This window comes from Erpetoichthys calabaricus, chromosome 15 (genome assembly GCF_900747795.2).
Source record: "Erpetoichthys calabaricus chromosome 15, fErpCal1.3, whole genome shotgun sequence".
NCBI classification, from domain to species: Eukaryota; Metazoa; Chordata; class Cladistia; order Polypteriformes; family Polypteridae; genus Erpetoichthys; species Erpetoichthys calabaricus.
Window position 1 is genome coordinate 28,751,804 of NC_041408.2, and position 229,323 is coordinate 28,981,126.

The window sequence follows — 229,323 nt, forward strand, 5'->3', positions numbered from 1 at the left end:
TTATACAAAACCTGGGAGTATTTCTGGTGTCCCACAGGTCTGGCCCGGGAGCACTTCCAGGTGAGGTGGGAGCCCAACAAAGTAGGGCTCCCCAGTCCTCACATCACCCCCTGCCGGCAGCCACGCAACCCAATAGAACTGAGCCAAAGAACTCCAACTCCTATGATGCCCTGTGGGAATCTGGGGTGCTGGCAAATCCCAAGGGGCTGCCATCTAGTGATCTGGGGGGATAATGCCTTATGCTGTCTCCCCCTGTCCTTCCATAGTGAATGGAGGGTAAGGCTCCTGCCCATCTCTCCCCATGGGCAGGCATAAGTAAGGTCAGCAGTTGAAAACCAGGCTATGAACTAAAGCTGACACAAAAAACCAAAAAGATTTAAAGATCCCCACATCACTGACACAGGCCATCCAGTTCACAGTATCTCAAATTGAAAGAGGTAGCTAAAAGACGCTTCCCACAAGACTTTGTGCTAGGACTATCTGCCTGTTTCTGTCTTTTCTTTTGATTTTGAGTTAAATGAACCTTAATGTCCCCTTAATGTGGACCTCTGGCCTTTAATCCATCAATGTTGGGACATCATGGTGCTTTGATTGGGTGGTAGTGGCACAAATTGCCACCACAGAAAACCGGAAAAAGAACAGAAGAGAAAGTAGGGGTTTGTATGGATTTCAGAGCCACCAAGAATGATAATGATAATTAAAAAGATATACAGAGTATCAGGATTAAACTAAAATGAAGCTTTGAGAAAATCATGTTAAAATAATTTTAGCAGTTTTTTAAAGTGCTCCACTGTATTAGCCTGGCGAATTGCTATTGGTAAGCTATTCCAGACTTTAGGTGTGTAGCGATCTGCTAAGATTCACACCATCAAGAAGACGGTGATTTATTTATTTTTATGGAGCAGATCCCAGGGATGCTCCCAGCCTTGGCCCGACTTGCACACACTCACAAACAGAGACGAAATAATGCACACTGGGATCAAACAACGATTAAAGAATATAGTGAAATAAATGAAAGCAATACCACCCCTGTACCCTAACGGTGATATTACATTAAACACATAAACACAAACAACCCCCCACAGCAAAGTCCATGGAAAACAGCACCTGATGTAATGAAATGATGAAGATAATAATCCAGCTATCTGTACGTTGAAAGGGAATGAAAAAACAGTCCTACTTTAGACACTGTAAAGGTGAAGATGGGTGGACGTTCAGGAGCGCTCCTTTTCTTGCGGGAAAGCCATGAATCCACTATCAGTCCTCAGCACACATGTAGACAGAAGACAATCCAGACCCCTACAACGAAACAATCCAAGACACAACGACTAAATACGGTTAATCAACAGAAGGCAGCCAGACAGGTACACGGAACACAGAATACAACAAAAAACACTTTTTTCTTCTTTGGACACCTGCCCTCCTTTTAAGCCACTCTGACCACCTTTGACCCCAACAGCCCCTGCAGGGACTGCTGAGAGATGTGGTTTTAACTAATAGTAGCACTGCTACAGGTGCATAACAGCAGAAGGCTGCCTCACCACTTCTTTTAAGTTTAGCTCTTGGAATTATTATCAGACACTCATTTGAAGATCTAAGGTTATGATTTGGACTGTAAGGTGAAAGACATCTGAAATATAGGATGAAGCGAGATTATTTAAGGCTTTGTAAACTATAAGCAGGATTTTAAAGTCAATTCTAAATGGCACAGGTAACCAATGTAATGACATCAAAACTGGGGAGATGTGCTTGGATTTTCTTTTCCTAGTTAAGATTCTACCAGCTGCATTCTGCACTTGTTGCAATCGATTGGTGTCTTTTTTTGGTAGTCCTGAGAGGAGTGCATTACAGTAATCTAGCCGACTAAAAACAAATGCGTGAACTAATTTCTCATCGTCTTGCAATGTTATGAGATCTAACTTTTGCTAAATTTCTCAAGTAAAAAAATGCTGTCCTAGTAATCTGATTAATATGTGATTTAAAATTCATGTCCGAGTCAATAATTACCCCTAAACTCTTTACCTCCGTCTTGACTTTTAATCCTAATGGATCAAGCTTATTTCTAGTATTATATCCATTTTTGCCAATCACTAAAATTTCTGTTTTCTTCTTATTTAGTTTGAGAAAATTACTACTTGTCCATTCAGAAACACAAGTAAGACATTTTGTCTGTGAGTCGGGGTCATCATGCGCTATTGATAAATATAGTTGTGTATCATCAACATAGCTGTGGTAGCTTACATTATGCCCCAAGATAATCTGACCAAACAGCAGCATGTAAATTGAAAAGAGCAGCGGACGCAGGATAGAGCCTTGTGGAACACCATATAGAATATCATGTGTCTTTTATAATTACCACAACTAACAAAGAATTTTCCACCTACCAGGTAGGACTCAAACCAATTTAAGATACTGCCAGAGAGGCCCACCCATTGACTAATGGAATTTCTATGAATATTGTCATCAATGGTATCAAATGCGGCACATAGATCTAAGAGGATGAGAATAGATAAACGGCCTCTGTCTACATTTACCCACAAGTCATTTACTACTTTAACGAGTGCAGTTACTATACTGTGATTTGTTCTGAAACCTGTTGAAAAAGTTATCAAGAATAGCAGGTTTATTGAGGTGGTCACTTAGCTGCATAATGACTGCCTTCTCTAGGATTTTACTTAAGAAAGGCAGAAATAGGTTAAAATTAGAAATAGGTCTAAAATTACAAAAGCAGAGGAGTCGAGATTATTTTTCTTGAACAGGAGTTTAACAGCAGCAGTCTTAAGACAGTCTGGGAAGACCCCCATATCTAATGATGAATTTACTATGTCAAGAATACTATCGATTAGTACGCTAGATACTTCTTTGAAAAAACTTGTTGGTATTGGGTCAAGGACGCAGGTGGAGGGTCTCAGTTGAGAAATTATTTTATATAAATCAGGTAAATCTATCCTGGTGAAAGAATTTAATTTGTTTAAAATGGAGTACTGGGGTTTAAGAGGATCACTGTTGGGGAGATGTACTATATTATTTCAAATATCATTAATTTTTTGATTAAAAAATACAGTAAAAGCCTCACAAGTTTCACTGGAAGTTTTTTGGAGACATTCCATTGAGTGACCTGGGTTAGCAGACGATCAATTGTAGAGAATAAGACTCTGGGATTACTAGCATTGTTATTTATAATTCTAGAGAAATAGCGCCACCTCTCAAGATGGACTATGTTGTTGTATTCTGTTATTTTAGCCTTCAGTATCTCATAGTGGATAATCAGTTTAGTTTTTCTCCATTTACGCTCAGCTCTCCGGCATATTCTGTTTAGATCAGACACTCTTTGAGTCTTCCATGGTATAATATGCTAGAGGATTTTTTAACTATCTTTTCAGGTGCGATTATGTCAGCAGCAGCTCTCAGTTTAGTATTAAAATTTTCTACCTTACTATTTACATTATCCTTGCTATTGTAGTAAGCACTACAAACGGACTGATTGCTTACAATGTGTGTCAACTTTGAGGCTGCTGATGAATCAAAGAAGCGTTTTTTAACAAAATGCTTCTCATGAATTTTTTCTATCATTAATTATATATTAAAAAGTAAGAAGAAATGTTCTGATAAACCTGTATCAATGATCTGCTTCACATCAACCACAAGAAGAGTATGGAAATTCTGTATAATGACCAAGGCAGGTTTGTTTAGCTAATAACTAAGCTGTCCCAATATTTCATCCTGTTTCTTCCTCAAGGTTGTCAATGTTTATGCTTCAGCTTCATGGGTTGGTAGTTTATTCCAGGTTCCCATGACTCTTTGCATTAAGAACTATTTTTGGGCTTCAGTTTTAAATGCACTTCCCCTTAATTTCCACTGGTGTCCTTGAATACATGATTCATCTTTTAATTGCTGATCATCTTTATCAATGCCTTTGAGAATTTTGAAGACATGAATTAGGTCCCCACGCTGTTTCTTCTGCTCAGAACTGAATGGTTTAGTTCTCTGAGTCTGTCAGAGTAGGGCATGTCCTCATGTCCTGGGGGTGCACTTTGTTGCTCTCCTCTGCACAGCTTCAAGTGCTGCTAAAGTATGTCTGTCATTTAGTGTGGTGATCACAACTGCAGAACGTACTCCAGATGTGGTCTTACTAGTGCATTATATCGTTTGAGCGTAACATCATTCAAATGTTTTTAAGATATAACCTAACATTTCATTTGATTTCTTAATCACTTCTGCACATTGCTTTAATGATGAAAACATTGCATCAACATCCTTTTCAGAGTTTGCTTCATCTATGAAAGTGTCTCCCATCCTGTATTTATAACTGTTGTCCTTGTGTAGCACTTTGCACTTTTCCACATTAAGCTGCATTTTCCAAGTCTTTGCCCAGTTCTAAAGCTTGTCCAGGGGCCTCATGCATAACGGCGTGAATAGAATTCACACTAAAACATGGCATACGGACAAAAGCGGAAATGTTCGTATACAAAAAAAAATCCAGATGCATAAATCTGTGCATTCGCCAACTTCCACTTTCTTCCACTCCATAAATCACGGTCAGTGTGAAAAGTAACACGCATGCTGCCACTCCCCAAACTCCTCCCAGAATTACGCCTCTTTGAATATGCAAATCAATATAAATAGCCCTTAAGCTCAGCATTCTGTGGAAAGGCAATGGCAAAAGCATGGGGGGAAATAGAAGAATTTCAGTGAATACCAAGTGGAAGCAAGGAAAAACATACTATTTGTTGGTTTAAACAGTGATATAACCAACAAAAGGAAGTTGATCGAGTGACATAGAGTGTCGGAGAAACTCAAAAGTCGCTATGAAAAGGCGAGTCATAGCCCACTGTCTGAGTGTCATATGAAAGCTTATTAGGGTACAGAGAAAAAAAAATAGGCACACAGTGGGAAAAAAAGCTCGAAATGTCAACTTTAATCTCGAAATTTCTACTTTATTCACATAGTTTATTTTGTCATTAAAGTAGAACATCATAAACTTCATCTTAAAATCGTTTAATTCAAATACCATTGTAACTAAAGTAGCACGTAAAATGCTTTGTTTTGTATTTGTTCTTCTATGTACTCTATGTGTGTGAATCACTACCTGCTTCTTAAACGGGCTTTCTCTTCCTCCGACAGGACACAGGATCCATTACATTCATGATATTACAGCTCTCTGAATAATTTAAATACTGAGATGTATACTTGATATTTTCATGATGATAGGATTTAAAGCATGTTATTAAACATGGGAACACAGTGGCACAGTGATAGTGATGAGCTGGTGCCCTGTCCAGAGATTGTTAGTGCCTCACATAAGATGCTTGCTGTGCTGTGAGCGACCTTCGATGAAATAATTTATTGCAGCAGTACTGTCAAAACACCCAATTCCTGTCCTTCCTTTTCTTTCTCCAAATACCCAATCGCCACACAATCAGCTCTGTAATAGACGTTAAGCCATCTGTAAGCTGAGAATGCCGATTCTTCAAAACTTTTAAGGAACATTGAAATATACAATACAATTATTTTTTTTTGTATAGCCTAAAATCACACAAGAAGTGCCGCAATGGGCTTTAACAGCCTCTTGACAGCCCCCCAGCCTTGACTCTCTAAGAAGACAAGAAAAAACTCCCAAAAAACCCTTGTAAGGAAAAAAATGGAAGAAACCTTAGGAAAGGCAGTTTAAAGAGAGACCCCTTTCCAACTAGGTTGGGCATGCAGTGGGTGTCAAAAAGAAGGGGGTCAATACAATACAATACACAGAACAGAACAAATCCTCAATACAGTATAAAAATAAAAATTTTAAAAGTATGGAGTAGAATTTAACAGTAAATGATATCACATAATATGTCCCGGCACGCGCTAGGCAGGAACAATCCCTGAACTTGCTAGCACTGCGCCATCATGTCCTCACATGTTTAATCATTAACAATATCCATCCATCCAGTTTCCAACCCGCTGAATCCGAACACAGGGTCACGGGGGTCTGCTGGAGCCAATCCCAGCCAACACAGGGCACAAGGCAGGAACCAATCCCGGGCAGGGTGCCAACCCACCGCAGATCACTAACAATATAGATTATTTAAATGATGTTAATATTTTATCTGTATGATGTAATAAACATATTTTGCTGCATTTCATCTTAAAAATGATATCGTCATCATATGTAAATACGCACTTTATAAGATGACTCAGGTTGTGCAATATTGTAATTGTATCGCAAGTTTACAGTGAGGTAATTGTACTTATAAGTACAAACAGTTCTACGAGGAGCACTTGATGGACTGATTGATTGCATTTATAGTCTTTGGGATGAAACTGTTTATGAACTGTCAGTACAGGAAAGGCTCTAAAGCGTTTGTCACATTAAACAGACAGCATGGATGAGACAGCATGTGCTTGATGCTGTATACCGATAATTCTGTTTCCGATCAGCTGCTGTAGAGCTCTGATTCCACACTCAGATACAGTGATATAAATACTCCGAGTGGTGCAGTGAGAGTAATACGGAAAAAGATGATCCACTGTGGCAACCCCTAACGGGAGCAGCTGAAAGAAGAAGAAGAAGGTGCACTGAGATTAACAACGTTAAAGCAGCTATGGTATTTGGAATAGTTTGGACATTCCATGGACCATTATATTGTTACAGGTTAATTACAATCAAATCCCTTAAACTAATAAACAATATGCGGTTAATTTCAGTGTATTTGATAAAGCTGTGTCAGGGATGTGGATCCAAAAAAGAAAGGGAAACCACACTGGAACAAAAGCACTGCTTTGACGCTGGGTGCTGCCAGTTTGCAAAACCAAGTGGAGAACTTGCATACGCCAGGGTATGAGCTACTGTGAAAATGTGCATGGCTTTACGCCAAGTTTAGGTTTTATGCATCTCGTTTTTGCGTGAAATGGGAGTACACAACATTTTTGTGCATACGCACTGTTTATACATGAGGCCCCTGGTCTTTCTGAATTGTTTTTGCTGCCTCTTCAGTGTCTGCTATACCTGCTATCCCACATCACTGGAGCTGTGAGGTAGCAGATGCAATCACAGCAACATGTCCACTTGCAATTTATTATTAAGGATTCATTTATTATTATTTATTATATGTATTTATTATAATTTATTATTAAGGATTAATGTTTGGGGTGAAATGTCTGAGTATTTACATGTTCAATGGTGCTTTATGCTTTTAAGGAACTGTAGTTCATTGCTTTTTTAGGTATCCCAGTAAAGTACGTTTTTATCTCTGAACTCAGTTATGGGGTTTTATGTAAAGGAAGGAGACTGAGGCAACAAAACCTAAGATGCTGGGGTCTCAAAATGAGCCATTTTCTGTACTGCTTATATCAGTGTAGAGTTGTATGCAGTCAGAGCCTATCCCACCAGCAGTGGGTACAAGGCAGGAACATGTCCAGACAGGGGTGCCCAGTAATAAACTGAGAAATGAATCAGGATCCAGACATTCTTGCTAATTATATGATATTGTGTTTTATAATAACAGCACTGTGCTGCATCTTTATTTTTCTTGTAGAGTGGGTTCAAGCCCCAATTGTAATAAGTACATAAGTTTAATATGTCACTGTGCTCTCTACAAAAAATATTTTATAAATCCACTCACATGTACAGCCAACACAAGGCCAGATTTAGCATACAGGGACTCATCATTTAGAACTGCTAGGCAAGCATTAGAAGACAAATGGGCATTGTACTATTTCTATGTGTCAGAGTCAACATGACATTGGATTTTCTTTTCCTTGTTTGGAATGGCATGATTTATCTAAGTGGTGGCCTGCACATGGATAAAGAGTATAAAGCCTTAGAACATTGCCCGGCACACTTTTGAAGCCAACGGAAGGATAGGAGATACCGTCATCCAATCCTGAAAATCCTTCCAGCACAGTGACGAAAATAGCAGACTTTATACATTGGGCTTCCACTTCGGTGACAGTCTTGTCATGACTTCCTCGTCTGCTATGCCGCGTAAATCGTCATTAAAGAAAGCTAAGTTATTTCTCTTATGTGATTTCTTACCACCGTATCACTAAGGGAGGGGTATCGCCTTTTTATATTATATCTATATAGTTTTGGGTTATGTAACATGCTGAAATTACAATAGAACTTATTCCAACAAGGGAGCAAGCGCCCCCTGCTGGATTCACCAATCCCAGTTAACATGTCTATATTTTTTTCTTCCAGATACTCCAACAACTTGTTCAGATTAATTGGTGTCTTTAAATCAGTCTGATATGAGTGAGTGTGCCCTGTGATGGACTGGTGCCCCATTCAATGTTGGTTACTGCCTTGAGCTGTACACATATACCTGGCCACCAAAATTAGATGGATGGATGTTTGGCAGGGTGCTCACCACAAGACCCTTCTTAAAAGAAGAGTTTGCACATGAATTTCTAGTCTGACAGCTGATACAAGAAATGAAGAGGATGACAGATTGGAGTTTCACATGGCTCCTCTGGTCCTAAGTGGGTATCAAAGGGACAGGATCAAAGCTGCCAGCTGAACAGATTGGGATTCCCATTTCATACCTTTGCTTCTGAGTTACTGGCGTCCAGGGTGTCCGCCTAATCCTTAGTTCTCGAGATGTTCTGAATTTCAAGCTTTTCTACATAACTGTAGGAATGAAGAGTCTGTTGGGCATAAATTTCTTTTTGGCACTGACTCAGTTCTCATTTGTACTGATTTTTCAAGGTACATAGCAATGCCAAGTAGGCAGATTAATTTGTCAACAAGCATTTCCCTAATTACCATGTGGGCACTTGACCAAGAAAAAAAAATGAATAAAAGTCATAAACAACTGCCACAGGGCAGACTGTTTCTGTTCTTTTGTATTTTATCTAAGGTAACCCTAGGGGTCAGGTCATCTATAGCGTGTATTTAGGCTGAGTTTATCTTTTGCAAATAAACTAGTTTAAGCAAATAAACAGTTCTTATTTCTTATTCATATTTTACTCTATTGCCACAATGCCATCACTTGACTAGAATTTGATTAGATGATGTTCATACAAATAAAACATCAGTACAAATGTACTACGTATGGACAAGAATATTCATCACACCCCAAGAGCCCCAAAAAATCAATTTAGCAAACACATACCGGGACGTTTTTAACAAATTAGTGCATCCCAGGACTTGAGGACATGTCCTACTAGGAGAGACTCCAAGAGTTAAACCTGTTTAGTTTTGAGCAGAGGAGACCATGTGGGGACCTAATCCACATATCTTCTAGTAGTGGCCGGCTGTTATTGACACCTGTTTCCAATAAACGCCGGGTTTGAAGAGATGTCGCGACAAATAGACACCGGTCTCCAATAGTAGCCGGTCTCCTTTAAGCGCCGATCTCCAATGACCCACCGCCTTTGTGAATTAACAATAATGTGGTTGCAGAAAGTTTGTGGTGTTTTCTGTTTCCAGAAGAGACTTCTTGTCTGGGACGCTTACCGCTGTCACATTAGTGAGGAAACGAAACAAGAACTGAAGAAATATAAAATGTCAACGGCAGTTATCCCTGGTGGTTGCACCAAGTACGTCCAACCTGCTGATGTTGTTTGGAACAAGCCCATCAAAGACAAGCTTCGAGAGTTGTATGATAATTGGATGGCAGGGGAAGAAGATAAGGGGTTTACAGCTGGCGGAAATTTGAAAGCGCCGGCACTACGTTTGTTAGTAACGTGGATAATATCAGCTTGGCAAGAAATCACCCCAGAAATGATAAAAAAATGCGATGGATCTGAGGACGATCTTATCCACTGCTTTAAGGAGGGCCAGCCATGCCATGCTGGGAGTGCAAAACTGATTACTGCGCGACAACAAGCAATGGGAGTACCTGTATTGCCATCACAAGAAGAGAAAGATGAAGAAGAACTCGCAAATAACGAAGCAATCATTACCAATTCAGACAACGAGTAGATGGTAAGTACTGAACTTTATTGTATCTTATCCAATCTCATGGCGTAATGTATACGTATATATGCGTGAGTTTGGAGCTTATTGCATTTCCTTACGTTCCGAAGGGGACTTGTCGGGCTGATGAGCACTTTCGTGTGAAATTCGGACTGGTGCAGGCCAGTGCTGGTGGAATCATTGGCAAGAAAGTTCAGTAGACATCTACCGTACCTGTTTTTCATGCTTATGGTAATACCGTATACTGCTTTAATAATACTGTACTGCTGTACTGATAATTTCATTAAATCCTGAAATGTTCATCCGGTGTTGTTGCCTACATTTTGTGGCTGTAAATACGGTACCATACCGTATTTTATTGGCAAATGAACCCCGTTTACCCATCACCATTCCATCTGCGAGGCGAATAACAACCGGTCTCCAACAACCGCCGGTCTCTTTTAAATGCCGGGCTGTCCGAATAATTTTTTGAATAAACGCCGGGGCTACTATTGGAAGATATACTGTATTTAAAATCCTCAAAGGCATTGATAAAGTAGATCCAGCAACACTCTTTCATCATAAGGGTGAATCACGTACAGTACATGAGGACATCAGTGGAAATTAAAGGGAAGCACTTTCAGGGCTGAAGCCAGGAAGCACTTCTTAACACAAAGAGTTGTGGGACTCTAGAAGAAACTACACATATTTGGAATTGAAGCAGAAACCTTTAAAAGGTGTCTGGATGAGATATTGGGAGAGCTTAGCTATTAGCAAAAACAAAAGGGTTTGAAGGACTGAATGGTCATCTCTCGTTTGTCAAATTTTATGGGCAAAATGTTAATTTCACATATTTCTAAGTTCATGCATAAGTACAGCAATGAAATCTGGTAGTCCTTTTCTCGATGAACCTGACTTGTTTACTAGACAGATGTCTGGGCTGCAACAGGTTAAATGCTGACTTTATAGGTGGCGACGATGCCAGTCGCATCCGACAATCTCTCTGGTGTGAGGAGCACGTCAGACTTCTATCTGTTTTGTATGGTTTTGTTTTGGAAGCAAACTCTCTCACCAGTGGGGACTGGGATTGTGCTGGGATTGTGCTTTCAATATGTTTGATGTCAATTGGTGTAAATATCCATCCACCCATCCACCCATTTTCCAACCCGCTGAATCCGAACACAGGGTCACGGGGGTCTGCTGGAGCCAATCCCAGCCAACACAGGGCACAAGGCAGGGAACCAATCCTGGGCAGGGTGCCAACCCACCGCAGGACACACACAAACACACCAGGGCCAATTACCAATCCACCTAACTTGCACGTCTTTGGACTGTGGGAGGAAACCGCAGCGCCCGGAGGAAACCCACGCAGACACGGGGAGAACATGCAAACTCCACACAGGGTGGACCCGGGAAGCGAACCCGGGTCTCCTAACTGCGAGGCAGCAGCGCTACCACTGCGCCACCGTGCCGCCCCATTGGTGTAAATAGGAAATTTTAAATAAGTATGTGATAGTAGCTGTGTAAGCCCGTGCTGTAAAAGCATGTGGTCCTAGAAACTATTGGAATCGTCAGAAAAAAAATTAAAATGTAGAGATGTCAGGTAATTGAAAGGAACTACTCTGGGCATCTCGATCCTAGGAGGTTTCGTTTTGCCGATGTGCTCGCATCGCTTCTGTATTAGCAGCTATGCGAGTGACTCTTTCTTCGGAGGTTTCGTTTTGCCAATGCTGCTGGCCTCGCTTGCGTATCCTCGTAGGTGGAACCCTTACCCCGACTCCACCTCTCACTTCCGGGCCGGACAGACACACACACTTCCACGCGTAGACATTTATATACAAGATAAATGCAAATAATACCATGGAAGTTTATCATGTTAGGGGATGTTGAGTGCATTTAACACTGATTAATTGGGATTTCTGTCTTGTCATCGATGACAATTTCTAACACAGTGCTTCCCAACCCATGTGCCGTGGCACCCTGGTATGCCGTGAGCACGGACTAAGGGTGCCGTTGCCAGGTGTCAGAACATAAAAAAAAAAATCCCAGTTGCTGGACTTTGTAAGGTTTTCGAACGGCACAGAAATGTTGGAACAGTTTCTGTTTTGCAAGGAACTTATTGAAACGAAGGGAGAAGATGTATTTAAACATGTTTGCACATTTTTCAGTGAGAATGATTTGTTGTGGGAATGGTGTGTTGCTGTTTGCACAGATGGTGCTCCTTCTATGACCGGCAAAATGCGTAGTTTCACGGCATTTGCTAAGCGTGAAAATCCGAACATAATCACCACCCATTGTTTCATACATAGAGAAGCACTTGTGAGCAAGACGCTGGGAACTGAACTGCAGTCAGTTTTAGATCAGGTCGTTAAAATTGTTAACTTCATCAAAGTCCGTCCAGTCAAGTGCAGACTGTTTGAGAAACTGTGCAAAGACATGGGATCAGAACATTACACTCTGCTAATGCATACAGAAGTCAGATGGCTGTCAAGAGGTAATGTTCTGTCACAGGTGTATGAACTAAGAGAGATGAACTCCGCCAGTTCTTTCTTAATGAACAAGCAAACAATGAGTTTGTAACACTGTTGGCTGATCCAACATGGTGCAGTAAACTTGCATATCTCGTTGACATTTTTGAAGTATTGAATGCATTGAATTTGGGCATGCAGGGCAATGATTCGAACATACTGTCTGTTACTGACAAGCTGCAAGCTTTCTGTCGTAAACTTCTGATGTGGACAAGTGAAATAGAAACAACCCATTTAATTTGCATGTTTCCTCGTGCAGTACAGGCTGATCCTGGCGCGGTCGTGTTGCATGATGTCATTGTTAAGCATTTGTCACAGTTGGGAGACAATTTGCAACATTACTTTCCAAGTTCAGACATCCCTGGCAATGACTGGATAAGGAACCCATTCCATCAGCAGTTGGACTTGTCTAACTTACAGATGACAGAGAAAGAACAGCTATTTGACATTGCGAGTGACCGAACCTTACAGCTGAAGTTTAAGGACATGAATTTAACAGAGTTTTAAGGATTATAGTTGAAAAGGAACGCCCTGTGTTAGGTGCTAAGGCTGTCGGCATACTTATTCCATTCTGCACCACTTATCTGTGTGAAAAGGCATTCTCGCATTGACATTACTGAACAGAGGATGTTTATTGTCAGTTGAAAATGACTTACGAGTGTGTTTGTCAACTGCAGTTCAAGCTCGTATTGACAAACTTTCAGATTCTCTTCGAAGCCAGCCTTCGCATTAATTATGACGTTATAGTTTGCTTTGTGCCTTGTGACTTATTGCACTTTTCATGTTTGTGTTGTGTTCAAGTTTTTCATTTGAGACTGGTTTACTGGCAATTTTTGTTACCTTTGTAAATGCAAAAATGTGTAGTTGGTACGTCTTATAAAAATAGGAATCTCATTCTACTCAACTGATGAGTTAAGATTAAATTGTTAATTTGAGTAGTTACATATCAGAGTGAAGGGGTGCCGTTAGCTGAAAAGATTTCACTAAAGGTGCCATGGTTTGGGAGAGGTTGGGAAGCACTGTTATAACAACTCACTTAAAAATCTAGAATGAGACAGCACACTGCTCAGGAACCAGTCCCAAAAGATATCTGAGACAGTTTGTTTAGACTTAGCCAATGCCGAACCATATTCACTCCACTGTCCCCGCCAACAGTAAAGACAACCGGTAACAAAATGAAAAAAAGAGAATATATTAAACAAAATAAAGGTTACCAGACACAGCACAGATATACATATTGACATGTCTTTACATGAGGAGTGTCTATGGGGCTCTAGCAAGATAAACCCACAGTGGAGCACTTTAAAAAACTACTGAAAACACATTATTTTAACATGGCCTTCTCATAACTTCACTGTAATTTAATCCTGATACTCTGTATATCCAATTCATTATAATAATATTCATGGTGGCTCTAAATCTGTACTAACCCCTACTCTCTCTTCTGTTTCCTTTTCCAGTGTCCTTTTGATCGTGGCTTGCGCCACCACCACCTAATCAAAGCACCGTGATGTTCCTACATTGATGGATTAAAAGCCAGAAGTCTGCATGACCATCATCATCAAGTCCTTCCATGAGAACCCCAACTACAAAGAGGACTGTTACATTTATGTTAGGTAGAATGCCCAGACGGGACTGGGTGGTCTCGTGGCCTGGAACCCCTGCAGATTTTATTTTTTTCTCCAGCCGTCTAGAGTTTTTTTTTCGTTTTTTCTGTCCCACCTGGCCATCGGACCTTACACTTTTTCTATGTTAACTAATGTTGTCTTATTTTAATTTCTTATTTTGTCTTTTATTTTTATTTTATTTTCTTCATTATGTAAAGTACTTTGAGCTACTTTTTTGTATGAAAATGTGCTATATAAGTAAATGTTGTTGTTGTTGTTGTGTATCTCACACCCTCATACACCTTTATCGTAAGAGCATCCCATATCTTCAATGAAGTGTTTGATCAGAAGAAAATATGAAGATGGTTTTAAATTAAACGTCGTTGAAGTAGCAAAAGAAATTGGTAACTGCGCTGCTGCAACAAAGAAACTGAGAAACTGATGAGAGATTGGAGGAGGCAAGAAGATGTAAAAAAAAAATGAAGTGTCGCATTTTTGAACGGGTGTATAAGTCGGCGTCTGATTTTATGATCTACGGGTTTCAAGACCCAACTTATACGCGAGTATATACGGTGATCCTATTTTTCAAAAATCCAGTAAGGTGGAGCAAAACTGTGCAGAAGGTTCAGAGTTAATTAGGTATGAATCACTGTAGGTATAAAAAACAATTTCAGTATGTTACCAGTAAGAAAAGAGAGAAGGAGCTAAATGCCTCCAGTTTAACCAATTAAAGATTAAGAGGAAACATGAAAGAAGGAAACTCGAAGGGTGGTGTTAAGATTTCTATAGTTATTTCCCTATTGCTTTATTTTTCTCGTGTATTTTTCATTTTGAACTTCATTGTTGGCTAAACATTTTTCTTATGTTTATGATGATTCCACACTGCCATTTTCTTTTCTGTGATGAGTCATAATTGCTGCTATTTTCAGTTCTTTCTTAGCAGCCTTGGTTGTTTGTTAGTAGTAGCCTGGTGTTGATATCACGTGGTCTCCAGAAGCTTTGAGGCACAACATCATGAGCTGGATTTTTTTTAGATGGTGATGCACTTTGTATTTTGTCCTAGTTTCTGAATATAAGCAAATCTTTATTGGTATGAGTAGTTAATAATTTTAGTCTTCAAAGGAGCTACAACTTTTGCCTGTTATTTTCACTCAGACGTTTAGTTAACATTTTGGTTTTAGTACTTTTGGCTTCATTCTGAAAGCTGGCTTTTGACTCCTTGTACATTTGAAAATCTTTGACCTTTTGGCATAATTTACCAGTCCTTGATTGCTTACAATCCTGTTCTGCCTTTTCCTCTTCAAGTGTTACAACTGCAGGTCTACACAAAACTCAAAACTCTGCCTCAAACCTCCAATGGAATCTCACAGCAAACTCAAAAAGCAAGCCTGTGGTCTACACAGTCCAAAGAGATAAGTGTCAAAGCTTCTAAACTCAAAAGAACTGTAAAATCCCTGGCCACCAGTAACAAAGTTTCTTTACATTTATAAAATGATAATAAAAGTTTATTAAAAAAAGGTTCAATCAAAAATTACAAACGACAAAATATTGCCTCAAAAAATAACCAACAAACAGTCCAATGTTGTGATTGACTGTCTTCTTTAAGTTTTTATAGGTATTCCTGACCTTTTTATGACAAAGTATGCTTCCAGTTAGGGGTTGTTTATCCCAGGAATTCAAAGATGTTAGTTTTTCTCTAGATTGTGTCCATTAAAAGTTGAAATAATTTTGTCTTGTCAAGTCAAAGTGAAAGTGAACTTTATTGTCATCTGAACCATATGCAAGTATACACTTAGATGAAATTGCGAAGCTCAGGGTCCACAGTGTAACATGAAGTGCAAATAATAAATTAAAAATAGAATTATTTAAGATTTAAATTTAAAATTACAACACAAACAATACAAGACATTGTGCAAAGACAAGACAAAGAAGTAGCAGCAATATTGACGTGTAGTTAGCAATATGAACATTAATGCAGTGTATGGTATTTGCAATCTAGATACATAAATATAGTCAATAGATATGTAATATAATACATTAATAATAAATAAATAATAGATATAGATATCTCCATTGGTATTTTTGTCACAAAATCAAAGGTGAAGTAAAAAAAGTCATCTCATCTACTGATGCTTATCTGAGTTAAAACGATGTGCTATCACATGATACTTTAAGAGTGTTATTCCTGGTGTATCTGACATCTCCCTCTGATTAATGACTTTGAAAACAAGAGAATCTGAGAGAAGGCCATAAGACCAAGGAAGAGCCAAGCAGCTGAAGTATTCACTAGGGCCACAGTGCTGCCATTAAGTATTTCCCCAAACATGCACAGGCTCAGGGGGCCTCAACCACTTAGGCTCAACATACAGAAAACAAAGTTAATACAATGAAGAGCTAATATATGTATACAGTGCATCCGGAAAGTATTCCCAGCGCATCACTTTTTCCACATTTTCTTATGTTACAGACTTATTCCAAAATGGATTAAATTCATTTTTTTCCTCAGAATTCTACACACAACACCCCATAATGACAACGTGAAAAAAGTTTACTTGAGATTTTTGCAAATTTATTAAAAATAAAAAAATTGAGAAAGCACGTGTACATAAGTATTCACAGCCTTTGCCATGAAGCTCAAAATTGAGCTCAGGTGCATCCTGTTTCTCCTGATCATCCTTGAGATGTTTCTGCAGCTTCATTGGAGTCCACCTGTGGTAAATTCAGTTGACTGGACATGATTTGGAAAGGCACACACCTGTCTATATAAGGTCTCACAGTTGACAGTTCATGTCAGAGCACAAACCAAGCATGAAGTCAAAGGAATTGTCTGTAGACCTCCGAGACAGGATTGTCTCGAGGCAGAAATCTGGGGAAGGTTACAGAAAAATTTCTGCTGCTTTGGAGATCCCAATGAGCACAGTGGCCTCCATCATCCGTAAGTGGAAGAAGTTCGAAACTACCAGGACTCTTCCTAGAGCTGGCCGGCCATCTAAACTGAGCGATCGGGGGAGAAGAGCCTTAGTTAGGGAGGTGACCAAGAACCCAATGGTCACTCTGTCAGAGTTCCAGAGGTCCTCTGTGGAGAGAGGAGAACCTTCCAGAAGGACAACCATCTCTGCAGCAATCCACCAATCAGGCCTGTATGGTAGAGTGGCCAGATGGAAGCCACTCCTTAGTAAAAGGCACATGGCAGCCCGCCTGGAGTTTGTCAAAAGGCACCTGAAGGACTCTCAGACCATGAGAAAGAAAATTCTCTGGTCTGATGAGACAAAGATTGAACTCTTTGGTGTGAATCCCAGGCGTCACGTTTGGAGGAAACCTGGCACCATCCCTAAAGTGAAGCATGGTGGTGGCAGCATCATGTTGTGCGGATGTTTTTCAGTGGCAGGGACTGGGAGACTATTCAGGATAAAGGGAAAGATGACTGCAGCAATGTACAGAGACATCCTGGATGAAAACCTGCTCCAGAGCGCTCTTGACCTCAGACTGGGGAGACGGTTCATCTTACAGCAGGACAACGACCCTAAGCACACAGCCAAGATATCAAAGGAGTGGCTTCAGGACAACTCTGTGAATGTCCTTGAGTGGCCCAGCCAGAGCCCAGACTTGAAGCCGATTGAACATCTCTGGAGAGATCTTAAAATGGCTGTGCAACGACGCTTCCCATCCAACCTGATGGAGCTTGAGAGGTGCTGCAAAGAGGAATGGGAGAAACTGGCCAAGGATAGGTATGCCAAGCTTGTGGCATCATATTCAAAAAGACTTGAGGCTGTAATTGCTGCCAATGGTACATCGACAAAGTATTGAGCAAAGGCTGTGAATACTTATGTACATGGGATTTCTCAGTTTTTTCATTTTTAATAAATTTGCAAAAACCTCAAGTAAACTTTTTTCACGTTGTCATTATGGGGTGTTGTGTGTAGAATTCTGAGGAAAAAAATGAATTTAATCCATTTTGGAATAAGGCTGTAACATAACAAAATGTGGAAAAAGTGATTCGCTGTGAATACTTTCTGGATGCACTGTACATAATCAAAATAATACAGATAAAAAATAATAAATTAACAGAACAATAGTCATAGACAAATATATAAACTCTTAAAAAGTATAAACAGATGGAAAATACCATCTGGATAGAAGATATATGGACATGAAATAAATTGACAAGTATTGCAGTAAATAGGACTGTGACACCCCTGCTCAGGAACCTGCTGTACAATTCCCGACTTGGGGTGCCAGTAGACGAAACCAAGTAACCAGGGTAAGAGAGACTCAGACTGAAAAAGACTATTCAAAAACAGGATTCTGTTTTATTCCAGAGGTGTCCAAACTATTTTACAACCAAATGTCTTGCAAAAAAATTTACAAAGTCCAATGTAAAGACATTTCCAAAACAAAAGAAAATTATAATATTTGCAGTGACTTCCAAAATAAAAGTGAAGAAAAAACAATTACAACAGAAAAAAAAAACTCTTCTTCCTCCTTCGTCCAGCTACAAGACGGTTTACGAAGGACAGACTGAAAAATTAATTAAAAAAATGAAAAACTTAGCACCTACTATATGCACAAAGGTCGGTATGTATCTCTACTACTAAGCTAAGCAAATCAGTAGCACAGATACAGTATACACTTATGCCTGAAGACATGGTCCAATGACGACCCCTACAGTTTGGACAATAGTTTTATACCACGTGCATCCAATCCTCATTTATGACTTCCAATAAACCATCACGTCAGGACATCCACCATTGGTCAACACCTGCTCAGGTGCAGTCCACCCTATTTAAACGTTCCCACACTCGTTCATAATCGTCTGTCTTGGTGAAATGAAGCCTCCTCATTTAGCTTCTAGTAAGTGAGTGCTGTTTTACTTTCTCCCACTTTCACTTCTATTCTCTTTTGCCGGCTACTCTGAAGCTGTGGTCTCTATCCTTTGTGAAAGGGTGCGTCCCGGACACAGGCAGGTAGACACGTTTTCCTCCATCACCACGTTTATTTACACTACTCACTATTATTTACAAAGTCACTGTGCACCACACCAAACCCCCCACAGTCTCTCACAATCCAGGCTCCTCTCTGAGCCACTTCTCTTTCTCCCTTACCTTCCCCGCTGTGCCTCTCCATCCAGGAGCTCCTGCAGCGCACCGATCCTCTCTTGCCTGCGGCTCTCGATCCGACGCCACTGCTATCCCTTCTAACTCCAGCGTCTCCGCCCGGAGGGCACATCACTCGGCCGGCGGCGACAGCACAAGGCGCAGCTGTTTTTGCAGCCCCTGCAAAATCCCCACCAAGGAGAGAGAAGCAGCCGGCGGTGGGCTTACCTTATGAGTAGTTTCACTTACCAACTACTGTCTATGGGCCCTTCCCTGCGGCCCACTCGGGTTTCTTTGGAGCACGGGACGGACATTCCCTGCTCTCGCCTCCGACCAATCGCTGGCGAGAGGACAGGACACGCTGTCCAATCCCGTGCCTGTTACGAGGAGGGACTTCTGGCCGGCCATCTCGCTCTCCTCTCTCACCGGAGAGCGACTCTCCAGGCAGCTCCACTGCTGCTGCGGCTTCCCCAGCTGCAGCCTCTCCTTCTCGGCAGCCTCCTTCTTGGCCACCGTGTCGGTGAGCCACCTCTGAAACACAAAGTCCAAGCACGGACCTCCACTAGTCCGCGATACCGTGTTTCCCTGCAGGGTTGGGTGCACACTGCCCCTGCGGCATGTGGGTGATGTTGCCTGCTGTGCCGGGCCTTTCACAAACATTATCGGATATGCAGGTCCGCACCTTAAACCAGGTGCAGCATCCTGCCGACTATGCCACTGTGAAAGGGTGCGTCCCGGACACAGGCAGGCAGACACGTTTTCTTCCATCACCACATTTATTTACACTACTCACTATTTTTTACAAAGTCACTGTGCACCACACCAAACCTCCCCACAGTCTCTCACAATCCAGGCTCCTCTCTGAGCCACTTCTCTTTCTCTCTCTTCTCTCTCACGTCACACAGGGCCTCTCCTCGCCCCCTCTGTACCGGCCTTGCCCACCTCCTACCCGACTCCAGCCTTGATTGCAGGGCGGCGGCTCCTTAAATAGGTGGCTGATTGCTTCTAACCTGTCCCTCTGAATTTTCCACTTTCACCTTCTTTCCTGCAACGTTTACAGGAGTGCACCTATGCACTCAGCCTCCAGAAACCATGAACGCGATCATAAGATGGCTTCAAACGCATGCCTCAGTGTCGGCTAGTTTGAGTCCCACTTGCTACTCGGAGCACTTGTAGGCCTCCAGGCAGCCCTTTCAGCAACCTTGTGCTCAAATGCCAACGAAACTTTTGTGCTGCTGTCATGTTAATCTGGAAAGGGAGTGCTAAAAACTTTATTTCTTCAACATTTTTTCCCAATGTCCGTGACAAGCCAAGTGGCTGTCTCTATATTTGCTTCATTTACAGCCACTGATGTTGGCTTATCACAAGAACACCTTTGGTTCTCAACTTGACAGTATTTTAAAGAGTTAAGAGAACAGAGCTGTATGAGCCATATTAGGCTGGGTAGACTCTTCTACTCAAATAACAATTCTTCAATTCCAAAATTTCAAACATTCGCCAGTCGGGTTGATAGGTGAAATTCGCCAAAGCGTTTTTCACAGCAAATATGCTTTATTTGCTGGTGACCTGGTTCGCTGAGTATTTTTTTGGAAACTTGCCGTGTGGGCAGCTTAAATGAACATTTTTTTTTGCCGTAGCTTGCTGGAACCATTAAAAACATCATTACCTAATGAGCAAGAGCAAGGGATGGGGAGTAACTTGGTTGTCTCAGCTTGAAGAGTCTTTGAGCTGGGATGTGTCCTTGGCTCATTTTTGTACTCTGCTGATAGAATTTGGATAGTCAGGCAGTGAGGACCGGCTGCATGTTGGTTTGGCCATAGAAGCAAGCAGGTATGTAGGAGGTGGGTTGGACTTGTCATGATAAATAAAGTTCCTTTAGGCTCCTCAGTTTTGACTTTTCATTTCTTTGCTCCTTCTTCTTTGTTTCTTCTGCCTACTTCAACATGGTTTCAGTCCTAATTTGTTTAGTTTACACAAATTCCATCCAGCACACACATGTTTTTTGCTGTTGAATGACTAGTTTGGGAGAATGACATATTCCTGTTCATGACCTTTAAGTTATCTTGCTTGAGTTGGGAACACTGTAATAGCATGGGGCTCTCTGTTTGCAGGGCTGGGGTCCTTCACATGTACCCAACTGAATTTCTGCTCCCCTTTCTCATGCTGACCTGATATCCCTTGTGTGTTGAGTGGCACATCACCTGCCAAGCAACATATCTTCTCTCACATGCTCACTCTGTCACTCATACAGGAAAGGGTGTGGAAGAAACGAGAAAGAAGGAAAGCAGGTGGTACGATTGTACTTTCTTTCTTTCTTTATTTTCAGGTTATATGTTGTAGTTGGTTGAGGGAAGGATAGGACTCAAATGGAATGTTGGGGTGCCAACCAGGCCACCCCGTTTACTTGGGGGGAAAAAAAAGAATACTGAAAACAAATGCTAAGGCTTCAGCCATTGGCCGCATGGCAATAGGCTCTGGAGAGTGTTCTTTTCACAGGATCGGAGCTCTGTAAGGTGGTACACTTATCTCCTGAATGAGATGCAACTTCTTGGGAGAGCCTCATTTTTATTGCTCCCAGACTCGAAGGGGTGTGGTCAATTGTCCTCAGTGGGCATAATCTCAGATTATGGAGATACAAGAGTTAGCCATTGCACCCCCTGGTGTCCTGGAGTAGTAGTACTTATCTCAGATGCGCCCACACACTTGCGTGACAATGGTCATTTTTTTTTTTTGTTCTTTATTTCGCCTTATACAATTTCTTGTATTAGGAATTTGGTAGTTTTCGCATAACCCTTGGGGTCAGAGTGCAGGGTCAGCCATTGTACAGCGCCCCTGGAGCAATTACAGGTTAAGGGTCTTGCTCAAGGGCCCAGCAGAGTAGGATCTCTTTTGGCAGTAATGGGGATTCGAACTGGCAACTTTCTGGATACCAGCGCAGACCCTTAGCCTCAGAGCCACCACTCCATCCTGGATTTTATTTAACTGCTCATTATTTTTTTTTTGTGGAAAATCTAATTTTGTTATTTTTGTTTCCTTGCCATTTTAACAGAGGTGGGAAGTAACAAACTAAAACAGTTTTGTTACTGTACTTAAGTATGTTTGCGAATTATTGGTACTTTACTTGAGTTTTTTTCCCCCTTAATACATTTTGCTTTTACTCACTATATTTCAAAAGAATTATTTATTTTTCCTAATCAATACATTTACACTATTATTACACTCAAAAAAAGTCAGTCAGTCAATATCCAACCTGCTATATCCTAACACAGGGTCATGGGGGTTTACTGGAGCCAATCCCAGCCAGCACAGGGCTCAAGGCAGGAACAAATCCCGGGCAGGGTGCCAGCTCACCACAGGGCACACACACCAAGCACACACTAGGGACAATTTAAGATCGCCAATGCACCTAACCTACATGTCTTTGGACTGTGGGAGGAAACCCACGCAGACACGGGAAGAACATGCAAACTTCACGCAGGGAGGACCTGGGAAGTCTCCTAACTGCGAAGCAGCAGCACTACCGCTGCATCACCATGCCACCCTCAAAAAAAAGTAAAATCTGGTAATTTAAAAAAGAAATTCCTTTCCACGGGCAGCACTGTGCCGCAGTGGTAGCGTTGCTGCCTTGCAGTTAGGAGACCTGGGTTCGCTTCCCGGGTCCTCCCTGCGTGGAGTTTGCATGTTCTCCCCGTGTCTGCGTGGGTTTCCTCCGGGCGCTCCGGTTTCCTCCCACAGTCCAAAGACATGCAGGTTAGGTTGATTGGCGATTCTAAATTGGCCCTAGTGTGTGCTTGGTGTGTTTGTGTGTGTCCTGCGGTGGGTTGGCACCCTGCCCAGGATTGTTTCCTGCCTTGTGCACTGTGTTGGCTGGGATTGGCTCCAGCAGACCCCCGTGACCCTGTGTTCGGATTCAGCGGGTTGGAAAATGGATGGATGGATGGATTCCTTTCCAAGATCAAACGGCAAATACCAACAAATCTACATATGAATGAAGGCGATAACAGAACAGGTAAGTTGACAATCACTTGAGACATGGACTTGCACTTTCTATGATTTACCTCATACACCCACATGCTAATGCAAGTGTGTTCCCTTCTAACAATGAGAAAGCTAGGAAAGAAAGGGAAGTAGAGGCTAGAAAAGTGATTAGCAAGTTCAGCTATGGAGTGACCACAGCAGATTCACAAGGCAGCAGGGATAATTTAAGCAGTGCTGAACAAGCCTACGTTCTCAAAGGAACATTGGCGTCACAGGATGTTTTTCATCCATGGCCAAATGTTCGAAGCGATAGGAACCAAAAACTATTCTTGCTGAGCACTGCTGAGATCTGAGAATTCTACTTCCAATTTGAAGCAACATGTAGAGGTCAGTGATCTAACATATACTGTACTTTTAGTAGAGTTATATTTCTTTTAACTTGGCTAATCAGTTGTAATCTACTGAATCTATTAGAATTGTACATTAGTTGAAGAATTTCTGCAGCTAATAGAATCCTTCCACTTGACCGTATACATGTCCATGGTCATAGACGTGACCTTATTTTGTCAGTACGTCTTCCTGCCTGCAATGTACGAATTACTTGAAGCCTGCATACCTGTCCTATTGTGTTTAAGGCACCTCTTCCTAGTGTGGTCTCTATGGAGCGGCTGCTGCTTCACCACGCCCTTGACCCTCTGCAGTTCGCATACCAGGAGAAGGTGGGAGCGGAGGATGCCATCATCTACATGCTACACAGATCCCTCTTCCATTTGGACAGAGGCAGTGGTGCTGTAAGAATTATGTTTCTGGACTTCTCTAGCACCTTCAACACCATCCAACCTCTGCTCCTTAGGGACAAGCTGACAAAGATGGGAGTAGATTCATACCTGGTGGCATGGATCGTGGACTATCTTACAGACAGACCTCAGTATGTGTGTCTCAGGAACTGCAGGTCTGACATTCTGATCAGCAACACAGGAGCGCCGAAGGGGACTGTACTTTCTCCGGTCCTGTTCAGCCTATATACATCAGACTTCCAATATAACTCGAATTCCTGCCATGTGCAAAAGTTGGCTGACGACACTGCTATCGTGGGCTGCATCAGGAGTGAGCAGGATGAGGAGTATAGGAACCTAATCAAGGACTTTGTTAAATGGTGCAACTCAACCCACCTACATCTGAACACCAGCAAAACCAAGGAGCTGGCGGTGGATTTTAGGAGGCCCAGGCCCCTCATGGATCCCATGATCATCAGAGGTGACTGTGCAGAGGGTACAGACCTATAAATACCTGGGAGTGCAGCTGGATGATAAATTGGACTGGACTGCCAATACTGGTGCTCTGTGCAAGAGAGGACAGAGCCGACTATACTTTCTTAGAAGGCTGGCATCCTTCAACATCTGCAATAAGATACTTCAGATGTTCTATCAGACGGTAGTGGCGAGCACCCTCTTATATACGGTGGTGTGCTGGGGAGGCAGCATAAAGAAGAGGGACGCCTCACGCCTGGACAAACTGGTGAGGAAGACAGGCACGGAGCTGGACAGTTTGACATCCGTGGCAGAGCGACGGGCGCTGAGCAGGCTCCACTGCATCCACTGAACAGTATCATCTCCAGATAGAGGAGCAGCTTCAGCGACAGACTGCTGTCAATGTCCTGCTCCACTGACAGACTGAGGAGATTGTTCCTACCCCACACTATGCGACTCTTCAATTCCACCCTGGGGGTAAACGTTAACACTATACAAGATTATTGTTTATATGCACTGCGTTTTTATTGATATTTAATTAATATTGTTTTTATCAGTATGCTGCTGCTGGAGTATGTGAATTTCCCCTTGGGATTAATAAAGTATCTATCTATCAAAGTATCTATCTATCTCCACTGACAGATTGAGGAGATTGTTCCTCCCCCACACTATGTGACTCTTCAGTTCCACTCGGGGGGTTAACGTTAACATTATACAAAGTTAATGTCTGTTATACCTGTATTGTTATTACTATTTAATTTAATATTGTTTTCTATCAGTATGCTGCTGCTGGAGTATGTGAATTTCCCTTTGGGATTAATAAAGTATCTATCTATCTATCTATCTATCTATCTATCTATCTATCTATCTATCTATCTATCTATCTATCTATCTATCTATCTATCTATCTATCTATGCCTCAAGGGTCCTCCTACTGCTCCCACTTTTTAACCCCTTGTGGTGAAAGTCTTTCGGGTGCTCATGCGGCACTTCCGCTACACCAGGAAGTGCTGTCAGAAGATCATCAGGAAGCACCTGGGCATTATTAAAGGGGCTGCCTCACTCCATTAGATGAGCAGGAGTCTGGAGGAAGAAGACAGAGCTTGTGTGTGGAGGAGTGAAGGCGGCAGAAAGAGAAGAAGAGAGAGAAAAAGAGACTGAGCTTGGCTGCTTTGAGCATTGTGTGGTGCTGTACAATATTGAAGACTATAATTAAACGCGTGTGTTTTGGACATTTGGTGTCTGTCTGTGTGTGTGTACGGGGGCTGAAATACCACACCCTTTAATCCCCGTTTTTCAGATGCCTTCAGCACTGTCTCTTCATCACGTATAGTTGAGGGTTCATCTTCATACCAGGGAGTGGAAGATACATAACTTTGTTGCTCGACTCAAAGTCAAAAGGCTTAAGCACAGAGCTCAGCCCTGGCTCATTCATGAGGCTCATGCACTTAGCTAAAAGTACAGAAAGGCGGAGCAAAAATGGAAGAAAGAATTCCTATGGACTTTTAAAAATGTGTCTGGCTAATTATCAGAAATATATTAAAACAATTAGGGCACAATATTTTCTGACATCATCTCCAACAATTCTCATAATTCTAAGGTGTTATTTAGAATTTTTTTGTGATGATGTTTTTTAATCATGGAACTATTGGTGTTGTGATTTGAATGCAGAGTATCATTTCTTTGTCAACTCTATATATTTTGACAGAGTAAGATCTGCCCTTCACAATGATTTGTAGTTCAGGAGTCTTCCATGATGGATATTTATGCTATGGATACTTATTTGAAAACAGTAAAAAGCAGAGATAAACAATGCTGTTTTTCATACTTCATCAACACAGTTAAACTAGAAATATTACTTCTAGATATTTCATAACAATTTTTTTCTGAGTGTTCCTGATGCATTCACTGATACTTTTATGGTGGTCCATTCCAACACCTATGGAAACAAGAATAACATTCAAAGTGCGTTTTTGGTTAAAATGTTACTCAATCGTGCAACTTATTCTGCTGCAACATACAATATGTATAAAACATGTCTGACTTTTATTTTGAGGGGTACAACATGAACATTGAGTGAAGGATGATAAAATTATAGCCAGGTAAATCAAAGTAGCAGAAAACAGATATAAATGAGGCTGAGTTTAAAGGGTTAATGGAGGAGGCTTTAATGCACCAGATTGTCATTTGGACAATTACTGGCATAATTCATTACATTTATAATAATATTTAGTTAATTGTTAGAATTAAATATTACATACAAATTTCAAGATTTATAACATTATATTTCATTTTTATTTTAAAAATATGGTTTCTCTTTAAATACCATTTTTGCACATTACTTTTAACTTCTTTAAAAGGTGCCTGTGATCAGCTAACACCTTGTACGAAAGTGAAAATTTGTGTGAATATTAGGATTATTATAGACTTATTTAGATAAGATGCAGCATTTAAGTAAATAAAACTGTGTAAACAAGACTATTGTAAATTTCAATGGGGAAAGCTAGCACTATTTTTGATTGTGTGTATTTAAACAAGAGTTTAGCAGGCAGGTGGCCTTTTGGACAGACATAAACATGACTTATTCATAGTATAATAGAAAAGACACTGGATAACATAAAAAACTTAACAACTTAAAAGTTGTTATTAGATTATATACGCTTATAACAACCACATGTTCACTTGGATGGCGGCAAGTTCCACACTCTGGCTGTGCTGGAGCGGAGTCCGGACTCAGCCACAGCAAACCGAACGTACCCTTCACACCGTACTTACTAGCTCCCCAGTTGATGGACAAAAACAGATCAATTAGTCAAAGGCAAAAATTCAGTAGGTGTAAAATGGATACATTAGAATAGGATAAAATATAACACACATAACCCAAATTTCCAGTCCCAATGCAGATGCAAATTTTAGTGACATAAAATAACATGAAACTGAGTCGACCTCCATTGTCTTAATTATTGTCTTAATTAACATATATAGATTACAAAATGAAAAACAAACTTCCATATACAGTGGAACCTGGTCGTAAACCGATTTGGTCGTGAACCGAAGCAATTTCCCCCCATAGGATTGTATGTAAATACAATTAATCCATTCCAGACCGAATGAACTGTATGTAAATATATATTTTTTAAATTTTTAAGCACAAATATAGTTAATAACACCGTAGAATGCACAGCGTAATAGTAAACTAAATGTAAAAACATTGAATAACACTAAGAAAACCTTCAACAACAGAGAAAACTAACACTGCAATAGTTCGCGCTATAGAGCTACGAACCGCTCTCTAAAAACACTTTTTTTTAATGAGTTTTAAGCACAGGGGGAAAAATGACCATTTGAAAAATCCGTAATTTAATAAACCACCAAGAAAAGTAACATTGCAACAATGCAGGCTACGAACTGATCACTGCAAACAGAAGTGAAAACAAAAACAAGCCTTCTCTACCTTATGCGTCCCTCGCTCGCTCGCTCGCTCTCTCTCTTGCACGCCTGTGTGTGTGTGTGTGTGTCACACTCTCTTGCTCTCTCTCTTGCTCGCTGCACAGGAAATGCACAGGGAGAGACTGAACATGTACAAACCGAAAGGGAAACTGGCTTGTTCGTATACTGAGTGAGTGGTCACGAACCGAGGTCTTCCATTGTGCCCACTGTCACTCAAAAAATTACGGATTGTGTGATCAAACACTGATAGCTATGTATATTCTAATCTTATTATCCAATAAAAGAACTCATTTGCTTTAAAGACAAATTTTAATATTAGAAAACGTTAAATTGAAATAAAACTATCATTAAAGTAAAATACTGGTATTTAATTAACTATAGTGCAAAAATAATAAAAAACTATAATAGGTAAAAAATGTGTTTTTGTGAAAATAGTTTTATGTGATGGAAAAAATGGCTTTCACAATAAAACATAAACACAAACTACACCCGACTCCTCTGAAATGTTACGCATGGGTTCAATAATAAACGCACGGAGTCATTCATGGTTGGTTGGCCATTCTTTATGTTGATAATAATGGATTTTATCTTATCTACATGCCCCTTGTTTAAGTTAATTTCCTTTTTACAGCTTTATAGCTGGGTGACATCATGAAAGCAGAGATATTCGGCGTATTTTTCTATATCAATGCTGGACCTACCGTTAATGTTTTGTCTCACTGTGGGTTGATTTAACATTCGCAGATCTATGTTTCTCACAGATTATTTTACAATGAGAAGATTGTGTCATTCTTCTGTTTTATTATTGGGCTTTCCGCATCTTATCGGCCAGATAACAATTCAACCTGAACTTCAGGGGTTACGTCTTAATTGGCTGGAATGCTTATTTTTACCTTCCTTTCATAAATTCTGATGCTTAAGTTCTTAAATCTTTGTGTGAAAATGCCAAGGTCACCCTGAATTCAGGTTTTCAGTAGTCTTGACATGTGATGGAAGCAGCAAATGTCAGTCGGAATGCCCACTAGAATCATCAATCAATTGCTCCCTATTTCTTTCTGAAATGTCCTTTCAGGCCCGGACTTACAAGTCAGATGCCATCCCCTTTTGAGCAGGATATTCTGGATGGAGATGAAAAGCTTTGTTCAGTCAAGCCTGTTGCTGAATCCTTTGTCTGCTCCATAATTTACCCTTTGCTTTTCAGTTTGCAAACAGAAAGCGATCTTTCACATTAATGCGCCGGGAGAGCGCGGCATTTCTTGTGAATCAGCAAGTTGCACATCAAAGGGCAGAGTAAAGCAGTCGCATTTGTGCCAATAAATTAAGAGGATCTGCTGCTGCACTTTCTGGGGCCTGCATTTATTACCAATGGCGCCAGAGCCTATACAGTATGTAATCTCCCAAAACACTGCTGTACATGAGCGCCACCTACTGTTGCTCACACCTGAAATAAAAGAGACCAATGCCAGTGATCCTTTGCTCTGGGTCATATTTCTGACACACCAGGGATTCCACACTGAATTTTCATCTGGGATCCCTTAGCTCCCTAAAGGGTTCCTCAATACTTCAAACCCTGTTCTATTAAAGAAATAAATCAGGAGCTTGGTCTAAAATTAAAACACAAGGACCCTCATTTTTTCCCTCAGTTGTAGTATAGTTCATTTTGGGAAACAGGACTAATTCCCTGTTGATTTTTCCAGAGCCATGATGTGCTCATAGACCTCGATATTGAATTACTTTCTACATTTACAGGACTCACCATCCTCTGGTCTCCCCTATTTGCCTATCAACTTTCATCATCATTGTGGGTTCCTCTTAAACCAAGTGTCTCTTAGGTGTCGCAATATACGCATATTCCACCCATCTATCCATTTTCTACTAATTATCCTGTCCGGGTAGCAAAGATGCCCAAATGACCTTTTTCTCTGCCACCTCTTCTAACTCCTCAGGAGGTGTAATGAGGATGCAGTCTCTTCGTAATGTCCTAGGTCTGTCTTGATCTGCACTCCTGGTTAGACATGCCTGAAAGCCCTTCAGCTGGCTGCTTTCCATGCAGAGGAGCAGTGGCTTTATTCAATAAAAATGAGACCAGTAGGGGCATTGTGATTCCAGCAATATGTGCACCTTTAAAAACAAAAAAACTAAAAACAAGCTAAAAATAAATAATGTCACTAAACCCATGATGCACATTGCCACAGTCTGCCTATTCCTGCTCCTGGCAGAACATCCGGTTCTTTTGTTTTTTGTTACCATTGTATTACCTTCATGTTACTGACAGTTGCTCACCTGGGGCCTCATGTATAACGCCGTGCGTAGAACTCACACTATAACATGGCGTAAGCACAAAAGCGGGATTGTGCGTACGCACAGAAAAATCCAGATGCAGGAATCTGTGTGCACGCATACTTTCACGTTCTTCCACTACATAAATCCCAATTTGCGTGAAAAGTAACGCACGTGCACGCGCCTTCTGTCCCGCCCCAACTCCTCCCAGAATTACGCCTCTTTGAATATGCAAATCAATATAAATAGCCTTCTGTGAAAAGACAATGGGAAAAGCACAGGGGAAAATATAAGAATTTCAGCGAATACCAAGTGGAGGCAAAGGAAAAACGTACTATTTGTTGGTTTAAACAGTGGTATAATCAACAAAAGAAAGTTGATCGAGTGATAGAGTGTCGGAGAAACTCGAAAGATCAAGTTCACAAAGTCGCACAGTGCCCGAAATAAAAAAGAAATCACATATCAAAGTCGCTGTGAAAAGGCGAGTCGTAGCCCACCGTCTGAGTGTCATATGAAAGCGTATTAGGGTACAAACAAAAAACATAGGCACACAGTGGGAAAAAAGCACGAAATGTCAACTTTAATCTCGAAATTTCCACTTTAATCACGTAGTTTATTTTGCCATTAAAGTAGAACATCATAAACTTCATCTTAAAATCGTTTATTTTACTAGTTTCTCAAGTAGCACGTTAAATGCTTTGTTCTGTATTTGATCTTCTATGTGCTCTGTGTGTATGAATCACTACGTGCTTCCGTTCTTTCTCTTTCTCCGACAGGACACAGAATCCATTACATTCGAGATATTACAGCTCTCTGAATAATTAAAATACTGAGATGTATACGTGATATCATTTTCATGATGATAGCAATGAAACCATGTTATTAAACATGGGAACACAGTGGCGCAGTGATTGTTCATATCTCACGCAAGAAGCTTGCTGAGCCATGTGCGACCTTCGATGAAATAATTTATTACAGAAGTACTGTCTCTTTCAAATGTACCTTTCTTTCTCCAAATACCCAATTGCCACACAATCAGCTCTGTAATAGAAGTTAAGCCATCTGTAAGCTCAGAACGCCGATTCTTCAAAACTTTTAAGGAACATTGAAATGTCTTCGTAGTATATGTTTAATTATTCTATCCGTCTATCCTTCCAGTGTCGCGTCAGCACCAGCAATAATACAGCGCAAGGCAGGAGCTATCCGTGAACTAGCTATACGCTGCGGCACCGTGTCCTCACGTGTTTAATTATTAACAATGCAGATTATTTAAATGAAGTTAAAGTTTTATCTGTATACTATAAGCAACATATTATGCTGCATTTCATCTTAAAAATGATATTGTCATCATACGCGCTTTATAAAGTAGCGCAGGTTGTGCAATATTATAACTGTATCGTAAGTTTACAGTGAGGTAATTGTACTTATAAGTACAAACAGTTCTGCAAGGAGCACTTGATGGACTGATTGGGTGCGTTTATAGTTCTTGGGATGAAACTGTTTCTGAAACGCGAGGTCCGTACAGGAAAGGCTTTGACGCTTTTTGCCGTGGTTGAGGTAGTGTGTACTTGAAACTATATACCGATAATTCTCTTTCCGATCAGCTGCTGCTGTGATTCACACTCAGATACAGTGATATAAATACTCCGAGTGGTGCAGTGAGAGTAATATGGAAAAAGATGATCCGCAGTGGCAACCCTTAACGGGAGCAGCAAAAAGAAGAACAAGATGCAGTGAGCGTAACAACGCTAAAGCAGTTATGGTATTTGGAATACTATGGCTATTCCCTGGACCATTATATTGCTACAGGTTACTTACAAACAGATGCATTACACTAATAAACAATATGCAGTTAATTTCAGTGTATTTATAAAGCCGCGTCAGAAATGTGGAGCTAAGAAAGAAAGGGTTGTAGCAGATAAGCGTGTCGTCCACCTCTCGAACCCTCAGGTACCACTCTTGAGACCAGGTGAAAGTACAATAACTATTTTTATTATTGTACAGTGCACAAAGCACTCCACACACCACACTCATATATTCAATAAACAATCCTCCACTCCCAGACACGTCGCCACCCTACCTCCCAGCTCAGCTCCGTGTCTGGGCTTACCCATAGTCCTTTTATAGCCCCTGACCCGGAAGTGGCTCCAAGCCAAACCCACAAGTCTGTTTTCCTTCCGGGTCAGGGCAAAGTCCTTTTCTTCATCCCAGGAGCACATCGCTTCTTCCAGTCACGTGACTGGGATGCACTCCCGGGTTATAGGGCAGAAAAGAGTCCATGAGGCCCTTCGTAGCGACTCCTGGCGGCCCCCAAGGTATCCAGCAGGGCTGTGTCAAAACACTACAAAGTCCATGAGGCCCTGCTGGAACTCGGGGCACCAATATGCTGTCCGGAGGGCTCCTCCTAGCGGCCTGGGGGTGAGGGCCGGACTGGAAAGCCGGCAATCCTCCACAGGGTGATCACACAGGAACAGTAGCACTGCTTTGACACTGGGTGCCGCCAGTCTGCAAAACCGAGCGGAGAAATTGCGTACGCCAAGGTATGAGTTACCGTGGAAATGTGCATGGCTTTACGCCAAGTTTAGGTTTTATATATCGTGATTTGAGCGTGGAAACATTCGTACGCAACATTTCTGTGCGTACGCACCGTTTATACATGAGGCCCCTGGTGTACAACACATTAGAAAACCTTCAGCAAGTTTTTGTTTGATTTGTATAGTGTTACGTTATGGTGCTAGCTGTGAAAAGGGCCGTATTGAAAACAAGCGAGCTATCGCTACATCATACATCATCATGTTGGTGGTGGCAGGTTAGAACAAAAGTCCGGATCTCTTCACGGGAATTTCAACTCACACAGATGTACTCACTTTTCAGTTACGACTTTTGAACAAATTTAATACTTATTGGTTCTCATTGCTTATATATTATTTGTGCATCAGGTAATTGCACTTGGCTAATAATATGAGTGAAGAGATCAAGAGGCAAGTGCAAGAGAACTGGAGTGCCATCTCACAGCTGCTGAGCCAGTCAACCCATGTAACAGGGGTGGGGGAATATCTTTGTCGGTTGGGGCACCACAGATGGAGTTCCCTAGGCTCGCCTCTCAGTGTGCACCCACAAGCATCATCAACTTTGTAGTGGAGGTCGACCTGTTTGTATAGCTGCATTCACTGAGCAGAGCTGAGCTGCAGGGGTTCCTGAACACAGCACTGAATAGTCCGGATCACAGTTGGTGGTTTGGAGAATGGCACAAATGTAACAACTGGGCAGAGTTTATGGAATTCTTAGCTAATATATAATCTTTTACAATCTGTTATAAGTATATACTGTAGTTAAATGATTTTGCAACAACAAATTATTGAAACATAAGGAAAAGAACTGAATGTAACCAATGGGTTACCTAAATGTTGTTTTAAGCCTAGGCACATGAAGCTTTTGCCTCATCTTAGAGGAGCAACCAAACTACTTACTAAGGTTAAAATAAGGTAAATGAGTTATGAACACCCCTCTGGAAAGCGAGGATAAACTAATGGGAAAGCCCAAAGACCCTTCCTAGGAACTGGCACTAAGTCGACAGTAAAGTCTCCTTTCAATGAGGCAGCATTCAGGTAAACTCAGGTCCACAGTAGTCTGAAAATATTGGTGGTACCAGATGATTGGATGAAATAACAGAGCTATGCATATTAAGAGTCCGATGACATGATGTATTAGGTGAGGTAAGGTAGTTGAAAAGTATAAAAGTAAGTGAACTGTTTAATTAATTGCTCTCTCTATGGACTGAGACATTTGTGCATATCTACAGTGGGGCAAAAAAGTATTTAGTCAGCCACCAATTGTGCAAGTTCTCCCACTTAAAAAGATGAGAGAGGCCTGTAATTTTCATCATAGGTATACCTCAACTATGAGAGCCAAAATGAGAAAATAAATCCAGAAAATCACATTCTCTGGTTTTTGAAGAATTTATTTGCAAATTATGGTGGAAAATAAGTATTTGGTGACCTACAAACAAGCAAGCTTTCTGGCTCTCACAGACCTGTAACTTCTTCTGTAAGAGGCTCCTGTGTCCTCCACTCGTTACCTGTATTAATGGCACCTGTTTGAACTCGTTATCAATATAAAAGACACCTGTCCACAACCTCAAACAGTCACAATCCAATCTCCACTATGGCCAGGACCAAAGAGCTGTCAAAGGACGCCAGAAACAAAATTGTAGACCTGCACCAGGCTGGGAAGACTGAATCTGCAATAGGTAAGCAGCTTGGTGTGAAGAAATCAACTGTGGGAGCAATTATTAGAAAATGGAAGAAATACAAGACCACTGATAATCTCCCTTGATCTGGGGCTCCACGCAAGATCTCACCCCGTGGGGTCAAAATGATCACAAGAACGGTTAGCAAAAATCCCAGAACCACACGGGGGGACCTAGTGAATGACCTGCAGACAGCTGGGACCAAAGTAACAAAGGCCACCATCAGTAACACACTATGCCGCCAGGGACTCAAATCCTGCAGTGCCAGACGTGTCCCCCTACTTAAGCCAGTACATGTGCAGGCCCATCTGAAGTTTGCTAGAGAGCATTTGGATGATCCAGAAGAGGACTGGGAGAATGTCATATGGTCAGATGAAACCAAAATAGAACTTTTTAGTAAAAACTCTACTCGTCGTATTTGGAGGAGAAAGAATGCTGAGTTGCATCCAAAGAACACCATACCTACTGTAAAGCATGGGGGTGGAAACATCATGCTTTGGGGCTGTTTTTCTGCAAAGAGACCAGGACGACTGATCCGTGTAAAGGAAAGAATGAATGGGGCCATGTATCATCAGATTTTGAGTGAAAATGTCCTTCCATCAGCAAGGGCATTGAAGATGACACGTGGCTGGGTCTTTCAGCATGACAATGATCCCAAACGCACCGCCCGGGTAACGAAGGAGAGGCTTCGTAAGAAGCATTTCAAGGTCCTGGAGTGGCCTAGCCAGTCTCCAGATCTCAACCCCATAGAAAATCTTTGGAGGGAGTTGAAAGTTCATGTTGCCCAGTGACAGCCCCAAAACATCACTGCTCTAGAGGAGATCTACATGGAGGAATGGGCCAAAACACCAGCAACAGTGTGTGAAAACCTTATGAAAGACTTACAGAAAACATTTGACCTCTGTCATTGCCAACAAAGGGTATATAACAAAGTATTGAGATGAACTTTTGTTATTGACCAAATACTTTTTTTCCACCATAATTTGCAAATAAATTCTTTAAAATCAGACAATGTGATTTTCTGGATTTTTTTTTCTCATTTTGTCTCTCATAGTTGAGGTATACCTATGATGAAAATTACAGGCCTCTCTCATCTTTTTAAGTGGGAGAACTTGCACAATTGGTGGCTGACTAAATACTTTTTTGCCACACTGTATGTACAAATAAGAATTGCTTTGCATTCTCATTTGGTCTCTGTGAATGACTTCTTTGAAAATGGAGGAAAGTTTTTCCACAACAAGTTTCGCAGTGCCTTTCTGAATGCATTCCTCTCTAATGAATACCAGGCACTGTTAGGAAAGAAGCTCCAGACCTTTGTGCAAAAGCCATTACAGAGCCTCAGAGACTTTGTCTTTGAATTCCAGGTGTTGCGCTTGAAGTGCCATTCTGACATGCACAAGGAAGAGATAGTGCAACGTGTACTTGATACATGTGACCCTTGTGTGGCAGCCATTCTGGTTGGGGGGGTCATGAAATTGTTGGATGAGTTGGTGAAGCTGGTGTCCCAAGTGAAAAAGGACTGGGCAGCCATTGGGGTTAGTGGATCTCATAAGGGTGCCACACCTTGGGAGGTCCCCCTGTCCCAGGCCACGAGGGAAAGCTTCAGTGGAACCCAATGCCAATGTCACCTTGGTGCAAGACACCTTGCTCCTCTTAGTGGTGCCCGTACACATGCGAGGTGTCATAGGACAGGCAGTTGTAGCTACAGACAGCACTTGTACCCTCCTGAAATACAGCTTGTGGGAAAAAGTGCCCCATTAGCCACTTAGGGAAAGTGCAAAAGTAAAATTATTTCTCACTGATGGAAGGGCACATGGGACAAACGGCAAAGTTCCTCTGTAGCTTTGTTTACATGAGACATACTGGGAGACAGAAGTGTATGTCCTTGAAGACTGTCACCTGTCAATGCTCTTGTTACTCAGAATGGACTCACTAGTGTTGGTAGGGATTACCATCCACCTGTCATGGCTGGAGTATGAGTTGCCAGGGGGTGATGTCCATTGGTTTGGGAGAGCAATCTGGTTTGGCCTAATTTGCATTATAACCTCGCACAAGTGGTTGATGATTCCAGCCTAGTAAAGAACGACAGTCAGAGCTCATTCAGCCAATGCATAGGAGGTGGCACTCGGTGTGGACGGATAAACTAGGTTGGACTGATGTAGTGTGTCATCACATCACAGGATCAAGTTCCTGTGTGACACAGAATTTATATAGTGGCACCTCTGAAAAGAGGTGTGGGTTGACCAGATGTTGGTGGATGATGGGGTAATTGAGCCTTCCACCTCACTGTGGGCTAGTCCTGTAATGCTTGAGCCAAAACCCGATGGGGCCTACTGATTCTGTCTGGTATATTGAGAGTTGAACAAAAAGGCCCTGCATGATGCATAACCCATACCACTTGACCATGACATCTTAGAGTCTTTGCATGGGATGTCAGTAGTTGGCTCCCTGAACCTGGAGTCTGGGTATTGGGAGGTGAGGATGGGGAACAATAACATTGAGAAAACCACCATCATACCCCCAGAAGGGTTGTTCTAGTTTCGGGTGATGACCTTTAGATTGAAAAATGTAGGGGCATTATTCCAACGGCTTATGGAGAAGGTCCTCTGGGAGCTCATTGAGAAGACCTATTTTGTGTACAATGATGACATCGTCGTATTTTCCCAATCTGCCCCACAGCATCTAAAGGACCTCTACACTATCTTCCAGTAAGTACACAAGGCTCATCTCTCACTCACCATCAAGAAGCATAGATTTTTACATAGCCAGGTTACCTTCCTTGGCCATGTGGTGTCAGCAGACGAGATCCAGGTGGACCCAAAGAAATGTAAACCTATAGTGGACTACCCATCGCCCCCTGGAGGTAAAAAAGTCTGCAAAGCTTCCTGGGGATGAGTGGGTGGTTCCACAAATTTGTTGAAGGGTTCGTTGACCTTGCCACTACATTGTTCCAGCTGCTGTATAAGGGATCCCCGCAGGAATGGACACTAGCATGCCAAGATTCCTTTGAAGCATTTAAGAAGGTCCTGTTATCACTGCCAGTCCTTGCACAGCCTGATTGATTTTCTAGGTCCACACTAAAGAATATCATAACAGACAGGGGACTACAGTTTACCACCTTGGTGGTGACAGCGTTGCTGAAATAATAGAGGGTGGTCCACCCAAAGGTGACCACCATCAATCGAATCACACTGTCAGAAAACACCATCAGAAATGGACTAGGTGGCTGCCTGAACTTCAGTATGCATTGAATATGGTGGTGCACAAGGTTACAGGTCAGACACTTGCATTGTTAGCTTTAACAATCAGATCAGTCTGATTGAAAGGATACTCGGTCATAATTCTCCTAAAACAGATACGTCTGCTCATAATCAACTTCAGACCATACACCGCATATTTCAAAAGGTGAAAGAAAGGATGTTGGCATCCAAGTCCAGAAAATCTCGGTCGTACAACCTGAGACATGAGCCTGCTCAATTCTCAGTTGGTGAGAAAGTCTGCATCAGGTGTCCTCCCTTCTCCTAAGCCTCCGAAAAATTTGCATCAAAACTGGCTCAGAAGTGGTCCAGCAGAAAGATCAAGTGACCTATTTAGTAGAGTTGGGATTACCAGGGACTAAAAAAATAGACACAGTGAACATTACCAACTTCAAGCCTTGGTTTTGGCCATGTACAATGCCCTGGGGGTATGGAATGTAGCAGCGCTATGGAAAAAAATGGACTACATATCCTAGCAGTCCCAGCAGTGTTGCACTATTGGATGATAGTGGAGGATGCAGGGGCTGTTATGAAGAAGATTGGGCCAGTTATCCCTTTAAAGAGGAAACCGGCAAAAGGAGCTGAGGTCTGATAGCCCAAGATCTGAGGACTGAATTTATCCGTCTATCCGTCACAGCCGTTTGGATTATCGTTTCTTGTCCTGGATTACTGTTCTTGTCTGGATGACTTGTGTCTGCCAGTTATGTGAGTGTTCTGAGGGGGGGGGGGGATGGGGGGGGGGGGGGGGTTGGTCATGAAATTGGGACCACTGAGGATTGGTCTCGTCTTTGTCAGCAGGAGCACTCCCAATCTCATCACTGCTCACTGTATTGGGATACCTGCTGGACAAACTTTGGATTACTTACATTTAACCATTCACAAGGACTCTCTCTGTCTCATTCATCATCATCTGTTGCCACTACATTTGGAATGTGTTTTGGACTTGTGTCATTAGTGTTTATTGCTCAGATTAGTTTGTTGTTGAGTTATGCTATTATTTGTTATCGCTGTAGGGGAGGGAGGGTTAGTTTTGTTTGTTGTTCATATTTCAGTTTCATTTAATATGTTGCATTATTAACGATTTAATCTGCTGTTTTAAAATTGTCTATGTGAGTGAGCGTGTGTGAATCGGGCCAAGGTTGGGTGTGTTCCTGGGGTCCCCACCAGAAAAATTAATAAATCACCCTCTCTTCGACGGTGTAAATCTTAGTGTCACTGTGACTGCTACACACTTTGGATGGTGATCAAGTGCTGTGTTTGGGTAAAGCTTCATTACTTAATTTTCCATTTCACTTTGATTAAATTCAACTTTTGTTCCTGCCACCAACACTCGGTGAACGAATAGGTTTCATGAATAAAATGAGCAAGAGGACAGGGGCAACACCTAGCAACTCCCTTGATGGAGAGAGAAAGAAGCCTGAGCTGACAGTGTTTATGCCAATGGTTATCCTCATGGCTTTATGACTGCTCAGTTCTTGGTGTCATTTTTTGTACATTTTTACATAATGAAATTCATGGGACCATAAAAATATTTAATTATAATGAAAATTTCCTTATAATGAATATGAGGAAAATACATCTTCTATTTGACCGGGGTCACCAGCGATTCACCATCTATAACGGCAGCGGTGCAAGGATGGCTCCGTAGCTGCTCTACTGCGTCTGGTAAACAGTAAGCCAAGGGCAAAGCAATAGGTTGTCTTCTGCAGGATCAGGCTTACCATTTAACGTGCTTGTTACACGATGTTTAGAACATTCAACACCAGACTTTGACTTGCTCTTTCTCGTACTCTTCTGGTCTGCCACAGTGGTGAATCAAAGCCACTGGTGTTCTTCTAATCTGCTCCTAGCAGCTCCTATTTTGATTGAGGTCTTGAAACTTTACCTGCCTTCTCTATACAGTAATAAAGTGCCTGTATTTTCTTTAGGAACCTGGACTCACCTTCCTATCTCTCATGCAACTCAGTGACGCAGGCTTCACTATACCCATATAAAAAAACAACGCTTCTTAAACTGATATCGTTTCTCACTTTTTATTGTTCATAAAATTTTGAGAAGTGCTATGAAACTCGAACAGCACATTATCTGCACACGACACAACTACCCACGTGGATGTTCGGTGGAGCACTGACTCAGAATTCAGCTATAGGACACAATCTGATGAGTCCGTTGACTCATTACAGATACCATAGCTAAATACTCCTAGTGCTGTGGAACTGGATTAACCTCCAATACTTTTAGAATTACTAGATGCTATAAACTCACTAAATAGTGGGAAAACAGCCAGCCCTGATGGCTACCCAATTGAATTTTATGAACAAAATTTCAAATAAGTTAGCTTCACTATTATTAGCAATGTTTATAGAAGCTAAAGACAACAAGGTTCCTCCTCAAACTTTTCGTCAAGCATTAATTTCTGCCTTTCCTAAAAAAAAATAAGGACTTACTACAATGTGCATCACACAGACCAGATAGTCTCCAAAGTTCTAGCTAGAAGAATTGAGAAAGTCCTTAGTTCTGTAATATCACAAGACCAAACCAGATTTATTAAAGGCAGACACTTAGCTTCTAACCTTCAATGTTTGTTTAATGTAATATTATTCACCCTTTAAATCGAACACCCCAGAGATCTTACTATCTTTGGATGCAGAAAAAGCATTTGACATGGTTGAATGGGACTACCTGTCCACTACATTGCACAAATTTGGGTTAAGCCCAAACATATGCACATGGATCAAGCTACCCTACCAGTCCAGAAGCTTCAGTTCATATTAACAATATTACCTCAGACTACTTCAAACTAGAAGGCGATATTCATCAAGGATGTTCCCTATCACCATTTCTCTTTGCAATTGCCATTGAACCATTTACTTTCAAACTGCATCAGAGATAAAGGGGATTGTCAGAGAAGGACTTGAACAAAAAATATCATTATATACAGTACCATATCATCTGCATACAGTGGTGTGAAAAACTATTTGCCCCCTTCCTGATTTCTTATTCTTTTGCATGTTTGTCACACAAAATGTTTCTGATCATCAAACACATTTAACCATTAGTCAAATATAACACAAGTAAACACAAAATGCAGTTTGTAAATGGTGGTTTTTATTATTTAGGGAGAAAAAAAAATCCAAACCTACATGGCCCTGTGTGAAAAAGTAATTGCCCCCTGAACCTAATAACTGGTTGGGCCACCCTTAGCAGCAATAACTGCAATCAAGCGTTTGCGATAACTTGCAATGAGTCTTTTACAGCGCTCTGGAGGAATTTTGGCCCACTCATCTTTGCAAAATTGTTGTAATTCAGCTTTATTTGAGGGTTTTCTAGCATGAACCGCCTTTTTAAGGTCATGCCATAGCATCTCAATTGGATTCAGGTCAGGACTTTGACTAGGCCACTCCAAAGTCTTCATTTTGTTTTTCTTCAGCCATTCAGAGGTGGATTTACTGGTGTGTTTTGGGTCATTGTCCTGTTGCAGCACCCAAGATCGTTTCAGCTTGAGTTGACGAACAGATGGCCGGACATTCTCCTTCAGGATTTTTTGGTAGACAGTAGAATTCATGGTTCCATCTATCACAGCAAGCCTTCCAGGTCCTGAAGCAGCAAAACAACCCCAGACCATCACACTACCACCACCATATTTTACTGTTGGTATGATGTTCTTTTTCTGAAATGCTGTGTTCCTTTTACGCCAGATGTAACGGGACATTTGCCTTCCAAAAAGTTCAACTTTTGACTCATCAGTCCACAAGGTATTTTCCCAAAAGTCTTGGCAATCATTGAGATGTTTCTTAGCAAAATTGAGACGAGCCCTAATGTTCTTTTTGCTTAACAGTGATTTGCGTCTTGGAAATCTGCCATGCAGGCCGTTTTTGCCCAGTCTCTTTCTTATGGTGGAGTCGTGAACACTGACCTTAATTGAGGCAAGTGAGGCCTGCAGTTCTTTAGACGTTGTCCTGGGGTCTTTTGTGACCTCTCGGATGAGTCGTCTCTGCGCTCTTGGGGTAATTTTGGTCGGCCGGCCACTCCTGGGAAGGTTCACCACTGTTCCATGTTTTTGCCATTTGTGGATAATGGCTCTCACTGTGGTTCGCTGGAGTCCCAAAGCTTTAGAAATGGCTTTATAACCTTTACCAGACTAATAGATCTCAATTACTTCTGTTCTCATTTGTTCCTGAATTTCTTTGGATCTTGGCATGATGTCTAGCTTTTGAGGTGCTTTTGGTCTACTTCTCTGTGTCAGGCAGCTCCTATTTAAGTGATTTCTTGATTGAAACAGGTGTGGCAGTAATCAGGCCTGGGGGTGGCTACAGAAATTGAACTCAGGTGTGATACACCACAGTTAGGTTATTTTTTAACAAGGGGGCAATTACTTTTTCACACAGGGCCATGTAGGTTTGGATTTTTTTTCTCCCTAAATAATAAACACCATCATTTAAAAACTGCATTTTGTGTTTACTTGTGTTATATTTGACTAATGGTTAAATGTGTTTGATGATCAGAAACATTTTGTGTGACAAACATGCAAAAGAATAAGAAATCAGGAAGGGGGCAAATAGTTTTTCACACCACTGTATATCTGGCCCCCAAAATCTGAATGAAAGTGTGCTTTTTCCATTGAACTCTCTAGCACACAATACTAGACTGGACACCTTCTTATTTATCTTAGTAGATCAGTTTAAATATCTAAGGGTAAATATCACAAGTAAATATAAAGTTCTTTTTAACAAAATGTTGTTGTATGCATGGAAAAAATTAGATGTGAATAGATGGTCCACCCTCCATCTCACATTAGCAAGTAGAGAAAACTGTTAAGATGAACATTATTCCCCAACTTCTTTTTCTATTTCAAACCATCCCCATATACTTTAATAAATCTTTTTTTAAGAAATTAGATTCAATCATAACCTCATTTATTTGGAATTCTAAACATCCACACATCCAAAGGGCGACTCTACAATGACCTAAAACAGAAGGTTAATATTAGTAGCATCGGCACTAACTAACTTTCAATTTTCAATTGGTCTGCAATATAATTAAAATCTTGCAGTCCTTTTCATATTCCCTGCTCTGTGCCCCAGTAAATACAAATTATTGTCATTATACAGGGTAGGATTCAAAAGTAATGAGCCTCATTTTGTTCTGACGCGAACGTACCTCTCCGCGCGCCCCACTTGCCAGCGATGGCGACGGTGGGTGTTGGCTTCACAATGCAACGGAGCTTCTACCGCTCCGCTCGGAGCGGTAGGATCGGCCTTGATGGGAACCCCTGTGCGGTAGTGCGTTACACGGCGGAATGGAAAGTTCGTTAGAGCAACGGTACGCGTTGAAGACAAAGACCATGCTCATTGCCTTCTTTGGAGTGAAGGGGATCATCCACTACAAGTTTGTCCTGCAAGGATAGACCGTGAAGGTCTTACTGCTTACTACTTGGAAGTCCTGAAAAGGCTGAAAAGAAGCGTCGCGCGCAAGCGAAGGGACATCAAGAACAGCTGGAAGCTTCACCACGATAACACGCCCAGCCACACCGCCTTCATCGTGAGCGCCTAACTGGCCCGGGTGAACGTTCTGGTGGTCCCCCAGCCTCCCTACAGTCCGGACGTGTCGCCTTCTGACTTCTTCTTGTTTCCGCGCTTAAAATCAGCGCTGAAAGGAAAACGCTTCGACTCGATCGAGGACATCCAAGCAAATGTCAAGGCAGCCCTTGCAGCCATCCCGGAACAGGCCTACGTGGATGCCTTCGAGTCATGGAAAAGCCGTCTACAAAAGTGTATTGATGCAGGAGGTGCCTATTTTGAAGACTATTAATTAGTTGTACCAATTTGCTCAATAAATTTGTCTTTATGAACAAAGGCTCATTACTTTTGAATCCTACCCTGTACTAATAATCCAATTGCCCTTCATTCCCTCAGAATATGGAACCAATGTAGGAAGCATTTTAAGACAAAGAAGCTCTTATCTGTTGCACCGCTACATAACAACCACTCTTTTCCACCCTCTCAAACATATACAGTATTTAATGCTTGGAAAATGTCTGGAATTAAAACATTTAGGGACTTGTACATCAATAATGTTTTTACATTCTATAAAGAAATAAGCTTCAAATTTAACTTCCCATAAACATTTTCCACTACTTTCAAGTTAGAAACTTTGCTAAACTGAACCTGCCCAATTTTCCTCACCTTCCATCTATTTCTACTGCAGAAGAAATGTTGATTAGTCTTGAAGACTCAGGTAGCATCTTCATAATTTATAAAAACATTTTAAAGTCCCTTCCTTTCAAAGATCCCAGGGCACAATATGGAAAGGATCTTTCACTTAGCATTTCAACAAAAGAATGGAAGGCAGCCGTGCACAAAATACACTCTAACTTCATATGCGCGAAGCACTCAATAATTCCATCAAGCGCATTTATCTTGATTAAAACTATCCAAAATGTTTCCAGGGCAAAATTCAACCTCTGAACATTGCAATCGAGCTTCAGCCTCACTAGGCCACATGTTTTGGGCAGGCACTAAATTAACATCATTTTGGACAAAAGTCTTTGAATGCCTATTAGAGAGCCTTGGTGTCACAATCTGTCCTGACCCATTAACAGCTGTGTTTGGTGTTTAAGGTAGAGGACAGACAAATCGTAATTGCCTTTAGCTCACTACTAGCACATAGACTTTTCTTGTTCACCTGGAAGAGTCTTAACACATCACCTTTAAGTGGGTAACTGATGTCCTATACTTTCTAAAATAGGAAAAAATCTAATTCTCACTCAGAGAATCTGCTCAAAACTTTATTTAAAAGGATCTAATTAATAACATTTTAGTGTAAGGTTAAGAAGATACTCTTAAAGATTTGCTTTGTTGACTGGCTCTCCTCTCTTTCTTTTGGGGTGGAGTTGAATTTTGAATCTGTTAAGTTTGATTTGATTATATGGATTGTTATTTGCTTTTAATTAAAAATATTCAAATAAAAAAAAAGAATTCAGCTTACCTGTATGATGTCAAGATTCGCTGAGAACAGACTGTCACTTTCTTTTGGTCTAACAACAAAGACACAGCATGTTGCAGGATTCCAGAGACTTGGCGCAAAAAGTGTAGGCACAGAATTAAGTATTTTTTGCATCGCATTATTATCTTCGGTGGCCATTTTTGGTCGAAAAAATATTATTATATTAATGATATTATAATATACTGAAATCTGTTAAACATGATATTGTATGAACGTTTGTCCAGGTTAACAAAAAAGTATTTGTTATTTGGAAAATTTCATTACTTTAGTATTCGCTACTATGGGATTTAAACTGCATACATTATCTTTATTATTATTTAGTTTTATTCCCTTTCTTGTTTCTGGGCACCATTATTTTTCTCTCTCTGTCATCACGATCTTGAGACTCCCATTTTATGGTGTTTACAGTGGTGACACCCCATGTTTTACATAATGTTGTGGCCTCTACAGAAGATGGTGACGTGAATGTTCTTGCAACTAAGCTTTCAGATGAAAATGATAGAATTCTACTTGATAAATCATTATTTGTTTGTTATGGAAAGTGTGAGGGACGGCCGGCATTTCAGTCCGGTCGGGACGTCCCTCAACAAAAGACAGCCTTTTTAGAGCACTACATCCCCCGGGACGCTAGATGGCAGCTTCCATGGATGGAAATGGTTCCTCGGATTCCCACGGGGCAGCATGGGACATGAAGTCCATCTCTTCAGCCCTGTTGGATACCGTGGGTGCTGCCAGGGGGAGCTCACCAAGAACCAGGGGGATATTATGATGACGTCAACCCAGAAGTGCTTCAGGGTCACGAGGACAGAAGCCCGCAATACTTCCGGGATAATTGATAAAGGAAGATGTGGTGTTGACCTGGAGAAGGAATACTTCCGGGTCATGGACTTTAAAAGAACTGTGTGAAACCCCAGCAGATTGAACCTGAGTTGGGAGGGAGTGTGATAGAGCTACTGGGAGGGTGTTAGCGGGTTTGTTAACTGTGATTATTGATTTATTATTGATTTATTTGAGTATAATGGAGGTGGAGGTGCTTGGTGCACTCTTTTGTTATAATAAATTAATTATTGGACTTTTATCTGGTGTCAGTACATGTTGTCTGAGGGTTCAAGGGGACGATAGTGCCCCTATCTGTCACAAAAGGAATTCTAAGTGCGGATTAAGGCCTTTTTCTGCTCTTTTGATTTATCACCATTTTAGCTTTGTTCACTATATCCACTTCCTGTTTCCTTCACAAAGAACATGGGACAGCAGAATATTTAAGGAGGCAGAATTATTATAAAATTAGAAATTATACCAAGAACAAAAGCATAAAACATGAAAAATAATATCTTAAAATTAACAAAACAACAATGAAACATAAAATACACATACATTCACACTCATACATTGTAGCGAACTAAAAATCCCAGCTAAGATTCACACCCACCTTTGACGGTGATTTATTTATTTTTTTGGTGGGGTTTCCAGGAACACACTGGCTGGGTGTCAGCCTTGGCCCGACTCACACACACTCTGTCACAGAGACAAAAAGCAAACGATAATAAAACAGAAATTGAAGAATATATTAAACAATAATAAGTGAAATATAATTACTCAGACTACAATGGTCCCACCCCAGTTCCCTTCCTGTGATTATAAAATAAACACAAATTCAACAATAACAAACAGTTAGCAAAACCCACACATGATGAAATCCATAAAAAATGGCAACTGATGTAATGAAATGATGGAGATAGATAGTCCAGAGATCAGCTCACTGTATGTGAATGTAAAGATCAGCCCTACTGGAATTACCTGATGATGACATATGATGGGATCAGGAGTGCTCCTTTCTTCGCAGGTCGACAACCAATCCTAATACAGTTCTCATGCAGTAGGAAGACAACAGACAGTCCATACTCCGAACAGGAGACAATCCAAGACAAAACAAGACTCCGCAGGTAGCAAAACGGGAAGGCAAACAGACAGGTAACTCCAGACACGAAACAAAAAACTCCCTTACTCTGTATAACTGGCCTTCTTTTAAATCACGCGCCGGCCTCCTTATCCCCAGCAGACCCTGCACTCTCAGCAGACGACCAATCAGAGCCATTGCAGGGACGACATTTTCACTCCCCAGTAGCGCCGCTACAACATAACAAATCCAAAGTGTCTAAACCAGAAGGCTATTCGATATATTAAACTTAAAGGCTACATAGAAAGCAAAAGTCAGTACCGTTAATTAAAATGCTAAATGATTTTTGCACTAGGAGGCTTTGTATGTTTTATCCACAATCTCAGATACTGGAGGACACGCAGCGCTTATAAACTGTCACACTGCACCATACCATGTGACTTCTAGGACACACACACACACACACACCCTCCCAACCCAATAACAGACACACATCACAAAAGATTCAAAGCACAACATTAAAAATATCTGACAACTCTCAAACTAAAACAAACACACTAACCCAAAGAGTCTCTTACATTGAAATCTCTAAATAGGATAAATAGAAATCTGGAAAAAATGTAAATAAGGCAAAAGAAATGAACATAAAGTTCTTACAGGTGATGCAATTGCCGAGCATTTAACCTTGATGACACTAAAATGGTGAACTTTTGTATCTGTTGAAGAACTTTTTGTTCTGCAAGCCATTTTTGTCTCCTTGTCTTTACCAGCTGCCATGCATATTCTGAAAAGGTCATCTAGCACAAAATGGCAGAAAATCAATGACAGATAATCCTTTAGCATTCACTGAGAAAAGGATAAAAAAATTAATTGACAGAAACAGTGACAAATACATTTCATTTTTTTAAACAATTTCAAGATGTATTTCATAATGGTGCATGTCTGTAGTAGTAGGGTGTTGTACCGTGTTAGCCATTATGAATGTAGTGAGAAGCCCAGCAAAATAACCCCTTGTATTGGCTAACTAAAACAATTACAATACGCAAGCTTTCGAGGCAACTCGTTACATCTTGCCTGAAGAAGGGGCTTGAGTTGCTTGCATATTGCAATCTTTTTAGTTAGCAAATAAAAGCTGTCATTTTGCTTGACTTCTCACTATAGTGGTGAATTAAAGTGAATTTCCCAAAACTATAATGAAAATCCCAACTGGTGTAAACCACAGTATTTTTCCTACTGATATCAGTAACAGTAACTGTCATTTTCTTTTTAACTTTTCAAAAAGTTGTATTTCATTATTTTTAATGCGTTTTCTTTTAACCGCCACACGACCCTGGATTTAATCCTACGAGCACCCATGTAAGACTGAACTGAGCAGCACAACAGTAATCCAGGCACAAAGCATACAGCCTTGATGATGTCAGACACATGAAGGACAGCACTGAGCAACAAGAAAAAAAATGCAGGAATTTTAAAAAGGAAAGAGAAAAGAGCATCGTGTCATAACTAAAGGGATTACTCTGGCTTAATGAAAAGCAGTAATCGCTTGTGTAATGAAAAGGGATTTGAGTTGAGTGCCTGTTCACACTTTCAAATTCTGATCAGTTGATGCTGGTGCATAATAATGACCCTCCGCATTTGAAAGAAGGCAGCAATTAGCTTTAAAAATAACCGCAGTTTAGTATAAACTATCGCAATTCCAAAGGGAAGCCTCTGAGCAGACGCTGCAGTTTTATTCTTTTACCACGTAGTGCCATACAGGCAAGTTAACATGCATGTCACTCAACATCGCACACGTAGACTAATGAGTTTTAGTGATATGCTTCACGTCTTCTGTAATTGTCTTGGAAATCTGAGCAGGCAATAAGTACAATCTTCCAAAGCCTTAAAGTGTTTTAAAGCTATTATTTAATCATATTTAAAAATGTATGATAAATATACTTTGATCCTGGCACTTTCCAAACATCCTCTTTAATAAAATCTTTTTGTGTGTACAGGTGTCCGTGTGTGTGTGTCTTCTGGTGAAGTGAAGCATGCGCGGGGCTTTTGGCGAAGTGCGCATGCGCGGGGCACGGTGCAATGCGCGATATTACTGTCAGAGAAAGTTAGAGGCGTTTTACGGAAATACGAACCAGTTTTACTGCGAGAGGAAATTAAAGGTACACAATACAGTGACACATATTACAGCCACATACAAGCCAGTATTACTGTCAGAGGAGATTAAAGGCATATTACCGACGCACACACCTGTATTACCACCAGAGAAAATTAAAGGTATATTACAGACGTACAAGCCAGCGGACGGACAAGACAGTATTAATAATTCATTACATTTATATAGCGCTTTTCTCAATACCCAAAGCGCAATCTACACAGGGAGGAACCGGGAAGCGAACCCACAATCTCCTTACTGCAAAGCAGTAGCACTACCACTGCGCCACGCATTACTCTCACAGAAAATTAAAGACACACAATACACGGCGGCAACTCACGAAGAACGGTCAGCTCAGCAAGTAAACATCAACAAAAGAAAGGCTGAAAGAAAGAAAAATACGACCAACAAAAAGAATGAGGTCAAAGTCCCTTGCCATTTAATATAGACTGTTCCTACTAATGTTTATGCACTACTGTTCTAGCGCCCGTTATTGTAACGGGCTAAATGACTAGTGTGTTTATAATACTGTAATGTGTGTTACACTAAAAAGTCAATTGCTAGAACCAAGATGGATTCACCTCTCCCCTCAAAGCACAGACATCGATAAAGAGTTGAGTTTGCCAACTGGTATAATTTGTAAAGAAAAAACAATAAAGTTGTCAGCAACACTGAAAGGATGGCTTTTCAGATTCAAGTTCAGAGCAGAACTGATTCAAAAAGGCAGAGTCTGCAGTTTAAACATATCCCCGCAGGAAGGAGCAGGTCCAGGAGGACAGACGACAGGAGTGAGGCCAGAAATGGAATGGCTAGAGGTTTTCTGGTCTGCGGTGGGAGGAAGAGAGAAGACAACAGGACCACCTCCTGCTTCAGTGGGTTATTATCATCACCAGAGCCCTTGGGCTTCTTCCAAACAATGTCTATAATACCCGTCCATTTTCTTAACCCACCTAATCCAACTTTTGGATTACAGAGAATCAGAACCAATCCAGGCAGCTCTGAACACAAGATGGGAATCTACCCTTGACAAGGTGCTAGTCTTTCCAAGGACACATTTGCTCACTCTGTAGCTCACATTCTAGCAAAGAATTAATATCAGAATCAGAATCAGAATCAGGTTTATTGGCCAAGTATATGTACACATACAAGGAATTGGACTCCGGTTTTACCTAGTATTGTCCCTGATGCTGTGAGATTGACTTAAGTGTTCATGAGAGTGATGGCCTGAGGAAAGAAACTGTTCACTTGTCTGGTAGTTTTGGTGTACAGTGCTCTGTAGCGCCTACCAGAGGGAAGAAGTTGAAAAAGGTTGTAACCAGGGTGTGATGGGTCTGCAATGATGTTTTCTGCCCGTTTCCTGACTCGAGATCTGTGTAAGTCTAGAATGGAGGGCAGATCAACACCAATGATTTTTTCTGCAATCCTGACTGTCCGTTGAAGTCTGTTCCTGTCCTGTTTTGTGGAAATAAATTCCTTTCCTTCTAAAACCCAAAATGGGAGCCCAGAAACCTAATAAATTAATGAGCAAAAAATACAAAATATACACTATAACAGTTTTATTTTTAATCTTTTATTCTTCACAATTATTTTCCAGACAGATTTGGTTGTTTGAAGATAAAATGATGATGCAATAAAATGTGAGAGATATATTACAGTCGCATGAATTTATCAATAAAAAAAATACTCATTATGGCATTTTAACTAATCTTCATACACCAAAAACTGCTTGAAACACGCCTTTATGATATTCAGTATTGGAATTAAATAACATTATATGTAATCTCAGATAATAAAACAACAAACATGGAATAGTGCAGAATTACATTAAATTTAATTCAACTTCCTGAATCCCATTGCTGATTCCTATCATTTTTTCAATTCCAGTTCCAGTCCCTCATTGGAACTGGAACTGATGAGCTCATTCATGAATGGATTCCAACCCTGTCATCCAGTCTTAAAGTTTTTCTGAATTGCTTTTGTGACCTTCTCACTATTTGGTATCTATCTGATTTCAGCATCATCTGCAAATTTCACTAGTTTATTAACTATCAGAATGGAAGTTTTTAATATACTGTACTTTAGACAGGTACAAAGAGCAGACAAGACACTCAAGAGGAGGGCTGTGCACTGGGGAGGTCCATATTTAATGTCCTGGGTTTGGTTGGAATGAAAAGAGTAAAACAACAAGATCATTTGGTGATGTCAAGTTGATGTAAGCAGTTTGGTTTCAACTGTCATGATCTTGTTTTGTCATGGTTTCTTTTTGGCTCATTCAGATATAACCAGTTATATTTCGTACTTGAACTGAGGTCAAGAGTTCCATTTCTGTTACTATTTGTTCATTTTCCATAATGATATAAGTAATGTGTTTTTTTTTTGTGTGTGTAACTTGTTTGACATCATGTTAGGTCCACCAGTCACCGTCATGTTTGAGCACTTGTCGTTAGGTCCATGTCACGTGTTTCTAGGAAGCTGGCCTCGGAGGTCATAATCTCTTCATAATCAGATCTGCAGGGGGATTATCTTTCTTATCCGATCTGTGGATAACAAAAATCTACCAAAAACCTTTGGTGTATTTTGTCTTAAGAGCTTCATCCAGTTTTGACCTCTTGCTTGTTCTATTGACTTTGAATTTTTCCGCACATTTTTTTTTCTTTTTTATTTCACCTTATACAATTTCTTGTATTAGGAATTTGTTAGTTTTTGCATACCCCTTGGGGTCAGAGTGCAGGGTCAGCCATTGTACAGCACCCCTGGAGCAATTACAGGTTAAGGGTCTTGCTCAAGGGCCCAGCAGAGTAGGATCTCTTTTGGCAGTGACAGGGATTCGAACTGGCAACCTTCGGGATACCAGTGCAGATCCTTAGCCTCAGAGCCACCACTCCGCCCTTGTAAAGCCTCAGTATCTCTTGCAAAGTACACCTGCCAGTTAGCAGGCAGGATGTCAATCCTTCAGAGAAGTCCTCTCTTCTTGAGTCCTTGGTCTAGTCTGACACTGATCTCCTATCAGATGACCTTAAATAGAGAGGTGGAAGCATTGATGAGGCTGAGCAGAAGTGACATCACGGTCCCACCAGATTGTGCTCCTCCATTCTAGGGAAAACAGCCAACTTTCACACCTCAAGCTTGCATGTTTGACACCACTTAGATGTTCAACAACAGACCGCTGACAGCTCCACTGACAATGTCAATGTCTGTGGTGCTTTCACTTCTCATCTCGTCTCCTGCAACTGAACCAACTTAAAATCCAGTTTGTTAGTTACCTCTAATGCTGATGTCTTCCGTTTCCAAATAAATCTTTGTTGTAGGACTGCGTCAGAGGCTTTTTGAAAGTCTAAGTTAATTATAAAGCGTACTTTGTTCTCGTCTACCACTACAGTTGTCTGTTCATAAACGTCTAACATGTTAAATTAGCTGTACTTTCATGATGCCATCATGACCATTATTAGGTATGTTGTTTTATGCAATTAGACTTTTAATAATAGTTTCCTTTATTTTGCATGGGATAGAAGTAAGGCTTATTTTGTCTGTAATTATAGTTTTTAGGTGTATTAAAAAACCCTCGTAACATGAAGTGTTGAATTTTGAAAATATAATCACTGTTATTTCAATGGGGAAAAAATCCCATTTCTAAGTCCCAAAACATAAAACCAGTTTTTCCTAAAAAAACAAAGTTCCATTAAAATGAACACAGTTACGTACTTAAGTCAGTAATATAAGTTATCAAAACACGCTCTAAGGAGACATTTTAATCTCCATTAATGACTCAATATTATGGCTGTTTACCAGCTTCCATTAAGCTTACTTGTAGCTCCAGTATCAGACAAAGTACACATACACATTTATATGGTCACTATTATCACATGTACAAAGTACAGTGTGCGGAAACTAGTGGGCGCCCCTAACACTAGACACAACTCAGACAGACACAAATTTAGGTGAAATAAAATTATATTTATTACAGACATGTATCTTGGTTCAAGGCAGTCCAGTACCTTATGCTCAATTAATAAATGAATACACAGGCAAATAAGTAACTCTAACTCCTTTACTCCTCCTCCCTCTCAAGCCTTATCCACTACCTCCCAATTCCACTCCCCTAATGAACAGAGACATTCCCTTATTATCTTGATCCCAGGAGCACTTTGAGTTTCACCATGAATCTTGAGAAAAGCCAAGCAAAATGACACCTTTTATTGGCTAACTAGAAAGATTACAATATGCAAGCTTTCGAGGCAACTCAGGCCCCTTCTTCAGGCAAGATGTAATCATTGCCTCGAAAGCTTGCATATTGTAATCTTTCTAGTTAGCCAATAAAAGGTGTCATTTTGCTTGGCTTTTCTCTACATTCATAATGGCTAACACGGTACAGCACCCTAGTACTACCATGAATCTTGCAATTAGTACTCTGCGGAATACTACCACCTTCCATGTTAGGGGATGAATTGTTCCTGAAATTTGTCATTCTGACCGGGACTTACTTCAAGGACCATCCCAGCCAGGTTCCATCTTTCTCCATTATGGTGTTTCCTTAAGAGGCATTAGCTCTCTGGAAATGTGTTCTTTTCAATTGCGGCGTTTTAATAACCTGAATTTAAATAAAAAAGCATGCAAAATGACGGTTACAAGCTTACACGACAAGTTAGGATAATTCTAGCTCTTTATTGATGGTTTCACGCGGCATTACAAACGGGAAGCTTATGACAGACAAATCAAGCCGTGGGACTCTTGATCTGTGCAGTCCGTCATTTTTCGTTGCCACGCTGAAAGGATTTTAGCTGGACAGAAGACATAATCTTCTGCTCGGCCTCTTCCGCCCGTAAGCTTCAAAGTGTTGGCCATAGGTGTCCATCCTTATATTCAGTTGTTCCATGTGCAGGGTGCGTTTCTCTGTTCCAAACAAGGACAGGACAGGATTCCAGCCCCACCTTCAAAAAATACAGGAATAGCACAATGCCTATATACAGTTCTCATTCTCCCAACAAGGAAAGAAAATAGTGTACTGACAGAAGACAAAAATATACTGGTCTGTCTTTAGGCTGACTATTCAATTGTCCAGTTGTCTGTGGCTATCTAGTCCTGTGCTTGGCTCGGCAATTCTAAATGAAGATGCTGTGCTCTGTGTACCATATTTGGTCTGCCTGTATGAATGAGTCCATAACAGTGGGCACAGAGAACGGTGACATTAAAATAAAAAAAAACACATAGTATAACATATGGCCTCCTGGCAAAGTATGATTCCTTCTCCAACCACCAGTCTGAATGCCAATCCGTCCAGTTTGACATTTTCATGTGAATTTCTTACTTAGGTGTTCTAATCCCTCTCCCACTTAGACAGAGGCAGTGGTGCTGTAAGAATTATGTTTCTAGACTTATCTAGCGCCTTCAACACAATCCAACCTCTGCTCCTTAGGGACAAGCTGACAGAGATGGGAGTAGATTCATACCTGGTGGCATGGATCGTGGACTATCTTAAAGACAGACCTCAGTATGTGCGTCTTGGGAACTGCACGTCTGACATTGTGGTCAGCAACACAGGAGCGCCACAAGGGACTGTACTTTCTCCGGTCCTGTTCAGCCTATATACATCGGACTTCCAATACAACTCGGAGTCCTGCCATGTGCAAACGTTCGCTGATGACACTTCTATTGTGGGCTGCATCAGGAATGGGCGGAGGAGGAGTATAGGGACCTAATCAAGGACTTTGTTAAATGGTGCGACTCAAACCACCTACAACTGAACACCAGCAAAACCAAGGAGCTGGTGGTGGATTTTAGGAGGCCCAGACCCCTCATGGACCCCGTGATCATCAGAGGTGACTGTGTGCAGACGGTGCAGACCTATAAATATCTGGGAGTGCAGCTGGATGATAAATTGGACTGGACTGCCAATACTGATGCTCTGTGCAAGAAAGGACAGAGCCGGTTATACTACCTTAGAAGGCTGGCGTCCTTCAACATCTGCAATAAGATGCTGCAGATGTTCTATCAGACAGTTGTGGCGAGCACCCTCTTCTACGCGGTGGTGTGCTGGGGAGGCAGCATTAAGAAGAAAGACGCCTCACACCTGGACAAACTGGTGAGGAAGGCAGGCTCTATTGTTGGCTTGGAGCTGGACAGTTTGACATCTGTGGCAGAGCGAAGGGTGCTCAGCAGGCTCCTATCAATTATGGAGAATCCACTGCATCCACTAAACAGTGTCATCTCCAGACAGAAGAGCAGCTTCAGCGACAGACTGCTGTCACTGTCCTGCTCCACTGACAGACTGAGGAGATCGTTCCTCCCCTTATTTATTGTATCAGTATGCTGCTGCTGGATAATGTGAATTTCCCATTGTGATTAATAAAGTATCTATCTATCTATCTATCTATCTATCTATCTATCTATCTATCTATCTATCTATCTATCTATCTATCTATCTATCTATCTATCTATCTATCTATCTATCTATCTATCTATCTATCTATCTATCTATCTATCTATCTATCTATCTATCTATCTATCTATCTATCTATCTATCTATCTATCTATCTAATCAACATGTAACACACTGCCACTCTCTGGCACCATGATTAGCAAGTATAAAACCTTACATCAAAATGTATGTCGTCCACATGTGATATGCATTTGATTCTGACAAAAACACACAAAACAGCTTAAAAGAACTGTATGGAAAATGTGAAAGCAAACACAAGAAAGTAGGCTATTAATAAATTTTATAAATAATTAGTACAAAGCTGTAACCCACCACGCATTTCTGTTTATTGTAAGTGTCGCAGCTTCTTCTCAATTTGAGTATCCCTGTCTTAGTTCCAGTGGGCTTATGTGAATGATTAGGCCCTTTGGATGGATGGGGATGGGTTAGGAGCATGTGCTGCTTACAGCATGTTGCCGCACCCACCACATGACAAACCACCCACTGTAAAAAACCTCACACTGTTCCAGTGTAGTGTTAAGGTGTCACCCATTGCATGTCTGCACTCGGGTCCATTGCATTAGGCTCTTGACATAGAAAAATGCCAAAATACACAAAGGAATTTTTAGCTTGCTATCCTAAAAAGAAACATTGGCTCAGCTTCCGTGGATGACTAACAGAGGCTTTGGGGTGACAGCCTGTCTTATATATGAGTTGTCCTCAGGCAGACTTTGGGAGCAGGCATGTAACTTAGATTATGCACTCGTGCCTTCTTTGGTGCACTGGCTGCTGCCACTGCTCTTATTACTGTTATTGTTGATACTTACTGTTTATATGAACAATATTTAAATTTTAATTTTAAAAATGTAACAGAAAGTGCACAGTAAAAAGAAAGGGAAATAAGCCATCACTATCAAGCTTAACAAACAAACTAAAAGCAAAAAAGAGAAGGAATGAGCAGTGGTGGCATCATTGACAGTCAGTGAGGGGGTAACAGAGAAGGAAGAGATAAAGAGATGAAAAAAAAGAGGTGCCAAGTTCTTCAAACTTTATTTCCGGAGAGAGAGTGAAGTTGGTAAATTCTTAGATGAGAATCATACAGTGTGCTGTCTATGCCTCAATGAGAATAGTTGTAGAACAGTAGTACAGTATAATTTACTGTATATAAAGTGCTGTGAAGGAGAACTGGCATCCTTACCTTGTTGGGATGCCCCACAGAAGGAGACAACATGTACTGGGCATTGTCTCCCCCAGACTGCTAGACAGCAGCTCCCCTGGTTTTCGGCAGCACCGCGGTTTCCCACAGGGTATCATGGAAACTGGAGTTCTTGGACTCAGCCCTGTTGGGTTCCGTGGGTGCCGCCAGAGGGTGCTGTGGGAATTGGAGAGTCCTACTTTGGCGGGTTCTCACCTCACCTTGAAGTGCTTTTGAGCTATAGCTTCGGAACACCAGAAGTGCTTCTGGGTGTAACATAAAAGGAGCTGCCTGCTGTACTTGAAAAGAGATAGATTCTGGAGGAATGAGAATGAAGCTTCATGGCAGTAACCAAGAGAGAGAAAGAAAAGAGACAGAGAAGACAAGTATTGCTGTATGAGACTTTGCTTGGTGTGTGGGAAACACTTACCTGAAGATTTTCCCTTAATAAAACTGTTTCATTCATTTTATACATGTGTCCAAACCTTTGCGTCAGGTGTTTGGAGTTCCCCCTGGTGGCCAGAATATATATATATATAGTCACAGGTGTGCACATGGTGGACGGCCTCAGGGCTTTGCTCAAGTTAATTACCCACCACAGCAGGAGATGGAGCTAAGTATGTATAACTTTGATTGTATTAACAAGCTGATAAGGCAATCAGTATCTGAGCAAACTGGTCCAGCAGTGTCAGGTTTGAAGGAGGTTGTCTCCACACTACGTGTTTCTGCTCTTTCCATAGATGTTCAATTGGATTCAAATCAGGGCTCATAGAAAGCCACTTTTGTGTACAGTATAGTCCAATGTTTTGTACTTAACCATTCTTTGGTGCTTTTAGCTGTATGTTTTAGCTCATCATCCTGTTGGAGGATCCATGACTTGAAACTGAGGGAAAACTTGCAACTTGCAACTGAGACAGAGCTTTCTGAAAACAAATGGGCAGTGTGTTTCACTCCAGAATGTTTTCATAATCTTGAGATTTCATTGTTCCTTGCACAGACTCAAGGCACCCTGTGCTAGACGCAGCAAAGCAGCCCCAAAACATAACCGAGACTCCTCCATGATTCACAGTAGGTATGATGCTCTTTTATGTGAAAGCTTCATTTTTTCTTCTCTGGACATACAGCTGATGTGACTTGCCAAAAAGCCCCAGTTTTGTCTCATCAGTCCAAAGGAGCACTGTGGCCAGTCAGTATACATCTAGCAAATTCCAATGTTACTTTTTTTACGTTTTTCTTTGAACAGAGGAGTCCTACTGGGTCTTCTTCCGTTGAGCCCACTGTCTTTTCAGAAAGCAACAGATGGTGCTTGTATCTCTTTGGAAATTGTCCTTAGCTTTTTGTCTAGCATTCTGACTATCCTTATGCTCATTTTGTGGTTGACTTTCCTCTTGTGGCCACATCCCAAGAGGTTAACTACAGTTCCATGGACCTCACACTTTTTAATAATATTTTCAACTGTTGTCACAGAACATCAAGCTGGTCTTCTAGACTTTGCCTTACACATGCTTGTCTATGATTTTCTTTCTAATCTCCTCAGGCAACTCTCTCCTTTGCTTTCTATGGTTCATGTTCAGTATGGGACACACGATGATGCCAGACATTACAGCAGAGTGATTACTTTTCTCTATTTAAATAGTATGAATGGCTGGTTGCATGAGACATTCATGATACTAATTCAAGAAAACAGATAATTTGAAAAATCACAATTATTTATGATCTTTTCTGGGCGTACCAGGCCATTATAGAAGCTCTTTGCAGAATATGCAATAATTAATCTCATTTTACACTTGCTTTGCTTTATTTGATGACGTATGAAAGGCATGCAGACATACAGGGGAAATTAATTTTCATTTCATCACTTTTCAGGGGGCATACAACATGTTGTTAATGAACTGGAAGGAAACCGACAAATTTGTCCACATCTGTATAAAGTTGGTACCATATTACACCAAAAAAAATAATACCAAATGAAAATAATAATAATAATAATTCATTACATTTATATAGCGCTTTTCTCAGTACTCAAAGCGCTATCCACACATGGAGGAAAAATGCCACATTGATGTTCATAACTGAGAAAAGGATGTCATAACATGAACAAATCGGATTAAATGAATCCCCTTGCAAACACAAAAACCCATAACTCTAACCCTCATATCTCGGGGCATTCGTGTTTCTTGTCACCATTTTTCTTCTTCTTCTTTTGGCTGCTCTCATTAGGGGTTGCCACAGCGGATCATCTTCTTCCATATCTTTCTGTCCTCTGCATCTTGTTCTGTTACACCCATCACCTGCATGTCCTTTCTCACCTCACCCATAAACCTTCTCTTAGGCCTTCCTCTTTTCCTCTTACCTGGCAGCTCAATCCTTAACATCCTTCTCCCAATATGCCCATCATCTCTCCTCTGCACATGACCAACCCAATGCAATCTTGCCTCTCTGACTTTGTCTCCCAACCATGCAACTTGAGCTGACCCTCTAATGTACTCATTTCTAATCCTGTCCATCCTCATCACACCCAATGTAAAGCTTAGCATCTTTAACTCTGCCACCTCCAGCTCTGTCTCCTGCTTTCTGGTCAGTGCCATCGTCTCCAACCCATATAACACAGCTGGTCTCACTACCATCCTGTAGACCTTCCCTTTCACTCTTGCTGATATCCATCTGTCACAAATCACTCCTGACACACTTCTCCACCCATTCCACCCTGCCTGCACTCTCTTTTTCACCTCTCCTTCACAATCCCCGTTACTCTGAATTGTTGATCCCAAGTATTTAAACTCATCCACCTTCACCAACTACTCCCTGTATCCTCACCATTCCACTGACCGGGACTCCTACTGCAGTTTTCATCACTATCACACTTAGCTTGTACATATCCTGTACAACTCTCACATACTTTTCTGCCACTCCCGACTTCCTCATACAAATATGCATTCTCCAGGTCCATAAAGACGCAATGCAGCTCCTTCTGGGCTTCTCTGTACTTCTCCATCAACACCTTCAAAGCAAACATTCCATCTGTGGTGCTCTTTCCTGGCATGAAACCATACTGCTGCTCACTTATCATCACCTCCTTTCTTAACTTAGCTTCCACTACTCTTTCCCATAACTTCATGCTCTGGCTCATCAAATTTATCCCCCTGTAGTTACTACAGCTCTGCACATTCCCCTTATTCTTAAAAATAGGTACTAGCACACTTCTTCTCCACTCATCAGGCATCCTCTCACTTTCCAAGATTCCCTTAAACAACCTAGTTAAAAACTCCACTGCCATCTCTCCTAAACACCTCAGTGCTTCCACAGGTATGTGATCTGGACCAACGGCCTTTCCATCTTCATTCTCTTCATAGCTGTCCTTACTTCCTCCTTGCTAATCCTTTGCACTTCCTGATTCACTATCTCCACATCATCCAACCTTCTCTCTCTTTCATTCTCTTCATTCATCAGCCTCTCAAAGTACTCTTTCCATCTGCTCAACACACTCTCTTCGCTTGTGAGTACGTTTCCATCTTTATCCTTTATCACCCTAACCTGCTGCACATCTTTCCAGCTTGGTCCCTCTGTCTAGCCAATCGGTACAGGTCCTTTTCTCCCTCCTTAGTGTCCAACCTCTCATACAACTCATCATATGCCTTTTCTTTAGCTTTCACCACCCTCTCTTCACCTTGCATCTAATCTCTTTGTACTCTTGTCTACTTTCTGCATTTCTCTGACTATCCCACTTCTACTTCACCATCCTCTTCCTCTGTATACTCTCCTGTACTTCTCCATTCCACCACCAGGTTTCCTTTTCCTCCTTCCTCTATCCAGAAGTCACGCCAAGCACCCTTTTTGCTGTCACTCTTACTACTTCTGCTGCAGTTGCCCAGCTGTCTGGTAATTCTTCACTGCCACTCAGTGCCTTTCTTATCTCCTCCCTAAACTCAACTTTGTAGTCTTCCTTTTTCAACTTCCACCATTTGATTCTTTGCTCTGCCCTCCCTCTCCTCCTCTTCTTCTTTATCTCCAATGTCATCCTATAGAACACCATCCTATACTGCCTAACTACACTTTCCCCTGCCACCACTTTGCAGTCTTTAATCTACTTCAGATTGACTCTTCTGCATGGGATATAATCTACCTGTGTGCATCTTCCTTCACTCTTGTACATCATCCTATATTACTCCCTCTTCTTAAAATACGTATTCACCACAGCCATGCCCATCTTTCTGGCAAAATCCACTATCCTCTGACCTTCTTCATTCCTTTCCTTGACACCATACCTTCCCATCACCTCCTCATCTCCTCTGTTCCCTTCACCAACATGTCCATTGAAATCCACTCCAATCACCATTTTCTGTCCCTTGGGTACATCGCCCATCACTTCATCCAACTCACTCCAGAAATCTTCTTCCTCATCCATCGAACACCCAACTTGTGGGGCATATGCACTAACAACAACCTCCAAAACACTCTTGACATACTGCTCCTTTAGAATAATCTCTACTCCATTTCTCCTCCCATCCACACCATGATAAAACAATTTGAATCCACCTCCGATCCACCTGGCCTTACTCCGCATCCATTTAGTCTCTTGTATGCACAATATATCAACCTTCCTTCTCTCCATCATATCTGCTAATTCTCTTCTCTTACCAGTCATACTGCCAACATTCAAAGTTCCTACCCTCAGTTCCACTCTCTTTACCTTCCTCCTGTCCTTCTGCCTCGGGACACGTCTCCCCCTCTTCTTCTCCTTCTTCAGCCAACAGTAGCCCAGTTTCTGTTGGCTAACAGTACTGGTGGCAGCCGTTGTTAACCCAGGCTTTGACCAATCTGGTATTGAAATTTGTATCATTGTCTGCATATTGATTTGGCAAAATTTTACACCGGATGTCCTTCCTGACATAATCCTCCCCATTTATCCGGGTTTGGGACCGGCGCGAAGAAACACACTGGTTTTTGCATCCCCTGTGGCTGGGTTCTTGTCACCATTTTCTTAATGTTCTGAATTACTACATGGATCCATTTTGTCTCCTTCTTTCTTAATTGAGTCACACCGGCAACTTTCCAGTCATCAGATGTTTTTCCCATCCATGGCAATAGCCATAATATGATTAGTAAACATCTAAAATAACTTCTTTAATTTCTTTCAACAGTACCTGCAAATTCCCTTCAGGCCCTGGATTATTTTTAGTCTTGAATGAATTTAGGACCTGAAGCACATCTCATTTCTCCATTTACAATCTGTATAAATATGAACTAATTTTGCTTCTGTCTGAGACATTTCATTAATTCCTTCTGATATTAATACTGTGGTAGAAAAGTAATCCACAAAATTAATTAGCAGGTGGAGCCATGTAATAAAAGAAATAATAACAGCCATGTAACAGGAGTACATTAAAGTTCCCAATTAATGCAAGTAATAGTGATAGACAACATTAAAAACTAATTTGTTTGTAGCTTCCATAATACATGGGAATGACAAAATGAATCAGTTTGAGAAAAGTCTGAAAGTAGAACTACCAAACAAATCACCAAGCATCAATGCCAAGTCAGTGTAAGTCAGGAAAGCAGTGGAGTGCCGTGCCTAATTATTAAATATGGGAGACAACTCAACATGAAACCATGCTGAAAGGGCAAGATCTTAATCTTTACGAGACTGGACCACAGCCTATAGCCTTAGTGATACAGTTCCAGATCTCCTAGAGACACTCCTGTGTTAGTGCTGTCACCTCTTAGACGCAGTGTTTAAACATTGGCCTTCTGATATTTCAATTAAACACAGATAGCAGACCTTCAAACAAAAAGGCAGGGGAATTGTAAAACTTACAAGTAAAATTAGTCAAAAAAGTTAATTTTAGCAATGCCTACTAGAGACTGAGTAAACAATGCACAATGTGATTGAATCCTTAATCTACACAAGGACAAATTAAATCTGACAACAGCAATCACAATTACAGGAGATGATAAGTGAGTGTCCTGGTATGTAACGTTCTTAGTAATATGGATTACAATGCTAGAACAATTGTGATCAGAACAATCCATTTAACCCAACAAACTCCTCCATTCTATTTACCTAGATTGTCTAAAATAGCATCAAGTCAAGATTTGAAGATCCCTAAAGTTCTACTCTCCACCCCATCACTTGGTAATTTATTCTGTCTTTTTGTGTTTCTTTGTTTGAAAAAGAACTTTGTGATAATTTAATTAAATCTGCCTTTTACCAGCACTCCCATGTTCTTGCTGAAGAATTTATTTTAAAGTAACAGCTGAAATCTACTGCACTAATTCCTTTTATAATTTTGAATATTTCAGTCGTGTCACCTCTTAATGTGTGTTTGTTTAAACTGAAAATGTTCAACTCCCTCAATCTCTCCTCATAGGTCATATTTTACAGTCTCGGAATCTGCCTGGTCACTCTCCTCTGGTCTTTCTCTAGCACTGCTATGTCTTTTTTGTGACACAGAGACCAAAACTGCACACAGTACTCCAGGTGAGGCCTAAATACTGTATTATTTAATTTAAACATTTGCTCAAAGGGTGCTGTACAATGGCTGACAGTGAGAAGACAATTTCCCCTCAGGGATTAACAAAGTATATTAAATAAAAACATAACCTCTTATACTTGTACTCCACATATCCCGACATCCTGTTAGCCTTCTTGATCACTTCTGTGCACTGTAATATAAATTGAGAAAAAGGTAAATGAAAACCAATGTGTGCCTGATTTGTGCCCACCAACACTGAGATATTTACACCTTACTACAGATGTGTGAAGTAAACAGGAGCACCAAATGAAAACCCCATATGAAAACAGGGAGAACATGTAGATTTCTTACATACAGTGGCCAGACTTGATAGATAGATTTCTTTTTTCTTTGTAAAGGAGTCTGTGAAAATGATCACAAATTTCAAATCAATTTACAGACACAACAGTGTGATACCAGGAGTCACACACGTGCGAATAGGAGGCAGCTCAAGGGCTTAAGAATATTGTTAACACATCCGCACCGGGGGCGGCGGGGTGCACTGACCTTTCCTGGGAAATCCCGCCAGTAGCCGGTGCCTCAGCTCAGAGCACGTCACTTCCGGTCCCGGCCCCGAGGATGATATCACTTCTGGTCCCAGCCCTGAAGATGACATCACTTCCCCCAGACTCCCTATAAAACCTCTCTCCCCTCCTCTGGATTTCAGTTCTGTTTTGGACTCAGTCTTGTAAACTACTCTGGTCTTACAATTCTTTACTTTTGCATCCAGGAACGTATTATACGAGTGGCTGCCTCAAACCTTTATCATGTCTGGGGTCTTGTTTTGTCACACAGGTAATATAGCCACACCACTGAAGTTGTGACACAAATTCATCTCTAACTTATAAATGATACATGGGTTAAAATATGCTTCAGACTTACAAAAGCGAGATGAACCATGTTAGGGAACCAAATTTTCAAAGATCGAGGTCACATAAATGGAGACACCTTGTGCACAAGAGAGGGCACCTTTGTCTAGATCAATGCCCTCTGTGCTTAGTTTGTGGCATTAGAAATGGAACTGTATGGAAAAGGTTTGTTGCTTATTATACATGTTAGTTCAAATGTGTAATAAGCTGGTCTATATTTTGGGGATGTGATGCATTTTCATTATTTTCTACATCCACAAAACCTCCACAGTCAAGATTATCACCAGCAGTGAAATGCTTCATCCACCCATGCTGTATATCAGTTTTGTGGCCATGCTTCTTCTGTTACAGGGTTGCAGACCTTACTCAAAGGCCGTACTCAAGAACCCACCCGCACTCAGCAGTAAAACGGAAACACACATTTGAGTTATGGAAGCAATCCATAATTGTATGAAAGCGTGGAAGTTGCACAGAGGCAAAGAGTGGACTCTGTAACCACCATGAAGTCCTCCAAATAGTTTGAAGTTCTGGCAGAGGATGAGTTATTATCAGCTTTCTTAACCATCAGTAAGCATCCTGTTCTCTGTAGACTTCAGACCCTGATGTTTTCCCTAGAACTATCTTCCATGTCTTTGCATTTTTTTTCTGGCTCTTACAGACACTTAATCAATTCCATTTCAACACGATGAAGTGTTTATAAGAGAAAGTAAATCCCTAATGATAATGGCAATCTTATGGGGGAAACACCAACTTCCAATTCATCATTGTGCCGCATGACCTTTTCACAGCTGGTTCTGGCATTTCAGAGCTAGCAATCTGTTTACTATTGGTCACCATCTATATATGTCGGTATAACTGAGACCTGTCATTACCAAGCCGGACTTATTGTATTCATCTCCATGTTTTGAGTAAGAACGTGATAATTTTCTGCAGATGACATGAGTGCTCATGCAATACGGCAGTATGTAAGGATTTTGCTTGGCTTTTATTAGACATATAATAAAACACTAAACTCTTAGAATGAATTCTTTCTCCAAGTATCCCACATAAAATAAACAATAAAAACTGACCCATGAGAAAAAAAAGAAAAGTTGTGAGGTAATTTGCTCTGAGGCTAACATTCCAGTGCCCGACCTGGGAAACAGGCTGTAAATATTTAGTATTTCAGTTTAATCAAAGTGTCTTGGAGCGACAACTTTTACTTAAGGCAGAAAAAATCCAAACTAAAGGCAGACTGAGTATTTTCAACATTTTGTATTTATATTTGTATTATAGCTTCAGATGGGTATTAATACGTTCATTTCTAACCTCTCATTATTTAATGCTTTGGTATTCTCATATACTGTGCCCACAATGTTCCATTCAACTGTTCATTCATCCATCCATCCATGAACTGACCCTCCTTCACCCATTATGGGGGAGCTAGGCTAGTGCTGGATGCAATGAAATATCAAACTCTGAATGGCACCTCTGTCACTGCAGTAAGTCTCCACTCAGCCGGATTGTGTTTCAATTTATTATCTTCTGTATTTCCATAGACACCAGGATCCTTGGAATCAACAGATGTAAAGATTTTGTGGCCAGATTGGATCCCCCAGCACAGACCTCCAGGACTGTGACTCTGTCTGACTTTGTCTGTAATAATTGACCCTTCAGAGGTCTATTTCTTCCATGAATGCTGCTGACTGAAGTTTTTAATAACAAATCAAACTAAATATACAGTATGTGGAGTTGTCTAGCACACCCCAAGCCAAAACATCACTTGATGCACATGTCTCAGGTAAAGATAATAACATTTATTACACAGGTTTTCTAAAAAACAGGCACCTTTCCTCTGTCACACACGCGTGTTTAGGAGACAACTAAAGGGCTTGAGTACATGTAATTCCATGCCGGACCAGGAGGTGGTGAAGTGCCACTTACAGACCATCCTAGGGAAATCCCACCTGGCTCTGGGGCAGCCAACGATGTCACTTCCGGTTCCGGTCCTATTCTCTTCTGGGCTTTAATAATCCTGCCGACTATGACACTGTCACAAAAATGACCATAAGACGCTGAGGAGGTTTGGGGCAGCCACCCATATAATTTTTTCCTGCTTCAAAATTGATTCCAAAGAACAGACATGTTCACACAACTGAGTCCAAAACAGAACTGATTAACTAAGCAAGATGGCGGCTTTAAAGGCCAGTGGAGGAAGTGATGTCATCAGGACCGGAAGTGGAAGTGACATTGTTGGCTACCCCAGAGCCGGGCAGGATTTCCCTAGGATGGTCTGTAAGAGATTGAGAGGGAGAATTAGTGCACTTTGCCAACCCCTGGTCCGGCGTGGAATTATATGTACTCAAGCCCTTTAGTTGTCTCCTAAACACGCGTGTGTGACACCTCCTTTACCTTCAGTCTCTTCCTCCTCTTCCACTGTTCCAGATGAGCTCTAATCTGACTTCTCACATAAACACTGAGACTGCTTCCCTGGAGTGTTTCCTGGGGCTGTAGGTGAATGAAAACGTGAGCAACTCCAAAGATATGCTGCCACCACTTTCAGAGTGATGTCTGTCTTGTTGTCAGGATACAGTAACACAAATTTTGAAAAACATGTTTTACACATGTATGTATAGAATGTTTTCTGCTGTCACACACTTATGATTCAGAGACAACCTCAGGACTCAATTGATAGTAATTACCCTTCGCACCAGGAGCTGGCACTGTCATCTCCTCTATTTTCCACTACAGAAAGAATGATTAACAGATGGGCCCCTGATGGCATCACCTTCAAAACTGTGTTTTTAAATGGAAAGATTTCTTGTCCACACTAGCATTTTCACATCATTCATGAAAGTAGCTTTGTCTACACTAAATTTGTGAAAGCACACTACAGTTCTGAAAGCGTATATGATGTAGCCAGTTGCCCACACTGGCCATGTGTGCGTCATTGGAAAAATCCTTGAAGGGATGGTAACACCCTGAGCCATGGGATTAATCACAAAACTATAGTGAGTGGTAAATTAGTTGCCTGTTGTGCATGTGTGCAACTTTCAAACTGTTCAAAAAACTGTTTATATTCATATAATTGAGCAACACATTAAGTGCCATGCAAAGAAACTTCTCTGTGTCTGCTAAGTTGGAATATGGTTTTCTTCAATGAAAGGTGGCCAATCAGGGAATGAGACATCGTAACAGGATCCAATCAGGAAAGGGCTATGTACTAAGCATGAACAAATCAGAGTGCGATTAGTCTGTGTTTATAAATCTCTACATTTTCACCCATCCACAGCGTTTTCAACAACAACAACAACAACAACATTTATTTATATAGCACATTTTCATACAAAAAGTAGCTCAAAGTGCTTTACATAATGAAGAGAAGAAAAATAAAAGACAAAATAAGAAATTAAAATAAGACAACATTAGTTAACATAGAAAGGAGTAAGGTCCGATGGCCAGGGTGGACAAAAAAAACAAAAAAAAAAAAACTCCAGAAGGCTGGAGAAAAAAATAAAATCTGTAGGGGTCCCAGGCCACGAGACCGCCCAGTCCCCTCTGGGCATTCTACCTAACATAAATGAAATAGTCCTCTTTGTAGTTCGGGTTTTTCACGGAGTCACTTGATGCTGATGGTCATACAGACTTCTGGCTTTTAATCCATCCATCATTGTTGGAACATCATGGTGCTTTGGGTAGATAATGGTGGCGCATGCCACCACCAACAGGACACCGGAAAAGGAAACAGAAGAGAGAGTAGGGGTTAGTACAGATTTTGAATGAATAGTTATTATAATGAATTGGATATACAGAGTATCAGGATTAAATTACAGTGAAGTTATGAGAAGGCCATGTTAAAATAATGTGTTTTCAGTAGTTTTTTAAAGTGCTCCACTGTATTAGCCTGGTGAATTCCTACTGGCAGGCTATTCCAGATTTTAGGTGCATAACAGCAGAAGGCCGCCTCACCACTTCTTTTAAGTTTTGCTCTTGGAATTCTAAGGAGACACTCAGTTGAGGATCTGAGGTTGCGATTTGGAATATAAGGTGTCAGACATTCCGATATATAAGCCGGGGCGAGATTATTTAAAGCTTTATAAACCATAAGCAGAATTTTAAAGTCAATTCTGAATGACACAGGTAACCAGTGTAGTGACATCAAAACTGGAGAAATGTGTTCGGATTTTCTTTTCCTGGTAAGGATTCTAGCAGCTGCATTCTGCACTAGTTGTAAACGATTGATGTCTTTTTTGGGTAGACCTGAGAGGAGTGCGTTACAGTAATCTAGCCGACTGAAAACAAACGCATGAACTAATTTCTCTGCATCTTTCGATGATATAAGAGGTCTAACTTTTGCTATTTCAGAACTTTAAGGTTCTAGACCAGTGGTTCTCAAACTGTGGGGTGGGCCCCCTTGGGGGGCCCGAAGTAACAAAAAGGGGGGTGCGAAAATGTGAAAAAAAGAAAACAAGAATCAAAAATACATCTATTGAAACCAAAACAAATTAACTTAAAGTACATTCTGATACTAGAAAAATAAATATAGAGTTAGATAAATGTCAATAAAAGTTAAGTAGGGCGGCATGGTGTTGCAGTGGGTAGCGCTGCTGCCTCGCAGTTAGGAGACCCGGGTTTGCTCCCCAGGTCCTCCCTGCGTGGAGTTTGCATGTTCTCCCCGTCTCTGCGTGGGTTTCCTCCAGGCGCTCCGGTTTTCTCCCACAGTCCAAAGACATGCAGGTTAGGTGGATTGGGGATTCTAAATTGGCCCTAGTGTGTGCTTGGTGTGTGGGTGTGTTTGTGTGTGTCCTGCGGTGGGTTGGCACCCTGCCCGGGATTGGTTCCTGCCCTGTGTTGGCTGGGATTGGCTCCAGCAGACCCCTGTGACCCTGTGTTCGGATTCAGCGGAATGGATGGATGGATGGAAATTAAGTAGGTATAATAAAATATGCATCTATGATATATCATTAATTTAAAAAGAACAAATTGGTATTAGTGGGTTCCTTTCAAAAAAACGTTAGGGGGGAGCAATTAAAACTGTTATGAAAACTCAGTTCGCAAATATTTAAAGGTTGAGAAACGCTGTTCTAGACAACATTTTCAAAAGTATATAAAAAAAAAAACGCTGTGGTAGTGTGGATGAAAGGTGAAAATAATGTCTCAGTTTTTAAAAGAAAATATAGTAGTGTGAATGTAACCTAAAAGTCTGTGCCCACTTTCTGGAATCCTCTCGAGGTGCTTCCTTTCCCTGGTAGACAGGTTGCTGCCACTCAAGCGCAAAGAACCAGCATTTTAAAATCTGGTCTCTGAATCTGTCTAGCAACAGTGCTAACCATCCTGCCACCCTAAAATAAATTTATTTAAGCAAACTAAATTCTGTGTTGTTTTATTTGGCCATATGATTTATCACAACTAGGGGAAATGATGACATGGCATTGAAGCTTTGTTTTTGATCAATATTAAAAAGTCTAATGCAATACAAAATGCACATTTCCCCCAAGGTTAACAGTCTGACTAAACCTAGTAAAAGGCTGAACTTTATCTTATCTGGTCGCCTTGTGACAGTTATTATAACATTGTAATAAACAAGCAGACAATCTTAATGTGTCTGTCTTAGAGATTAGACCAGCGTTTCTTATTTTAGCACACAAAATGCAAAATGTCAACATGTGTCAAGGCAACAGGTTAGGAATGCCAGAAAAGCAATGAAAAAACAACATATTTTAAGTCATATACATTTGCAGAAAGTAAACACCTCTAACTCTGATGTCACCTCAACTGAATGAGAGGCACAACTCTTTAAGCACTTGCAAAACTGACCACAAATCAGAAGCGTAGACTCTTAAATGAGGCAGATTTGCACTACTGTGTTTTGGAAATGTTTTAGTATGTAAAACGGACATACTGTATGTGGAAGTAAAGACTATTTCTAGTGAGATCACCACATATGTGGAGTCTTAACATTCTATACCTTTAAAAATACAGATTTTATTAGGGTTGACAGCTTTAAAGGACAAAAATGTATTCAAACCTGCAATGTAAAAGAAGGTGGCACTTTATTGCAGGAAGTTCTCTTCCCCACTCCTCCTCGTCCCCATTATACTTACAGGCTTTATTGCTATTCTTTGATAGTCTCTCAGTATGTTTTACAACTGGCTAAAGGAAAGTCTTTTTTAATGTACTGTATTATGGCCCTGAGAGATGGGGCCACCTTTTTTTAGCAACATTCCACATATATTTAGTATCCCAAATTGGTGGAAGGTACAGTTTTACTTTGACTTTTCCATTATTCTTCACTCATAGGATAGTGTTGTTAATTGTAAAATAGCTCAAGTATTAAAACAAATATTGTAAACTCTCATGCTTTGCATCCATTCTCTTTATTAACCACATCACATGACATTCCTTTACTATACATCCTGATGTTCTGCCAGAAAATAAAGGCAGGAAAATAATTTAGTTAAGAGTTAGAAGAATCAACCTGAATCAGAAAACATGCAAGGTTCATAACTGGGAGTCAAAAACACAGTCATCAAGGCAAAAATTGGAACTCTAAATTAGTGAAAAATAGATTTGCAAGAATTCAAATGCCAAGAAAACTATCTAAAGAATAACAGACCTAAATGTTTGTTTTCACTTTGTAAATCTGAATGAATAGGAAGTGTTCGCTGTGAACTTTTTATCCACGACCCACATGATTAAACACTAGCAACACGGCAACAGCCACTCCACAAAATGACAGTGTTGATAATCAAGAAAATGACATCATGGAAAAGGCAACACTTCCTGAATGCAAACTAATATCAAATATAGAAATCTTGGGTTAAAATGCCTTACTTATGCAATGTGGCTACCAGGGGGGTACTCCAGCACCCCAAATACACGACACAACCAGGCTTGGACACAAGTGCTGGAAATTAAAGGCTTTTATTTTGTTTCTGGGAAACTCTTTAGTGCCAAGTGTTTCCCACCACGCCCGCATTTAATTGCAGCACAAAGTAATGCCCTTGTCTTTGTCATCTTCTTTTCTCTCTCTCTCTCTCTCTCAGCTATTGCCTCCTCTGCTCCCCTCAACAAGCTTTGTCTCCATCCTCTAAACTCTTGCTCTCATAGTTATGGCAGGCATATCCTTTTAAGCAATCTGAGGAAATGCTTCTGGTGTCCCAAAAGCTTGGCCTAGGAACACTTATGGGAAAGGTGGAAGCCCCATGAAGCAGGGCTTGTTATTCCCCGTAGCACCCCCTAGCAGCACCCACTAAACTCAAAAGGTCTGAGCCAAAGAACTCCACTTCCCATGATGCCCTGTGGGAATCCAGGGCACTGTTGCAACCCAGGGTGCCTGCTATCATGCATTCTAGGGGAGACAATGCCCTGTGCATGTGTCTCCTTCACCCTTCCATGATGAGGGTGTTCCAGCTGAGCAAGAGTCCCGGCCATTCCTCACAACAAATTTGTTTTTGGAGAATACCTCAATAAAGCCACAAAATATTAAACATAATAGCAAATTATAACACCTGAGGCTTGTTTGCAGTTCTGATTGTTGCTCCTGGATATTTGTTGCCACTCAACCATTGAGTCCTCCCTCAGTGTTTAGCACCACATCATTTGCAAGCTTTTTCTTGTGCTTTTGATATTCCCATTGTTTTGTTTTTTTTGTCTTTTTTGATGATTATAGCTTTCTAGTTTTGTCATTTTTTTACTTTGAGTCTGCCTGCATCTTAGTTTGTGCCTTTTCTTCAATTTTTGCCACATTGACTTCTTTTTTAATGTTATCATATTATCATTCTTATTTTCACTTAATTCTAATGTGCTTCGCCTACCAACCATCTGACAGGAGGCCCAGTATTTCAAGGGAAAGAATGGCAGCAGGTCCTGGTTTCAAAAGAGGTTATTATGTTCTTCAACCTGCAGAGAAAAAAAAACATATTCATGAACTGGGACCTGAACATCTGAAACAAAATTGATTAAAATGATATTTTTTTACCCAATTCATACAGAGTGGTGGTAGGTCTGTGGCTAGGATTTGCACTGGTATCTGGAAGGTTGCCAGTTTAAATTGGGCCCTTGAGCAAGGCTTTTAACTGGAAAATTGAACACTGGTGCTATACAATGGCTGACCCTGCACTGTGACCCATATAGGTCATATGAAAAGACAATTTCCCCTCAGTGATTAATAAAGTGTATCAAACCAAAAAATCTTCTGTTTCTATTTCTTACAACCTACTGCTTTATTTCCTCGTTTTGGATATTAGCTTAAATTCTCGATCATGCCTCTGTGTTCTCCAGCTTACTGTTGTCCTGTGGGTTATGTCAGCTTTGAAAGGTCCACTTTACTGTGGTGTGTGGACCTCCCAAAGAGAGGTAGCCCAAAGGAAAAACAGCAAAAGATTTCAGATTCAAACTTATTCAGTTCATCCATCAACCTACAGAAATGGGAAAAAATCTTTCATGAACTGTGGACATAGATCAGGCCAGTCACCTGAAACAAAATTGACTGAAAATACTTTTTTTCCCCCCAAGAATCATTCAATGAAAGTTTTTATTCTGACAGTATCCTCACCTGCTTTTTCACCCCTATTTTGACATCAGTTGCCATATTGTTTTTAATTAAACAGGATTTTGTGTTCTCTGTCTCAAGCTCATACTCTGCTCACCATCTCATTTCCATAATGTCTTCTCCATCATCCTTTAACTACTATCCAGTGAATGATAACCTGGGGGAGCAGTGCAGGCCTGCACCTAGGGGGGGACAACCATGACACTTGTCAGGGGCCCGAGCTAGATAGGGACCCGCCCTTTTTCGAGTTTTTTTTTTTTTTCTCGAAAGGTCCTTTATTATCAAGAAGTGGCGCGTCGACGTCATACAGCGGTCGCCAGTGGGTACGATCTCAAGATCTAGCTGCTTTGAGTTTGAACTCCATTTCCATCATCTGTCGAACCGTGGGAAAATGCAAGACCGAGAGCTTCAGCGGCATTCTCATAAAGGCTGTCCCATGTCCGTCATCAAGATAACATACGCAAGTCGGAATGAGTGCCGGTGGCGGTGCGGCAATGTTTATGTTTAGTCTCCACCTTATGCCTTCGCAAATCGTGGAAGTTATTCATTCAATGCTGGACAGTCGCACTCGCAGTCGTGTGAGTATTAAGAGTTAGGGCCTACTGTTCCGTGCACGCTTAGAGTTAGACTTTACAAAAGCTTATAATTTGGCATTATTTCATTATTATGTGAACAGTAAAGAGAAGCGCCTATCTGCGTTAATTTTGTATTTGGACTTTTGGTCTTAACAGTGACTGTCATCAGACTCACTCAGCAGTCAGAGACAGGTACAATACATGCATTGTAATTTAATTTTGTTTAGTTCACCAGTCCAGTAACACGGACATTATATAAATTGAACTAGTGTGTTAAAATTAGAAAATGGTCAGCAAAGCGTTAAGGGATTAACCCACCAGCCAGTTACTGCTGATTACCATGATGTTTACACAATATGGAGAGATATTTTATATTCAGAATGAGTTTTTCAGAATAAACTATTCCTAGTTAACCATTGACTTTCAAAACCCTTTCGTCAAAAACCAGGTTTTCGAAATTAAGTGGCGTTTTAAAATATACGAAAGGGGACCAAACTCTGTCAGCTGCCTGGGGCCCAGAATTTCCTAGGTGCAGGCCTGAGCAGTGGCAGAAGATTCCAGTGTCAAATATGGTTAAAACAGCTATAGCAGCGAAGCAATAAAAGACAAAGAGTAGATTTCAAAGTAGAATGTTGTAAAGAATACAAAAACATTGGCCCAGTACACATGCAGAGCAGGTTAGAGATAATGGAAGTAGGAAAATTTGAAAGTATCAAAAAAAGGATAGTAAAGATCGCATTAGTGCAAACAAACGGAAATTATTACTCGGTGAAATAATGGAACAGCAAAAAGAGATTGAATATATTTAAACTTTAAGTCGGAGACTTGTAAATCGTATAATTCGTGTTGCCATCAGGGAAAGAAAAAGTAGTGTTTCTTCCCAATGATCCACAAGAATTAAAAGATTTATTGTATTGGTGGAAGTGAAATCCTGCGAGAGAAAATTTCAAGCACGCACACGGTTCAGTCATTTCTCATTTGTGTGAATGCTATTGTCAGACACATTTCTTGTAGAGAGAAAGAAACGATATCCACTCACGGGCAGTTATATGTTGCATTGTCACGATGTAATTCCAAACACAGAATCAAAATTCAATGCGATGTTAACGAAAAGGTAAAAGCGAAAAGAGATCGAATATATGGACATAGGTGATATGACAGAAGTGCGCTGCGTGAGATGCAGATCACGTGGCACGGCAGCAGCAGAAAACCAGCAGCTGATTGAGCAAAGAAGAGGTAAAAAAAACTGCATTTCTTTCCCATTGTATCATTGTTTAAGAGGGTTTTTTTTTACTCAATCTAATATTTTTTAACATATATAATTAATATTTAATATATGTAAAAAAAAACAACAATACATGTTCATTAACTTACAACGCCTCTAGTTTTTGTCACTTTCTAGTTTTTTCATTTGGTGACCTGTCATCTGTACATTTTTACTAGTGTGTTCCTATGAATCATCCAGTGGTGGTCCACCATTATACTGACATCCCAACATTCCTGGTACCTTCTTTCTATGTGTTTGATATTCTGATGGAATCTTTCACCCTGCTCTTCACTCACTGCTTCAAGACTTTCAGGGAAAAAATTCCAAATGTGAGACTCATGTCGCAACCCAATTTCTTAAACTTAACTAACACATTTTTAACAATTTCTTTTTAATGTGTATCTTTATTGTCACCAAAAAATTTATAAATTGCATTTTTGAATGTTGCCGAGTCTATTATTCCAGGTACATCATCAGGTTTTGCATCAGAAGCCAATTTTCTAATATCAGTTCCAGCAAAAATGCCCTCTTTCAGTTTAGCCCTAGACAAATCCAAAAACTCACAGCACAAATAAATACAACAAGCTCCGTTGTTTGATACAGCTTTGACTAACTACTTCAATAAACCAAGCAATGGTAGTGGCACTTTATCTTGATCCTGCAAGCAAAGTCTGATGATGTTTTTGGTCCCAACCTGTAGCTTTTTTCTAGCTTTCCATTTCTTTTGAACCCAATGTCAATTCTTGACTCTGCTGTCTCACTCATAGCAAAAACATGGGCTAGTCACTGTGTTCATTACCAACTAGTGTATATTCTTTCCTTATCTAATATATAAAGTTCAATATGCAGATGTTTGTTCTTTATACAATTCCACATCCTTGGTCCAATTTGAACTACATTTGGCAAACATATTCCACTTTGTCAGGAAGAAACTATCGGTTACTTTAGAACCAAAAATTTTGACCCTGGGGGTACCTTTGTGGGTTTTTTTATTTTATTTTTTTTAATTTTTACTACAGTGAGTCTTAAGGACAGTGCCACTTGGTGGCGTAGAGCAAGTGAAACATCACAGCAGACAAAAGCACACTAGACTTGCTGCAGTCAGACATATAATGTATACATCTGGAGAAAATGTGCGTGAATTGTGCTTAAAACTGGGTAGGAACAATTACATAACTACCTGAGTGTAATTGTTAACCTGGTCCGACAGAGAGCAAGCGTCTTATTACTATGAACATGTAACGGCCGACCCCTTACCCAGCCGGCAGCTACACCTCCAAGACCTGTGGCCTGGATAATTTACTGAGAATGAATCTAACTATCAAGCCATACCTCTAACAAAGTACACTTTTCCCCACAATCAACAGTGTAAATATAAACTCACAAAAGCAGATATGTAAAATTATACTGATTAAATGTATTAAATGAAACAACAAGACAAATGCAAAAATAGAAAGAAACAAATATAAATATTCCTCCACCACATCAACAACGAGACACCACCATATATAAATACAACAAAACCCTCCCTTGCCCCTGTAACATATAACGAACAACACAAATAACAAAAAATGAATGAGATACGGAAATGATCGTGAACTTGAGTCTGATTATAAAAACTGTCCTGAATACGGTTGACTGAACTAATGATAAATGAGTCATTTGATTTTCCCGGAACAAAATGGAACAGCCTCACTGTGAATCCTCGGTGCTTGGTGGATGATGAAGTCCGACCCCGGGGTCTCTCGTGATGAGGATATTGAAGTAAGTCCGGCGAATTGAAAAACAAACTGGATGAAAATGCGCGATGTGGAATAGAGCAGGTAAAGATGACTCGTGGTCGTGAAAATGAAAACCTAACCTAACCTAACCTAACCTCACCTCTCCCTCTCCTCTCCTCTCCTCTTTTTGGCTATTCCCTCCTGATGGCTTAAATAGTCCTGTGACGGCTGTAATGGATTAATAGTGAACAGGTGTTTTCCAGGTTTGAAGCTGTGGTCTTCTTCCATCATCCGTCCCCCTTTACGGGGACAGCATTTACTGATACACACACAAACAGCAAACGGGACAATGGAAACGTGATGCACTCAGAACTGACATTTAACAACACTAACTATGTAGCCCCGCTACAAACTGTCTACAGTCAAAAAAGCTAAAAAAAAAAAACAATTAGACTTAAATGTGTGTCACATGTGCAGAAAGTACAATGCATGTTTTAAAAATAAGCATAACCTGCTGCAAGTGAAAAACCTTTCTATAACACAGCACTTCTCAACCTTTAAGTATTTGTGACCCGAGTTTTCATAACAGTTTTAATCGCGCCCCCCCTAACGTTGTTCTGAAAGGAGCCCACTAATACCAATTTGTTCTTTTTTAATTAATGATATATCATAGATGCATATTTTATTATACCTACTTAACTTTTATTGACATTTATCTAACTCTATATTTATTTTTCTAGTATCAGAATGTAGTTTAAGTTAATTTGTTTTGGTTTCAATAGATGTATTTTTCATATTTTTGACTCTTGTTTTCTTTTTTTCACATCGTCGCACCCCCCCTTTTGGTTACTTTGTACCCCCTAAGAGGGGCCCACCCCACAGTTTGAGAACCACTGCTGTAACATCAGATTATACATTGGCATTCTATGGCATCAGTGGACGAATGGCAGACGTGAATGATATGTTGACACAGGTGTTATGTGTGGTCTCTCTTTTTCAGAGTTACAATGATATTGTAGAAATCGATATAAGCTTGAAAGAAATGGCAGCTCTAGTCATGAAAATATGAACTAAAATACATGCCTTTCAAGTAGATGGTGTATCACACTCGTCAAAACGATGGCCATTAAGAGAGATGATAACAAAGAGCAGCAGAAGATGCAAATTTCAGTACTCACAACACCCAAATCAACAAATCTGCCTAACACCATCAGTAGATGCATAGATAAGACTGAACAACATCCACCTTTTGAAATTTAGCATTACTGTATAATTGAAAATGCACACATGCCATGACAAAATAGTTGCAGCATTTTAAAAAATTGTAAATCCCTAGACCACAATGCTTATCTAAACTCTTTTGCTGTTGTTATGCCATTTAGTGATTTCATAGCAGACAGAAGTACTTCTCCACCATGTGGAGCCCAGTTGCTGCAGTGGTCTATGTGTGTGTGTGTCTGTCTGTCTCATCTGTCGCAGGGCTCATTAGAACGTGCAGATTAATTATTAAGTTTCAGTTACCTTGTGCTACTGAGTTCTTGATTGGATGACAGCTTTTTATTTTCTCTCTGTGTCCAGTTTTTTGTTCAATTTCTTTTGCTATCTTCCTCATACCCTGATGGTGGTTTAAAATGCACAGACTGTAGAAACTAGAAAGCAGGTGTTTTAGGAAGAAGCTGTGTGGGTGCAGCCAGGGCCAGTTCCACTGTTAAGGCAAATTAGGCATTCGCCTTGGGCGCAGATCATAAGGGGGGAGGAACCCAAGCCACACGGGTTAGCTACCGAACAGTCAGTTGGCACACTAATAAGCCTGGCCTAGGGCCCAAATAACCTAGCACCGGTACTAGGTGTAGCCATTGCAGTGCAGGATTTTGACGCTATACTCACTACACAATTTTTAACGGGTTGTCCTGGGATGTGTATTCTCGTTTGAGAATCACGTCTGGCCCCGTGAGACTAGAGTCATAAAAATGAACCAGAGCTGCTGCCTCAAGAGCAAGTGAAGCAAAATAACTGCTTTGCCTTAAACATAGATTTTAATATTGGAAAATATTACATTAAAACAAATTATCATTAAAATAAAATATTGAGATTTAGTTATTTATAGCGCAAAAAAAAAACAATACAAATATAATTGGCAGCTAAAATATGTGTTTTGCTAAAAAACAGAAAAAATTGTCATGTTTTTAATTCAGAGCCCAAAAATATAAGAAAACACTATATATATTTTCAGTTTATACCTGTGCAATGTATTTGAATCGCTAATGTACGAATAACTGCAGAGCCTTTCACTGTACATTAAAGTATTCATTTCCAAACTCCACTAATGCCATTCAGAATAACGGGAAACCTTTTTAAAGGCTGCATTGGGCTTATTTCGGGCCACTGGCTTGTCATTTTTACCATAAACGGAAAAAGCAATTCTTTCAGATGGCAATTCAATCTACTCAAATATTTGCGAAATTCATATATTGTTGTAAATAAAATGTGGCTTTAATTGCAGCTTGGTGGTTGCCGGGTAACGATTTAGCGGTCATACCCTGACGACTCTCTCACTGCTGGAGTTCGGACGGAGTTACTGCGCATGCGCAAAGGCAGCCCGAAGGCGCGTGAAGTTCGAAAGCATTCAGTCGGTGCAGCTTCTCGCCATCAGCAGCAGAGCTTCTCCTCCGTTGAGGTATGACCAGCATTTCAGATACAATAAATATCTATAAAATTCTAAACAAGCAAGGTAACTAAAGCCGTGCACTAAAATCTCTGAAATTATTACTTTCCAGTATCGCAGCAAGACCGATATCAAATTAAAAAAAATAGGTTTAAAACTTTAAGCCTCCAGAATTCATCTTTGATTTCTGTTTCAACATGCAAACAAAACGAAATAAATCTTTTGGAGGTACTCACAATTCGTCTTGGGGTATTTCCTGAGTAGATTGTTAAAGAAATATCTCTTCTAACTGAAGATGTAACTTGTCATTTTGTATTGAACTGCAGTTTGGTCTTAATGCATTGCTAGCATTCATTAATTACTGGCATCCAGCATTAAAGGGCAGCCCGGACGGGATACCAGTCCAGAAATACGCCAACATCCGGGGTAAAGGAAATTACATGTGTTTAAGATAATAGCTTAAAAAACGCTGATTTTTCATAGTCGCCTCTCACCGTCAAGACTTTCGCATTAGTGACAGTGCACTGCGCGTGTGTACGAAAAGTGTCGTATAGTGTATTAGCGTCCTGTCCACGGTTGTCTCCCACTTTCCTCCGATAAACTTGTAATAATCTCTGCATTTCCAGGGCACATTTGCTCATTTCAAAGCATTAGCGTGTGCAATTACTTCTGGTTATAATAAAAAGAATGGGAAGTTTGCACTTTGGAAGGAAAAGTTCACACAGACACGACATTTATCTCTTTTTTTCAGACATCCCGTTGAAAATTAACGTATTTTTCATAACATAAAATATAGCTTTCTTAACTGAGAAATGCTGCTCCGGTAGAGTAATCAAAAGTCAGCGGTTTCCCGTGGCTACCAGCCCACATTTCTATGGATGGTTGATTGCTTTTATGGGCTGTCTACTCTGTATACAGACACTTATTAGCCTGTCAGTTGGGCTTTGCTTTTAACTCCAACCATTTGTAACTGTTTAGAGGTGGACTACTTTGTGTAAGGTTGAATATGTTTGTGACAAATCTATATATGAAGATGCTGATCAGTTTTTATATTAACAGGTAAACAAATGGAAATGCCTAGAAGAATATTTAAAATGTTGTTGCAAATTGTGTTTGACTGATGTGCTGTAATATAAAATTGTAAATCAAGCTGCCTCAATGAAAATGAATGTTGCAGCAATAGCTGTAATAAAAAATAATTGAAGCATGACAGAACATAATCTAGGTGTTGTTAGACAAGAATATTAGTAATAAGACACTGTTGTTTTTAAATTAACTTCAGTACTAAATATTAAAATGTCGTAACAAAATACATTAAGCCATGGTTTGGATCCTGCTCACTTAAATGATACTGCTTTATTGGTTTGTCATATCACCTAATTTTTCATTTATATTCACAATGCTTTAGAAATGAAATTCCAGTCTTTTTTATTTCTTCATTTACAATACATTTATTCTAGTGGATGGAGTTTGCGCATGCAGAAATGTGGCTTAGTTCTACTGTCTCGCAGCTCAAGAGCCTCGGGTTCAATTCCTTACTCCTAACTGTTGTTTGCTGTTGTTTTGCTGATCTTTGCCCTGAGTTTTTCCTGGAGACACTTTTTTGATTGACTGGTGACTTACAGCATGTTGGCTTGATCTGTGGGAACACAGTGTTCCTTACAACAATAGATCAATGCAGATTCCTGCCTAGCACCCATTGGTGTTGGGAAAGGTTCCCTGCTATGCATTTAAAGTTACCGGTATATAATGTAGATATTTTCATTTTATTGTGAAGTACAAATGTATATACTGTTAAATTTATACATCCTTGCAGATTGTAATGATGTAAATAAAAGAATGGCACTTTGCTTTTCTTCTTCTTTTAACAGTTCACAATTTGAAACTTTCAAACCATAGACAGACATTAATCATAACTCATTTGCTTTTAATGCCTGCCTCTTATAATGGATTTCAGTGTTGTGAGATAATGAGCTGATCTCTGATATGCAGATTTGGTTAACATGTGATTGAATGGATGAGCATGAATATGTCTGATGCAGAACTAGTTCTTGCCTTGTATCAGATCCTGACTGGATAGGCTCTGGCTTCTGCAACCATGGTTTGGACAAAGCTGGATTATGGAAAATGAGCACAACTGGATTACAGCCAGTTGTACAGAAGTTATTCTCTGAAACAATTAGTGACATACACTAAAATGGGCCCTTTAGATAGGCACCATGGTGGTGCGCTGTAGTGCTGGCTATTTGAATTTAATATCATTGGGGTTCTACTGTTCCAGGGAAATCATTCGCCTTCAACCAGTTAGCTTCAAATTTGGCCTCTGACATCACAAACCTGTAAAGTTCTACAAATGAACTCTAATTCCCCCATTTGTTGGAAAAAAGTGTGAAAAATTCTTTGAACTTAAAAAAAAAAAAAACTCACCATATATATTTCTAAGCAATTTTTTTTTTTAAGCGTGTCATTAAAAACTGTGCCATTCTGAGCTCTAAGTCCCTCCTTAATGACATCAGATTCTAACTTTAAAGGTGAATGGTAGTTCTGAAACAAGTTTGATTTTGTTCCAGGAAGAGCAGAAAGCTGGTGAGATCAAGATCAACCAGCACTGCTGCCTCACCAGTCCTGGGCATTTTGTTTGGATTATTTGCTGCATAAAACTAAATGTCATGACTCCATTCATTGTCAGGTTTGCTCATGGATAGACCTCTCACTTACTGCTGCCAGATGTTGTCTTTATATGTAAGACTTGTCAGGTGACACAAACATATTTTTCTTCTCTCTATACTGATAAAAGGCTTCATCTATTTTACAATCGGTCAAGGATGCGTATATCCAAGGAGTAAATAATGAAGTTAATCTGACAGCAACAGAAATACTGTTGGCTTCATAGATTTGCTTGTAAAATGTAGCGTTGGAATGAACTGTTTTACTCTCTTCCTCGCAGCTTTATCTACTTGGTGAATGACAGAAGGAGACAGCGAAGCAGTCGTCTAAACCAGTGAAACATCCTTTGAAGGATGGGATGGATGAGGCAGAGTTAAGTAACTAAAATGTTCCTTTGTGTTTAAACGTGGCTTCCGCTAGATCAGTTCCAGCAGAGCTCTTCTGCCAGAATTTAGTTTTCTTTGGTAAACATGCATTCCTATCCACAACTTGAGATATTTTTGTTACATTCACCAAACAGAGATATATTGCCATGCTTGAGTAGTATGGTAGATTCTTAGAAAGGTGGAGAGTGTCATTTGTTGTGGGAAATGTGGCAAAATGTACAGAATACACTTTCTTGTGATGGAAACAATACATGAAGAGGTAAACAGTTGAAAAGTGAGTTGCAGTAGATAGATAGATACTTTATTAATCCCAGGGGGAAATTCACATACTCCAGCAGCAAAAAATATTAAATTAAAGAGTAATAAAAAATGCAGGTAAAAAACAGACAATAACTTGAATAATGTTCAACGTTTACCCCCTCTGGTGGAGTTGAAGAGTCGCATAGTTTGGGGGAGGAATGATCTTCTCAGTCTGTCAGTGGAGCAGGACAGTGACAGCAGTCTGGATAGAAGATGAACTGGTAGAAACCTTTATTGAGTTTGAACTGATATGTTTATGGTAAATGGTAATCATTGAATTGATAATCGCACATAACGTTTTCCTACCAATATAAAAATAGGGAGATTTTTTTTTCTCCTGTGTGGGCCATTTGATTAACCTTATTGAGTCTAATTATAACTTACGGTATCAAACACTTGTTTTGTTGGGCCACTTCTGCAAAGTAGTTTGCAAATCTGCTTAACATTGCAAGCTGCAGTTTTATTTTTTCTTTTATCCTGCTGAGTGTCTCCCCTCATGTCTAACACACACACCATAGCTTCACATGCTTGAGAAGTGCTACTGTTTGCTGCGGTATCTTTGTCATTTTCACCATTGTATCACTGTATGGCATAACAACAGCAAACCGAGTTTAGATTAGCATTGTGGTCTATGGATATACTATGAATTAAAATGCTGTGGCTGCTATATAGCATTTGCATTTCCAGTTAGACTCTAATGTTAACTTTGTTTAGTTATATGTTTACGTGCAGTCAGAAGGTGGATGCTGTGCTGTTCATGCTCTCATTTTGTGTCTTGGCACATTTGTGGATTTGGGTGTTTTGAGTACTGAAATCTACATCTTCTATGGCTCTTCATTATCAGCCATCTTAACAGCTGTCTTTTTAACGGAGTGTGACACATGCTTTACTTTAAATGCATATTTTGCAGTTCATATTTTCACAAGCATTGCTGCTATTTCTTTCAAACTCACATCGACTTCCACACTATTGTCGTAAAGCTGAACAAGAGTGAGCACACACAGCACTTGCGACAACATATTGTCCACTCATCTGTTGATGTCCTTGAATGTAAATGTATAATCTGATTTTGCAAAAAGGCTTTTCACTTGAAAGAAGTTGTTTATTTTTAAAATGTACAATGTACTGAGACACACATTTATATATCTAGTAGGGTTTTTTAGGAGACATTTCAAATCTATGGTTCATCATAATGAGAAGCTTGCTGTCTGTTGGACAAGACACTGCAGCTCTTTACAGTTCAAAATCTCTGCCCCAACTTTGAGGCACTGGATAGTTTCAGAAAGGTGAAACTCATTGAGCCATCTAATTGTTCCTGCTCACTTTTAATCAAAATTCATTTATGGTTGCCTCCAGACATACAATATATATTTCTGGCTTTAGTGAGACTAGAAGATCATAGATGTTAAAATTAACCATGTCTAGTATTGCAGTTATATTTAAAGTTACAATAGTAGGACTGCTTGTTAGATAATCATAATTTGAATAAATGGATACTGCAGTGTTGTCTTAACGATTTAGTGCCCTGGGTCTGAATCTTGCACTCAGTTACTATTTGTAAGTTAATTCACAACATGAAATTTACTCCGTGTTAGGTGTGAGTATGAGTGAGTGAATGAATGAGGTGGCACTCCACTCAGAGTCGGGTTCTGTATTGTACCTGATGCTGCTAGGACATATGAAGCTCCCCTACAACCCTGCACGGCAGCGTAGTGGTTAGCACTGTTACCTCATGAGTCTAGGGTCTCAAATCTCGCACCTATTTGTTGTCTTTGTTGTAATTTGGCCTATGTGTACCTGTGTCTTTTCCAGGTACCCAAAATCGAGCAGCTACTGAGTTGGCAAGGTAAGGTTCGGCATTAGTCAAACATACTGTATACCAAAAGAAATTCCAAAGTCCAATAAAGTTTGCTTTCAAAAAGTTTAATGAAAATGTAAAAAAGAAGAAATCACAAAAAATCTGAAAAAAATTATTATGCACTGTCAAACAAAGGAGTCACAGACATCATGAAGTTTTGGGGCAGCCACCTGTATATTGTTTTCCCGGCTGCAAAAGTTGATTTTTTTTAAATGAGCAGAGTCCAAAACAGAACTGACTTACATTGAGACAAGATGGCGGTTTTAACAGCTAGAACGGGAAATGACGTAATTGGTGGCAGAACCAGAAGTGATGTCCTCATGATCAAAAGTGATGTCATCATCAGCACCAGAAATGAAAGTGGCGTCTTTATGACTGGAAGTGGCATCATTGTTGGTGCTGAAACCAAGCGTGATTTCCCGAGAATGGTCTGCAAGAGACTGAGAGAGACAGTTAGCACACTCCGCTGCCCCCTGGTCTGGCATAGAATTACTCTTATTTAGGCCCTTTAGCTGTTTCCCATGCACACGTGTGTGACAACATGCAGAATAAAAGGAAAAAAGGTTTATTCTGTTTAATTACAATCTTAGCTTTCTCATGTTAAACTTCAGTTACTTTCTACAGTATACTTGAAAGTTGTCTTACTTTTCTGTGGTGAACTTACAAAAGCTTCACTTCAATATGTTCAGGAAGTTCACTACGATTTGAAACTGTTTGCCTTCCATGCCTTACAAACTGCACAGCAGATCATAGACAGAACTAGTGTCTAGTCAGAAAGACAACAGTCCATATACAAGTTAGCTTGTAGGGGTTATAATAGAAAATTCCATTAACTGTGAACTTGTATATGGGCAAACATTGTAACACTAGTCATTTAGCCCGTTACAATAACGGGCGCTAGAACAGTAGTGCATAAACATTAGTAGGAACAGTCTATATTAAATGGCAAGGGACTTTGCCCTCATTCTTTTTGTTGGTCATATTTTTCTTTCTTTCAGCCTTTCTTTTGTTGATGTTTACTTGCTGAGCTGACCGTTCTTCGTGGGCTGCCGCCGTGTATTGTGTGTCTTTAATTTTCTGTGACAGTAATACTGTCTTGTACGGCTCTATTCAATAAGGGCGTGCACAAAAAGGCGAGCTTCAAAAGGGTGACCTCAATTGAGCGCGGCGAATAAAGGCGTTCGTAGATAATTTAGTTCAAATGGCTCTAGAATATGTGAAGAGCAACAAAAGTGCAGATCTTTATTTACACGCGCCTTTATTCGCTGTGCCCAATTGAGGTCGCCCTTTTGAGGCTCGCCTTTTTGTGCATGCCCTTATTGAAGGATACCATCTTGTACGTCCGCTGGCTTGTACATCCATAATATACCTTTAATTTTCTCTGGTGGTAATACAGGCGTGCGCGTCGGTAATATGCCTTTAATCTCCTCAGACAGTAATACTGGCTTGTATATGGCTGTAATATGCGTCACTGTATTGTGTACCTTTAATTTCCTCTCGCAGTAATACTGGTTTGTATTTCCGTAAAACGCCTCTAACTTTCTCTGACAGTAATATCGCGCATCGCACCGTGCCCCACGCATGCGCACTTCATCAGAAGACACCTACACACGGACACCTGGACGCACATAGGGATTTTATATATATAGATAATTAGGAAAACATGTATGCCAATTTAACATTACCTAACTAACAAATGGCTCTTACGTTTCTGTCCCTAATTGTTTATGAAAAGGTCTCAGACAATTACTGCAATTTTTATTTGGATAATTTAATTATAGACGCTACATGTAAAAACACAAATGAAATTTAGGCACACCTCAAAGTTTAGGACCATTCATTTCATTTAGTTGCTGTTTCTTGCAACAGACAAGCAGTTTACATGTCTGTGCAGTGTGCTGGTTTTGGTCTGCACACAAACTCTTCTGACTGCAACTTTGCCTTCTGCCATTGTCTTGAAGACTCGACCCATTATCCAAGAATTGAGACGTGTAGCTTCATCTAAAATCAAAATGATGCCTCCTGGTTCAAAATTTCTTCTTGGTGTAAACCATTTTTGATGTTCTAAAGGTATTGGTAAATGCTCTTTAGTCCATCATTTCTAAAACAAATCAGCAATGTTTTGAACTCGTTTCCAGCGTGTTTGTGTATAGTAGTCATTTTTAGAAAAAAGTCTTGGAGGTATGCTGGGTTGAATCTTAAGTAACAGTAAAGCGATTGGGTGTCAGTGCTTCCAAGTCATTCAGGTCATCTAAAACATTCATTGGGGGCCTGTTATTGTTAATGGATTCTACTTCACACATTACAGTCTGAAGATTTTTATTGCGTAATGTTTGAATTTAGGACTTTTCTTATGCTTCTAATTTGTCTTTCCCATGTTGCGTCATGATGCATAGCTGATCGTGGGTTGGAAATCCATTTAATTTCTTTCTTAATCATCATATTGCTTACTTTGACCTGCTTTATGTAGCTCTTTTTCAGCACCAACAAAGTTTGTCCCATTATCTGAGCATATGACTTTAATTTGTCCTTTTCTGCAAATGAAGGAACGTATTGCATTGATGCAGAAATTGGTGTCTAAGCTGTAGGCAACCTTAATGTGTGTAGCTCTTATTATTAGGCAAGTTAAAATCACTCCATACCTCATGACTAAGATTTCTCCTCTTTTTAACTTGAAAAGGTCCAAAATAGTCAACTCCAACATTGGTGAAAGGTGACTGGTAAGGGAGCAGACAAGCTTCTGGCAAATCTAACACTTTTTGCTTGCCTGTTTTTGCATTGCATCTTCTAAAAGTTGTACCCTTTCAAATGATTCTTCTGATATCTGAATTAGCTTAAGGGATCCAATATTTCTGATGCAATTGTGCTAGTATATATTTACCTCCACAATGTCCAGTTTCTTTGTGGATGTGCTGCAAAATAAGAGAAGTAACATGTGAATTCTTGTGAAGAAATGTGGGATGTTTAGCTTCCTTTGCCCATAGCAGCTTTGCTGAGTCTGCCTCAGACTTTTAGAATTCTGCTTTGCAGGACTGGGTCTAGCTTATAGATCTGGCTATTTTTCTTTATACAGTGAATTTTCTGTGAAGCTTTTATCTCTTGTGGATAAGCTTATAATTGATTGAAGTGTATAAGCTCTGCTTCAGCTTTACACAAGTCTTTTAGTGAAAGTGACTTTGACTTCATTGACGATTTATACTCCCTCATATATTCTGTGATAAATGTTTTGTGTCTTGCTGGATCACATTCAAGTTGACCGACCATAAATTTAAATGCCTTTCTTTCATCTTTCAAGTGCAACAGCATTCCTTTGAATCTGAGAAACCATGTCACTGCTTTCTTCAAACATACCCATTCTGAGTAGTAGTCTGTGAGTTCCTTTATGGTTTCAGTTCTCTCTTCAGCTCTTGTTGAGTTTACTACACAGTTTTTGATTTCTAGATCATCTTCAGTGAGTAAGTCCACTTCATCCTGTCTTTTTGGTCATTCATTCATTCATATTCTGGCCTTAGTAGGACGTTTGGGGCTTGAATCCATGTCTTTTGATGAAACTTCCTAATGTTAATCCTCAAGATGCTCGGTCAGCTGGATTTAATGCAGATGTGACATACCTCCATTGTGTTGACTGTGATTGTTCCCTTATCACTTTAACTCTGTTGGTAACAAAGGTTTTGAAACAAATACTTTGATTTTTAATGTACCTTAATACAGTGGTGCTATCAGTCCAAAAAGTTGATTCTTCCAGGGGTATTTGAAGGTCATGCTTTAGCATCTTATCTATTTTGATTTCCCCACTAAAACTGTACAATTTCTCTTGTGTTTTTGGTCAGTTAGGAGAAAGTAAGATGCAGTGCCAAAACTGTCTTCAGTTTTATGCATTTATGCAGACTTTATGTGCCCAAACCCCGTGGGTTTGATGTGCTTGCTTATATTATAATCCACAAGACATTTCAAGTTGTCCGCATTTGTATTTTCCATTGCTTGAAAACCTTAACTTTTGCTTCTTCATCCCATCCATGTTTCTCCTTGCACAGGTCTCTTAGCATAAGCTTAGCAGGCAATATAACTAGTGCTAAATATCCAAGGGGGATCATGTACTCAACTGACAGTTTTAAGTTCCAGATAAAAGTTGTTATTCTATCTGTTTCTGTGCACCATTGAACACCCAGGGCTCATTCTATAGGTAAGAAATTATGGCTTGTTGACCCTTATAGAAATTATGGCAAAGTCCCTTTGCTCCATAGCTCTGTCTTCTTCAGGTATGGACAACAAGACTACTGTGGTGTTACTCACCTATTTGGTCAGGTTGAATCCTCCTCTGAAACACAAAGCTTGAAGACCTCCTGCCAATTGTGGCTTGTTTTTCTGTTGCAACTGACTCTAGAGTGTCACCCACATAGAAATTGTGAAGCACAGTGTTGATTGCATCTTCAGAAGATTCTTTCCTTGCATCCTCGGCTGTTGCTTTGCAAAGCATAAGAAGCACAACTGGGCGAGGATGTAGCTCCAAAGAGATGTACTGACCTTTTGAATTCTTCTAGCTTATCATTCAGGTTACCTTCTGGCCATCACAAGAAACAAAGAAGATTAATGTCTTCATCTGGAACATGTACTTGGTAGAATATCAATTTAAATATCTACCATTAATTCTATACTGCCTCCTCTCTAATGTCGAGTTCTTTCAGGAATTGTTCATTAAGAGAAGTCCCTTGGTAAGTGGCCTTGCAATCAAAAAAACACTCAATTTTTATTTTTCTTTAGGTGATATACTCATTGATGAGGAATGTACCACACTGTGTCATCTTTGAGTGACATCTGTTCTTTGGGTGTCTTAATAGCATATCCCTTATCTAAGATCTCTTTCATGAAATGTTTGTAATCCTCCTGGAGTGCTGGATTCCTTTTAGGTTTTGTCTTGAGGCCAGTAAGACACTGTTCTGCAATACAATGATTATATTGCCCTTGCAATTGCGTGTCCGTGCAAAGCTAGACAGATATCAAACAACTAAACGTCACTAAACTAATTTCTTGCTTTGAGTGAAGCTTTTACTGGCAAATATTTCATTCTTGGTTGTAAAACTACAAAACACAATACAAATGGTTCTTTCAGCACATTGCCCACATCAAATAATTAATCAATACATAAATACATTTATGTATACCTTTAAATCAGTGAACTTTGACAGATGAACATCTTAACAAGCATTTACAAAATATTTTTTTTAGAAGAGAAATTTATAGGCATATCTTTGTCATGGCTTAACATGAAAGATCTCATGGCGCACTGCATTCGGAATTTAACTAAACTGCCTTCTAAGAAAGCTGGATTAAACAAACTTAACAAGGCAATACTTGAAATGATCGCTACGTGGCAAAGTTTGAGTTAAATGTGTGAACAAGCAATTATATTTTGAAATTTAAAGTGTCTCATCTTTTTACAGGCAAATTTATGCAATAGTATCCATCTACCAGTTTTGCAGACTCTTAAAACTATGTGCATGAACTTAATGTCTTTGTGTGACATTTCCACTTTCTCTTCAGAGCTGTGCTCTGGAAAGTCTGTATTGTATTACTGATGTAACATTTGCTCTCTTTCCATTATTGACACACATTTGGCTGCAGTTTTTCAATATCTGACCCCTTTAGCAAACCACTGACAATCCATCCAAGAGCTATCTTCACAGTATAAGGACCGTCACTTCTACTATGAATGAGTCACCATGGCTGTTTTGTGGTGTTAAAGTGTACAGGAAAGCACTTTAAACCTCCTAGGCTCTTTTTACGTATATTGGTGGACAAGTTAATACTGGAAATGCCTAAACTGTTACTCTTGATTCACACACATGTCCTGCAAAACTACCTATTCAAAATTCACTCTGCACAGATAAAGCTCAAATACAAAGTAAGGCTATCTCAACAGTGGCCAAGGCTAGCTACCTCAACTTCGAATCCTTACCAAGGGGTAGAAGCCATTCATCATCACAACGCGTCTCTGCCTGGATTCACTTACATGTCAATCCATCTTCAGATTGTTTCCCATGAAATGGCTACACTTCAGGATACCCTAGGAAAATCCAAGAACAGCTACTGCTGTTGGACCTTCGTATCCAAATGACTACCTTTGAAAGGGATAAACAGTTTAACAGAAGCCAAAGGCTAATCACTACCCCTGACATTACAATACCTAAATGGACACAGTTTGTTTTATTACTACTCAGCCATTGCTAAATGTCAGTAAACAACAGAACAACTTTAGGAAAGCAATACTCAAACTATTTCAATCATTAACTTCCTTAGCTTTAGACCCGAGCATCACTTTAGCTGTGAAAACGATGCTAAAAGCATTAGCCCAGAGTGTCTCTTGGGCAACTGTATAGATGTGTCTTGCCTAAGTGTTACACCCGAGGATTACTCAGGCTGTAAAAATGCTAACAGCATTAGTCCCACTGCGGACAACAGTATTGGCGTGTCTTACACAAGCTTTAGGCCCAAGCGGTACCTGGACAACGGTGTAGACATGTCTTCTAGCCTCATAATGGTGTCTCATAAGAAACTTTTTTTTTTAAAGCAGCCCAGGTGTTGCACACTCTTGATAGTGGTACAAGCAATGATATTGCAGTGATGATAAAGTGAATCTGTCTTCAGGCAGTGAATTTGAAATGGACAGTGAAAATGAAAGCAATTCTGATGAATCTGAAACTGATGCTCACATTTGTGTTCCTGTTGACCCTGCTTCAAATAAACCAGCACCACCTTGCTTAGATTTTGTGGAGAAGCAAAGAATACAAGTGAATGTTGACAGCCAAGATCCACTTACTTACTTGAGTTATTTCTTGATAATGATGTGATTGAAAGAATTGTTGTTGAGATTTACCGTTATGCTGAACAGTGTCGGGTAAATGACCATACACCTAAGCAGTTTTCCCACTCAAACAGATGGGAACCGATAGCTGTTGATGATATCTGATATTAGCATCATCATCATTATTATTATTTCTCATTATTATACTTTTTACACTTCTCACATTCTAGTTTTAGTGTTTTGCGCATTTTATAGTAGAAAGATGAGATTTAATAAAAATGTAATTTTTCAAGCCAAAAAATGCAATGCTTTTTACATGTTTTTTTTTAAGAAAAATATAATGCTGAGCACGGTAATTACATTTATTTGAATGAGAAACCAGGTGTAAACGTTAGATATGAAAACATACGACCTGAATGATTCACATCAGGGTCACACACTCAAGCTTTGTTTCAGACTGCTTATGGCTTTGGTTGTTGCAATCTTTGGTTTCTTAACACTAGAATTACCAACGCCAACGAAAAAACTTGGAAATCCGTCCCACCTTAAATCCCTTCGCACATCTCCATCAGCGTCTTTTGTCTTGTAAATGTGTCGATAAGCAGCCTGTTATCACATCCCCCCCAACGCTGCACAAAGTTTTCTCAGCACAAGTCTGTTTACCTGCATGTCAATTGCTTAGTTGTATAGAGTGAGAAGTCAAGCAAAACGACACCTTTTATAAATACTATATCTTTATTTGGAACACATGTATTTCATGTATGTTCTGTGTCTACAACAATCTACATAAACACATCGTTAAAGCAGAAATGTTTTCATGTTTTAGTAATAATTGACAAAATGTAGAAATGAAGTGTATAATGTGTGAAGCCTGAAGTCCAATTATCAAGTAAACACCTTCACAAAAGTACAAATATAACAGAACAAGTGCGCTTCTGTTCAAGAATATAACTGAAGAAAAAGAACCCTCGTTAGGGTGCGACATTGACACGCTTTTGATACGATCACTTTGGTGGCACAATGGTAACAACTGTTGACTGGTAATCAAAACTTCATGGGTTTGATCCCGGATGACTCTGTTTTGAGAAGTGAGCTGCTCTTACTCATTCTACTATTTTAGAATGAAAACACATTTGATTTGAGTCTAACAGCCGGTGTAAATTTATGATACTTGTAAAGGTTAGCTTTATTTTTTTTTTTCCATTTATTTATTTTTTTATTCAGTTTTATTCTCTCAGTCACGTTCACGCTTTCCCCGATCTGACACTGCTGTTTTTACATAAAGACGTCCTATAACAGAGGTGGACTCAGATGATGACAAGGGTTCTACATCGAAGAAAGAATGCACGTCACACTTTTGCCATCGCTGTACTTTGTATATGTACATGAGAAGCTCTGCAGTCTACTTGTGACTTTACGCTGTAGGAAGATAAGTAAATAAATCAAGGTAAATAACATTCGATCTGGCTCTTATATACAAAGTACAGTGACGGCAGCTTCCACCTGCAGCTATAGACTCTTCAGTACATGAGCGACTCTCCATGCTAGTGTTTAGATCTGGACGGTGTATACTTGGAAGGGGAGTAAAGCCAGGTGGTTTGGAGGTGGATTCAAATTGTTTTATCATGGTGTGGATAGGAGAAATGGATTAGGGGTTATTCTGAAGGAACAGTATGTCAAGAGTGTCTTGGAGGTGAAAAGAGTGTCAGACAGAGTAATGATTATGGAGCTGGGACAGAAAGTGGTGATTGGAGCGGATTTCAATGGACATGTTGGTGAAGGGAACAGAGGAAACGAGGAGGTGATGGGTAGGTATGGTGTCAAGGAGAGGAATGAAGAAGGTCAGAGGATAGTGGATTTTGCCAAAAGGATGGACATGGCTGTGGTGAATACGTATTTTAAGAAGAGGGAGAAACATAGTGTTACATACAAGAGTGAAGGAAGATGCACACAGGTAGATTACATCCTATGCAGAAGTGTCAATCTGAAGGAGATTGAAGACTACAAAGTGGTGGCAGGGGAAAGTGTAGTTAAGCAGCATAGGATGGTGGTCTATAGGATGACGTTGGAGATCAAGAAGAGGAAGACAGGTAGGGCAAAACAAAGGATCAAATGGTGGAATTTGAAAAAGGAAGACTGCAAGGTTGAGTTAGGACCAAGACAGAATACATGTATGTAAATGAGAGGGAGGTCACTGGAATGGAGAGGATGCAAGGAGTAGAGTTGGCGAAGGTAGATGAGTTTAAATACTTGGGGTCAATAGTGCAGAGTAAAGGGGATTGTGGAAGAGAGGTGAAAAAGAGAGTGCAGGCAGGGTGGAATGGATGGAGAAGAGTGTCAGGAGTGAATTGTGACAGACGGATATCAGCAAGATTGAAAGGAAAAGTCTACACGACGGTAGTGAGACCAACTCTGTTATATGGGTTGGAGACGTGGCACTGACCAGAAAGGAGGAGACAAGGCTGGAGGCGGCAGAGTTAAAGATACTAAGATTTGCATTGGGTGTGACAAAGATGGATGGATAGGATTAGAAGTTAGTACATTAGAGGATCAGCTCAAGTTGGACGGTTGGGAGACAAAGTCAGAGAGGCGAGATTGCGCTGGTTTGGACATGTGCAGAGGAGTGATGCTGAGTATATTGGGAGAAGGATGCTAAGAATAGAGGTGCCGGGCAAGAGAAAAAGAGGAAACCCTAAGAGAAGGTTTATGTGTGTGGTGAGAGAGGACTTCCAGGTGATGGGTGTAAGAGAACAAGATACAGAGAACAGAAAGATATGGAAGAAGATGATCCGCTGTGGCGACACCTAACGGGAGCAACCAAAAGAAGAAGAAGAACCTTATATATTTCTACCATGCTAATGTGAATCTGAGTTGTTTTTCCTTGGAGGTTTGAGGTTCTTTGGAGGTCTTCTGTGCTGAATGTTGCGTTACTGGCAGAATCTGTAAGGGTATAGGTTTCTACATACATTCACTTGTTTTAGACTTGACGTTGACTGGGACCACAGCTGTCATGCAGTCGGGTAGAAGTGCATGTCTGTGATTCCACAGAGATATACGAGCAGAAGATATCTATCTTTACAGTATTGTTGTCATCTTTTTTTAGTGGCATTATTTTCTTTACTCCTATGCAAAATGTATGGATGTAACTGAGAACATACTGTATTTGACATTTAATTCTTTACACACAGATTTTTTTTACTAAGGTGTCCTTTCTTAAGGTATTTGAAGCATAAACCTTTAGATTTCAAGAAGTCAATCCTACCTTCATTTGGTAGTTTCTTGATCTTACTGCATTCAGCAAGGGCATGACTTTCATTGCAAAACAGAAAGAGTGTGCTGAACTCATAGGCAGCCATTATTTCCTTTTTGACCATGGTTTCTTGAGTCCCCTTTTCAACAGCAACTGTAATGTTTGTAGCAAAACTGTTTCTTCTCCGGCCACTTTTCAGGGCCACTTTTTTCCATGCACAGTAAATCAACTATGTCAGCTAGTTGTGCCCTTCTGTCTTCTTTTTCCTCAGTATTGTAAGCTATAGTTTCCCACTTATCTTGCACAGTGCAAATGATTGCATTGCTGTCAAATTCTTGCCCATACTTCATCTTGGACATAACATTCCTGCAACTGCCACTGTAAAAAATTCTGTGTGATTTGATTAAAAAAAATTACCTGTCTGCCTTAAAATGTTCAATAAGGTCAAGGTCAATGTCAAAATAAAAGCTGACCCAATGGAATAATGTACTTGTACGAGGCGAGATACAAAAATAACCGGACTGGGCTTGGGGCTTTCCAGAAAAACCGTCTGGAGGTCAGCTGGATGTGAATCATAGAACTTTATCCCCTCCTACACGCCCTCTCACACCGCTGACCGGCTAGGTATATCCTGTGAATAGCCCAGTTAGTATTTGCGCAACAATCGCTACACGAGTTGTCGCGATAATGTCAGGTGAAAAATATCAAACAGCGAATCAACATCAAATTTCTCCCAAATTTTCTCTCTTTCCGTAAAGCAGTTTTTGACTGACAAAAACATTTCTGTCCTCGATCATCCTCCCTATTTGCCCGATTTAGCTCCTTGTGGTTTTTACTTGTTCCCGAAAATCAAAAGTGACCTGAAGGGAACACATTTTTCTTCAATGGATGAAGTGAAGACATAAACGGCAAGCCTGTTGAAGAGCCTCAAGCAAGAAGACTTCCATCACTGTTTCAATCAATGGAAGATACGTATTGGGCGGTGTAGAGATCGTGTGACAATGTTTAGAATACAGCAATTCATCAATAAATATAAATAATAATAATAATTTTTTTTTTACCAATCTGGTTATTTTTGTGTCTCACCTCATATTTGCTAAAAATAATTATTTGGTTGAATTTGATCCAAATTTTATACTTAGTTAGTTATGCTTAGTTGACCAAACTTCTGATTGTGTATGCTGCTAACACTAATACTTTGTTGTCATGAATGAATATTAAGAGTTCTTCTAACAGTAATGAGGATTTTTCAGTTATTAATTTAAACTATAACTTTAAGCTGACTCAACTATTGTCATGGGTCAGAATTCCAAGTAGGTCAACTTATTGTTACTAGTTTTAAGAACAATACCTTACCAAAATGCTAGTTACTTGAACACAGAGAAACAAGTTTCCTGTCTGCCTTATTTTTTGTATAAGTTAAAAAAAATTGTTCAAATGGCAATTGTTCCATTTGCAAGGAAAAGTAATATCCTTTAGAAGTACCATAAATTTACACAGGATGTTACAAACTCACATCAAATGTTTTTGTTATGTGATGATAATAATGAACAGCTCAGTACTCAAAACTCTAAGTGCAAAGCCAATTCAGGATTCAAACCTGTTGCCTCGCCATTGCTAAACAGTAGCTTATCCACTACGCCATTGGTGCGGACCCCTGCTGGATCAGCGCTACGACTGTGACAGCTGGTTAAAAGTAAAATGTGCAAACACACACATGCAATCTTCTTTTACTTTGTCCCGACTGATAGTTAGGCTTCAGTAACATGTCAATTGAGCAATTTATTTTCTTCAGTTTTATTCTTGAATTAAAGCATACTTGTTTTGAGATTAAAATTATGTTAATACTAAAACATATGAAAGCATTTTCTGTTTTAGCTGTGTGTTCACCATTTCTTGCCTCGCATTTCCTCTGTCATTCAGTATTTACACAGATATTTGTAAACATGGAATACACATGAATTGTATGCATTTCAAATCACAGTATTTCATTACCTATATAATTCCTTACAAACACATCGCCAGGTAAACACTTTGACACAGACTTGAACTGTGAGGATTTCAGCAGGGTGATGCCTTCATCTGATTGGGGGGTGGGGGGTGTAACAGGCTGCGTTCTGCTAATCCACTTATTTGTAAAACAAAAGCGGGCTAACAGTGCAGCGATAAAGAGCTACAAGCTTCTTGCCTTATGTCAGGAAAATTTAAGGAGGTCAGGGACAATGAAAAAAATCATAAGCTTCAGGGATTCCAGTGTTAATTCTGTAACTAAATCTACAACTAAAGCATCCTCATGACAGTTGTGTTGCTGGAGCATATTTTCAATATGACTCTTAATGATTTGTCCTGAAAATAAACAGATATCATTTAATTCATCAGTTATTTCTTGTATAGCAGTATTAGAAAAATCTAAAACTGTTTGCACTCGAAGGAGCACAGAGGCAATTCTGTGTTCCACCAAGCTTTCATTGTTACCCTGACCTTCAACCTTTTCACCTTTATCACTTGTTTATGGATCAATATTTACTTATTCTTGATCACTTCATCACTATGTGATGGTATGCAGCCTGGAACAAGCTCTGTCTTAAGGTTCTCTAATATAGAAGAATTATGATTATGGCTTCTTTGTGCACTAAAGGTTTTATACACATTTGATTTAACAAGCAATTCTGAAAAGGAGAATTGGCAGTTTTACTTGTTTAGCAAATGTTTTCCTAAATGAATATTATACTTCTGAAGACTTTGCCTCCTCTGATGGCTTTTTTACAATGTTGTTTCACTAAATGAGTTTGTAGTTCCAAATGTGACCTAAAGGAACCATGTTTCAGTCCATGTGTCAGTTTATAATATATTATATATTTGTGAATTTCCCATTGGGATTAATAAAGTATCTATCTATCTATCTATCTATCTATCTATCTATCTATCTATCTATCTATCTATCTATCTATCTATCTATCTATCTATCTATCTATCTATCTATCTATCTATCTATCTATCTATCTATCTATCTATCTATCTATCTATCTATCTATCTATCTATCTATCATAGTTCTCTGATTACATGAGGCAAAGGGACAAATTTTAAAATTCACTTCATAAATATGTAGGCTCCAACAACATTCACTGTGATAAAGAAACAATAAAAAATGCATGTCATAAGCAAAAGAGCTCTGAGTGCGAGATCCCTAAAGCACAGGTCTATTCCTTAAACACATGAATGATATCTTTTTGCAAGGACAAAGAGACCTGTTCATTCCCATACTAGCATAGCAGAAATTATTATCAAAGTCTTGCTCAACTGTAATACATAGACTTTAAATGTGTTCAGTTATGGCATCTGAAAGATAAGTTGAATTATTGATATCTAGCATAAATGTCTGAATTTTAGTAGAGTCTACCCTGGCTTATAAACACTGTAAAAAGAAGTGCATTTCTGTCAGTGGGTGACTGGTTGAGATGAAATAGAGAAGTAAGGCAAATGTCAATAATAAGTGTTTAGACAACTTTTTCATGTTTCATATAGAAAATACACATACAAGGGCTAAAAAAATACATTGTCCAAAAAACAGCCTTTCCATGGTAACACAAATGATCAAAACTCACAATATAACACTACATGTTGATGAGCAAGGGCAAAATCCAACCTGCAAACTTTGCAATTGAGCTCCAGCTTCACTGGGCCAGAGGTTTTGGGCGTGTACCAAATTAACATCATTCTGGACAAAAAATTTTAAATGCCTATCAGACAGCCTTGGTGTCACAATCCCTCCTAATCCACTAACAGCTGTGTTTGGTGTACTCCCAGATGGGCTTAAATTGGAGAAGGACAAATTGTAATTGCCTTTACTTCAGTACTAGCACAGAGACTTACCTTGCTCAAGTGGACGAATCCAGCACACCTCTTTTAAGTCCACTAACTGATATTATGTACTTGATTTGAAATTGGAAAAAAATCTAATTCTCATTTAGTGGATCTGTTCAAAACTTTTTTTTAAAACCTGACAGGATCTAATCAATAACATTTTAGAATAAGTTTTTATATTGGGGAGAAAGACTCTCCACCCTCTTTTCTTCTCAAAGTTTTACTCTGGCTGTTAGCTTTCCTCTCATTCTCTTGGATGGGGGTTGAACTGAATTTAGTTTAAGTTTGACTTGTTTGTATGATTTTAATAAATTCTATTAAAAAAAAATACCACCGCCTGGAAGTGGCTCACTCGCAAGACATTCCTACCAGGATTCACTAACGTGTTGATCCGTCTTCTGATTGCTTCCCCAACTATAAGTGTTGCGCTTCAGAATACCCTAGCAAAACCTAAGAGCCATCATGAATGCTGCTCCTGCTGAGTTTTTTTTCTCCAATATAAGCTACCTTTGAAAGGGGCTATACAATCTAACAGAAGCCAAGAGTATGCTTGAAAGCCTTTCCTTGCTGAGTCGCTTTGAGCCACACTCAAATCACTACTTCTGAAAGAATTTACCATGAACAAACACAGCTTTATATTATTACTTATCAGTTTTTGCCAAGTGTCCATAAACAACCAGACTAAAGATATTGCATCAATCAAAAATTTGGGACAACCAATAACTTTGCATGGTTTAGTTGATTGCTGATTAATTTACTTTTGGCTAAACATGGATCATGTTAATTTTAATGCCCCAAGCCTCCATTTCACATTCTATACTGGTTACTTTATCTAAACTTAAAAATATACATTCTAATAAACAATGACACTCTTTAAGCACTGTGAAAGACCGGCCTCGACCATGAACAGACACCAAGACAGCTTCGACAAAAACACGCTCTCTTTCATTCTTCTTTCAGTACGGCACAAATCACTCACAGTCCTTATTACTTTGTTCTCTTGCCGTCTCCACTCCTCTCTCGCAAAGCTCCGTCACACTACCTCCCAACTCTGGCTTCCGGAATGGAGTGAGGTGGCCCCTTTTATCCAGTACCCGGATGTGCGCCAGGTATTTCCTGACGAGCTTCCTGCAGCACTTCCGGGTGTGGCGGAAGTGCTGCAGTCCATGTTCCCTGGAACGCTTGGGCGTCCCCTGGCGGGGGCCACGTGCCCCAACTGGGTGGAGCCTCCAAGCTCCGATCCTGTGGCTCCCCTGCACACCCGGGCGGTCGCCCTCTCGTGTCCCGGGGGAGGTTTTGGCGCTCTCACAGTTCTTCCACGTCCCAGGCATCCCGACTGTGCAGCCGTCTCTCACACCACTTTTTTTAATTTCTATATACGCCAGAATTTTATCTACTTCCAAAATTCAACACACTGGTAAACTTACTTATGAATATTAATGTACAAATGAGCTCATTTGCACATGCTGGCTATTTCAGTTTTGATTAGAACATTTTGATTACAGAATGTCATATGAGCCCTAAAACATAGTTATAGTCTTGGTCACTTAGTTTAAGACCATTATCTAAATAATTCCAAAATAAAAACACACTAAAATTAAGCTCACAAATTATATATTATAAGTCGTATTTAGCATAATACAAAAGCAGAATTTTTCAACAGCATTACGATGTCTAAGACGCCAAATTAACAGAGGTAGATTTCTCGGTGATTAACCTGATTATGTCACCATGTAAACCTGTAACTGGGCTATTGTTAAGGATTTTGTAGTCTGCTTATGTCCGTTGCAGTCTGTCAGCCTATACATGTGTTTGCTTCACACTTTTGGCAGCCATGGGTAGAAGCATCCATAAAATACATTTCCAGAGGCAAACATTCAGGTGATCGTATTATTTCTTCTTCTGGCTGTCTCAATATTTCAGAAATCGCTACATTTATGTCGATGAGCTGAAAATACAGTACAGCGCTAAACTCTGCAACTCAATCTTGAGAGCAATAAAGTGACATGTTAAAAGTAACGACTGTCTGGTTACATTTTAATGTAATAAGTAACCTAATGCAATACTTATTGAGTAAAAATACCTGTGTCATTATTATTCAAGCCGCACTGGATGAAAAGCAAGAAACACACGTACCATTATGCCAGTCCTTTACAGAGCTCAGTCGCTCAACCAAACATAAAGAAGTTTGCTGTATGCAGTCTGGTAACAGAAACCTATAAATAAATTGGACTAAACATATTTATAAAAGATAAAAAATTATCACAGGCATCATGCTGATTTTTGGATTCACAGTGACTGATGATGATGTGTAGCTCTTTTTTTGTGCTGTTTAATGGCATCCGAGCATTTTGAACTGCAGAAGATTACTTGCCTTTCTAAACATGGATTATTAAGAAACCAGGTTTCTGCTTTAACCTGGTTATTCACCTTAACCTGATTATCTATGTGCATGTTAACGCACTAAATAATGAGAATAAAGGACAATTTACTTTAGTGATTGAAGATTCACTTCATTACATTACTTTAAACTCACATAACACTACAAGAATGTGTCATAGTATGACCCTATTAGACGTATAACACTGATCACCACTTAGGTTCAAGATGAACAGCCTTAAATAGATTAGGCAGTTCATACCAGTTCCATTTCCAATGAGGCGAATATCAGATTCAACCATGATGACTTCAGAAGCATACTTCCATTTCCATCCGTAAGGTCCTCTTTAGTATATAATCCTCCATTTGGAACTGTAACTGTAATTCTTTACCTTATGGCTTTCCTTCATCTCAACACCAACTTTCTCCAGTCATCCTTCATGTTTTTTTTTCTCTTCCTGATTAATTACCATACTCCCTTTAAACATGACTGATACGGAATGGCTTCCTGTCTATACAGGAACCCCTTTTCACTCCTCAATGCTGAGTGGCAACACATTTTAAGAGAATTCTGACATACACATATGCACAGCTGACATACATGCACAGTTTCATATGTACATCATTTAAACAATGCAAAAGCACTAGTAGATGGAAGATTGGAAAAATCACAATGGACAAAAAAAAATCCTTTAAAATCAAAGCAACAGTCACAGTCCTTAATGTTTTACTAACATACACAATCACTTCAGAAATGATCTGAAGTATCCACAACTTTGGACAATGAGAGGTCTGAAGCGCCAACCTTTTATACAGTAGTGGTAGTGCTGTCATGGATCACAGCCTCTGTAAACATGATGCTGTATTAAAACAATGACACCACAATATGGCAGCGACAGCTAGAAAAACAAAATGGCATTGCAACAAATTCAAAACCGGACTGTGTCAGAGAACAAAGGAAAAAAGGTTAAAGGTTATTTTCATGCTATAAAGGAAAGAAGGTTAAAGAAAACAACATTTAGCCTTCATCGTTCTGTTTCAAAGCACCTCTGCCACTGGTGGTGGGATGTCCGCTCATACTAGGAATGACTGATCCCTGGCTGATGCACCTTGTCAGCACCTTTACATAGCCCTCCCTTAAAAGTAGCTGCCAACTCCTTGAAACAGTGGGTTGGTCTTTGTTTCTGCTGTGGTCTTGTGGCTGGTGGCAAAAGCACATCAGCAGGGATCTTGAGCTCTTTGCTTTTAAGTGATGCAACAACAACATTGAGTGCTGCTTGTCAATCAGTGCAGTAGAGGTGTTAAATACTACACATCTGTGTGGTGATCTGTTGATTACAAGGAGCAAGGTGAACCGCCTTGTGTGTACCGGTCTCTTGGCTATTTTCCTTCATTGAACTGATGCTCAGACACCATTCCAAGTATGGGTCTTGGCTTGGAGCCTCTTCTTCCACTGCTGCTCTTTAATGCCTCTGCGATCTGCCCCATCCTTGGTCTCTGCAGTTTTACCACTTACCCTGCTTTACAAGGTTTACCTGGGGTCAGTGACGACTCAATTTGCCACATTTTTTCCCAGCTGCATGAGCTGAAAGCTCCACCGGTGTCCACACACTCAGGTCAGTGGGTCTTAGCAGGTGGAGAAGTGTTGATGGAGCTGCAGACTTAGTAGCCTATTGGCCATTTTTCTCCCCATCCTACACATGGCACTCTGCTTGGCGCTTTGCTAAATCAGACTCATCTCAATGCTGACACCAATATTGTCAGTGCCATTGTTGCTGCACTATATGGAATAGTGTTTGCGACTTTGCAGGCTTGCTGTTTTTATAAGTGCCCCTGGTACTGGTGATGGAATGTTAGCTCATGCTATGGATGATCCATCCCTGGCTTATGCAACTTGTTAGTACCGTTACATAATGTTAGTGCAGTGCTTCCTGTTAAGTATTATTTTTAGTTAAGGTGGGGTCTGCTACATGAGCAGATAAAGATGGAGATGAATATTGAGTTGAATTTTGATCACAAAATTTGTTTAACCTCCACACAATCATTTAGAAACTCTCTCTTCTTAAGACATCGAACTGAAATAGAAAGTTACTGTATCAGAAATTCAAATCTGTTATAGTACAGAAAATAAAGTAAAAGCTAACCACTGAATGAGCTGGGGGCATAAATGAAAAGTTGAATATGCCACACAATGCCGACCATGGAAGTAGTAGCCCGAGTCTGGTTGATACCGGGCATTTCGATAGATTCATCCTAACCCGGCACCTTAATGGTCATGGTCATGGTATGGCATACTAATAACTGGTGGCATTTGAACTAAGTGTGGTATTAAGCTAGTGCTAAGGGAATTCTGGGGATGAGTACTAATTCCTCTTTAACACATCTTATTGAGCTTGCTTCCTGAATTATTTTTGCTGAAGTATTTTAACTTGAAGTATTGCCCCTTTGCACAGTTTTGGATGGTTTAAAATGATTAATAGATATGCTTGTCAGTGCTGAGAAAGCAGATGTCTTAGTCAAGCTTTTTGTAGTATGCTTCATTGTGAGTTCAGGGCTGCTATTTTGTTTCAGGCTGATAGACAATATATTTTAATAGCTTGGCCTAGGTGGGTGTGCCAATGCGCTGTCAGTGCTTAAGCTGGGCTATTCTACAAATGCAGTCCACATTTCTTAAAAATCTAACCAGCTGTTTTTTTGGTACAAAGTACAAATTTAGTTAATTAATTAGATATCAAGAATGTTTGGCACTGTGGTACAGCAGGTAGTATAGGCTGCCTTACAGTTTCCAGAGGATGTGTTCAAGTTTGACTTTGTAGTTTACATGTGTTCCCAATATGCATGTGTTTTTTCCCATCCAGCCCACTGGTTAGTTTAGTTTTTTACTCTAAATTCCTGCTATGTCAGTGAGTTGAGAGTGTTTACATCAGTTGTGATTCCTGACTTATTGCTGGACCTGCTGGGACAAACTCAAACACCTAGTGACCCTCAAGTGGATTAAATGGTTTTAGAAAATGGACGGAGGGATTTCAGTGGCTTATTTTTTGATATACTTTGTCAATCCCTCAGGTGAAATTATCCTTTCTCATGAACTTTGGGGGTCAGGGAGCAGGGTCAAAGCAGGGTCAGCCATTGTACAGTGCCCCTGGAGCAATTTTCAGGTTAAGGGCCTTGCACAACAGAATAGGATTTCTTCTGGCAGTAATGAGATTTGAACCGACAATCTTCTAGATACCAATGCAGATCCTTAGCCTCAAAGCAACCATTCCTCCTTTAACACAAAGGTATGCGTGTTCAGTTTCTAAAATGTGTTTAATTTTTTTTTTTTTTTTTTGCAGAAGTAAATATAAAGAAATTAAGAGCAGTTGTCTTGGAACAAAAGAGAGAGCATTCAGCAAAAGCTTTCAAGTAGTGATTAGGATTTGTCCCCAAGAACAGAAACATGGTATTCAGCTTTACAGTGACTTCATCTGTAACTCTGTTTGATTAAACTGTATTTAATCTTCATTGAACCTTTTGCTCAATTTCAGATGAAAGTAAAAGATCTCTTAAGGTGCAGGAGCCAAACCGTCTAATAATTGACACAGGAAGGGTAAGTTAGTATTGCGTCAAGTAACTATCTATTCCTTGACACAACAGTTTTACTGGATTGGTAAGTATGTCTGGCATCTTCATATCAATAAGACACTTTATATATCAGTTGTGGTCGCTGGTTGTTATTGAAGCAAATTCAAATATGAGGTAAAAATAAGTAAAGAGAAAAATCTATTCTTTTGCTTGATAATTTTACTGGATTGGTAAGCATGTATGCCCAGTACCTCTAGATCAATCAGATATTAAATATGTTTTTCATATTGCCTTTCTACTGCTTGGTTGCATTATTCACATTGCATTCTTGCATCATGACTTAACATAGACTAGCCAACCCGTGGCGTACCATACGCCGCATAATCAGGCCGCTTTTTTAATGATTTTTAAGCACAGAGAAAAAATTAACATTTGAAAAATCCGGAGGAGAGGGGAAGGACGCCCATTACGCCCCATCCGTCATGCTAGTCTGCTGATTTCTCGTTCAGTAACCTGTGAGTAGTGATGGGCGGGGTGAAGCCTCGCGAAGCATCAACACGTTTGAAGCAATTGTGTCGGAAATCGTATCGAAGCTTCGAAGCATTTGACACTCACCTCTCTAGTGACACCTCCTGGCCATTTTCATTAACGTTACAGAAACTTATGATACACTTCAATGACGTCTGTTAAAAGTCGTATTGCTTTTATTTTTTCGTAGCTACAGACTGACAACGAAGAGAAGGGTTCGTCAGCAGCTTCTAGTGTCTGATGTCTAAAAAATATAAATATAACTAATGCCGACAGGCAGAATGCACTATACGATAGCAAGAGTTAAACAAAATAAGACGCCTCACCTCATGCATTCCCGGCTCTTTCAATTAGTATTTACTTTTGCACTGTATCATTATAATCGCTCCTGTTATTAGTATTATAATTAACCCTGATCTTTTCTTGAGATCACATTTAATAGCCTTAAATGTTTTCTTTGGTCTGTCTTAATTAAAACGGAGTAGACAGAAAATAAAGGTTTATCCCTGTACTTTGCCATGATATAGGTAAGCACACTGAGAAAGAAAATGTGAAATCCTTAAATCACAGATGTCATTATTCGATCAAGTATTAAAATCTGCAGTGCTTCGAAAGCTTGACACAGTGTCGAAACCTTAGTATCGAGCGGCCCATCACTACTTGTGAGTCACGTAGAGTTTTCATTGTTGCTTGCGATTCTGGCCGCTTTTCGCGTACTGAGTTGTTCCGGAGTTACAGTTGAGAAACAGTTTTTTAATGTCTTTTAAGCACAGGGGAAAAAATGAACATGTGGCCCGGTGCATTCTTTAACTGCCTTGTGGCGCTGTAGTAGTACGGCTGCTTTGCAGTAAGGAGACAGTGGAAGATTGTGGGTTCGCTTCCCAGTTCCTCCCTGTGTGGATAGCAAATTATCCGCGACAAACAAACTGTTTTACACACTGCAAACCAATCCGCGCCGCTTTTTCAATGTTTTTTAAGCAGAGGGAAAAAAATGAACATTTGGAAAATCCGTAACGTTGCTTTCAGTAAGTACAATGCACACGCGTTTAATTTGTCAGCCACTTTTTGCCAGCTGTCTTTTCTGGTTTGGGCCACTTTTGCAGTGTTACCTCTTGTGTATATTATATCTTGAAATCCTTCGAGTTGCTAATTAACTAACTAACACCCACCCACTCAGCTTGTGTGAAAAAAATGCGCCCGTTCTTTCATCATTTTGTTGCAGCCTATCAAAGGCTTGCCGATCATGTTTTGTAGACTCAATATATATTGGCTTTTCAATCAGCGCGAGGGCGCGCATTCATCTCGGATTATTACATCTTGCTAGATAAATAATCATCGCACTCACAGTGTAGCGAGGGGCGTGGAAGTGTGGCTGAAACGGTTTCAGGGTAGACTCGTGCTTCGGGCATTTCTCCCCTGTGCAGTGTGTGAGCGAGTGAGGAGACAGAGAGAAAGCCGGTACGTTAGAGTGAGCGAGAGCAGGCTCGAAGGCAATGTGTTCCTGTGGTATAGCGGGTCCATAGCTCACCTTCAAAAGGCCATTTTTAATCAGGCGACTGAGAGTAGTGGAGTCAGGCACAGAGAAGGTCAGCTGCAGAGAGAGCGTCTCGACTGTTGCAGGGCCTGAAGCAGGTGAGACGCTAATGAAAAAGAGGCACAGGGCTTATTGGTTTTTAAAGACTGCTTCCTTCATTGTGTTTTAACTTCAGTTTTAAAGGATTGCGCGGCTCTCTCTTGCGCTGCCTGTGTGTGCCTCTGTCTCTCTGTGGCGCTGCCTCTGTGTGTGTGCGCGGCTCTCTCTCGCGCTGCCTCTGTGAGTGTGCGTGGCTCTCTCTCGAGCTGCCTCTGTGAGTGTGCGTGGCTCTCTCTCGCGCACTGCCTGTGTGTGCGCTTGTCTCTCTTTCTGGCGTTGCCTCTGTGTGTGTGCGCGTCTCTCTCTCTCGCGCTGCCTGTGTATGCCTCTGTCTCTCTCTGGCGTTGCCTCTGTGTGTGTGTGTGTGTGTGCCTCTGTTTCTCTGTCGCTGCCTATGTGTGCGTGCGGCTCTCTCTCTCGCACTGCCTGTGTGTGCCTCTGTCTCTCTCTGGCGCTGCCTCTGTGTGAACCAAGATTCCACTGAGGTTGACTAATGAAAAGTCAACGTGGCTCAGAGCTGCAAGTGGACTGTGGCACAGACAAACAGAAATGACAGCATGTTTTTCGAGTCGTCGCGTCCGAGTTGGTGGGCGTGACTGTGATTTTTCGTCGTATCCAATGGTCTAAGAGTTGGTGGGCGTGGCTCCTTCCTGCGTGTGCCATTGGAATCTTACTTGTCGCCGGTTTAGTGAATCCACGCCCCTTCCGGCGTGCTTTCCATGGTCGGCTACTTGTCTTCTGGCTTAGTGAATTATATATATAGATATTGAGGTAGAGCAAGCTCTGAGCGAATGAAGTGGATGCCAGTGTTGGGCACTAGGCGTGCTACAGTTTTGACAAGTTATTGTATGTTGTACTTTTCTGTAGTGAACAGCACCTCAGAAGGTTTGTACATACAGGGCTTTACTATAACTTTTTCCTGTGTGAAGTAGGAACTAACACTGTGCCATACATCGGTCAGTCACATGGTACACACCCAATAGTTTTGGGTAGGGTGATCATCTAGTACTAGTTTCTTCATGCATCACCATATTAACCAATTGATTACTTTAGTTTTTTCACTTAAATGATGTTAATGAAAAAGGCAGGGTAGCACAGTGCTCATTTCTACATGTTTTCACCCAGGTTTTCCTCTTGATGCCCAGATTTCCCTCTCCCATCCCCAGAGATGCGCAGGTTAAGTTAATTGTTGATTCCAAAATGGCCTTGTGTACGTGTGTAACTGAGTTAGCCTTTGCGATAAAGGCGATATATGAGCGCTGACCCGAAACAGACTGACACTGGAGGCACACGTAAAATAACATTTTTATCTTTCTTCACCTGGGGACCACGTCTTCCTCGTGTTCCTCAGGCACAACACAGTCCCACTAACACACAAAAGCACAAGCACAAATCTTCTCCTTTAAATCCTTCACTCCTCCCTGGCAGCTTTGTCTCCTTCCTCCCGACTCTGGCTCCTTCGAGTGGTGGCTGCTGGCTCCTTTTATAAGGCACCCGGAAGTACTCCAAGTGCTTGATTGCCCATTTCCGGCTGCACTTCCGGGTGTGGCCAAAACACTGTCCATAAGGGCTCAGCAGCTCCTGCTGCAGCACCCCTTGGCGGAGCCTGCAGATCCTAACAGGGCTGCACCAAACTCCAACTCCCATGAAACCCTGTGGGAGTCCGAGGCACTGTTGGAACCCAGGGGGGTTGCCATCTAGCGTCCCGGGGGAAGTATTGGGTAGCCCATGCTTGCTTCCCCGGAACATATAGTGAAGGGGAGTCCCGGCCGGGCATGGGCCCTGGCCATCTGCCACACCCTATAAAGGACTAACACCAGAGTTTCTTCGCACCTTATGCTCAATGCTTTAAGGATGGACTCCACCCCACCCCTTGACCTTGAACTGAATTACACAGGTTTGAACATGTTGTCGGAAGAAAGAAGAGCAGGTTACTATAAAAACATATTATACAGTAAAGGACCAATTTTATATTCATTTGGAAAATGGACACCACAGTTATATACAGAAAGTACAATATCCCAACGGGATTTGAAATATCCAAACAACAATAAGGTTTGAAGAAAGATGATGAAGAGAATTTTCTTGGGATGAGAACAATCACACTCACCAGCAGCCATACCACTTGCACTTCAGAACAGGTCATCCACCTGAAGCTAAGCATGTATAGGCCCTTCCAGTACTTGGATGGGAGATCATCTAGAAGAAGCTTGTGTTGCTGCTGAAAGAGGTGTTAGCAAGTTCAGCAGGGGGTGCTTACCCTGTGGTCTGTGTAAGAATCCCAATGTCCCGTGCAGTGATGGGAACACTTAGCTTTAAATATTGTGCCGTCCTTCAGATGAGATGTAAACCAAGGTCCTGACTCTCTATGGTCATAAAAGATCCCTGGGCATCTTTTGAAAAGAGTAGCGGTTATCCCCATATCCTGACTAAATTGCCCATCACAGCCTTGTCCATTCTGGCCCCCTAATCATCCCCCCTCTCTGATTGTCTCGCTGTTTCTCTTTCACCCCTTCACTACCACACATTCACTCTTAGGTGAGTGTACTAGTGTAAAAATGGCTGCCATTGCATCATCCAGGTGGGTGCTACACATTGGTGGCAGTCAAAGTGGTTCCTCTTTGTCTATTTAAAGCGCTTTGAGTAGTGAGAAATGCGGTATATAAATGTAATCTATTATTATTATTATTATTATTATTATCTATTATAAAAAAAAAAAATCTTGGAATGTTCAAAGGAGACGACGTGATTTTCTCAAAGAGACACTTTAATGTCCCGTGAGACAAGTCTTTGTGCCAAGAGATTTAAACAAGCCTGGGACCAGAAATAAAACAAACAGTAGATGACAAAGTAGAACGTCGTAAAAAATTCAAAATTTTTTGATAATAAATGTCACAATGGCAGGCAGTGTGACATAGTGGTTAAGGATTTGGACTTCCAACCCTGAGGTCCTGGTACTGACACTATGTGACCAAAAGCAAGTCTCTTCACCTGAAATTGAAAAAACAAAACAAATGTAACAAACTGTATCTCAAATGTTGTAATTTGCCTTGTATAGAGGCCTCAGCAAAATAAGTAAATGTGAACTGTAACTTATGTAAAAGGCAGTGACAATCAGCAAAGCAGCCTGCTGATAGAGGTCCCAAGTTTTGAATATGTGGGGTACAATGTGGACAGTGAGACAGGTGAGATATTATAGATAACAGTTACATGGCTGGTTTTCATGTTTCTTCCTAACCCCCATTAAGTAACGAACCTAAGAGGTGATTTGGCATCTTTCATGTTAGGTGTATAACACAGGTAAGCTGAAAACACAATAAATCATACCTCTTATAATAACAGAATTGCAATGTGGAAAATGGGGTGAATGAAAAGTAGAGAATATAATGTAAAATGAAGAAAAGTATCAGTAATATACTGCAAATGCCCTTACAAGAAGTTAGAGAAACTGAGGTAAAATTAAAGGATTAGCAAAGATTTTCTGGGAGAGTTTCCAGTGTCAGATCATGCGGTAATGAAATAAGAGCAAGAAGAAGCAAAGAGCTGGATATGGAAGTGGAAGCATTTACATATAAAAAAATCATTTAACTAATTCATGTCTAAAGAGTTAAATATCCACAAAGCTTTGTGGTGAAGTAAATGATTGTTAAAATTGCTTCATGTAGGACGGGGGTGGATAATCTAATTCAGAGATTGCATGTTTAGCATATGTGAAATGACTGGAGATTGCATGTATCATATAACAAGCTCTTATATTCATATTATGTGATTCAATATGGATCAGTTTTTATGGTAATATTGCTTTAGTTGCTCATTTCAAAACACTGGTTTTGAAATGGGGGTGAAGCTCCTGAAATGCTTCAGCCATTCATCCCAATCATCAAACATGGAGTTTTCTGAGCTTTTCTTGTGGATTCTGCAGTCATGCCTCTTGAATACTTATTGGACCATTGACATGTTTCTTCTTGTTCATCTGCTTCACTTTTATTCGTGCTAGGAAAAAAACAAAACCTTGTTTGAATATACGACTTATGTATAAAGATTTGGGCAATGAGTGGTGTCCATTCAGTCTTTGATGATCCTCATAATAAGGAAATACCCAAACTTTGCACATCACCAGAGCCCAGAACCGCAGGCTGAAAGTTATCCGTGCATTTGTACAATGTTAAGAGAAGGAAAAGCATGAGAAACAGTAACCGCTCCAAGAAAAATAACGGCCCCCTTGTTTTATTTAGTAGCCTAATGAACCAGTCAGCTTTTTTATGGTGTTTTGTGGATACCACCGTAGCTATGCATGCCTTTTTGTTTCTAGGTGACCAACCCAAGCAAATCAGTACAGATAGAGATGAACAGAAATAGCCTTCTGCCTGTATACAGTAAATGGGCATGTTGTTAATGAACTTTAAAAACAAAGGGAATTATTGTGGGTTATTTTTTATATTGCTAAACATATACACATTTAAATTTTTTTAATTTTATTTTAGTACATTCCTTTCACCACTGCATGCACACTCTGACCAGGTGTGAGTGTGGCTGCCATGCTTTGCCACACTAGGATGTGCAGCAGTGGGGAAAAAATAATACATTTTCAGATGGTATACAAATGTCCCAAGTTTGGCTACTATCAGGATTTTTTTGGACAATGACAGAAAACTGCAATTCCTTTGACTTGTCCTTTAAATTGTATGTTCTTCCTTGGGAGGTTCATATAAATGGTTTAATTACAATAAAGTAATTAATTTGCTTTCCCATGTTTGATGCTCCAGTAGCTCTTTGGACACATTGGGTTCTTTTTACCCATTAATTGTGCAAACTTTGAAATGACAGAAAATGAAAAGTACAATGAAGTATGATGATGGTTGTGTTATGCAGTGGGGCTGCTTTTCATCAGTAGAAATGGGACATCTGGTTACAAAATGAAGAAGGAATTAGTTTTGGAAAATGCAAGGAAATAATGTTAGAGACCTGATTTTAGTCTGCTACAGAAATGAAGCTTGTGTGAGTTATTCTTGTGGTAGAGCAGTCTTTCTATAGAGTGGGCCAAAGTAGTCTTTTTGTAGTTTGAAGGAAAAAAGGTGATTGTCCTACAGTGGCCTAGCTAAAGATCCGTTTGATTAGAATCTGTGACACTGTTTAAAAACTGCACTACAGCAGGGTCAACTTGGAGCAAATCTGGACAGAAGAAGGAACCAAAGTCACTGTGGACATTGTGCACAGCTATACATATTTACATTAAAAGACCAAAAGATCTTATTGCTGCAAAAGGTGGCTCTACAAAATACGAAAGAGTGGGGATTGAATACTATTGCTACTTTTAGAAAGTCACAGAAAAAAATAAAACTAATTTTGAGTTTCAGAGCTTTGAAGTAAAAACAAATAACAAAACAGCTGTGACAGGTGGCCGGGGCTCATGCCTGGCCGGGAAACCCCTGCAGCATATGTTCTGCTGGTAGACCCTTTTGGGTACTAGTTTCGCCACACCCGGAAGTGCAGCCGGATGTCGGCAATTAAGCACCTGGAGCAGTCCCAGGTGCCTAATAGAAGGAGCCAGCAACCACCACTTATTGGCCAGAGTCGGGAGGAGGAGGACAAAGCTTGGCGGAGGAGTGGTGGTGGAAGAGAAGGAGGAAAGGAAAGTGTGTGGTGTGTTTTTGTGTGTTTATTTTACACTTGGGACTGTGTTGTGTCTGTGGGGATTACGGGGAAGACTTGCCCCACAGGTGAAGAAACAATAAAAGTCTTTTTATTTAATACGTGCCTCCATTGTGAATCTGTGTCGGGTCGGGCGCTTATTCAGTGATCAGCAGACTCATCCTTTAACAAGTCACTATATACATATTGTATGTACTTTATGTACTTACAGTATGTATGTGTATATGTGTGTGTGTATATATATATATATATATATATATATATATATATATATATATATATATATATATATATATATACACTCAAAGAATGGACTTAGTGTTTTTTGAGTTTTATTAGTAATAGTAGAATAACAAATCTTATGTCAGTCAGTCAGTAATTATCCAAATCGCTAGATCCTAACACAGGGTCACGGGGGTCTGCTGGAGCCAATCCCAGCCAACACAGGGTGCAAAGCAGGAACAAATCCCAGGCAGGGCACACACACACCCACACCCACACACCAAGCACACACTAGGGACAATTTAGGATCAAATCTTATGTTCCACTTGAAAAGTTATTTTATTATTATCAGAGTATTTTATAAAAGTGGATGTTTCTGACCATGTTAAAGCCTGAAATGTTTTTCACTGGCAGTTGTGCAAACATCCGAGTGATATATCATGTTCATTGTAGCAGACCTCAACCCCTCTGTTATGATAATTGCCATGTTGACTTACGAGGACTTCTGTCCATTAGAATTACAATGCTGGTGATAACCTCATGGGTATGAACAGAAGGGTTTCTCAGTTTTAGTGTTGTGAAAAAAAGTAAAACCCACCACTTTTTTCTCATTGCTAAATTGTGCATTTCGCAGGAACACTCACAACATGATATTGTTTCATGAATCCCACAAAACCTTGTGAGAATCTGATCTCTTCTCTGTAAGCCATCTTTCACATTGTTGGTGAGCAGGCCTGTAATAGTGGTGTCATTAGCAAACGTGAGCTGGAGCTGTGTCTAACTACACAAATAGAGATGAACGAGGAGTACAGCTGGGGATACACTACCCTGTGGGGTGTCCATGTTGGAGATTAATGTACAGAAAGTGATGCTAGTAACCCACATATGCCAGGGTCTGCTGCAGAAGAAGAGAGTTGAACTATGTTTCAAGTCTAGTAGTGTGGTTTAATAGTACAACAGTTTTAAATGCAAAGCGTTAGTCTATAAACAATACTTATGCACAGCAGGGTGTTTGCCAGCACATGTGAAGTGAATAAGATGATGGCATTCTTTGTGTATAGTTGTGGCAATAAACTAGTGAAGATCCAAACTATCTGGAATATTCAATTTTAGCACCAGTCTCACACAGCCTTTCATCTCAATGGGAGTAAGTACCTCTGATCTTTAGTTACTAAGAGAGCCCACTTTTGTCTTTGGTATAATGGTGTGGATGGGCGGAAGGAATACAGGAACCCATAGAAAATGTTGGGGTGACTTCTGGGTTGCCCCTTTTAATTTTGTGGCAATAAACAACAAAACAGGTTCTCATGGGCACAAAACAGAACAAAAAGCAGTTTTCTCTGCTCTGAAAGCAATGGCTCTTTTGAGCAAGTAAGGATCACGGAATTTCATCCTCTAGGTTCGTCCAGGTCTAAATGAGACTTCCTCCTTTGGTAGAGTCTGGCTTTAATTGTCCATATAGAAGGGATGGGGTTAATTGCCAGTGACAAATAACAATGTAATTGAAAATGCACGATACCTGGTGACTGTAAGTTAGCCCACTCCAACTGAGTAGGGTCATATGTGCACTTGTCACTTGATAAGCCATCTAGGGATGGCTTTGTCTGCCTCTTAATGGTGTCTGGATAGGTGTCAATTCCTAGTGAAATGAGCACTTCACAAAGCAGAATTCAGAAAATGACTTATTATCAAATATACTTTTTTTTTTGTAGTTTGCAGTATTTATGTGTATATCTGAAGTCATACAAAGCAAATTGTGCTTGGACACTTCATAAGGAAATTATACTGTGTGATTTTTCTTTTTTCCAAATGTTTTTTTAATAAAAGGGACATCAGCCTCACATGATGGAGTTTGATGCCATTTGGGATGAGAATGCTTCTCAGAGGGATGTCTATGAGTCTACTGCCAAGGTAAGCACTTTTTACTTGGTGATGCTTTTAAATATTTAGTTCCTATACAGAGTCATTAGAACGTGAAGCCTTTAACTGTATGATTGAATGCAAGTTGTTCGCTCCAAGCAAATTGGCACACTCATGTACACACACATACTCAGCCAGGTTGGAGTGCCCAGTAAGCATATTTGCAGAGTGAAAGGAAACTGGGATGTGTAAACATAACACACATACGTACCGTGCCCTCCATAATGTCTGGGGCAGAGACACATTTTTCCTTGATTTACCTCTTTGCACGTGAGGGATATGCAACAAAGAAGTTAATGTGACTGCTTTAATAGATCTGTCATTGCTGTGTCCCATACATTATGGTGTCCTGAAAGGGGGGGGGGGCATATAGATGAAGTGTTCAAAAATGTATGCAAATACCCTTATATGAAAGTCTGCAATGTGCATTTTGCTCATGTCTGAATTGTTTGATTTGTAATTTTAAAATGTGCAGCACAGGGGTAAATCAAGGAAAACATGTCTTTGTCCCCAAACATTATGGAGGACACTGTATATGAGCAAGAGCATGTAAACTCCACACAGCCACTGCCCAGGCCAGAATCTGAACCCAAGCTGTGCTGTTCAACATCACCATACTTTCCAGAAACTCATTTGTGATTGAATTGTGATCAAATTGTGATTTTCTGTTCTTCTTTGTCTGTCTGCTTTAAATGGGGGCTTCCATATTTTCTTAATTAATGGCTGTGCTAATGGTGGGTGTCTGCTGGAACAACTTTGTGTTTTCTGGAAGGAAATGGATGTATCTATATGTTAATCAACAGTGCCCTACTGCTGATTTTTATTTTGTAAATTTGTGGTGACATGTTGCTTTGTCCATGGAATAATTTATTTCAGTGCTGCAATGAAGTGTGTTATCTACACATTTTAACACAGTATAAGATATAAATAAAGTGAAAATTATGTCGCACCCTGAGGTATAACATACAGCATAAAAGAGTTCACCCCCTTTGAAAGCTAACAAATCCAGACATCTCTGTTTACAACGTAAGAAACTTATACTAATAAGTATGATTTTATTTTTTACAAAATAGTAAAACGCCATCTTTCAAAAATGAATTCACCCCTGTAAAATGGCATTGAATACTCGAAACATTTTTTCTGAGACACATTAAAGGTAATTTATCAGCAGATAATAAGTTCACCTTCAATTAAAAGTGGCACTTAACCCACTGAATGACCCCCAAACTTAGTGTCCATACTTAACAGTGACAGCATACAGGTATGGGAGAAAATTAGCTGTAAACTTAGGCTGGAAAATTGGTTCATTACACAAAAAAGGACAAGGGTACAAGAACATCAGCAAGTCACTGATATTAAGCCACAATACAGTATCAAAGTGGTACAGAAATTCAACTAGTATGGACTTGTGACAAGTACACTGAAAGTTTCAGGCTGTCATTGTAAGATATCACCTCATGAGGAAGATTTTTAGCTATGGAAAAGCACAAGAAAATCACAGAACAAGTGCTTCAGGGCTGGCTGGCAAAAGCTGTGGAAAGCCTAACTGGAGTGCCAATTTCATCCCATACAGTAAGATGTACCCTGCACAGAATCAGAGTTCACTGTTGTGGTCCACACAGGAAGCCACTGCTGAAGTCAAAGTAGAAGAAGTTTAGCCTTTGATAAGACCTGTATTAACAATAGTAAAGACTTTTGGAAATCTGTTCTCTGGTGTGATGACACCAAAATTAATCTTTTTAGACACAATGCTGCCTATAGTGTTTGGAGTTGCAAGGAGAAGGAGCACAGCAAAGGTTTCAGGGTTGCCACAGTGAAGCATGGCAGTAGTAATGTCCTTATATGAGGGTGCATGATTGCAGAATGGGAAAACTGTATTTCATAAATGTCATCATGAATTCACAGAGGTACTTCAAAATCTTGAAACAAAAGATGCTTCTCTCCATACCTGGGTGGTCGGGCTATTTTTCAGTATGACAATGGCCCAAACATTCTTCCAAAGCCACTGCTACATTCCTCAGAATGAACAAAGTGAAAAGTGCTGGAGTGGCCTAGTATGTCACCCATCATCAACTCTATTGAGCACCATTGAGAAATTTTGAAGATACAAGTTGCACAGTGCTCTCCATCAAACATCAAGGCAAGCAATGAGGTTGTCTTCCAAAAGTGTAACAGGATAGATGTGACATTATGCCTTAAATGTGTACACTCAATGTCATACCATGTGAATTTCAGGTAAGCCATCTGAAGATATGCATGTTGGGCTAGGCCAGCCCTTGAATGGCAGACCATCTTAGAAAGCTTGAGGTTACTGCTGGAAGAGGTGTTGATGAGGCCATTAGGTGGTGCTTACCCTCTGGTCTACGTGTGAATCCCTATGATCCATTGCAGTAATAGGAATGCTGTTCTGCAAAAATGGTGCTGTCCTTCGGATGAGAGAAAAAACTGAGGCCCTGACACTCTCTGGTCATAAAAGATCCCTGGGTATCTTTTGAAAAGAGTAGGGTGTTCCCCAATGTCCTGGCTAAGCTGTCCATCTTGACCTTGTCATTTTGGTCCCTTAATCATCCCCTGTCCCTCATAGGCACTCTAACTACTTCACCTCCTAATAGCTAATGGGTGATGAGTGCACTGGTGCAAAAATAGCTGCTGTCACATCATCCAAGTGTATGCTGCACATTGGTGGTGGTTGAAGTGGCTCCCGACTCTTGAAAAGGTTAGAAAAGTACTATATACAGTAAATGTAATTAATAAATAAAAATATAATGAATTACTATATAAAAAGTATTATATGATTAAAGAATCATCAGTTCACTACTAAAAAGTGATGATGAACATATGAAGCACTAGATTCTATCTGCTATGCAATAAAATTCTAGTGTCTGGTTGTGTGTGTCTAGCCCCTTCAAGCAGTCTGATTGGTCAGTTTGGCTTTGGTGGCTCAGTGGTAGGAATAATGAGGAGTGTGAGCCACTAGGGGGTGTACCGCCACCCTAACTCAGACACAGACAGGCAGGAGACATGTTTTGACACACTCCACACGTTTATCTACAGTTTTTACCACAAAAGTAAGCACAACGCAACACCACTAACACCATTCAGTCCCTTCTGCCGCCAGTCCTTGTCCCTCCACTCCTCTTCAGGCTTTGTCCTCTCCTCCCGACTCTGGCCACTTACGGAGTGAGGCGGCTCCTTTTTATAAGGCACCTGGATGGACTCCAGGTGAGCTTCTAATGAGCTTCTTCTGGCTACACTTCCAGGTGTGGCAGAAGTGTGACCAAATAAGGCCCTGGAAAGGTCCAAGCACCCCCTGGCAGTGGCCACTGGTTCCAACAGGGTTGCGCCTCCATGCTCATAACCCGTGACCCCACTGAAAACCAAGGGGGCTGCCCTCTATCGGCCCGGGGAAGAAACTGTCCCAACAATCCTCTTTTCCCCGGTCCTTCTACACTTTGGGCGTCCTGGCCGGGCAAAGGCCCCGGCCATCCGCCACAGGAGATACTTTAGGAGTGCAAAGTTCAGTTCCTGATTGTGATAATTTTATTTGTTTTTATTAAAAGGAGTTAAAATGGAGAATTTCAATAACAACAAAGCAAATAACTTATTGAATGACATTGGGTCACTAAATACTTATAAGGTGCAACCTGAGTCATCTTCAAAGATGGGAAGTATTCACAAGAATATAGATGATGTTTTCACAGTGGGTAATGGGCGACCTTCTACCATTGGTGTTAGTCACACTGCTTACGGTTCAAATAAACAGGTTCATTCTTTCTAGGTTCCCATGTTGCTTCAATTACGTTAGTAAAACCAAACACTGCTGCAAATCGCCTTTTTTATATTGGCAAAAACATGTGGAAGACGCCACATGGAGACTGGCAACCTTTTGTACTGTTGTACTGGGAACCTTGCTCGACTGGGATGCCCAGAACATGGAAGGACTAGGGGAGAAAACTTGTGCAGGACATTGTCTCTCGCAGAATGCTAAATGGCAGCCCCCACAGGGCACACTGGGAATTGTATTTCATTGCCTCAGCCCTGTTGGGTTCTGTGGGTGCCGCCAGGTGATGCAGAAGGGACTAGAGAGCCCTGCTTAGTCGGGCTCTAACCTTACCAGGAAGTGTTCCTAGGCCATGGCTTTGGGACACCGTAAGTATTTCTGGGTTTTATATAAAAGGAGCAGAGAGAGCCAGAGTCGGGTGGAGGCAGACAGTGCTACCTGTGCTTGTAGTTGTAATTGTGGTTTGGGAAACACAATAAAATCCTTATTCATTGGCAACTTGTGTCCAAGCCATTTGTGTTGGGTGTTTGGTGAGCTACAGTGCTCCCTGGAAACCACACGTGTTATGTATGTGCACCCACATCATACAAAAATTGAATGTAATGCCTCACTGGTTGGTTAATAGCTTCCAACGCAGTGGGCATGCTGGAGTAAATCTTGGCTGAGATATTCCTGACCTTTCGGCCAGTTTCCTAAAAAATGACAAGAGGCATCCGATATAAACTGATGAAGAACCACAAAAGTTATTCAGTGTTAAGATGCAGCATTGACCCTCTTTATAGGGAACTAAAATATAGTTTGTACATTATAATTATCACTTTTGAGCTCTAATATGTCTGTCAGGTAATACACATTCTAATAACTGCTCAGTGAAATGAATTATTATAAGAATGAGTTGTCATTTAACTGGTTTAGCTGCATTTCGATACTTGATCACCATTTCTTTGAAATGTTGTGTATAGATGGGTTATAGTGTGGTAAAGTTCGTAAGGGGTACATAGCAGTGTGTGGGTTTTAGAGTAAACTAGTGCATCTAGGGCTCTGTAAGTACGCATAGCTGAGAAAGAGGACCGCTGCATGGTGTTTGGTGTGGAGGTTGCTTGATCAATTCAGTTATTCCACTTTGTGGGTCTTTATTAGGGCAACACAATCGCTGGAGAAGGGAGCAAATCAAAAGCAAAGTATAATTGTGGAAGTAAGGAGAAAATTTGAGAGAACAGAATCTGGGGAAGCCATGCAAAGGAGCTGAGTGATAGGCACTCCTGGGGTGGACCGAATTGCTCCTGCTGAATAGTAGAGAGCAGGAGCAATTGAATGCAGGACAAGGTAGTCAGACATTTTCTTCCATATTATTCCAAAATTTTTGAATTGATTGATATTATTCTGAAACTACTTTGTCTTCTTTCAATGCCATTTTGTGTTCTTAGAGGCTGCCATGTTGTTTTGGCAACCAGATCCAATTGCTGTCACATGACTGGTATTGATGCAGTGTGTGACTTCATCGAGGTTGCTAAATGGCAGCCCCCAGATTCTCAAGTATGCTATGATGGATTAAAGACATGTCAGTAAAATCTTCCTTAGTGCAAGTCTCTTTAAAGAGTTGTAGTTCTTATCAGGTTCATTTACTTTGTGACTCCTAGTTTTGCTTTTATAGGCCATGAGGTTTGTTTTGCCTTTTTGATGATCATTTTCACTTTGACTTTTCTGGTTTTCACATGTGCCTGTCCATGACAATTCAAATTTAAGAGAAATTTATAGTAATTTTTCTGCATTGTTAATAATACAGTGGAGTGTGTCTCATATGCACACATACAGTGCATCCGGAAAGTATTCACAGCGCATCACTTTTTCCACATTTTGTTATGTTATAGCCTAAATGGATTAAATTCATTTTTTCCCTCCGAATTCTACACACAACACCCCATAATGACAACATGAAAAAAGTTTACTTGAGATTTTTGCAAATTTATTAAAAATAAAAAAACTGAGAAATCCCATGTACATAAGTATTCACAGCCTTTGCTCAATACTTTGTCGATGCACCTTTGGCAGCAATTCCAGCCTCAAGTCTTGTTGAATATGATGCCACAAGCTTGGCACACCTATCCTTGGCCAGTTTCGCCCATTCCTCTTTGCAGCACCTCTCAAGCTCCATCAAGTTGGATGGGAAGTGTCGGTGCACAGCCATTTTAAGATCTCTCCAGAGATGTTCAATCGGATTCAAGTCTGGGCTCTGGCTGGGCCACTCAAGGACATTCACAGTTGTCCTGAAGCCACTTCTTTGATATCTTGGCTGTGTGCTTAGGGTCGTTGTCCTGCTGAAAGATGAACCGTCGCCCCAGTCTGAGGTCAAGAGCGCTCTGGAGCAGGTTTTCATCCAGGATGTCTCTGTACATTGCTGCAGTCATCTTTCCCTTTATCCTGACTAGTCTCCCGGTCCCTGCTGCTGATAAACATCCCCACAGCATGATGCTGCCACCACCATGCTTCACTGTAGGGATGGTATTGGCCTGGTGATGAGCGGTGCCTGGTTTCCTCCAAACGTGATGCCTGGCATTCACACCAAAGAGTTCAATCTTTGTCTCATCAGACCAGAGAATTTTCTTTCTCATGGTCTGAGAGTCCTTCAGGTGCCTTTTGGCAAACTCCAGGCGGGCTGCCATGTGCCTTTTACTAAGGAGTGGCTTCCGTCTGGCCACTCTACCATACAGGCCTGATTGGTGGATTGCTGCAGAGATGGTTGTCCTTCTGGAAGGTTCTCCTCTCTCCACAGAGGACCTCTGGAGCTCTGACAGAGTGACCATTGGGTTCTTGGTCACCTCCCTGACTAAGGCCCTTCTCCCTCGATCGCTCAGTTTAGATGGCCGGCTAGCTCTAGGAAGAGTCCTGGTGGTTTCGAACTTCTTCCACTTATGGATGATGGAGGCCACTGTGCTCATTGGGACCTTCAAAGCAGCAAAATTTTTTCTGTAACCTTCCCCAGATTTGTGCCTCGAGACAATCCTGTCTCGGAGGTCTACAGACAATTCCTTTGACTTCATGCTTGGTTTGTGCTCTGACATGAACTGTCAACTGTGGGACCTTATATAGACAGGTGTGTGCCTTTCCAAATCATGTCCAACTGAATTTACCACAGGTGGACTCCAATTAAGCTGCAGAAACATGTCAAGGATGATCAGGGGAAACAGGATGCACCTGAGCTCAATTTTGAGCTTCATGGCAAAGGCTGTGAATACTTATGTACATGTGCTTTCTCAATTTTTTTATTTTTAATAAATTTGCAAAAATCTCAAGTAAACTTTTTTCACATTGTCATTATGGGGTGTTGTGTGTAGAATTCTGAGGAAAAAAAATGCATTTAATCCATTTTGGAATAAGGCTGTAACATAACAAATTGTGGAAAAAGTGATGCGCTGTGAATACTTTCCAGATGCATTGTATATTGATGGGGTGTAGTCGCGTCGTTTTAGGAAGCCATCTTTTACAAGGGAAAGGTGTATGCTGTTTAAGTTTATGCACTTTCTTTCAAATAAAAGAAAGCCCTTTTCCTTTTTAAGGTTCGGTTTATGTTGTTTTTACTCTTGCCTGTTTTTCTTTTTTCTTTAACTGTAATCTTGTTTTGCCTTTTTGATTGTGTGGTTGTCAGAGACTCTTCTTTTGAATATTGTTTGCTTTGGCTGGGGGATTTTATGCCTTAAGGTATACATTGGGTTAATTTGTTTTCAAGATATATAGTTTTAATTTTGATTCGAGATGTTATATTGTCAACATTCTGATGGCATTGTTGTTGATTTCTATTGCTAAGACCCCTCCAGAGTGTGTGTCTCCTTAGAGGTTGTGGACTGTCATTCACGTCATGATGAGATAAGGGGTCAATCAGGGATATTCTTCCCTATCTGACTATCTGATCCCAAAACTCTTCAGACCTTTTGGGGAAAAAAAATATTTGTTTTGTTTCGCTGGTTTTTGAACTCTCTGCTGTCCTTCTGACTTAGATTTTTGTCTTGTAATTTATGGCTTAGGTCACTGATAGTTGTTTTCTTGCTTCTAACCCTCGCTAAGATTTTTTGACTACGTCTTTGTCTTTCTTTCACCCACTGAAGTCTCATGCCTGCTGGGCATAACAGTGGTGGTCTCAAACTTTTATTTAAGAACTCTGCTTGCCTTTTAGTATCATCTCCACCTCATTCACTGAACAAATTGTCTCCCTTCTTTTATGAGAAGATGCAAAGAGAGTAATTGCAGACTGTGTGTCATCAGAACCATTGACTTCAGGCATATCAAATGTAGCCCATGCTGGTAAAGTTTAACCTTTAAGCCAGAAAATGGTGAGGGGTTGATGGAAACGTTTAATTTTTTTATTTTCTCATGTTTATAGGACATGTATACAGAAATCAATCATCAAGTTTCATTCAGTTATATATTCTTTAGTTATCCAGATTTCTGAGTATATCCTGTGAGAATACTCTTAATATGACAGTCCGCTGTAATATTTGAGTAAACGTACACAATTGATGTTTGATATAAATATTGTTCCTGAGAATGAAACTGTTAAATCTTTCTTGGTTTATTAAATAGCATCATATATTATTTGAAAACAGCGACCTTATTCTTTCCTCTGATGTGTATTTGTTGATTTGTCTTGTGGTTTATTGCTGGGAAAACCAACATCATTTGTCATTTTTTTCCCCAGCCACTTGTAGCTTTGGCATTACAAGGGTATAATGGATGTGTCATAACATACGGCTCCCCATCAAGTGGAAAAACATTCACCATGCAAGGTGGAGGTCTCTCTGGAAAACAAAGAGGAATTATTGCTAGAGCTGCTGAAGATATTTTTCACAGTATCCTTTTTATTACAAACATGGATTAGTCCAGCATGATTTTATTCCTTTAACATGATGATGTGGTATTTTAATGAATGGGAGAGAAATGTGGCTTAGACTTGAAGAAATCAACTTAAAGTTGGAATATAACCATGTTTGAAGGAATAGATTTTGTAACAGTATAAAGTGAATAAAGTTAAAATTATACAAAATAATTTTCTATGTGAAATAGAGGTGGACCACTCCTGTTCTGAAGTGCACCAGAGATTACAGGTTTTAAAAAGTTTCTTAATTACGTGGAAATCAACTTTTGCTGGTAAAGTTGCTCATCATTCAGTTAGGTTGCTTGGTCCTGCTTTTCCTTTGCCACATTACAAATTTCCATTGATTTGGCAAAGGCTTTCATAAGAAAATCGACCAAAACAAATGAAAGTGAATTAGCTTCCCTCAATCGAAAACGGTTTCCTTTGTAAATACTTTTTTTTTTTTTAACCTCATTGTTCACTGGCTACTGGCTAATTATGACAATTAAGAAAACGAGCAAAAGAATGAGCTAAACTAACCAAAAATCTGCAGAATGAATCAATATCTATGCAGATAAAGTGTGAAAATTGTACACATCTCCCTGAATTTCATAAAAGCATAAAACGCATAGCATTGGCAATTTATTACAATGCAACCTGAGAACTAAGGCAAATCATTTAATTAAATGAGGAGTAGCTGTTGTCACTTTGGCCTTTCAGAACAGGGGGGTATTTTTCGTACGTGGATTACTTGTTTAGCCGGATGTAATTGTTGACGATTTGGCCTGAGCCTGGATCTGTCGGTTTTTCGAAACTCTTGCTGGATGTGTTGTCATAGCAGCACATCCAAATCCTACAAAAATGCTTGGAGCATGTTTGTTCTATGTAAACAAGGATTAACTCACACACTTAATCAGTGTCCATGCATGGAATTTGCTCAGTCATGGCTTTGCTGTTCATGAATGAGCAACCAATTGATAGCGGTGTGCAAATTATAAGAAGAGAATTTCATATAGAGAGGGTTTTGCGTGATCGGCAAGATCCTTTATTGCTCCCGGAGGAAATTCTTTTCGAAAGATACCGCTTTAGCCAGAGGGGAATATTGAACCTCAAAGATTTATTAGCACATTATATTCGGCGAAGTCAGGCTCTCACAACCACACAGATAGTATGCATTGCTTTGAGGTTTTTTGCAAGCGGTACTTTTTTATATACTGTAGGCGATGCGGAAAATCTAACTAAAAGTGCAGTTTGCCAGGCAATTCGTAAAGTCTGTTTGGCTCTGAAATATTTCCTTTGGGTGTTCATAGTGTTTCCTGGACACCTGCGTGGGCAGACAATAAAAAAGGCTTTTCATGCCATTGCAGGTAGGTAATACACAGGCAAAAACACCCACAGTTCCATAAAGAATCTCACAATCAGCCTAACATTCTCATTCCCCAGGGTTTCCAAATGTGATTGGGGCACATGAGACTGATCAGAGTGGAGTTTGATCAAACATTATTTGGAAAATGTACCTCTCCTCCTGATGAATAATCAGACACAGTGTCTTCACCAAATATTTGACCTTCGTCAATATCTCATTAGTCAGACACAGGTTCTAGGGATATGACATTCCCTGCAACTGACCCAACAAAAAAAAGAGGGCCATATGGAACATACCTACGGCACACATGGAGGACAAATATATGCAATGACCATCCTTTACCTGAAATGAAGTGACCACTGCATCCTGCCACTGGTTCTGAGGAGGAACTTTCCCCTGGAATGCCCTCAGAAACAGGGCGATGGGCATTTTGCTGGAGAGCCAACTCTTCTGCAGGGTTTAGGTCTGGACCGCATGGACCTCCACCTGTTTTTTGCTTGTCTGCCTTCTTATTAGCTTTCAAATTAATGTTCTTTAAATAGTTATATACCAATATTTACCAGTTTGAAGTATATTCTTGTACTTCACTTTAACTTGTTCCCGTGTTCTCCTTGTGCTCACATTTGATCTGGAATTATGAGATATTAAATAATAATTAATCTGACACATAGGAAATGAAATGCTGCTTTCAGTAAGTACAATGCACACGCGTTTAATTTGTCAGCCACTTTTTGCCAGCCGTCTTTTTTAGTTTGTGCTGCTTTTGCAGTGTTACCCCTTGTACATATTAAATCTTGAAATTCTTCATGTCCTTCGAATAAAAGGTCCGTCTCCGCTTGTGTGAGGGGGAAAAAAAAATGTATCCGTTCTTTCGTCATTTTGCTACAGCCTATCAAAGACTTGCTGATCATGTTTTCTAGACTCAATATATATGGGCTTCTCAATCAGCGCGGGTGCGCGCATTTATCTCGGATGATTAGAAACAGCTAAACTAATCTACTACACTGCTGCATTTGAAAAACCGACTTATCCCAGATGAGTTTCACCGGCATTAACTCATCCAAGATGAGGCATCTGATCTCGGATGATTTAAGCGATGTACGGAAAATACCCCCCCAGGACTGCTAACCCCTGGTGACGGCACAGTTGATTAAAAGGATGTTGCAACTTTTGGTCTGATGGAAAATGTTTTTGCCCAAGCAGGATAACATGGGAGAGACACCCACCAACCAACCCAGCATTTTCTTGAGGCTTTTCCTGCAGAGGGAAAATGGGGCCAAGGAAGAGCTGCTGAAAGTGTTCCTTAGTTAGAATTTTAACAGATCATAGTTAGTTCTGTGTATCTTTCTCTTTATCCCTCATTTTCATTTCAGTTTTCAATTTCTTTTCATAAAGCTCACTTTCACTTATGAGTATGCTTTCAAATCTTTACAGATAGGGTAAGAAAAAAGTAATCCATCTTTAACACAAAAGAATGTTGAAACCAGAAAAGAACATTAAAGAAAATATATATAAATATGTATATTGGGCCATGTAGGGGAAATCCACACCCTAAACCCAGACTTCTTAGAAACGTGACCTTCTGGACCAAAAACACATTTTATTTCCCATAAACAATCTCATAAATTCCAATCCACATCAGTAGATATTGCCAGTACTTTGACCAACTCAATTCTTGACTCTAAATCACCTGGCTCAAACATTTCTGGTGCATCCAAGGTGTGGCCAAAAACCACTTCAGATCAGATTGGATTCCATGATGACATGGGAGCCCCCTCCAAGTAGCTCCCAGCTCCATTGTCATCCAAACAACCACATAAGTGCTGCATGTCAAGTCTACTTATCCTATGCAGCCCTGTAGGTTTTCAAACCCTGGGCAACCTATTAACTAAATTTTTCTTGGAAAACCAAAACCCAGGCTTTGTGATGACTAATTTGGATTATAAGCAGCAATTCATATTTTGAGGCATCTTTTTCCATTTCCAGATAGCTAGGTCTAGCAACTTCGAGCATTATAGATCCATTATGTTCTTTCCAGGGAAGAATATGAGCATTATAGCATGTTGATTTGTGAAATATTCTGGGAACAGAACACTGAAGAGTCTAAAAATGCTCAAAGAAGGAAGACAAAAATAGAAGTAGTTAGGAACCGAATTTTCTTAAGGAGAAACAAAGAACAACAAACTGAGAAGTTACAGGCATCAAATCCCAAATCTGGAAAGTTGAATGTCCTTTTGAATTTCACATCATTCGCACTTTGGTATAACTTGACAGTTTCCTAGAAGTACAAGGCAGCTCAAGACAGGCTGCAACTCCTCCATATGGTACACTTCCACATGGATCAAATTTAGTGTCAAAGGTAGCCTAAATTGCACATCTTTGAAATGTGGTAGGAAATTCCATGCAGACACAGGAACACAAAGCCAGGGTTCAAAGACACTCTCTTAGAGCTGTGAGGGAGCAGTACTGACTGCATCATTGTGCTACCCCAAAGTTAAAAGTACACATGGCATAACATTCAGGTGCATTAGAGGACTGTGCAGGCACTATATCCCTCAATGGACTGGGTTTAGTAGTTCGGTTCTAGAACTTTCTAAGTCCTTTTCTGGGTTGTGATGGGCAAAAGGCTATTCCACCTAGTCCTTCACAGGAACCACTCTCACTCACAAACTCACACACACACCGTTTTCACACACGGTGACAATTTGCAAGTGCTAATTAGCATAACCTAAATAAATAAAACGTTTTTGTAATTCCTTCTGTGCTTGAGCATATCTGACCATAGTAATTTTTGTCTTGTACTTGAAGTCTTAGACAAGGTTCTGAACAAATAAATCACTGATTTGTAAACCAGTGTTTTGAAAAAAGCTGAGCCACCCAATCAGCAGTAGCTTGCCTGCTGATTCTAAAATAAGAATTACTTACCTGCAAAGAAATACGTAAATAAAATTCACTTTTCTTTTTAATATCTACACAGCAATAGAACCTTCAATGTTTTTTCTGTTGTTTGAGCCTGAGGATAACTGATCAACTATTTTTAAACTATTCTGCTCATGTACTAATCAGTCATTGCTATGAAAAAATGTATCTACCTTAGCCATTACTCTCAGAAGCTGTAAACTTACATTATCGAATCCGAGCTTCATTTATTCACATTTCAAATGAGAAAATTTATGACCTGTTGGTAAGTACTTTTTTTGTACAAGTGTTTAAAAATGTACTCTATCTTTTATCAAGATGAAGCAGCTAAATCACGATTATTTTTTCCATAACTAACTGAAAGTCAAAAATCAAAGTTAGAAATTATTTCACATTTCTGATTTATGTAATGACTGTAAGTTATCAGATCAGATGGTAGTCCCACTGTCGTGTGATTTACATAGGAAATGTGCAGTCCATTTTCTCAACAATGAACCTACATAAAAATATAATACAAGGCACATTTTGTAATGTTGCAGCCTTGTGCTGAAATCATCTAAATTCATTTTTCTCTCATTAAATAATACTCCATACCTCTAAAATGACAAAGCAAAAACAGAATTTTATATTTTGTCTTCAAATATAGTAAAAATTAAAAACTGAACTATAACATTGACACAAGTATTCAGATTTATTCAGCTGTAGCCCCTTTTTGCAGCCATTAAAGACTGGAGTCTCCACACACCTGAATTTGAGGCCATTCTTATCTTACGATGGCTGCTTCTCAACCTTTTCAGCCCACTGGCCCACAGCTTGACCTGGCAGAGAGATGGTTTATTTCTGATCCACAAAGAGAAAAAGGTTGTCATTCCACTGCTCCCCAAACAGAGGATGACTCATCAGATTTTAGTTTCAGAGGTTTTCAGTCACTTTGCAGAGTTGCCCATCCCTGAGAGAATCCCAGCGAGGGTATCCCAATAGAATCCCCCGCAAGTTTAGTGAGAGTGTCTGGAGAATATCCCAGAGAGATGAGTGTAACTAGTTTTAAGGGAATGTATAACTTCTCCTGATTGGATTTAATTCACTTCCAGTTACAAAATCAGTGTGTCCTCATAGGCGAGTTCTTCTGTCCATCAGGTTTGTCATTCATTGATCTAGAGCTCTGTGTTCTTGCTTAAGACCTTTTCATGCCTTCTGGTTCAACAAGCCTGCAGAGGGGCCTCTGGAGAGTTGTTAGTGTAACTCTGATTTAAACCTTTGTTATCTGATGAAGTCCAGGCAGATCTGGTACAAGCTGGAGTTCAGTCACTTACTTTGTAATGCAAGTGGGGGAAGGTGCAACTGGCTGCATTCATCCATGTTGAACCTGCACTTTAACAGGCCTGGTGTGCCACTAAAGCATAGCAAAATGGGCAATTCCCACTTTGTCCTACAGCTGGGATGAGGGCATGACAGACAAACTAAATCACCATTTAAATACACGGAAAAAAATAATTCAAAAATAATAAATCGGCAAATAATTAAAACCCAGGCTGTACAACAACAGTAAGTTTTTACGTACTGCCCATTCAGAAGTGCTGAAATTAAGCAAACAGTTTTGAGAACACTAGAAAAGAATCAAAATCACTCAATCTGGTCACTTACTGACCCACCTATCCAATTCAGGGTCACTGTTTTTCTGAGCAGCAAGGCCATTGCATGTCAGAGTGTCACACCCAAACACCCCAGACATAAGACTGAAACAATGTACCCAAAGTCAATAACTGTTCATGAGCAGGAATGGCAATTGCATCCTAGGACAATGCGTACACTTGAATACCACATGATGTTACAACCCGGCAGAGGGCATGTTGGAAATGTAGATTTATTTATTGACTTGTGTGTGTGTTTTCTTTTTTAATTGGGACAGGACATCAATCATGCTGAAGTAAACCGTATCCATGAGACAGAAGAAAGTATTTTGCTTGAAGGGCTGACGGAAATAGAAGTTTCATCACCAGAATCCTTGCTACAGCTTTATAGAAGAGGTACAGGTGCATTTGTCAGTATGAAATTTCATTTTTATGTATCACTGTACACATTGTGCTGATTAGTCCTACTGTCTGTGTTAGAGCTGTATACAGTATCTAGTACATGCCACACAGCTGTTATTTTCTTTTGTAATTTCATTCTTAGCTCTATACTTATACACCAGTGGAAGAAACCTCAGAAAAAGACAGGAATAGTTCAACCAATCAGCTTTTATTCAGTCACAGACGAGTACATGGATTCATGCGTTGTAAGAGAGAAGAGCGCAGATTCCCCTTTTTGATCAGCTTTATATTTTTTCCCTCCTTTCCCTTACTTATCAATAAGCATAATATTGTTTATCTAAGCATTTCTTCTTATATTGCGCAAATCGGCCAACCATTTCTGTCTTCTGTATGTGTCAGATGGGGCCCTAAAAAAGGAAAGGTCATCTTTCCTGTGTCGAACAGACACGCTCCTAAAGAGGAAGTTGTCCTAGGTCAGCTTACTGCACCCTGTCTTATGACAGACCTGCCGTCATAGCAAAACAGCTTTGTCAGCTTTTAACCCTTAGTAGATTGGAAGCAGTTAATTTTTCTTTCACATACCACAGAGCATTTTTAAAATAATCTCCTAATACTTCTGAATTTTGGGATTTAACATGTCCTACATTGTATGTAATATACTATTAAATCTACTCTTAGATTGTCTCTGTACCTAAACATGACCCAGTTTGTCTGTTGTAGGCGTTTCTGCAGCTACTTATAAGTTACTTACTAAAATTTAGAAAGTTTATATACTGAGCTAAAACAGATTTAATTATTTTTAACTGTTAATGTTTTCATAATACATTATAGCAGTTTCATTGAATTAATGAATAGGAATACTTCCTGCAGCTTCATATACATATGTATAGGTACTGATTGATACAAGCTTCTAAAAATCTTGCATTTTTTATATCATTGGGTATTTTACCTTTTCTTAAATCACTTCACTTAGCCTCCTTGGCATTAACCTCGAGTGTCTCTTGAGCTCGGAATTCTGTGTAAGAATGGTTAACCCCAAGTATCTCTCAGGATAAGCTAGTATAATCCAATGTACGATGTTAAACCCAAATAACTCAAGGGACAGTACTCTGCTGCCATCTAGTGAATAAAATAAAATTATAATGAAAAAAAAGCATAAACATTTCTGTGTGTTTTGCCACTCTGTGGTAATTCATCAGTATTAATGAGTGAGGTGGAGCCTTCAACCAGAACACAATGGAGTTTAAGCAAGAAGATGTAAAGCCAATTTTAGAACAGACTGAATCTGAACCATTAGTTGAATCAAGCAATAGTGATGACAATGTGAAATGGTCATCAGATATTGATATAGTTATTAAAAGTGGTGTATATGGTACTGTACAACTCAACTGCTTTAATATGCCTTGGAAATTCATTTTCCCAAATTTTCACCACAGTGCAGTTAGGTGTGTGGTAAAAAGGCAAAATAATTGCGACCATGTAGAAAGACAAGAAAGATGTTATCACCCTAAGCACTGTTGATAATGCAGTAACTATTAATGATTGTGTCAGGGGAAATGTGTACATCTTGTACTTTGATTGTATTGACATTCTTCTCACTCATGTACCCAGACAACAGAAAAAATATAAGAAAAGTGCGGAAAGAAACACACTTCTACTGTCCTAATTGTGATGCCGAGCTGTGCGTTGGTGACTGTTTCAAAACATATCACACAAAGCATGTGTACTAAGTCTGCATCGGTATGACACTCAATATTAAACACCCCTCTCCTGTCATATTTATGTCACCACCCTGGTATTTGCATGTTTTTGTTATATGTAATAAATGTAATATCTTTTTACTTGTTACAAAATGCAACATTTTGGCTTGTTTTTCTGTGGGTAAACATAACGCTAAGGAGGTTACTTGTCCTTATACTACTTAAATATAGCAATAAAAAAATTCTGCTGACATCATATGATAATTCAGTTTTTTTCTTTGAATAATTTTCTACATTCCTGGGCCATCTTTTCATTATGATTTAACTGTGGATAATTTCTGAACTGCAAAATTTCCTTTGCTGATATGACTTATTCCACCATGATGACTTGGGTTGTTATTTGGGTACTCTGATTATTGTACTTGTTGAGTTAATGAGAGATGTCTGAATTAGCTCTCTGTGAATGTCTACAGTATGCATAGACCTTGTGATGGACTGGTGGCCTGTCCAGGACTGTTTCATGCTTTGTACCCAAGTGCTGCTAGGAATAGGCTCCAACACCCTGAATTAAGTTATGGAAGCTTGTGAATATTATGTCTCTGTTTTCTAATGTCTACTTTATTATTATAAAATTTGTAATTGACATTTTGAAGAGGTAATATGAACAAGCCATTTACTACTGCTATCCATCCATTTTCCAAACCCTCATTTTCTGTCTCGGAGTAGCAGGAGTCTATCCCAGGAACATCATATGCAAGGCAGGAACTGACTCGAAGTTGGACACTAGAACATTATAGACCTGGCATGCAGTACTTAGAATCAGTACTTAAAAGGAAATGCAAATGCTTGGGAAGCAGATTTCAGGGTGGCAGTTCCAAGTTACACTGTACAACATGTATTTTTTTATATTGAGCATCAAAGTGAGATTGTTTGCCTCAACTCACTACTGCTGTTCTGAATCATTAAATGCCTAGGTGTCCAGAGAGAGAGAAAAAGAGACTTAATTACTGGGAGATGAAAAGCAGAAGACATGGTTTAAAGAGACAGGCTAGCAACTGGGTCATTTTCTAAAACAGTATTCAGTGTTTGTGAGTTCATGTGCAAAATGGCAGCTCTCAACCAGGGAAAGCTCCTGTCAAAATGGTAAAGTGTCAGGAAAAAAAGTTCAAATAAATAACAAATTATGGACAAATTCAAAAATAGGAAAAACAGATTCCTATGTGTACGGAATTGGGATTCATAACAGCCACCAGATGTACAGTTTTTGTTTCCATAGCTTTTGTTTGCAATGACAATATTGTGTTTATGAGTACCACTATTGTCTGTGTGTCCTGTGGTGAACTACTGAAGATCTCAAACAGATCTCCCTGAAAGATGTTTGAGAATGATGGTCTTATTTGGCATACCAGTATTGAGAGTTTTGCTGAAGGCACACAATGTTATAGAATTGCTGAAAACCCATGTATGTTATTGTTGTATTTTAAGCAAAGTTTATTTTACTTTTGATTTTGTTTCATATTTCTTGAATGGCAGTGGCAGAAGAAGCTGGTTACCTTTGGTCCCTCCTATTGTGTCTGTTGCTGTGCAGCATTAATCAGGTGGTAGTCATGTGATATAAGGAGCACGGCACATAAAATGGGAGCCAGAGCTGTCAGAATGGGCACAGGGGGTTGGGCTGGGATTTGCCCATTTGGAGAGAGATAGAGAGAGGGAGCACTCTGCTTGCAGTTGTAGAAGCAGCATCTTCTCCAAGTCTTCCTTTAGCTAAAGCTCTAAAGAGGCTGCTTATCAGGGCCATTATAATCCTGGTGTCACAGGTTAGTGGCTACTCACCAACATTTTAATAGTGCAAATCTGCAAACTGAGATGAGGTCCGCAGTGAGTCCACAGCAGTACACTCTCCAATCAGACAGTGAACAACTACAAATATAAAGAAGAGAATTTCTGTTAAGAAAAAGGATTAACTTTCATTTTTTCTGATTGACTGGACTATTCCCATGCTTTAGATCTGATGCAAAATAAATAATCTCAAGTATTACCTGTACATTTTCCACTTTCATTTTCACTTTTGTTCAGTTTTATTTGTATCAGGATTCAGAAGCCCTGCTAAATGTATTTTTCCTTAGCTAACTTTTAAACTTGATTCACTCACTTTCACTTGCTGATATTAGCTGCTTCACTTAAGTCAGTAGCTAATTCCTCATAATCATTTTTACAAGTTCTTAGATTCTTAATACCCAACAACATCCAAAAACATCTACGGTTGATGGTGCTGCCCAAAGCAGATCAACAGAGTGTCGCATTGAAACTTCTGACACAAGCAAGGAATCATCTGCCATGTGCACAGTGCTGTTAGAGTGGATGAAGGAACTCCATCTTCAGTTCAGCCTGGCAGAGACCGACCTTCTTGTTATCCCAGCTACTCAGTACCCCATATCTGTTCAGCTTGGCTCACAGTCGTGAACACCTACCAAGTTGGGTATGCAACCTTGGTGTGGTGATTGAAAACCACCTGTCTTTCAAGGACATATTGCTAATTTTTTTGAGCTTGCTGATTTACTCTGTAATATTCGCAAGATCAGACCATATCTGACAGGATGTGCAGCTCAGTTCCTGGTCCAGGCTTTGGTCTTATCATGTCTGGACTGCTGCCACTGTCTGCTGGCAGAAACACCGACATGTGTCACTAATCTGCTGCAGAGTATTCAAAGTGAAGAGCAACCTCTGGTGTTCAACCAACCTTGATGGGCACGTCACTTCTCTCTTCAGATCATTACACCAGCTTCCTATAGTGGTACTAATTTTGAATCCTTGATGCGTCCCTATGCAAGTAGTATTAATACAGGTTTGCATGGCCTCATAAAGTAGTAGTTTTCAAGGGGGTGACACTAATGAAGAGAAGGAATCACATTGCATGACAGTTGCAGTCAAAAGATAGAACCTTTTTATTGAACAAATTTTGCAAACAACTTAAACTAAAATTTTGACAACATATTTTCAACCATCCAAAGAGGCATTTAGACTTAGTAAAATATCCAGAGGTGCTTATCAAAAGTTGTATTGCACTGAACACGTCTTAGAAAAGGAATAAATAGTAAATATTTTTTTGTAAACCAACTACACTTTCTGTTAATGTTAACAATCACTGTCCACTGACACGTTAAAAGTGACTTTTTAAACAACTTAACCATCATTAAACTGCATAATATTTAAACTAATAAATAATAACAATAAAATAAATAATAGTTCAACTTCCAGTAATAATACTATTACTTCAAGACTTCAAGCCCAGGTGCATTACACAGTATTCACCAAATGAAAATAAAATAAAACAAGTGCAACTTGGTGATGACGTCTTTACCAACGGAACCATCATTAAGGGAAATTGCATTAATATGGACCTTGCTTCAAGCTAAAGTATATACATAAATAATAAAACTGAAACTTGCATTTATAATGCTATTTGTGGTATAGCCCTACGGAATCGTATTAGAGCCACAGTGAAGAAAAAAAAATACGGACACAGGGAAGAAAAAAAAACTATATGTTAAGAGTAAAGTCGACATGTTGACTTTATTCTCGACATTTCCACTTTAATCTTGACGCTTATGTTGAGATTAAAGTTGACATTTCCACTTTATTCTCATAGTTTATTTTATAATTAAAGTAGAATGTCTTAAACTAAACTTCATCCTAAAATCAATGTTTAATTTACTAGATTTTCTCAAACCCCATCATAAGTTAATGTAGCACATTAAATGCTTTATGTTGTGTTCCCCGACCCAGTTGTTAATCACTGCGCTTCTTAAACTGACTTCCTCCGCACTAAGAGGAGGCAGCGATCACCGCACAGAATACATTCACTTCATGATATTCCTGCTCTCTGAAAATTTAGAATGCTAAGATAAAAAGTTCATATCATTTTCAGGATGAAATGCATTAAAGCAGGTATTAAACATGCACGGTAGTGAGGCGGTAGTGCTGCTCCCTTGCAGTAAGGGGTCCCCAGGTGTTTGTTCAGTGTAGAGAACTTTATGGCAGGTGTGATGAGGCTCCAAAAAACTGGATGTATGAATGGGTATCACACAGGTTTAACTTAAGTATTGTGTAAATGCTTGGGTTTGTGATCTGGTGGTCGGAGACATGAACACAGAATTCAATGGATGTTCTTCTGAGCGGGCTTTCTTTATTGCATGCATGCTGTCTGTCTGACAAACCAAACTCTCAGCTCCTATCCTTCCTTTTTCTTTCTCCACCTAACCAATCACCACACGATAAACGTCTTTGTGAAATTAAAACCAGTTATAAACTTAGACCACTGAGTGTTCAGAACTTTAAAAAAAAAATCTTCATTATACATGTTTAATTATGCCAACCATTCAGGATTGCGCCCAACCCAGCAAGCATTGTGTGCGAGGCAGGAGCAAATCCTGAACGTGGCGCCAGCACATCGCAGGGTGAATACGAGCAAAACATACACTAGCAGGGTCAATATAGCATAACAAACCCCCACATCCTACATGACTTTGAAAGGAAACTGAAGCACGCTGAGTAAACCCACCACAAAAACACGCATATTCAAGGCAGGGTACACCTGGGACCCCCTTGCTGTGAGGCAGCAGTGCAACCTCCACGCCACTGTGCCCCCACATGATTAATACATGCTTTAATGCATTTCATCATGAAAATGATATCAAGTATTTATCTTAGCATTCTAAATGTTCATGGAGCAGGAATATCATGAAGTGAATGTATTCTGTGCGGCGATCACTGCCGGCGCCTCCTCAGTACAAGAGAAAGTCAGTTTAAGAAGCACGTATCGATTTAACATGGCTCGGGGAACACTTAACACAAAGCATTTAAAGTGCTACATAACTTATAACAGGGTTTGAGAAAATCTAGTAAATTACATATTCATTTTATGATGAAGTTTAGTTTACGATGTTCTACTTTAATGACAAATTGCGAGAATAAAGTCAACATGCCGACTTTAATCTTGACATAAATGGCGAGAATCAAGTAGAAATGTCGAGAATAAAGTCAACAAGTCGTCATACTATTATGCAGTACCCAGGAACATTACACTGCATTGAAAATAATAAAACAAGTACAATTTGGCTTACAGTATTATCCAGTAGTATAGAAACCGTATTCACAAATTTGAACATAATGGTCCACATCCGACCTTTTAAAACAAAAGTATCTCCAGGCAATGGACGTGACTCCTTTTTTTCAGCAAAAGTTCTTCTATGTCATCATGTTCAACTTTATCGTCTGCTACAGCTTCAGTTTCGGAATGTTCTATGTCCATTTTCACCACGCAATACCTATACTGCCGCATGTACTCTGTTGCATGCCTATTTAGCGGTGTAGCAGTGAAAAAGAGCCCCCACACAACACCTCCACTAACGCATGTACTCCGTTGTATCTGTTTAACGATGTAGCAGCAAAAAAGGACCCCCCTTAAACAGTTTCCCGCTGTGCCACGTTCCGAACGTTGTTTAGGCAATTTAAACCGGTGTTGTGGTATAAGAAAAATCCATATCATAACAAAAATAAAAAACGGTTTTTGGAATGAACCAGTATACTGCCCAGCACTATAGTAGTGTGCATATTGTGAATTTCCCATTGGGATTAATAAAGTATCTATCTATCTATCTATCTATCTATCTATCTATCTATCTATCTATCTATCTATCTATCTATCTATCTATCTATCTATCTATCTATCTATCTATCTATCTATCTATCTATCTATTAAAATGTTTTTTTTTTTGTACAATGTACAATTCTCATGACAGTAGAATAGGTTATTCTTAGCCAGTCTACTGCAGTAATTGCAGTGGAAAATGTGGTTAACATCCACTCATGCATGGGGAAAAAAATACCGTTGAATACCGTGAAACCAGTATAATTTTGAAAAATACTGTGATATAGAATTTTGGTCATACCGCCCAGCACTAGTATCTGGTAAGCTGTGTTTTTGTACTCTTCTGAAACTGAAGTCATTCCCTTCTTATTCCATATTCATTAAAAATCTGGCATCAGGTAGCAGAGCTTTTAGGCACAGCTATGCTCTGGCACACCCACACCCCAATGTTTGATAATGAAGCTCTCAGTATTGGGAGCACCCAATTTCTTTTTCTACCTGGGCTGATAAGGGAGTTGCTGATATGTTCAATCTTTAAAATCCAGGTACTCCCATTCTTCTGCCCCATTTATCCTTCTGTCTTCAGAGTAGGTTGGACCTCAAGGCTTGTGAAGTGACTCAGTCTTCTCCTCTTACCCCTCTACTCCTCTCATTGTTTTTTTGCTTTCCCTCTCCCCTTTTAAAAAGCCAGTCTCTTCTCTTTACGCTGAGTTCCGCAAAGCCTCCTTAAGATCCATTCCTTTAAATTCTATTTGGCATTGAGACCTTTCTCCCAAATTAACCCTATATTGGAGTACCATTTTTAAAAGTATAACATTTTATATCTAGAAATCCAAATAATCAACACACCCAATTTCAAATTGTATATTAACTATACATCGACCCCTGCAAGCGCTTTCCTATGGGCTATTCTCCTGATCCATTCCTTGTAGACCCTTTTATGTTTTGCAGCTGTCATTCCGTTTCTCATTACTGTTCTCATATTTCATCTTCTCTGCTCAATTCTGAGTACAAACATTCCCTTTTCTCCTCATATGTATCTTATACTGGACTTTTATTCCCTGTCTCTCACCTCTAGCCATAAGAAAATCTTTTCTTTGGGAGCTTTATCTGCCATATTGGTTCCCGCATCTCATTGCAGAGGGGCAGACTCTTTACCCCTGAATCTGTAGGATTCTTCCTTTCATAGAGTTTTGCTACTTGAACAATCAGCTATGGTAATCAATGGATCCTCAAAATCAAATATTCAGAACTGGTCCTCTGTCATATCATTCATTAGGATAGACTCTTAAAAATTCTGGATTTTTAGTGGCACTTTATGGTTCTATACTGGATTGTGTGGTTCCCCATAGAACTATTGCTTGACAAAGAACCATACTGTAACATTCTGAAAATGGTTTGCTGCATATGAAGTTGGGTCTTTGCATTCTGAAAAACTTACTAATACATAGAAGAAACCTGAAATTTTTAATGTATGGCAGGCTGCATAGCAGGATACTTACAGATTAAGAAAACCTGGACTGAGCTTGAATTATTGTATGCAGCAAGAGTCCTTTGAAAATAATGAGCCATTGGCATTTCACAAATCTGTAACCATCTCGTGGTTATTTATTGTATGGAACTTGTATAGAACTTTATTTATTTAAAGGTTCTTTCTGGAACCTTCTTTTGGATGGTTCGTTTGGGGTTCCCCTATGGCATTACCCTGAAGAGCCAATCTGGCACCTTTTAAGAGTGTAGGATGACCTTATGGTGTCATCTAGATCACAATTTGGGTGCACTCACGTGGTTTTGCATTTTATTTTGTTTTGGGTTTTCTAGATCCTTTCTTCTAATTTTTTTTTTTCTTTTCAAACATAATTTCCGTCTTCTGTTTTATTGGTCATTTGTAACATTTTTGCTGGTAAATCTTTTACTTTTTCATCTTTAAAATAAAATTTTATTGCTCCCTGTGAATGTCATTTAACAGAAATCTTTTAATTATTTGCAAGAATGTCATCTTGGGAAAGGCCAGTGAGACAGGGTGACCTTGAAAAGATTGAAGTGTTGTTTTTAATTAAAGTAATAGTAGTAGTAGTAATATTAGGAATATCAGCACATGTACAAAATAGAGAATACAGCAAGTATCCTCAGCTGACAACAGGCATTTTACATGTAGATGGCCAGTGTCAGTAAAATCGACAAAAGGTTTGAGGAAAGCAGCATTTATTTGTGGTAATAATCTTTTTATTTATTTCAAACCTTCTGCTCTACCTGTAAGCTTTTGTGATGTGATGCTTACAAACAGGAAGAGCAGCACACTGCAAGTTTGAGATCCTTAGCTGATTAATATTCAAATATTGAAATGCTGTGGCAGATTTGTAGCAAGAAGGCCGAATTACTTATTGTTGAATTATTTAAAATGCCTAACCTTGTTTTTGTTTAACAGTATTTTTTTTTTTTTTTTTTAGTAGAAGTGCAAATTCATGACTACTGTGACAATAAACTCCTAGCTAGAGTAGCATAAATGACATCAGCACAAAAGCTCACTGCATTAGTCATCTGCAGTTATCCCAGTGGATTCAGAACTCGTGCTGTTTTTTTTTTTTGGCCTGGTCATTTTTTCTTTTATGTTATTATGTGGGAGGAAATCGTGATCACCCTGCAGTAATGTAGTCTTATTGAGATGATGCGAGGCTGCCGTGTAATGACTGGCAGAGGTGATCACATTTTTTGTGGCTGTGTTATGTAAGCACAGAGCATGTGCAAGTAATATATAAAATTGATTTGTGAGCTTATTTATTTTTATCTTATGCATTTTTACACTTGTGATCCTTTTCAATCCAAGTTTGCTTGGATTAAAGATCCTCCAGAGATTCCATCCATCCATTTTCCAACCCGCTGAATCCGAACACAGGGTCACGGGGGTCTGCTGGAGCCAATCCCAGCCAACACAGGGCACAAGGCAGGGTACCAATCCTGGGCAGGGTGCCAACCCACCGTAGGACACACACAAACACACCCACACACCAAGCACACACTAGGGCCAATTTAGAATCACCAATCCACCTAACCTGCATGTCTTTGGACTGTGGGAGGAAACCGGAGCGCCCTGAGGAAACCCACGCAGACACGGGGAGAACATGCAAACTCCACGCAGAGAGGACCCGGGAGAGAACATGCAAACTCCACGCAGAGAGGACCCGGGAAGCGAACCCAGGTCCCCAGATCTCCCAACTGCGAGGCAGCAGCGCTACCCACTGCGCCACTGTGCCGCCCCTCCAGAGATTAATATTTAAAATTCTTGTTAAAAATAATTCCTAAAAAGGTGGAGAAAAATAAAAAATAATGCATGCACACAAGATCTCAATCAATCTACAAATCTCCTTAATTAAGCCCCAAGTTGTCCAAAGGCTATTGCAGCAGGACCGGGTGTAAAGCAGGAACCGACCTTGGTCCATTTCATAACACACTCGCCCACACATCCAACAAGGGGCCAGTTGAGCTAATGTTCATGTCTTTGGAACATGGATGGAGAACAAGAGTACCCTGAGAAGATCTTCCAATATCAGAGAGGCAATGCTTTGCACAGGACTACTACCCAGTACTCTGGAGTAGCTTGGAATCCCCAAAGGTTCATGTCATGCATTGCATATAACACCAGATCTAGAGCCTCTGCTAGTAATCACACTCATGCATATCTATAATTATACTTTCAATATTATTCACTCTTTACTGAAACATCATTGTAAGCTAAATTAGACTCCTTAACACCAGGCTGCCCCCTGGGACCTTCCACACGGCCTCAACCACCTCTAAAAACAGAAGTTTTATACATGCGAGCCACTTTCCTGCAAAGACGAGTATGCATGTAAAAATGAACTGAAAATCTCATACTGACCTTTAAGTATTTTGACAGTCTTGTTATCCTTCTGCTGTGAAACATTCATTGTTTACACATGTCTTAAACAACTATTATCATACACTGATCATTTCTGTATTATCTACAGTACTGTGCAAAAGTTTTAGGCAGGTGTGAAAAAATGCTGTAAACAAAGAATGCTTTCAAAAATGGAAGTGTTAATCATTTATTTTCATCAACCAACAAAATGCAGTGAATGAACAAAAGAGAAATCTAAATCAAATCAATATTTGGTGTGACCACCCTTTGCCTTCAAAACAGCATCAATTCTTCTAGGTACACTTGCACACAGTTTTTGAAGGAACCCGGCTGGTAGGTTGTTCCAAACATCTTGGAGAACTAACCACAGATCTTCTGTGGATGTAGGCTTCCTCACATCGTTCTGTCTCTTCATGTAATCCCAGACACACTCGATGATGTTGAGATCAGGGCTCTGTGGGGGCCATACCATCACTTCCAGGACTTCTTGTTCTTCTTTACGCTAAAGATAGTTCTTAATGACTTTGGCTGTATGTTTGGGGTCGTTGTCCTGCTGCAGAATAAATATATAAATATGCCTCCCTGATGGTATTGCATGATGGATAAGTATCTGCATGTATTTCTCAGAATTGAGAACACCATTAATCCTGACCAAATCTCCAACTCCATTTGCAGAAATGCAGCCCCAAACGTTCAAGGAACCTCCACCATGCTTCACTGTTGCCTGCAGACACTCATTATTGTACCGCTCTCCAGCCCTTCGACAAACAAACTGCCTTCTGCTACAGCCAAATATTTCAAATTTTGACTCCTCAGTCCAGAGCACCTGCTGCCATTTTTCTGCACCCCAGTTCCTATGTTTTCGTGCATACTTGAGTCGCTTGGCCTTGTTTCCATGTCGGAGGTATGGCTTTTTGGCTGCAACTCTTCCATGAAGACCACTTCTGGCTAGACTTCTCCGGACAGTAGATGGGTTTCTGCCAGTTCTGAGCTGATGGCATTGCTGGACATCTTCCGATTTCGAAGGGTATTAAGCTTGATGTGTCTTTCATCTGCTGCACTATGTTTCCTTGGCCGACCACTGCGTCTACGATCCTCAAAGTTGCCCGTTTCTTTGTGCTTCTTCAAAAGAGCTTGAACAGCAAATCTTGAAACCCCAGTCTGCTTTGAAATCTTTGTCTGGGAGGGACCTTGTTGCTGTGCTCAATCTTGCCATGACATGAAACTGTCTTCCACAACCTCACCTTGGTAGCAGAGTTTGGCTGTTCCTCACCCAGTTGTAAGCCTCCTACACAGCTGTTTCTGTTTCAGTTAATGACTGTGTTTCAACCTACGTGTGACATTGATGATCTTTAGCACCTGTTTGGTATAATTGGTTGATCAGACACCTGACTATAATCCTACAAAATCCCTGACTTTGTGCAAGTGTACCTATAAAAATTGATGCTGGTTTGAAGGCAAAAGGTAGTAACACCAAATATTGATTTGATTTAGATTTTTCTTTTGTTCGTTCACTTTGCATTTTGTAAATTGATAACAATAAACAATCATCTATATATATAATTCACTAAGCCGCCGACAAGTAGCCACCCATGGAAAGCACGCCGGAAGGGGCGTGGATTCACTAAGCCGCCGACAAGTAAGATGCCCATGTCGCATGCAGGAAGGAGCCACGCCCACCAACTCTAAGACCATTGGATACAACGACAACTCGCAGAGTCACGCCCACCAACTCGGACGCGATGACTCGGAAAAAACGGCATCATTTATATTCGTCTGTGCTACAGTACACATGCACCTCTGAGCCACGTTCACTTTTCGGTTACGATGCACAGCCGCGTGCACCATATCAAACTGTTTTACATGCTATATACAGCAATTCGCATCCGCGACAAACATGCGTCTTCTTAGCTGGTCCTGCAGGAACACGGAAAACGTTTCCCCGCCCACCAACACTCCTTATTTCTCGAGCGGCGTTCACCGCATCCGCGACAAACCTGCATCTTCTTAGATGGTCCTGCAGGAATACGGAAGACATTTCCCCGCACACCAACACTCCTTTTTCCCCGGCCCGCGTCTACCTTCACTCTCTAGGCATTCACACTGTCTGCTCATGTGCCCGGATGCAAAAACTCACCGACCACCCAGATAGTCCCTTTCGTCTGTGCTAGGAGTCCACATGCACCTCTGAGCCACGTTGACTTTTCATTATTCTTTTCGGTTACGACACCCAACCGCGTCCGCCATCGAAAACCATGGGAAAGGAACAACGAAGCCCCGCCCAGAAACTCACCTCAGAGCACTGCCCGCCAACTCGAACAGCTCATCAAACACATACTCACTCACTTTGCTCTGTGCTGCTGTCCAAATCCAACTGTGAGCCACGTTGGCTGTTCTTTTGCCCTCCATGGCTACCGCTTCAAATGTATTTCATGGAAACAACACTTCTTTCAATGTTATAGAAATTCCTGCATCAGGTAACTATTTGTTTCTATCAGTCGGGTTTTTTTGGAAAAATGTCATTGACGAAACTGTTGCTCTCAAACTTCGCAACATGGCTGTTGGCTTTGTTTGCCAACATTGGGATAACTTCGGTGACGTGGTGTCCGTTGTTGTTAGTCACAGAGGCATTGTTATACAGTCTGCTCAACAATACGCTGACTACATGAATACATCCAGAGTCTATGGTGGCGAGGCAGAAATTGTGGCAATGTCCCAAATCCTTCCAGCTACTATCAGCATTTACTTCCAAGAACGTCCTCATGCCTCTCCTCGAGTTTACAATCCGGCCCAGCGTCTCTCCATATCCCTGCTCTTTAGCGGTCCTTTGGATCATGGGCATTACGAGGTTCTCATGCCTCTCAAATACACACGTGATAACCTTCTGGTGACGTCTTTTGACGCTGTCAGTATGTGCACACAGGGTGCACACCCACTTGCCCGCCACACTAATATGACGTCACCTGCCCACTCTCCTCTTCCTGAAAAACATTTAAAGACACATTCCCCTGAACACATGCATTCCACACAGGACTTTCAATGCACCTTTTGTTCCAAAAGCTTCCGAGTGCAGAGATATCTGAACGCACATTTAAAAAAACACAACACTAAACGAATTATGCAATGTGAACATTGCCAACAATGCTTCAAAACAACGCTCTCAAGAAACACTTACGAACTCATTCCACTCTCACCTTCAATTGCACATTTTGTAACGAGGACTTCACAGGTGAGATGGATCTCCACAACCATATGCAGATCCATTCAACACAAAGATTTGTATGCAAAATTTGCGACAAACACATTCACGCACGCAAATACCTTACTAACCATCTCAAAACACATTCCCTGATGAATTCTTTTCAGTGTCAACACTGCTCCAAAACCTTCATGCGCCAGAAATCTCTCAAAGCACATTTAAACACCCACTCTACTGAACAAACGCATTCCAAACAGATCTTTCAATGCACGATTTGTTCAAAAACGTTCCGAGTGCAGAGATATCTCAACATGCATTTAAAAACACACTCCACTGAACGAATTATGCAATGTGAACATTGCCAGCAATGCTTCGACACAACTCATTCCAATTCCCTTCAGTGTCAACACAACACTAAAACGTTCATGCACAAGCATCGCATTCAGTTTTCTGCAGCTTTTCAAGAAGATCCACGCTATGTGCTTCTTGCCATGCTCTTCATTGGCCAGCAGAGGTCAACAAATCTGGACATTACACTAAGTGTTGTCATGCCGGCAAGGTGTCTTTGCCACCACTATCCAAACCCCCTCTTTTTTTAGAAGACCTCTTGACTGGCAAGAACCCGCTGTCCCGAAATTACTGTGATCATATCAGGGAATACAACTCTGCTTTAGCTTTCGCGTCAATGGGCGCACGCATCGCTTAACCATCTGGACAAGGACCGTATGCTTTCAGAATCCACGGTCAAATTTATCACCAGGTCTCTCCTTTATATACCAATCCTGACACGTCACCACAATACAGTCAGCTATATATCTTCGATTCTGCTGAGGCTACCAGTCAACGTTTGCAAAAGGAATGTAATAGCGCTTGCAGTGACATTTTGTTGCTTCAACTAGACAACATGATACGACAGGTTAATCCCTTCGCAAAGTCTTGCATGCAAATGCATGACATTATCACTCACGGTAACCCTGTTACTGCTGTACGAATGGTGTTCATGGAAAATCCAGGTCTGGATATGAGAAGGTAGAACGCGAGTCACACAGCTCCAATTTTATGCTTTCAGGCTTGCCATGAGATCTTCATTTAGTGTCTTGCATTCCAGTGGCAAACTCTTCCAGCAATACATCGTCGACGCATATGTCAGAACAGAAGGCGCGTGTCTACATTACCTTCGCTCACATCAACAAGATTTGCGTGTAGAGCAATACAAGGGACTTATGGATGCTGTCACTACGAAAGCACATCACCATGACCTCCGCCTTGGACAATTGATCATTCTTCCCTTTACCTTTCAAGGCAGTCCAAGGTACATGCAACAGAACTACCAAGACGCGATGGCAATTGTCCGCAAATGTGGAAAGCCTGACTTATTCTTAACCTTCACCTGCAATCCTGCTTGGCCGGAAATCTGCAACACCATTTCCCATCATGAGCAAATAGAACACAGACCTGACATCGTTGCTCGCGTCTTTCATATCAAACTGCGACATTTTCTAACAGATATTCTGGAAAAGAATATTTTCGGCAATGTTATCGCTTACATCTTCGTCATTGAATTCCAAAAACGAGGATTGCCTCATTGCCATATGTTACTTACACTTGACTCACAATCCAAAATAAGGACCAAGGATGATATAGACAAATATGTCTGTGCTGAGCTTCCAAATCGTGAAATACACCCTCGACTTTTTTCCAAATCCATGGTGCATGGTCCGTGTGGCACGCTCAACGCCAAATCACCTTGCATGAAAGACGGCACGTGTACCAAAAATTTCCCGAAAGACTTCAACGCGGAGACTCAAGAAAACACACAAGGATACCCCATATACCGCCGAAGACAAGGGAGAACTGCCGTTGTTGGCAAATACGATATCGACAACCGTTGGATAGTTCCTTACAATCCGTGGCTTTCTCAGAAATTCAATGCTCATATTAACGTTGAAGTTTGCACGTCCATTCAGTGTATCAAGTATCTTTATAAGTATGTGTACAAAGGACACGACACTGCATCAATTGCACTTCGCAGGGAGCCAGCCGATGATATTTTTCAACATGACGAAATACAGACTTTCCTTGACGGTAGGTATGTTAGTGCTCCTGAGGCTATGTGGCGTATGAACGAGTACAGACTTTCAGAAAAATCATGTGATTACACAATTACCAGTTCATTTGCCGGAACAACAAATCGTCTTCTCTCATGAGGGTCACGAGGAACAAGCGCTCCAAAGACACGCCCACAAAAACACTATGCTCTTAGCATGGTTTGAACTCAACAAAACAGATCCTGAAGCTGTAGAGTTACATTACACTGATGTTCCGCAACATTACACATTTCAAAAATCCTCTGGAAAATGGAAAAAGAGGAGGCACAAAAGTGATCGGTAGAATGCCTGTTGTTGCCATTAACGACACCGAACGTTATTACCTCAGACTTCTCCTTACCCGTTGCGTGGGTATCACAAGTTTTCACCATCTACGAACAGTCAATGGTGTCGAATGTGGCACTTTCAAAGAAGCTTGCCAAGAATTAGGTCTTCTTAAAGACGACAAGATATGGCATGATACTCTTTCAGAGGCATCCCAGATACGAATGCCACGATTCTTGCGAGAAATGTTCGTTTTCATCTGTGTCTTCGGTGAACCACACACCGTTCCACACCTTTGGGAAACGCATAAACTCTCCCTTTCCGAGGACTTTCTCACAAAATATTCCACAACCACCACTTGCATATATGCTCTCGCTGACATTAATGACATGCTGCAACCACATGGCTTCAACCTGCACAAATTACACCTACCCCCCACTGACATTCCTCCACTGTGTCATTCATCTCCCACCTTCGACGCTCAGGCTGAACACTCACACGCTATAGAACACTACGACAAACTCAACACAGAACAGAAACACGCTGTTGATACTGTTTTACACACTGCATATAACAATTCCCATCCCCGATGCTTCTTCTTGGATGGTCCTGCAGGAACAGGGAAAACCTTTGTGTACAAAACCCTAATTCATACCATCAGAGCTAGAGGAGACATTCCTACAACCGTAGCATCTACAGGAATAGCTGCAACATTATTACCGGGTGGACGAACTGCCCATTCTGTTTTTAAAATACCGTTGAAGCTCAATACTACTTCCACATGTAACATCAAACCTTCCTCACCACATGCTCAACATCTTCTACAATCCAAAGTTATTATATGGGACGAGGCGCCAATGACACACGCATATGCATTCCAGGCAGTTGACAGGTTATTACATGACCTCACGGGTGACACGCAGCCTTTTGGAGGCAAAACAATACTATTGGGTGGAGATTTCCGACAAATTCTCCCCGTCATTATGCGTGGCTCCCACGCGCTTACTGTCGCCAGTGCATTAACAAGCATCCTTTGTGGCATCACATGCATGTTCTTACACTGACAACAAATATGAGAGCTCTTCCTGAAGAACAACATTTCGTACAATGGCTCCTTGATGTTGGAGACGGGATAAACGGAACACCTGTGACATTGCCTTCACATTGACTTCCTTTAATTTCGGATCCCGTTCAACAACTGTATGGCGACATCGACTTCTCAACTGTTACTCTGGAACAACTCAGCACGCGAGCTATATTAAGCGTCACCAACGAAGACTCGCTATACCTTAATGAAGAAGTGCTAAAACTTATCCCTAACAATGAGGTGACTTTCACGAGCGTGGAGTCCATCGTCACAGATGATCCTGCAGATCAACTTTCATTCCCCGAGGAATTTCTTAATAGTCTTACTCCTCCTGGCATGCCTCCAAATAAACTCAAAATTAAAATTGGATTCGTCATCATGCTTCTCAGAAACCTCCTGCCTGCAAAAGGTCTTTGTAATGGCACTAGACTGTCTGTTAGCACCATTCACCGCAATGTACTGGAGTGTAAAACTATCACATCTGCAAACTCACAAACTGTCGTTATTCCCCAGATATGCCTGACCCCGTCAGATTCAAATTTGCCTTTTACTTTTACAGGAAGACAATTTCCTGTTCGATTGGCCTTTGCGATGACAATTAATAAGGCACAGGGACAAACTTTCAAAAAGATATGCCTGTATCTGCCAAAACCAGTCTTCACTCACGCTCAATTATATGTTGCTCTCTCCAGAGTTCCATCTTTTCATTCACTTTCTGTTGTATCCTCAAACCCTCCCTTTTTAGACAACTGTGTCTTTCCAGAAGTGTTCAACCATCAATAAATAATTATGCGGCGTTTGTTATGCCGCGGGTTCACTATTGTGTTGTATTTTGCTCTCTCCAGAGTTCCATCTTTTCATTCACTTACTGTTGTATTCTCAGACCAACCCGTTTTAGACAACTGTGTCTTTCCTGAAGTGTTTAGCATTCAATAAATAATTATGCATGAGATTGAGCATCAACAGGTCTGTGATGCCCTTGGATGTCCCGTACTGCACGCGCGCTACACTGAATGGATCAACTGGGGCTTGCATTTGTTCCCCACGAACGAGGAATTCCCAGGGTGTACACACCCCCCCCCCCCCCTCACTACTACCATGGTCGGGTGACACAAAACACAGCGTCAATCCAGCTGTAAGCCACGTTGACTGTTCATTTGCCTTCCATGGCCACCGCTTCAAATGTATTTCATGGAAACAACACTTCTTTCAATGTTATACATATTCCTGCATCAAGTAACTGCACGCGCGCTACACTGAATGGATCAGAGAGGCGTGGGTAAGCCGTTGAGCCCCATTCGTGTTGCAAACCGGGGAATTCCCAATAAGTGCGAGTCATACGCTCGCACTGATTAAGTCCCTGTCCCTGTCCCTTTGTCTTGTCTTTGCACAATGTCTTGTCTTGTTTGTGTTTTAATTTTTTTTTTTTTTTAATATTTTTATTTTATTAATTTTCATTGTAATCATTCCATACAAACAGATCAATTTATAACCCAACAAATTTGAAAACAAATCAAACCCCACCCCTGAGAAGGAGAGCTTAGCTAAAGGAAAATTTCTTTAAGCTTTTTAATAAGGCAACATTAGACAAAAGAAGGGGAGAAGTAAATATCTATGTAAATAAGAGATGGAGAAGGGAATTAAATGCAATAATAGTTATTTCTCTTATTCTAAAATAATATTGATTAAATCCTGCCATGTTTTGAAAAAATTTTGTACAGATCCTCTAACTGAAAATTTGATTTTTTCCAATTTCAAATAATATAAAACATCGGTTTCCCACTGACTTATAAGAGGAGAATTAGGATTCTTCCAATTTAACAAAATAAGTCTGCGTGCCAAGAGTGTAGTGAATGCAATCACCGTTTGCTTGTCCTTCTCCAATTCCAGTCCATCTGGAAGGACACCAAACACAGCTGTTAATGGGTTAGGAGGGATTGTGATACCAAGGCTGTCTGAGAGGCACTTAAAATTTTTTGTCCAAAATGATGTTAGTTTGGTGCAGGCCCAAAACATGTGACCCAGTGAGGCAGGAGCTTGGTTGCAGCGCTCGCAGGTTGGATCCTGGCCTGGAAACATTTTGGACAGTTTTAAGCGAGACAGATGAGCTCGATATATAATTTTTAGTTGAATAATTCTATGCTTTGCGCATATAGAACTCGAGTGAATTCTCTGCTTTGCTACCTTCCACTCCTTTTCTGATATATTGATTAAGAGATCTTCTTCCCAATGTCCTCTTGGATCTTTGAAAGGTAGGGACTCTAATAAGATTTTATATATTACGGAAATAGTGTTTGTTTCCTCGGAATTGAGCAGTATTTTTTCCAGCATTGTGGAGGGTGCAAGGTGGGGGAAATCGGGCAATTTCTGTTTAACAAAATTTCTAATTTGAAGATAGTAAAAGAAATGTGTAGCTGGGAGGTTAAATTTTGAACGTAATTGTTCAAAAGATGTAAATATGTTGTCTATATAAAGATCTCTGAGCATTTTAATCCCAAAACTTTTCCAGGTATTAAAAACTGGATATACTTGCGAAGGTTGAAAGAGGTGGTTCCCTTGCAGAGGTGCCACTGATAAAAGATTTTCCATCTTAAAATGCTTCCTAATTTGGTTCCATATTCTGAGTGAGTAAAGCACAATTGGGTTATTAGTATATTTGCGATAACTTTCATTTATTGGAGAGCAGAGCAGGGAATATAAAGAAGTACTACAGGATTTTACTTCTATTGCAGACCAAGCCTGTGTATGTGCATTTATTTGTGTCCAGGTTTTTATGGCTTGTATGTTTGCTGCCCAGTAATAAAACTGAAAATTAGGTAAAGCCATGCCACCTTCTGCCTGAGGTCTTTGTAGGGTCGTTCTTCGGATACGTGGGTGTTTTGAGTTCCAAATGAATGAGGTTATTATTGAATCTAACTGTTTAAAAAACGATTTATTGATATATATTGAAATGTTTTGAAATAAAAAGAGAAGTTTAGGAAGGATATTCATCTTAACAATGTTAATTCTTCCGGCTAGAGTGAGATGAAGGGTTGACCATCTATGCAAGTCTTGCTTAATTTTTTCCATACAGACACCAAAATTTTGTTGATAAAGAGCTTTGTGTTTTAATTTTTAAATTTAAATTTTTAATTCTATTTTTAATTTATTATTTGCACATCATGTTGGTACACTGTGGACCCTGAGCTTCGCAATTTCGTCTATCTGTATACTTGTATATGATTAAGATGACAATAAAGTTCACTTTGACTTTGACTAAGTAAGTTGTTCTGATGTTCAGTTTATCCTGTAATTCCATGTTTTGTAGTGTAAGCAAGTAGCATAGGCTAAAATTTAATAATTCACTCATTTCACCCTTTGGACCATCAATCTCAGGCACCTGAAGAATTTTGACAAAAAAATTTAGATATTAATTTGTTCCTTGAAATGTCTATCTCACATTTTCAATTTCTTCCTTGGTCTGTGCTTCTTATGTCTTGTGATTGGCAGGAATATGTAGAAATTGAAAGGCAGCATGACACCACAAAGCTGTCTCACCAATTACACTACTTCCTCAGACTTCTTTATGTGTTCTCACTAGCACAAGGGCACAATATAGTCTGTTGTCACAGGCTTTCATCACATCCTGCTATGGCACCTGCATAGCTCAAGACTGTAAAGCCCCACAGAGGGTGGAGAAAGCAGCACAGAATTTTACTAGCTGCCTCTTGCTCAGGGTATATGTTACACTTACTGCCTTAGAAAGGCAAATGGTTAAATGAAAGACCTCAGCCATCCTTCACTCACTTTTCTCATTTCTTCACTCTGTCAAAAGGTGCAGGGCTGTTGGGAATCACACCAGTAGATTCAGGGTAGAAATTTACTGAACAACATTACATAATGACAAATATACACATATAAAATTGGCCGTAGCACCAGATCCTGCCAACCATGGAAATAAAGCTGTAATATTAGACAGATGCACAGCATGACAACGAGAAAATGGATACATAACTTGTATCCATATATGTTTTATGTATAAAAGAAACTTGTATGCTTAAATGCTTGTTGTATATGTACTTGTACAGTATACTTGCGTAACTCCTTATGGAATTAAATAACATATTTTATCATAAAATACTTCCTCAGTCACAATACTTTGATTTAACACTCTGTCTTCATCGCTTTACTGTATCAAGAACTTTTACTTTTGCTGTTGAGGTTGCTCTAGACAAATTAGTATGTGCTTGGCCATGTGCAAAAACTGGTGACGATAAATGAATACCAAAGATATCTAAAGATTACTGAGCAATGGAGATGAAGGAAATGGCACTCCGAAATGCACCAAGAAAATGAATAGAATAATACTGTTATAAAACACACTTTGCATCTGCCTGAAAATCTGTATTTTTTACACGGGTTGTCCAAATTGAAGTTTCTGGTGTGTGTTTATTACTTTCTACATATTCTCACTGTATTGATTTCTGCATATTCCACAGCTTTATGCTATTTTCTGTTTGGAAATACATGCATCCAATTCAAATTTCAAATTTGTGAAATCTAATATTTCCTCTGTGAGTTGTAAAAATATATATCTACAAATTGCCTACACTTGTAAGGGTAATAATGCTCTGTCTCATTTCATTTGTTAATTGTCATTTTCTTGCCCTTATCACTGAAATATTGGCCAAGTAGAACTTCAGAGGGTGTAGTAACACATTCTGTTCCAACTTGGCTTTAAGAAAGAGAGAAGGTTTTTAAGTAATCAATAGAAGTTGGGACACCTGTGCAAATTGTTTTTCATCTTGAAAAGCTTAATTTACTTTATTTTCTGCAGAACTTCTAGACTGTGACCGATTAGTCGTTCCCTGAAGAAGGCTCATTTGTAATATTCTAATATTTCCTTTTTTCAGTTTTTACAACCCTGAATTTTAAATTTAAAGCTCTGCTAGTTTACTGCTTACCTTTTCACCATTTTCAGTCCTTCACTACATTTCATCTGATTAATTTGAATAAAAATTGGAAAAACTGTGGTGTTCTAAAACGTTTCACAGGTAGCATATTAAATACATAGTAAACAGTGGATTTGGAAAGTATTCAGACCCCTTCACTTTCTGCACACTTTATTGCGTTGTAAATTCAATTTTAAATTTGCAATTTTTGCCCATCAATATACACTCAATAACCCATCATGACAAAGTGAAAACGTGTTTTCAGAAAGATTTGCAAGTTTATTAAAAGCTGAGAACTGCAGTCTCTCATTCATGTCCGTATTCAGACCTTTTGTTGTGTCACTCCAGATTGTGCTCAGGTGCATTCTGTTTACTTTAAGGCCAGGTTTATACTTCAGGCAACGCGACACTTCCGCCTGCGGATGCTACAGCTATGCAAGCAGTGTAACTGTTTATACTTGCAGACGCACTTTATGTAAATCTGGAGGATCCCACTGGGTGGGATGGTGTTCGGCTTCGCTGTGTTTTGAAAACTGAATGTCTTTGGAAATAAACCGGAGCACCCTGTGGAAACCCACCAGGAAAACAAGTAAACTCCAGGCAGGGAGCGACAGGAACATGATTCCCTACTGTGAGGCAGCAGCACTATTGCTCCGCCACCCTGCCGCCCCCACTTGTGTAATAATTAACAGTATTAATTATTTAAGTTAACAATTTGTCTAAGAGTTCTAAATGTGCAGAGAGCTGGAATATCGTAAATGTAATGTGTTCTGTGTAGCAATCACTGCCTGCCACTGCTGTCAGCGCAGGAGGAAGCGCAAGAAGCACATAGCAATTAATATGTGGGTCAGTTTTAAGATAACATTTACAATGTTTTAATGACAAAATAAACTATGGGATTAAAGTTGAATTTTCCACTTTAATCACAAAATAAACCTTTTTTTTTCTTCACTGTGTTCCTAATTTTTTTTCTGTCTGTGGCTCAAATACATTCTGATGCTGTTATGAAGGTGCAAAAAAAAAAAAGGCACAGAAGATGGTGTGTGAGACCTTTAAAACGTATCAAATCATTACAATGGGGAATATGTGACACTTGTATTGCCTATTGTGGTGGGTGGCCAGTTAAATATTCCGGCCCTCACCCCCAGGCCGCCAGATGGAGCTCTCCCAACAGCGTGGACGTTCCCCGAATTCCAGCAGGGCCTCATGGACTTTGTAGTTTATATGCACAGCCCTGCTGGATACCATGGGGACCACCAGGAGTCGCTGTGGGGAGGCTGCCGGACTCTTACTTGCCCTATAACCCGGAGGTGCGTCATGATCATATGACAAGAGGAAACGATGTGCTTCCGGGTTGAAGAAAGGAGCTTTTTATCCGACCCAGAAGTGTTCATGATCACATGGACAGAAGGGAGAAACACTTCCGGGTCATGGACTATATAAAGGACTCTGGGAAACCAGTACACTGAGCTGAGCTGGGAGGAAGGGTGGCGAAGTGTTTGGGAGTGTGGAGGATTGATTAGAGTATTGTTTATTGATTTATGAGTATTGTGGAGTGGAGGGTGCTTTGTGCACTGTATTGTTCAAATAAAAGTAATATTTGGACTTTTACCTGGTGTCTGGAGTCGAGTCAGAGGGTTCAAGAGGACGACAAGGGCCTCAAACCTGCGACACTATGCAAAAAATAGATGAAGAAAAGCACCACAAATACATTTGAATGTCAGCATTGAAGTGTGATGATTTGCTTCACTGCATCAAACCATTCATCAAACATTGAAGCATACAAATTAATCCTGTAGGATCTGCAAAGCAGCTTACTGTCACATGTTGATAGTAAACAGAGACTCTGACATCACATTCCAACTTGAACACACTGTGCCCCACGATATTTTGGTGGTACTGCAATTTATGCATGTGTCACATTAATTTCTGAGGATGTGCTCACAGAACACGTCAAATGAACACTGGGAACGCATGGTAGCCATGAAGTGTGTGTGTATGCGTTCTGAGCATGAAGTATAAACCAGCCCTAATTCTCCTTGAGATGTATCTAGACATTAATTGGTGTCCACTTGTGGAAAAACTGAATTTGAACATCACCTGTGTATATAAAGACCCACACTGCTGCATGACAAGAAGAAGTGAACCAAGGAATGAAGTCCAAGGAATTCTGTTTTGACCTCCACAATAAAATTATGGTAAGGCATATATCAGGGCAAGGGTGTAAAAACATTTCTAAAGCATTGACTTTTCCCAGAAGCACAGTGGCCTCAATAATTGTGAAATGGAAGACCAGAACCACCAGGATTCTTCCTACAAATGGCCATCTGAGTTGAGCAACCAAGGATTTCACCTCATGTTGTACTGTATATCTAATTTGTATGTGACAAATAAAATTTGATTATATAAAAATTTACAAAACTTTTATAATTTCTACATTAACTCCAAACCTGGGAAATAACAGCCTGCCTAAGGCTAGAAATTTAAAACAAAAACCACTTGGGACATTGCAGGTTAAGGGATGGAATGGGGCCCTGTTCAGGATGGTGCCTGCCTACCACTTAGACCCCTCGAGATAGGCTCTGGTTCCTGTGGCACATTGGCAGTACAGATGTACGTAGGTGGATTCTTTTTTTGTGGCTATCATGGAGTTTATTTACATCAGCGGCTTGTGTATCCAGCAAACATAAATATAAGAAAATCTCTGTCCAAAATACAATCATTATGAGGGTGTGTTTGCACTGATCTTTTATGGTGGGAAGCCCTGGCGCTTTAAAAGGAATTTTGTTCTGAATGGTTCTGTACCCCAAGAAAAATGTTTTTACCATTTAACTTGTGTTTCTTTGATACAAGCTAACCTAGCGTCAATTGTCTTTTTTATTTTTAGGAGTTTCAAAGAGTGATTTTGCCAGGAGGAGCCACACAATATTTAATATTATTGTTGACCACACCAAAGTGGACACAGTCAATGGTAAGAAAAAAATATCCAGATTCCTATATGATCAAATTTAAAAAAATATTATTTTCTAATATAAAGGTTTCAGAAAATATATTACCAATATTTTGTGCATTTCTTAAATATATTAAATGACTGCAATATACTTTCATTAATTATTGGTTATTATTAATAATTCTAATTCTGGTCATAATTACCATTATATATAATGTATCTTTTGAAGAATACACTTGTAGATTCGCTTTTTGTTAACAGTGAATTTCCTGATGCTTAACCATCTTTTTTTTGATTGTATTATATTTTGCCCTTTCTCTGTGCAGTTTGCTCCCTTCATTGAATCTTAATAATGACAACCAGCAGAGCAGACAGCCAGGCAAACAACACTGAATAATCCAAGGCTGCAACTCCTTTAGCGTTAGACCCACTAATTAGAAATTAATTAAACACCTGGCAAAAAACAGAAAGAAAAATCAAGATGAAAATATTTTTAAAAGGAAAAAAACATACATTATTCCCATATAACTGCTTGGTAAATTTTTATATATATATTTACCAAACTTAGTTTTCTAATTTCTACATTTTTCCCAAAACACAGAATTTGGCAAATAACTTTTCACTTAATTAGCCCAGGAGTCTGAATAAAAATAGAAACTGGTTGGAACAAAAACCTGCAGCCACAGTGGGCCCCCCAGGACCGACGTTGAGAATCCCTGCTCTATGACATATAGAAGTGCAATGGGCTGGTTCAAGATCAGTAATGGTTTAGGAAGAAGGCTTCAGAGGAGCATCTCACACCTGGCAAAACATTTGTTCTGTTCCACTGACACAACTGGATCCATAAATCACGAATTCACTTCTCACTCACGAAAAACATGTAAAAAAAAAAAAAAGACATCACTACCTCCTAAATCCTGATTTTAACATATACACACAATAATCAAGATTCATTCAAGACCCACAAATCACTGTAGGAAAAGACTTGAAACAGTAGGCCGACTCATTCATCACACTTTAGACACAACCTTTATGTCTATTGACAGTCTCCTTTAAGACAATACTGCATCAACAGAAAATCACAAAATAGTCAGACAGTTAGGTAATGAGAATAGAATGGATGTCATCTTGTGGAAAAATATCTATGTAACTGGGATATAAAGTAAAAACAAATTTTTAACATAGAAGTGTTGATCTCTCTCTCTCTAATATTTGTTTGAAGCCTGGACAGAAGTTATTAGTTTGTTTCTAATGACCAAGAGCGGGCAAGGTTACCAGTGAGAGGAATTATGTTTGTCATTTAGACCTATATGCTGTCATTGTCAGAAATGTCTTTTTAAACAGTAATAAGTGAAACTAAAGACCAACATTTTCAAAAAATATCACACAGTTATGGTGATTCTGAGTCTCTATAGGTAGAACTGCATACAGGGCAGGAACAAAACTAGGACACGTTCATGTCACAGTGCATAATCATGTCCAGGCTAATTAACTAACACCCACTAGGGCGTATCCTGATGTTCAGGCTAAAATGTCCATCCTGGCCCCCTAATCATCCCTGTCTCTGACTCCCTTCACCTCCCAATAGGTAATGTGTGGTGGTTATACTGGTGCAATAATGGCTGCCATTGCATCATCCATTTGGGTGCTACACATTGGTGGCAGTCAAAGTGGCTCCCCTCGGTCTATGTAAATTGTTTTGAGTACTTAATTTGAGAAAAGTACTATATACATGTAATTTATTATTTTTATTAACATTCAGGGCTGTTTTAGAGTCTTTGATTTTTTAAACTAAAAGTTTACAAATCAATACAGGTAATTTTAAATACAAGGTAAGTGAGAAGGACACTAAAGAAAACATTTAGTCATCAATCAGAAATTAATAAGTAAATTAAATCAGTGACACATTGGAGCCAAGACTGTCTCTGCTTTTATATTTAAATGCATAATGATATAAATGCCTAATATATACATATTTATAATTGAAGTAGTGTCCTTACAACTATGTTGATTCTTTCAAGGGCAGAACAGATTAATCTTGACATTTGAACTCTTTTAGCAAAGGAAAGAACAATGACAAGCAGACTCACTCTGGTAAGGCTGAAATCTCTATAAATTTTAATTCATTTATGTAACCAGTAGAGTTAAATACTAATACTAAACATTAGCAAATGCATTTGTAATCAAATTAGCTGAGGTAACTCCCTTTAAAAAATTATTTGTGTGCCCTACACCTCCGGTGACCTGGGACTGTTTTCTGTACAGCATGATGAGACTTTGCTCATGAATGTTGTGAAGGCCTCCAGTTTGATCCCAAAGATAAAATATCAACTAACTTCAGAATGTAAAGAGGCCTGGTGTGAGTGAGCCATAGTGGGGCCTAATTGTTGATTAGATATTGTACTGTATAGCACAAAGTTGTTAGTTTAGTCACCCTAATCTTGCATTTCATGTGCTCTATCCATCCATAGATTTCCTAAACCAGTTTAATTTAATTCTGGGTTGCAAGATGTTTGGTGCTAAGCAGGGACAGCTTTCTCAGGGCACACTTATGCATCTAGAGGCAATTTAGAGTTGCCAGTGAATCTAACTATACATCTTGGAAATGTCAGGGTAAAACCCACACAGACCTGGCGAAAATGTACAAATTTCATGCTGACAGACATAAATGCCATTTGAATATGCAATGAGTGTACTACAATGAATACACTAGTGGGCTCGACATTATCAACTGGATGGTTAGGAAGGTTAACAGAATGTTATGTTATATAGTGCCCTGATATGTATAATACAAGTCCTAGGGGGATATGCTGACGCTTTAATATGCACTGGTTAGGCCTCATCTGGAGTACTGTGCATAGTTTTGATCTCCAGGCTCCGAAATAGACATAGCAGCACTGGAGAAAGCCAATAGATGAGCGACTAGGCTGATTCCAGGGCTAAAGTGGATGAATTATTAAGAAAGATTAAAAGAATGGAACATTTTCAGTTTAAAGAACAAAAGATTGAGAGGAGACGTGATTGAAGTGTTTATAATTATGAAAAGAATCGGTACAGTGGATTGAGATTTATTTTGAAATGAGTACATGAAAAACAATGGGATACATTTGGACACTTGTTAAGGGTAAATATTTTCACAAATATTAGGGAGTTTTTCTTCACACGGAGAACCAAAGACGCATGGAATAAGTGACAAAGTAGTTTGATAGACAGTAGCACTTTAGGGACTTTCAAAACTGGACTTGATGTTATTTTAAAGAATTAAATGAATAGGACTTGCGAGCTATTTTTGAGCTGAATGGCCTGTTCTAGTGCAAGCGTGTCTAATGTTTTAATAACCTGCAGTTCTGTTTCTTGACTGGGACAGAAGCATAAAGTCTGCTGGTACAATGTGAGATGTACATTCCTCTTACCTCAGTGTATTCTTTATTATACTGTATAACATGCCTGTAATAGATAGGTGTTTCTTTATCAATAGGAAGTAAAGTAACTGAATTTTAATTTGAAAGAAATAAGCACCACACTCAGATACATGCTGTGACAAATCTTTGTGTGGGTAAATAAATTTGTCTTGTAGCATCTCACCAAAATATAACATGTTCCAAATTATCAGCATAATTGTAGGATGTATGGAAACAGTGACTTGTCCAGGATTGTGGCAGCTGTCAAATCCTTCTTGACCCCAATCTATTGATAGCTGTAAACCAAGATGAGCCAGTGCAATGAGGACACTTACACAAAAGAGATTGTACAAAACAGTGAAAAGTGCTTTTATTCCAATAAAATCCATACAGGGTTAAAAAACCACAAAGTTTAAACAGTACAAAGATCAAATCTTCTTATAATATAAATAAATAAATAGTGACAAAATCCAGTGCTCATGTGCAGGTTTAAAGCCACAATAAATAATTAAAATCAAAACTAGGTTTCCTGTGCCAATCATTAATCCATTCATAGCACCTCACTCTCTGTATCCCCAGTTCGTCTCAGCAGGTCTTCCCAGCTGGTGGAGACATTGACAGCTGTAGTCACCTTCTGCCAACACCTGTCCTGTCTCCTTGTACAGGCATCAGCCCAGACACATGGAGTTGAATCTCTAACATCCCATCATACTCCCTCAGCGCTTCTTAGATCCCCGAGAGGCTTTGATCCTGGCCCCTGCTCTAATCCAATTGCTTAGCAGGGACATGATTCGGAGTTCCATAGTTTCAGTTCCTCGCAGGGGCCAGACCATACTGCTTCCTCACTTCCTCGCTCATTCGTTCATTTGTTCTACCAGTCTTGCATCTGGTTTTTCCTTCCAAGAGCCTTCTCCACCCACATCATGCACAAGTTCGTATGTGAATGCTTATGCAATGCTGCACCTACACCTTAAAGTCACTCCGCTACGCTACCACTCATTTATGTCACAACCTGAACATAAATGCATTGTATTATCATAAAATGTGCACTGCCATGTACTTCTCCTTATCAAACCCAAAGCTAAACTATATAAACTGGAAAAAATATTTTAAAAACCCACCTTAAAACAAGATCACATTGGTGTTGTGTGAAATCTGAGGATTCATATGTGATGAATAAGTGTGCAGGGGGGCATGATATCCCTACATTGAAATTCTCATTGCACGTAAGCACCCAGAACATTATAAAGTACATACTTTAGTAGCTGTTGTTTTCTCAATATTTATTTTTTTATTGATTTTAGGATCTTTTAAGTAATGGATTACAAATTGCTTAAAGCATTAAGGTCACACAAACATTTTTTTGATTACCAAAATAAATAAATGACATACTTAAATAAACACCACATATTCTAAAAGAAGTAAATGCAGTGGCATCTGTGCACACATACAGTATTGATGATGATGATTGACACAAGGTTTGTACTTCTAAAGTAAAGTCATTTAAATTATAGCCATATGCCAGAGCAAGCAGGTCTTCAAATGCAGTGGCATTAGAAAATAGTCCGAGTAAGTTTGTGGCTTCTTCAGGAAATGGTTAACTGGTTTAGCCTAATTTTGACTTTTCAGTCTCAATAAAGCATTTCAAGTCCCCTCACTTCAAGAACATCACAACTGATACTACTCCTGTTCTTCACTGGAGATACTTGAATCTCTCTGACAATACTGCTGCTTATAAAGATAACTTTCAAATGTGTGGCCAAAGGTTTAAAGTGTGCCACTATGATCTGTGAGTTTTATTCCATATTACTTAATTTTACTCAAAAATGGGTAACTGAGGCCATGAATAGAAACAGCTTAAGTCATGGGAGCCAAACTGACAGGGGAAAGACGAAACTGAGATGGGAAGAGACAAGAGGAAGCAACTCAGGCAGGCTATTAAAGGATAGAAGGTGTATTCTTGTGGTTTGATGGTCATTTTATGGTTACCAGTTACTGTGTACTATTTAAATTTAAACCGTGTCATCAAAAGATTGTATCCCATATTACGGAAATTGCATTTTTTTATTTTGGAACCAAAGCCTGTGAGAAAAGTATAAAAGCTCTGGCAATTACACTGAACATTGAAGCTGACCTGCAGATGGAGGGAACACATCGTACCTGCCACATTATCGAAGTGACCAGAACTGACTGCATCATGCTTTGCCAAGAGCTTTCCTTAGAAATTGTATGAGTGTCTGCCGATATTAAAACCAGCCAAGTGTATCCTTTCTTTAGTATTATTTTTTATTCTTCATCTCAGAATTACCTCCGAACCACTAGGGGAGCTGCAATCTCTAATGAACATATATTCCCAGAACGCCTACACCCCCTGCTGGATTCATCATGAGACAGTATGATATTGCTTTGGCTTGGTCTGAAACGGTCCTCTTACGGATTTAAATTTAAAAGTACACTTGACCTTTCTACCCAGGAAAAGTATTCTTATCCTCATCAGCAATTCCAAATGAAAACATTTGTTTGGATACAGGAATTATACTTTGACATCATGGTGGATTGTACGTCACCATTATCATGCCATGTCTGATTAGAGAAGGAATTTAACCACGATTTGGGTACATTTATAAGTGTGATGGTAGTTCAAACCTATAGTATTGGGTGGAAACAAAAACCAACAGATCTTCTAAGAGCACATTATCCATACTAACTTGGCACCAATTAAGATTCCTCATACACTTTTGGCAATAATTTCTAAACATGACAAGCCTCTGTAGAGGAGGCTGTCACCCTCAATCTAGATGTGGTCATTCATGATTGGTGTGGTTATGTACAGTATGTTCTCCCTATGCCTTTGTGGGTTTTCTAATTTTACTCATCACAAGGGTTTGAAATTTAGGTTGACCTGGCCTTATACAGTATGAGTGAGTATAGATATTGTATGTGTATTTTTATGTAAGTGTAGAGTACAATGGATTGGTGTCCCAGCTAAGGTAGATTTCAGCTTTTCTCTTGTAAATTAAAAGTGTTTTCCCTTTTCTTATTTATTTCAGGTTGAATTAGCGAGCTGTGGCAGAGTAAGTACTTTTCTATGAGATACATTTGTTAAGTTTTTCCTTCAGTTAACAGTATATAATATAAAGTCATATAAGAAATGACTTTTGTTTTCAGGTATCTGGTCATAGAGCTTTTGATGAAGGAAGGAGGAGTTTCCAGACAATGCATGAAAACCCACAGGAGCTGAAAAGTCTCAAGCGATCAATTACAATATTTGGAAATGTAAATAACCCAATAATTTTTACTCAACACCAGGTCAGCACATAAAAAGACTCAGATAAGACTCCTGAAAAAAGTTAAGGTGCTGACTTTTTTTCGTTATAATCCTGGCATTAATTACCACCATCTACCCAGTTAAGTAAGGTTTATCACGGTAATGTTCAATGAAATGTACTGTATTAAATTAAGTAAACATTACCAACACACATAATGACAAATATATTATCAACATATCAGGTACAAAAAACACAGTTGATTCCATAATAATGAGTTAACTATTTTGTTCAGGTTCGAGGTTTAAGGTTTAAGGTTTGATACACATAGAGAGAATCCTGGAAAAGCAGAAGCATTCATCTCACCAAAAATGCATTAATCAGGGGCAACAGTTGCTAGGGAGTGTGGCCTCCAAAAAGTTTCAGTCCCAAGTTAATGAAGTTCTACTTCCACAGTTCCTGTAGATAAACCTCCTCAATAATGATTATGTAATCCAGAAACACATTGATTGTCAGTCCACTGGGCAAGAATGTTATGACTCTTCTCCACTATTCTAACCAGCTCCCCTTTCTCCTGGCACTTCAGGTCTTGATATCCCTTCTGGCAGATCTCAGTTCACTCAAAATTCTCTGGAATTTTATAACTTTATAACATTGTATAACTTCTTCATTTATGTTACAAAAGAAAATGAAACATGACAGCGCAGATGCTGACTGTCATATACAAATACAGATATCCATCCATAATCCAACCCGCTATATCCTAACTACAGCCAATCCCAGCCAACACAGGGCACAAGGCAGGAAAAAACCCTGGGCAGGGCACACACACACTAGGGGCAATTTTTGGATCGCCAATGCACCTAACCTGCATGTCTTTGGACCGTCGGAGAAAACCCACACAGACACAGGGAGAACATGCAAACTCCATGCAGGGAGGACCCGGGAAGTGAATCCGGGTCTCCTAACTGTGAGGCAGCAGCGCTACCACTGCGCCATCGTGCTGCCCCAAATACAGATATATATACAGAATATCATAATTAATTTATACATATTTTACTGCTCTATGTAGTTTTGTTACAATATTATAGCCAAGAAAAGGACAAAATAGAAATAACATTTACATTTTTCTTTCAGGCTCCCAGTGCCTGCATCCTATGAAATAGATAGCCATAACTAGAGCGAATGAAGACACAAAAACAGTTACAGTACAAAAGTGGAAATGTGCTTTTAGTAAAAACACAAACAGTGTCCAAAGTGTGGTGCTTAAACAAAGTCTTCAATAAATAATCCATACAAAACAGTGCAGTGCAGGAGGTTAAAAGTCCAATAAATAAATCTAATAAATATGTAGTTAAAATCAAGGATAAAATCAGTCAGAATCAGTTTTCTTTCATTATATTCCGTAGTGCTCTCTTTCTCTCTCCCATCTCACCCTGCTCACCCAGCAGACATGCTCAGCAGGAGTGAGACACTGGCAAATGCGGTCCATAAAACCTACGCTACTCCATGGGGCTTCCCTGACCGCGTGCCTCCTTCAACCCCTGCTGGCATTCAGCCTGTTTCTGCCCTGCTCCATTCTGATTTCTTTCTCACCGTCCCTTTGATTGCTTCCTCACCTTTCTGACCTACTCAGACCTTTTTATAACCGTGTGAGCACAGCTGAACTAAACTTTCCACAGAGCCTCAATGACAGATGGCTATGCTGACTGTGCTTGTCATTCTCCCATTTAGTTCACTGCCACCACATGGCTTTCCTCTCCCACACCTACACTCACGAGGTCTGCACATCACTGTTCTTTTAAAAGCACCTGCACCTGCTCAAATCCGCCACGGATCACTGTTGTATAGTGAGTAATGAAGTCCATGGCCCATCCAAATTTTAAATAAATAAATACAGAGCGCTCAGGTTCCAGAAAAGTGCCAATGCATGTGGTAGCATGGTGGGGTATCTCCGGAGTGTTGATAAGGAGATGACAAGTGAATGTGTGCAGCGGACAATTTCCTCATTAGTGCTACGGAGTTTGTGACTGCAGCACCTTCACCCAATGGATATTTAAAGAGCATCCTGAGCTGACAATGGAGAGAAAAGAAACCACAGGTGTACTTGGACATTGAAGTGTAAGAGAGAAGGCAGGATGGAGAAGAGAGCAAGTGCTGATGATGAGGGGAGGTAGATAGCTGGATTTATGAACCTCAGAAGAGGAGCATGTGTCTGACGCTCAAAGGGGGAGGAGGGTCACTCCTGCTGTGCATACTCAGGGCAGGAATGAACCATTGTTTGAAGAAGGGTCATGCCAGGAATGCCAAGGGAACAGTAAACGCAGGAGACAGGAGCAAGGCTTGGTGTGGTGCCCCACAGATGTTGAAGCACTGGTGGTGCGGACTCAAGCCTATGAAGTGCTGACTGTGCCTGTCGGTGGACATCTCCTTTCTCTGCAGAGACCCTTTTGAGGTGAGCTGGAGAGACCCTGGTTTTAGTGGGAAGCCCTGCAGCTTGTGATTGTTTTAATGGATGGAACCTGCCATTCAGTTTTAACCTCGGTTTTATGGATCCTTTTATTTATGGATTTTTAACCTGCAAATTGAAGACCTGTTTTTATTCAATTACAAGGAGTCTTCGCTCGCCCACCCCTGGGTTTGTTTTACCGAATATACAATTTAAAGAGATTATTTTCATGGGAATTTTTATATATGCATTATTTTCACTTTTACTTTAAAACTTTTGTGGAAACAATGCTCGTCCTTTTATTTCTGGCCCTGGGCATGGTTAAATCTCTTTTTCGCAGGACGTATAACACTGCTCATGTTGGGGGAGGGGGGTGGAGGACTGCCGTCGGATCATATTGTCTTGCTGCTGCTGTTGGCAAGCTGCGTTTTCTGTTTGTTGCGCTGCGCGTCGATCATTTAAAAGCCTGTACAGCAGCTGTCCTTTTGCCACTTCGTGTCTCTGCAAGGGGGGGCTGAAAGCACGCTAAGGAGAAGCAGTCGGATCATCTGCTGGCTTGCTGCTGCTGCTTGTCGTGCTGCGCGTCGATCATTTAAAAGCCCGTACCAATAGCTGTCGCACCCCCTTTTTGCCCTTTGGCGCACTATACTACAGCCACTTCGCATCTCTGCCGCTCACATTGTGAAGGGGGGGGGCTGAATGCATGCTAAGGAGAAGCAGATCATCTGCTGGCTTCCTGCTGCTGCTACTGGCGAGCTGAGTGTTCTGCTTGTCGTTGTTTTAACAGCTGGGAGCACATGATGCCTGTCTGCCAAAAGCATTCCAACAACTACTAGGTTAGATGTCCATGAACTTGTTTTAAATGTTGTCTCACTGCCTTGTCTCGTGTGACGTTAAAGTGTCACTCGCGGGACTTCAAATTGTCTTCTGAGAAGATCACGTCTTGTCTCCCTGTCAAGATTTTTTTTTTTTTATAATAGAGAGATTTATTTATTTAATCATTATGAAGAATTGCTCTGCACTTTGGACACTTTGAGGTTTTTGAACCTTTGACTGTTTATTTTTGTAATAAAAGCACTGAAGCACCTTTGCACTTAGTATTGAATATTGTGTCCTCATTGCTCGGTTCATTCAGGTCACGTTATCGACGGTTCCGGATGCAAGTTATGTCAGGGCTAACCATCACAAACCTGGTATACATGTCACCACAATACTGGCGGAGACCAATGTCATTTTGGTTCACTTGTTTTCTTTGCTGGCTTCCCAGTCTTGAAGAACCAGCTGACCAACAAGAAAAAAATGTATGTTTAACATCTATATATTTCATATCTGACCTTTGCAATGTACATAAAGTGTGCTTTTCCTCACTCAGTGAAACCAGGATTTGACATAGAATAGACAAACCAGGATACACTGCATAGCATCTGGCATCGACCCTTTAAATCTTCAGCACCCTTTGATTTTTTTTTAATTTTTGTATGCTCTATACTGTCACACTTGCCCAGGACTGATTTGTGTCTTGTTTCCAATCAGAACCCCGTGGAGCCCTGAATTGAATTGAGTCCATTAAAAAAACGATTGCATGATAAATTTCTTTATGTCCCATCTTAGCTTTGATTCATCTATTCATCATTTGAACTGCCTTTTCCAGTACAGGAAGCTGAAACCAACCCCAGCAGTGTTACACACTCTTTAAGGTTTTTAGAATTGGAGTACCAACTGGTAAATTCACTCACACAATGAGTTACATTGAATTGACATCAAAGTTATTTAAAATCAAATAACTTCGCCCAAAGGCAAACTTGTACTTACACTGAAGAAGTTTAGAGCCAATCTGGCAACACAACTTTGGACTGTAGGAAGAAAACAGAGTCTGTGAAACAAACTGGTGTGGACATGCAGTGAATATACAGACTTCACAAAGAAGAACCTGAACCACTGTCCAGGCACTGTGGTCTACTTGTTGTGTCACTGGGCCAGCCACCGACAACTCCAGTTTTCAATAGTTCATTAATAAATACCAATGACTTGTAAAATAATAAATTATGAAAATAGTTATGTAATCTCTATTTTTATTTTTCAGTTTGATCAGAGTCAGACTATTAAACTCTCTCTTCTCATTTCAGGTCATTTTTGCACTTAGCACACCAGGTTGCCAGCACATACCTTACAGAGAGTCTAAATTGACCAGAGTTTTAAGAGACTGGTAAGATATATTTGTACTTTTTTTGATAAAAATATGGTAATGCCATGTAAGCCTTGACGAACAAAGTCCGATTAAAAGGCAAAGAGCCACAACTAAAGAACAGTGGCTTTTTTGTCATGGGTGGAAATGTCTGAGCAAGAGGGGTTACAAAAAAAAGCAGATAAGCCGTTACAGTGGTGTGGAGGAATAATTTCGAATTATAGGAGGTTGGTTGCTGTCACTGCAGGCAAAGCCATTGCAACCAGTAAAGTGTAAGGAGTGGAGTCAATTTGTTTTTCATACAGTGCCAGTTAGTGTTGGATTACTTTGTGCATTTAATAAAAGACATATAGTCAGGTCCATATGTATTTGTACAGTGATACATTTTTCATAATTTTGAATCTGTACACCACCACAATGGATATGAAATCAAGTAATCATTATGTGAATGAGGTGTAGACTTTCAGCTTTAATTTAAGGGGTTTACCAAAAATATCGTATGGACCATTTAGGAATGACTGCCATTTTACTGCATAGCCCCCCATTTCCAGGTGGGAGCAGTTCCCTCATTATTTCATTAACTATTAGACAGGTAAAAGGTCTGTGTAACTGATTTCCAAGTGTCCAACTGACACTGTGAACTCTCAATATGAGGTTTAAAAAGCTGACCATACAAGTAAAAACAGTCAGTCATTAGGCTGAGAAAACAACACAAACCCTTTAGAGAGACAGCAGAAAGCGGAAGCAGTTCTGCAACAATTTTCTTTGGACAAAGGAAACGTAAGATCAATATATACAGTACCAGAATGTTGGAAAGAGAAGACATTGCTCATGACCCAATGAATACCACATCATCTGTGAAACATGGTGGAGGCATGGTGGCATGATCATGCATGTCTGCCAATGGAAGTCATTCACTAATATTTATTGATGATATGACTGTTGGCAGAAGTAGCAGGATGAAATCTGAAGTGTACAGGGCAACACTATCTGCTCAGACTCAGCCAAATTCTTCAAAAAGGATAGGACAACGCTTCACCATACAAATGACCAATTAGACAAAACATACTGTGAAAGCAAACCAAGGGCTTTTCAAGGCAAAGTAGTGGAATGTTCTTTAATGACCAAGTCAATCAACTGACCTCAACCCAACTGGACTTGCTGAAGACAAAAGTGAAGGCAGAAAGCCCAACAAACAAGCAGAAACTGAAGACAGATGCATGAATGGTCTGGCACAGTATTAGTAGGGTGGAAACCAGGCACTTGGAGGTGGCCATGGGTTCAGACTTCAGGCAGTCTTTGACTGTAAAGGAATTTCAAGCAAATATTGAAAATGTTCATTATATTATTGATTATGTTAGTCTGTCCAAATACTTTTGAGCCCCTGAAAATCGGGGGGACTATGTATAACAATGTCTTGTCTTTTCTAAACAGCTCATACGATATTTTTGTTAAACCCTTGAATTAAAGCTGAATGTCTATACTTCAATCACATAATGATCGCTTTGTTTCAAATCCATTGTGGTGGGGTACTGAGACAAAATTATGAAAACTGTGTCACTGTCAAAATACTTATAGCCCTGACTGTAAGTTTAAAAAAATGTTTTTTTGTTTACCCAGGGGTGCTTGATCTCATACTAGATTTTGGTTGATAACCTAGAAACAAATAAGGGTCAAGAAAATGCAGTAATAAAGGAAATCAGGAAGGACCAAGCACAAATGTCTGTTATTAATTACAACATGTAATGATGTGACAAATTTATCTTTGGTCAGCAGACCCCCTCTTTAAGCATCCTTCCATGCCCTGCTCTGCCTGGTTCTCCAGTATTCATTTGTGAGGCACCGTCAATGACCCAACGGCCACCTGAAGTCATTTTTTCCTCTCTGCAGGTGCAGTTAAAGAGGAGCCTGGCTTATAATCTTGGATCAGTTATCGAGTCTCTCACGTTCTTTTTTTACCAGCATCTGTTTCTACAAACACTTTGACCCTTGCTATTCTCCTGGATTACATTTCATAATGTTTTTCTTTTGATAGTATTTTACTTGCTAGGATTTTGACCTTAATGTTGTGGTCTTTGACTGCATCATTGCCTGTTCCCTTAGTTTTTGTTATTCTTTTTCTTTCTTCTCTGGATGTCACTTTCATGAATCTGAAATGTGGCTGGCCACTTATGCCTTTTTAATCAGCAAATAACAGCATTTATTTATATAGTCTGTTTTACATAAGCAGGTGTAGCCCAGAGTACTTTACAGTTCATAAAGGAAAAATTACAATATCAAAAAATGAAAAATAATTGTCAGTTCCTCAGTGCTTATGAATAGTCTCCATGTCAAAGAGGGTTCACTGGTGGCATCCAAAGAAGGAAAGGATTACAGCTAAGGCTGAACTTCCAGTGACACGACAAAGAGGCAAAATGTTGTGTGTGTGCAGTAATGGACGTCAATGTCATGAATCCAGAAAACACAGCTGTTTATGCCCTCTTATCTACTCTGTCACATGAAACAGATAGGGTTTAAGCTGATAGCCACCCTTAGGCAGAGACAGGGAATACCTATAGAGGCCATTTTGTGGTATGTATACAGTACATATGCTTAGTAACTATCTTGTAATCTCGTTATATGTCCATCCATTGTGTTGATCTCCAGTCAGAAGATTGAGCCATTCAATCAAGTTGTATATTTGATTTGTTTAGTGTATACTGCTGTAATGAATTGTGTGCTCTGCAGCTATGGACTGTATGTGAGCTGCTCAGTTGTATTGCCTTCCCATCCCATACATTGCCACAGTATACCATACCAAGGTCTATGGGCCACTAGCAGAATTCAGCTTTTAAAAGCCACCCTGAAGTTAAATCTGGGACAACACCTAGGATTACATCCACAATTAAGGAAGGCCCTTTAAAAGTCCTGAGGCCGTCTCACCATAGGTTGCACTGTTAGCATGGACCTCAATGCGTAGTTAAAGGATCAGGTGCCAACATAGGAGCCCAATGTTGACACCCAAGGGTTTGGGGAAACTCTCACAGTTCTCTGCCCATTGCTCATGACCCCTGTGTTATATAATTCCCCATAGAATTACTGTGCAATTTTTGAACACAAAAAGGTATCCATGTACCCCTCCTTTGGAAGGACACTCCAGTTACTAGTTTGGGCTTCTGTTTAATACCACAGACCTGGCAGCACTTCCTTTTGTCATATCTCAGCTCAATAGCATTTCTGTTCTTGACACATCCTTATCAGCCTGCAAACCTATAACAAAAATTAAACTGCCTACTTCTGGGATGTTAGAGGAAAACCCACTTGGGCAGAGAACAAATGTGCTTAATCCATAGAGACAGAACTGCTAGAGTTGTAAAGCTGTATTGCTAATACTCATCCACTGTACTTACAAAATCAAATCAAGTATATAAAGAACCACCCACAGCCCTGAATGGGCCAAAGAGGGTCCAAAATGAACAGAATGAAGAACCTGAGCTTTAAGAAATTGTATAACAGCTATTCTGTTCCATATTCTGTTGACAAACTTAAGTGAATAAAGTATACAAACCACTTTCAGTGATAAGGCCACATCTATGGTGGCACAATGTTGCAGGAAGCCTGCATTTCTAGAAAAAAATGAAAGAGCACCCACCAAAAAACAAACCTCAACATCATAAGGCTCCTGAAAGACATTCTTCCACACGTACTGTAGGCTTTAACTTTAGGCGTCACCTCAGATGTTAACTTCTTTTTTTTTTCTATTCAGATAAAAATACCATTTTGCTAATTTTGCTAAGATGGCCTCTTTGTTTAACTTGATAGCTTTCTTCACCACTGGTGCCCGTGCCTGTCACTATAACAACACAGATCAAACAACTTTCATCATGAAATCTATGCTGCCACCTCCATTACAGATTTTCTGCAGAATCCAATCACACTCTGCATCCCTAATCTTCCCCAAGTTGGTAACATGTCCTCTCTACTTCTCTGTGTCTCTTGTGTCTTTCCAATTAGTGTTTTGACCATCTGAGCCAGGTCACCTGATATTGTTAATCAACTCAACATTTTCCTGATCCAAGTATCTAGAACATGAACTCTCCAATCCAATGGCAACATTACCTTGGCCTTTCGTGTTCTTCTAGCACAAGGGTGTCCAACTCCAACCCTGGAGGGCTGCAGTGGCTGCAGGTTTTACTTCCTTCCCGTTTCTTAACCAGTAACCCATTTCTGCTGTTAATTGCCTTCTTTGCACTTCATTTTAATTGACTTTGTTTTTAAGACTCAATCTTCTGAATTGCTTCTTTTCTCCATAAATGGCAGCCAAATAAAAATAAGTTGTGAAGTTGGGGGCCTCAAACTCCAACCAATTTCACTCCAACCAGTTTCTTAATTAGAAGCTGATTCTTGTTGTTGATTTAACTTATTATTTAATTCCATGGCTTGTTGGTGCTCTCATTCGACCACAGTGGGAAGCACCATCTAACTGTTTTGTGGACCCGAGCAGATCAACACTACTGAGACCCTCACCTTGTAATTAACGAATAATAAAAATAGTCAATGGGTTTGAGTCTTAAATAGCAAGTCAATTAAAATGAAGGTTGTGTAATAAAATCATGAATACAGACACCCCCTACTGGAATGTCCCGATTTAAGCAATAAAACGCAGGCAGGAGAAAGCGTCAATCATTATTCTTTATCTAAATCTCCGAAGAGGCAAAAAGCATCATATTAATGTTTCTCCCAAGAAAAAAGTGTCCTCTCTGCTATATTTATACAATCCATTGATTAGGTCACTATTCTTTAAAACTAATTTATTACAAATTCAGAAAACTTTTAACATGACTGGTTACACCTAGTTGCTAACAGGACATGGCAGATGTTGATACCTTCGATGACCACAATTTGATTGATAGTCCCGTTAGCTTAGGATGTGCATGATATTTTAAATGTATTATTTTTATTCTTATTTTGGGAGATGTGTAAATTTCACTACGTACACCTTGTTTCTCATGGTTTAAAAGTAAAGAACTATGGCCTATATATATTATGATCCAGCTCAGTACAAAAACAGGAAACTTAGTATTATAGAAGAAAGGTTATGCCATAAATATAACATTTATCTCATAAGGGGTTATATAAAATAACAAGAAATACATTTATCGTAGTGAATAATAAAATAACAGCATCAGCTTGATAAAGAAGTTCAAGGGGAGGAGTAAATAGGAGAAAAATTGTGTATGAAGAATTGTGTTTATGTGCAGGTGCAGTGCATGTGTGTTAACCTGTGTGTGTTCATTCTTTGTCATTTTTATTTATAAGGATCATTATTAACATTTTGTAGCTGCTCAGTGTGAAGTCACTGCTGAAAAACTTCTAAATAAAGCTTTATTTTTTTGTAGCCTTGGAGGAAATTATTTGACATCCCTAATTGTGACCATCTCTTCACACATCTCCAGTGTACACGAGACCCTAAGTATGCTTCAGTTTGCGTCCCGAGCCATGTCTGTGCCAAATCGCTCTGTCAAGACTGCCTACACGCAAACCTGTGTCCTGCAGGTACAGTGGACATTTTGGAATGTAATTGGCTAGTTCATCTCCACTTATGTACACTTAAATTTGGTTCTTGTAACTTCATTCTTTAGTGAAAGATCTTGTGTTTTGCATTTATATTTTGAAATGTATTTTTGTCTGCTTTATGAAGCACCTTGACATTGACAAGAGGTGCTATTTAATTAAGGTTGATGATTGATATAAACCACATCAAAACAACAAACATTTAGAAAAGTGTGTATTTGTTATGTTATAAGGGTATGGCAGATAGAAATTCATTTGATTAAATTTTTATAAATGCCTGTATATTAACAATATAATTCTTTAAAGCAGTAAAGAACTCATATAAGGGGTAAAATGTCTCAAGATTAAGTAATTCCATGCACTGTTATTTTGTATCAAAAGGCTGGAACAGTATTCATTATACATACTGTATGGTTAATTGTTGTTTTAAATTGTTTTTTTATTTGAGTTTCAAGAGTGAGAGAAATGGTGGTGCAAGGGACCAGGCATTCTGTCCAGTCACCGTCTATGTGGAAAATTAGATTAACTTTATTGATCCCAAGGCAAAATTTAGGTGCATACAGCAACAGAAACAAAGATACAGACTCACAGGGCAAATAACACTGCACAAAATTTTTTTTGAAAAGTCTTGCTTCCTGAAAAGTGTTTGCTGATTTTGACAGGTACCTACTGGGTATGCACAAATATAGTTTTGGTTTTACTGCATCACATAGGAACTCTGAGAAATAGACATTTATATGTTTACTGATGATAACGTATTTAGTCACGTTTATGTTTTGCAGAAGCTATTAAATTCAACAGAATTAAAAGTGTTTTGCTCCTGATTTTCTTTTGTATTCAATGTCTGGTGCATCACGTTGCAGTGTCCAACAGTAGTCAGCAAGCAATGATGGATTCCAGTTGCCCTGGTATTGTTTGTCTATTGTAGCAATGTCCTGGTGAAACCTTTCACTGTTCATCACTGACAGCACCGAGATTTGCGGGGAAGAAGTCCAAGTGTGAGTGGAGGAAGTGAATCTTGAGTGACATGTTGCACTTCATTGTCTTGTATGCTTTGAGAATGTTGTCTACCAGCTGAATGTAGTTTGGGGCTCTGTAATTGTCCATAAAATTGTCAACAACGTCTTTGAAGGCTTTCCAGGCAATTTTTTCCAGCCCAACTAACAGATCTTCAAACCGCTTGTCATTCATAACATGTCTGATCTGGGGGCCAACAAAAATGCCCTCTTTGATCTTGGCATCAGTTATTCTTGGGAACATCTGTCTTAAATAACGAAAACCTTCGCCTTCCTTGTTCAGTGCTTTCACTGTCCCTATTTTATGTGAAGAGGAGGCAAAAATATCTTCGCCGGGTCGATGAGCAATTCATGTGCTACATTTTTCTGTCCTGGAACGAACTTTTTACGGAGTGGCCAGTTCTGTCGAGAATAGTGTGACTCTTTGGCACGGCTGTCCCATTCACAGATGAAACAACAGTACTTTGTATAGCCGAGCTGCAGTCCTAGTAACAGAGCAACGACTTTAAGATCTCCACAGATATTCCAGTTGTACCTGCTATACTGGACGTGCTTCAGCAACAGTTCCATGTTCTCATACGCCTCTTTCATGTGTGCTGCATAGCCAACAGGTACTGAAGGATAAACATTGCCATTGTGTAGCAGAACAGCTTTTAGGCTTAACATTGACGAATCAATGAAGAGATGCCACTCTTCCGGGTTGTGATCACAACTCAAGGCTGAGAACAATCCTTCAATGTCACAACAGAAACAGAGGCTGTCGACTTGCGCAAAAAATGTGGTTATATCATGATGTCGGCCTTGAAACACAGAAATTTTCATACCTGGTGACGACAAACACCATTCCTGCAGTCTCGAACCCAACAGCTTGGCTTTTGCTTTTGACAGACCCAAATCTCTGACCAAATCATTCAATTCGGACTGTGTTATCAGATGTGGATCCCCTGCTGAGCACAGTTCAAAATCTGGGTCAATGTCACTGTCAGTACCCTGCATCGCAGTTTCTTCATCTGGTTTGTCTAAGGTCCAATCCTCTGGTGGTTTCGGAATTGGAAGACTGTCGTCATGTGGCACAGGTCTCATTGCTGAAGGCAGATTAGGATATTCAATTGACTTCTTGTTTTTGGCAGAGAAACCAGCCACATTAGTCAAACAGAAATAACAGCCCATCACATGGTCTTTCTGTTCTCGCCATATCATCGGAACAGCAAAGGGCATCGTCTTTCGAGTACCTCTGAGCCAGGCTCTCAGACTGACAGCACATGTCGCACAGCAAATGTGAGGCGTCCATTCCTTGTCTTGATCACCAATTTTGCAGCCGAAATACAGATGATAAGCTTTCTTCACAAGAGCAGTCATCCAACGTCTCTGAGGCGCAAGTGTGTATTCACCACAGATATAGCAGAATGTATCGCGGCTGTTACGACATTGACGAGACATATCACCCGACACCAAATAGCATCAATCGTACTTACTGTTATATTGCTACAGATACAATACTTTACTATACTGATACTATACATTCACACTGACTATCTATATTAACCAAATGAGCAGGATCGGTGTATGTAAGCCACCTTTATAGCATGCTGAGACAGCGTCAAGCTCGTTCAGACCTGCCCAGGATGTCAACTTCCACAGAACAGCTTCCAACCTGACCTGATTCCATGCCTGGACATGCCTAGGCTGCACAAACCGTTGTTGATAAGTCACTTACGGGAGCGAAAATGTTTGGATACAAATATAAGAATAAATCATGACAAAACTGAAGATTTCTCTGACGCAGTACGTGATGGGTAAATTATGATGTGATATTCGTGATCAGCACCCAACAGCAAAAACTTTGTTGCGTAGTGCAATACAATTGAATCAGTAGACTGAAAAATAAATGATTCATATATAGCTTTGCCCTTTTTTATTTACAAGCCGAAGGCTGATGAACCCTTTCCCTTATGGGGTGAACACTTATGGGGCTGTTAGCTACAGTTTTTGTGAACTTGTGCTAAGGAACTCCCTAGTTCATGACTAAGGCTATGTCACATTCCATGTCTTTTTAGTGGTTTTCAGTTGTAGTTTTCATTTACATAATCTTGGTGAGCTGGAGGCAGTCGGCAGTGTGCTCCCGTGAAGCCAGGCATGTAATGTGATATGCCCAGTAAGTCATTTCAAATAGTCTTTGATTTGCTCCAATAAAATCAAACAGATTTGATTTTGTCCTTAGTTGTAGGGGCAGGTTCTGAGTACATGAGAGTTGGCAAGTGGCATCCAATGAATGTTCATCTCGAAGTGCAACAAATATAACACACCAACAAGGAGAAAGGAATGTAGGTGTTTTGAACTTCACAAACGAAAAAGAAAAGAAGCTTGTCTGTCTGATGTCTTGTGTTTTATGTACCATGACAGGATGCAAAAGAAAAAAAAGGATCAAGACTACTGCTGAGCTCACCATACCTGTTAACACTTTGTACAGCGATGGCTCCAACAAGCAACTAGTTAGCTCATGATTGCTAAATCTGATCCGGCCACTGCTTTTTAGTTGTTTATATTGACATACTGTAGTGATATGATCGGTAACTGTGGTTGCAAAATTTGACAAACCCCAAGGCATTCTTGGTATATAGGCTGGTGTAATGCATAAATAAGTTACAGAAAAAGAGGTGGCAAGACAGAAATACAGTGACACTTAGTTCAGAGTTTTTATGTTTGAAAAATTAATAGTTTCATGTCATTGTTTTTGCCAATGCAACTATCAGACAAAGGAGTGTTATTAAAAAAATCCAGGCATTAACACAACACTTGCAATTTGCACAGTTCATGTTCTAAGACAAAAACCATTGTGTTACTCAGTTAAACAGTGAGATGTCACCTAACATCAAGAAGCATGGAATAGAAAGTCCAAGGCTCATCATAGTCTCCCAAAAAGCATTTTTGATTTCACAGTTACTTTGCCAATCCACTACTCCTGTCCACTGGAAGTGACACTAGAGATATTGCAAGCTTTGGATTCAATGATGAAAGAATTCAAAAAACCATTTACACTGTCCAGGATGCATCTCTGATATTGCAGATTACCCAGAAGGAAACTGGTGGCCAGTTGGCCTATTGTGATCTGAACTATGACTTTTTCTTTGATTTTAGCTATGATCCTATCTGTAATAATGAACTGTGTAAGCCCTTTAGGTTTTGTTTTCCTCACCTCTGTTTAGACAGACAGATAGTTAGATAGAATTTTAGTTTTAAACAATAAATAAACAGTTACATAAATATGTATGCATATATCTCTATTATAAAAAAAAAAAAAATCTTGGGCGGAAGACGAGACGTGTTCTTCTCTGAAGACAGTTTGATGTCCCGCAGTGGACAAAAGGACAGTTGCTGTACAGGTTTTAAAATGATCATCGCACAGTGTGACAAGCAGAACACGCACCTCGGCAGCATCAGCACAAAGTCAGTAGCTGATCCATCCGCCTTAGTGCGCGTTCAGCCAAGCCACTCCCCCCCCCCCCACAATGCGAGCGGCAGAGACATGAAGTGGCTGTAGCATAGCGCGCCCCTGGGGAAAAAGGGGGTGGGGGGTTTTGGGCAAGCGAAGCGAATGAGATGTGATCATCTAACCAAGCAGTTGTTGGAGTGCTTTTGACAGACACACTTCATGTGCTCCCAGCTCTTAAAACAAGCATGTGTCCATCCATACCCCCCTTCACAACATGAGTGGCAGAGATGCGAAGTGGCAAAAGGACAGCTGCTGTACAGGCTTTTAAATGATCGATGTGGAGTGTGACAAGCAGAACACGCAACTCGCCAGCAGCAGCAGCAAGACAGCAGCTGAAACAACCGCATCTCCTTAGCGTGCGTTCAGCACCCCCTTCACAACATGAGCAGTGTTATATGTCCCACGAGAGAGAGGGATTTAACTATGCCCGGAGCCGGAAATAAAGGACAAATATTGTTGTTACAAAAGTTTTAAAGTAAAAGTGAAAATAATGCATGTGTAACAATTCCCATGAAAAAAAACAATCTCTCTTTAAATTGTATATCTGGTAAACCAAACCTGGGGGTGGGTGAGCAGAGGGTGGAGCCCCCTAATATACACAAGCTATAGTCTAAACACACACCAAAATGTCTTTAAATGAAGAAGATTAAAAAGAAAGAAAATGTCTGAGTTGGCAGCGCCAGTGAGGCACTATACAGGTGTATTGCTGTTGGTATAAAGGAGCCCCAGTTGCATTTATTGACGCACTTCTGCTGAATGATTCATTGGCTGAAAGTCCTCAGTGTTGTTGTGTCAGAGAGGGGATGTGCAGCATTGTTCATAATGGCATTCAGTTGTGTTTTAATTCTATCCTTTGCTATGACCTCCAGAGAGTCCAGAGTGTGTCATAAAACTGAGTCTGCCCTTTTAATTAGCGTGTTGATTTGGTGGGCATCTGTTGAAGTTATGTTACCAGCCCAGCACACCACAGCATAGAAAAATCACACTAGCCATCACAGAGCCATGTCATTTCCTACATTAACGGAGCACAGTGTCATAATTTAAAAAAAAAAAAAAACAGCTCTTCCCCTTCTTCTATAGTTGCTCTATGCTATGAGACCAGCCCAATCTGTCGTTGATGTGGACCCCCAAGTACTTGTAGAAGTGTAACAGAATAGTGACCAATCATAGAAACTGTTTGGTGCAATGAAAGCTAGTAACCTGTTCCTTGGTTTTGCTGATGTTAAGATGCAAACAATTCTTTTTGCACCAAGAAACAAAGTTGTCCACCTGACTCCTATATTCTGTCTCAGCCCCCTTATTGATACATTCCATAAGTGCAGAATCATCTGAGAATTTTTGAAAGTGACATGACCATCTTATATTTACTGTATAGTCTGAGGTGTGCAGAATGAAGACAAAAGGAGACAATGCAGTTCCTTGTGGCGCTCCAGTATTGCTCACATTCATATCAGAAACACTATTGTGAAATGGCCTTGTATTTTTTATGGTGTAAATGGAGTTAAAATTGTCATAATTTGATTATGTCAATAGAACTGAAAATGAAGTTTTACTATGCAGTGAGTAATGTATGTTATGTTGAAAGATGTAGCAGTTTATTCTTAATACATTATAGTTATAAAGTTATGCAACTGCCTAGTAACTATACTCTGTTGAAAGAGTGATACAAATATAAATAACATTACAATTGAAATTGCAAGTGCTGTCACACCTAAAGAGAACCTCAACAGGGGAACTGAGATTTTATGAAGAAAGTGGGCCTTCAGTATTGCAATAATCAATTAAGCCTGGCTGTGGACTGATTGTTAATGTGGGAGATGTTCCTCTCATGTGTTCTCTTCACATTGAGCCCAATGACCACTTTATGTCTCCCTGTTGCGATCTGTTGCATGGCCAATAAAGCTGATTAATTTTTATTATTTTTTTGCGTTTTCAATTTTGTGAAATACTGGTGGTTAGACAGTAATAGAATAAAACTATATTTGTGGTAGCCAGGCCAAAACCTCTGTTTGGATTTTAGGTATTTGGAGTTTTGTTGCTACCGTTCTAGAAACACTTTAAAAGTAAAGGCAGAGAACGAGAAGAGTGGGAAGTGTTATGAATACAGTAGATGGGTTAGCTGTTTATGGAGTAAAATATAAAAGCAGACCTCACCGTGCTTTACGTATATGTTATATATTCTTTGTATCGTGAGAACAGAGATTGCATGACAGCACTTAGCACACAATAGATACTCTGTTCTTGAAATTGTGTGTGTGTCCAGCAAAAAAAAAAAATAAAGCTGTTTATTACCGTGTAAAACATTTTACACTTATGAAATTTCTATTTCCTTATTATTTTTTTCTTTATACAGACGAACGCCTCTAAACAGAATGAAAAAGGTAAAGCGAGTCAAGGCCAGTCACTGATGGGATTTCAGTTTTTAAGTGATAAAAAGGTAAACCTTTAACATTTTGTCAGCATTATGTTGCGTATAAAATATTCAATCTGACCAGTATTCAGTTTCACACGGCATAGCTATAGTATGTCACAAAATATACATATTGTAATGGATGATACAAAAAAAAAGGTTACCAATTACTACCAAGCCACCTAACAGTGTTTTTAGACTAAAAAAGTCAACATTTTCATTCCTGTTAGACTGGACATGAGCCGCCTCAAATATGTAAAAGTTTTAATTTCAACTCAGGGCTGGTGAAAGCCCATTTGGAGCCCTAGGTGAGGTTGATGGATGTCGCCCCTCGTTCTAAATAGTGAGTAGTAGGAATTCAGAGTTTGATGACCTGTGCACGTGGGGGGGCGGTCCCCAATAGTGTCCAGATTGCACACCCTTTCGATAGCACAAACTGAGCCCCCTTTGTGCATATGCTGCGGACTATAAGAGGCACACACCCCTTGGTGTACGGAGTGTGTGTGCCCTTTTACTTTAAAAAGTGGTGCCCTGTGCCAATCAAGTTGAAAGGGGATGTCCCCCTCAGTGTCTGGAGCATGAGCGCCCCTTTATCTACATACCACAGACACTATTATCAAACTTCTGTGACTGGGGGGTGTCCAGAGCACACTCCCTTTCACTTTGATAAATGACGCTATTGAGATGTTGCATAATGGATTGGCCGGCTCTTTTTTAACTAACCCCACCTCCATCGCCACTACCATCCTCAGTTCACACCTTCACCAAAAAATGTGGTCTAAGCAAAACAAATGTTGGGCTTGTAAACTGTTTGTATCTGCTGACTGAAAACTATACGCACATGAAAAATGCATCAAGGCAAACCAGTGAAATTGTCAGCATGTACTGCTACATAAGACACATTTTCATGGTGGGGATACACAGACGCAGTAACACTTTTTAGTCTGTATGGTTCTTGTAATTATTGTGGACCTGCTTCCTGCACATTATGCTATTCAGTGAAAAATAACACTCTGCTTATTCTAGAATCTAAATGACCTAAGCTAGTGGTTTTCAGAATCTGGTCCATGCACTACCCATGTGAGTCAAGTGGTCCACAAGGTGACAGTTATTACATCTGAGCAAGCAGATGTTTAAATTGCATATTGTATATATTATATCCACACACACGAGTCCATTACATACTTATTTAGGCATTTACTTTTATAAAATAATCATGCTGTTACCCAACAGTCAAGTTCCTGAGTGAACGTTCCCACTGTTATGGCCACAGAGGGCAGCATAAAAGCAACCAATACAGAGAGCTTTGCTCTACTTTCTTGAGGACAGTAACTTGCGTGTACTCCACTCCTTCCCACTCAGCACAAGTGGTCTCTGTCACTTCCATCCCTGAACACAAGTTGAACCATTGGCCCATCACCCTGAACTCTGTTTTGGTCAGGCTTTGCCACCCTTCTCATTCACCCGAATCACTCATTATGGAATCTGATTTAGCTGCCCATCTCTGATTGCAAGATGTACTGCCATTTTGGCAATTTGTTTTCTTATTTAATTCACTTGGAATTAATGGAGTGTCCTTGCAACCTGTTCAGAAGTGACTCACTTATATCTTGAAAATGAAAATGATATTATCTGCGGTCTATTGACATCATTATTATGCACAGCCAGATTCATTTAGCAGCATGCTTCATGGTTTTCTTCTCTCTTGTATGTCCTTTGTTGGTTTGATTTTGCTACTAAGTTTTCTTTGGGTGGGGTGTGGTGAGCTCAGTTTGATTGGTTTGGGATGGCATGAGAGAATATTTAGTTCCACATGGGGTATTTATTTTTCCCCTTTTCAGCTGACCTTTTTATGTGTGTGTTCGATTTTTTGATTCAATAAAAAAAATGGCTGCTGACACATACAGCACTCTTTCCAGTCATCCCAAGTTTAAATAATTGATTTCAAATTGGGAATTGTCCATGCTGTGAAAAACTTGCCATGAAATACTTCATTGACAGAAGTGGGCTAATCATAAAATTTTGCAATGGTGGTGATGATTAGCAGTACATTATGTATTGTTTTAAGGAGAACGGGATAAGTAGTGGGAGACGGGATGGAAACACGCTGATCCCCAGCAGATTTAGGATTTCTGTGCTTCTGATGCTTCAGAGGTTTTAGTTGGACTGAATCTACACAATACTGTGGACTGCTGGATGAAATCCTGAGCTCTGAAATACAAATCCAGAAAGATTGGAGTTAACATTTTCATATAAATTAGTGTAGTAAAATTAATATGCAGAATTTACTGTAAAAAATGACTACTGACTGTTGGTGCTCTAGCAGGTCTTTTGTTAAGCAGTACATAATCTGAAATACTTTGAAAACTACTGACCTCTGCACTTTTGAAAACGAATAGAGAATACCATGATATGATTTATATTCTGTTTTTGTTGAAAACATAAATACTGAACTTTACAGAAAGTCAATCAACCAGTCTGCATTTGTGTTGCGCCATTAACAGCATACAGCTTTACTTGCTTTGAAGAGCAGACAAGAAGGACACTGTTCTTTTTGAAATATCGGCACAATACTTATTTATTTATGGGCTGGTTGATTGTTAGATTGGCTGTATTATTTGTCTTATTTGTATTATTTGTCTTCTAAGTCTGTCTCCTTGTTTCTATTTTCCTGCTGTATGCATCTGCATTTCCATCCATTCATCCATTTTCCAACCCGCTGAATCCAAACACAGGGTCACGGGGGTCTGCTGGAGCCAATCCCAGCCAACACAGGCCACAAGGCAGGAACCAATCCCGGGCAGGGTGCCAACCCACCGCAGGACACACACAAACACACCCACACACCAAGCACACACTAGGGCCAATTTAGAATCGCCAATCCACCTAACCTGCATGTCTTTGGACTGTGGGAGGAAACCCACGCAGACACAGGGAGAACATGCAAACTCCACGCAGGGAGGACCCGGGAAGCGAACCCAGGTCTCCTAACTGCGAGGCAGCAGTGCTACCCACTGTGCCGCCCTCTGCATTTCCTATGGGATCAATAAAGTTTATCTAATCTAATGATTAAAATATGCTCATTAGTGCAATAAAAATCAAAATATGTTTAAATATGTTTATATGTTTATAAAAAATATGAATAAAAATATGTTTAAATAAATGTTTAATCTGTTTAAAGCAAAATGTAAGTGAAATGGAATTTTGAATTTACTTCATTAATTCAGTTAGAAAGTTTTCAGGCTAACTATTTGTGGCAGTTGTTTTAAAGCAAACGTGTTGAATGTTGTTTAAGGTTCTTCAGATTCAGACTTGCCTTCCTCCAATTCATTTCTGCCCAAGTCCTTCTTCAGTGTCAATTGACAAGCGACCAAATGAATCTCTTCAGAAACAAGAGGAATCCAGAGATTCAAGGGAAATGAAAATTACACTGCCCCTGTTGGAGAAAACGAGTGACAAAATGTTTCACATCTCCAGAGTCACTCCATTGTTGGAAAAAAACAAAGCCATGGAAGGACAAGCGAGGGACTTACAGTCTCCACCCAGCTGCCTTGGAGGACACGTGGAGCCTGGTAGGGAAAAGCAGTTGTCCCCAAGAGTTACATCAGAGAAGATCCATGATGAATGCATGAATTGCAAAAAAGAGAGAAAAATCCGGGAAGAATATGATAAGTACTTACTTCAGCTGAAACGAGATAAGGATTCTCTCCAAGATAAGATTATAAATTTAGAGGCTGAGCTGAGGAGATGCAAAGAAGAGAAGCAGGTGATAGCAACCAGCAGAGAGGTACTGTTTTAACACATCAGGGAAGCTGTACAAATGAATCAGGTTGATAACTGCAGCATATTGAAAATCCTCTTAGATCTCATGTGTAGAGAGATAGTGAGCCCCACATCTTCTACTGTATATAATGAACAGAACACTTACTGTTACTCTTGGTTTCATTTTGGCTGTCACAATGCTTAGATGGTAGGTCATAACTTGAGGGATCACAGTTTGTTATGCTGGCAATGTGGTTCCCAGACACATGTGGCTTCAGTTCATAGACGAGGCCAAATTGGCTCAGCGAGAATGAGGATGCCCTGAGATGCATTGGCATTCCATTGTGTCTTGCAACCTGTAAGAATTGCTCTGTCTCCCCACAGCAATCAGTGGAGATTGTAGGCTCAGAATTGGATAAATTTAATGTTAAATCTGCTTTGAAATTGTTAAATGCTTGCATTGTAGAGTGTTGGTGTCAGCCTTACGTCCAGTGCTGCTGGGTTAGACTCGGGCTCTCTGTCAATGTGCAGGTTTCAGATATTTCTGTAAATATCACATTCTAGTTACAACTGTACAGTGTTTAATTTTGTCTGTTGGTTATTTTAAATTTTACTTTGCTGTTTCGCTTGGGTCATCCCATTTTTAATTCAGCAAATTTTCTAAAAAGTTTTTTGATTTTGATAAAACGTGGCAAATGAATTTATAACTGCCTTCCAGAGCTCAGAAATATGTTTTGAAGTACAGGAATTTTTCTTCATTGTGGGCACTAGAAAAATGCTCATTTTGAGTGTTTTCTTATAAGCTGTTACTTTTTTTCCTTCATTTCTTCCAAGTTGAACTGCACTTTTTACTACTTTTGGTTATTAAAAAACAATAAAGGGCTAGAGTAGCAAGTCGTTTTTTTATACTAAAATACATGTGACTGAGCAGTCAAATTACTTGGTGGCAGGTGGATCTAACAAAGTGATATTTAATCCAAAAAGAGTTAAATATTCTCTCAGTTAGGCTTCTTGCTGACCTAGTGAATCAGTGAACAGCAGAACAGTAAATAATCGAGACGAGAACAGGCCATTCAGCCCAACAAAACTTGCTAGTCCTATCTGCTTAATTCTTCCAAAATAACATCAAGTCAAGATTTGAAGATCACTAAAGTCCTACTGTCTACCACACTACTTGCTAGCTTATTCCAAGTGTCTATGGTTCTCTGTGTGAAGAAAAACTTCCTAATGTCTGTGCAAAATTTACGCTTAACAAGTTTCCAACTGTGTCCCCGTGTTCTTGATGAACTCACATTAAAGTCAGTTTCTATCCACTGGACTAATTCCCTGTATAATTTTAAACATTTCAATCATGTCTCCTCTTAGTCTTTTTTTACTTGATCTGAAAAGGCTCAATTCTTTTAATCGTCCCTCATAATTAACTCCTTGTAGTCCTGGAATCAGCCTAGTCACTCTTTTCTGGACTTCTTCTAGTGCTTCTGTGTCCCATTTGTAGCCTGGAGGCCAGATGAGGCCTCACCGGTGTGTTATAAAGATTGAGCAGAACCTCCTTGCACTTGTACTCTATACATCATGTGTGGAAATATCACGGGGAAAAAAGAAACTCCACAAAAATACAGTTTTGGGGACCGTCCCCATATATTGTCCTACAGACAAAAATAAAGCAAAAGTAGCGAAATAAATGATCAAAGTACTGTATTATAGCATTTTGTGACGCTATAGCCTCACCGTGACGCTGATCTATTTATAGCACGGATAGCTACGGGGCAAGACTTTCAATAAGTTTTACATATGAACTACAATGAGCAAAGTACTAGCGGGTTTGCAATGAGGAAAAAAAAAGGGGAACGTTTTTTTTTTCTAACTTTTGTAAGATATTTGGTCTTACCATCTGGTTGTTAAGGTTTTTTTTTTTCAGAGGTTTCGCCGTAGGTTTCGAGCGCAAGACTCGCGCGTAACATATCATTTTTACCGACTGGTGTTTTAAAGGGGGTGCAGATGCTAAATGTAGTCACAGGTGCCTGAGAAGGTCCAACGATAGCTGTAAGAGAAGTCCAAATAGTATTAGTAGCGTACGTGTACCGTAATGTTTAAGTTTGTATGTTAATAACCTCGAGGTTAGGTATAAATGTTTTTGTTGTTTTGTTGTTTATTGTTTTATTAGGTACAGTAATCCCTCGCTATATCGTGATTCGCCTTTTGCGGCTTCGCTCCATCGCGGATTTTATATGTAAGCATATTTAAATATATATCGCGGATTTTTTGCTGGTTCGCGGATTTCTGCGGACAATGGGTCTTTTAATTTCTGGTACATGCTTCCTCAGTTGGTTTGCCCAGTTGATTTCATACAAGGGACGCTATTGGCAGATGGCTGAGAAGCTACCCGGCTTACTTTTCTGTCTCTCTTGCGCTGACTTTCTCTGATCCTGACGTAGGGGGATTGAGCAGGGGGGCTGTTCGCACACCTAGACGATATGGACACTCGTCTAAAAATGCTGAAAGATTATCTTCACGTTGCTATCTTTTGTGCAGCTGCTTCCTGAAACGACATGCTGCACAGTGCTTCGCATACTTAAAAGCTCGAAGGGCACGTATTGATTTTTGATTGAAAAACAAACTCTGTCTCTCTCTCTCTCTTCCTGCTCCTGACGGAGGGGGTGTGAGCTGCCGCCTTCAACAGCTTTGTGCCGGCGGTGCTTCGCATACTTAAAAGCAAACAGCCCTATTGATTTGTTTGCTTTCCTCTGTCTTTCTGACAGTCTCTGCTCCTGACACGCACTCCTTCGAAGAGGAAAATATGTTTGCATTCTTTTAATTGTGAGACGGAACTGTCATCTCTGTCTTGTCATGGAGCACAGTTTAAACTTTTGAAAAAGAGACAAATGTTTGTTTGCAGTGTTTGAATAACGTTCCTGTCTCTCTACAACCTCCTGTGTTTCTGCGCAAATCTGTGACCCAAGCATGTCAATATAAAAATAACCATATAAACATATGGTTTCTACTTCGCGGATTTTCTTATTTCGCGGGTGGCTCTGGAACGCAACCCCCGCGATGGAGGAGGGATTACTGTATATGTGGTTGTCGGATATTTTGATTTGTATTCGGATGGTACGATTTCCCCGGAAGGTCTTAAATGGTATCTCCCTATGATCAGGTAAGCCGGTCCTACTAATGGAAAAGGCTTTATAAGCACAGTTGTGACCGCAATGAGGGGGTTCGTGTGGAGAGAATTAAGAGGTGACTGAGTGCTGAGCTGTTGGTTGCTGTAAAGGAGTGTGGTAGGCTCCTGAGGACCAAAAACGACTCCTGAGATTATTTTTTTTTGAGGAGTTGTACTTGTGACCTGGACTGACACAGAGTCCAGTTTTGTATTATTTTAAAGCTGCTGATGACCTTGCATGGACTGGAATTGAGTATATATATATTAGGGTAAGAGCCTTTGTGTTTTACAATTTTTTTTTTCCCCCCTTCTTCATGATTTGATTTTGCCGTGTCACTGGATTATTTATACATTTTTGCATCCTTTTTTTTTTCTTTCATCAAAATTAAAATTACCTTTGGTTTTGAACATCTGCCTCTCTCGTGCCTCTTTTATTACCCCCTCAGTCCTGGTCGGTCCCAAACTACTAGCAGGCCATCTGTTTTATTAGACGGCCTGTGACACATTTGACAACGTTTATGGAACAAGATGCCGTTTTTAGACAGAAATGAATTATGGGAACAGGAAATGGTTGTCAGGAAGTGACACTGAATGCAGGAGTCAGAAACAATGTCATTTTGGAGGAACCGGAAGTGAAGTCATTCAGAATGGCTGGATGTGATGTCATATCGGGTCGCCAGACGTGACATCATGGCAGCCATTTTGGAGCCCGGAAGTACAGGCGATTGTTTTTCTTCGGTTTTTCTGTTGAGAGATGAAGAGATTCAGGTAAGCACAATGTGACAACCCCTCATTTCACGATATTTCACTCACCTTTAGGCTTTTTGACTGCCTCCTAATCGCACGTGTGTGACACATGCTATATAACCTAACGTTCTGTTAGCCTTCTTAATGACTTCGGAACACTGTCTTGTCAGTTAATTGTGTCGAGTCCACTATGACTCTTACATCCTTCTCAAAAGGTGTACTTTTAATTTTCAGGCTTCCAGACCTGCATTCAAACCTAACATTTTTATTTCCTATGTGTAATACGTTACATTTTCTGCCATTAAATTTCAAGCACCACAAATTTGCCCAAGCCTATATGCTGTCCAGTGAATCACTTTAACCTTGGTCATCCTCAGAAATGCTGCAGTGGCCATGGATGTATGTTTTGGGTCATTGTCATTTTGAAAGAGTGCCCAGTGATCCAGGGCACAGAGAGGAGGTAGCATCGTCTCATTCAGTATTTTGCAGTACATCTGTGAATTTGTGATGCTGTCAATGGACTGCAATTCCCTGACACTTGCAGCACCCATACAACCCCATAGAAGAACACTGCCACCACCATACTTTACTGTGGGTACCATGTATTTTTTTAAATACTCCTCGCCCTTAGAGTCCAAATAGTCTTCACCTTTGTTGTCATGGGCCCTGGCAAATGCTAAATGGGCTTTTTTGTACATGGGATTTTGCAATGGATTCCTTCATGGATGACACCCTTACTCCTCTGCAGCACACATTGTATTGTGACACGGGAAACAGTCACCCCAATTTGGCTTTCTACTGGTTTAGCCAACTGTGGCGATTTTCCTCAAATGTTCTTATCACAAAACATTCTCCTATTTTTTTAAATTTCTAAGTCACTTTTGCTGCTGTGCTCTGATTATCGATGCTTTACTAATTCTCTTGTAGCCTAGACCTTTTTTTGTGTAAAGAAATGACTTTCTTTTTCCAAGACTTCTGATATTTCTCTTCCATATGGCACCATTATTGTCAGCATTGAGTGGGAGGTGGTGTTACTTGTTAAATACCACACTTGTCAGTTATCTGATGGTCACCCATGTGATGACTGATTAGACTTCTCTGTTGTTGAATTCCCATTAAATAGCATTTTATCAAGGGTTTTCCCTAAGACCTTCACTGGGATGTACTAATTTTTGCAATATGGTCTTAAATCATTTTGTTAAAAAAATTTCAGTTTTGTTTTATATGCTGACAGATCTCATTTGCAACCAATATCCCAGATTTGCTGGATTATTTTATAGTATAGGATACCTTAGAAAGTATTAATTCTAAATGGAGAAAAATGATATTTTGAAAAATCTTTGGGGTGTACTTGTTTATACTGGACTCTGGAAGATCTCTAAACATGCATGCATGACAATGTACTTCTATTTATTCCAGGCTTGATCTCCTTATGAGGAGTCACTCATATCTGTACTTACTGTCACGTCACTTCTCATAGCTCACTTCACTTCACTAATTTTCCAAAATATCTACCATGCTAGCTTGCTGAGAGCTTTGCCAGATATATAAGCACAAGCAGAACCAAAGGTAATCATGCAGCTTTTCATTTAAATTTTGTGAAATGACTTCATTCTTCTTTATAAAATGGTCATTCTGTAAGATGAGGGATCTATCATTTACTGTAATTTAGCCCTTGACCTTGAGTTTACCCAGTTTTCCAGACAGCAGAATATTCAAAAGGAAACTTTGCATGATTTTTCATAAAGCCTCATCAATTTCCATGTGACCGTTTTTACCGTGACTGTAACCTTTTTATTATCACCTGACTAAGCAAAAAAAAAATGACTGGTGTACTAGTAAAGATCTGAAGGTGTTGATTTACAAAGAGCTGCATTTATAAAGTGCCTTGTAACAGTGTGAGCCATGAAAGAAGTTGTACGAGATGAGAGTTGCTTGCCTGTTCGGCCACATTTAACAATGGGGTCATAAGTTCTAAGTGCATCAAATAAGAAATTCTAATTGAAAATTACTTTGACTTCAGTGCATAGACACTGGTTTTAATTCACAGTTTAAAGACATCAAGTCAGTTCCATCAGCTGCTCTAAACTGTGCCAGCACTAATAAGAGCAGAACGGGCTGCCCCTCCAGGGATGGTATCCACCTTGCAGCCAGTGCTGCTGGAATAAACCCCAACTCCCCCTAAGCCAGTGCCAGATAAAGCGGAATCAGATAACAGATTTATTATTTAAGGGTCTTTGTCAAATAATTACTTTCACTAAAGTAAAAACTATTTCAGTTTAAGTAAGAAAGTACCTGCTTTAAAAATTACTCTAGTATCAAAAGTAAAAGTACATTTTATAATAAGGAAGTGCAAGGCTGTATCTAGAGACAATACATTTATTTTATTTTTTGATACAGAAGTGCAATACAGAACAATGCATCAAGCTAATGCAAACATGCCTTTGATCAGTACAAAACTGCAGTCATTGTCACTGTTATGACCTGAAGTGTGGTAAGTAGTGGGTGAGGACTTGTAATGTGCCTCCCCTACTGGAATATCCAGCAGCAGTAGGGGCAACCCTACTCCTGATAGAAGAATAATAAAATTGTATACAAAAATAAAAATTAAAAAAACAACTCACAACCTTATCACATGAATAGATACACAGTATTGAAAAAGGAGTGAAAATCAACACAGATTGGGTTTATTATAATTCACTGAAGTGAAGAAGAATTTATTTATTTTATTTTTTTAATATATTATTAATTTTATTGTAATCATTCCGTACAAATAGATCCATTTTTACAAAAAATAGGATTGAAAACAAATCAAACCCCACCCCGGAGAAGGAGAGCATGGCCAAAGGAGTAATACTTAAGGCTTGTAAACATGCCTAAATTGTTGAGTTTAATAGGGCAATAAAGATAAATGGAGAAGAAAAAGAAATGCAGAGATAATTATTTCTTCTTATTCTAAAATATTATTGATTAGATCCTGCCAGGTTTTGAAATAGTTCTGCACAGATCCTCTAACTGAGAATTTGATTTTTTTCCCATTTCAAATAATATAAAACATCAGTTACCCCACTGACTTATCAGAGGCGAGTTAGGATTCTTCCAATTTAACAAAATAAGTCTGCGTGCCATAAGTGTTGTGAATGCAATCACAGTTGGCTTGTCCTTCTCCACTTCAAGTCCATCTGGAAGAACACCAAACACAGCTATTAATGGGTTAGGAGGGATTGTGACCCCAAGGCTGTCTGAAAGGCACTTAAAAGTTTGGTCCAAAATGATGTTAATTTGGTGCAGGCCCAAAACATGTGACCCAGTGAGGCAGGAGCTTGGTTGCAGAGTTCGCAGGTTGGATCTTGCCCTGGAAATATTTTGGACAGTTTTAAGCGAGACAGATGAGCTCGATATATAATTTTGAGTTGAATAATTTTATGCTTTGCGCATATGGAGCTCAAGTGAATTCTCTGCATTGCTACCTTCCACTCCTTTTCTGATATATTAAGAGATCTTTTTCCCATTGTCCTCTTGGATCTTTGAAAGGAAGGGACTCTAATAAAATTTTATATATTGCAGAAATGGTGTCTGAAGTCCTCGAAATTGAGCATTATTTTTTCCAGCCTGGTGGAGGGTATGAGATGAGGAAAATCGGGCAGGTTCTGTTCAACAAAGTTTCTAATTTGAAGATAGTGAAAGAAATGTGTAGCTGGAAGGTTAAATTTGGAACGTAATTGTTCAAAGGATACAAAGATATTGTCTATATAAAGATCTCTGAGCAATTTAATCCCAAATCTTTTCCAGATATTAAAAACTGCATATGTTTGCAAGGGTTGAAAGAGGTGGTTCCCTTGCAGAGGTGCCACGGATAAAAGATTTTCCATCTTAAAATGCTTTCTAAATTGGTTCCATGTTCTGAGTGAGTGAAGCACAATTGGGTTATTAGTATATTTGCGATAACTTGCATTTATTTGAGCGCAGAGCAGGGAATATAAAGAAGTACTGCAGGATTTTACTTCTATTGCGGACCAAGCCTGTGTATGTTCATCTATTTGTGTCCAGGTTTTTATGGCATGTATGTTTGCTGCCCAGTAATAAAACTGAAAATTAGGTAGAGCCATGCCACCTTCTGCCTGAGGTCTTTGTAGGGTCGCTCTTCGGATACGTGGGTGTTTTGAGTTCCAAATAAATGACGTTATGGTTGACTCTGATTGCTTAGAAAATGGATTTATTGATGTATATTGGAATGTTTTGGAATAAAAAAAGAAGCTTAGGAAGGATATTCATCTTAACAACGTTAATTCTTCCGGCTAGAGTGAGATGAAGGGTTGACCATCTATGCAAGTCTTAATTTTTTCCATACAGACGGCGAAATTTTGTTGATAAAGAACTTTATGTTTACTTGTGATATTTACCCCTAGGTATTTAAACTGATCTGCTATGGTAAAAGGTAGGGTGTCCAATCTAATATTATATGCTTGAGAATTCAATGGAAAGAGTATACTTTTATTGAAATTAATTCTGAGACCAGAGATCTTTTGAAATTATGTAAGTGTTGTTAAAACTGCAGGGACAGTGTTTTCTGGGTCTGATATATACAGTACCATATCATCTGCATATAGAGAAATTTTCTGCTCCAGTCCTTCTCTGATAATCCCCTTTATCTGATAAGAATGACAGTGAACTGCCAGTGGTTCAGTGGCGATTGCAAATAGCAGTGGTAACAAGGGGCATCCTTGTCTGGTGCCACGTTCTAGTTTAAAGTAGTCTGAACAAATGTTAATACAAACTGAAGCTTCTGGATTGGTATACAGTAGTGTGAGCCATGCACAAATATTCAGATAACAGATTTATAGAAGTCATGGGGATGACCACCTTAATAATGTGACTAGCAAGACCTTTTAGAATTAAAAGCAACAAAAACTTCAGGGGCATTGTCACGATGCAAGTGTCAGTTCATTGAAGTTCTTCAAAATCTTTTTTTTTTGTTTTTCTTTTAAACAGATTAATTGAATCCTCTGCTAAATAAATTTAGATCAACTGTCGATAAAATAAGTAAACATGATATATTTCCAGGTGAGTTGCTATAATAAGCTGTTTTGGTGCATTTTAACTTTTTGAGCATTCTGTTTGCTGTATTTTTTTATCATTAATTCTATTATTTCTTCTGCCAATTGTCTATTGGCTCTATGGCTGGAAAGCAGATCTGACAAGTGCCATTGTCTTTACGTTTGGTGTTTCACTTTCAGCACACTGACAAATGATAGGTCTACATCTGTAAAGTGAATGTCATGTATAAGGCCCCAAGATTTAGAAGCACTTGTCAATTTCTTTTACACTGTGCATTGTGCAGCCATGCTTTCATACTTTTATTTATGAAAGCATGGCTGCACAATGCACAGTGTAAAAGAAATTGAACAGTGCTTCTAAATCTTGGGGCCTTATACATGACATGCACTTTACAGATGTTTGAAACTATGAGTTGACCTTAAAATTATTTAATCAGAGTCATGTGCTTACAAGGAACAGAATTTCAATAGTTGTTAGAATTAGTTGTGGCAGTATTGCCAAATGTGCAAATGCCAGCAAACACTCATTGATCTGTCAGAATTCAAATTTAAATACCAGCATTAAGTTGTCTTATCAATGGCACATTAAGATGTGTGCGTTAGCATTAGTTGGGATGCTTGAGGGTTTCGGGCTCAATGCAGCTAATGTTCAGTTCATTTCAGACTACATCTTGTCTTTCCCCGTAATGTACTATGACTGGTGTCGCTGCTGGTTAGCTGCCCATAACGGTTGCCCTTAACGGTGGCAACCATCTCTCATGTGCAGGTCAGTAGTTCCCCTGCTCCATTTTTGAGAAACAAGCACATTTTTACCCGTTTCCCCCTTAGCGGGATCAGCTTCAGACTTGCAGGCTTATGGCGAAACATGCTTCTCGCACAAAGTTTGGAACATTTAAAAGACTGAGCCCCAGCCAACCTAACAGCTCACTTTCCTGTCCTCTCTCCCTCAGACTGCGTCTGCTCCAGTCACTGCTTCCAAGCTGTTGAACCCGCTTGATGAGGAGGACCTTGTGTTCTTTTGACCTGGCAATGGGTGCTGGACTGCCATGTCTGACAGCTACAAACTGTGTGATTTTCTGCTGTTGACAGACCCCTTCTGAATAAGGTCTTGTGTTTGTACCTGCCAGTTCAGCAATAAAGATTTTGTTCCTTGGAAACCTGTTCCCTTTCCCAGTCTCCTGTGCAACTTTGTGACCCAAGCTTAACAATACAAAGACGCCCCTTGCAAAATATATTAAGCAAAAGTTGTAGTGTTTTCAATCCTGTCATGAACTACATGATGAAACTGTCATTTTTGACTTTGGCCTAGGCTTAATTCAGAGTTACACTTGTAATTTTCAGGTTGTTTTTGTTTTAGTCTAAACATTTTTTTAATGTCTGGCTCTTTTTTGGTTGATCTGTATGCTCAATTGAACATTGTACTGTACATTTTTAAAGAAGTAATGACATTCAGGAAGAACAGATCTAGAAAAGCAGAGTGGAAAGTTTGGTCTTTTGTATTGGATCAATCTGTTATGTTGTAACTTCTCCATGTGAGATAAATTGCCCTCCTTATTTTGAAATGGCACAAAAGACTCACTTCAGCACCTAAGCTGTCATTTTTATACATTTAACAACACCTCTGCCCTTGCCAAAGTGAAATTCCTTAGAAGCAAAAGGGTGAGTTTCTCAAGCAATTGAGTGATCGACGTCTGTATCTCACCATCTGATAAGGTAGCATCAATCACAATTGAATCAAGCTCTTACGGTGCCATGTTTCAGAGACTGAAATGTTGAATGACCATACCTCATGTTTTCCATCAATAATCAATGAAGAAAAAGAACATTTTCACTACCTTTTGTCAGCCATAGTTCCCTGCTGTCTCTGCATCAGCTCAGCTCTCCTCTGCACAGCCCCTACTGCATTGGGAGTGTTCTGTAAGAAAAGGCTTAGCAACCTTCTAATCCAAGAGAAATCCTAGTGCCTAAGCTGTGAAAAAACATCTATGATAGAGTGGGTGTGCATGTGTCTTTGAGTTCAGGCTCCCTAATTGAAGGTCTACAAAAAAAGAGAGAGAGAAGAGCCATCTGAAAAAGCTGACAGGTCTGGACTCAGAGAAGCCAGAGAATCAAAACAATTCCACAAAAACATTTTAACACACTAGTGAGGGGTCACCTGGACTACAGTGTGTAGTTTTGGTCTCCAGACTACAAGAATGGACATACCAGCGGTAGAAAAAGTCCACTGGAAAGCGACTAGACTGATTCCAGGACTGCAGGAGACGAGTTATGAAAAGAGAGCTGAGGCTTTTCAGTTTAAACAAAAGAAGATTAAAAGGAAACCAAAATTATGAAAGAAATTAGTCCTGTGGATCAAGACTATTACTTTAAAACGAGTCCCTCGAGAACCATGTAGTGTGGTAGACTGTAGGTCATTTGGGGCTTTCAAAACTTGACTTGATGTTATTTTAGAAGAGTTAAGTGGATAGGAATGGCGAGCAATGATGGGCTGAATGGCCTTTTTTCATCTAGATTATTCTAATGTTCCATTATCTGCAAGCAGGTTAACCAGTACATGGTATTTCTCCATCTGTACATTTTCAGAACCCTCTTAGCCTAGTACAGGGGTTCTTACGCCCTCAGGGGTACAAGATGGCATTTCTGAGGATGCAACAAAGAGGAAGGCTGCGTCGCGATTCGCCAAAATTGAGTAAGGTGCGTTGTCCAACTTTATCTTGCAGTGTGCTGTCATTTGTAGGTCATGTATTAGTTAGTGCTCCTGTGCTACGGTATGAAAGGAATGAAGCTTTGCATATGTCACCTGAGAATGAGCCACAGCAATGCATGTTCTCGCAAGCTCCTTGTTGTGGGTGAAGCATTCGTAAAGGAGAGTAACTTTTTTTTTTTTTTAAGAGAATAGAATTTGGACCTTGCAATGATCTGCAGGACAGTGCAAGGTCTAGTATTTTGTCAGGGGGTGACATGGGGGACTAAATTAGATGCAACACCTGCTGCTTACACTCTCCTGCTGGTGGTCCAAAAGTAGTGCAGCACATCTGTTTTTCAGCTGTATGCAGGTGTTATCAAGAGACAAAGCTCGTCAACAGTGTTTCATTACTTAGTAGTGCACCGACGCCTGCTGCCTCACGGGGGTCTCCAATCTCCCAAATCCCTCAATCATGGATCGTGTGTGATTTTGTCACGGTGGTTGACGCTTCGCAGGATCAAGTGCCCTAAACTTCACAGGGGACACATTCAGAAGATTTTTGAGAACTTCTATTTACATTTTATGTACTGAATTAACAGTTTATTTTGTTAGTTCAATTTTTTCACCCACAGTACTGTACACGGTTCAAAAATTAGAAATCTGACTTCTTCATCTTTTCTAGGAGTTGCAAACATAAATCATTTTCTAGGGTGAGGGGCATAGAAAAGACTGAGAATCACTGGACTAGTATTAGGGTCGCACTGTTGTATGCACAACTGGAGATTACATAACTTCTCCTTATATTGATGGATACCTCCGTGGTTTTACTTACTAACATACAACACTCGTATTTCTGTTGGGTTTACTGTTTTTAAAATTCTTATCTTTATGTACTGGATGTGAAATTGCTTCTGCATGTTAGGACATATGATATTAACACTCAGTTATTTTAATGCTGTTTCTGTAATAGCTGACTTCAGCTTAAATGAGTTTCAGAATTACTTTATCAATGATAACAGACATTTTAGTAATATGAGAAATATGCCTTTCAAGCAGGGACTGGAGACGGAAGAAATTCATCACCTGAAAGAAAAAGTAGAAATGTACAAAACAAAAATGAGCCATATGGTGGACAAAAGTGAGCTGAGCAAACTAATAGAAGAAAGTAGAACAAAGCAGCAAACAATTGTGAGTACAAAATAATTATGATTTTTTTTCCTGTTTCAAAAAGTAATTTATCTAGAGAAACTATAAGATTTGAAAATATGCATAACCTCATATAAAACATTCCATATTATGCAGGGTCCAGTTGTATTTATTTGAGTGATAACCTGTGCGTCCCCTTCACTACCGATGAGCTTATAAATAAGATCAGCATTCCGTAGCCACAGGTAGATTGTAGGCTTGTTCTCCACTGTTAATTTCAGACAGAAGGTGTTCAATGTTTTAGATGATCGACATCATTTGCAATATTTAACTCATTTATGTTGTATCAGACGCAGTGCCGCTAAGATTCACTCTGCTGCAAGGACGGTGATTTATTTATGTTTTCAGTGGGGGCTCCAGAAACACACCTAGCCTTGGCTCAACTCAAATACAGAGACATGGAAACAAAAGGGCTTAACCAATAATCAAACTGAATATATTAAACAAAAATAGACAGTAAAATATATCTAAACAGTAAAATGAAACCACAATCCTTCCCCATCAACCAATTGGCTGTCCACAAATTAACTCGATACAGCAACAAACACAATAAACATCTTACAATAAACACTAACAATAAAGTCCATTACACAACCCAAAGTGGCAACAGATGATGTAGAATGAAGATGAAAAATGATGACCCAGTGAACAGCTTGCTGTAAGTAATGTATAAACATTCCTACCGATATTCCTGATGTGGCGAGTGGTGATAAGATTTGGGAGGGCTCACTCTGACGAAGCACAACGATCAATCCAACTCACTACTCACACAACAGGCAGGCACAAGACAGTCCATACATCCATAAAAGTGCGATGATCCAGGATAAAGACGATAATCTACAGGTGTTGGTATTGCTGTCCAAACAGACGGGTGAACTCAGAGTCAAACAACAGGCCTCCCTTTTTAAAGTTCCCGTTGGCCGATCTTGTCCCCAGCAGCCTGTGCACTCTCCTCATACTGTATGTCCAATCAGGGCCACAGCAGGGTCTCCAGGAATTGAAGTTCTTAAGTCACATAACTCTGCTAAAATTTTACTGAAGGTGATGCTCATATCTCCATGCCAGCATCTCTCTGATCATCATGAACTGGAAGTCATTCTTACTTTCACTTTCATGAAGCCACTTTTTTCATGATAGGCTGATTGGGGAACTGTATTCTGGCATTCTACACAAGGACAGTACCAGTGCTGAACAGGACCGCACCCCATTGTTGGGGTACTCGCATCTACACCTGTTCATGTCAGGCCAAATTAGAGATAACAAACAAAGTAACATCTGAGTAACTGGGAACCGAACTCAAGTTGACATAGGTGTCAAGGCATAGCACTAACCACTGCAATTTAATATGATCGCCAAAACAGAGAGACACATATATTTTTAAAGCGTTATTATAAAGCCTAGAATAACTTAAAAAAATGGCTGGAAAGGAATGAGCATAAGTACTAGACGCAAGCAGTCCAGGGATCAAGTGCTAGAAGGGGATGTGGGACAAAGCTAACACCCTGAACCAATTTTTTTAATAGATTTTTCTCTTCGACTGCTACCTTCTTCCAGTGACCAGTCTCCTCACACCATCTCTATTACATCAATAACTCTTACCATGCCAACTTAAAGGGCCACTGACAAGTCCACCACTGAAAACCAAGTAAGGAGACAACTGGAAAAACTGCTGGATCAGATGGAGTCAGTCCTTGAGTTCTTAAGGCCTGTGCTGACCAACTTTACAGTGTCCTCTGTGACCTGTTCTGCCTGTCCCCTAAGGCTTCAGAAAGTGGCACTGCTGTGTTAAACATCCTGCATTGTTCCGTTTCTAAAGAAGTCAGACGCCTCTTCACCTAATGACTATGGATCAGTGGCGCTTATTTCTCACATTGTGGTAGACCACCTGGACCCACAGGAGCATACAACCTCACTGTGACTGTCAAGTCAGAAGTTTTCTTTCTTTTTAATCATTGTGGTGTGTGTTCAGACCATATTGTGTATATATTTATCTATCTAAGTTTTTATTTAAAGAGCCTCTGTGAAAAGCCAACATTTTCCCAACATTTGTCTATCTAAATTGTCACCATTCAGCCATAGGCGCCAGAATTTGTTTTTCTTAATGCACATTAAAAAATAGAGGGGAAATCTCAAATATAGGTGTGCATTTCTATAAATATCAATGAGTATGAAAGTTTTTTATCTGACACTTTCTTTTTCAAATCAAGCTAGAATTCATAAGTACAAAATACGATTATTTAAATGCTGTGTTATTCTCCAGTTGGAGAAATGAAAGGTTTAAACAAGTTTGTTCAGAGTCAGACTGTGTGCTACAGATGTGTTCTAAACCAGCAACCTTAGGACTTCATAATCGGATATCTCGGCCGCTAGGCCATGCAGAATGAAAGAGGTATCATTTAAATTAACACAAAAAGAGGAAACAGTTACTTGACAAATAGTAGACTTTTTTGAACTCTTATGTATTCATCAGCTCAGTGATTCTCGATATAAGTCTGTCTGTAGATTTCCATCTCAAGCAGCTTCTGCTTTCAAATGGACTCCTACCGTTAGATTATTTGCTGCGTTCAACGTTTTGGTGTCAGTCTACAGCTTACAAAACTGTGTTTGCTAATTTATTTTATTAGAGTGTAGCAATTATTTAAGTGTGTTACATTGGGATAATTTATTATCTTTTTTGTTTGTTTTAACTTTTTTAAGATTTTTATCATCATTTACATTCTGCTGTTCCAGATGATCAGGTTATTTAGGCCAGGCATGTCAAACTCACTACCATTGGTGGGCTGCTTCGACTGCCATACGTGCGTCAGCGGGCCGTACTGTAACAAATACTATCATACTATTATACAAAGTTACTGTAGCTTTCTTTCCAATACTGAAAACTTTAAAAAATGTAACACTTAAAGTTTAAAGTTTAAAGAAAAGCAATTTATTTCCATGCAGTCTCCATACAACAGTGTAGAATTAGAGTCTTAACCTCTTAGTCTTATTATATTACTAGGCTCACCCGCCTTTTAAGGCGACCGACTTTTATCCTCAATTTGTGTGCGCTCCACGTGTACATCAGGCATGTAAGTGTAGGGAATGAGAACATCAAAGTGCCCATTCATAACATCTCCCAAAAACCTAAGTTTTTTATCTCCTCGAGTGCCTGTCCAAACTTGGAGTGTAGGACTCCATAATAATATACTTGAAACTCATAGGGGAACAACTCTCCCGCTGCCATTAGCTCAGAAATGGTACCATAAGTTTGAGACTTTGACATTTCAGTGAGATACTGAAGCTCATTTGTATAAGAGATTCCTGACGGCATCATTGTAAATGGCTGAAACCTTGACCAATTACTTAAAACATGTCGTACAATGTCAGCCCGAATCTGTACTGCTAAAGACGGAGTTTCATGCACTAAATAAGCTATAGATGAGAATAAGCAAGCACCATCTCCCCTGATATTTACTACGCGGTGAGGCATTTGTACTCCATCAACATTAATTATTTCCAGAGACATAATTTTGTCTATTTTTCCAGCGCATCGCGCACAAAAGCAAGGGAACGATGGGAGCACCAGAACTCTGCTCACATCGCGTCGCTTCGTACCGCAAGTAGTAAGTCTGTGATAAGCGGAATACCGCTACGCTTTGCACTCACGGGATGGAAGGACAATCCTGACCGCTTTTATATAGTGTCTTGATGATTGATATTCATTATATTATATTCATTGCTTATATAGGAGCCTTACAGTGTGAGATTTATTTCTTTTGTCCCGACACTTGGCATCTCTTGTTAGTAACCAGTTCGTCAATATCAGACTTGAAATCTTGTGCAGCTGCAACTTTTATGAGGGATGAAAGGTGCTCGACGGTAAGTCTCGAGCGATGTGGTGTTTTGGTAGCTTTCATTAACAAAAACAATTGCTCACAAAGGTAAGTGCTTCCGAACATTGACAGTACTCTTGATGCCAACTTACGGATCTGCACATACGAGGGTGGCAGGTAAGCATACAAGCCTGGCACACCAACTTCGTTGTATTTTGCCTTCAGAATAGAATCTGACTGCACTTCGATCAATTCCATTTGGATATTCTCAGGCGCATTCTCAACGTTGTAAGAGAACAGCGCAATGCCCTGTTTGTGTGAACTGAAATCACGAAAATGCTCACTGAATTCATTGCTCAGTAATTCAAGTTGGAAAACAAATCCTCCAAAATTCAAATTTTACTTTACTAAGGTTACTTCAAAGTTTATATTGTAAAATAAGCCGATATGCAAAAAGCCACCTGACCTACAATAATTTTACAAACTCAAAATCACAAAAATATGTTAATAAACAACTCACCAACTTCTCGCGTCCACTTCAGATCTTCAGCTGTAGTCTGCACTAACTGTTCGTTACAATACTAGCACAAAATTACATGAAACTAGAGCAAAAAAACGTGAAAATATGCGGGCTATTACTACTCGTGATGGTCAGTTCTGCCCAGTGGCCAGTCTCAGCAGCCCAGCCAGTAGTGTAGCTTTAGCAGGGGTGGCTCTAGGCTCGTGGCGGCCCTGGGCAGAGAAAGAATCGGTGGCCCCTTCGCCTGGCAATGTCAATACGGTATCTTATGCACGGCGGATGGCCACATCCGTTGCGGACACTGCATAGCCGCCTCGTGCTCATGACACGCTTCTATATACGCGTGTCCGTAACTTGAAAACCAAGTGGCGGCCCGTGATATTCTCATTACGGCAGAACGTTATAATACTACATATAGCTTACTGCTCTGACTCTAGCGACATTTGTAAATACAGCGTACTAATTAACAAGAAACAGAATGTTTTTCGGCCACATTGCCGTCAGCTGTATCGTTATTTTCTCTTTCTGTTTTATATTCAATATATATTGGCGTGGCGGCCCCTGGGATTTGGCGGCACTGTGCAGGTGCACAGTTTGCACATGCCTAAGGCCACCCCTGCTGCAGCCTAGCACTTCAGTTGTGACGCTGCGGCTCATTAACTTTGGTCAAGGCTCGTGGCTATATATACTAGCAGATGACGTTTCCAGTACCGTAATGCCATGGGAAACGCGCTTTCGTCAGAAGGCAGAAGTAAGAAAAGTCAATAAGTAACACCGAAGATGCAGAATGATTCAATCACAAACGATAGTAATCAGTTTGTACAAGTTGAGTGCTAACTAGGATCTGTCATGCGGGCCGGGGGCCGCGTGTTTGACATGCCTGATTTAGGCCATTACTTAGCAATGATTATACCAACGGGTTTGATATTAACATAGCTCAATTCAGTGTTGTTTGCCTTGGTTTCTTCTCCGCTTGTCATTATTAAAATACACTCAATAGAACAAATTCTAATTCTACTTAGTACTTATGCTCATTCAAAATAAAAGGAAATGACAAAAGAGAGTTAAATATTTAATTGGATGGAAAAAATACAACTATTTCTAAACCTCTTACAAATATAAATGTCACATTTCTGAGTGTATCAACTGCACATGGCAGTAGCCTTATGGAGAGATGGTTGTGGTTACATAAACTAGCAAAGGTCAAAACAAGGAAAGCAAGAACTGAGTCACAGAGCCCAGAACATTAGTCATTATTCAAAAAAGAGTCTAAACCAAGAATTTACGTATAAACTTGAGTGAAAACACAACTCAAAGTTCATGGTCAAGGGGACAAAAAAAGTTTTTTAAATAGAATTTAAACTAAGAATTAAAGAAAATAATGCTAGGCTTGTTAGGTTTTATTGACTTACTCAGACAAACTAGGAAGTGTGTGATGCCAGCCTTTATACCTTTGATCACATGCTTCCTGTTGGCCTAGCCAAACAACAGAAACAACAAAAAGAAAATGACGGCACCCATAACAACAATAAAATGATGGCAATAGTGAAATTAATTTATTCTTAACATAAAGAAAACACTTCAAATTCAAAAATAAATGTAACAAAGTCTTTACCTTTAAAACAACAAAATGATATGTCAAATATTTTTAGAAGTCAGGGTACAACTATAAAAAAAATTAAAGACAAATGCCAAATTGTGACACTCTTCTTTTTGGAATGCAGATCAAGAAGAGAGGGGAAAAAACGAGTGGTATTTGAATCATGAATGAAATTGGTGAAAAGCAAGATGACGAAACTGGCTGAAATGAAAACATGCAGCCACAGTGGGCCCTCAGGACAGAACTTGAGAACTACTGCTCTATCTGAGCTGTCTCTTACTCTCTGAAAAGTTCAAAGATAAGATTTAAGAATTCAGTTTATAGATGGCCTATATTTTTATGTATTCCCTTAATGATTTACAGTAGCGTTTAGTTTATATGTTTTAGATTCTCAATGACTTATAACAGTTTGGCTTTTAATGACAGCATATTAGACTTCCTGAAATTGTTTGATTTTATCTATACATGGCGTGTGAGAAAATACTGTAATGGAGTCAACATTTTGACTTTAGACATAGACAACCCCATTTTAGACATTCGTTGCTGTGTGTTTGTAGCACCTTCAACTCGTGTATAGATCAACTGAGTACAGTCAAATGTGGCATTAAAAAAAATTCTGAAATGTTTTTCAATAAACTTGGCTCACTTAAACATGTTTTCTTATAAAAGAAAGCCTCAGTTTCTCTTTCTGAAAAACACGTTTTAAATAAATCTTGAGTACAATAAAGCTCTACAAACTTAGACTGAAGTTTTTTTTCTCAAACAGTTCTGGTCTGCCATTGAGAAAGGCTTTGTATTTCAGAAAAAACCTTTTAAAGTTAAAATGGATGGGAATAAAATATCTACCATGTTTGTTTGAAATATATTTAGAAATTTACAATTGGAAGAAATCAATGTTTAGAAGACCTAACATGTTCCTTCTGCAGAATCCTGACCTTGTTTAGTCTCCTGCATTTATGACGAGTTTATACCATGAATGCTGCTATTGGTTTTGGGACTTTTCAGTTTGGGTCATTGAGCACAGGAGTGATACCAGGGGCAGGTAGATCATCTAAAAGATCTGACGTCACACTCACCCTGATATCTTTGCACTGGCTTCCCATGAAATTCAGAGTTCGTTTTGAAATCCTGGTTCTTACTTTTAGAGTCCTACGTGGTCAGACACCTACCAGTATTACTGAGCTACTGCAGCCTCATATCACATGGAGGTCTCTGAGCTCTTCTGACCAGGGTTTGTTAACTGTCCCATAAACCAGACATAAGACGAGTGGAGACTGTGTGTTTCAGGCTGTGGCCTCTAAACTGTGGGACTCTGTTCCTATAGATGTGAGATCAGCGCACACCGTGAACATTTTTAAAAGTAAGCTTAAAATTAATTTATTCAGGCTTACCTTTATGTGATTTTACTGTGTAACTTTATGCATTTTTTCTGATTTTAATTTGTTCAAGCTCACTTTTATAACATTCCTGTGTTTTACTGCGAATGTCTATGCGTTTCTTCCTAGTCTTAATTTGTTCAGGCTTGTGTTTTATGTGTTATCAAGTTTTACTGTGTACATATTAGCTCATTTTTGTGTGCCTGTGATGAATGTTTATAAAGAACTTCGTGACATTTCTTCTGGAAAAGTGCTCTATAAATAGCATTTCTGTACTTACAGCAGTCACAATATAAAGAAACTTGCTTGACCACCTGGGCCGGACTTTTGTCCAATACGTTATTGTTGTGATTATTCGGTGCATTTTTTACTGTATAGACTGGAAATGAGAGTTGAAAAGCTCAAAAGAGGCCAAATATAAAATAAAAACTCATTATAGATTAAGTATAGAGTAATTTAAATAATTATAGTATTAAGTGGAAATGTGAAATGAGTGAATGATGCTATAATGAAAATTATCAAGACAAGTCTAATAAACCAACTTTTCTCTCTCAGGATGATTTGCTTCATGAGATTGAGCTGAATAAAGCCCAGATCCATAAAGCAATGGACAAAGAGAATATTCTGCTCCAAAGGTTAAAAGAAGAGCAGCAAAAAACGGCCAGTGAAGCAAAGGACTACAGGTGCCAATTTGAGAAAATGAAGGAAGAAGAAAAACAGAGACTGAGACAGTTAGAGAATGAAAAGGTGTGCTGTTCTGTGGAAATTATATTAAATATTCATAGACTTTATAAATTAAACATTCAACCATTTTCTGAAGTTGAATATTCTAATACAAGGATACTAAACCTTAATGACAGGGAGAAGCCAACTCTGGATGATGTGCCACTCTGTCATAATACACACTGAATCATGCCAGGTCAATCTGGAGTCACCAGTTAATCCAATATAAATACCTCTGGGGAGAAACACTCACGGATTATGCATTTCCAGTTCACCTAATATTCTTGAAATCTCCTTACATTTAATATTAGATTAAACCTTATTTACAGTACATTAAATGTAAATATGTTCAGAGAGTTATCAGATAAGGAAGACAGGACTTTCAAGGTAGGCTTGTTGCAGTCACTAATTTTATACATTTATAAACAAGTTTGGGATTTGAAATTAGAGGCGGCAGCAGTAGTTCCCTCTAAACTACTGTAATATCTGTATTTAAAAATATTATAGTAAGTAACTATGACTGGTTGTTATAAAGGTGCAACAGACCAGCCACATGTCCTTTGTAAGTACACCAATCAAACTGTTGACTATATTTTTTAGGTGTAGGAGATTCTCAGAATTGACATATTTTACTGTTGGAAGGATTTGGAAAATATTTTTAGTGTAAGGATTAAGAGATTTTAAGTTGGTTAATTCATTAATAGTTTTGTATACATCCGGGTGTGATGTATATGCTGCCCACCTGGGCTCAGGAGTCCCAAACACAGCACCCCCTGGTGGTGCCTGCGGGACCCAACAGGGCAGCACACAACTCCAATTCCCATGGAGCCCTGTGGGAAACCGAGGCACTGCTCCAACCCAGGGGGGCGGCCATCTAGCGTCCAGAGGGAGGTATTGCAGTGTCCAGGGCAGCTCCCCTGAATATAGTGTGCAGGGGCGTCCTGGCTGGGCATGGATGCCAAGCCGCCTGCCACAATATACATATAATCAATACCCCGCTATCAGTCTTCCATGCTGTACTCCGCCCTCCCTCAATTGGACCTAACAGTCACGTAAAACCAAAAAGCCCTCAACCTGGCAGGGATGCTACAATACTTTTGAATTTTACTGCTTTCATATTCTGTACCTTTCTCTGCATGTGTATCGCGCCATCGTTTGTTTGAGCCTTTCGAATTCCACTGCTTTCATAATCTCTTATCTGCCTTTTTTTCTGTCCAAGGCCTTTGGGTCTCTATTCTCCGTATTGTCCTTATACACTTTCTATGCGCTGAGAGCACATGATCTGTGTGTACTACGTGCTTTTACACCACTGTGTTTTTTTTGATGGGTCTGCTCATATATGATATCTTTTGTAAGTAGGGCGTGTCTTGCAAGAATCTCATGTTCCTTGTCCCTGCGAAATGGTCCTGGGACAATGTCTTGGCATCAAATCTCATGTTTACGGTCCCCGCAAGACGCACCGTGGCAAGTTTCTTTTGTCTCGCGGGTCTTTTAAATGTCTTCTGAGAAGATCACGTATTGTAGCCTTATATATATATATATATATATATATATATATATAGTTATAATATAGAGAGAGAGAGATGTATGTGTGTGTATGTACAGTATATAGTTACAGTTTTTCCATTCTTTCTGCATCGATGTGGGCTTTATGTGGGTTTCCTCCATGTGTCAAAAATCTGCATATTTGGCAGACTGGCAACTTTACATTTGCCCCTTATGTAAGTGAATGTGTATTTGAAACCAGAAATGCAGTCAGGATGCACTGTGGTCCCTGATGACCCAGTACTGGATGAAGCAAGTTAAGAAAATGGATGGCCTATATGGCAATGCAGATAATTCCTGTTTGATCCAACTATCAAACAACCAAAGAGCTCAATATATGCCTGTCTTTGTCGTTTACAGACGTCCAGCTCCAGTAAATTATAGGTCTTCAGACCTAAGAGTTTACTATGATGTTGAACATGAGGACATTTATTTTCTTTTTTTCTTTGTAGGAGATCACTTTTTTAGAATTGAAGGCCAGCAAATTGGAGTTGGAAAGATTCAAAGATGAAATTCGGGTGATTGTAGGTGGTTTCCAAAGAGAAAAGGTAAAATAAATCTTTAAATAAAATTACTTCACCTGGAGTTATAAATAAACAAATAGTAATATTTTCTTTCCAGCTTTGGAAAGCGGGTTAATTCAGGGAATGTTTTGCTTTAATTATATTTAAATTAAGTACTGATGCACATGACAACATTGCATTGAATTCATAACTGTTTTTTTAAATGTGTTAATCCTCAATAAGCACATCATTCAATTATAATAAAATAGATTTTATGGTCCTGCTGCATCCATTACAGGGTCACGAGAAGCTGGAGCCCATCCAGCCGCACTGCAGGAACCAACCAACTCAGCCACACTCACACATGGCAAGCCAGGTTAGAGCAGCCAAAGAATTTAACATGTGTGTCTTTGGAAGAGGGATGAACCTGGAAACCCCAGAGAAAAAACATGTGGACATAGGAAGAGCTGAAGTCAAAAGAAAATTAACTCAAATCCCTAAAATGATGTGCTTGCATTACTTATTAAAATGTATCAAAGGCATTTCTTTTTTTTTCTAATAGTCAGATTTCTATGTAGACTCGGCATCAAGTGATGGTGAAGATCATTCTGGTTTGTGTTCTTGTGTTAGGTTTAGTCTAGTTATAAATGGCAAATTAAGTAAAATGTTACTGTACCTTACTGCTTTCTGTCCATGTTGAAGCATCTAAGGCATTTGAACATTTGCAGAAAATATGCTTAAGTTGACATAAATAGAAATGAACATGCCATATAGACCTTACACTATTTTTGGCAACTTGTACACTAATGACGACACTGATCCACAAGTCGGGAAGAAGTTTTCAAAGTTTTATGGAAAAAGTCACAAAATGTATTGAATGATGTAAAAATTTTGTGTCAATCATTGTACGCTTAATTTATTGGAATATACAGACTTAAATGACTGTCTTGCCTTGAGCATGGGAAAGGCGCTATATAAATGTATTATTATTATTATTATTACACTTCAACGTATAATGTATATGTCTGACCAGGGACAGATCTAGCTGGGTGTGTGCCTAGGGTGCGTGATTTCAAGGGGCCTTTTCACCAATACCCCCCCACCCCTTACCCAATAAAACAATCGAATATCTAGAACTTGAAATTACCAAGTGAAATCACCTTCCCAATCTCGAAGAAATGTTTGAGAATCCGTGAGATTGAAATGACCAAGGGGAACAACCACCCTGGGGCCTTGAAGCGATTGAGCCTCACACCAAAATCAAGACTGAGAAATGCTTTGCTAATTTAATCAACCTGCTCTTTGTGTACTGTATTGTTAAAAGTATGATCAACTCTCTGTTAGGGAGCTAAGTCACTCAGGGGCATTAAGGGGTCTTAATCCAACTTTATGTTTGACACATTGAGATAACAAGCAGTAATCAGTTGAAAAGGATTCACACCACAACTAGCAGTAATATCAGTTTGTGCAGCAGCCACAGAAATTCTGTCTGTCTGCCTACGTGTGTGATGAAGCACATGTGACATCAGCTCAGAATGCAGATAACCTGGGATTAACAAATGATTACAGGATTTCCATGAGTCCACCTGTGCTCTTTTTATTGGTGAAATGGCTACGTCTCAGTAGTGGTCATATGTTGTGTACAACAGCTGTCATAACCTGTCATGGCTATGTAACATTTGCCTGTCCTATAAGCACCACAGGGCAATGCATTAGTGGGACATATCCTGAACATCTTGGTACACACCAGAATAAACCCTTTTTGTTTTTTTTGTTTTTTTTTAATTTTTATTTTATTAATTTTCATTGTAATCATTCCATACAAACAGATCAATTTATAACCCAACAAATTTGAAGACTAATCAAACCCCACCCCTGAGAAGGAGAGCTTAGCTAAAGGAAAATTGCTTTAGGCTTTTTAATAAGGCAACATTAAACAAAAGAAAGGCAGAAGTAAATATCTATGTAAATAAGAGATGGAGAAGGGAGTTAAATGCAATAATAGTTATTTCTCTTATTCTAAAATGTTATTGATTAAATCCTGCCAGGTTTTGAAAAAATTTTGTACAGATCCTCTAACTGAGAATTTGATTTTTTCCAATTTCAAATAATATAAAACATCGGTTTCCCACTGACTTATCAGAGGAGAATTAGGATTCTTCCAATTTAACAAAATAAGTCTGCGTGCCAAAAGTGTAGTGAATGCAATCACCGTTTGTTTGTCCTTCTCCAATTCAAGTCCATCTGGAAGGACACCAAACACAGCTGTTAGTGGGTTAGGAGGGATTGTGATACCAAGGCTGTCTGAGAGGCACTTAAAAATTTTTGTCCAAAATGGTGTTAGTTTGGTGCAGGCCCAGAACATGTGACCCAGTGAGGCAGGAGCTTGGTTGCAGCGCTCGCAGGTTGGATCCTGGCCTGGAAACATTTTGGACAGTTTTAAGTGAGACAGATGAGCTCGATATATAATTTTTAGTTGAATAATTCTATGCTTTGCGCATATAGAACTCGAGTGAATTCTCTGCTTTCCTACCTCCCACTCCTTTTCTGATATATTGATTAAGAGATCTTCTTCCCAATGTACTCTTGGATCTTTGAAAGGTAGGGACTCTAATAAGATTTTATATATTGCGGAAATAGTGTTTGTTTCCTCAAAATTGAGCAGTATTTTTTCCGGCATTGTGGAGGGTGCAAGGTGGGGGAAATCGGGCAATTTCTGTTTAACAAAATTTCTAATTTGAAGATAGTAAAAGAAATGTGTAGCTGGGAGGTTGAATTTTGAACGTAATTGTTCAAAAGATGTAAATATGTTGTCTATATAAAGATCTCTGAGCATTTTAATCCCAAAACTTTTCCAGGTATTAAAAACTGGATATACTTGCGAAGGTTGAAAGAGGTGGTTCTCTTGCAGAGGTGCCACTGATAAAAGATTTTCCATCTTAAAATGCTTTCTAATTTGGTTCCATATTCTGAGTGAGTAAAGCACAATTGGATTATTAGTATATTTGCGATAACTTTCATTTATTGGAGAGCAGAGCAGGGAATATAAAGAAGTACTACAGGATTTTACTTCTATTGCGGACCAAGCCTGTGTATGTTCATTTATTTGTGTCCAGGTTTTTATGGCTTGTATGTTTGCTGCCCAGTAATAAAACTGAAAATTAGGTAAAGCCATGCCACCTTCTGCCTGAGGTCTTTGTAGGGTCGCTCTTCGGATACGTGGGTGTTTTGAGTTCCAAATGAATGAGGTTATTGTTGAAGCTAACTGTTTAAAAAACGATTTATTGATATATATTGGAATGTTTTGAAATAAAAAGAGAAGTTTAGGAAGGATATTCATCTTAACAATGTTAATTCTTCCGGCTAGAGTGAGATGAAGGGTTGACCATCTATGCAAGTCTTGCTTAATTTTTTTCCATACAGACGCCAAAATTTTGTTGATAAAGAGGTTTATGTTTTACTTGTGATATTTACCCCTAGGTATTTAAACTGATCTGCTATGGTAAAAGGTAGGGTGTCTAATCTAATATTATATGCTTGTGAATTCACTAGAAAGAGTATACTTTTATTCAAATTAATTCTAAGACCAGATATCTTTTGAAATTCTGTTAGTGCTGTTAAAACAACAGGGACAGTGTTTTCTGGGTCTGATATATATAAGACCATATCATCTGCATATAGAGAAATTTTCTGTTCCAGTCCTTCTCTGACAATCCCCTTTATCTGATAAGAATTTCGGCAGTGAACCGCCAGTGGTTCAATGGCAATTGCAAACAGCAGTGGTGACAAGGGACATCCTTGTCTGGTACCACGTTCTAGTTTAAAGTAGTCTGAGCAAATGTTATTAATACAAACTGAAGCTTCTGGATTGGTATACAGTAGTTTGATCCATGCACAAATATTCGGGCCAAACCCAAATTTCTCCAATGCAGTGAAAAGGTAATTCCATTCAATCATATCAAATGCTTTTTCTGCGTCTAATGATAGTAATATCTCTGGGGTGTTTGATTTTGCTGGTGAATATATAACATTAAACAAGCGTCGGAGATTTGAAGATAGGTGTCGGCCTTTAATAAATCCAGTTTGATCTTGTGATATTACCGAGGGCAGCACTTTCTCCATCCTTCTAGCTAGGATTTTTGAGAGTATCTTAACATCATTATTCAGGAGAGAAATTGGTCTGTATGATGCACATTGTAACAAGTCCTTATTTTGTTTAGGAAAGACGGTGATTAATGCTTGTCAAAATGTTTGAGGTAGTATTTGGTTGTCTCTAGCTTCTGTAAATGTTGCCAATAAGAGGGGAGCTAGCTGAGTGGAGAATTTCTTATAAAATTCTACGGGGTAACCATCAGGGCCTGATGATTTCCCGCTTTGTAGTGACTTTATAGCGTCTAGTAATTCTGTTAGCGTTAGAGGTTTATCCAGTTCCTCCTGTTTTTTAACTAGATAATAAATTAACTCCTTAGCTGCTGCTTGTATAACGGAGAGGCCCTTATAAATCTCAACATGTAAATGTATGGCAGGGGTTACTCACACCATTCCTGAGCCTTCCATAACCAAATGTTACTCAAGTTCAGCTACTGTATATCTGCATTTTGAACACCCACCGTCGTTAGCAGGAAAATTATTTTTAAAACTCCACTGGCAAACACAAAGGCTTCCGTAATTGTTAGAGATGTCTTGGGTTTTCATAGTTATAATGGCGACAGCAAGACTTCATGAACATATCGCCCTGATAGACTTTGATGTCAGCCTGAAAAGGGTTTTCATCTGAATGCCTTATTTTAAACACCACAAGGGGCTTATTCTGCTCACCTAGGGGACCTCATTTATAAAACAGAAAAAGAGGCTTGAAATGTGTATATGCGACCTCTCACACAAATGTGAGATAAAGAAAACTTGATGGGAGAACAGGAGTACATTTATGACAACACTGAGCCATGAGTACGCAACATTTCAGAGACATTGGGGAATGACGACACTGTTGATCAAGTAGGGAAATGCAGCCAAACCAGTTCAAGGACAACTTGCATGTATCTAGCAATTCATATCACTCACCAAGCCGTTGTTATAATGTGTGCTGCTGTGACAAATATATCTCAAAGGTGTTAAATATGATGTACAGACTGGATTTTAGTTCCCTTTTAAGAGGGCCAATGCTGCGTATTTATATTCAAGAACTTTTCTGTTTTTTCGTCCGTTCATTTTGGCTATCTGTTGTCACCAACCAGGGAACTGTTTGACAGGTCAGGAATATTTCAGTCAAGCTTCACTCCATCATGCCTGCTGTGCAGGCGGCCTTCAACCAAATGCCAAAATAAAAATGGCAATTTGAAACAATGCCCGGTTCTCCTAATGAAATTGGATCACTTCATTGCACTTATATTGCAATAAGGGCATCTAGAGAGAATGAAGCTGCTTTAGTTAACTATAAGAAGTTGCATTCCATTAACACACGAGTCCTATGCGATGCCAAAATGAGGCTGACGAACCGCACGTCTCTATGGCCTTGGTCAAAACCCACGAGTTATTTATTTTGAGCGCAAACTAACTTTGGTAGACTTCAGGTTTTCGTATCCCCTGTACTATTCATTCTGTCAGCAATCACATCATTACATGTGCCAGGTAATAGCAATTACCCGCTCAGACACTGGCACTACACGCCTTTCCCAGACCCCCAGAACACAGAGGAGCGGTGCTGTAATGCCGCACATGATCTTGTGCACTCAGTTGCAGCGTACAGGCAGGTGGGGTCTCAACACATCAAGAGAAAGGCTGCTGTTGTACCAGCCAAGAAAACATCTGCAGCATTGTGATTTCTTATGTATGTGGTTGATTAGCCCTGATGCGTGTTCACGAATGCACATTTACAAGGTGATTGTGATTTATAAAGGTAAATTGCATCCAAATGTGAGTACACCAGGATTTATAAATCTGATTTTTTTTTGCACATATTTTCATGCTTGAATCCACACAAAGCTTCATAAACGAGGCCCCTGATTCTTTTTGATCAAAGTAAGTGCTTACCTACACAACTAGCTCCTAGTGTTCATAAAAGAAGAAAATAAAGAAAAATTAACTTGGGCATCAAAGAACAAAAAATAAGTGACTATCAAATAATAAGGACAAGTGTTAAGAAGTTGTCACAAGGCTTGATATCAAAGATCCGATCGAAAAGGTGACAATCTATCCGTGTCGCCAAGCCTCCATTTGTAAAGGAGATAACTACCAGGATATTACCTGGTGATGTCATGAATTTAGTGAATTTTTGGTTTTATTTTCCCATTATGTTTATTGGCCTCATTTTGACACATTATGATGCTCAGGACATCATCACATATGATGTGGTGCCGTTGTAACATATTATAAAACATGATGATACCAGGCAGCACACATCTGATATTAAAGAAAATACAGACGACTGTGAATGTCATTCTTAACAACTTAGAAATCTTAGAGCTAAAAGAAAAGTAAAGGTTACCTTTTAAGGTTTATTTTGAAAGCTTTTTGTTGGCAATCCTAGTTTAAAAGTCATTTTTACGTTTTTGTTTTCCCCTGCTTTCCAAGAATTTCCCATTTTATTTATTTTCTACTTTATCTCTGCCAGTTCCACTTTTCAACCGATGGCCCTACCACTTGATAGATAGATAGATAGATAGATAGATAGATAGATAGATAGATAGATAGATAGATAGATAGATAGATAGATAGATAGATAGATAGATAGATAGATAGATAGATAGATAGATAGATAGATAGATAGATAGATAGATAGATGTCACTTTGCACGACCATCTGGGTGCTGGGAAACAACAAAAGATTTGCCTACCAAGCAGAACAATACATATGAAAATAAAAATGACACCAAGATGGCTGCTGACTGGGACCCTTGCTTTGTTGTGTAATTGTTCGGCGTAGCGCGGTATACTCTGTCAACACAGATTTATGTGGTGCCATGGTTGTAACGGTGCTTGCACCGACTCTGTGCTCACGATCAGGACATAGCATAACAGGTACATTACAAAATGACAATTGTGATATCATGAATGGGAGTTTGTCTGAAGTATTTCCAAACTAATGAAGGCCTAGGCAGAATATTTTACTATTAATTATGAATATTAATTGCCATTGTTCTTGGTTTTGGCATACTGGGCTTGTTTTATGCAATGTTGCAGTGGTTTGTTATTTTGGGGGCATTTACATTTTATATTTACAGTATGATGATGATGTCAGTCAGAGCCATTTTGTAATGCATTTTTCTCTGAATTTTCTTTTCACAAACACTACGACACCTGTTGCTATTATCCATTCTTTAAATAAACTCTTTTTTTGATAACATTATTATTAATTATTGGCTATGGCTTGAACTTCTTGGTTGGTTTAGATCTTTTGCTCACACTTTTTAACCCGAGTGTTTTTTTCCCCCCATTCTCCGGTATTCTGTTCTTTGCCTGTCCTTTTACATTCTCCTAGAAACTTGTTTCAACTCCTGGTTACTTTTTTTTAATTTTAATTTGTTCCCAGTGAGCGCTACACCTGCTAAGGTGTTCCTCAGAACGTCAACAAAATCCATTAAATTACTGAATGTTAAAGTAAGCTAACTACCAGCGGAATCTTTCCAATTTCCTTAACATTTTTGACTTAATAAGTTAGAAATGATGGCAATACCTGTGTAAAATGACCGAGAGGAGGGTGTCACACTGTATCTGGAATTGATTCCCAGCCTATTTATAATCTGTATTGCCAGTTTAAGACCCCCTTATCCTCCAGAAAATGTACTGGGGACTCTAAATTGGTCCAGTTTGAGGGAGTGTGGGATTATCTTGTGATAGAGTGGACTCTGGAGTCCCACCCTGAATTTGTGTCAAGCTCCGGCCCCTTTAACTGATTAAAGTAGAGGTGGTTCAGATCATAGAAATATGGATGGATAGTTTTGAGTTAACATCCGAGTACTGACATGGTTAGCACTGGGGTTTGATTGTGTGTTGGTGTGGAGGTGTGGAGTTAAACTGTTCAAACCCGTGTGTGTATGAATTTTTCCTGGTTTGTCTTATTACTTTCATATTCCTAAAGACATGTAGGTCAGGTTAACTAGAGACGCTAAAGTGACATAATTATGACTGTAGAAGGATGAGTGTGTGTGCAGAGATACCATCTGAATCCAGGAATGCTGGGATGAGCTCCAATTTCCAACAGCTATTTAAAGGAATGAGCAAGCTGACAAAGTTACCCATTGTTCTAAAACAGCTGTTGTTCATTCTTTTTAAAAGTTTTAAAAAGTATTATGGTACGGATGTTATTGAAAAAAAAATTAGCAATTTATTGCAACTTTACCTTAGATATATTTGGCAAGAAATGTACCGGTTGGTTTTCAAAAATGGGCATCTTGTTTATTCTCCAGTTGATGCCAAACAAACCTGCTTTCATAACTTCATAAACCTGACCCTTGACCTCAGGAGGAAGGAAAAATTCTTGACTCCTTGCCCTCAACATTATAAAAATGGGGGGATTCTTATGGAGTAAACTTCATCAGAATGGGTACTGTTGGTAAAGGTGGAAGAAACTCAGTTCTGTCCTAATCAGCGACTCAAATGCAGTAGAAAAAGTTTGTGTCCCGCCAAGTGCATGTGCTCTTAATGGGACGCTTCTTCAGTGGACAGCATCTCAAAGTACAGTAGAGTGGGCTTTCTTCACATGAAGAGAATAAAAATATGAATTAATAATGAACCAGTATTTCTTTATAGGAATGCCTTTTCAGAGACATGGAAGACGCTAGGAATTTAAGCGATATGGTAAGAGGCGCTCGAATATTGACTTCATTACATAAGTCTAACTTCTGTTAAGAGTTTATACATAAAGTTGTGCTTGAAAGTTTGTGAACCCTTTAGAATTTTCTATATTTCTGTATAAATATGACCTAAAACATCATCAGATTTTCACTCAAGTCCTAAAAGTAGATAAAGAGAAACCAGTTAAACAAATGAAACAAAAATATTATACTTGGTCATTTATTTATTGAGGAAAATGATCGAATATTACATATTTGTGAGTGGCAAAAGTATGTGAACCTCTAGGATTAGCAGTTAGTTTGAAGGTGAAATTCGAGTCCGGTGTTTTCAATCAATGGGATGACAATCAGGTGTGAGTGGGCACCCTGTGTTATTTAAAGAACAGGATCTATCAAAGTCTGCTCTTCACAACACATGTTTGTGGAAGTGTATCATGGCATGAACAAAGATTTCTGAGGACCTCAGAAAAAGAGTTGTTGATGTTCATTAGGCTGGAAAAGGTTACAAAACCATCTCTGAAGAGTTTGGACTCCACCAATCCACAGTCAGACAGATTGTGTACAAATGGAGGAAATTCAAGACCATTGTTACCCTCCCCAGGAATGGTCGACCAACAAAGATCACTCCAAGAGCAAGGTGTGTAATAGTCGGCAAGGTCACTAAGGACCCCAGGGTAACTTCGAAGCAACTGTCTCTCACATTGGCTAATGTTCATGTTTATGAGTCCACCATAAGGAGAACACTGAACAACAATGGTGTGCATGGCAGGGTTGCAAGGAGAAAGCCACTGTTCTCCAAAAAAACATTGCTGCTTGTCTGCAGTTTGCTAAAGATCACGTGGACAAACCAGAAGGCTATTGGAAGAATGTTTTGTGGACGGATGAGACCAAAATAGAACTTTTTGGTTTAAATGAAAAGTGTTATGTTTGGAGAAAGAAAAACACTGCATTCCAGCATAAGAACCTTATCCCATCTGTGAAACATGGTGGTGGTAGTATCATGGTTTGGGCCTGTTTTGCTGCATCTGGGCCAGGATGGCTTGTCTTCATTGATGGAACAATGAATTCTGAATCATATCAGAGAATTCTAAAGGAAAATGTCAGGACATCTGTCCATGAACTGAATCTCAAGAGAAGGTGCAAGACAACGACCCTAAGCACACAAGTCGTTCTACCAAAGAATGGTCAAAGAAGAATAAAGTTAATGTTTTGGAATGGCCAAGTCAAAGTCCTGACCTTAATCCACTCGAAATGTTGTGGAATGACCTGAAGCGAGCAGTTAATGTGAGGAAACCCACCAACATCCCAGAGTTGAAGCTGTTCTGTACGGAGGAATGGGCTAAAATTCCTCCAAGCCGGTGTGCAGGACTGATCAACAGTTACCGGAAACGTTTAATTGCAGTTATTACTGCAAAGGGGGATCACACCAGATACTGAAAGCAAAGGTTCACATACTTTTGCCACTCACAAATATGTAATATTCAATCATTTTCCTTAATAAATAAATGACCAAGTATAATATTTTTGTCTCATTTGTTTAACTGGTTTCTCTTTATCTACTTTTAGGACTTGAGTGAAAATCTGATGATGTTTTACAGTATGTCATATTTAAGCAGAAATATAGAAAATTTTAAAAGGTTCACAAACTTTCAAGCACAACTGTGTATGTGTATATATAGTGGAATATTCGGACCCGGACACAAACAGGCAGACACAGAATATCCCAAAATATACGTTTTATTCTTCTCTGCACCTGCACAACACAATAACAGTGCATCAATCACAAATAACAGTCCTTTAGACTTTCTCCTTCTCTCTGCCACCTCCAACTCCTCACTCGCAAGCTCCGTCCTCTTCCACCCGACTCCGGCTCCCCGAATGGAGTGAGGTGGCCCCTTTTATGGGCGTATCTGGTTCCTGTTCCGACAGCACTTCCTGGTGTGGCGGAAGTGCTGCAGTCCATGGCTTGGGAACCATCCAGGCGCTCCGTGGTGGCGGCCACGGACCCCCGCAGGGACGAGCTTCCCAGCTCTGTACGCGTGGCCCTGATAAAATCCAGGGGGGCTGCCCTCTTGCATCTAGGGGAATATATTGGCCCTCTCCCGGTCCTTCTCTGCTCCGGGCATCCTGGTGGGGCAAGGTCCCTGGTCGTCTGCCACAATGTCATATGACATTACAGCTGTGTGGCGTGATTCCCTGAGGGTGATTCGGCTCACAGGATCCTCATTGTTGAGGACTCGAGCAGCTGGATGCCCACATAACACCTGGCTGGTCATTCCCAGAGGTGGCACTGGACTGCGTGTCTGCCTGGAGAGTTGCCAACCAGGATCCCGAGCTGTCATCATAGGGTGGGTGCAGCAACGTGCTGTACCAGTGCATGCTCCCCAACCTGACCTGACAGTATCTGTAAGGTACACCAATTGTATGTCTGACAATATATAAACCAGAATCATTGCAATGGCATTCTACTTAGTCAGACAAATAACAACTTAACAAATACAACTATTTGAATAAAATGAAGAAAAAAATAAAACAAAATGCAATCCACAGAGAGGGTAGAATTAAATATTTTGTGCATTTTTAGACTAAATAAAACAGAAAGAAACTGGACTGCTGTATGATGTCACAGGCAAAAGACGGGTGAACACAATAATACCAAAAGTCTGCATAGGTTAGCTAGAAGACAATCCGTGCGTTTACATGCACACACATTGTCGAGTTAAGGCAAATAACACTGTTAAGGGAGCAACGTGGTTTCTTAATAACTCGCATTTACATGCGCAAATAATCTTCTAGAGTGCTTCTTTGGCATAACGCTCCAACATAATTTAACTACACAACATGAATTCAAAAACAAGCATGATACTTGTGGTAATTTTCTTGTTTTATAAATATGTTTAGTCAAATTGCCAGCTTACTTCTAGGTTTCTGTTGGTGGATTGCACATAGCAAACACTTTTCTGCTTGACTGTGCAATTGAGCCCTTGAAGTTCTTTGCCTTACTCCCAGTGCTGCTGGAATAATAACAACACAGGTATTTTTAATTCAATAATGTGTTATTTTACTTGTTACAGTACTTAATGTACATTCGTTTTAATGTGTTGCTGAGCTTAGCACAGAACATTCAGTTCATCAGTTTAGCAATTTCTGAAATATTGAGTCAGGCGAAGGAATAATTGCCTCTTAAAAAGTATTTTGTGGCCACTTCAATAAGATGCTGCAGATGTTCTATCAGACAGTTGTGGCGAGCGCCCTCTTCTACGCAGTGGTGTGCTGGGGAAGCAGCATTAAGAGGAAAGACGCCTCACGTCTGGACAAACTGGTGAGGAAGGCAAGCTCTATTGTTGGAATGGAGCTGGACAGTTTAACATCTGTGGCAGAGCGAAGGGCGCTCAGCAGGCTCCTATCAATTATGGAGAATCCACTACATCCACTAAATAGTATCATCTCCAGACAGAAGAGCAGCTTCAGCGACAGACTGCTGTCACTGTCCTGCTCCACTGACAGATTGAGGAGATCGTTTCTCCCCCAAACTGTGCGACTCTTTAATTCCATCCGGGGGGGGTAAACATTAACATTTAACATTATACATAGTTATTGTCTGTTTTTTCACCTGCATTATTATCATTCTTTAATTTAATATTATTTATTGCATCAGTATGCTGCTGCTGAAGAATGTGAATTTCCCATTGGGATTAATAAAGTATCTATCTATCTATCTTCTACCCTTGGTTGAAAGTGTGTGTGAAGCAAACATGCGTAGGCAGTCCTTAACAGTAACCTGGTTAAGGGTTTACATCAACACATAATCGGATTATTGGTAGAGAAATCTACCTCTGTTGATCAGGTTTCTCAGAGGCTAATAACCCCTTTTCTCTAATCAGAATAAGGATTTACATAGCATTCTAGAAACAAGATTTCTGTGAATAATCAGGTTATTGAAGCACATGTAAATACGCAGAATGAGGAGGTCTATGATGGCAAGAAAAACAAAACATCTAATTGGCGCTGAAAGATCACGCTAAGAAGCACTTGGCACCACAAGCCACTACCAAATATGTTTGTCACCAGTGGAGGTGGGAGCTCCAGATACTCACCAGAGCAGATCATGCCAAGTGAATGTATTATTGTGGTGAGCTGGACAGAACAGGGCTTCTTCTCCTTATTCTCCTGGGCCTGTTAATAAAGATGTGCCTAGAAACCCACCGGCTCCAGACGCAGGTAGAAGTAACAAGATGTGGGATTTGAATAGAAACAATAAAAAAAAAGTTCAATTATTATTAACAACACAGCTGTTTTCCCCTTGAATTGCAATAGACTGACCATGCACAGTATACGTTTAATTTAATTTAGACTCTTTAAAAAAAAAAATGTATTTGAATAGTTTCTGACTTAAATGAGTAAGCAGTTGGGTTTGAAATAAAAGCTTTATTTGGAGGTGTGATGTTCCAACATCCACTATTGCAGGGGGGCATACAAATTTTGTGCTATGTCAGTGGGTCCAGGGTTCATCATGTTTTCCTAAAGCTGCTGAATTGGATAAGCGAGTTAGAAAAAATGAAGGATGGATAGTTGGGAGCTTCCATGACAGTTTTGACATTTACACCCTGCTTCATCCAGAAATACTTTAAACAAAGCCATCATAAGAAAAACTTAATACCGGCCACCTATTGGGAATATGTACTGGCTTGCACAGTCTCTTTGAAGTACCACTTTAGGTGATGGTGGCATTGTCAGGACATACACAGGGATCCTTTTAACACGGAGCCTCACCCATCCATTTTTGTAAATTGCATAATACAGTTTTTTTTTTTTGGGAGTTTGACAGCTTAATGAAAGTGAGGTGCCTTGTGGAAATTGCCATGAATGAAGGAAGAATATTGAAATACCACAAAAATGCATCAGATGTCAGAATCAAACTGATACCCTGTGCACTAGAGTGTCCTCCACTACCTGCTTACTGGCAGGGACAGACTATGACACCCCCAGCGACCATTACATTTGATTATGGGGGTTCAGTAAATGGATGAATGAATGGATAGAATTCTGTTGCTGGTGGCAGAATGTTTAGATTCAAGTTCCTCCAGACAGAAAAAAAGACAATTCAGATAGATGTAGAAGCAACTAATTTCAAAGAATATTTTACTATTGAATATTTTCGTTTTGAGTCATTTATTCAATTGCTTGTGTGTTTAAATAGCTAAAATCTGCAAATGATGCCCTTTTGGCAAGGATTTGTGTGCTGGAACAGCAGCTGTGCTCTCAGAAGTGTGCCAGCTGTCAGTTCCTCCCTGGCCATCTACTGCCATTCTCAGGACACCCCACAGATGCCGAGATGTTGCTGATTTCACAGGACCAAGAACCGGCAGCATCAAGAAAGAAATCAGGTTTGGCTATAATTTACACGTATTTCACTTGTAATGTTAATTTAACAATTGTAAAAAAAAAAAAAAAAAAAAAAAAAAAAAATGGTAGTACCCTTTTTGGTAGAAAAATATGAAAATATAATTTAGCACATAAATGTAAGTATCTTAATAAACACCTTCTCCTGATATTTGATATGTGAGTTTTATGGTGAAATGCACAGGTGCTTATGGATGCTCGTGCTTAGTGGTCGAGGATATTGATAGTTTCAAAATGCTCTTATTACTACGCTGGCTGCTTGACGGATACCCGCCTATCACCCACACGCCCTTTTTTATATCAAATTATGAACATTGCATTGGTAAAAGTTAATCATGCAGCAGCATTTAAAACTTTCTAAATGAGAAGGGACAGAAAAAAATACACATACAACAATAACCAGCCAACCAATAGGCCTTGGAGTCTGATTTCTGGGAAATCTCCAGGTCCAGATGTGTTGCCTTCCAAACTTTTTTCTGCATACTGGGCTCAATTAGCATCTGTATATTTACAGAAGATGTAAAATATGGCAATTACTTCAACTATATTAAATTCAGCAATTAACTTCACTTTGATCATTTTGCTTTTTGAAACAGGACACACACCTGACTTAGTGCTCAAATTATTGGCCTGCTTCTTTGATAAATATAGATACAAAATTATTAGCAATAGTGTTATCATTACAATTATGGTCAACTATTACTAAAATTATGCAACCAGAACGTTTTATTTTTTCTCAAATATTTGCAGACAATGTCAGCCATCTGTTCTATTTGACTGACACTGCCCGCAACTGCATCTTGACAAATATCCCTCTAACCATTAGATACATAATAAATCCAATATGAATTGGGAATATTTATAGCAGCTAGAGCTTACAGCAGGCTATGGGAAAATATTTCATAATATGGTAAATGCATTGTATTCAGTACCCATGGCAGTGATTCTCGCTAACTCTAATGGATCTGGGCCTTTCCAAATAAAGAAAGCTGCCTGGTATTCATTAATATTACAATGCCTTGAGTAGCTTACCCATAATTAATGTTCCAATGTTGGCACAAAATACTCCTGTACAGTGATGACATTGCACTGCTCTTTGGAAGTGCCCCATCTGCACTCCCCAAAATTTGGAGCACCTGTTAACTCTTTTTGAACCTCTCTGGATGTTAAATGTATGGCCTACGTCAGGCCCACTGCTTTTAAATCAGCCCTGTTAGCAATGCTCTTCCCATTTATCAGTTTCTATAGCTAAACAATTTAAATACTTAGGAAGCTGATCTTCTAGTGGGATCTCCTTATGATATCTATTTCATGGAGCATCCACAAATCCTGTGTATTATCATACTCAGTGCAAAACAATACATCAATTAAAAGTCACTTATTATAAATGTTGTGCCATGGACTTCACTCAAAATTCCTGCTATCTCTTCTGAGAGGGAAATGCCCCAGGTACCTACAAGCGTAGGTTTTGGTTTGGCCACTTGGTTTCAGTTCTTTGGTTAAAAATTCTGTACATTTCTAAATCCTATTCTTCCTACAAATATTTTCTCATTTCATCACATCTTTCGTTTAGTGGCTATCCCCGCTCTCTATAATATACTGTATTATATACTGTACTGTAGGTTTATATACTGTATGTACTCGTTAACCTTAAGAACTCAAGGATAAATATTATCTTGTCCTGGTGAACAGTTTGATTTCAGCCTATTTAATCAGAGCAGTACTTCTCCCTCCACAATTTCAAAAGCACTTGGTAGCTCCTTAGTAGTCCCTGTTACCGCTGGGATGTTATCTACTTCCCCAGAGGGACCCCAGAAAAACGCATCATTATAGCATTAGCTATATTCACAGTCTGTATTTTTTTTAAATTTCCCTCTACTATTCCTGATGTATTTTACCTCCTTCTTGACTGTTCTTTTCTCTCTATTATAAAAAAAAAATCCTGGGAGATGAGACGTGATCTTCTCGGAAGACAATTTGATGTCCTGTGAGACAAGTCAGTCAGACAACATTTAAAACAATTTCACGGGCATCTAACCAAGCAGTTGTTGGAATGCTTTTGGCAGACAGACATCATGTGCTCCCAGCTCTTAAAACAACGACAAGCAGAACACGCAGCTTGCCAGCAGCAGCAGGAGGAAGCCAGCAGATGATCCGACCGCTTCTCCCTAGTGTGCGTTCAGCCCCCCCCTTCACAACGCAAGCAGCAGAGACACAAAGTGGCAAAAGGACAGCTGTGCTGCTGTACAGGCTTTTAAATGATCAGTGTGCAGCACGACAAAAAGAACACACAGCTCACCACCAGCACCAGCAGAAAGAGAGCAGATGATCCGACGACTTCTCCTTAGCATGCGTTCAGCCGCCCCCCCCAACTACTAAAATACTGAAAGAATATCTTTGGCTCATCTTATTTGTTATATTCCTCTCTAATTGCTTTTTAACTTCCCTAATATCTTTCTTGATGGCTGCCCTCATGCTCTCATACGTCATCCAATTCACTTTGGAATTATCAGTCTTACACACTTTACATCACTTTATTCCTTTACATCTTCTTTTTTACCTTCTTACTTACCTACTAAATTTTGGGATATACCTATCCTGCATTAGAAGTAAAACATTTTTAAACCTGTTTCACTGCTCCTCGACCACCTCCACACTTAAAAGCTTGTTCCAGTTCATTCTCCTTAGACTTTGCTGCATTTTCAGTCACAGGCTTCATTTACGTAACTTTAGCCGTCACATAATCTGAGATCCCCAGCAGCTCAGTCCAACCAGTCTGCGACTCGCCCCAACATAATCAAACTGGTCCGACTTTTCTTAAATCGTAGCAGTGGGCTCCGTGTGCATGCGGAAGTGAAGAACCAATGAGCACTGGCCAGACAATGCACAGACTGCAGCTATTAGGAATAAGAAATGCAGCGTTTTTTGGGCCTTACAAGTAGAAGAAAGTCTTGTTGCAGCTGAACTCACTTGTCCTGTAAAGGCTTCTTACAGTGCCGACTCCGTTGGGCAGCAGGTTACTGGCTATCAGAAATCAGGAGGAACTTGTGGTACTATGGGAGTGTCAAACTGTGTTGGAAAAGCATTGCGCAGTAGTTTAATTTATGCAGTGTCTAATCGTAATTTTACAACCGCAAACGACAAGACTGCACTTGTGATGTTTGACATCTCCTCTGCCTCCAACTCGTGTAATATGATGCCAGTCTAACTCCTGTTAGAAAACCAACTGGCACAGCTAAGATTAAAGAAAAGCTTGAAGTGAGGGTAAAGCTTTGTGTGAAGTAGCCATTTTTTTTTTACTACTTGCTTTACCCCTTATTCCCTTTTTCTTTCTTACAGAAGAAAGTCCTTCTACTCTGCAGTCTGAAAACACTGAGGCACATTTCATAAGAGATTATGAAATAATGAAGATGAAGGACATGCTTAAACAAGTGTAAGAGAAAATTGTTAAAATACAGTAGAAAAAATACATAGCTGCTCCTGCTTATTTTGATATCTAGTAAAGAAAATACAAGTATAGGGGCACAGTTGTAAGCACTACCGACATTGACCGCATAGACTCAGGTCCAAGTCGTGGCTCAAGTTCTGATGTTGCATGTTCTCTCTGTTGTATGTGCAGTATATGTGTATTTCATCCAAGGACCCCCCCGCCAACCATTACACAATCTAAATTGGGTTATTAGAGTGCCAAGTGAGCTTGGTAATGGATTAATAGCCTGCCTAAGACTGGTAGTGGTCTTATGCTCCCAGCTAAAGTGGTTCACTGAACAGGAAGATAGATGGATGGACATGTTTGTTAGATAGAAAGAGTCCCAGTGCAGCACCGACCATCTTTATGACCAGGGGGTTACCAAAGAACAGTTGATGATATATGTCTGGTGGAAACTCTACGTGAAACAATACGGCTGGAAAATCTAGGGATTTGTTTTGATTAAATCAAAAGGAAACCATTCTGAGGGACAGCTGGGACCTCTACACACCCAGGGCACCCTCAGAATGGAAGTACCAGGGGAGATTCTCCCCAGGATGAGCTAGGTGGCAGCCCACCTGGGTTGCAGCAGTGCCACAGATTCCCACAGGGCTTCATGGGAATTGGTGTTCTTTAGCTCAGCCCTTTTGGATTCTGTGGGGAATAACGAGCCCTAGCCTGTCGGGCTCCAGCCAAACCTGAAGTGCTTCCGGGCCACAATTATGGGAGAGTGGAAGTATGTATGGGTTTCTCATAACACGAGCTGCCTGCCACTGCTCCAGGTGCCAGAGTTGGGAGGAGGAAGACAAAGCTTGCTGGGAGAAGCGTGGGAGGCAGAGAGAAAGAGAAAGATAGAGATGACAGTCTTGCTGTGTGTTTGGTATTTACTGTATTGTGGCTGTGATGTGGGAAAAGCTTTTGATAAGAGTTTCCCAAAATAAAATCTGTTTGTTTGAGACTTGTGTCTAGGGTCTGTGTTGTGTTGGGTGTTAAGGGAGATGGAGCGCCCACTGGTGGCCACATAGTGTACACTCAATTGTACTACATTATTTTTTACTCTTTTTTTACAGAAAAAGGGAACATACCTTGCTCCTGGATATGATGGTCATTATGTTCACTAGAAAATGGTTTGTTGAAGAAGCTGTGCCGCATATCAAAAGAACGTTAAAGAAGTGCGGCATGAGGCTGGAAGACACAGACTAAGGTGTCACATTTGTTCAGTTTTTATATATACACAGGTCTAAACGTTATGTTACATTAGTAAGTAGAATAAAGGAACTATGAAAGAAATTCTAAATCACATTAACAATTTATAGAAACCTGGATTTACAGTAAGTGTTCAAAATCCGCCCGTGTGCCAATCTCAAATGTCAACCCAATAAATTGACATCATCAATAATCGTCGGACCAGTAGCACTGAACCAGTAGGTACCCACTGGGGACATTTATTTTTTGCATTTTACTGAGGGGTGAGCACAGCCCTTGTGTATCTTAGCCTCAAGAACATTGACAACTGCAGTGCACTATCGGGACATACAAGTTTGATACGTGACACAGGGCATGCACAGTGGCTGGTCTCAGTGTCACAGCTTTCAAGAGTTTTAGTATGTAATAAGAGAATAATAGATGTTAATAACTTTTCAATTGTAATGGTAGTGTATGTTATTAAAGTATGTTACTGACCACTTAAAAGCCTGTGCGGAAAATGGTCCACAGGGAAAGATGCAAAGCTCCACCCGAAATAACGTGTGCATGAAAGAAGGCCTCAGCCTTGTCTGTGATAACTACAGTGTTGACTTGTGAAAACTTCCTTCCAAATGATTATACAGCTTCACTTTAGCAAGTGGTCCTGCGGTGGGTTGGCACCCTGCCCGGGATTGGTTCCTGCCTTGTGCCCTGTGTTGGCTGGGATTGGCTCCAGCAGACCCCCGTGACCCTGTGTTTGGATTCAGCGGGTTGGAAAATGGATGGATGGATGGACTTTAGCAAGTGTGCAGAAAACAAACCAACTGTGATTCAATATTATTACCTAGTATTTGGACAACCCCTTTATCCACGATGTAGAGGTTTAGGCTTTGACTTAGGGTTCAAATCCTGCTCCCGACACTGTTACCATGAACAAGTCACTTCACCTGGCAAAACAAAACAAATGGAATCAATTGTATCTCAAGTGTTTTAAGTCACCTTAAATAAAGGCATCAATCAAATAATAAATACATTTAAATAAATAGCTCAACAAAAAAAACATACCTCTAGTGAGATGGTCTGCGGGCTTCACTGGACATCATATACAGCTACTAAGACCAGGGTGAGCCTCTTCACCATATACGGGGCGACTTTTTATCGTGTGCCACCCTGTACAAAACTTAAACAAGTTAAAGCAGGAGTGCTCAGTTTTATTGGAAGCAGCTCTTTCAAATGAGCTTTATTAACGCTAGCGCATGAAATTTGAACATTACAAAGTGCAGATCGCAAGCCAAGAACAGTGACAAACAGTTTTTAACTCCTGTTAAATATTTTAGCCGTTCTTTACAAATGGGAGATATTTCTTACAAAAAGTAGCCACTTGGCAGTTTGCTTCCTTCTAATCCTGTGAAGGTGTTTCACAGTGGAATGTCCAACAGATGTCTGCTAACATCCACTCACTCCACTTTCCATCAAGGCTCTCCATCTGAGCAATGTCCTGATGGAACCTCTCCCCATGCTCATCAGAGACCGCTTACCTGTTCTCGGTGAGGGGTAAGTGTATGAAAATGGATGTTTCACCTAAGCTAGGTGGAGAGAAGCTCCTCAACTAGTTCCTTGTAGTTTTCAACCTTTGTATTCCCAGTAAAACTGTGGCACAATAAAGGAAAGCTGTGAATTCCTTTACTGTTTTGCTTCCCTGTTACCTCGTCAAGGCAATGGATGGATCAAGCGTGTCCTACATTTCCGCAAAATCCATTTGAACTGCAACTCTTACTCTTCTGCATAATGAAAACGCACCTTTCCAACCTTCTAAGTATACATTCCTGGCCATTTTGAAGGAATAGGAAGTGAGGAAAAATTACTGATCAAGAGCAAAACATGTTTAGGAAATACTTGATTTTGGGCTGCTTCTACTTCAGGTAATGCTAAGAACGAGGAAAACTGACATTTTTCTGATCAACAAATTCTTCAAAGAACATTTTGAACATGGAAAATACTTATGCCATAAAACAAACATAATTTATTTTAAACAAATGCATTTTTCAATTATTCTGATATCTCACAGAAACGGTTTGTAATAAAGAATTTCCAGTTTCATAAATGGATTTATCCCACTGTCACACACGTGTGTTTTGGAAACAACTAAAGGGCCTGAATATATGTAATTCCATGCCAGACCAGGGGGTGGCGAAGTGCACTAATTTTCCCTCTTGATCTTTTGCAGACCAGTCTAGGGAAATCCCGCCCGGCTCTGGGGCAGCCAATGACGTCACTTCCTCCGCTGGCCTTTAAAGCCACCATATTGCCTGAAGAGAATCAGTTCTGTTTTGGATTACATGTTGAATGCACATGTCTTTAGTTCGTTTTGCAGCTGTAAACAATTATACAGGTGGCTGCCCCAAACCTTTGCAATGTCTGATGGTCATTATTGTGACACTGGCGTAGTCGGCAGGATGAAAGAAACCCTGAAGAGAACGGGACCGGACCTGAATCATATCCAGGTGGGAGAGTACCTGGGCCGAGCTTTCGGGCGGGGATCGCGTCTCGGATTTCGGAAAGAACCGGTGCAGACTCTGCTCCCTTTGTCTAGCTCCAGGTCACCTAAATCGAACAGGGAGAGTGTCGAGGGAACACACAGACGTGGGCTGGTGTCTATGGGGGAAGTGACGGGGACTTATTATGCTCTCTCGGAGGAGAGAGCTGTCCTTCCCACTGGGGCTAAGGCCTCAAAGCAAAATGGGGATTCCCCAGACCAGCAGGTGAAAAAAATTAAAAACTGGAAATTTGACACTGAGCGGTCTACCCAAGAGCAGCTGGATGCTCTTTGGAAAGAGGTAGCAGGTTGGTTAAAGCCAGCTGAATGCAACCCCTTTTCAATGGTCAAAAAAGTGGCCTGCTTTATATTTATAAATAGCCTGCCCGAACATTTCACCCAGCCGGTTTGGGGAGACTTTTCTAATGTCGCTGAACTCGTGGAGCTCATTGAAACCTCGAGGGTAGCCTCGCAATTTGGGAGAGCAGAACGGTCCTTTAGCGGACGCTGTAGAGATTACGTCCCTCTTAATTTGCCCTCTCGGCATAAACCAGAGTTTGCACCGGAGTCCCCGATTCCGCAGGGGCAGCCCCCGCTCGGGAGTGAGGCGGAATGTAAATGGAGAAAGAGGGATGGATTGTGTGCACTTTCAAACCCCTTGTTAATGGCTCATAAGGGAGCGGTCCTGATAAATGACTACAAAGTAGAAGCCCTGTTTGATTCCGGCAGCAACATCTCTATTGTTGACCGCCGATACATACTACAGCGACCATGGTTAAAAATAAAGACCAGAAATACCTGTGTACACGGAGATGTCCGCTCCTATAAATCTGCTCGATGTTTCATCAGCCACGGAGGATCACTTAAAAGATTGATCTTAGCGGTCCTCCCAAATCCACCGTGTGCTGTGATTCTCAGGCAAGACTGGTCTGATATTAAAAGTGGTGAAGTACTGAGCTCTCCTAATCCGAAATGGGGCCTAGTAACAGACGTGAATCCACCGTCTCAGGTTGTCTCCACACCGTGTACACAGCCGGTGGAGAGAGGTATGGGAGACCAAGAGGAGGATGAGAAACTTCCTGGACCGTCGCAGGCCATTAAGTCATCTGTCCGCGTCTCGCCAGAACAGGTTGATTCTCCGCCCCTTGAGGTCAGACCTGACCCTCTCTCAGATCTGAGTTTTCAATATAGACAAACACCGGCATCATTTAAAAGGGAACAATGGAATGATGATTCCCTTAAGTTTGCAAAGAATGCAGTTGTCCTAGTCAACAGCCAACGCACAAATCAGCCCATGCCACAAGGACCCCACTTTGTTTTAGAGAATGATTTGTTATATCGGGTTAGCGAGCACGAGGGGGCGGTGTGGAAGCTGTTGCTAATCCCACAAACTTTCCGGTGGCAAGTTTGTGAGTTAGCGCACGCCCACCTCCTAGGAGGCCACCTGGGCACCGAAAAAACACTAGAGCGCATTAAGCTCCGCTTCTATTGGCCGGGAATAAATGAGGAGGTTCGCCGCTTCTGTATTTCATGTCCTGAATGTCAGCTGCGGCACATTCCTAGGAGGGACCGTGCTCCTCTTGTTCCCCTTCCCTTAATTGATGTCCCGTTTGAAAGGACAGGGGTCGACATAGTGGGACCCCTGGAATCCTCGGCCCGAGGATTTAAATATATATTAGTCCTCATGGATTATGCAACCCGATTTCCAGAAGCTGTTCCCTTGCGCTCAGCCAATTCTAAAGCAATCGCACGGGAACTGATGGAGGTCTTTACGCGAGTTGGAATCCCTAAAGAAATCCTTACGGATCAAGGGACTCCGTTTACCTCGGAAACATTCAGGGAAACGGCCAAGTTACTTAAAATAAAGCACTTGAAAACCGCGGTGTATCATCCTCAAACCGATGGTTTAGTAGAGAGATTTAATCAAACTCTCAAACAGATGCTTCACAAGGTGGTCAGCGGGGATGGGAGGAATTGGGATCAACTCCTCCCTCTCGTGCTCTTTGCCTACAGGGAAGTCCCTCAAGCCTCCACGGGGTTCTCACCCTTTGAATTATTATATGGACGACAACCCCGGGGTATATTGGACATTTTAAAAGAAGGTTGGGAAGCAGAGGCTCTTCCCTCCACTAATATTTTGGAATATATCGTGCAGTTACGCGATAGATTTGAAAAAATTAGGCCCATATTAAAAAGTCACATGGAGGAGGCGCAATCAGCACAGGCCCGTTATTATGACCATGGCACGACACTTCAGGAGTTTCAACCGGGGGATCAAGTCATGGTATTGGTTCCCACCTCTCACTCTAATTACTTGCCCATTGGCAAGGAACATATGAAGTCAAGGAGAGAAAAGGACTCGTCGACTATTTGGTGAAACAACCCAATCGTCGACCGAGTGAGCGGATATATCATGTGAATCTGCTGAAGCCGTGGAGGGAAAGGGACCCTGATCCTCCGGCCAGCCCCGCTCCTTCTTCGCTCAAACTAACACACTTAACTTTGGGTCTAATTTGAATAGTCGACAGAGGCGAGAGCTCGAAGCAGCTATCTCGTCCATCCTGGAGGTGGTAGATGAAAAACCCGGAAGGACCTCTCTGGTTGCCCACGATATTGTGACTGAGCCTGGGGGTCATCGTCCGAGAACGTCCCTATCGGCTTCCTGAGGCAAAGAAAGCTGAAGTGAAACTGGAAATCAAGCGCATGCTGGACCTAGGAGTCACAGAGGAGAGTCATAGTCCCTGGTCCAGCCCAATTGTCTTGGTTTCTAAGCCCGACGGGAGCTGGAGGTTTTGCAATGACTTCCGTCGGCTTAATCAGGTCTCACAATTTGATGCTTATCCGATGCCTCGAGTGGAAGACCTCCTTGAGAGGCTTGGACAGGCTAAATATTTGACCACTCTTGACATGACTAAAGGGTACTGGCAGGTTCCTTTAACGGATTCCGCAAAGGGTAAAACCGCGTTTAGCACCCCTAGTGGGCACTGGCAGTATTGTGTCCTTCCATTTGGGTTACATGGGGCTCCTGCAACTTTCCAACGTCTGGTGGACAAAGTGCTCCACCCCCATAACACGTATAGTGCTGCCTATCTGGATGACGTTGTCATCTATTCCAGCACCTGGAAGGAACACCTACAGCATGTCCGAGCAGTATTACAGACGCTAGGTGAAGCCGGTCTTCGAATCAATCCAAAAAAATGTTTTTTTGGATTGGAAGAAGCCAAATATTTGGGCTACCTGGTGGGTCGTGGTAATGTGAAGCCACAGTGCTCTAAAATAGAAGCCATTTTGACATGGCCCCATCTGCGAACCAAGCGGCAGGTCCAGGCATTTCTCGGCTTAGCAGGGTAC

The 229,323-nt window shown here is 40.0% G+C and overlaps 1 protein-coding gene across 1 annotated transcript; it reads left to right on the top strand.

The window, feature by feature from the left end:
* The first annotated feature begins 81,357 nt into the window (after positions 1-81,357).
* Positions 81,358-223,532, top strand: si:ch211-63b16.4 (kinesin heavy chain). Its single transcript, XM_051919660.1, has 21 exons — positions 81,358-81,414; positions 103,218-103,324; positions 103,410-103,471; positions 113,309-113,392; positions 121,876-122,026; positions 126,508-126,581; positions 128,226-128,343; positions 154,056-154,139; positions 156,178-156,212; positions 160,570-160,593; positions 160,688-160,795; positions 165,361-165,440; positions 170,798-170,954; positions 177,835-177,918; positions 181,187-181,678; positions 194,360-194,491; positions 202,373-202,564; positions 204,538-204,633; positions 218,580-218,766; positions 222,122-222,215; positions 223,322-223,532. Exons 1-21 carry the CDS (start codon positions 81,401-81,403, stop codon positions 223,452-223,454), a joined length of 2,508 nt encoding a protein of 835 aa, XP_051775620.1. The 5' UTR covers positions 81,358-81,400; the 3' UTR covers positions 223,455-223,532.
* Positions 223,533-229,323: the final 5,791 nt, after the last annotated feature.

What these genes read in the sequence shown, in the direction of transcription:
- si:ch211-63b16.4 (XM_051919660.1), top strand. An exon ending in CGCAAACCTGTGTCCTGCAG is followed by an intron (nt 170,955 to 177,834) that starts GTACAGTGGACA and finishes TTCTTTATACAG; the next exon opens with ACGAACGCCTCTAAACAGAA. An exon ending in AAGGACATGCTTAAACAAGT is followed by an intron (nt 222,216 to 223,321) that starts GTAAGAGAAAAT and finishes CTTTTTTTACAG; the next exon opens with AAAAAGGGAACATACCTTGC.